At 37.0% G+C, this 288358-nt stretch overlaps 2 protein-coding genes across 2 annotated transcripts; one reads left to right on the top strand and one right to left on the bottom strand.

The window, feature by feature from the left end:
- Window positions 1–91454: 91454 nt before the first annotated feature.
- On the top strand, window positions 91455–280868 carry CR1 (complement C3b/C4b receptor 1 (Knops blood group)). Its single transcript, XM_057528241.1, is given in 55 exon segments — window positions 91455–91584; window positions 97622–97801; window positions 99168–99267; window positions 99695–99780; window positions 100349–100747; window positions 102667–102843; window positions 102926–103028; window positions 103665–103750; window positions 104921–105310; window positions 106713–106901; window positions 106987–107086; window positions 107314–107396; window positions 107918–108325; window positions 108928–109104; window positions 109184–109274; window positions 109570–109646; window positions 110566–110789; window positions 120571–120576; window positions 150193–150367; window positions 150983–151082; window positions 162394–162479; window positions 179992–180390; window positions 182873–183049; window positions 183139–183241; window positions 184481–184566; window positions 186375–186593; window positions 188605–188784; window positions 189376–189475; window positions 192626–192711; window positions 194818–195216; window positions 197699–197875; window positions 197965–198067; window positions 199307–199392; window positions 201201–201419; window positions 203431–203610; window positions 204202–204301; window positions 207452–207537; window positions 209643–210041; window positions 211533–211709; window positions 211793–211895; window positions 213255–213340; window positions 216829–217059; window positions 218823–219002; window positions 219636–219735; window positions 228297–228382; window positions 240257–240655; window positions 242021–242197; window positions 242279–242381; window positions 243565–243650; window positions 245385–245612; window positions 246584–246760; window positions 258169–258354; window positions 260207–260230; window positions 278254–278347; window positions 280806–280868. Coding segments are annotated over 55 exon segments (8844 nt in total). The 5' UTR covers window positions 91455–91526; the 3' UTR covers window positions 280819–280868.
- LOC103013740 (uncharacterized protein C9orf40) lies at window positions 149513–150110 on the bottom strand (the record flags this gene model as incomplete). Its single annotated transcript, XM_007164251.2, is given in 2 exon segments — window positions 149513–149741; window positions 149743–150110. Coding segments are annotated over 2 exon segments (597 nt in total), but the record flags the coding sequence as incomplete, so codon positions are not given.
- Window positions 280869–288358: the final 7490 nt, after the last annotated feature.

Here is a 288358-nt window from a genome sequence, read left to right as displayed (position 1 = left end):
TTTAAGAAAATGGAAATAGGAACATAAATATCAATAATTACCTTAAATGTAAATGGATTAAATGCTCCCACCAAAAGACACAGACTGGCTGAATGGATACAAAAACAAGACCCATATATATGCTGTCTACAAGAGACCCACTTCAGACCTAGAGACACATACAGACTGAAAGTGAGGGGATGGAAAAAGATATTCCATGCAAATGGAAATCAAAAGAAAGCTGGAGTAACAATTCTCATATCAGACAAAATAGACTTTAAAATAAAGACTATTACAAGAGACAAAGAAGGACACTATATAATGATCAAGGGATCGATCCAAGAGGAAGGTATAACAATTGTAAATATTTATGCACCCAACATAGGAGCACCTCAATACATAAGGCAAATACTAATAGCCATAAAAGGAGAAATCGACAGTAACACAATCATAGTAGGGGACTTTAACACCCCACTTTCACCAATGAGCAGATCATCCAAAATGAAAATAAATAAGGAAACACAAGCTTTAAATGATACATTAAACAAGATGGACTTAATTGATATTTATAGGACATTCCACCCAAAAACAACAGAATACACATTTTTCTCAAGTGCTCATGGAACATTCTCCAGGATAGATCATATCTTGGGTCACAAATCAAGCCTTGGTAAATATAAGAAAATTGAAATCGTATCAAGTTTCTTTTCCCACCACAACGCTATGAGACTAGATATCAATTACAGGAAAAGATCTGTAAAAAATACAAACACATGGAGGCTACACAATACACTACTTAATAACGAAGTGATCACTGAAGAAATCAAAGGGGAAATCAAAACAACCTAGAAACAAATGACAATGGAGACACGACGACCCAAAACCTATGGGATGCAGCAAAAGCATTTCTAAGAGGGAAGTTTATAGCAATACAAGCCTACATAAAGAAACAGGAAACATCTCGAATAAACAACCTAACCTTGCCCCTAAAGCAATTAGAGAAAGAAGAGCAAAAAAACCCCAAAGCTAGCAGAAAGAAGGAAATCATAAAGATCAGATCAGAAATAAATGAAAAAGAAATGAAGGAAACAATAGCAAAAATCAATGAAAGTAAAAGCTGGTTCTTCGAGAAGATAAACAAAATTGACAAACCATTAGCCAGACTCATCAAGAGAAAAAGGGAGAAGACTGAAATCAATAGAAGTAGAAATGAAAAAGGAGAAGTAACCACTGACACTGCAGAAATACAAAAGATCATGAGAGATTACTACAAGCAACTCTATGCCAATAAAATGGACAACCTGGAAGAAATGGACAGATTCTTAGAAATGCACAACCTACCCAGACTGAACCAGGAAGAAATAGAAAATATGAACAGACCAATCACAAGCACTGAAATTGAAACTGTGATTAAAAATTTTCCAACAAACAAAAGCCCAGGACCAGATGGCTTCACAGGCGAATTTTATCAAACATTTAGAGAAGAGCTAACACCTATCCTTCTCAAACTCTTCCAAAATATTGCAGAGGGAGGAACACTCCCCAACTCATTCTACGAGGCCACCATCACCCTGATACCAAAACCAGACAAAGATGTCACAAAGAAAGAAAACTACAGGCCAATATCACTGATGAACATAGATGCAAAAATCCTGAACAAAATACTAGCAAACAGAATCCAACAGCACATTAAAAGGATTATACACCATGATCAAGTGGGGTTTATTCCAAGAATGCAAGGATTCTTCAATATACGCAAATCAATCAACGTGATACACCATATTAACAAATTGAAGGAGAAAAACCATATGATCATCTCAATAGATGCAGAGAAAGCTTTCGACAAAATTCAACACCCATTTATAATAAAAGCCCTGCAGAAAGTAGGCATAGAGGGAACTTTCCTCAACATAATAAAGGCCATATATGACAAACCCACAGCCAACATTGTCCTCAATGGTGAAAAACTGAAACCATTTCCACTAAGATCAGGAACAAGACAAGTTTGCCCACTCTCACCACTATTATTCAACATAGTTTTGGAAGTGTTAGCCACAGCAATCAGAGAAGACAAAGAAATAAAAGGAATCCAAATCGGAAAAGAAGAAGTAAAGCTGTCACTGTTTGCAGATGACATGATACTATACATAGAGAAACCTAAAACTGCCACCAGAAAACTACTAGAGCTAATCAATGAATTTGGTAAAGTAGCAGGATACAAAATTAATGCACAGAAATCCCTTGCATTCCTATATATTAATGATGAAATATCTGAAAGTGAAATTAAGAAAACACTCCCGTTTACCATTGCAACAAAAAGAATAAAATATCTAGGAATAAACCTACCTAAGGAGACAAAAGACCTGTATGCAGAAAACTATAGGACACTGATGAAAGAAATTAAAGATGATACAAATAGATGGAGAGATATACCATGTTCTTGGATTGGAAGAATCAACATTGTGAAAATGACTCTACTACCCAAAGCAATCTACAGATTCAATGCAATCCCCATCAAACTACCACAGGCATTTTTCACAGAACTAGAACAAAAAATCTCACAATTTGTATGGAAACACAAAAGACCCCGAATAGCCGAAGCAATCTTGAGAACGAAAAATGGAGCTGGAGGAATCAGGCTCCCTGACTTCAGACTATATTACAAAGCTACAGTAATCAAGACAGTTTGGTACTGGCACAAAAACAAAAACATAGATCAATGGAACAGGATAGAAAGCCCAGAGATAAACCACGCACATATGGTCACCTTATCTTTGATAAAGGAAGCAAGCATATACAGTGGAGAAAAGACAGTCTCTTCAATAAGTGGTGCTGGGAAAATTGGACAGGTACATGTAAAAGTATGAAATTAGAACACTCCCTGACACCATACACAAAAATAAACTCAAAATTGATTAAAGAGCTAAGTGTAAAGCCAGACACTATCAAACTCTTAGAGGAAAACATAGGCAGAACACTGTATGAGATAAATCGCAGCAAGATCCTTTTTGACCCAGCTCCTAGAGAAATGGAAATAAAAACACAAATAAACAAATGGGACCTAATGAAACTTAAAAGCCTTTTGCACAGCAAAGGAAACCATAAACAAGACCAAAAGACAACCCTCAGAATGGGAGAAAATATTTGCAAATGAAGCAACTGACAAAGGATTAATCTCCAAGATTTACAAGCAGCTCATGCAGCTCAATAACAAAAAAACAAACAACCCAATCCAAAAGTGGGCAGAAGACCTAAATAGACATTTCTCCAAAGAAGATATACAGATGGCCAACAGACACATGAAAGAATGCTCAACATCATTAATCATTAGAGAAATGCAAATCAAAACTACAATGAGGTATCATCTCACACCGGTCAGAATGGCCATCATCAAAAAATCTACAAACAATAAATGCTGGAGAGGGTGTGGAGAAAAAGGAACACTCTTGCACTGTTGGTGGGAATGTAATTTGGTACAGCCACTATGGAGAACAGTATGGAGGTTCCTTAAAAAACTAAAAATAGAACTACCATACGACCCAGCAATCCCACTACTGGGCATATACCCTGAGAAAACCATAATTCAAAAAGAGTCATGTACCAAAATGTTCATTGCAGCTCTATTTACAATAGCCAGGACATGGAAGCAACCAAAGTGTCCATCATTGGATGAATGGATAAAGAAGATGTGGCACATATATACAATGGAATATTACTCAGCCATAAAAAGAAATGAAATGGAGGTATTTGTAATGAGGTGGATGGAGTTAGAGTCTGTCATACAGAGTGAAGTAAGTCAGAAAGAGAAAAACAAATACAGTATGCTAACACATATATATGGAATGTAAGGAAAAAAAAAAAAAAGGTCATGAAGAACCTAGTGGCAAGATGGGAATAAAGACACAGACCTACTAGAGAATGGACTTGAGGATATGGGGAGGGGGAGGGGTGAGATGTGACAGGGTGAGAGAGTGTCATGGACATATATACACTACCAAATGTAAAATAGATAGCTAGTGGGAAGCAGCCGCATAGCACAGGGAGATCAGCTCGGTGCTTTGTGACCACCTAGAGGGGTGGGATAGGGAGGGCGGGAGGGAGGGAGATTGAAGAGGGAAGAGATATGGGAACATATGTATATGTATAACTGATTCACTTTGTTTTAAAGCAGTAACTAACACATCATTGTAAAGCAATTATACTTCAATAAAGATGTAAAAAAAAAAAAGAGTCAATGCTTTGATGTCATTTCTCTAATTTCATTTTTTGTTTTCAAATTCACATATCTCATGAGAGGGAAAAAAGGGATATAAGAATTTATTTTTGCAAGTTAACACTCCTTTTAATAAAATATTAATTTCAGTACACAATTTTATTTTAGTTTTTTTAATTTCAATTGTATGCTAGAAATCCTTATTCATAATGGAGGTATGTGTCTCTCTGAGCTCATTATGTGCAAGATGTGCTTTGTTCATTCCTTCATTCAATGAACCTATTGTTGATTAGTTACTATGTAACCAAATACTATGAAGACTAGAAAGAAACAGAGTGGGAGAGAGATAAAACCAGGATGATAGAAGAAAGACTTGAGCTTTTGTATCATAGAATGCAACCAGTAGTTTTAATGGTAGTGCAATTTGTTCATGCTAAACACTTTTATAGCTAAGAATACAATTTTATTTCAATCTCAGAATTAGTTCAGCTGCACGTAAAATAAAACAAAAATAACAATGGCTTAAGTGTGACGGAAATTCATGTATTTCTTAGATAAACTGACTTCCAGCAAACTGACTTCCAGGTTGAACTCAAACCTGGTACCAAAATCATTAGAGACCGCAGTTTTTTTGCCTTGTTTCTCTGTCATTCTCAAACTTAATTTCCACTTATGATCCAAGATGGCTGGTGAAAATCCAAAGATTATGTCTGCATTGCAAAGACAAGAAATTAAGAAAGAACAGAAAAGGTACACACATCTTCCTTTTAAGGTCACATTCTGGAATTAACACATACCAGTTCTCCTTATACGCAATTGACTTCTACTTAGTCACAAGTTTGGTAGATACATTGTCTATTGCAGGTGGCTCTGTACTGATGCAAAAGTAGAGAATTCTACTCAAAAGAAAGAGGAGGTAAATGGTTATCGCATCCGTCCTGTATCCAGTTGTTTTCACGAGTGTTTTGAACTTTAGAATCACGTATTTTCTTGAAAGCTCTATTAGTGCTACGCTATTATTTTACTGTGTTTAGAGTTGCAAAGGGGTAATTTGTTTTGAAATTTGATTATTGGAGGATAACCCAATCAATTTGCCTGGATGTTTATAGTATGTTTTTTTTTACTCAGCAAATTTGAAAATAATGTCACCGTATGTGGTTTATTTTCACTAAGCTTTCCTAAAACACAATGTCCATTACTAATTTTCATAATAAGGAAGTGGAATTAGATATAAAGTTCACAGTGGTGATAAATTTGTTACAGAATGTGGAAGAATAATCTCTGTGCCATGGAGCTCTTTACTGAGTTTGGATGAATATTTCCAAGATCTTTGATTTTCTTCTAATCTTGGCCAGGCAAATCGTCTTCCTTTTCTATACACAGTTCTTCTCCAAAGAGAATAAAATTAGTTGATTCTGTTTACATTCCAAAAATTATACTTAAGTTCAAGATTTGTGAGAACACAAATGTACACCTATGTGACATAGATAAGAGTTTTGTGGATTGCAAAATACTTTAATGATACATTTACAGACATTTTAAAGATTTATACCCATCCATTATATATGGGTATATTTCTACCTTAAATCTGAGTCAAGCTTTATTTTCTCATTTTGAAGGGGGAGTCATCATATACTTGCCATTATGTATGACAATCTGTAGCTATGCTTCATTCTCACCCATCTGATAATACAGAATTTTTAGGGTCTTGTCCTTTTTTTTTCATTGTTTTAATGGGAATTTGGTAGGGGATTGTGAGGCTTCTGAAGTCTTGATACCACTTTACCTGGTGATCAAATAATTTTTTCTCTTTTAAATAAATTTAAATTTTATTAATAAACTTAGCAGTTACATATGGTAGTAAAAAGTAGTGTTTTTTAAATTAATTAATTAATTTTTATTTATTAATTTATTTGGTTGCACCAGATCTTAGTTGCAGCCCACTGGCTCCTTAGTTGCAGCATGTGGGCTCCTTAATTGTGGCAGGCAGGCTCCTTAGTTGTGGCATGTGAACTCTTAGTTGCGGCATGCATGGGATCTAGTTCCCTGACCAGGGATTGAACTCTGGCCTCTTGCATTGGGAGTGCAGAAGTCCCAAAAGTAGTATTAATACTTGAAATTATTTATTCTTTAGGAGATATGCATCACCGACATATGCATTCCTCAGATCCTTGTTATAATGTCACCACTGTGACCCTTTCACTGGCGTCTACTGCTTATACATGAAGAACATAAACCAATCATCAAGGTTTATAACAATTAATAATTTACTAAAGATACATTATCCTCTCCTGTTATCCAAGTGTAAGTTTGTAAAAATGTAATATTTTACCTTGTGTAACACAATTAGAGAAAACTTGATATTTGTCATTAATGAAACTATACAATATATTTTACTTTTTTTTTTTTTTATTTTCCTTGAAGCATATGCCTAGATCTTTTTTTTTTTTCTAGTCCTATACCCATTTTTATTTATTTATTTATTTATTTATTTTTTCCACACACACACACTGTATTTTATTTTTACAAGAGATAGATAGACTGACACCAAGCATTGTACATGGATGACCACAACAAAAGCAACAATGATTGCAATTACCAAACATGAAACACACTTATACTATGTCATAACATTGACATTCAGTCCAGTAATCCTCCACTGTAACAGCTCCTTTACTTTGCAGTGAAAATTGATTTGTATATTCTTTTCCTCTGAGTCCTTGTGGGATTTTTTTTTTTTTAATTCAGACAGAAAGTCACAAAAATTATACTCATCCTCATCAGTTCACTCAGTCCCATGTAATTAATTTCTTTTTTTTCATCTTGATCTTTTGTTAGCACTTTTATGAGTTCATCAGTTTTTCATTAGAGTTCTGAAAATGCTTATTCATTCAGTTCAGCAGTACAGTCAGTTACCAGAAACCTGTACTTGTCAGAGTCTTTTCCATGAATTTCTTGAAGATGAAACTCTTTTATAGGAACATATTTGCAAAATCATCAGAGTACACCCAGAACTGTCTGTAAATGACAAAAGACTTAAAAATGACCATGGTTAAAGATTTGATGAAAGTTCATAATAATGCAGTTGACAAGAAAATTAGTTATTTCTGAGATATACATTTTAAAGTAATAACTAGGATTATTACTTATAACATTATACCAGAACATATAAGATTTTTAGACGTTTCCTGTAATGTCTGAAACATTTATATTAACATATTTCCATACATATTTCCATACAAATACAAATATAAGATTTTTAGAAATTTCATGTAATGTCTGAAACATTTATATTAACATATTTCCATACATATTTCCATACAAATACAAATATAAGATTTTTAGAAATTTCATGTAATGTCTGAAACATTTATATTAACATATTTCCATACATATTTCCATACAAATACAAATATAAGATTTTTAGAAATTTCATGTAATGTCTGAAACATTTATATTAACATATTTCCATACATATTTCCATACAAATACAAATATAAGATTTTTAGAAATTTCATGTACTGTCTGAAACATTTATATTAACATATTTCCATACATATTTCCATACAAATACAAATATAAGATTTTTAGAAATTTCATGTAATGTCTGAAACATTTATATTAACATATTTCCATACAAATAACCCAATGAAAGTTTAGTATTAGTTGTTTTGTTTGTTTTTTTATACTGCAGGTTCTTATTAGGCATCAGTTTTATACACATCAGTGTATACATGTCAATCCCAATCGCCCAATTCAGCACATCACCATCCCCACCTCATCGCAGTTTTCCCCCTTGGTGTCCATATGTCCATTCTCTACATCTGTGTCTCAACTTCTGCCCTGCAAACTGGCTCATCTGTACCATTTTTCTACGTTCCACATACATGCATTAACATACGATATTTGTTTTTCTCTTTCTGACTTACTTCACTCTGTATGACAGTCTCTAGATCCATCCACTTCTCAACAAATGACTCAATTTCGTTCCTTTTTATGGCTGAATAATATTCCATCGTATATATGTACCACAACTTCTTTATCCATTCGTCTGTTGATGGGCATTTAGGTTGCTTCCATGACCTGGCTATTGTAAATAGTGCTGCAATGAACATTCGGGTGCACGTGTCTTTTTGAATTACGGTTTTCTCTGGGTATATGCCCAGTAGTGGGATTGCTGGGTCATATGGTAATTCTATTTTTAGTTTTTTAAGGAACCTCCATATTGTTCTCCATAGTGGCTGTATCAATTTACATTCCCACCAACAGTGCAAGAAGGTTCCCTTTTCTCCACACCCTCTCCAGCATTTGTTGTTTGTAGATTTTCTGATGATGCCCATTCTAACAGGAGTGAGGTGATACCTCATTGTAGTTTTGATTTGCATTTCTCTAATAATTAGTGATGTTGAGCATCTTTTCATGTGCTTCGTGGCCGTCTGTATGTCTTCTTTGGAGAAATGTCTATTTAGGTCTTCTGCCCATTTTTGGATTGGGGTGTTTGTTTCTTTGATATTGAGCTGAATGAGCTGTTTATATATTTTGGAGATTAATCCTTTGTCCGTTGATTCATTTGCAAATATTTTCTCCCATTCTGAGGGTTGTCTTTTCGTCTTGTTTATGGTTTCCTTTGCTGTGCAAAAGCTTTGAAGTTTCATTAGGTCCCACTTGTTTATTTTTGTTTTTATTTCCATTACTCTAGGAGGTGGATCGAAAAAGATCTTGCTGTGATTTATGTCAAAGAGTGTTCTTCCTATGTTTTCCTCTAAGAGTTTTATAGTGTCCAGTCTTATATTTAGGTCTCTAATCCATTTTGAGTTTATTTTTGTGTATGGTGTTAGGGAGTATTCTAATTTCATTCTTTTACATGTGGCTGTCCAGTTTTCCCAGCACCACTTATTGAAGAGACTGTCTTTTCTCCATTGTATATCTTTGCCTCCTTTGTCATAGATTAGTTGACCATAGGTGCGTGGGTTAATCTCTGGGCTTTCTATCTTGTTCCATTGATCTATGTTTCTGTTTTTGTGCCAGTACCATATTGTCTTGATTACTGTAGCTTTGTAGTATAGTCTGAAGTCAGGGAGTCTGATTCCTCCAGCTCCATTTTTTTGCCTCAAGACTGCTTTGGCTATTCGGGGTCTTTTGTGTCTCCATACAAATTTTAAGATGATTTGTTCTAGCTCCGTAAAAAATGCCATTGGTAATTTGATAGGGATTGCATTGAATCTGTAGATTGCTTTGGGTAGTATACTCATTTTCACAATGTTGATTCTTCCAATCCAAGAACATGGTATATCTCTCCATCTGTTGGTATCGTCTTTAATTTCTTTCATCAGTGTCTTATAGTTTTCTGCATACAGGTCTTTTGTCTCACTAGGTAGGTTTATTCCTAGGTATTTTATTCTTTTTGTTGCAATGGTAAATGGGAGTGTTTCCATAATTTCTCTTTCAGATTTTTCATCATTAGTGTAGAGGAATGCAAGAGATTTCTGTGCATTAATTTTGTAACCTGCAACTTTACCATATTCATTAATTAGCTCTAGCAGTTTTCTGGTGGCAGTTTTAGGATTCTCTATGTATAGTATCATGTCATCCGCAAACAGTGACAGTTTTACTTCTTCTTTTCCAATTTGTATTCCTTTTATTTCTTTTTCTTCTCTGATTGCCGTGGCTAGGACTTCCAGAACTATGTTGAATAATAGTGGTGAGAGTGGACATCCTTGTCTCGTTCCTGATCTTAGAGGAAATGCTTTCAGTTTTTCACCATTGAGAATGATGTTTGCTGTGGGTTTGTCATATATGGCCTTTATTATGTTGAGGTAGGTTCCCTCTATGCCCACTTTCTGGAGAGTTTTTATCATAAATGGGTGTTGAATTTTGTCAAAAGCTTTTTCTGCATCTATTGAGATGATCATATGGTTTTTATTCTTCAATTTGTTAATATGGTGTATCACATTGATTGATTTGCGTATATTGAAGAATCCTTGCATCCCTGGGATAAATCCCACTTGATCGTGGTGTATGATCCTTTTAATGTGTTGTTGGATTCTGTTTGCTAGTATTTTGTTGAGGATTTTTGCATCTATATTCATCAGTGATATTGGTCTGTAATTTTCTTTTTTTGTAGTGTCTTTGTCTGGTTTTGGTATCAGGGTGATGGTGGCCTCATAGAATGAGTTTGGGAGAGTTCCTTCCTCTGCAATTTTTTGGAAGAGTTTGAGAAGGATGGGTGTTAGCTCTTCTCTAAATGTTTGATAGAATTCACCTGTGAAGCCATCTGGTCCTGGACTTTTGTTTGTTGGAAGATTTTTAATCACAGTTTCAATTTCATTCCTTGTGATTGGTCTGTTCATATTTTCTGTTTCTTCCTGGTTCAGTCTTGGAAGGTTATACCTTTCTAAGAATTTGTCCATTTCTTCCAGGTCGTCCATTTTATTGGCATAAAGTTGCTTGTAGTAGTCTCTTAGGATGTTTTGTATTTCTGCGGTGTCTGTTGTAACTTCTCCTTTTTCATTTCTGATTTTATTGATTTGAGTCCTCTCCCTCTTTTTCTTGATGAGTCTGGCTAATGGCTTATCAATTTTGTTTATCTTCTCAAAGAACCAACTTTTAGTTTTATTGATCTTTGCTATTGTTTTCTTTGTTTCTATTTCATTTATTTCTGCTCTGATCTTTATGATTTCTTTCCTTCTGCTAACTTTGGGTTTTGTTTGTTCTTCTTTCTCTAGTTTCTTTAGGTGTAAAGTTAGATTGTTTACTTGAGATTTTTCTTGTTTCTTTAGGTAGGCTTGTATAGCTATAAACTTCCCTCTTAGAACCGCTTTTGCTGCATCCCATAGGTTTTGGGTCGTCGTGTTTTCATTCTCATTTGTCTCTAGGTATTTTTTTATTTCCTGTTTGATTTCTTCAGTGATCTCTTGGTTATTTAGTAACGTATTGTTTAGCCTCCATGTGTTTGTCTTTTTTACGTTTTTTTCCCTGTAATTCATTTCTAATCTCATAGCGTTGTGGTCAGAAAAGATGCTTGATATGATTTCAATTTTCTTAAATTTACTGAGGCTTGATTTGTGACCCAAGATGTGATCTATCCTGGAGAATGTTCCGTGTGCACTTGAGAAGAACGTGTAATCTGCCGTTTTTGGATGGAATGTCCTATATATATCAATTAAATCTATCTGGTCTATTGTGTCATTTAAAGCTTCTGTTTCCTTATTTATTTTCATTTTGGATGATCTGTCCATTGGTGTAAGTGAGGTGTTAAAGTCCCCCACTATTATTGTGTTACTGTCGATTTCCTCTTTTATAGCTGTTAGCAGTTGCCTTATGTATTGAGGTGCTCCTATGTTGGGTGCATATATATTTATAATTGTTATATCTTCTTCTTGGATTGATCCCTGGATCATTATGTAGTGTCCTTCCTTGTCTCTTGTAACATTCTTTATTTTAAAGTCTATTTTATCTGATATGAGTATAGCTACTCCAGCTTTCTTTTGATTTCCATTTGCATGGAATATCTTTTTCCATCCCCTCACTTTCAGTCTGTATGTGTCCCTAGGTCTGAAGTGGGTCTCTTGTAGACAGCATATATATGGGTCTTGTTTTTGTATCCATTCAGCCAGTCTATGTCTTTTGGTTGGGGCATTTAATCCATTCACGTTTAAGGTAATTATCGATATGTATGTTCCTATGACCATTTTCTTAATTGTTTTGGGTTTGTTTTTGTAGGTCCTTTTCTTCTCTTGTGTTTCCCACTTAGAGAAGTTCCTTTAGCATTTGTTGTAGAGCTGGTTTGGTGGTGCTGAATTCTCTTAGCTTTTGCTTGTCTGTAAAGCTTTTGATTTCTCCATCAAATCTAAATGAGATCCTTGCTGGGTAGAGTAATCTTGGTTGTAGGTTCTTCCCTTTCATCACTTTAAGTATTTCATGCCACTCCCTTCTGGCTTGCAGAGTTTCTGCTGAGAAATCAGCTGTTAACCTTATGGGGGTTCCCTTGTATGTTATTTGTCGTTTTTCCCTTGCTGCTTTCAATAATTTTTCTTTGTCTTTAATTTTTGCCACTTTGATTACTATGTGTCTCGGCGTGTTTCTCCTTGGGTTTATTCTGTATGGGACTCTCTGCGCTTCCTGGACTTGGGTGGCTATTTCCTTTCCCATGTTAGGGAAGTTTTCGATTATAATCTCTTCAAATATTTTCTCTGGTCCTTTCTCTCTCTCTTCTCCTTCTGGGACCCCTATAATGCGAATGTTGTTGCGTTTAATGTTGTCCCAGAGGTCTCTTAGGCTGTCTTCATTTCTTTTTATTCTTTTTTCTTTAGTCTGTTCCGCAGCAGTGAATTCCACCATTCTGTCTTCCAGGTCACTTATCCGTTCTTCTGCCTCAGTTATTCTGCTATTGATTCCTTCTAGTGTAGTTTTCATTTCAGTTATTGTATTGGTCATCTCTGTTTGTTTGTTCTTTAATTCTTCTAGGTCTTTGTTAATCATTTCTTGCATCTTCTCAATCTTTGCCTCCATTCTTATTCCGAGGTCCTGGATCATCTTCACTATCATTATTCTGAATTCTTTTTCTGGAAGGTTGCCTATCTCCACTTCATTTATTTGTTTTTCTGGGGTTTTTTCTTGTTCCTTCATCTGGTACATAGCCTTCTGCCTTTTCATCTTCTCTGTCTTTCTGTAACTGTGGTTTTTGGTCCACAGGCTGCAGGATTGCAGTTTTTCTTGCTTCTGTTGTCTGCCCTCTGGTGGTTGAGGCTATCTAAGAGGCTTGATGGGAGGCTCTGGTGGTGGGTAGAGCTGACTGTTGCTGTGGCGGTCAGAGCTCAGTAAAACCTTAATCCACTTGACTGTTGATGGGTGGGGCTGGGTTCCCTCCCTGTTGCTGTGGCGATCAGAGCCCAGTAAAACCTTAATCCACTTGACTGTTGATGGGTGGGGCTGGGTTCCCTCCCTGTTGGTTGTTTTGCCTGAGGCAACCCAACACTGGAGCCTACCCGTGCTCTTTGGTGGGGTTAATGGCAGACTCTGGGAGGGCTCACGCCAAGGAGAACTTCCCAGGACCTCTGCTGCCAGTGTCCTTATCCCCACGGTGAAACAGAGCCACCACTCGCCTCTGCAGGAGACCCCCCAACACCAGCAGGTACGTCTGGTTCAGTCTCCCCCAGGGTCACTGCTCCTTCCCCTGGGTCCCGATGCACACATTACTTTGTGTGTGCCCTCCAAGAGTGGGGTCTCTGTTTCCCCCAGTCCTGTCACAGTCCTGCAATCAATTCCCACTAGACTTCAAAGTCTGATTCTCTAGGAATTCCTCCTCCCTTTGCCAGACCCCCAGGTTGGGAAGCCTGAGGTGGGGCTCAGAACCTTCACTCCAGTGGGCGGACTTCTGTGGTATAAGTGTTCGCCAGTCTGTGAGTCACCCACCCAGCAGTTATGGGATTTGATTTTACTCTGATTGCGCCCCTCCTACCGTCTCACTGTGGCTTCTCCTCTGTCCTTGGACGTGGGGTGTCCTCCTTGGTGAAGTCCAGGGTCTTCCTGTCAATGATTGTCCAGCAGCCAGTTGTGATTCTGGTGCTCTCGCAAGAGGGAGTGAGAGCACGTCCTTCTACTCCGCCATCTTGGTTAATCTCCTCATCTACAATATATTTTATATAATTAAATATTTGTGGAAAGAACACTGTCATATAACTGTATGTGATGGACAAAATATCATCCTTGCACAATCACACAATGGCATGATTGCTTTCTTTCTGCTCCAGACTCACCAAAATATAAGCTTTATGGGGGCATTGTACTGTTTTTCATTATATGTCCATTGCATAGATGGAGCCTGACACGTATTATCACTCAACACACATCAGGTTAAAAAATGAACTCTTTGGAAATGCAAATTTGAAATTTTAGGAAAAGATTTCAGTAAAGTATAAATGACTAAAATTGACCCAAGAGGACAGAATGCCTCAAAAATGCCAAAAAATTAATCAGAAACATTGTTAAAGATCTGTAATTTCAAAAGGCACCACTTTCAGGACTGGATCTTTTTTTAAGCGAGTTTTTATAAGATATTCATTCTATTATTCAAAATATTCCAATCATATAAATTTGGAAAGCTTATCATTTCATTTTATAAAGTTAACAAAAGACAACCAACACATCATTAATATTGCATGAAAAAAATCCCTGCAATTGTAATTTTACTTATGAATAAAAATGCAAAACATTATTAAAATAGAGTAAACATTATTAATATAAGTACAAAATGGTATAAATACAGATGAAATTAGCATATTTAATTCTACACTGTATTAAAAGAAAGCTCAATCATGATCAAACATGGATTATTCTGGGGCATCAAGGATGGTTCAATAATATGAAATCTCTCAAAAGAAACCACTGGAAAATCTGGGGATTTGGAGACCTTCACTGGGCTTTCTCCCTCTTCCTTCCCAACTCCAACCTAGTTGCCTCGCCTGAGCCAATGGCTACTGTAAGCTCCAAACAGTTAATTATTTTCTGAACTTGTGATTGCTTGAGGTTTTAGCTAGAGATATATTATAAACCTTTATTCCCTGTCTTGAGCAAGGTATTGAAGAAGATATTTGGTGCCTTGAGACAAAGGAACAAAAGCCATAAAACCCAAGGAAAAATGTGATGTTCAGTGATCTAATGCAGGGGTCCCCAAGCCCTGGGCCCCTGACCATTACCAGTCCACACAGCAGGAGGTGAGCGGCGGATGGGCTAGTGAAGCTTCATCTGTATTTACAACCACTCCCCATCGTTCACATTACTGCCAGAGCTCTGCCTCCTGTCAGCATTATGGTGAGTTGCATAATTATTTCATTATATATTACAGTGTAATAGTAACAGAAATAAAGTGCACAATAAATGTAATGTGCTTAAATCACCCTGAAACCATCCCCCCCCATCTGTGGAAAAATTGTCTTCCATGAAACCAGTCCCTGGTGCCAAAAAAGTTGGGGACCGCTGATCTAATGAACTTCCTTAGGAAGACTGATATTTACTCCATGTGATTTTTCTAGACTCTTTAGATCCCCAAAAGGTCAAGAAGGCACTAAGGAGGTAGGCTGAATCTTCCCTGACTCTCAATAAATATAGACTCTTTTGGAATGTAAGTTTTAAATACTGACTTTGTGAGACTTTAAGGATTGAGGAAATCTGCAAAAGAACAAAGTAACATTATTCCCAAAAGTCTCATCAGCAGAGAAGGACAGAGAATAAAAGAAGGAAGAAGAAAGAAAAAGAAGTGTTCCAGAGATCTCATCTAGTTTATGTAAGAAGAAATTTGGGCTAATGCAGCTGTATGGAGAAAGATACAAATCATATATTTCTGATCTTGAGAGCATCACGTGAACAATGAAAGGGATGAAAACACACAACTAATCTTTGGAAGAACAAGTGAGATGAATTTATACAAAAAAAAAAGAAAGAAAAGAAAAGAAAAAGTTAAAAAAGGAAATAATGAAATAAAATAGGTAACAACAAAAATAAGTTACAGGCATTATATAAAATGTGAATGGACTATCTTATCCTTCCATTAAAGCACAAAGACTGATGGTCTGGGCTAGAAAACAAAACTTGTCTACCAGGGACATGGTTAAATCAGTAAAGAAAGGTGGAATATAAAAAGATGGGCAAATATAAAATATCGATATAATAGGAACATTTTATGAAAAAAACACTCATAAATATGTAGATATCAACTACATAGCAGCTGTCTAAATATATAAACAAAAGTATTAGTAATCACTAAATTTGATAAAATACAATTATAATGAGATTTCAATATACCTCTGCCAGAATCAGATATAATAGACAGAAAGAGACCAAGGGCATAGAAAAAGAACCTTATATCACTCAAAGAGAGAATGTGATGGTTTTCCTTTACTCTAAGACACTTTGATGCTGGTGTTTTCTTGATTTCTTGATCTTAGCAGAATGTGTGAACCGAACGTTTTACACAATTGCATCACCATTGCTATGGGCTGACAGCCATAAGGAGTTGCACCTCAGTTCCAGAGAGGTAAAAATGTGAGAGAAAATATGTTTCAGAATAAAAAAATGTTTTTGTTTTTCATATGTCCATAAAACTTTTGTACATGGACATCATATAGTTGGTCACGAAGTGTGTTAACTTTTTAAAAAGGTTACAATAATAGATATGAAATGATAAGAAGAAAGAAGGTGATCAGCAAAATCTTTACTTGGAAATAAAGAAACACACTCTTAGATCACCCTTATATTAAAGATAAAATTGAAAAATGAACAATTTAAAAAACAGTGAAAAGAAGAACAATTTTCACCAAACCATGTGGAACACAGAGAAAACTGTTTTTGCAGGCCTTCGTTATTAAGAAAAAGGATAGATTAAAGTTAAAGTTGGTGAACGTTTGGTAATGCGGGGAGAGTGGCTCACCTAGAGAGGGCATGGAAGCTCCTTACCCTTTCACCATCCCTTGTCCATGCTTCTCTCCCATCGAGCTGTTCCTGAGTTATATCCTCCTATAATAAACCAGTAATCTACTAAGTAACACTGCTAGAGGTGAAGCAGGATGAAAGTGGAAAGCAAAGTAACAATTACTATATCCCAATACAGGAAACTGTGAAAAAACAAAAAGACTTTAGTAGCCACAATGATCTCCATCATGCTAAAAACTGAGAGAAGAGCATCTCAGGCAGGGGACATAACAAACATTGTGGTAGGCTGTGTGAGACAACAGCCTGCTCCTCCCACCTTATATTTTGACAAATAGCTGGCCTCATTTAAAGATGGACAGGATCTCCCTAGCAGTCCAGTGGTTAAGACTCCATGCTTCCACTGCAGGGGGTGTAGGTTCGATCCCTGGTCAGGGAATTAAGATCCTGCACACCACGTGGCACGGCCGAAACTAGGAAAAAAAAAAAAAAAAGATTAGTAAAGATGGAAAGGAAAAGCAAGCAACCTAAGCCCTCCAACTCCATCAAAGAAAGATCAAGAAAATAGTGGAAAAGTTCAGATAAATATAATTCTTTTGAATCTTAAAGAAATTATAACGTGATCTCTGAAAGAGAGCTCAAAAAAGAGATTTTTAAGCCAAGAGACAACATTTACAGAGAATGATATAAGCAAAATGACAGAGCTTTGGGTAAAAAAGGAGATAAATAGAAATGAAAGCTTCTTTAGTCATAATAAAAAGTGGACTAAACACAATGAAAAATACAGTCATAATTGTAATAGTAGCTAGACTTGAAAAGGCATGTAAAACAACATAAAAAGGTCATAAAAAAAGGTACTGTGATTGAAAAACAGTACGTGAGAGATGATAGACATGAAAGACAAAAAGAGATCTAACATATGCATACTTCTTGTTTCAGAAGAAGAAACAGAACAGGAGTAAACTTTTTCCCAAAGGTTTAACAGGAAAAAAAGAAACCCTAAAATAAAAACTAGTCTGAAAATCAAAAGGGCAAACTGTGGCCCAGGAAGAATATTATAAGCCTAATCAATTCCATGAGACATTCTGGTAAAATGATTTCAAGTTAAGATGAACATTTTAGGCAATTAGGAAGAAAAGCAAATTATGTATAAGGAGGAAAATCAGGCTGCCTTCAAACTTCTTCACAGCTACCCTTTACACCAGAAAAGAGTAGCCTAGAAGTTCTAAGAGAAAAAAGTATTGTTATGGGTTGAAATGTGTTCCCTTATAACTTATATATTGAAGTCCTAAACCCCAGTACCTCTGTGTGACCTTATTTAGAGGTAAGGTCATTACAGTGGAACCTAATCCAGTATGACTGGTGTGCTAAATCAAAATGCAAAGTTTAGACACAGCAACAGGAGAGAAGACACAGGGAGAAGCTGGCCATCTACAAGCCAAGAAGAGAGGCCTGGAACAGATTCTTCCCTCACAGTCCTCAGATAAAATCTATCTTGCCAACATCTTGATCCTGGACTTCTAGGCTCCAGAACTATAAGACAATAAATTTCTGTTGTTTAAGCCTAAATAAATAAACAAACAAACAAACTCAGAATTCCTCTGTAAAAATTAAACAAAGGACAGCAAACTAAACCAGAAGTTAACAGGAGAAGGAATTAATAAAGAAAGTATAACATTTTAGTGAAGATAGATATAAAGCAATATTAAATAAAAACTATGGCCTCAATCTAAGAACAATAGAAAACTTTAAGGTAAAGATTAGAATCCTAAGAGTTACACAATGAATACAGACATTTTTGACAATGGGAAAATTAAAATAGATTTAATGAACAAACTCAATAGAAAAACAATAGGGGATAATTCTTTGTTACATAAATGATGTATAAATGGTTAGTGTCTATAAGCCAGGAAAAGCTTGTAGAAATTGACAAGGAAATGACATGAAACCCAATGGAATGGAAAAGCATACAAATAGGAAATCTTTAGCAAAGCAAATTAAATTGATCAAGAACACATGAAAAGATGCTCAAATTCACTAGTAGTCAAAGTAAAGAAAATTAGAATAACAACACTTCATACCTATGGGATTGGCAAAAATAAGAAGTGACATGATACCTACTTTGGCAAGGGTGTGAGGAATTAGAATAAACACTAGAAATGAAGGCACATTTTAAATTTACAAATTACATGAGAACATACCTAGACAATCCAATTAAACTTTACTAAAGTATATTGGATTAAATAATGGACTTGATATTAGGTAAATATTGACAATAACAAGTTATTAATAGATGTGAAAATGCAAAAATAATGCCACACATAAGAGTGGCAATTATTCTAAAATATCTAAGAATGTGGGTACCCAGAAAGATTCAGGACTATGTGAAGCAACTGTTAACATTTCATTAAAAATTATAAAAAATTGAAAAAATGAAGATAAATCATTCCCTCCACAAAACTATCTAAAAATTAAGAAGTCTTCACAAATTTAAAAGTAAAATAAATGCAATCCCAAATAAATTTTCAATGAAGTTTTTGTTGAACTGGACTGGAAAAGATAATCAAGCTTTGTATGTGTGAAATAAATTATTGTATTATTAATCATCTGAGGAAAATTTATTATTTCAGGAAAAGTATCAAAATCAGCTTTTTAATAATAAGCTTTACCAGGTAAGGTTGTTATTTTTAACTCCAAGAAATTATACTAAATTTTGTTATTTCTCCAAACAAAGTAACTTTTAGAAATGAAGCTAGTAAGTACATTGCTGAGTCTTTACATAAATTGATGTAATTTATGAACTAACATTAATTTTCAATTTACATTGGCATATGACATTGTACCCAGATATTGTAATTGGAGTAATACATTAGAGCTACTTAATTTGTAATATGGTCTAAGATTCACAGGACACAATTTAGAAAGATACTGGTTATGTAAATTATTAATTAGTTTAGTTGAGCACTTATGGTAACATCTACGGAAATTCAGATAGTATTATAGATAACTTATCAAAGATCTATAAGCTTTATTTAATTTAGCCTTTTTTTAATTAAAGAAAAAAGCCTTGGCATATACTAAAATCAGGACCAACTATACAATTTGCAGAGCCCTGGGGAAAATGAAAATTCAGAGCTTCTTGTTCAAAAGTTATTAAGAATTCCAGGATGGTTATAGCAGAGCATTAAACCAAGTGTGAGACCCTTCTGAGTACACTTCCCTGTGCAACGGTATAGGTTGCATGTCAACGAAGCCAGCACTGAGTAAAATGCCATGTTTGCATGATTTTACACTGTGAAGCATCAGAGAGAAGATATGTAGCTTTTTTTTCTTATTCCAAATTCACAAAATAATTTATTTATCGAAGAGTTTACCTTTAGTGTATTAATGAACTTGGATCATAATTCTTGCTTTAAAACACTTATTTCAGAAGTTTTCAAAGCCTTTAAATACATAAATTTAGGTTAAAATTTAACTTCTTTTCTTTTAAAGAAAAAAAGGATATTTTCCCCTTAGACATTTTCATGGTTGAACATTTATTGGCTATTGTATTTTTGATATCTTTATCTTTTTAATATTGTTACTATGTACAGACAATGAAGCCATTAAAACAAAATTAGACTTCCCTTTTCCTTATTCAGATACTTTTTAAAAAATAGAAGTTTTAATTCTAGAAAACAACTTTTTGATTTGCCATTTAGATATTTTATGCATACTCTGGGTATTTTTCTTTTTTCTTGTCAAAGGTGTGTTATCTACCTTTAGCTAGATACCGTTAACTAAAAGGTTTAACACTCAATTGAATAACAACTTTTTTGAATAAATTTGGAAGGTATGATTTCCAAGGAGAAAGCAGCTTCGAGATAAAATTCTCTGATTATTAAATTCATTATCCTATTTCATATATGAAGATTACAGTGACCAGGTGATTGCAGAACCTTGACTATTCCCCAGTATGTGAGTTTTCTTATAGGAACGTAACATAGAAAGACTAAGAAAGTCTTGCCTAATTTCTTTATTTTTTCTTTATTTAAAAAAATTTTTTTATGCAACAGGTTCTTATTAGTCATCCATTTCATACACATCAGTGTATACATGTCAATCCCAATCTCCCAATTCGTCACCCCCCCACCACTGCTTTCTCCCCTTAGTGTCCATACATTTGTTCTCTACGTCTGTGTCTCTATTTCTGCCCTGCAAACTGGCTCACCTGTACCATTTTTCTAGGTTCCACACATATGCGTTAATATACGATATTTGTTTTTCTCTTTCTGACTTACTTCACTCTGTGTGACAGTCTCTAGATTCATCCATGTCTCTACAAATGACCCAATTTCCTTCCTTTTTATGGCTGAGTAATATTCCATTGTATATATGTACCACAACTTCTTTATCCATTCGTCTGTCGATGGGAATTTAGGTTGCTTCCATGACCTGACTATTGTAAATAGCACAGAAATGAACTCTGCGGTGCATGTGTCTTTTTGAATTATGGTTTTCTATGGGTATATGCCTAGTAGTGGGACTGCTGGGTCATATGGTAATTCTATTTTTAGTTTTTTAAGGAACCTCTATACTGTTCTCCATACTGGCTGTATCAACTTACATTCCCACCAACAGTGCAAGAGGGTTCCCTTTTCTCTACACCCTCTCCAGCATTTGTTGTTTGTAGATTTTCTGATGAAGCCCATTCTAACTGGTGTGAGGTGATACCTCATTATAGTTTTGATTTGCACTTCTCTAATAATTAGTGATGTTGAGCAGCTTTTCATTTGCTTCTTGACCATCTGCATGTCCTCTTTGGAGAAATGTCTATTTAGGTCTTCTGCCCATTTTTGGATTGGGTTGTTTGTTTTTATAATACTGAGCTGCATGAGCTGTTTGTATATTTTGGAGATTAATCCTTTGTCCGTTGATTCATTTGCAAACATTTTTCCAATTCTGAGGGTTGTCTTTTCATCTTGTTTGTAGTTTCCTTTGCTTTGCAAAAGCTTTTAAGTTTTAATTGGGTCCCATTTGTTTGTTTTTGTTTTTATTTCCATTACTCTAGGAGGTGGATCACAAAAGATCTTGCTGTGATTTATGTCAAAGAGTGTTCTTCCTATGTTTTCCTCTAAGAGTTTTATAGTGTCTGGTCCCACATTTAGGTCTCTAATCCATTTTGAGTTTATTTTTGTGTATGGTGTTAGGGAGTGTTCTAATTTCATTCTTTTACATGTAGCTGTCCAGTTTTCCCAGCACCACTTATTGAAGAGACTGTCTTTTCTCCATTGTGTATCCTTGCCTCCTTTCTCATAGAGTAGTTGACCATAGGTGCGTGGGCTTATCTCTGGGCTTTCTATCCTGTTGCATTGGTTTATATTTCTGTTTTTGTGCCAGTACCATATTGTCTTGATTACTGTAGCTTTGTAGTATAGTATGAAGTCAGGGAGTCTGATTCCTCCAGCTCCATTTTTTTCCCTCAAGACTGCTTTGGCTATTCGGGGTCTTTTGCGTCTCCATACAAATTTTAAGATTCTTTGCTCTAGTTCTGTAAAAAATGCCATTGGTCATTTGATAGGGATTGCATTGAATCTGTAGACTGCTTTGGGTAGTATAGTCATTTTCACAGTATTGATTCTTCCAATCCAAGAACGTGGAATATCTCTCCATCTGTTGGTATCATCTTTAATTTCTTTCAACCGTGTCTTATAGTTTTCTGCATACAGGTCTTTTGTCTCCCTGGGTAGGTTTATTCCTAGGTATTTTATTCTTTTTGTTGCAATGGTAAATGGGAGTGTTTCCTTAATTTCTCTTTCAGATTTTTCATCATTACTGTATAGGAATGCAAGAGATTTCTGTGCATTAATTTTGTATCCTGCAACTTTACCAAATTCATTGATTAGCTCTAGTAGTTTTCTGGTGGCATCTTTAGGATTCTCTATGTATAGTATTATGTCATCTGCAAACAGTGACAGTTTTACTTCTTCTTTTCCAATTTGTATTCGTTTTATTTCTTTTTCTTCTCTGATTGCCGTGGCTAAGACTTCCAAAACTATGTTGAATACGAGTGGCGAGAGTGGCTATCCTTGTCTTGTTCCTGATCTTAGAGGAAATGCTTTCAGTTTTTCACCATTGAGAATGATGTTTGCTGTGGGTTTGTTTTATATGGCCTTTATTGTGTTGAGGTAGGTTCCTTCTATGCCCACTTTCTGGAGAGTTTTTATCATAAATGGGTGTTGAATTTGGTCAAAAGCTTTTTCTTCATCTATGGAGATGATCATATGGTTTTTCTTCTTCAGTTTGTCAATATGGTGTATCACATTGATTGATTTGTGTATATTGTAGAATCCTTGCATTCCTGTGATAAATCCCACTTGATCATGGTGTATGATCCTTTTAATGTGTTGTTGCATTCTGTTTTCTAGTATATTGTTGAGGATTTTTGCATCTATGTTCATCAGTGATATTGGCCTGTAATTTTCTTTTTTTGTAGTATCTTTGTCTGGTTTTGGTATCAGGGTGATGGTGGCCTCATAGAATGAGTTTGGGAGTTTTCCTTCCTCTGCAATTTTTTGAAAGAGTTTGAGAAGGATGGGTATTAGCTCTTCTCTAAATGTTTGATAGAATTCACCTGTGAAGCCATCTGGTCCTGGACTTTTTGTTTGTTGGAAGATTTTAAATCATAGTTTCAATTTCAGTGCTTGTGATTGGTGTGTTCATATTTTCTATTTCTTCCTGGTTCATTCGTGGAAGGTTATACCTTTCTAAGAATTTGTCCATTTCTTCCAGGTTGTCCATTTTACTGGCATATAGTTGTTTGTAGTAATCTCTTATAATCCTTTGTATTTCTGCAGTGTCAGTTGTGATTTCTCCTTTTTCATTTCTAATTTTATGGATTTGAGTCCTCTCCCTCTTTTTCTTGATGAGTCTGGCTAATGGTTTATCGGTTTTGTTTATCTCCTCAAAGAATCAGCTTTTAGTTTTATTGATCTTTGCTTTTGTTTTCTTTGTTTCTATTTCATTTATTTCTGCTCTGATCTTTATGATTTCTTTCTTTCTGCTAACTTTGGGTTTTGTTTGTTCTTCTTTCTCTATTGCCTTTAGGTGTAAGGTTAGATTGTTTATTTGAGATTTTTCTGGTTTCTTGAGGTAGGCTTGTATAGCTATAAACTTCCCTCTTAGAACTGCTTTTGCTACATCCCATAGGTTTTGGATCATCGTGTTTTCATTGTCATTTGTCTCTAGGTATTTTTTGATTTCTTCAGTGATCTCTTGGTTATTTATTAACGTAGTGTTTAGCCTCCACGTGTTTGTGTTTTTTACCTTTTTCCCCTTGTAATTCATTTCTAATCTCATAGCGTTGTGGTCAGAAAAGATGCTTGATATGATTTCAATTTTCTTAAATTTACTGAGGCTTTATTTGTGACCCAAGATGTGATCTATCCTGGAGAATGTTCTCTGCACACGTGAGAAGAAAGTGCAATCTGTGGTATTTGGAAGGAATGTCCTATAAATATCAATTAAATCTATCTGGTCTGTTGTGTCATTTAAAGCTTGTGTTTCCTTATTAATTTTCTGTTTAGATGATCTGTCCATTGGTGTAAGTGAGGTGTTAAAGTCCCCCACTATTATTGTGTTACTGTTGATTTCCTGTTTTAGAGCTGTTAGCAGTTGCTTTATGTATTGAGGTGTTCCTATGTTGGGTGCATATATATTTATAATTGTTCTATCATCTTCTTGGATTGATCCGTTGATCATTATGTTGTGGCTTTTCTTGTCTATTATAACATTCTTTATTTTAAGTCTACTTTGTCTGATATGACTATTGCTACTCCAGCTTTCTTTTGATTTCCATTTGCATGGAATATCTTTTTCCATCCCCTCACTTTCAGACTGAATGTGTCCCTCAGTCTGAAGTGGGTCTCTTGTAGACAGCATATATATGGGTCTTGTTTTTGTATCCATTCAGCAAGCCTGTGTCTTTTGGTTGGAGCCATTCATGTTTAAGGTAATTATCGATATGTGTGTTCCTATGACCATTTTCTTAATTGTTTTGGGTTTGTTTTTGTAGATCCTTTTCTTTTCTTGTGTTTCCCACTTAGAGAAGTTCCTTTAGCATTTGCTGTAGAGCTGGTTTGGTGGTGCTGAATTCTCTTAGCTTTTGCTTGTCTGTAAAGTTTTTGATTTCTCCATCGAATCTGAATGAGATCATTGCTGGGTAGAGTAATCTTGGTTGTAGTTTCTTCCCTTTCATCACTTTAAGTATATCATGCCACTCCCTTCTGGCTTGTAGAGTTTCTGCTGAGAAATCAGCTGTTAACCTTATGGGAGTTCCTTTGTATGTTATTTGTCGTTTTTCCCTTGCTTCTTTCAAAAATTTTTCTTTGTCTTTAATTTTTGCCAATTTAATTACTATGTGTCTCAGCGTGTTTCTCTTTGGGTTTATACTGTATGGGACTCTCTGCACTTCCTGGACTTGGGTGGCTATTTCCTTTCCCATGTTAGGGAAGTTTTTAACTATAATCTCTTCAAATATTTTCTCGGGTCCTTTCTCTCTCTCTTCTCCTTCTGGGACCCCTATAATGCAAATGTTGTTGCATTTAATGTTGTCCCAGAGGTCTCTTAGGCTGTCTTCATTTCTTTTCATTCTTTTTTCTTTATTCTGTTCCGCAGCTGTGAATTCCACCATTCTGTCTTCCAGGTCACTTATCCATTCTTCTGCCTCAGTTATTCTGCTATTGATTCCTTCTTGTGTTTTTTCATTTCAGTTATTGTGTTGTTCATCTCTGTTTGTTTGTTCTTTAATTCTTCTAGATCTTTGTTAAACATTTCTTGCATCTTCTCGATCTTTGCCTCCATTCTTTTTCTGAGGTCTCGGATCATCTTCACTATCATTATTCTGAATTCTTTTTCTGGAAGGTTGTGTATGTCCACTTCATTTAATTGTTTTTCTGGCATTTTATCTTGTTCCTTCATCTGGTACAGAGCCCTCTGCCTTTTCATCTTGTCTATGTTTCTTTGAATATGGTTTTTGTTCCACAGGCTGCAGGATTGTAGTTCTTCTTGCTGTCTGCCCTCTGGTGGATGAGGCAATCTAAGAGGCTTGTGCAAGTTTCCTGATGGGAGGGACTGGTGGTGGGTAGAGCTGGCTGTTGCTTTGGTGGGCAGAGCTCAGTAAAACTTTAATGCATTTGTCTGCTGATGGGTGTGGTTTGGTTCCCTCCCTGTTTGTTGTTTGGCCTGAGGCGACCCAACACTGGAGCCTACCTGGGGTGTTTGGTGGAGCTAATGGCAGACTCTGGGAGGGCTCATGCCAAGGAGTTCTTCCCAGAACTTCTGCTGCCAGTGTCCTTGTCCTCACGGTGACACACAGCCACCCCACGCCTCTGCAGGAGACCCTCCAATGCTAGCAGGGAGGTCTGGTTCAGTCTCTTATGGGGTCACTGCTCATTCCCCTGGGTCCTGATGAGCACACTATTTTGTGTGTGCCCTCCAGGAGTGGAGTCTCTGTTTCCCTCAGTCCTGTCAAAGTCCTGCAATTGAATCCCTCTAGCCTTCAAAGTCTGATTCTCTAGGAATTCCTCCTCCCGTTGCTGGATCCCTAGATTGGGAAGCCTGATGTGGGGCTCAGAACCTTCACTACAGTGGTATAAGTGTTCTCCAGTTTGTGAGTCACCCACCCAGCAGTTATGGGATTTGATTTTATTGTGATTGCACCCCTCCTACCATCTCATTGTGGCTTCTCTTTTGTCCTTGGATGTGGGGTATCTTTTTTGGTGAGTTCCGGTGTCTTCCTCTCATTGATTGTTCAGCAGTTAGTTGTGATTATGGTGTTCTTGTAAGAGGGAATGAGAGCACGTCCTTCTACTCTGCCATCTTGAACAAATCTCCCTAATTTCTTAATTTCTTATTTTTTTCAAGTTTTTATAGTCATCTTAGTTTATAACTTAGTTTACAGTTATAAATGTTTATGTAATATATATAATAAATATCTATAAAGTTATATGTAACTTAGTTTATAGTTATCTTTAGATAACTACTTAGTGACTTTTAATACCAATTAAAATAGAGATTCTGCTGTTTAAGGGAATATTTTGCCTTTAAATTTCAGAATTATTTAAAACACACATACCAGTCTAGATAAAATGAAATCTTCCAATCAAAACCTGTAAACTGGAATTATTTCATTTCTTGAGAAACACAGACAGCCATAGTGCTTCATCATCAAAGGCAGGAATCTCTTTTTTGGTGTTCTGGGAATCTCCCATTCCTCAGGGTGGATTTGGTTTTGCTGGGAATAAAAGATATACAACTGTTGGAAGGAGTGATGCTTTTTAAGAAAAAGGATACAAAACTGTGAATTCAAATGTAGTTACTACCACCTTGGAAAGGGTCATGCAAGGAAAGACCCCTGAGCATTAGCGTAATTGATGAAAATAGTCCATAAACAATCTATAATAAAAATAGAAAAGAGTTTTATTTGAGCCAAACTGAGGACTATAGCCTGGAAGACAGCCTCTCAGATAACTCTGAGGAACTGCTCCAGAGAAGCATGGTTTTTAGCAGTTTTGTATCTTGTCAGAACAAAGAACATTAAACAAGTCAGGGATACATTCCTTCAAGGTTTCAAAAACAAAAAAAACAGAAACAAAAAAACAGAACAGATCAGTATGTACACACAGCAAGTCAATACGGCCTTGGCACCTGGAAAGGGAGTCTTATCATTGAAGGAGTACTTGCCTTGGCGTCCCAGGAAAAAGGGCATTTAACCTTTAACATGGACATTATTTCTGGTCAATGTGCCCTTTTCCTAATAATTAAAGCAGATTACAATACATGTTTGATAGGCCACAACCTGGCTGTTTTAGTTGGCATACAATTCAAGTTAACTCATGTATAATCCAGAATGTCTTCCCCATACCTCAATATGTGAAAATATCTTTTATCAGCTTCAAGCATAAATCTTCCTCTGGCCACTCCCCATCTCCATTCATGTTGGCTTTCACAAAGGGTAGAGAGGAAATGACCCTTAAACAGTGACTACACTTTTTTTCCACAGAAAAGAAAGAACTGTATATATTCAGAACAAGTTTAGGTAAGCAGATAAAAGGTCATCTTTCTGCTTGCCTGCTTGACACAGGTTCAAGAGTGAAGCACACATTCAGAAGAAAAAATACACACAGCTTTCCTTTTACGCAGCTCCCCTGAGCTTCCACTTCTGCTAACCAGATCTTCACCTGCGTTGCATTCTCACTCTCCAGATGGTGGCAGTTTCTTGTGGTGAGAAACAGCCTCCTACTAAAGATAGGGGTTCACCAGAGCTTCAGCTCTGTACTCCTAGTCTACCTGTAGTGCTAGAAAACTTTGTCTCCTGAAGCTATAGGTCTCACAAAGGAGCAAACTTCTTGCCCTGAAGTAGATAATTCTAACCTAATCAGCTCTCAAACACAGAAATATCTATTCCTAAAAGACAGACATTAAACACTCTTTCTCTTATCCTGATGCTAGCAGATCTCTTTCACTTTGTTGGGGAGAAAGAAAATTTTCTCCATCCTTCTACTTTTTTCTGGCTGGTCTAAGAATTAAATTGACATGAGACAGATTAACAGGAGAAAATCACACAAAAGTTTAGTAGCATATATACCTGGGAGAGACCCAGGAAAACTGAGTAACTCACTAAAATGCCTGACCCTCATCTTAAATACCATCTTCAGCTAAAGGTCAAAGAGGATGTTGGGGTAGGGGTTTGGGGCTTCAAGGGGGGAGTGGGGAGGGAAGGCAATTTAGTGGGGATGGAAAAGCAAATGTTTGCTGGGCCAGGCAAAGATAATGGGACACAGAGAGGAATTTTAACAAACAGACGTTGCTAGGTTCCTCCCTGTCTATCATGCCTAGTACATACCATAGTTATCTATGGTGATAGCTCCCTTCCTGGAACAGGCCCTCTATCTACATTCTTTTAAGCAGTTAAGGGGAAGGTCAAAATTCTTCCTGAGACTTTTGGGCCTCGAAAACAATCAGCCTAGATTAATCCTTATGCCAAAGAGACAATCTGGGGTAGTGAACTTTGCTCCCCTAGGACTTCATTAAGTAAAGCAATAAATTAATTAACAATTACATGCTGAATCCATCTATACTGTGGTTCCCTACAAGTAAAATGGGCAGAAGCTACAAAAATACAATCTCTCAGTGCTTCTGCTTTCCCACAGCATGGTATCCATAGATTTTCTCAGCAGATACCTCATTTAAGGTGGTTCAGAAGAGTTTACAGTGAAAAGGTAGAGGAAGGCAGGTTCTTTTAAAAGCATTCCCACTGGGTTTTGTCCTCTGCTTCAAAATACCAATTGTTATTTTTTAATGGAAACAAGACAAAGACTTTAAAAAATCTGTGTCTGAATAAAGAATCTAAAGCTATAGTCTCCCAGGCCTTCCCTAAGTCACAAAAGCCTGGCTCAAGAGTTAACGATTCAAGGGATGTGAACATGTAGTGACAAAAATAACAGTTGGGCCAGGAGAATTAATGCTAAAACCCCCACCAAATGGATGATGTTAACTACTTGATGACCATGAGCAAGTAGTCCTCAGACCTACTAGAGCCTGAAGATTGATAATGTTAATGCCTGTGACACTATTCTGTCACTTCACCATCAGCCAAACACAGAATTGTGCACAAGCTAATCACACACCCTCTGACTCCCTTCCCTCAGCTTGCCTTTAAAAATGTTTTCTTAAAACCCATCGGGAGTTTGAGGTTTTGAGCTGCCCAGACTCCTTGCCTGGCACTTTGCAATAAATGTTTCACTTCCCTTCACCACAACCTGGTGTCAGTATATTGGCTTTACTTCATACAGGCAAGAGGACACCAAGATTGGTTCTGTAACATAAGGGCTTTCCTATGGTTCCACAAAAAAGAAGTAGAAATGGGATACTTTATAGCAGTGCTACTTATCATCATGCTCTGCTGCCTCTAAAAGTAACTCCCAGTTTCTACCCTCTTTTTTCTCTACAGAAGTTCAAAGTTGTGGCCACTATCAAGATATTAAATTCATTTTAAAAGAGAAAGAAAACAATAATTATTATCTAAATATTGGCATGGGTAGTCAATATTTTATTTGTTCTAGTCCAATAATATCATCTCATAAATTATGACTAAAATAAATTAGCAAAAACTACAATCCACTTAAGTATCTTTTTAGTTGGTAATAGATCTTGGTAATTTAGCATATTTGTGAATTAGGTACCATCTTAAAAATGACGAAGCTTACAGTCTTTTAAATTATCACACACACATATTTTAAACATTTTCCTGACCAACTTTTAAACATGTATGTATCTTCCAACAGAAGTTTTAAAATTATATATTTTTGTCCACTATACCGTCCACTTGTCCCTGGAAAAATAGATACATAGATCTTAAGAAGCAAACAAGATTAGTGCATTCTGTTTAAGAATATATCATGATTATTTCTTTCACCGATAGCTTTCACTTTTCATAATTTTATATATTTCATTGTATATGTGTATTTCTATTGAATTAATCTTTCATTTTAATAACGTATTTTTCTCATAAGGAGAAAGAAATTCTTAACATTGCTTTTATGCATTTAAGCTAAGTCTCATAAGAATTCATTTCAGATGCTTAACTATTCTCATTACAAATTTGTATCAAAGTGAATAGAAAAAGCATGAATGACTTCTGAACTGCTTTCGCACCTCTAGCATTATTATAGCCTGCCCACCAATGTATGACTCTTTGAGGTTTCATTATTTATATATTCCATCACTTTATTTTCTTATTTATTTTTTTAAATGTCTATTTGATGTGTAGAAGTGAATACAAGTTTATTGAGAAATGATTTGAAGAGATTCGCTTGATTTAAATATTGTATTAGATCATTTCAAGATAATTAAATTTGTTGTCTTTTAGTGGCAAATTCAAACATCTGGAAATTTTCTCAAATTTTGGCTAATAAGTTCCAGACATTTTCCCTAGCATTACACTGGTATTATCTGTCCAGATTTTAGTGAATTTTCAAATAGATGTTTCTAATGGAAACCATTTTTATCAAGAAATAAATATAAAATTTTATGTTATGTTAATTCTAATTCTACCAAAATTATTAAATTATAAGGAATTTTACATTTGAAGTAATTAAATAAAATACAAATTATATTTATGTCAAATAAAATTTAGGAATAGACTCGGTTCTACGAGGGATCTTAATATATGATTAAGGTATCATATATTATGGTGTGGAAAATGTGGTTTATTAAATTAATAATGCTGCAACAATGGTCGACTGATCGAAACAATAATGTTGCTTAGTAATTTTTCCTAAGATTTATATTCTCATTTTAGTAGAATATGTGCTGTGATAAGTGTTCCATAAACCTGGGTAGCAATGATAAGATCATATCAATATTTTTTTTGAAACTGTATTAAACTTTTTACCTGAAAATGCTTCAGTATTTTTTCTATTTAATCATAGTGTTAAAGTTATGATGGTTTATTTTAACTTGTTTCATTTATTTTATCCACATACTGAAATAAAGTATTTTTTCAGAAATTTTATTTCAAATATTTTAAGGTAGAATTTATTTAATATGTGTTTTTAATTTTTCTTTTTGATGATCACAACTTTTCTCTGAGCATGAGTTTTAACAGAACATTTTAGTCCCGTTTTGATGAAATATATGAGTATTTCATTTTTAAAGACAAAACTTTTGAGTGACATTTTCTCTCAGTTCTCTTCCTCCAAAGAGCCTTCACACAAGATGCTAGTTTTATTCTGTCTTAATGACTGTCCTGTATTGGTTTTATATAATTTCAGTTTCAGTCTTAATGACTGTCCTGTATTGGTTTTATATAATTTCAAATCCACTTATTTATAACTTAAGTGGAGTTGTTTTAATCCACTTGTTTATGACAAATACAAAAAGAAGTCGTTTTTAGAAGTAAAGTTGTTTTGTTATAAGCATGAGGTCAGGATGTCATCATCCTTTCTGTTGTCGTTGATAAGCACTTGCAGGTCAGATGTTGAGGGGCCCCTCTGGGGGCTTAAGAAGAAAGTGTGGGGAAGCAACTATGACGAGGGTACATTTAGACTGAAGATACAGAGATTTTGTGAGGAGTATCCTAAACTTTGGCTCAGGACAAAGCTACCCTTTGCTGATCTAGCTCTCTGAAGATCTTGAGACATTTGCTTCTGCTGTGACCAGGCTACTTTTGGTGGGCAGTGGTAGTAAACCATGCAACCGTTTCAGGGAGAGAAGGGACATCTGTTCCTGCCCGGCGAGGCACTTAGGCAGTGGCTCAAGCCGTGTGACAGGTCCCAGTGAAAACCCTGGAAGCAGCTTAGGGGGCCTGCCAACACTGGCGCGTCGGTTCCCTAGCAACAGTGCTCTAGCAACAAGGGACTTTTATTTTTGCTCTGGCCGCTGGACGTCGGTTCTCGGTTAGAAACCAAAACTCTCGAACTAAATTTGGACTTTATTCCTCTCATCTCCCCTTGCCTGGAACAATAGTGTGATGAATTTATCATTGGTTTGGAGTATGTTATTTCTTGATTGACTTATTATTGTATGCTGCTGGCTTGTGAAATTCCCGCAGTGAACCTGTGTTAAACTATTGGCAAAAAAACGATCTCAGTCTCTGAGCATAATTTGCCTCTCACCCAAACAAAACAGAGACCTTTTATGATCTGCCTGCCTGCCCCTCTGTTCTACCCACACCTTTCACTTCTCTCTGTCTCTTAATTTATGCTGCATCAAAAGCACACTTTCACATCCCCCACGCACTGTTCCATACAACTTATCATTCTTTGTTATTGTAATTGTATGTCTTGCTTAATTTTATGTCTTATCACTCAACTGTAAACTCCATGATAGCAGGAACCATATTTATACTACTGAGCATTGCATTTCCACCCCTTTCAATGTACTGGTCCATTAAAGGTGCTTAATATATATTTATTTAAGAAAAATAAGCAAATAATGACAAAATGAACATATATATATATATTTGTGATGTGATATTTATCCTGCTTTATTGTTGACTGAAAATGATAGTTTTTTTTTTTTTAAAGGATTTTCTTATTTATTTATTTATTTATTTATTTATTTTTGGCTGTGTTGGGTCTTCGGTTCGTGCGAGGGCTTTCTCCAGTTGCGGCAAGCGGGGGCCACTCTTCATCGCGGTGCGGGGACCGCTCTTCATCGCGGTGCGCGGGCCTTTCTCTATCGCGGCCCCTCCCGTCGCGGGGCACAGGCTCCAGACGCGCAGGCTCAGCAATTGTGGCTCACGGGCCCAGCTGCTCCGTGGCATGTGGGATCTTCCCAGACCAGGGCTCGAACCCGTGTCCCCTGCATTAGCAGGCAGATTCTCAACCACTGCGCCACCAGGGAAGCCCTAGTTTTATGGTTGAAATTATTAGTCTATTTAAATTCTTACAATGGTAAGAATAACTATTTTATAAGCTAGTTTTGTGAGTTATAAACTATTTTATAAGCTAGTTTTGTTAGTTATAAACACTTATAGGTTCTGAATTCTACTGCTGGTTTCCTGATAAATGTTTCTTGCTTTATTTTTAGGGTTATCATGCTTCTTTTACAATTTTTTCCTCAGATTTCCTCTCTTCCTCTGCTAGTATTAAGTGTTAATCTAGAGGGCAGAATCAATCAAACAATTGATGAGGATTCAAATGAAGTGCTCACAGAGCTATTAAAGAAGACATTTTTGTTTCTTCCTAGCTTTTAGAAATATTCTACTTTAGAAGATGAGATAGTTCTCATTAAAAATATCACTGAGATGCACTTTATAAATTACATTTAAAGGAACACAACATAATAAGAATATTCAAAGCCCATTTGAAACATCTGTGGAGGTTTTATCTCAAACTCTCTCTCCTTTTATCACATAGTGGCAAGTAATCCTCCAGCTTTACAGCAGATTTCCTATAGATGTCCTAGTATACCCATTACTTTTATATTTAATAAAAAACCAAATAGAATCAATTGCTAATATTTTCTTTTTACACATAATGCTTGTATATTTACAAAATTATCAGACAGTGGCAAGGGATTCTGTAAGGCAGTGGTCCCCAACTTTTTTGGCACCAGGGACCTGTTTTGTGGAAGACAATTTTTCCACAGACTCGGGGCGGGGGAGGGATATGGTTCAGGCAGTAATGCGAGCAATGGGGAGTGGCGAGTGGCAGATGAAGCTTCACTCACTCGCCCACCGTTCACCTCCTGCTGTGCAGCCCGGTTTCTAAGGTTTCTAACAGGCCGAGGATCGGTAGACGGGTAGAGGTCCATGGCCTGGGAGTTGGGGACCCCTGCTGTAAGGTACTCAGTAATTCCATAAGTTGGCTGTTATGAAACCCACCGCGTCAGAAATACTGATGCCTTGTTATAGATTCAGATAACTTGTATTAGATTTTCCAGTGGTGGTGAGGAACAGAATCTGAATTTGTAAAAGATCACAGGTGACTCTTACACATAGCCAAGGATGAGAACCACTGTTTTAGACATAAGTATTAATATATGTACAGAATGAGTAGCTAGATGTTTAAGTGTCTTCTGTTAAAGTCTGAAATATTCTGGTACATACACCAAGGGTCCATCTACCCCAGTCTCTGGGTACAAGATGCTGAATTATAGTACATTAGTATTTATGAAGTTACTATAATTGAGTTTGAAACCAAATTTATTTAATTTATATTTTTCTAGATTATTTCCCTTATGAGTTTCCTATTTCTCTAGTTTCTGCAGAATTTTTTCTCGCCAAACTTTTGCAATTTTGTTTTTAACTTGGATACTCCTAGCTAAGTGGCATAGAAGAAAATATCATCTTAAGCAAATTCATTCAATAAACCACAATCAAAATTTGAGTAAAATGTCACTTTAATTGAAATAGGCTATTTTCTAAAATCTTACATTTATTAGTTTGCTTAAAATCTTAATGAAATAATAAATAAAAATAGTATTTCAATCATATAGTTTTTAATATTTAAAAACCCAAGAAGAAATTACATCAGAAATTTACATATAACACCAATGCTTTACAATTATTGGGTTTTATTTTTCCTGACTTCTTCTTATAATAAAAGAAGCTTAGTAGGTGATTTTGATTGTTTTAGTTGTGGTTTTTGTTAAGACCCATTTTTGGTAGGTTACAGAAATCAACTCAATGAAACTTAAAAACAATTGAGCTCATGTGTGTGAGGGGATATTGTAAGGGTTAGGGGTCACATGGACCCCATTGACAATCATATAGCTGTCTTCAAACAGTGAGATCTGGTACTGGAAAAGCAGCCAGAGCTCTCTCTCCAACTCTCCTGTGTGCCTGCTTTTTTTTTTTTTTTTTTTTTTTTTTTGTCTTAGCACAGATCCTTCTGCTACTTTGCCCATATATGGCAGGAGACACAACAACCAACAGTTCCCAGGTTTGGCATTTGTTTCAGGAGACACACCCAGACTGAAGGTGGAATCTCTTCGACCCAACCAAATTTTAGGGAACAGATGCAGGCACTGGTCAGTCAAGGGCCAATCAACCCTTAGGTCAGTCTCTTTGGCCAGAGACATGAGGTCGTGATGCAACAATATTTCATCACAACATCCAACCTGGTGACTTTGCGGATCAGCTATGTCAGTTTCCAGGGAAGAGGATTGCTGGGCAGAAGATGTAATAGGTGTCATTTCCAAAGCCAACTTAATGCATGTGGATAAAGGGTATTTTTTTTTTTTTTAAGTTTCAGGTACTATTTCATTATTTAATGCACACATTGATGCTGAATTAACTTTTAGACATAAAACTTTAACCATGTTACATTTACTTTCAGAATATTCAATGATTTGAAGAAGATTTCTCTCCATCTGTTTACTCCTAGATTCTCCACAATTTTTTATTGCCGAATATGCCTACTATGCTATTCTTGGGTAATTTCATATCTCCTAGTGGCAGAAAAAGATGGCAACATTGTTACTACTCCCAGTGCAATGGCTCTTTAGAACCTGTTTATATTGATATAGATCTTCTTATCCCTGCGTTTCCCTAATATCATTTATTCATTGTTAATTATATCATTATTCATTACATTGGTTATCCATTGTACTATCCATGATGTAGACTTAAAACCTAAAAGTTGAGAGTTATGTTTTATTCAGCAGGAATTTTTAAGACTTCAAGCCTGGGAGGCAGTATCTCAAGTAACCCTGAGAGAACTGCTCCGAGGAGGCCAGTGGGGGGAACTAGGTTATATAGTTTTACAACAAAGGGCAGGTAATGAGGAACATCAAAAGATTATTGTAAATTAAAGAAAACCAGATATCCCAAGTTAAGGAATTTAGTGCTTTTCTATGTATGGGAAGATGCAAGAGTCTGGGCTCACCAAAATCATTCCTTTGATATGCACCTCAAATATCTGGGGCCAGTATCCTGTATTTTCACATCCTGAGTTTCCTCAGGGCTCACTGTAGGAAGTGGCTGAAGTCTGATGGCTGCTAGATGGCAGGTATTCTTTCCTTCCTGAGTTTCTGCTCACGTTGGAGGGCTGAAATTGCTGATGACTGTGACATCCTTTATTTACTGATATGGCAGGAAATATTCCATTTCTCAATGAACACTGGCTTTCAATGACTCTCCAAGGTCATCAACCTTATAATATTGGCTTCATTGATGATAACTACAAATGCAAGTGTTATCCAGCCAGGAAAAATGTAAATAATACTTCATTTTCTAGTTGTGCTATATTTAGCATTTGGAATTTATTATATGTCTTAGCCTTGGACTTTTTACGCCATAATCACTGCGTTCTTAGAATGGGATCTTTTTTAATGTGGACTGCATCCCTGCCTTCCATCAGCTGGAGTGGGAGAAGTGAAAAAGCAGCCTATTCCTATAAGAATGCCTATCTCTTCTCCAGAATGGCCTAAGACTGTCCAAGGATAGCACAATATCTCTATATGGGTTGGATGCAAGAGAGAGAATTGAGAAGAAGATCTCATTGGCTTTGTGGAGCAATAATCTAGAAAGTTCTGAGGGAAAGATGGAAGTGGCCACCCCTGAATAATGCCTTACACATGGACCAGTGGAGGAAGTGGGTGACTGTTCTGGATGCCATAAAGGGGGGAACAGAGGATAAAGGACATTGGCTACCACTCTCACCATCCTCAGGTGCCATATTCCAGAGGTTGGAACAAATAGGTGAGAGCTGTCACAGGGTCCCATACACATTCATAAGCCGCAGGGTTGGTGGTGGTTGGTAGCCCAGAACTCTAAACTGGAAATTATAAATAATCTCCAATAGATCTAATACAAAAAATAACACAGGCTCAGCTTCTTTAATGCAGCGTTATTGAAAAAAATAGTTACATAAAAACTATACCAAAAATAATTGGATCTTTACTGATTAAGGAGGAGTTGCAGGATTTAGTATCATCTCAATGGTCATTTCCCTGTGGGAGTGTCAAATTATCACTTGTAAGATGGCTGCTATGGACTGGTTTGTCCTCACCAAATTCCCAACCACAAATGAGATGATATTTACAGATAGGGCCTTTGGGAGGTAATGAGGTTGAGATGAGGTCATGAAGTCAGGGCCCTCATGTGCGATTAGTATCCTTACAATATGAAACCCCAGAGAGCATGAACCTCCCTCTCTCTCTCTCTTTCTGCTTCCCTCACTCCCTCTTTACTGTATGAGGACACAGTGAGAAGGTGGCCATCTACAAGCCAGGAAGAGGGCCCTCACCAAAAACTGACCATGCTGGATGGCACTCTGACTTTGGCTTCTACCTTCTAGAAAGGTAAGAAAATTAATTTCTGTTGTTTAAGCAACTCAGTCTATGGCATTTTGTTATGGCAGCTCAAGCTAATACAACGGCTAAGTATAGTATTTACTGTTTATACTGCATTAGTTTATAGACGACTAGATAAATTCACTTTAAGTATATTTTAAAAGGACATTTTATATATTAATTTTTAAACTGAAAAGTACAGTTGACCCTTAAACAACATGAGTTTGAACTGTGTGGGTCCACTTATGTGTGTGTTTTTTTCACAAAATACATACTATCATGCTACACGATCTCCAGTTGTTTGAATCCTTGGGTGCAGAACCTCAGATCCGGAGGGTTGGCTGTAAAGTTATATCAGGATTTTCAAGTGCGTGGAGGATCCCCAAGTTGTTCAAGGGTCAACTGTATGTTGAGATCCTTAGCAGTGTTACTTTGTGCAAGGTATTTAACCTCTCTGTTCCCTCATCTAGAAATCTTATAGTAGAACCTCACAGGATTTTTATGAGTATTAAATTTGTCAATATTTGTAGACTGCTTAAAATAGTGCCTGGGACATAATAAGCTATAACTATATCAAAATAAATATAATAAAAATAAAGCACATTTCTAAAGTTATTTATATGTATGTTACTTGATTAAATGTTATCTTTTTACTGCAGAAAAGTTTAGGCCTAATGCCTCCAATGTTTTTCTCCTTTGGCCTTTTCATGACTATTAATTACTGGATTGCTGCTAATTAATATGTTGTTTTTCTTTATGTTGTAATTCAGCAATGACACAGAGGCCTTTAACTATAGATTTCCCGGGCTTCCCGGGTGGCGCAGTGGTTGAGAATCTGCCTGCTAATGCGGGGGACACGGGTTCGAGCCCTGGTCCAGGAGGATCCCACAGGCCGCGGAGCGGGTGGGCCCGTGAGCCACAATTACTGAGCCTGCGCGTCTGGAGCCTGTGCGCCACAACAAGAGAGGCCGCGATAGTGAGAGGCCGGTGCACTGCGATGAAGAGTGGCTCCCGCTTGCCACAACTGGAGAAAGCCCTCGCACAGAGGCGAGGACCCAACACAGCCAAAAATAAATAAATAAATAAGTAAATAAAATTAAAAGTCCAATCTGAAATTTCAAAAAAAAAAATAATTTATAACTATAGATTTCCCTCTTCCTCATCTTTCTTAAAGGATAGAAAGCATTTATACTAGGACAGAAAAACATTCTCATTAATAATTTAGGTTTTTCTACACAGCTATGTGTATGTATTTTATTTCTCCTCTCATCAAAGTGTACTATTTCTTTAGCCAGTGATGCTATAACACCATTTAATAAGTCAGTATTTTTACTTGGAAGGCAACATTTTCAAATAGAGAAAATATTTTAAGACTTGCTCGTCTGAGTACTAATTTCTTGATCCTATATAAATAATGGTTGTCTTTGCAAACACAGTGGCTGCAATGCATGTACTTAACATTTTCATCTCTTCTACAGAGGGTTTTGCTGTAGTTTTATTGCTGTAGTTTTAGAGATAGCATGTTTAAAATATTAGGAATGTTATCTTGATTTTTAAATTTTTTTTGAATTTTAGGGACTCCTCCCAGATTTACATATGCATTTAGTCCTCTTTTTTATACTAATACTATGGAAATTCCATCGTATTCAAGAGGCATTATTGCCTTTCTATTAAAGAAATAGGCACATAAGCTGATCTTGATCAACTTTCCCTGGGTCATATTCAGAATACATCAGGGTTATCTTCAATATACTCATTTCACTTCTCAGGAAATATGCAGATCCTGAAACTAATCTGTTTCTAAAAGACTAGAGCCCCTATTTAGAAATCATGCATTTCACTTGGATACCCCATTCCCCACCTTTTAATTCAGGGAAGAAAAAAACATCATCTTCAGTGATAGAATTCCATCAAATGCTTGTGCAAAGTGGAGGTTATGGTTATCCTTTTGCCCAAAGAAAAAAAGGGAAAGAGATAACTAACTCTGAAACTGGGCAAGTAGAGGCTGGCATTGCAGAGGACTGTTCTATCCACAGGTTCCTAATCACTGCTAGGAGTGAGCTTTGGGGAACTAGAACATAACACTTGATATTTATCCACCAGGGGGTGGCAGTGTCCTGCTACTAAGCAAAGTATCTGGGGAGGTCAGAGGTTAGTCTACAGAGCTCCAGAGCTCCACTGCTGTCCACTCACACTGCAAAAACAAAACCTCCGTTCTGGGCCCTCACTTTGCCCAAAGAAACCTGTTGCCTGCCTTTAATCAGACTAGGGTTCAAATCAGGTGAACTATCCCACCAGAAATGCAAAACTTAGGAATTTAATAACCCATCCTCAAGTTCGAAGGCTTGTAGACTTCATCATGTCATTAAAAAAAAAAAAAAAAAAAAACCAATTGGATCCAAACTCAGTAACAAACAGCAACAGGGAGCGATGGAAGCAGACAGCCTTCCCTCTGAGCCCCAGATGGAGGTTGATCTTACCTTTGTCAGCATACACCCCACCTCAGCTTAATCATTCAACCCTCAAACAGTTGGTAATTTAAAAGAGACATAGACTCTTAATTCTCTTCTTGAATAAGGAATTCAACAAAACACTGGATTTTACTTTGTCTTTTGAATAATAGGAATAAACAAAATTTCAAAGCTCTTCCTTAAAAATAAGACTCACGGGCTTCCCTGGTGGCGCAGTGGTTGAGAATCTGCGTGCCAATGCAGGGGACACGGGTTCGAGCCCTGGTCTGGGAAGATCCCACATGCTGTGGAGCAACTAGACCCGTTAGCCACAATTACTGAGCCTGCGCATCTGGAGCCTGTGCTCCGCAACAAGAGAGGCCGCAATAGTGAGAGGCCGCGATGAAGAGTGGCCCCCCACTTGCCGCAACTGGAGAAAGCCCTCGCACAGAAACAAAGACCCAACACAGCCATAAATAAATAAATAAATAAATAAATAAATAAATAAATAAATAAAATTAAAAAAAAAAAAAGGACTCACAAGTACCTATATCTTTGATAAAACAGATACATGAATTTGAATATTATAACCAGGGCTAACATTATTAAAATAACCAATCAGAAGCCCATACTTTCAGGGGATATGTTACAAACCATAGGATGACTTTTATATAATATGGTTCTGAGAGTCTTTGTAGGAGAGCTGATGGGAAATACATTTTAACCAGGTTGGCTTCCAGTTAAGCAGCCAGTCCAGGCTTTCCCCTACTGAAAGTCCCACTCAGAGAAAAAGGCCTTTCACTAAGTTTAGGTAATTTGTGATAGGACAGTATGCCACACTGCTCCCAAGAAAACAGAATTATTTACTGAAGGGGAGAAAAAAAAAAAAAACCCCAATGTAAATCAAGACAAAAGAACTATTCATTGTAGAAAAATTATTGAGACAAAAAGCACTGTGTTGTCTTTAGGTTTTAGGAAAACTAGGAATCATCTAGACTTATAATTTCTGATAAATTTATAATTTATCTTTTTTGATGCCTCAGAAAGAGGAACAAGTGAAATTATTTATCTTCATCATCAGAAGTACAGGAATTATACTGAATTTGAGAGTTATTGTAATTTTCACGTCATTGTTTTATATCTTTATATAATTATTTAAAACAAGATTTTTCAAATTATCATATTGTATAGCTAATGCATATGTTCTTTTCCATATACAGTTATTAGAGGGTGATGTCCTTTTTTCCTTCTTTTGAAGAGGAAAGTGAATTTTGTCAGTTATGATTATGTCTCCATCTAGTGGTGGAAATATATTTCAAGTACTTGGACAATAAGGAAACATCTTATCCTTAGTTCCTATATTTCCACACTGTGAGACATCTGCAGTGCTGAATAAATAAGAATTACTGTGGTTGTTATTGGGTACATATCATTAGGGTCTCCACAATTTCTCTTGCTGTTATAAGGGAGGAAATACTATTTTCTGCTGAGTGGTATCTTTATTTAAATTTTACTTTCTTCCGTTCAAATAGTAGCATCAAGTTTTTGAAATATTCACAAGGTGTTTCCCTAAAATACGTAAAATTCTAATCTAAAAACATATAGTAAAGATGCTGGCACTTCTTATTTATGTGATGAAGTCAGTTAGATATATGGCCATTGTATCAGCTCTGCCTTGTCCTAACCTTTAGAGCTAAGGTTTGTTATTAACACTTTTCTTAAAAATAAAAAGTTCCAGGTATAAAATTTAAATACTTTTGTAATGACTCTCCCTCATTTACCAACTGAATCTTTCTGAGCCTTCATTTCTTTACCCATAACAATGTAAATAAACACTTGACAAACCTACAGTACTTCCTGCATTTACACACATGTTCTCAACCCTTCCTACAACTTTGCCAGGGGGGTAGGAAAGGTGTTTATGACTCTGTCTTATGATGAAGAAAATGTGGTGCAAAGAGGTCTTATAACTTATCCAACCTCAATAAACAGGTAATGGCAGAGATGGAAATTTATGGTAGATTTCCAGATTCAAAATTCAGTACTTTTTACAAGACCTCTCCCCACTTGACAATTATGATTAAGTGAAATAATATTCATACAAATGCTTAAGCCCAATAGGAACATAAGTTATTGTAAAATTACATACTAAAGAGAATGATGAGGTCCCTGAATGTAAGAAGGTTATGGGCAGATAAGATAGAAAAATACTTCATAAAAGTATATATGTCAAGTTGAATTGAACTGACCATTAAAATAAAAAAATCTCCAGAAATTTGAGAAGCTTTTAATACATATAATTTATACAAATATATATTTTTCTACCACCCCACTCTTTTCCTATAACCATCTTCTTAAAATTCTGTTGGGTGGATTACTGGTAGGTTAAGATTTCTGCCATAAATTGGAAGAGTGACTAGGAGAAGATGCTATATAGCTCAGTAGACATTTGTTTATAATAGAAAAAAGAAAGAAAGAAAGAACAAAAGAAAGAACAAAAGAAAGAAAGAAGGAAGAAAGAAGGAAAAGAAAGAAAGAAAGAAAGAAGAGAAGAGAAAAAGAAAAAGAAAAGGAAACAAGCTAAGTGTTGATTGTATATATAAGGCACTGTATGTAAGAAGTGTGCATGTGGGGACTGGAGCCTGGCTGTAGAGAAGAGTAAGGTCAGGTTCTTTCTCTTGAAAAAGTTCTTGTTTCCTTCCTCCTATACTTCCCTTTCACATTTCACTCTATTCCCATCAAGGGAATTGTGACTTATATACAAGTATGTGACAATAGAAATGGAGGAGAGAGATAAAAGCTGAGTCACATCTTTTTCTGTTCCCATCAAGTTTCATGGGAACAACTAGTCTAAACAGCTAGTCTCCAAATTCACTTGGAGGTCCTTGTACTTAGTGGTACCTTAGGAACCTGCTGTATGTGGTTGTAGAAAAGTAGATTCTGAGTACATACTCCACGTAGAAGGGTAACTGAATTGCAGCCTCAATTTCTCTTAACTTCTGCCTCCTGGCCCCCTCCTTCCCACCCCTTGTTCCTTTTAGAGATAATGAGATGCAAAACCCAAAGATCCAATCTCAAGCTCAGTCTTTCTTGTCAGCCATTTCTGAAAACAGAGGGGACTGGAATTACTTGTGGCCCTAATAATCCAACCAGGCATGCTCAAAGCCAATCACAGATTTTTTATTTTAGGACTAAAATTGAGTTTGGAAACCTAGACTTTCCTCCTTCCTATCACAGGTAATAAGTACAGGCTAGCTCACACTTTTTCTGCCCTTGGAAAGGTCCCATTATGTCTGGACAAATGACTTCTCAACCAGAAGTTAATATTATCTTGTCTATCACACATAGGCCAACTCGGAGCATGTTCTCCAGCCCAGAGGAGCTGTTGGTTGTATCTGGAAAAGACATTAACTAGGTGTCAGGAAATCTGGTTCCAGCCCCAGCTGTCCCTGACTTGTGCTCACCTACCTTTCCGGACCTTAATGACTTCTCTTGCAAATTGAATGAGTTAAACTAAAGACTCTCAAAACTTTCTTCTAGCATTAGTAAGCTGATTCTAGTGTTTAATAGAGAGCTGGAAATGAATCCCTGCCTGACATTTGCTTCAAAAGCCCCTGGTACTGGAGTGACTCAATTCTCTTAGCAATCCTTGCAGAGAATCTGCTGTAAAAATAACTGAAGCAAGCTTGGTATGAGTTCTTCCAAAACAGGATCCTTCCTTTCCTTTACGTTTAACATTTATTTGTCAGCAAAGTTAACCTATTTTTTATAAGTTTATAATCTATTATAAACTTCATAAGTTTATAATCTATTTTTATAAGTGCCAAAAGGTTAGACTCAAGTTCAGGGATGTCTTTATCTGACTTTGGAGAATCACTGTCATCATTGCTGCTTTTCCTCTTTCTTAATAAACTCTAAATTAAATTTTAAAATTACATGTAAATCACAGATATTTGATTGCATTTAGCTTTTTTCCAATATCAGCTGAATTTTTTCTTTAAGGGCTCTTCTAGATTCCCTCTCTGAAAGAGGAGTCACCTGTGGAATGAAACATGGCCCTCTGCTCTCAATTTGGCAACAGGCCCATCAAGTCTGTCATGCTTAGTACTGGGGCTGCCTCGCTCCTAAAACCTGCCCTTACTCCTTACTACTTGCCCCTCCAGGGATCCTGGATCCTTCTGGAGAGAGGTTTCCTAAGATCCTGATATAGGAATCAGGCACGCAAATAAATCACCCGCCTGCTGTGCTCCTAAAGTTTCTCAAATTCCTATCATGCCCCCTGCCCCCAATTCTCTCTGTATCCTCTTTAGATAAATTGTCTAAAAAATTATCCAGAGTCCCAAGTTTTCCAAATGATTCATTTTTTGCAGAAAGCAGCAAAAAGTTCCTTCTTCCTTAAGGGAAGTCTGGAGCAACTCAATTGCATTAGTTACCAGCTAAGTGTCTCTAGGGATTTTCTTTAAGCAAAGAGGAATGGGGTACCTCTAACTACTGAAGTCTCCAGCTAGGAGGTCAACTGGAGGCCCTTTCAGTCCTGCACTGCATAAGCCCTCTGGGAGACCCCACCCCTTGTGGAGCTACAGGCAAGTGTGAGACTTCAAAGCTCCTACAGCTCTCGCCTCCTCCTCACAGAAGAGTCCCCTGCCTCCGCATCCCATTCTGCTCTGGCTCCAGATCCTGAGGCTGTCCCTGAGTGGTCCATTGACAGGTTCCCAAGGGTGCCACCACCCACTCCTTCCTGATCCCCCACCCCCATTTGCAAAGTTTTGTTTCTTATGCTGTTTACTAGATGTTTATTTTATCATTCTCTATGTATCTTTGTATATCTGAATTACTTAATGATAACCCAAAAAATTTCAGAGGATTGGATCTATTTTGTCACCTTCTACCTTAGTGAATTGAAACATTGCTTCTATGAGGAGATACTATTTCTTATTGAGCTTTTTCTACTGCTATATTTTCTTACCAGCTTAATAGAGAAAACTTTAAAAATAGCTACTAGTTTAGGGATCATTTATATACTTAACTAATTAACAGGAATCTTGAGTCAAATAAAAACAATAAAATTTCATTTTAAAGAAATTGAACTTAATACATACAAGTTTTTAATAAACTTTTAGAAAGCTCTCTTGTGTTCTTTTCAATAGATACTTATTCCACACTGTATTCGGCGGGTGTTGCATTAGGAGTCTTAGAGTGTACAAATTGAAATAACATGCTCCATGCCATTTAAGTAACTTATAATCAAATAAGGAGATAATAAATTCATGCACTAGCATCTAACATTATTTTTGGAACAAAGCATGGGATAAATATACTTTCATCAAGAGTTAAAAGCTATGATTCTGGAAATTGAGAGGGGGTATGATGCTCTTCTTAATACTCCGCATACATCAAGGTGATATGGTAGATGGGACTGGCTTTTGCAACTTCTCGTCCCATACAAAATAATTAGAAAAACTGGGTACAATAAGTGCAAATTAGCTTTGAAAATACATAGCTGAACTTGGAGTTAAGAACGAGAAATCCCTAGGTAGAAGAAATGAATAGAATATTCAAAATCAATGTAGTGAGCAAGAGCTAAACCCAGTGACCCATAGAGGAGATAGAATGAAGTAAACCCCTATGGGGACCATGTTTTTAACACTTACCAGGATTCTGGACTTGAGCCCAAAATCCCAGACAACATTGGCACCTAGAACTGGGCCCTTTCATACATCTGAGAGCCAGTCTATAAAATGGAAAGTAGAATACCCTGCCCACCAAGTGAGTGAGGCAGCAAAGAAGCAAAAGGGAGGAAAAAAAGAAATAGAAAACCTTCCTCTAAACCTTAGAGTGCTGTATGAATTTGCATTTTCTTGTCTATATGGAAAACCCCAACTGATAAATTCTTATAAACACTGAAACCCATGGGGCCTTGGCAAAGTCAAATATGCTCCTGTCCCACAGGGAAACCACAAAGTAGTACACTGCATTACTGTGGAAACAACTCCCACTGAAGAAGAGTTCCTAGTAAAAATGTATAACTCACTAGAGGAGACAAAGAACTAGGGGTGAGGGTGGTGGGAGGGGGGAGGGAGAGAGGGAAAGCAAGAGAGAGAGAGAGAGAAAGGGAGAGAGAGAGAGCAAGAGAGAGCAATGAACTAGAGAAATCCCATGTATTATCTATCCCAGATAATAGAAAAATGTGAGCATGCCCTAAGCTAAGAATATTTATGATGTTTAATGAGAGGTAAGGAGTAGAAATTGTATTGCAAGAACAAGATATAATGAAGAGGATCAGACATGTTTAAAAAAGAGCAAAACAGAAATTCTAAAAATTAAAAATATAATAATTCGTACTTCCATATCTGGCCAGAGAGAATAACTAGTACCAGACTTACCCTGCTACATAAACAACAAGTAAGTTGAATAAAATATAGAGAACAATTGTTTTTAGACATTAAATTACAGCCTGAGAAAACGGAAACAAATTAGCTGACCCCTACAATTGCTCTGGCTTCTATGTGGTGACATATTTTGGATCACAACAGAGAGAGGGAACGCCCAAGCAGAGCACAGTTAGCTCAGAGAATTTAAGAGAAGAAGTCAGGGTTCAGGGAGGTTGAAGTGACAGGATTTTTCTGAGAAGAGTGAAGAGAGCAACACACAGAAAGAGCTCCATAAATTCCCTAAGCATCACCTTGCATCAGACATTGTAGAAGCAGCAACATAGGACTGTGATCCTTGAGAGAAGGGAAAGAGACAAGGTGAGCTTCCCCACAGGAACAGCTTGCTACCTGGAGATGGTTGCCAGGCTACAGTACTGGGAGCCAGCAGTCTCACTGGTTGACAGGCAGAGACTGGAGTTTGGTGTGGGCAAGGCAGCTAGGATTTGCAGGGTCAAGTATCAGACAGAAAAAGAGCTGCAAAGAAATCTACAGAGGGGCACTCTCAAGTATTTGGCTGAGTGCTAGCTACACATGTATAACAAATTACCTGAGACCAGAGAAACAACACCAGAAAGACAAAGGCAGAACATTCTCGAAGCTCAACAGACTGGGGATAATTTGTGTTCTCACTGGAAAAACCTCAACACATGGGCCATCAGGTAGAAACCTGAAAGTGTATTATTGCCTTACCGTTAAGGCCAAATTAACTTGAGTAAAGACTGTTCTGAATCAAGTTAACAAACTTTAGGAACAGGGAAAAAAAGAAAAACCAAAAAACTAATGTTTCTTCTTAGGATTTTTTTTATTGTGTTAAAATATACATGACACAAAATTTACCATTTTAACCTCATTTAAGTGTACAATTCAGTGGCATTGTACACACACATTCACCATATTGTGTGACTGTTACCAAACTCAGGTTCAGCTGCTTGCCACTCAAAAGCCAATAATCAAGGGGCAAGTGTTGGTAGAAAGGAAAGTTGTTTTATTCAGAAAAGCTGGCAACCTAGGGAGTAGGTGGACTCATGTCCCTAGACCAAAGATTCTGCTCAACCATGACAATTTTTAAAGGGAAGGAGGGGGAAGAATCTCAGTGAATCATCAAGGCAGGCGGTCAAGATCTGCATCATCTTCCATTGTGTACAGGCTGGCTGACTCCTCATGATCTTTCTTCAGATGTCTCATCTGAGTGGTCTGCCTGCAGGATTGCTAAGGTGGCTGCTGGGGGTAGAGAGAACTACTTAATTCTTCATTCCTACTTCTTTTAATCTAGGGAAAAAATCAGCAGGTTAGGAAAAGTATTGTGTGCATTTAGTAGAGCATAAGTCAGGAGTTAGGGTAAATGTTACCTATTGATCTCAGGGTTTTTTTTTAAATGCTTTTAAAATTTTTTTATTGGAGTATAGTTGATTTACAATGTTGTGTTAGTTTCTGCTGTATAGCAAAGTGAATCAGTTATACATATACTTTTTAAAATATTCTTTCCTATATAGGTCATTACAGAGTATTGAGTAGAGTTCCCTGTGCTACACAGTAGGTCTTTATTAGTTATCTGTTTTATATATAGTAGTGTGTATATGTCAATCCCAGTTTTATAATTAAGGTTTAAGGGGAACAGAAATGGAAGATGTCAACATGGGTCTGTAGCATCTCTTTGCTGACAGTTTCAGTTGCCCACTTACATACATGGGCAGAGCAAGCTACAATTATTTTGATGCCCACAAAAATATAGATTATTATGAACAATAAGGTTAATTTCATTCTCTTGAGGTCAGTTCTTGGCATTTTGCTAGCCATAGATGGAGTGGCTTATGTCGTGGTTAGAGTCTGGTCATCATGCAGTTAGCTTTTTTCATCTTATGGTATTTACAGTATCTGTAAAACAACTCAAGAATGTGCAGAGTCTGTGACTCTATTGTCCTAATTATTAACTGCTTGAGCCTGCTGTTTTGTGAGTCTGGGAGGCCTGGGAGACTTCAGCTTTTCTACAAACAAGAGACAGGGGATATAGAGGGATCTTTTTACTTGGGGAAGGAGCTGCACGTTTCTGCTCAGTTCCATAACTATCACCACTATCCATTTTTAGAAAATATTCATCATCCCAAACTGAAACTCTGTACCCATTAAACAATAACTCCCCATTCTCCCTTCCCTCTAGCCCTTGGTAACCTCTATTCTATATTCTGTCTCTATGAAGTTGCCTATTCTAGGTACATCATATAAGTGGAATCATACAGTATTTGTCTTCTCATGTGTAACATTTTCACTTAGCATAATGTCTTCAAGGTTCATCCATTGTGGCATGTTTCGGAATTCCATTCTTTCTTAAGGCTGTATAATACTCTATTGTATGTATACACTGTTTTTTAAAAATATCATTTTCTGTTAACGACCATTTGGATTGTTTCCACATTTTGGCTATGGTGAATAATGCTGCAATAAACATTGGTGTACAAATGTATATTGGAGTTCCTGTTTTCAATTTTTTGGGGGGTGTGTCCCTAGAAGTGGAATTTCTACATCCTATGATAATTCTATGTTTACTTTTTTGAGGAACTGCCAAACTGTTTTCCACAGGGGCTGTACCATTTTTCATCATCAGCAGCAATGCATAAGGGTTCCGTTTTCTTCACATTCTTCTTAAAAACTACTTAAGTCAATTTAATTTTTAAATCTTCCCATCGCAGCTGGTTGAAAATTCCTCTTCATTTCTTCCTGTACCCTCCACACCCACCCCAGGGCTGTATTGAAGTCCAAGGGAGACAGGGTGTAGGGGTTTGGGCCCTTACGTCACTGAAATGTTCTTTGCTGCTGACTGATACCTTCAAGGTTGGCAGCTTTCTGTCACTTCCACCACCTTTACGACATGGGGCATTCTTGGAAGGCAGGGAATCCCAGGGTCTATAAGTTCTTCTCCCTATATATAGCATGCAGACATTTCCCTCTGAGGTCGCACAAGACCCCAGCATTATCAGAAAGCCCATCGTGGTGCCTGGTACTCTGAAATGCACAGATCCTCTCTTTCAATCTCTAGACTTCATTTTGCTCTCTGGGAGCAAGTTTCATCCCCTCCTTTTGTTTCTTCCAAATCCCCAGTTTCTCTTTAAAAATTTGCAAACTTTACACCTTCAAATGAAAGACCGGAAATCCTGCATATAACTTCTGCTTTCCTGCCAACCACATACTTTCCCAGAAGCAAGGAATCCCAGGGTCAGTCCGTTACCTGATCAATTGAATAGGGGAAGGAAATAGGGAGATTTGGGGGATGGGGGCATCATTAATACTTCAAAGTATTATCCAGACAAATAAACATTTAGATTTAAAACAAAAATAAACACTTATACATACTCATGGAGAAAATTTGAGAAATTCAGTAAATAGAAAGAAAAAATACAAATTATTTATAATCATAGCACCTAAAGTTAACATTTTGAAAAATAATCTTCCAATCTTTTCTCTAAACATAGAAATGTGCTTTACAATTTTAAGTTCATACAGTATATATGTTACCTTTCAACATATTAGTCACCGTTTCTTAAATAAATAAATAAAATACGTTAAGCTTCTATTTCACATGATTTCCAGAAATCTAGTGCCCTCTCTACTAGTTCTGAGATTTCTGAATGACAGAGAACCTGCTTCTGGTCATTTATTTTTCACCCACTATTTCTGGTTTTATCTAAACACTATGTGTTGTCCAATATGATAACCACTACCCACATGTGGCTACTTACATTTAAATTAGTTAAATTTAAATAAACTGAAATTTCAGTTCCCCAGTCACACTAGCCACATTGCAAATATTCAATAAGCACATGTGGCTAGTGGCTATTGTATTAACACAGACCTAGAGCATTTCATCACTGCAGAAAGTTTTATCGGACAGCACTGCTCAGGATCAACTAACTCATCTGACTTCTCCCCTGCAACTGCTACCATTTCCTCTCATCACCTAGCTCTCACTCCCACATTCCCCAGAACACCAAAAACACATTGCTGCTGGATGTAAAAAAAAAAAAAAAAAAAAAAAAAAAAGTATATTTATAAAAGTTTAGTAATTTCAGAGGAATACTATTGCAAAAGATAAGAAAATAACTTAAAACCAAATAATGGGTGTCACTGTTGCTCAAGTTCACTAACCTGCAGGCCCAGTGTGTAAATCCAGGCAACTAGTTAACCAACCAACTAGTTAATCAGTTCTGCAACTGATGGGTAAATCATCATGATCTTTTAATCCAAATGTTAACTGGTTTTGAGTATTTATTATTCTCTTCTAATTAAAAACTGTATGTAAATATAAATATATATGATGTAAAGTTAAAAATTAAGATCGGAACTTCCCTGGTGGCGCAGTCGCTAAGAATCCCCCTGCCAATGCAGGGGGCACAGGTTCGAGCCCTGTTCTGGGAAGATCCCACATGCCGCAGAGCAACTAAGCCTGTGCGCCACAACTACTGAGCCTACACTCTAGAGCCCGCTAGCCACAGCTCGCCACAACTACTGAAGCCCGCGTGCCTAGAGCCCGTGCTCCACAACAAGAGAAGCCACCATAATGAGAAGCCCGTGCACCACAACGAAGAGTAGCCCCCACTCCCCACAGCTAGAGAAAGCCCGCGTGCAACAGTGAAGACCCATAGCAGCCAAAAATAAATAAATAAAATAAATAAATTTATTAAAAAAATTAAGATCAAGTATTCTTATGAAATTAGATGTTCATTTTTATTACAAAAGCAACTTTTCCTTAGTCCCTGGCCTGCTGCTATAGTGCTGACCTTGTTTTTCCTTCTCCTCTTTCCTGAGTAAGTGCTCCAACTTTCTTTTAGGCTGCCAATGCACAAATTTAAAACTCCTGTTACATAATATGCTGAACAATTTAGCTCCTGATTTCTAAACCTCTACATATATAGACTGGCCCATGGCCTTCTCTTTCAGACCCAGAGAGTCTCCTTTATCAAAGTTTCCTAAGCAAAAGAGTAGTTTTTCCCTAAGAATTTTGCCATTCTTCTAAAATGCTGAAGCAGCCACTGGGAAATTTGTTTTTATAACTGACAATTTTTCTTTCTGCTTCATGCTGCTTGTTTCACTTCTCAATATTTCATAAGTATTTTCATAATTATTTTGGTAGATGTCTGTAATATTCCTTGGCTATATCCTTTACTTAGCTATCTGTTGTTGGATACTTAGGTATTTTATTGGCTTGTTTTAATCTTATTACACATGCAGAAATTAGTAAATTTTGCACATACTTATAATGATTTCTCTGACCTAGGTTTTTAGAAGGAGAATTATTTGATCCAGAATAATTTAGCAAATATTCACTACCCTCCCACTGTAGATGAGTTTACAGCCCTATGCTCCACACCACCCACCCCACCTCCATTGATGTTGGGTTTGGCCAGGCTACTTGCTTTGGCCAATGAAACTTTAGTACATGTGACACAAGCAGAAACCTTAAATGTGTTTCAGCAGTTGTGCTTGCCCTCTTGCACTTCAATAATCTGCCATGAAAAGAGCACACTCTGTGTAGCAACTGACCTTCAGACTTGGCCCTTGAATCCAGCCCATAGCTTAGCGCCAGCACAGCTGACTCCTTCTAAAGCAGAGCCAGCCGGCTGAGCCCATCCTAGATCAACCAAACTACAGTCTACCTTCAGAAGCATGAGCATGAGAAAAAAATACTGTTTAAAATGGCAATGACTTTTAGGATAGGTAGTTACATATCATTTATTGCAGTGTTAACCAACTAATGTACCTTTCTTATTATGGTTTGCATTCAGTAACAAGGTTTCCAAAATGTTCTAGAGTCAGGAGTTCTAGCTGGAACTTATAGTTCTGATTCTAGAAAACTCAAAGGACAAAACCTTTACCATGACTAAAGAACTTTTTATTATACAACCAAGACCAAAATATAAACTAATCTTACCTAAACGAGACTAACATATTATAACTCAAGACATTAACTTTATAGTTCCAAAATCTTGTGGAATTCAGCTTTTAAACCCCAGGAAAGAGTCACTGTGATGATTTTCAAATGCATATTCTTAAAGGTTTTACCACTGGGGCACAATAGTAACTGTCCACAAGGTAATACCTGGGTAACTTTGCTGCAGGCTCCAGCTGCTCAGCATACACTGACCAAAGCTAAACAACTCCAAGCTTAGGAGATCTATAAACAAACATAACATGTGCCTCTTGCAACTGTGAAGGAAATAAATATATTTCTATTTTTTCATTAGCCCATGGATCTAATTTTAACGGAAATGAAGGAACTCTAAGGACTGTATCGTCCATTGATTGATTCTAAATGCACTGAAGAGCATGAAGGAAGAAAATGATAAGTTAAAGGCTTTACATTCTCAATTCAAGGTTAATATAGGAACATGAAAAATATTTTAAATGCCATGAAAAATGTTATCTTTTATAGCCAAAGAGTCAAAATTTCTGAAAAGCAAACCTACAATCAAATTCTAAGGGTAGCCAAGTTACAGTGTAATAAGAAACATTTATTTTGAAGAAGTTCTAATGAAATTCCCAGAGAAATTATACATGCTGATTCTCATCAAGACCCACCTCTATCAGCTCTCATTTCTTCTAGACCTATAACCATTTCTAAATTCTATGAGTTCTCAGGGCTTGGGTAAATGTGTGACCTGGGAGGAGGTACCATATGCATGGAAAGAATTTCAAGTTTTTTCTAATTTATATTCACAGACACCTGGGAAATATGAATGGGAGTGTGTCCTAACACTGTTGGTTCAGGGTGGAAAAAATATAATGTAATATTTTGCCAGATTTCACATTGATGCACTAACAAGAAATGCTGAATTTGATGTATTCACTTAGGCAACTGGGAGTGGCTCTAACAGTTTGCTCCATTGGTTGACTTAAACCTAGACTCAAAGGTGGCCTATGCTGGATAAAATTGAAATGCCAGAATTTCCTTGGTCTATTGTAGAGGAAGGTGTCTAAACACTAAGGACATTTCTGCTTCCAACAAAGACAGAAGAATAGGAACCGGATTTACCCTTCCATCTCTGACAATCAAAAATGGATAAAATATATAAAATAATAATTTGGAAGACATTGGATATCACAGAACAAAGAACAGTGATCCCTGTGAGGTGGAGCACAATGAACTCCATGAGTTGAGGAGATAATATTGAGTTTCAGGAGACCATGGGACCAAGGATGGTAGAGTTCATAGGACAGAGACAAAGAGGAGAGAAATACACAAAAAGAGAACTCTAGATATCTGTAGAGGGTCACCTTGAGTGTTCAGCTGAGTAACAATCAATATATGCATGTGAGAAAAGTACCTGTCTCCAAGGAAAAATCCACCCCCCAAAATTAGCTGTAACAGGGCCTGCTGTTCACAAAAGGACAGGAACAGTGTCTGTTCTCATAGGCTTGAATTTTGAACCTCAAAATTCATGGGGCATTATGTAAAGTACCAGAGTGCTTTTAGCCCTGAATTGAGCACTGCTCTGGTCCCATCTAAAAAAACCTTAAAAATAAGATGCAAAAGCATCAAATGGTTTTTAAGTAAGTAAATTGCACCCAAGAACAAAGCTCAAGAATATAAAGAAGTACAAAAATATCTGCCACCCAACAAGGTAAAATTCATAATTTCTAGCATCTAATAAAAAATTACCAGCTATGCAAAAAGCAAGAAAAACAGTCCATAACAAAGAAACAAATCAACCAATTGAAACATACACAGAATTGACGCAGATGTTAGAATGAGCAGACAAGGACAGTAAAACAGTTATTATAGCCGTATTTCATATGTACTAAAAGTTAAAGGTATGGAAGGTATTTTTTTTAAAAGACCCAAGCTGAACTGCTGGAGGTGAAAACTATATCTGAAATGAAAAATATAGTGGATAAGATTAACAGTAGATTAAACATTGCAGAAGTGATTAGTAAATATGAAGACAGCAATCACAGCTATCCTAATGAAATACAGAAAAAGGAATAAAAGGGGGACAGAGTATGTTTAAGCTGTGGGGTAACTTCAAGTGACCTAATATACATGTAATTTGAGTCTTCAAAGAGGAGAGGAAAGGAGGACAGAAAAGAAATATTTGAAGAAATAATAGTCAGAAATTTTACTAATTTTATGAAAAACATAATGCATATATCAGATAAGCTCAATGAATCCCAAGCACAAGAAATATGGGGAAGAAAACCACACCAAGGCACATCATAATCAAATTACTCAAAACCAATTATAAAAAGAAAATCTTAAAAGTAATCAGAGACAAACACCTTATGTACAGAGAAATCATGGTAAGGCTGACAGCAGATTTACTGTCAGAGACAATGCAAGCAAGAATATAGCACAGCAATGTCTTTGAAATACTGAAAGAAAAACCATCAATCTAGATTTCTATACCCAGTGAAAATATAGTGAAAAATAAAAGCTTTTTCAGACATACAGAAGCTGCAAAAATTCATCACCAGCAGACTTACACTACAAGAAATATGAAAGGAAATTCTTTAGGCAGAAGGAAAATAGCAAATGGAAATATTGACCTATACAAAGGAATGAAAAGCACCAGAATGGTAATACATTTGTAAATATGTCAGTTTTCTCCTATTATTCAAATACTAAGGGATATTGGAATTCTGAAATGGATTATGTACAAGCTATTCATCTGTCACATATTACATCCCATGGGAGAATCCAGAGGAAAATACTTTCCCAAGAGTTTGAGAAATACATTGGTGAGAGGAATTTCAAGATTCTTTAAGTCCTCTGTACTACATTTTCTTCGACGGCCGGAGATGACAGTAGGAAATTCTGCCATTTTTCAATGGCAGCATCCTGAAGTGTCTCTTTGAATTCAGTGGGGGTAATTGAATCCTGAAGTGGTAAAGACCAAGTGGTATCTCTTATTCAACAGAGACAAGGTGGTTATTATAATTAAAATCAATGTCAAAGCTGTAATAAGAATGGTTGACCCACAGATGTCCTTGGCTTTGGCTAATTGATTAAGGTTGTCCCTTTAACTGATATAGGTGAATGATGAGTGGAGTTTTTGACTCGGGTCTATTTCAAAGGGAGCTCATGTGGTCCCTGGACACATTTCATAGATATTTTCCAATTCTTGAATGCATAGTTGCAATACACATACTCAACAACTGGCAGAATCCAAATATTGTTTCTTTAATTGGCATATTGAGGGTTATTCTGAAAAGAAAACCAGAGAAATGACTAGTGGAAACCCCTAGAACTACTACTATTATCAAAAGAGTAAACCAAAGCAATCTCACTTTCCTTGAAGAAATTGCAGAGATTAATGCAACCATCAGAGAATTGAAAGAACTGGAGATTATGATTTCTTCATCATCATTCAACTCACCTGTTTGGCCTATGCAGAAGAGAAATGGTCATGAAAAGGATATTGGTTTATTATTAACTTAATAAGGTGATGACTCCAGTTGATGGTGCCAGTCAACACAGTCCATCCTATCTGCTATGTAGTTGTTGATCCAGAAAATATTTTTCTTTTTACCTGTTAGTAAAAACCACCAGAAGTAGTTTGCTTTCACCTGGAAATGCCATCGATACACCTTTTCTGTTCTACTTATTATTACATCAATTCTCAATCCTTCTGTCTTAATCTAGTCCGTAGGGATCTTGATCATCTCTCCATTCCAAAGAATATTACAGCCCTGTGGCATAACTTAGGAACAAAGAGAAAGCTAGGAGGATAGTGGTAGAAGGCAAGGCTCGGAAGATTGGCAAGGGCCAGACAATTCAGCTTCTTTTAGAGGATTTCAAGAATGTTAAGGATTTTGGTCTTTAGATTAAACACAATGGGAAGTCTTTAAAGATTTTAAAGCTTGAGGGATTGATAAAAGATGGCAACATTCTTTTAAAATTGTTATTCAATAACAATAAGAAACTTATTCTTGCTGAGAAGAACACGAGAATTGCATTTTGAAGAGACCACTCAGTATCTTGTCAAAAATGGATTAGAATGGTGAAGCACAGGAACTGAGCGGAAATTAATTAAATGACTAGTATGTTAATTCAGGTTAGAGATGGTGGTGGCTTAGAATATGGTGACAGAAGATATGGAAAATGTGAATTGATAGAAAAGAATAAAGAATAGATGAATCTCAAAGAAGGATTAACTTTTGGAGTGTGAAAAGAGTCCAGTATCATGGATGAATCTGAGATTTTTAAGTTATGCATCTGTCTGCATTGTGTAATTATTCAATGACATTAGAAATATTGCAGAGAAAAATAAACTTTGGAAGGAGTTTGGTGTTTGACATACTGAGACTGAAGCATACATATGGAGATGTGAAATAAGATATATAGTAGGCTTATTAGGTTTAGTAGACTCTTAGGCTTAGAGAGAGATGTGAGCTACATTTAGAATTGTTAAAGTTATGTACATATACTTGGTAATAGATGTATTTGCCTGTAGATATGTAATAGAATGTGAAGAGAGACCAGGCTTGAGTCTTGAGAAAGTCCAACATTTAATTAACAAGTAGAGGAGGATGAATCTGCAGAATTTTTTTTTTTTTTAATTATAGAAAGTTAGAATGGCCAGAGAGCTAGGTAGAAAACCAGTAAATAATACTACCCATGGAAACCAGTGGGATTGTTCCAAGAAGAAAAGTGAGGTTAATAATGTCAAAATCTGCCAAGAACTGAAAAGTGTCCATTGGGTTTGGTAGTATGGAGGTGATTGCTAACCTCAGAGGCCAAATTAAAGAAGATTGAACATCAGTCAAAGTGTTGAAAAAAACAGGGAATCTATAACTCTTTTAAGAGGTTAAAACATTTGGCTCTGAAAGTGAGGAGAAAGGTGGAAAGTGAGGTGATAGCCAGAATGGGGTCTGAGTATCGAGGTAAGAAATAGACTTTAAAACATATTTATGCATGTTTAAATGTCATTGGGAATGATCCAATGTTAGGAATCACTTTAACATGCAGAAAAGAGAGAGGAATTATTTGGTTGTGTAATGTTTATGAAAAATCAGGAAAGAGTAGAATCCAAGACTCAGGTGAAAAGATTGACCTTAAATAGGAGTAGAGACAAGAGAGAAGGAAAAGATGAGTGCAGATGGAGGTTCATAGAACTGGTAGCAGGAAATTGGGAAAATGTATTTCTGATGGCTTCCAAGTGAGAAAGCAGGAAAGAGGCAGTATGTTTGGAAGGGTGAGGGGTATAAAGAAGATACAAAGTAATCACTGAGAAAGTGAATTAAGAAGAAAAAAAATAATTGTAAGGTTGCTATGCAAGGTGGAAAACCGATTTGAAATTGGTTACCCTAAATTTATCTGCCATTGCAACCTGCAGTTGAAGGAGAACATTCAGAGAAAGAGGAAAATAGGGCTGATCCAGGTTTGGGGCTTTCTAAACACTTAAAATAAGAAAGCGAAGAGGCAAAGGAGCATTTGTTATTGGCAGGAGTGCTATTGAATTTGAGCTTTGTAATCTCTAGACTGATTAAGGAACTGGAGAAAGAGTGGGCAAGTGGATTAGGAGAATAGGGAAGGGCAACAGAAAGTCCTGATGAGGTCAAACAAAGGTCAAGAGTGAAATAAGTAAGCTGAATATAGAGGAGATTATGGACAGAGAACAGGATGTTCGAATTAGCAATTTTGTGTGCAATATTGAGGTGCAGTATTATGATGTAACAAGGTCTAGTGTATTACCAAGGAAGTAATTTGTTGGGAGAATCTACTTGAAACCACGCTAAATTTTAACCTCACTCTTCAAAGTCAGTATAATGACAATTATCATTTTTAACCCTGACATTTGGGGTTTACATTATAAAAATATAATAAATCCACTAGGGATAGCTCTGCATGGTCAATCTCTGAATCCATTCTCATAGACTTCATTTACATGTCTTCACCTGCTAGCAACTGTAAAATTTTATATTTAGAGGGCATACTTCCTCTCCATGGCATTCAAATTTCTCTTACCCATTTACCAGAGTTTCCTAAGTCTGTGGTTTCACAACCTTGGCTGATCATCAGTATCACCTGTGGAGCTTTTTAAATTCATAAATTCCCAGCCTGCCCAAGGTTAACCAGATTCAGTAGTTCTCAGGTGGGGTGTTGGAATCTGTATATTAAACAAAAGCTACCCAAGTAATTCTGACAATTCGCCGGGGATGGCAACCATTGCCCTGTGGGATGGGGGAAGTATTCTGCCTCTGACTTATCAACTCCTCAATACAAACTTCTGGAGCTAGACATGTCAAGGGAACCAGGTGGAATTCCACAGACTTTAAAATAATGGAGCCAAAATTTACATTTCATGGAGCTAATTTATGTATTTTGAATAATTTAAAATATTAAGACATTCTGTAATTTTGCCTTCTGGTTGTCTTTAAGTAAGGGGAAGGGGATATTTCACAATTTCTCTATTATAAGAGTAATACCCAGATAATAATTTTATTGTAACATTACTGTATAATAACAGTGTGATAGACTTTACTGTAAAATGGTATAATTATTTGTGATATCGATTTCAAAGTTTTCTTTTTTAAAATATTCCCCTCCATATCTGATTTTTGGAGACTGAAAAAGGAGAGAGGACTTGGGAAGCTGTTGTAGAAGACTACATTAGAGATAATGGTGATGGAATCTACAAAAGTAGCAAAATGAATACAAAGAAGACAAAAAGTTGAAAGTGATTTATGAGCTAGTATAGAGACAATTTGGGATTAGGGATAGTTCATTCAGATTTCTACTGGAGTTCTAAAACTAACTTTGTATGAGTTATATCTTTAAGTGCCACAAAGTAGAAAGCGTCTTTATTTTGGTTTAAAGATTGTACCTTTGTCTTATTTCAAATTACACGATTATTCCTAATATTAGCTTATTTTTTTAACCAAAAACAGAGACTTAAAACCAACTTTCAAAGTTGCCACAAACACTCTTAACTCTTCCAACTTAAGAAGGAGCAGAAAAAGAAGAATTGAGAAACAAGTGCAATGTACCTTGGTTCCTATTTCCTATGGGAAGTCTTATGAGAGTTTAAGCTAAAACCCGTGGGGGAAAGGAGGAAGTGAACTTAATTATGCAAGTCAGATCACCAGAGAACAGCTAGAATAAAACAGTAACAAGACTCACCAACTCCAGGTGGAGGAAATTAAACCCTTTTAAAGTCCACATGTAAGGAAATAGAGTTCAACACTACAGGGAAGCATATGCATGATCTATGAGGTTGTGCTTAAGTTAAACTCATTTTATTTTTACCTTAATCCTTACAAAATAATTATTCCTTTCAATTGATAGTTCATTCTAAACAGAAGCATGACTTTGGCTCTCTCGGTGACTTGGAAGAATTACTTATGGCTTGTGTATAAAATGTGTGATTGATATGAAGTAAGAATGAACAGCCAGAGCTAGTTGAAAGGATGAGGATCCAAAATAATATTGACCTAGGAAAAGTTTAGGCCAAATGAAGCATGAAGAATATTGTAAATATAACTATAAATACTGGTACTTAATTTTTAAAGCATCTCCAAATGTTCAAATGTATAAGTTCAGTATGGGAACTAACATGACTTAAGAGCAGCACATATTAACTTCAGGATTGTATCCAACTGCGAGTGAAGACAATGGTACTAGAACTTGAATCCATAATATCATTAATTAAAGAAGCAAAATACTTGCCTTATATAAGAGAAAGACATAGCTGGTGTCAAATATGTGAAGTAGCATTAGATTCATTCTGTGTAGTTCCAAGTGGCAGGACTCAGAAAGGCCAATGGGTGAAAAGAGCAAGTAAGCAAATTTTGTCTGTCTGCCAAAATAAGTAAGAAGAGAATGGCTTAACAAATTTCAATCCAAGAGGGAACTAGTAAAGCTTTTTGGGGATAAATACTAACACAGAAAGTCTTGCATAAGGTATAAGAATAAAATGTTCAGCGGCCTTCAAAAATTGTTCAAATATTGGTGCTAAACTGACTACATGCAAACAATCACCTGGGAGATCATTAAAAACAAAAGTTCTAGACTCTTCACCTGGGGCTTCTAAGTTATTTGGACTTAATTGGATTGTGGCACAGGAATCCGGATCTTTAACATGCTCTTGGGTGATTGTGATGAACAGCCATGTTCGGAAACCACTGAATCATATTTTTTCCAAAAGTCTATTTCAGCTCTTAAATTCTATAATTCCAAATACTTAAAAAAGATCATACTATTGGCCAAATGATCTAATGAGATATTCAGTGAGGTTAAGATTTAATTTATATTTATTAATTTGTCATTGGTTAACATATATGAATGTCCTAAATAAACATGACCTGAAAGAGAATTTGGAAGAATTAAGAAGCAAAACAAACACTAGTTTTTTTTTTGCTATCTAGTCATTCCACTAGATCATTTAAGAACACAGATGTTTGTTAGATGTCATGGAAGACTTGGAGTCAAATATAATACTCCTTTGCAATCCTGCAGAAAGCACCAGTCTTTCTTAGTTTGATGTAGGGGTTTTCCAAAAGGGAGCAAGGGATCTTTTGTCCAAATAGTCAACTGTATTGTCTACTATCGCTGCTCATTTAAAAAACATATTAGAAAGAAAGCTGTTATGATTAAAAGTTTCACAAAGCACAAATGTTCTTTAGTCAGCATGAACATAAGCCAGTAACACTTAGAAATTGTTTCTGCAATATCTGTTTTCTACTCCTGGATTCTTGTCCCACTGTGTGTACTCAAACATGTGGCAACAAGGACCTTGGACAGTAATTTGTTTCCTTAGAACAAGGATACCTGAACTGAAAAGGCTGGGATAAAAGCAGAGTTTTATGGGTGAGGCCGTAGACCTATTTTCAATAGGTGAGTCCTGAAAGTGCTAAGAGACTTAAAAATCATAACACACAAGAGTTGAAACAGCCCTTAAACCGTATAGAGTGCAACCCCCTTTAAAAACAAGAAAACAGATCCAGAGAAGGACTGTGACTTGACCTAATTCTTTCCCTTAGATAGTAATAGAACTGGGACTGGAATCTGAATCTCCAGTCTCAGGCCTGTTGAAAAAGAAAATCCAAGATGCCACTCTGAGGAAAAGGAGCCCCATATAAATGGAGAAGTCGTGATGGGAGATGTAATTAACACTTGATATGCTCTGTGCTGACAACCAGAACTGGATAGTGATTTGCTCTGCATGTAGAAGGCAGGTAAATAGGATGACAATAAGGGGCAATCAATAATTGTGGTAATTTAAAAGCCAGCCAAAGAAAAGAACTGCAGGCTAAATTCAGGTTATTGGGATGAAAATTTAATCTGGGATCTCTGGATTAGCATTTATAAAATGTCATTTATGTCATAAATAGAACATGAGAAAGAGAAAGAGAACCAGAAACTTAAGAGTACAAAGAATACAATCCTGCAAAGAAAGAGAATTAGATGCATACAACACACTGTGGATTCTTTGGGGCTGGAGTGGGAGAGATAACATCTAGAGAGAAAGCATTGGAGTTCCCTGTACCACCACAGTAGTATCACACCATTCACACTAAAATACAGTTCTAGAGCAATTTTAAAATTAAAAATGAGGTAAATGTTAGAAGGATCTTCAAATAAATTAGTGTCTAGGAGGGAATATTAGGAAAGACTATTCTAGAAGGAAGTTAGGATTTTGATTCACCTATCAAATTGGAAAACAATCAGGTATTATAAAATGAGACTTTGTAGAAATGCTACAAACCTAAAACTTAACCAGCTCTCATTCAATCTTTTTGGATAGGAGTATGGAGTCATAGTTAAATTGGATAAATGGTTAAGTAAATTTTGGAATATGTTTGGTGAATATTATGTGACTATTAAAGTGACACATATGAAAATTTTAGAAATAATTCTTTTAAATGTAAGGCCTAGGATAAGTGAAACATATATCACAGGTTTATTGTGAGGATTAAAATAAATAATTGATGATAGTAATTTTAAACAGTAAAATGGCATTAAATATAAAATATCATTATTATGACTACAGGAAAAATATTTTACATTTAGATAAAGATTTTAAAAGACCATAGAATATATATAGCTGTTTTTTTAAGAAGAATGGTCCTAATTTTTCATAAAATTGTTCAAATAACAAGCTTTTGTTTTAAACAGTTAAATTAAATTCTTTACCAAAAGTGAGAACTCACATATAATGTAAACTTCAGGGGCTTCACAGATGGAAATTAATGGATAAAATTTAGTTTTATCAAACCATAAAATCTTTAGGAGGAAACACTCAAAGAAATCATGTACTGCACTTATAATGATCTTATCGAAAGTGAAGGAATTGTAGAATTTTTTAGTGAAACATTTTCACAGTATAGAATTAGAAAGTGGACCAGATAGCTAATGACTGGGACAACAAAGCTGACCCCCAAACTCCAAACTGGTTTGGAAAATCTGCCAAATAAATGACAAGATCCAGAGTTTTGTGTGGGATAAATGGCAACTTCCCAAACAGGTGGTGTCAGAATCACAAGGAAAGAAGTCTGTATGCATTCTTGATTTAGCTAAAAGAAGTCTTCTGTCCTCATCTCACCTGAATCCTACCACAGTTAGCACTCAAACAGAAGTATCTGGATTGTCTTAATTCTACCATAAAAACCCTATGCAGCTTGGAGATGACTAAGGACATTCTCTTTTTAAAAATGCTTCTCTAAGTCACAGACATCTTGATGTTTCAAGTTTTTAAAATTACCTGCTTCTTTCATTAGCCCTCATCTTGATTTGTGTTGCCCCAGAAGCAAATCTGAGTACAAGTAGTCTGAAAGGGAGGCGACTCCAGGAAATACTAATAGGAGTATGAGAAGATGAGACATGGAAGGGAAAGAAACCAAAAGGGAGCATTATCACACTCCAGTCCACTGGGGAACTCCAACAGTGAAGAACCCACCTCAAATTTATCCCAACCGAGGGGCAGAGAAGGTGGGATGCTTCTCCATCAACTCCCAATTTGTCATTAGTTGAGAATTGCTTAGGGGAACATGGCTTTCAAACAGTTCTGACTTGCCCTCTTTGGGCCCAATATTCTTTCATAGTGAGAAAAAAGTCCATAGACAGAGGGTCCCAGTGTTTACAGTAAACAGCCTTAGGTGTGTAGAGGTAAAACAACAAGGGGACTTCTAGCTATAGCATCATCTGCTACAGACCTTTTCATATAGGACAAAAGATATCCCTCAAGAAGAGTCTCTGTGCTTCTGCCCTTCTCTCTATATATGAATTTACTCAGAGACCTAATTGTTACTTATCACTTTACACCTTTTCTATGTTGCAAAATTTTAATCTGTATTTCACATTCTGTCTTTCCCTCAAACCCTGGTTCCACATCCCTGGCTGTTGATAGCATAAATACATTTGGATATCACCATAACAAGTATCCACAAATATTTTCTGAGCCCTAGCTATGGTGCCAGGCATTGCCTAGGTAGTGGGGATATGCCAATAAATAAACTAAATTTGTCTTCGCATATTTTAAAGCCTGAAGATGAAGAGAGGTATATAGTCAAACAAACAGGTGATTTTAGGGTGTGAAAAGCCCTGGGATACGGGACAGTCCAGAGTGCTGTGGGAGATGCTGGAGGGGCATACGCCTGGGTGTGAGGAGTCAGGAATGCTCCTTGGAAGAAGTAAGGCCTGAATTGAGACCAAAGGATGAGTACAAGTTAATGATCCTTGTCAAGGCTGTTTTCCCAAGACTCAGCTCAGGGCCTAGAGCAAATTCCCAAATAATGTTTGCCAAATGTGTGAATAAGGAAAAAACACTTCAGGCAGAGATAAAAATATATAGGGGACTCAGTGTTTTGAGAGGTCACTTTACATTTGGGCAAATGGTAGTAACATTGTATGGATAGAAAAGGGATGAATCTCCATCTGAGATGAATAATACTGATGATAAAAGAAAACTATTCATTCCAATAGATAGAAATGTGATTGCAAACTTTTAAAAGTGCATTTCCTTCCTATGCATTATGCACTTCCTTCTAGCTCCAATAACATTGAGAATAGTTAAGCAGTAAAAGAGAAGGATCCCCAGGGGATGTGAGCTCTAAGTTTGAAACCTGAGAGATGAGTAGTTGTCCAAAAGAGGGAAAGTGGTAATAGTTGTGGAAAAGGAGTTGGAAAAATATCCTAGGCAAGGGAATACCTTGTTCAAGGATGAAAGCTCAGAGATTTGGCAACTTAAGGTGGTAAGGCAAGTGATTCAGTAGTGTGGAAGTGAAGACAAGAGCAAAAAGCCCAAAGGACCCTACTCATAAGTCTTAAAGGTCTTGTTAAAATATTTGGACTTTACTTGAGGAAAATGATGAGTCAAAGATTTTATATGGAGCCATGTGATCAGTTAGAAGGAAAGAGTGAGGTGTTGAGAAAATCTGACTGGATGGCCACCCAGATAAGGTTTCTCATGGTTACTATTTGTATCCCCACATTCCAAGGTCTAATCTTTGACTTCAGAGTTTCAGAAATTGGCTTTCATCAGCATAAGGACAATGGATTGTTCCTTGGTGGATAGTCTCACACTAACAGAACTTCCAAGGAACTTTTTTTATCAATTATATAAATTTTCCAGTGACCGGTATATTCACGTCTCCTACACGGAATATCACCTCCTTTCTCTGTATCTAAGTCTGGACCTCAGAAAGTTACTTCATAATTTAGAATCAGAGAAAAGAGACAAGTCAAATATATTGAAGGATATTTTACCCCAGCCTGCAGCTCTCAACCCTGACTGTACATTAGAATAATTCAGGGAGGTGTTTTTTTAAATTATTGATGTCCCTTTTAGCCCAATTAAATCAGAATCTCCAAGAGTGAGACCCAATTTACTTTTGTAAACCTCTCACATGATTCTAATGCACAGCCATTGACCTAGGCCCTGGTATAACTTGATGAGACAACTCCTCTACTGAGTAGATGTTCACACCCTTCCAAATTCAGTGTTTGCTCACTGGACAAGACAGGATACATATTGACAACTTGTCTCTGACCCCAGGGTTTCTAGCTTCTGTTGCAAACCACCTCTGTTCCATTGACATATACTTTCTTTTTCACTTTAAAATATTTCAAACATAAACTAGAATAGAAAATAGAATAATGAATAACTGTGAATCCAAAACCAAACTTTGTCAAATCTAACTATTTTGTACATTTGCTTCAGATTTTTTGTAAAATTACAGATATGAATTTTAGTCCCCTATACACCCTTGTCCAATCCAATTTTCCTCCTTCTCTGCTTAGAGGTAACCATGATCGTTAAAGTGGTATTCATTATTTCTAAGCATATCCTTTTACCAAAAATGGATGCATTTTTAAACGGATGCAAAAAAACAGAACTGTTTTGTGCACTTGTAATTTTTATATAAATGGCATCATCCTTCACGTAGCCTGCAATTTTCCATCATTGATCAAGAGTGTGTTTTGGAGAATTATTTATTTTAATACATTTAACTTCAATTCAGCCATTTTCACTGATGTATAAACTACATGAATTTATATAAATGTAGCTTCCATGCTAGAGTTTCTCTTGGGTATATATCTAGAAGTGGAATTACTGGGTCAATATATATATATGCATCTTTAACTTTCCTTGATGTAACTAAATTATTCTCCAAAGAAGTTCTAATTTAGTCACCGACCAGCCGGGTATGAAAGTTCCATTTGCATCACAGCCTTATCAATGCTAGATATTGTTGCCAATACCAACTTTAAAATTTTGCCAATCTAATGAGTGTAAAATAATATGGGTTTTAATTTGTAATTCCTTTATTACTAGTGAGATTGATCATCTTTTCATATATATTGGCTATACAGTTTTCCTTTGTTAGGAAACAAGAGTCAAATATTTTTATCCAGCATAGAAAAACTTAATGATATTCTTTAGGAGAAAATATTTCAAAAATATGTTCATCAGTGGAAGTGTAGAATAAAATACCCATTTGGTCATGAATTATTACAAATAACAGAATTATAGGAGAAATATATAAATAGTATATTGTCGTATAAAAGCAGAAAGTGGAACAATATGTAATTAAATGCTTTATGAAAGAAAAGGATAGGTATAATACAATGGAAATTATTTAAAGGAAGAATTCCTCTATCTCATTGGCAAAGAAGATTGACCTTTCATTGGTTTTATGAACCCCACATTTTATCTACCAGAAAATTCAGTCTCATTATGGATCAGGTAAATACAGGGGATGTGCACTATCACTTTCAACAAGATGTAGTGCTTCCTAGAAAGGAGAGGAGGTTTCAGTAATACTGAAATCTTTTGGGAGCTAAAACATGTGTAGGTTCATTTTGTTATTCATAGATATTTAAAGCTATCCTTTGGGATCATTTCTAATAACACAAGAATGAGATTTTTGCCTGTTTTGTCTAGCAATTAGAATAATGCCTGGCCCACACCATTTGTTCAATAAGCATTTGTTGGATGGATGAGTGAAAGAATGACAAAGTAAATGAATAAATTGATGCTAACTTGTAAAGATATCATTGTCCTTGCCTGTGATTTCTTTCCAAAAATAAATTCTATCTCCATGTCAGAACCTACAGGAACATGGCTCTTTAATGGCAGCAGAAGGGAACTGTATGTGATAGTGGGGTTGACCAGTTCTCTTGGAGACTCGACATTTTAAACTCTTAAACCTCTAAGGACTTATAGACCCTTCAACTATCAGAAAAGCAAAGATAAGTACAAGATAAACTGAATTACACTTAACATGAAGATAGCGTTTGTACGTAGATTTTTCACAAAACAGAAGTCTCTTTAGGAAGTCTTACTATAGAGAAGCAATGGCCACTATGTTTTCAAAGAAACTGCAGCCTAGATACTAGCAGCCTTATTCTCCACCACTGTCCACACCCCTGGAAAGGTAAATGCTATGGACACCATTGTTATCCTTTCATTTTATCAATTCTACAGCAAAACATTAAGTTCCTTGATAACTACTCAAACTTCTTCAAGACTTTCCCTTCTGTAATATGTTAATACTGGTAGAAATAGTTCATAAACAGTAAATACAAACAGTAAATACAATAAATACAGACCCAGGAGAAAAGAACTGAAAGCATGTTAGCCATGAGAAAAGATGTTATGGAAGGAAGAAACCATGTGAGGTATTATTACATGTTGAAACTAGGGAACCAACTTCTGACTCAGTGGAAGAAGTGTCTTTATTTTTCCAAACAGACTTCAATGAAGTGGGAGAATCATGACAAAATTTACTCACAATCAAATGAATTTTTAAGAGTTGAAGAAATTAATGTTATAGGTTAAAGGTTAATGTTAAAGGTCCAAGGAGAGAGTGATGCAATGCAGGAGCAATTCTGAATGAATGCAATAGAAGGGAGAGATAAACAAGCAAACAAGCAACCACCACCACAACAAAACCATTTACTGAGGCTTACAACAGTTCCAGCATGTGATTGTGCAGTTTGCTCCACTCAAAGCTAAAGTAGAGGCTGAAGTCTGGTCCAAGCCACGTTCCCCAGCACAGGGCTCTTTTTGCCTAGAGTGGTACAAAATATGTTAACACATTTTCATGACTGCTGTTAAACTTTCAAAATCACCAACCAAAGAAGTAACAAAGGATCCCAAGAGGAAAAACTGCATGTCTAATCACTTTGCACAAGCTCATATTTTATCACTTATTCTACTTCTCAAAGTGTTTTGGAAAGTAAAATTTTAGATGTATGATTTACAGTAGACCAGGGAATTATTATCTATAACTTACGGCGGCTGAAAATATCCAAGATGCTAAAAGATAAATGGTTACTAAGAGGAGGAGGGAATACGCCTAGATGCAGTTTTGTTCATTAATATTTTCATGCAGTATTTAATATTGTTGCATGAACTGTCCTCTAAAACTTCTGAAGGAAGAAAGATTTTAGTTTCTTTTATTTGCTCTATATACAGTGGAACTTGGAATGACTACTAATTACCAGTTAAAATTATAGGTTAACTGGCAAGAATTTATAGACTTTCTGGGAGATTTACAGTTTGGGGAATGACAGATTGTCTAAGTTTCCTATTTGCTGTCACTGCTGATTTTATGGATCTTTGTTCAATAAAAACCAGAATCAAAAGTGAGATTGTATACATTGTGTGCTTTAGTATATTGACTCTATTGTCTTGTGATTACAAGTTGTAGACCCTTTATGAACTTTGACTTTTTCATCTACTTGCTATATGTGCAGGTGTTAGCTATCTATTTCTACCAAATATGTATAAAAATGCCATAATCCCAAATTGTTTTGTATTACCCAATGATCTAAGAAGTTTAAAACGGAATTTTTCATAATCTCTAGGTCCATGCCAATGGCATTATTTCATTCTTTTTTATGGCTAATATTCCATTGATATACGTACCACATCTTCATTATCCATTCCTCTGTTGATGGATACTTATGCTGCTTCCATGTCTTGGTTATTATAAATAGTGCTTCAATGAACATTGGGATGCATGTATCTTTTTGAAATATGTTTTTTTCTGGATATATGCCCAGTAGTGGGATTTCTGGATCATATGGCAGTTCTATTTTTAGTTTTTTAAGGAACCTCCATACTGTTCTCCATAGTGGCTGTATCAAATTACATTCACCAACAGTGCAAGAAGGTTCCCTTTTCTCCACACCCTCTTCAGCATTTATTGTTTGTAGACTTTTTGATGATGACCATTCTGACTGGTGTGTGGTAATACCTCATTGTAGTTTTGATTTGAATTTCTCTAATAATTAACAATGTTGAGCATATTTTCATGTGCTTTTTGGCCATCTGTATGTCTTCCTTGGAAAAATGTCTGTTTAGGTCTTCTGCCAATTTTTTAATTGGGTTGTTTGTTTTTTGATACTGAGCTGTATGAGCTGTTTGTATATTTTGGAGATTAATCTCTTGTCAGTTGCTTCATTTGCAAATATTTTCTCCCATTCTGTGAGTTATCTTTCCATTTTGTTTATGACTTCCTTTTCTATACAAAAGCTTTTAAGTTTAATTTGGTCCCATTTCTTTATTTTTGTTTTTATTTTCATTACTCTAGATAGTGGATCCAAAAAGATATTTCTGCAATTTATGTCAAAGAGTATTCTGCCTATGTTTTCCTCTAAGAGTTTTATAGTATCCGGTCTTACATTTAGGTCTTTAGTCTATTTTGAGTTTATTTTTGTGTGTGGTCTTAGAGGATGTTTTAGTTTCATCCTTTTACATGTAGCTGTCTGCTTTTCCCAGCACCACTTATTGAAGGGACTGTCTTTTCTCCATTGTATATTCTTGCCTCCTTTGTTGTAGATTAATTGACCATAGATGCGTAGGTTTATTTTTGGGCTTTCTATTCTGTTCCATTGATCTATATTTCTGTATTTGTACCAGTACCATACTGTTTTGATTACTGTAGCTTTGCCATTTGCAGCAACATGGGTGGACCTAGAGATTATCATACTAAGTGAAATAAGTCAGACAGAGAAAGACAAATATCACATGATATCACTTATACGTGAAACCTAAAGAAATGATGCAAATGAATTTGTTTACAAAACAGAAACAGACTCACAGACTCCAAAAGCAAACTTATGGTTACCAAAGGGGAAAGGTTGGGGGAGGGATAAATTAGGAGTTTTGGATTAACACATACAGAGTATTACATATAAAATAGATAATCAACAAGAACCTACTGTATAACACAGGGAACTCTACTCAATAATCTGTCATAACCTATATAGTAAATGAATCTGAAAAAGAATGGATATATGTATATGTATAACTGAATCACTTTGCTGTATACCTGAAACTAACACAACATTGTAAACCAAATTTACTCCAATATAAAATTAAATTAAATTAAAAAGGAGATTTTTCAAATTGTTTATAAAATTAAGGTTTTATCATGTTTATTGTTGCTGTTGCTTTTTATTGTTTTTGAGTTTAGAGGCATTGCTTTTATTTTAATTTTCAGATCCTATGAACTCAAGTGAACATACTGATTTAGAGCTTTTACAGAGGTGTTTAAATTGCTGTAATAAGCTTATCAACTTTTTATGTATATCAGTATTCTTGTCATGAACAAATTAAAATTTTCACTGGGTTAGTTATATTATTTGTCATATTAATTACTATTTTTACAGATTATAGATTTTGATGGAAATTCAAAACTACTTCACTTGATTACTCTTTGTCTTATTTCCAAAGTTGAGAATAATTCCTTCTACTTCCTCTTAATACACAAACTGAACTCCAACTTATAAAAATTTGCTTAGAATACCAAATACTCTTGGGCTTATAAAGATGCCTTTTTAAACTCATACTTTGTTCTTTGTTCTTTGTAAGCTTGTATATATATTTCAACTAACTACTAATAAACTGTATAATTTGGCACTGTCTTTCCTCAATCTTCAAATCTTAAGCAAAAAGTTTAAAAAATATACTTGATTGCTGAGTGAATTAGGGAAAGTGATTTTTTGAAAAATAAAATTATGTCTTAAGTGTTTGGAATTTAAATTAGTGTTATCAGTAAATTAGTCTGTTAAAGTTCTTTTTAAAGTGAACTCTCTGCAAGGAACATCAACTGAGGATTTCTTCACATGTCAGGCAGAAATGGGAGACAATGAGCGGTGAGAGTCCTGTGTCTTCTTGAAACCAAAGATCTTTGTTTAAATGAAAATTTGGATAAACCCCAAGTAAGAGAAACAAAGGAACCATTAAGAAGGTTGGAGAAGTCTGGAAGGAGTGTGAAAGGACACCTTCCTGCACTACTTACTGTCCCTTCGCTGCTCTTCTTAATCAGGCCTCCTCAGGAGGCAAGATAGGATGCCAAAAAGGACAGCAGTCAGTCTCCTTTCATAGGGCCTTCATGAGGAACATTCAGGGGTTCTGCACTTCTGAAAACTGTAATTGGTCAAGCCTTTGCTTCAGTAACCTATAAACACAGGATCACAGGATATAAGTTAAATATAGAAAAATATGATATGCAAATTCATGAGTTTTGCAGGTAGGTAGATCCAAATGGTAGCAAAATCTCTTCTGCCTTGACTTTAAAGGAATGAAAACAGAAATGGTGATGAAATGAATGTCTATAAAGAGTTAGGTAGCCTGCAAAGCCCCTGTAAATGTCCCTGTCCCCTAGCCTCCTGACCTCCCCACACCATTATCACCACTAGCACCACCACCTGGCCTCAAGGTTCTGAATTAGAAATTGATGTTTGACCACTTTCGTGGACAGTTCATTCATTGATTAACATTATGTGATAGAAGTATTCTGAAGCAACTTAGTATAGGAGGCGCTTGTTTTAAACTGACCACTCACTGAAATAATCAAGCAGTTTGGGAGGGGGAAGGAATTGTCCTAGCCAGAATCTAGACACTGATTCTACTCAGTCTGAAACTACATTCATTCTGCTTTCCAAAAAGGAAAGAACATTCTTCCTTATGTGACTCCTGAATGAACTTATTTAACTATTGAGGTCCAGCATTCCACACACCCAAGCCAGTGTGGAAACTCCCCAAAGGAGCAGTTCCTCTTCTGCTTTTTAAATGAATTGACCATATCTTTTTTCCCCAAGAAATCCCTAGGGATTCTTTCTTTCTTTCACACATTGCTTTTTGTTGTATTCAAGAGACCACATTCCAAGCAATGTTAATGTTAATTAATTAGATGGTAAAAACATTGCAGTTCTTTTAAAACTCCATATTAATGTCATGTTAGGATTAGTGTCATGATAGATTTTTTTTTAACACTATTTATTTTAAGTTGGGAAAAATTAAATTTCATGGAGAATGATTTTCCTCTCTTGTAGCTATCTGAGTGCTCTCTACCATGCCTATACACCCAGTATACATATGTGTTCTTGGCAATACCCCAGGAGGTTTGCGTCCCAGAACCTGTCACCACTGAACATCACAATATGCAGATGTGGTAGCCCCACTCTTATAATGGCAATTGCTCCATGCTGGAACCAGGTGCCCATCCACAACCTATGGTAACCTAAGCATAAATATAATTTTGTCATAGGAAAGGGGGACTGGAGATTGTTTATGATGACTTGAAATCAATCTCCTTTATAATTCATCAGAAGTTTGAAAGTTCCAAAACTGATCATAGTCATAGATAAATATCTTTGGGTAAATCACAGACTGGGAGGCATTTTGCGAGGGAGTTCTGGGTTGATTCATTCAACAAACTTAGCATGACTTCTTGATCCATCTGCAGTAATGACCCTATAGATTTCTCTATTGTGGATTTTCATATGAATGGATCATATAATGTGTGAAATTTTGTGACTGGTTTCTTTTGCTTAGCATGTTTTCAACGTTCATCCAACTTGTAACATGTATCAGTACTTCATTCTTTTTATGGCAGAATAATATTCCATTGTATGGGTTGCTTATCCATTCATCAGTTGATTGACATTTGGATTATTCCCATCTTTTGGCTATTAAGAACAATGCTACTATAAACATTCGTTTACAAGTTTTATTATGAACACATGTTTTCATTCTCTAGGGTATTTACCAAGGAGTGGAATTGCTGGGCTTAATCATTTGAGAAATTCCCAAACTGTTTTCCAAATAACTGCACAATTTTATATTCCCACCAGTGGTGTAAGAGAGTTCTGATTTCTCCATATTTTTAAAACACTTTTGTTATCTGATTTTGTTATTTTAGTCATCCTTGTGAGCCTTGATTTCTGTTCTCCGTGGCTCAAGAAACTTTCAGAATCAAAGCTCAAATTCTCCAACACCTAACTGGCTTCCCTCTTTCTCTTTTATTTTGCCCTGATAATTTCACTTACATATTGTGATTACATATACTTATATGGTTTTTCTAAATAGATAAATAGATCCATATCCATACATACACACACACACACTCTAGCACTTAGAATTGTTTTCAGTAGAATGATTTGTCTAATTTACCTAGGACATAATATAACTGAAAGTAGAACTTTGTTCTTTTGTCCATTTTTTATTGGGACTTTTTATGATTGATATGTAGGAGTTCTTTACATATTCTGCATAATAATCTTAATTTTAGTTATATGTGTTGTAAATGTCTTATGTAGTTTATCTTAATTTACTCTTAATACTTTTAATGAACAAAACTCTTAACTTTAATACAGTTGAATTCATCAATCTTTTCCTTTAGGGTTTTCATTTGTATGTCTATTATAAGAAATACTTCTTTACCCCAAGGTCATAAAAATACTGCCATATATTTTCTTTTAAATGTTTTAATGTCTTTCACATTTAAGCCTTTATCCATTTGGAATAGATTTAGTCTGTGAGGTTGGGATTCAATTTCATTATTTCATTATGTGTAACTGACTGTCCTAACAGTATTTATTGAACAGTCCCATCTTTCACCAGTGATCTACAGTGCCACCTGTGTCATATAGCTCTCTTCTATATATGACGTCTTTTTCTTTTTTTCTCATTAATTTGTCTGTGTATTTATAAATACCACACTGTCCTAAATATTAAGAATTTATGTCTTGATACCTAATAGAACAAGTTTCACCAAGTGCCACATTAACTGTTTCTGTCATTTTGCTTTTCTTATATATTTTAGAATTACATTACCAAATTTCTTGAAAACTGTTGTTAAATTTTGACTATAATTGCATTTAATCTATAGATCAGTTTGTAGAGAGCTGATACATTTTCTTTATCAAGTTTTCCTACCCATGGATGGGTTTACTTATCCACTTATTTGGGGCATATTCAACTTCTCTGAATAACATTCTATAATTTTCTTCAAAAAGATTCTTCACATATTTTGCTAAACGTAGTAAGCGTCTTGTCTTCTTTGGATTTAAAATGGGATACTTCTAATAGTTCACCATAAAAGATGGTATTAACTGTAGGTTTTTTGCAAATACCTTTATCAGGCTAAGGGAGTTCCTCTCAATTCTGATTTATTTAAGAGGGTTTTAAAATATATATATAACTTAAATTTTATTAAATACTTTGATTGTGAGTTTATATTTGGTTGATCTTAATCTCTGAAAAATCTGATAGCCTCCATCAAGTATGCTTCCTCTGAAGGAATGTGTTTCCTTCAGTCAGAAGCTGGAGGATCACAATAACCCCCTTTTAGGTTACTCAGCTTAATTCAAGAATGTTAGATGAAGCCTTCCCTGGTGGTCCAGTGGTTAAGAATCGGCCTTCCAGTGCAGGGGACATGGGTTAGATCCCTGGTTGGGGAATTAAGATCCCACATACCGCGGGGCAACTAAGCTCGTGTGCTGCAACTACTGAGCCCACGCTCTCTGGAGCCTGTGTGCCACAAGTAGAGAGGAAAGCACGCCACAACAAAAGATCCAGCATGCCACAGTGAAAATCCCGCATTCCGCGACTAAGACCCATTGCAGCCAAATAAATAAATAAATAAATAAACATTTTTTAAAAAAGAATATTAGATCAAATTACCTACCTTGTGCAAATCCCTACACTCAAACCTTAGTCTCTTGATTTCAGTAAAACTTGACATTTGCTCTCAGGGAACCTGCCTTTTGTGAATGCCTATAATTCACTGTTACAGTTTCAGTTCCATTTAGATTTTTTAAATTGGCCCCACAGGCAAAAACATATGTATTCTGGATTTTGTTTATTAATAATAATTAGAAAATCCTCCCAATGCATACCTAGTGTCTTAACTGTAGTACAGGAGGAAAACCCTGTGCAGCATCCTCATTCCTCCATTGGATTCATATATTTTTTAAATTCAACAAATTTCTATTGAGTGTCCACTATGTACCAGACAATATTCTTGGAACTAGGGGGTTTGGTCATGGAAAAACAAAGAGACAAAAGAAATCCTGCCTCCATGGGTCTTACATTATAAACACAGATAAACAAGATCATTGTAAAATATATAAAACATTCAATAGGGTTAAGTACTAAGGAGAAAAAATAAATAAATCAAAGGGAATATGAATGGAAAAGTAGGTTAAAAAGTGAGATAGGCTATCCAGGGAAGACCAGACTGAGAAGGTGTCTTAGAGTAAGACTAGAAAGAAATGAGGCAGCTGGCCATTGGGATATTCAGGAGAAGAGTCTTCTGGGCAGAGAACACAAGACACTCTGTCATCACAGGACCTTAGTTAGAGCATGAAGGGTCTATTCTAGAACAGCAGAAGTCTTTGCGATCAGAGGGGAGAAAGAAAGGGAAGTTAGCAGAAGATGTACTCAAAGAGGTTAAAGGGAACCAGATCATATAGGGCCATATCATTTTTACTTTGAATAAGACAGGAAATTATTGGAAGGTTTGGAGCAGGAAGAAGTAATTTTTTTTCTGCCAAAGGTTTAAATAGAATCACTGCAAAACACTAGACACTCGGCACACTTACCAGCTGAGAACTTGGGTTTTGGTGTTGGTGAGAGGTGTTTATTTGCAAAAGAATATACTTTGGAAATCCAGGAATGAGCACAAGAGTAAACACCAAATTTATCATGGATTTACCTGTAAAATCAAGAAAATGATACAAGTGCAAGATCACATAGATGAATTACTTTATAACCTGGGTGTATTGTACATAAAGCTTTCTCACTATGGCTCATAATCCAGATACAATAAAAGAAAAGATTGATCAACTTGACTACATAAAAGTAAAAGAAAATGTTTACAAGGCAAAACCAACATAAACACACATCACTTGCACACCCCTCAGAAGGACAAAAATTAGGAAGCTGGATAATGTCTAAGACTGGCAGGGATATGGAGGCAGAAGAAGCCTGATTCAGCTGTTGGTAGGACTGCAGACCAATGCAGGGGGGCCAATGGTAGCAGTGTGTATGGTCAAATAATACAGGCACACTGTAACCCAGTAACTCTGCTCCGAGGTAAATTTCCCAATGAAATTCTTTTATAATTCCATATGGTACATATATAAGGATGTTCCTAATGGCATCGTAATAGCAGAGAGTTAAAGGCAGTCTAGGTGCCCAACATCACAGGGAGTAGGTAAGTGAAATGTGGTACATGCAGCAGTCAGAAGTAACAGATTAGATGCACATTTAGCAAAATAGGTGGATATTAAAAACATAGTGTTGATTGAAGAAAATAAATAGAACAAGGCCTATAGGATGATAGCATCTATGTAAATTAAAAGCAGATACCCATAAAACTATATATTTTGCAAGAACATATGCAAATAAAGGGATACACATCAAACACATTAGAATGGTTATTTATGGAGAGGAAGAAGAAGCATGAGAGTGAAGAAGGGAAATAAAAGCAAATGTCACGGAGTCTTCTGAGGCTCACCTATAGGTAATTCTCCTTTCCTCCTAAATGTATGGGAGGATAGCACTTCCCTGCCCCCCTCCACCCTTTACTTGGGCAATGTCATGGGGTTAGTTCTATCTTAAGAATTGTAGGTGGAATTCATGTGTGCCAGTTCTAGACCAGAACATTTAATTTCTGGAGGGAGATCATCAAGTGCTCTAGTCCCCTACTGCAAATAATCATGAAAGCACACATTGAGAAGAAACTTCCATCAGCCTGGATCTCTGAGTGAATACAAGGAGCTGAGCACTCCTCCAGCTCCTAACCCACTAACATGCATTGGACAGGTAGTTTTAGTGAAAGATATACTTTTGCTGTTTTAAAATTCTGGGATTTGGGGGTGTTTGTTACTACAGCATAGTCCTAGCCTATTCTGATTAATACAGGGAACAATCAATTAAATAAAATCAGAGAAGGGTCTTTCAGGGACCAATGATGCTGAAGAGCATATGACTAACTCAAATGTATACACCTGAGCTTTCCCCTACCCCACCCCAAGTGAGATGGAGAAAGAAGACAAGGTAATTGCCTAAGATCACACTGCCTTGAATTAAGGCATGATAAAAACCCTCAAAAGAATGAACAAGAATAAATGCTTCACCAGCCTAGAATTCAATGAAGTTTTCACAGAGTTCCCTGTGCCATTTCCAGAGACAGGATGGAGACTTGTAGGCTGAGGAGTATCGCTACTGGTTTTCTCAAGGATGAAAATCCATCTTATCCTACAAGGGCTGAAGAGTGAATCCAAGTTAGCCTGAAGTTTCACCCCATTCAACCTTAAAAAAATAAATAAACAAAGTCAAAATATTACTGACTAACTGGGAGAAAATATCTGCAAAAACTGATAGAAAAGTGGACGAAATCATGAACAGAGAATTCACAAAAGAACAAAAAATTAAAATTGCTATTAAACCTATCAAGATATGTTCATACTCATAATAAGAGAAATGCAAATTCAGAGTACACTGAGATACAATTTCTCACCTATTAGTTCGGCTAAAATTAAAAACTATGATGACAACATATTTGTTTAATGAGACTGTGGGGAAATAGAGTGCTCTTATGCAACCCAGGTAGAAATGTAAATTGATACAACTCTTATTGAGAGAATTCGGCAATATCTAACAAAACAAAATATTTGTTTACTTTTTAAACCAAGAATCCCACTTCGAGGAATTTGCACTGAAGATGAACTTCCAATAGTAGAAAAATAAATATGTACAAAGTTATTTTTTATAGCATTATACAGAATTGCAAAACATTAAATACAACCTAAATGCCTATATATAGGAAAATGCTTGAATAAACTATGGTTATCTACATGAGGTCCTATAAGCTATGAAAGAATGAGGAATATCTCTGAACTTATGAATTCCAGCATATCTCTTAAGTGGGGGGAAAAGTGCCTAAACTATGCTTTTTTTATGTAATAAAGAGAGATAAGAAGACATACGCGGTCTGCCCATTTGGGCAAAATTTAAAAGATAGATAAGCCAGAAACTACTGAAATTGGGTACCCATAAAAAGTGGGTGGAAAGGAAGAGGACAGAGTAGAAGTGGTGGGCAAAAGGAACATGTCGCTTATCATATCTTTTTATATAGTTCTGACATTTAAAACTATATTAATGTTTACTGATACAAAAAATAAAAAAATAAAAAAGGATGTGGAAAAAAACTAAAATGGAATACAAAGAAAAACAAATACATCTATCTGTATAACATATCCACACTGCAGGGAGGAGGTAATTAATCTACGCAATTTTTGGACAAAGCAATGTTATTTTAATGCTCTCAGGCTAAAGGCAAAACAAAAAAAATTTAAACTATAGGTTTGATTTCCACCATGGTATAGGATTAGCAATTCCAAAACTTCTTTCTGTGTATTCTAAGACTGAATAAATAAGTTAATAGATTGTGGATAATGTGAACTAGGTATCTCACTGTTGGAAAGGGAGTTAGTTACAAATAAGGAAAGAGGGAAGGTTAAAATAACATCCATGGTATTGGCCTTGAGTTTGAAGAACTGATAAGAATTCATGACTTAGACATAAATATGAATAGAAATAGATTTAAATAGGTATAGGGATATATATACAAACATATATTTCCCAGCTCTGCTTTCTGAGAGAGTCTAGAAGCAATGTTACTCCAATGGCAATGAACACACTTAGTATCCAGATCATGGTTTTCAAATACCTTTCTCTACTAAAGGAACCAGAATCTGGTTCCTTTAGAATCTGGAGAAATGGCAAGTTCTAGTGCTGGGTCTGGAAAAACACAAGGTGAGCCTGGGACATCTTGTTTCGCCAGAAAAGAAATGTTCAAAGAATGAGGACAACCAGTCAGAGTGACACAGGAGCTACTTTGAGGGCTCCCACCAGCCATATCAAGGGCAATCAAAATAAATAATGATAGTAATAGATTATGACCCATTAAATAAATGAAGTCTATATTGATATAGATATTGAGTCTGTGTTGATACAAATAAATGGGAGAGAAGGGAAATCTTTTCTTTATAGTACAATGTCAACAATAAATATAGAAGTAATGACTGAATGAGAAAAAAATACAGTTTGGCAACCATCATGGTAATAATCGATTCAGGCAAGAATCATAAAAATACTAAAACTAAAATTAGTGGGTGAAAATTTGATGAAAAATGAGATATCTACATAGTTTTAAAGAATCTCTTCATAAAATGCTTATTCATTACAAAAGGAAAATATTAACTTTACACTAGAACAACTGATCAGACACCACTTTAACTAAGTGATCAAAATTAACACCATCAGTAACAAGACAAATAGATAATATATACCTCCTGATATAATGTACTGAAAAGGACATAATATCCCTTGTGTGATGTTCCTGAAAAAAATGCATAATCAGAATCTAATCTGATGAAGAAACATCAGACAAAACCAAATTGAGGCAAGTGCTCACCAGCCTTCAGGATGGCTCTGAGTGATCCCTGCTTCCTGTTATTCTCATCCATGTATAATGCCTTCTCACACTGAAAAGGGCTGATCTGTGTGTCTGTATTAGTCAAGGTTCTCCACAGAGAAAGAGATATAGAGACAGAGACACAGAGACTCATACACAGAGAGAGAGAGAGAGACAGAGACAGAAAAAGTGACAAAGAAAGAGAGTTATGGAGGCTCATAATCCCCAAGATCTACAAGGTGAGTTGGCAAGCTAGTGACCCACGAGAGCCAACAGTGTAGCTCTAGTCCAAAGGCCAGCAGGCTTGAACCTCTGGAAGAGCTGATTTTCAGTTCGAGTCTGAAGGCAACAAAAAAGCCAATGTCCCAGTCTGAGGGTAGTCACACAGGAGGAATTCTCTCTTGCTCAAGGAATGGTCAGCCTTTTCTTCTATTCAGACCTTTAACTGATTGGATAAGGCACATTAGGCAGGACAATGTGCTTTACTTAGTCTACTGATATTACATGTTAATTTCAAGGATTCCAGTCCAAGATCATGACCTGGGAAGCTCCTGAACTTACCTCCTCCCATGGACATGCCAAAACACTCATCTCCCTGTCTTTCTCTGAAAGAGGCCTATTTCTATATCTTAAAAGATATAGCCTGAAGGTCAAGCTTCTATTTTAACACATATCTCGAGGTAGATTGCAATCCTCTCCAGAGACCGGGGACACTTGCAGGCACTATCTTCATGTTCTCCCCGTGGCCAGCACCAGGTTGCCGGCGTCACCCTGGAAAGAGCTTATGTACACATCTGGCATCCTGGCTTTTGCTACGGCCATCCAGGGGATGTACCCCTTGGATAGCCTGGTTCTGGTGGCCAGAGCTGCTTGAGGTCCAGTTCAACAGGACTGTAATGAACAAAGAAACACTTCTTAATCAGCTATCCCTACCCCAACCCTCCAGGCTTAGTCCACAAGGAGCAGACAGAAATGGCCATCTCCTAGTCTTTCCCTAAAAGAGGTCTATTTGCCTGCTTTAAAAGGTGCTGCCCAAGTGTCAGGCTTCTAATTTAGCAGACATCTATTAGACTGTGATCCTCCCTGGAGACCAGGGACGTTAGCAAGTGTCATCTTCATGTTCTCCCTCTGGCTTGCTCCAGGTCACCAGTGTCTACCTGGAATGAGTTTAAACACATGTCTGTCATCCTGGATTTTGTGGCTGCCACCCAGGGGCCTTTTATCACCTGCTTCTGGTGGAAAGCAGGGCTTGTGTTCATGTAACCACAGACTGTAGCAAACAATGAAACAGTTCTTAACCAGCTATCTCCCCAGGGCTCAGTGCAGGGGGAGCAGACAGAAATGCCCAGCTCCCAGTCTTCCCTTGAAAGAGGTCTACATACACACTTTAACAGCTGATTCCTGAGGTTCCAGCTTCCAATCAACATGCTTCTAGGTGCTGACTGAGATCCTTCTCTTTGGGACACTGACAGATCTTGACACACCCACATCTACTGGGAGCCTCTGAGAACAAAGAGGTGGCTTGGGCAAAAAGTTTGAGAAACAACCAAGAGCTAGGGTTGGAATGAACAATATGATTCATTTTCTACATAAAACCACTCTGTCAAGACTGGAAGAGGTACCTGTTTTCTCTAATGCACAGAAATCAACAGAGAGAATAAAGAAGACGAAGGAACAGGAATATTTTATAAACAAAAGAATAAGATAAAACTCCAGAAACAGACCTTAATGAAAGGGATATAAGTGATTTACCTGGAAAAGAGTTAAAAATAACGATCATAAAGATGCTCGCTGAGATCAGGAGAACAATGCATGAACAAAGTGAGAATCTCAACAAAGAAATAGAAAATATATGAAAGAACAAAACAAAAATCACAGAGTTGAAGAATACAATAACTGATATGAAAAATTCAACAGAGTGGTTCAACATCAGGCTAGATCAAGCAGAAGAAAGGATCAGTAAACTAAAAGCAATTCATGCAATGAGTAAAGAGAAAAAAGAATGGGAAAGAACAAAGAAAAATTAAGGGATCTGTGGAACACCATCAAGTGGATCAATATTCACATTATAGGGGTCCCAGAAAGGAAAAAGTGGGAGAAAGGGACAGAAAGCTTATTCAAAGAAATGATAGCTGAAAACTTCCCTAACCTGGGGAAGAAAACAGACATCCAGATCCAGGGATCCCAGAGAGTTCCAGTTAGATTAATCCAAAGAGACTTATACCAAAATACATCATAACTGAATGGTCAAAAGTTAAAGACAAGGAGAAACACTTAAAAGCAGAAAGAGAAAAGCAATGTATTATGTATAAGGGAACCCTCGTAAGACTAGCAGCAGATTTTTCAGCAGAAACTTTGCAGGCCAGAAAGGAGTGGCATGATATATTCAATGGCTGATCAAGAATATTGTGTCCAACAAAGTTGTCCTTGAGAATTTAAGGAGAAATGAAAAGTTTTCCAGATAAGTAAAAGTGGAAGAGATTCATCACCACAAGAACAGCCTTATAAGAAATGTTAAAGGAACTTTCTCAACCTGAAATAAAAAGGTGCAAATTAGTAACAGAAAAACATATGAAGGTATCAATCTCACTGGAAAAGATAAATATGTAATTAAATTCAGAATACTCTAATGTTGTAATGGTGGTGGATAAATCACTTATAAATCTAGTATGAAGGTTAAAAGATAAAAGTAGTATAAATAACTATAACTACAATAATTTGTTAATGGATATAAAAAAGGTGTGAATTGTGATATCAAAAACAAAACATATGGGTGGGAGAGTGTGAAAATATAGAGCCTTAGTACATGCTCAATCTTAAACTGTTATGAGTTTAAAATAGGCTATTATAAATACAAGATGTTTTATACAAGCCTTGTGGTAACCACAGCACAAATACCTATAACAGATGTACAAAAGGTAAAGAGAAAGAAATCTAAGCATAACACTACAGAAAGCCATCAAATCACAAAGGAAGAGATACAGAGAAGAAAGGCACAAAGGAATTACAAAACAGTCAGAAAATAATTAAAATGACAATAGTAAGTCCATACTTAACAATAATTACTTTAAATGTAAATTGACTAAATTCTTCAATCAAAAGACATAGAGTGTCTGAATGGGGAAAAAAAAAGAGCCAACTCTATGCTGCCTACAAGAGACTCATATCAGCTTTAAGGGCACATACACAGTGAAGGAAATGAATGAAAAAATATATTCCATGCAAATGGAAACTAAAAGAAAGCAGGGGTAGCTATACTTATATTAGACAAAATATATTTTTAGTCAGAGATTGTAAAAAGAGACAGATGGTCAATATATAATGATAAAGAGGTCAATCCAACAAGAGAACATAATATTTGTAAATATTTATGTCCCTAACATAGAAGCACCAGAATATATAAAGCAAAGATTAACAAAGCTGAAGGGAGAAACAAACAATACAGTAATGGTAGGGGATTTCAAAACTGCACTTTCAGCAGTGTATAAATCATCCAGACAGAAAATCAGCAAAGAAACATTATACTTAAACGACGTTAGACCTGATGGACTCAATGGAAATTTATATTACATTCCATGTAACAGCAGCAGAATACACTTTCTTCTCAAGATGGAACATCTCCCAGGATAGATCATATGTAGGCCAAGAACAAGTTAATAAATTTAAGAAGATTGAATTGATATCAAACATCTTTTTTGACCACAAAGACATGAAACCAGAAATCAATTACAAGAAGAAAAACTGAAAATTCCATAGGTATGTGGAAATTAAACATGCTACTAAACAACCAGTGGGTCAAAGAAAAAATCAAAATGGAAATTAAAAATTATCTTGAGGCAAATGAAAATGGAAATAAAAATACCAAAACTTATAGGATGCAGTAAGTGCAGTTCTGAGAGGGAAGTTCATAGTGATAAATGCCTGTATCAAGAAGAAAGATCTCAAATAAACAATCTAACTTACACATCAACGAATTAGAAAAAGAACAAACACAGCTCAAAGTCAGCAGAAGGAAGGCAATAATAAATATCAGAAAGGAAATAAATAAAAGAGAGACAAAACAAAAAACTAGAAAAGATAATTGAAACCAATAACTGTTTTTTGAAAAGATTAAAAAAATTGATAAGCCTTTAGCCAGGCTCATAAAGAAAATAGAGAGGACCCAAATAAATAAAATAAGAAATGAAAGTGGAGAAATAACAACGAATACCACAGAGATACAAATATCATAAGAGAATACTACAAAGAGTTATATGCCAACAAATTGGACAACTTAGAAGTTGACACATTTTTAGAAACATACAACCTTCCAAAATTGAATCAGGAAGAAACAGAAAATCTGAACATGCCAATCACTAGTGGTGAAATTGAATTTGTAATTTAAAATAACTTCCAGCAGACAGCTTCACAGGGGAATGCTACCAAATATATAAATACCTACCCTCCTCAAAATATTCCAAAAAATTGCAGAGGACAGGGCACTCCCAAGTTCATTCTATGAGGTCACCATGACCCTGATACCAAAACCAGACAAAGACACCACAAAAAAGAAAATTACAGGCAATATCTTTGATGAATATAGATGCAAAAATCTCAGCAAAATATTAGCAAACCGAACTCAACAATATATAAAAAGGATCATACACCATTATCAAATGGGATTTATTTCAGGGATGCAAGGATGCTTCAATATTCATAAATCAGTCAATGTGATACACCACATTAACACAAGGAAGAATAATCACATTATCACCACAATAGATGCAGAAAAAGCATCTGACAAAATTCAACTTCCATTCATGACAAAAACTCTCATCAAAGTTGGTATAGAGGTATATATCTCATAGATGTTGGTATATATTTCAACATAATAAAGGTCATTTATGGCAAACCCACAGCTAACTTCATACTCAATTGTGAAATTGAAAGTTTTTCCTCTAAAATCGGGAACAAGACAAGGATGCCCACTCTTGCCACTCCTATTTAAACATATTATTTGTTTAGCAACAGCTACAGCAATCAGACAAGAAAAAGAAATAAAAGGCATCCAAATTGGAAGGGAAAAAGTAAAACTGTCACTATTTGCAGATGACATGATACTTTATATAGAAAACTCTAACATCTCCACCAAAAACTATTAGCGCTAATAAATGAATTTGGTAGAGTGTAAGAATACAAGATTTATATACAGAAATTTTTTGCTTTTCTATATACTAATAATGAACTATCAGAAAAAATAAGGAAACAATCCCATTTACAATTGCAAGAAAAAGAATAAAGTAGCCAGGAATAATCTTAACCAAGGAGGAGGAAGACCCATACTCTAAGAACTATAAAGCATTCATGAAGAAATTTGAAAATGATACAAGGAAATGGAAAGATGTCCCATGTTCTTGGAGTAAAAGAATTAATATTGTTAAAATGTCCATGCTACCCAGAGTAATCTACAGATTGAATGTAATCCCTATCAAAATACCCATGACATTTTTCACAGAACTAGAAAAAAAATCTTAAAAAGAATTATATGCCAAATCTTGAGAAAAAAGAACAAAGCTGGAGGTCTCATGCTCCCTGACTTCAGACTATACTAAAAAGCTACAGTAATCAAAACTGCATGGTACTGGCACTAAAACAGACACATAGGTCAGTGGAACAGAATACAGAGTCCAGAAATAAACCCACACACATATGGTCAATTAATCTACAACAAAGGAAGCAAGAATATACAAAGGGGAAAAGACAGTCTTTTCAATAAGTGTGTTGGGAAAATTGGACAGCTACCTATAAAACAATGAGAATAGAACATTTCCTGACCCCATATACGAAATATACTCAAAGTGGATTAAAGACCTAAATGTAAGACCTAAAACCATAAAACTAGAAGAAAACATAGGCAGAACACTCTTTGACATAAATTGGAGTGATATGCTTTTTGGATCTGTCCCCTAAGACAAAAGAAATAAAAGCAAAAATAAACAAATGAGACCTAATTAAACCTTTTGCACAGCAAAAAAAAAAAAATCGACAAAATGAAAGGACAGCCTACTGAATGGGATAAAATATTTGCAAATAATATGACCAATAAGAAGTTAATATCCAAAATATATAAACAACTTATACAACACGATATTAACAAAAAAAAAACCAATCACAAAATGGGCAGAAGACCTGAATAGACATTTTGCCAAAGAAGATGTGCAGATGGCCAACAGGCACATGATAAGATGATCAACATCACTAATCATCAGAGAAATGCACATCAAAACCACAATGAGAAATCACCTCACACCTGTCAAAAAATCTACAAGTAACAAAGGTTGGCAATTATGTGGAGAAAAGGGAACCCTAGTAAACTGTTGGGATTGTAAATTGGTGCAGCCACTGTGGAAAACAGTATGGAGATTCTTCAAAAAACTAAAAATAGAATTGCCATATGATCTAGCAATTCCACTGTTGGGTATCAATGTGAAGAAAATGAACACACTAATTAAAAAAGATACATGCACCCCAATGTTCATAGCAGCATTATTTACAATAGCCAAGATATGGAAGTGCCTATCAACAGATTAATGGATATCATTTCAAACATTTAATGCCATAAATTTCTCTATACATGCTGCTCTAGTTCCATCCTACAAATTTTTGTATATTATGCTTTTATTACCATTCAGTTTGAAAATTTTAAATTTCTCTTGAGATTTTTTTCTTTGACACATGGGTTATTTATAAGTATTTTTTATAGGTATCTAAACATTTGGAGATTTTCTGGGTATCTAATATTTATTGATTTCCAGTTTAATTTCATTGTGATCAGAGAATATATTTTATAAGGTATCAATTATTTGACTTTTTTGAGGCCTACTTTATGGATCAACATGTGGTTTATCTTGGCAAGTGGTACATGTGTGCTGAAAAAAAAGAATTGATTCATTGCAGTTGGGTTATTTAGCAGTTGTTTGGTGTTGTGTTCTTTGTTTTCACTTTTGTGCTTTTCATTAAATGCATGCACATTTAGAATGTTTGTTTTCCTGATGATTGTTTCTTTTAATATTATGTATTGTCCCTCTTATGCTCTTGTAAAATTCTTTGCCTTGAAATCTACTTTGTCTGATATTAATGTAGACATGCCAGTTTTCTTGTGGTTACTGTTTGCATGTTATAACTTTTCAATTATTTTACCTATCTTTGTCTTTATAATGCATTTCTTGCAGAAAACATATGGATTTGCAATAAACTGATTTTCTGAGAAAAAATAACAGATGAATGGATAAAGAAGCTGAGTAATATGCAATGAAATATTACTCAACCATAAAGAAGAATGAAATTCAGTCATTTGCAGCAATGTGGATGGACCTAGAGGGTATTATGCTTAGTGAAATAAGTCACACAGAGAAAGACAATTACTCATGTTATCACTTATATGTGGAATCTAAAAAATGAAACTAATGTATATAACAAAACAGAAACAGACTCATACATATACAGAACAAACTAGTGGTTACCAGTGGGGAGAGGGTGGGGGGGGAGGGGTGAGATGGGGTATGGGATTAAGAGACACATACTATCACGTACAAAATAAATAACCTACGAGGATACATTGTATAGCACAGGAAAATGTAGCCATTATTTTGTAATAACTTTAAACGGAATATAATCTATAAAAATATTGAATCACTATGCCATATACCTGAAACTAATATAATATTGTAAATCAACTATACTTCAATAAAAATAAAATAGAATAAAGTAAAATGAAAAATAACTATACAAGACACACAAAAATGCAAAGATATTCTGTGCTCATGAATTAGAAGACTTAATATTGCTACAATATCCATACTACCAAAAGTGATCCACACATTCAATGCAATCCTAATTAAAATTCCAATGGTAGTTTCAACATAAATAGCAAAAATAATCCTAAAATTCGTATGAAGCCACAAAATACCCCAATAGCCAAAGCAATCTTGAGAAAGAAAAACAAAGCTGGAGGCATCACACTTCCTAATTTCAAACTATAAAGAGAAAAATTCAGCTTTTTTCTTTCCTGTGTAGGGAAAAACCCAGTTCTTCCCAACTATGTTTTTCTTTCCTGTGTGTCTCCTTTACTTTTAATAGAACACTCCTTCTGACACTTCTGGTGACCAAATGTGTGGAGGATTTTCCTCACATCAAGCAATTCTCTGCAACACCTGCTGAGGTCCTACACTACAATTCTGACACTACCTACACAGAGATTGCATTAGATCTCACAGGTTAGGGGTTCAGTACCACAAAACTGCCCCCTCACCTCAATTCAGATGCCAGTCAGAAGCCCAGTTTATTTCCTGTGGCCGTGACCAACCGACTATAGATTGGAGGTTACAAAGACCCCCTCCTTGAGTTTCATCAATTTGCTAGAGCAGCTCACAAAACTAAGGGAAACACTTCCTTACATTTACCAGTTTATTAAAGGATATAATAGAAGATACAGATAAACAGCCAGATGAAGAGATACATAGGGTAAGGTCTGGGAAGGTCCCAAGTGCAGGAGCTTCTGTCCACATGGAGTTGGAGTGTGTCACCCTCCTGGTGTGGATGTGTTCACCAGCCTGGAAGCTCTCTAAGGCCATGCTATTGGGATTTTATGAAGGCTTCCTCATGTAGCTATGGTTAATTATTAACTCCATGTCCATCCTCTCTGGAGGATGCAAGGGGAGGCAAAACTTCCAAGCTTCTAATCATGGCTTGGTCTTTCTGGTGACCAACCTCAATCCGGAGCCCACCCAGAGTCATCTCAAGGGAACAAAAGATGTTCCTCGTGCTCTTATCATGGGAATTTACTAGGGTTTTATGAGCCCTGTGTCAGGGATGGGGTCAAAGACAAATATCAGAACAAGAGATCTTCCTAGTACTCTTAACAGTTAGACAATTTCAAGGGTTTTAGGAGGTCTGTGCCAGGAACAGGGGGCAGAGACCAACATATATATTTTATAGTGTCTCCTATGAACTATATTACAAAGCTATAAAAATCAAAACAGTACAGTATTTGCATAAAAACAAACACATAGAGTAATGGAATAGAATAGAGCACTCAGAAATATACCCATACATATATGCTTAATTAATTTACAACAAAGGAGCCAAGAATGTACAATGGGGAGAGGACAGTCTCTTCAATAAAGGTTGTTGGTAAAACTGAACAGCCACATGCAAAAGAATGAAACTGAACCCCTATCTTACACCATACACAAAAATCAACTCAAAATGGATTAAAGACGTGAACATAAGACCTGAAACAATTAAATTCCTAGAAGAAAGCATAGGGGCTCAGCTCCTTGACATTGGTCTTGGCAATTTTTTTTTTTTATTTGACACCAAAAGCAAAGGCAACATAAGCAAAAATAAACAACTATGACCACATCAAACTAAAAAGCTTCTGCATAGCAAACATGAAAAAATGCTCAAAAAATGCTCAATATCACTAACTGTCAAAGAAATGCATTAGAAATGCCCCTAACCTGTGAGATCTAATGCAAACCAAAACCAAAATGAGGTATCACCTCACACCTGTTAGAATGGTTATTATCAAAAAAGATAAGGGAAAGCAAATATTGGAGAGGATGTGGATAAAAAGGAACTCATATAAATTATAAACTGGTGCACCTACTATGGAAAAAGAGTAGTTCCTCAAAAAATGAAAAATAGAACTGCTATATAATCCAGCAATTTCACTTCTGGGTATATATCAGAAAGAAAAGAATCACTATCTTGAAGAGATGGATGAATGAGTAAGGAAAATGTGCCATATATATATATACATATATATTCAACCATGAAAAAGAATGAATCTTGCCATTTTTGATACCATGGATGAACTTTGAAGGCATTATACTAAGTGAAACAAATCAAGCAGGGAGAGACAAATACTGTATGATCTCATTTATATGTGGAATCTAAAAAAACTGAACTCATAAAAACAGAACAGACTGGTGGTTGCCAGAGGTGGGGGGTGGGAATCGGAGGAAATGGGTGAAAGTGATTAAAAGGCACTAAGATAACTAAGTTCTGGGTATACAATGTACAGCAGAATGACTATAGTTAACAATACTGTATTGTATATTTGAAAGTTGCTGAGAGAATAGATCTTAAAAGTTATTATAAGAAAAAAATTGTAACTATGTGAGGAGATGGATGTTAACTAAACTTACTGTGCTAGTCATTTGCAATATGTACATATATCAAATCATTATGTTGTATACCTTAAACTAATACAATGTTGTATATCAACTATATCTCAATAAAACTGGAAAGAATTAAAATAAATATATCAGTTACCCAAAAAAATTAATCTCATCCATAAACACCCTTACAGAAACTCTCAGAATAATTTTTGACCATATATCTGGGCACTCATAGCCCAGTCAAGTTGACATAAAATTAACCATCACAGTATCCAACAGGATATTATGGAAGTAATACAGTGTGAGTTCTGAGAATAGGTTTTAAATGACACTGCGGCTTCTGCCTTTCTCTCTTGTTCTACAGGAAGCCAGCTGCCATGTCACAAGACACTCAAATAGTCTTAGGGCAAGGTCCTCCTGGTGAGGATATCCGGCCTCCAGTCCCAGTCAAACTTTCAGATGACTGCAATTCTGGCCAATGTCTGCACTGCAACCTCCTGAAAGATCCCAAGCCAGAACCACCTTGCTTAGCTGCTTTTAAATTCCTGACACCCAGAAACTGTGTGAGATAATACATGTTTATTCTTGCTTTAAATTAATAAGTTTAGAGTAATTTGTTCCTATGTAATAGATAACTGATTTAAAAGTCATTCTACAAAAATAATTGCTGTGTACTCTTCAAAAATGGCAAGGTCAGGAAAACAGAAAAGACTTAGGATCTTTACCAGATTAAATGAGGAAAAGGACAGTCAAGTGCAATGCATGATCCTAGAATGATCCTGGGCCAGACAAAAAAGGGGGGGTGTGTGTTCGTGTGTGTGCACGTGCGGGCACCCGCCCACCCGCACGTGTTTGCTATAATAAGAAATATTAGCTGATTGGAGAAATCTGTACAATCTGTCCCTTATGTAATATGTTAATTTCCTCTTTTTGATCATTGTATTGAAATTGTGTAAGACTATGCTTTTGTTTTTAGGAAATACATACTAAAGTATTTAGAGGGGTATCATGCTTGTAACTCATCTCAAAGAGTTCCAAAGTAAAAACTTATATAATTATACTTATATACACATATAAAGTATATGTGTATATATCTAGATCTCTCTCTATATAGCTATACTATAGCTATTTATCTAGAAATAGAGATGGAGAATGATAAAGAAAATACAGTAAAATGTTAACATTTGGAGAATCTGAGTGATGGGTGTATAGAGATTCTTTGTATTATTTTTGCAACTTTTCTGTAGTAATTACTTCAAAATAAAAAGAAAAGAACAGCAGAGCTGGTTACTGTTCCTAAGTTTCCTTTGTAAATAAACGGTTTTCAAACGGAGGGTTAATAACTTTTGAAATGAATTTAGCGAATCCAAACCAGAATTTTCAAGAGAGAGAGTGGAGGGGAGTGAAGGGGAAGGAAGGGAATGGGAGGAAAGGGGAGGAGAGGAAAGGAGAGGAGATGATAATAGAATAGAACAGAATAGAATAGAACGGGAGCGAGCGTTGTAGATTAGTAAAGGCAGTACTATTTTGTTTCAGTTCTCCTGAGAGACAAAAGTGGATGCACTGGGTGGCGTGGTCAAAAACGTTGGAAAGCCACTGCACTGACGAGTAGAATCTGAGCCAAAGACTGAATCACAGTTCTTCCGCCCACCCGCCCCCGGCCAACCCCTCGCCCCCTTTGCAGCCCTCACCGCGTGGTCCCGCCCCCAGCAGCCAGCAGGTGTGCGCTCAAGCTAGCACGTGGTGCCAGACACTACTTAAGGGCCCACCTTCCCCTGCTTGCAGCTGCCCCCTTCTCCAGCCCTGTCATTCCGGAGCTGCCGGAGGCTCGCGGGTCTCAGACGCATCCAGCCGCTGGGGCTGCAGCCTTGGCATGGGCGCCGCGGGTCCGCTCTGGGTTTTCTTGGCTCTCGCCGTGCCAGGGGTCCTCGGTGAGCTGGGAATGGGAGCACGGAGGTAGGGACGCGTCTGGGGCCGGGACGGCCTCTGTGCCGCGATGCAAAGGAGACAGTCAAAAGTTAGAAGGCGGGGCAGTCTTGCATGCCTCGCTCGCTTTGGGGGACCCCGAGATCTCTTGGTCCTGAATATCCTTGCTCGCTCCTCCTGGGCTGGGACCACCAGAATTGCAGGCTGCATCAGGGACGCACTATGTGATCTGCCCAGTGTGGCTTGTGGCGTGGCGTGCCCGCTCTGTGCTCTCCGGGCTCCCCGCCCCCGGGACTCAGCATGTGCTCAGCGCTCTGGGTCTGGAGGTCTGCGAGCTCTAACGCCCGGACACATATCCGAAACCTACTCGTGCTGAGTACATGCGACTCGGTTGCATGCTCCGCTAGGCGCGGGAGTTTCTGCGCACACTGAACTCCCTCCTGCCTGGTAAAAGCAGCACAGCCTCCTGCTGCCTTCCCAGAATAAGAATAATGTCTGATCCCCAGGCGTGGTTCTAAACGATAAACATCTGGAGTTATTTAGAAAAGTTGATACGTGAATAAAAATTGCAGTTCTTTATGCTATTTACCTTCTGTAATGGCAAGGGCTCCAGAAGGTGTCATTAAACGTTTATTATAATTTTCTTCCTCCAGATTGGCTTAATTCTAAAGAAGAATTGTAATTTTTTTAAGATTGGAGTCTCTAGGTGATAAGATAGGTATAACTTTTTAATAATTTTCAGAGTACATTGGATTCCCAGTTTATTAAGAAGTTTACTGTATACAGATTTCAATACCTGCGTGACTTTTGGCAAGTCATTTCGCTCCCTAGCCTCAGTTTCTTCATCGGTAAAATGAAACTAGAGATAGGCAGCCCTACACTTACTCGGCTGCCCTGAATATCAGATGAAATTAGGCAAATGAAAGTTAGATGTTGGATGTTACTACTAGATGCCAGTAATAAGACGACTGTCTGGACCTGTTTTGATGGAGTCAGCATTTAAGCTTGACCACTCCCAGCTTGTTAAGGGATAGTGCATACGTTTGTTCTATCACAGTTCACTTTGTCTGCTTCCTGACATTCAACTTTATCCTGACCCTTAACTGAACATTTCCCCAAACCATTATCTTCATCTCTCTCTCTCCTACATATTAAATCTTTGAAAAGACGCACTTTCACAGCATTCTCTAACACCTCCCGTGTGTCACAGTTCCTGACCTGACTTCTTGCCAGCATTCCATTCCTTTTTCTAAATTTCAGAGAGGATATTATCAATTGAAAGTCAACTTCTTTTCCAGCCCTGTCAATTCATTGTACCCTACAAGGATGCCAGAGCATCCCCTTCCAGTACCAGAGCAGGACCATCCTTTCGGTCATTTAACTCCAGACGCACGAAAGGCCAGGTCTACCTTTCTGTCGACTGTCACAGCTAACGTGCTTCTGTTGTTTGTCTTATTCTTACACCAATATTTTAATCATATTCATTATGATTACCTTTGTAACAACCTCCTCTCTTCCATTTATTCTGATACTAGTCTTTAACTTTTCCAATGGTGAAAACTAAAATTTAAAAACTTTTTTTTTTTCATTATTCCACTCCCTTGCTCAAAAATCTAAAAGGGCTTCCTACTGCCTGTGGAATTAAAAAAAAATCTGTCTTCAGCCTTTCAAGCCTTTGGTAATTGGATCTCACCTAAGCATGCCCCTCCTGATTCCCCACTGCTTCCTATCACAAATGCACCGCTCATCTTCTTGCCTGACCTACACCCCAAGGTCCTTTGCTCATGCTATACCCACGCCCCCTCCTGACTTTTGCAGGATGGTTTGATTTGCATATATTGTGGAATGATTACCATAGTAAGTTTAGTTAACATCCATCACCTCATATAGATACAATACAAAGAAAAGAAAAATTTTCTCCTTGTGATGAGAACTCTTAGGATCTACTCTATTAACAATTTTCCTACGTATCGTAAAACCATGTTAACTATAGTCATCATGTTGGACATTGCATCACTAGTACTTATTTTTCTTATAACTGGAAGTTTGAATCTTTTGACCACCTTCCTCCAATTCTCTCTCCTCCCACTCCCTGCCTCCAATAACCACAAATCTGATCTCTTTTTTCAGAATTTTGTCTTTTTGTTTTTAGATTCCACATAAAAGTGAGATCATACATTACTTGTATGTCTCTGTGTGACTTATTTCACTTAGTATAATGCCTTCAAGGTCCATCCATGTTGTTGCAAGTGGTAGGATTCCCTTGTTTTTTTTAATGGCTGAATAATATTCCATTGTATATATTCATCCACAACTTCTTTATCCATTCATCTATTGATGGACACCTAGGCTGTTTCCATGAGTTGGCTATGTTTCCATTTGTAAATAATGTCACTATGAACATGGGGGTGTAGTTATCTTTTCAAGTTAGTATTTTCATTTCCTTTGTATATATCCCCAGAAGTGGAATTGCTGGATCATATGGTAGTTCTATTGTTAATTTTTTGAGGAATTGTGGTGCCTTTTTAAAATACAGGTTTCTGGGTTCCATCTCACCTTCCAGAGATTCATATGTTTGCGGGGGGTGGGGGGTGGCCCAGGAAGCTGAGATTTAACAAGCACTCTGGAAAATTCTGAAGCAAGTATCTTAAAGAGCAAATTTCCTTCTCAGAGTGTTTTCATTTTTCTCCTTTTATCTATTTGCATAAACCAATTCAAATTTCCTGTGCTGTTAAATTTCACTCTTGCCTTGACTGACTGCCTCACCTTAATCAACACTAAGAAAATAAAATCATTAAGTAGGAATTCCCTTATTTTCCAATCATCTACCTCCATCTGAGATCAGATTTTTTTCTCTCCTCTGGTTAAAACATGCCAAGGGCTACCCATCACATTAGGACAAAATCCATGCTCCTTAACCTCAACTCCAGGCCTCTGCTTCTCTGAAGTTCTCTGTACTCCTCCCTCACTGACTCTTCTCCAGCCACACTGGCCTTCTTTCTATTCCTTAAACGGAGTCATGTTTGTTTAACTATGCACTAGGTGTTCCTCTCTTAAAATGCTCTTCTATGGGTCATCCCTTACCTGTCTCCTCAACATTCAGGTCTCAGCTCCACTGACACTTTTCTGTGATGCTCTGACTCTTACCTGAAGTAGTCTATACCCCAGGTCACTCTCTATCACATAACCATGTTTTATTTTCCACAGAGCACCTATCATCATATAAAACCTTCTTATTTATTTACTTGTTTGTTCCCTCACTGGTTTACAAGTGCCATGAGATCAAGGCCTTTATCTGTCTTTATTGCCTGATGAATCTCAGTACATGGTATTACCATCAACCAAGAGCTCAAGTCAAAAGCCTAGAAGCCACTACTGAATCCTCCCATTCCCTTAGCCCCACATTTAAGTACAACAGAGTCACCCACTTCTCACTGTCTCCTTGTGCTCAAGCTTCATTTTTTTGGTCTAAGCTACTATAATACCTTCCAGACTACACTCCCTACTTCTGAAAGTAAAAGTCCAGTCCATTTGCCATCCAATTGCTAGACTATTTTTTTAAAAAGTTAAATCAGGCCATGTGACTCTCTTGCTTGAACTCTCCAGTGACTCCTACCCAGAATAACACGGGGACATCCTCCTGTGGACTAAGAAGCCCTGTGTAATCCTTCCTTCTGGGCTTTTTAACTCGATTCCATTTCACTCTGATCACTAAGTTCCAGCCACACTTGCATTTCGTTTATCCCTAAAGCATAGTAAATCCATCCCTGCTGTTAGGCTTCTGCCTAACATGCTTTTACCCAGCACTTTACCTGTCTGGCTGGCACCTTCTTATCCTTCAGTCATAACTCAAATGTCTCCTCTTCATAAGCCTTCTTTAACCATCATAACTGAAGTCATATGCCATCCTGTCCCCTCCTTTTTCCAGTGCATTACATTTTGATACATCACTCTGTTTATTTCCTTTACCTACGATCTATTTATTTATTGGTATTTATTTATGGTCTCTCTCCCTCTATTGGAATATAAATTCCATGAATGTGAGAGCCTTGTGTCTAATGTTCACTGATGCATATTCTGTGCTTAAGACAGTATCTTGGTTGATATGCACACCCATCATTCAAAAATGATCAGATAGCCAGGAAACCCAGAGTTATGTTATGTGATCATAATAATTCTCATTATCAATAATAATTTTTTCTTCTACCTGCTGTCTGACCTAAATTTCAGGGTTATTTTGATCATCTTGTATATTTGTTCTTCATTCATTTCAAATGGATTTCTAAGCCAGTCCAGGTAAATCCCCTTAGACACAGATAAAGAGTTAAATGTATTTCTGTTCTCTAGAAAGGCCTTTGCCTAGTTAGTTTTAATATGGTTCAAGGGATGTGTATGTCAATGTTTTGTCACTATATTCTATTTTATATCCAGTCATGATCTACACTGATGTTTACTCCTGATTTTAAAAAGATGTGAAGAGAAAAAAAAAATGTGAAGAGGGTCCAATGACCCTTAAGAGAATTAATGTTACTTAATGGTTCATAGGCTAACTTTCCCTTTTCTGATATGAAAGAGAACATGATTGCTGGAAATTCTGTCCTGTGACCTGGGATTTTGGCAAAATCATTACTAATAAGAGCTGGCGTCCCCCAAGAGACAGGTGTCCCTAAGTCTCATTGAAGATAAAAATTTCCCATTGTTTCTCATCCAGAAAGTATGATTCTTATCTCCTTTCACCTTCTACTTTTTTTGCTTCAAGATCTTGGTTACTTCTCAGTCCATGTAATCACTAATGATTAAATCTTGTAAACTCAAATTGGTTTTCAGATTGTGGAAAATTATTTAGGATTGCCCTTATTCACATTGGATAATTACAGGTTAAATCATTTGATTAGGGTGAATTGGTACAAATAACGGCAGGGTCGTGAAGTTGGTCTTCATTGAGGTCAAACCCTGACATTCCCTATAGAGTCTTGCTGTTTTGCGAAAGTATGCATTTGGAAACATTTGTAGGTGTTAATGGAGGAAACCAAAGGAGTTGAGGAAAGAAATAGGAGACCTACAGTGGGATCTGGGTCCCAAGAGTAATGGCTATTCTTAGATCCTGTCCATATGACTTCTCCAACAGAAGTGTTGGGCTACAAAAAGGTTGGGTCTGGCCACAACTTTGGGAGTTCTGTGTTTGCCTTTGTGTCAGTTAGTCCATGTTTGTTCTTTGACTTGCACCTGTATCAGTTTTAGATTTGTTTGAAAAAGGAGATTTATAAATTTGATATTCAAATATACCACCATTCTGGAGTTGAAACTTGAACTCTCTTTCATACCTAGAAAAATTATTTTCCAGGTACATCCTCAAGTATCTGGGTGTTACAGTTTCTTACCCATCTCCTAGAATAAGGTTTGTTTCATCTTCATCATCATAATCATCATCATAATTATTTTAAGTCACAGAGAAGTGTCTTGAAAAAACTGGCTCCTTTTATGTGGTACCCATCAGGAAGTATTTACTAAACTCTTTTGGGGGTATATTACTCTACTAAGTTAATGGAATAAAATAATGAAGAATAAAAACAACCCTATTTTCTTCTTGCTAGGACCTAAGGGTTTAATGACTAAGATAGTAATGTTAATTCATTAAAGTAATTTTAGAGGATCATACATGTGATGAGCTTTCAAGGTCTGATATACTTGATATACTTGTTTCCTGTGCTATCCCAGAAAAGTTTTTACTTATAAGGTTTTAGTTTTTATTTATGAGGTTGTAAGAAGATAGAACAACTCCAGGGTCTTTATGGAATTTTATTAAAAAATGATTTTCTCCAGCTCTTCTTCTGAAGTCTATCCTAAAAAGCCTTTGAACTCCCGAGCTTATTTCTCTGTATATGCATTCATACTGCAAGATATATCTTCTTTGACCCAGGAAATATTGACATCTTGGGTTTACTGTCTAAAGATCAAAGTTATTGTAACTGGTGACAAAACAAGCTGAATAGAGATTTTAGCCTCTCTTAGTTTTGATATTCCTGTGGTCTTTGTCTTTAGGTCAGTGTAAGTTCCTGCCAAGGTATCCTTTTGCTAAGCCTAAAATTCAGAGTGATCAGTCTGAGTTTGCTGTTGGGACAACTTGGGAATATGAATGCCTTCCTGGGTATGTCAAGAGGTCATTCTTTATCACCTGCCTAGAGACCTCCAAGTGGTCAGATGCTCAGCCAATCTGTAAACGTGAGTAATCAGTAATAGAAGAATCTTTGGGTCTATAGCATGTCTCTATGCGCTAACCTATTATTTTCAAGATAAAAGATGAGAAAGTAAGTAATCTCAAATGAAGGGGGCTGCTAGGTTCTCCATGTTTTCTTTTACTCCTAAGGGTATTAAGTATCATGTATTGGGGTTAAGTCATACAGCTGGCCAGCCCTGTTTATCCTATAATCTTCATGACCTTGTTCTATGGTCTCTGTACTGTGTTACAGTGATCTTAGAAGTTAGTATACAAGGAATATTAGTTTCACCTCATATTAGTTTTCACCCAACTCAATTTAAGAAATATTTTTGAGTAACCACTGGGTATGAAGCATTAGGCTAGATGGTGGGGCTTGGAAGAGACATAAAAATTAACCTGCTAGTCTCTGTCATTGAGGAAGTCCTATAGTATTTGTAAAGACTGGTTTTTGAACAAATACTGTACTATGGTGTAATTGCTTTTATTTATAGAGATAAAATTTTATGATATCATAGAGAAGTAAATAATAAGTGTTATCTAGGAGAATAGAGAAATCTAGGCACTACAGACAGAGGAAACAGCATATGCCAACACATAAAGGTATGGAAGAACATGACGTCTCTGGAAAATAGGAAAATTCAGAGTGGTTAGAATATAAGGTGCATGGTGAGGAATAGTAGTTGATTAAGTGGATTGGAGTTTAAGTGTGGTAGGCCATGCATTCTTTTCCAATAAACAATGGTAAGTCAGTGTAAGTTTTTGAATGTGGGGAGTGGCATGACCACCTTTATACTTCTGAAAGATAATGTGTGCAGCAGCATAGAAGATGTGCTGGACCAATGGCGACCAGTATTATAAAGGTAAATTTTATTACTCGATGATCCAATGAGAGATTATAGTGGTGGCAAAATAGTTGGTTTGGAGAGAGATTTCTGGAATCCAGTCATGAAAACTTGGTGATCTATTGAATTAAGGGCAGGGGGTAGAGAAAATGAGTTACAGATAGGAAATGATGACTGTGAGGTTTTGTTTGTTCGTTTGTTTGTTTGTTTTAAGCCATAGGACTTGGTAGATGTTGCCATCAACTGACAGAGTATAAAAAGGGGAAATAGAGATTATAAATTATGGTTGACTACAAATAATGTTTGCATCCATGCTCAGAAATATAGACTACATGCATTAAACAAATAGTGTTATGGAATTGACTGATCCTTTGGAAGATAGAAGTTCTGTAAATGCCCCAAATTTCTTTGAATAAACATAAGTAAACTACTCAGCAAGTCCAGTCAGGTTGGAATTTAATGTAAAACACAAAACATCCCCCAAATCCCAGTCCCAAATCCTGTTTTGTCTTGTTTTCCCTTATAGGTAAATCATGTGTAAGTCCTAGAGAACTCCTCCATGGCTTTGTCCTTGCACCCAGGGGTATCGTGTTTGGGTCAACAATTACATAGTCTTGTGATAAAGGGTGAGTCACCAGGAGACATCTACAGAGTACATGGATATTAGAACACTAGTTTCAACCAGAAATCACCCATCTTCCAAAAGAGAGCTGAGTAATTGCCACCCACCCTTAACCATAGATAAGTAAAAAGAGAATCAGTTCTCTGATCTGCTCCAGAGGCAACTCTTCAGGATTACCCACTAGAGAGGATCCCTAGAAGAGAAAAAAGTTTGGGCTATTCTTCTTCCAATTTTAAATCTTCAGTGTTACTGACCAGGAGGTCAAATTTCATTTGTCTTTAGATTGTTGAATCTTTTGTATGAGTCCTTAATCTGTCACCATTATTTGTCATATATGATATTCTATTCTTTGCCATTCTTTCAGTGGAAAAAGAACTAAGCTTTCCTAAAATGTCCAGCTGGGAGATGATCACTCATCTCTTTGTCTTTAGATATCGACTCATTGGTGACTCCTCTGCCACATGTATTATCTCAGACAATATTGTAACCTGGGATAAGGACATGCCTTTTTGTGAATGTGAGTAGAATTTTCCCTTTATTGCACCTAGGTAATTCCTCTTGTCACCCTCCAAAGGGAAAGTGGGCATCTACACATCAAAATAAGTACCCAGGTGGGTTACACTTGGCTTGAGTAGTTCTGGACACAGATCTGTGGTTTATCTTCTTCTATGCCCCCAATCCCATTACACTTTCCTTTGCTTACTGTCCTTTGATGGTACATTATCTCATAGTGAATAAGTGCTCAAATCTAAAATATGCCACAAGATTACACACTGCCAACTTTAGTCCATGCAAAATGTACACCACCCTAGGTGCCTTTTGTAACAGTTTATCTGTACTCTGGGGGTCAGGACTCGTGACCAGATCATATTTTTGTGGGTTTTTATCAGGCCAGTTCCATGTATCTTCCTACCTTGCTACTTCCCATTTAGAACCATCTTTGAGATGAGGATACAGAATTTCAATAATAGGGGTTAATTGTAGGCTAAGTGGAAGTTTGGTTTTCAAGAGTTAAGACAAAATTCCCAGAAGGTATAACATTTAAATGCCTTCTCTCTTTTCCTATCTACCCCATCCTCCCCAAGCTATTCCTTGTGAGTCACCCCCCGCCATCTCCAATGGAGACTTTTACAGCAGCAGTAGCGAGGACTTTTACTATGGAATGGTGGTTACTTATAAGTGCCATGTTGGACCGAATGGGAAAAAGCTGTTTGACCTCGTGGGTGAGAAGTCAATATATTGCACCAGCAAAGACAATCGAGTTGGCATCTGGAGCAGCCCTCCCCCTCGGTGTATTCATGTAGTCAAATGCCCAATTCCAGAAGTTGAAAATGGAATTATGGAATCTGGATTTAGACGCTCATTTTCCTTAAATGATTCTGTGATGTTTAAGTGTAAGCCTGGCTTTACCATGAAAGGCAGCAACACAGTATGGTGCCAACCAAACAGCAAATGGAACCCTCCACTGCCAAGGTGCTTCAAGGGTGAGTTGGGCTGAAACTTTGGGGATCTAGAAATAAATTGAGACTTTGGGAGGAATAGATATATGGTACCTATGAGAAGAGGAAGATAAAGACAGTGAGTGTATGTAGTTGGGTATTCTGGTTAAAGAATTTAAAAGTAAACTTTGAAAGTAGTATCTAAATGTAGAAGAGTTGGGAAATTTACTATATTCTGGGACAGTGCTAGATATGCATTAATGTAGGGGAAATTAGAAGACACTTAAAAAAAAAAAAAAGCAGGTAGTACCAGAGCTAATGATCAGAGATTTTTATATGATTAAAATCATATGTGATTGCCAACAAACACATGAGATTGCCAACAAACACATGAAAGAATGCTCAATATCATTAATCTTTAGAGAAATGCAAATCAAAACTACAATGAGATATCATCTCACACCAGTCAGAATGGTCATCATCAAAAAATCTACAAACAATAAATGCTGGAGAGGGTGTGGAGAGAAGGGAACCCTCTTGCACTGTTGGTGGGAATGTAAATTGATACAGCCACTATGGAGAACAGTATGGAGGTTCCTTAAAAAACTAAAAATATAACTACCATGCAACCCAGCAATCCCACTACTGGGCATACACCCTGAGAAAACCATAATTCAAAAAGAGTCATGTACCAAAATGTTCATTGCAGCTCTATTTACAATAGCCAGGACATGGAAGCAACCTAAGTGTCCATCAACAGATGAATGGATAAAGAAGATGTGACACATATATACAATGGAATATTACTCAGCCATAAAAAGAAATGAAATTGAGTTATTTGTAGTGAGGTGGATGGACCTAGAGTCTATCATAGAGAGTGAAGTAGGTCAGAAAGAGAAAAACAAATACCGTATGCTAACACATATATATGGAATCTAAAAAAAAAATGGTCATGAAGAACCTAGAGGCAAGACGGGAATAAAGACACAGACCTACCAGAGAATGGACTTGAGGATACAGGGAGGGGGAAGGGTAAGTTGGGACAAAGTGAGAGAGTGGCATGGACATATATACACTACCAAAAGTAAAATAGATAGCTAGTGGGAGGCAGATGCATAGCACAGGGAGATCAGCTCAGTGCTTTGTGACCACCTAGAGGGGTGGGATAGGGAGGGTGGGAGGGAGGGAGATGCAAGAGGGAAGAGATATGGGGACATATGTATATGTATAACTGATTCACTTTGTTATAAAGCAGAAACTAACACACCATTGAAAAGCAATTATACTCCAATAAAGATGTTAAAAAAATCATATGTGATTAGATTTTATTTAAATGAGGATGAAATAAACTCTCAATCCTATTGGCCAGGCCAATGGGGGAAATGGGCTGATCAGAATTTGATTCAAATTACTATAGGTGTTATACATTCTCCTATTGAAAAATGTAGGCTTTATGGAATAAGGCTAGAGTTAAGATCAAGTCACTTCCTGCATTCCCCCTTTTTCCCCTACTCTTATTGAGAAGTGCCTGACTTGTTAAAAACCTGGCAACATTGGGAGCCCCCCCAACAAGGCTCAGAAACTTCATCAGTGGTTTGGGAAGCAGGAAGAAAGAGGAGATTTTTGGTGGTAAAAATGCATTATAATAGTTTGATTCCTTTGGCTACAACATTAGTGAGAGAGTATATCCATTTAAATGAAATGGGAAAATGATGAATGGGAATAATGTTTCTTGGCATAGATCAAGGTACAGAAGGAAGATAGATGAAAGGTTGATCGTGTCTAAAATATGAAACACATGTTAGCCCCACTGCAGCTCACCCAAAAGAGTGTCTGCCTTATACTTTGGAGAATTGACATGACCACCTTCATCCGACTCCTGCCAACCTCAAGTTGGCTTAGGTTGTAGAGAAGAAAGTTCTTATTTCAGAAATAAAAGGACTCTGGTCCTGTTCTTTTCTCAGGGTGTCTACCACCTCCACATATCTACCATGGTAATTATAACAAATTGGATGAGGAATTCTTTGCAGTTGGACAGGAAGTGTCCTACAGCTGTGAGCCTGGCTATATTCTCATTGGAACTAACCCTATGCAGTGTACATCCTTGGGAACCTGGAGCCATCCAGCCCCCAAATGTGAAGGTGCCTAAAGGTCTATTCCATCTCAAGGAAACTTAGCTGTTTCCTGACTCTTCATGTGCCAGCCTTGTCTCCTTTTTCCTAGCAAAGTCATGTGATGCCATTCCAAACCAACTTCTCAACGGTCGTGTGGTAGCTCCTCCTAATCTCCAGCTTGGGGCAGAGGTTGCATTTGTTTGTGATAAGGGGTGAGTGCAAGGTGATGGGGCCTGACTTGGGGCCTATGATCCATAGCTAAGCATTGCAAAGTGTGATCTTTAAAGGTAGTTAAAATTTTTTTCTCTCCTTTTCTTTACCCTTTATGAATAAGAATTCTGTTATTAAGCAAATTCCACTGATTTTCCCCAAATGTGTAAATTGTGCATGGCCAGCCAAAGCTGAGAATTATCCTTTCATCATTTGCAAAAGCAAAGTTTGGGCTCTGAAGTTAAGGCTTCTATTATGGAGTCTGAATAGGTGTTGGGGGTTCAGTAAGAGGGACTCTTTAAAGTGAGCTTAGGGAACAAAGTCTCTGATGTTTTCTTTACTAGGAACTTAGGTTATTTCCTTCTAATTGTCAAGAAAATCTTGACATTTGGTTGCCAAAGAGGAAAGAGAGAATTCAAGAAAAGAACAGATCATTAGGACTGTTTTCTCTGTGTTTTCAGCTGGTCTGAAGGCCTCACATAGCTTAGCTGATTCACAATCTTAGACATTTTCCTTAAGCCAGAAATGCTTACAAAAATAGAGGCTATTAATACCATATACTTGAGAGAAGTGATGAATTCCATGTAACCGAGAATTAGTTTGTTCTGGTGATGATTTGCTACCCCTTATTGTTTAAGGTACCGGTTAAATGGCCAATCTTCTAGTCAGTGTGTCTCAGAAGGAATGAGAGTACTCTGGAATAATAAGTTTCCTGTCTGTGAACGTGAGTAGAAAGCAAAAATAATCAAGTATGGATCGTGCCTCTTGATTTTTGGTGTATTCTCATGCATTTATCAATTATAAAATCTTATCAATATGAACATATATATGCCACTCTTCTATATGTTCTAGAATGCAGACAAAAACTAAATTTATTCAGTTGACTACATATGGTATTGAGTATTCTATGTGTATAAGGATAAAGGCTCTCAAAAATTACCCCTACTGAAAATGAATAGCACTGATGTGCTGAAATGGTTTGGCTGTGTCTTCTTATGCCATTTCCTCATCTGATGAGCAATTCTTAGAGCTAAATGGAAATCAACCAGAAGTTTTGGAGGTTGGCAATTTTTCCTTTATTCTAAGACTCACTCAGGAAAAGTGTGCATATACCAACGCAGCTATAAACAATTAATATTCTTCATGTCTATTAGGACAAATAAATAAAAGATATGAGGTCACTATTCCAAACTTCTGATCACTTCCTGTGGGTCTTTCAAATGGGACCAGCATCAAAGGATGACAAATGACTTGCAGTGAGGCTGCAGTATCTTTTGTAACGGGACAGAATGTGGTCTCACTACCTATTGCCCCAGCTGTGTTTTTGAAACAGGCACTGCATAATTAGTATGTTCCAGGTATTGTACTTGCCCCTTTCAGGTACTTTTATGTCACTGGATTCTCATTACAACCTTGAATTATACTAGACTAGGAAACCGAGGCTTAAAGAGGGTGAGACTTGCCTAAGGTCACACAGCTATTGAATGACTGTGGGGATTTGAAACCAGGTCTAATGAGCCCAGATTTCATTAGTCCATGGTGCCTCTCCACGCGTGATTAGTATGTCATTAATATATTATTTTCATGTACTGATTGCCTTTTGTTTCATTATTAAAGTTGATTAGACACAGAACTATTCAATAAATTCTGTTTCATTGTTATTGTTTGGTCAAGATGGCTTATAGTCCTATATTGCTTTGTTTGCTGAGGATCAAGAGAAAGGTAAGAATTTAGGAACTTGGGGACAGGCAGGGACTATGAGTAAGAAATAAATTATACAAATTTCTAAGTCTATTTCTGAAAAAGTGACATGACCTATATTTGGACTTTTATCTAAATTTGAATCTTATTGTCATGATCAGTATGACCACATATTTTCTTTTCTACTTTGCAGGGATTTTTTGTGACCCTCCTCCTCCTATCAAAAATGGGCGGAATAGTTATCATTCTGGTTCCATAGCTGTTAACGCTGTGGTGAGGTACAGCTGTTTGGGTGCCTTCCGCCTCATTGGAGAAAGTATTCTTTTTTGTATAACTAAAGACAAAGTGAATGGAATCTGGGATAAAGCTGCTCCTATATGTGAATATTACAATAAAAATTCTATTTGCTCTGAGCCCATAGTACCAGGTGGATACAGAAATAAAATGTCTAGACCACCATACAGACATGGTGATTCTGTGACATTTACCTGTAATACCAACTTCACCATGAAAGGAAACAAAACTGTTTGGTGCCAAGCAAATAAAACATGGGGGCCAACACCACTACCAACCTGTGAAAGTGGTGAGTAGAATGAAAATAAAACTGATTCAGGAGCTTGGAGCCTCGCATTTCTGTGCAGATTAAGTTTGGTATCATTCTGAAGGAAGAACAGTGTGGATGTGTGAGTGGTAAGGGTGGAGGGAGGAAGCAACGGAAAGGGTGAAAATTATGGTTTCCTGGCTTTTTCTTGGTTGTAGAGGGATATAAATATTCATTCAACAAACATCAGTAGAGCAAAGAATTTTAAAGTATAATGGGAAAATCTAACTAAACACACCTAATAATTGAATGGAATAAGTCCCACAAGGATGGGGGCCAGAATTTGTTTGGACTGCGGGAATTGGGTTTTACAGTTTTCAACTGCATATCTGGGTTATTGTTAAAATGAGAAGAAATGTGGGCTCTAATAGCAAAAACACAATGAGTGGATTTAAAATTGATCTACAAAAGCTGTTAGTATAGTCTGGCAGAAATGATGTGCTGCTCTCTTTGGCCTCTATAAATACTTTCTGAGTGATCCACTATTTTTCAAACTCATGTCCTAAGCCATAACATTTCAAATCAAGTAACTTTGAAAATAAGAAGTACTGTAAGCTCTTCCTTTCCTTATTATTTGGTATAGTTTATGTTGCTGCTGAACTCTAAATCTGAATTTCAGTGATGTAATTATGGGAACTGGCAATACTTGACAAAAATTATACCATCAAAATAAGGTATTTATTTTCTTAATAAAGGACAATATTGATAAATTCTAAATTGATTAAAGAGTTGAAAAAATTACTATTAGAAAAATATGATTCTATCTATCTGTAAACAGATATATAATCTTGGAGGAAGGGAAGATCTGAAGATAGTCTCAAATGGGGTGACCATGAAAAACAATTAAAGATTATAGATAGGATTAAAGATTATAAAGATTTAGATAGGCCTATATGTATTGACATGGAAAGATATAGATTATTAAGCAAATAAAGCAGGGTCTAGAATAATATGTATTGAGTATACATACACACCCAAAATATGTGTATAGATATATCACGTATAGGATCCAAAAACACTATATTACTAGTATCTGGCAGGATAACCCCATAAATAACAACATGCTACTTTTGGAGCAGAAAATAGGCTTAAGGGTAGAATGAGAGTATGAGTGAAAATGGACTTTTTTTTGGTAATTGAAGTTTTTCACACTGCAAATGTGATTCATAAAGTGTAACTAAAAATAAAAAATAATGTACTATTTGCGGTATAAAATGGATATAATTAAACCATACCTGTTTGATCTTTAAAAGACTGAGTCGAAAATTAATGACGACTGCTTAGCATAGACCATGTATCATTTATTCGGATGTATGTACTAAGTCAAAATACAGACTGTCAAGGAGCTATCTGATTACCTTTTTCCTAATGTGTGTGTGTAAAGATATCCCCCTGGAGTGTCCATCACTTCCCACAATCGCCAATGGGCATCACACAGGGGAGAGTGTTGATTCCTTTGCCCCAGGATTGTCTGTGACCTACAGCTGTGAACCTGGTTACTTGCTTCTTGGAGAAAAGACCATTCGCTGTTTGTCTTCGGGAGACTGGAGTGCTGTCACTCCCACATGTAAAGGTACCCTAAATTTACAATCAATGTTAAGAATTTGGGCTATTATGTTACTTGCCACACTTTGCTTATCTTTGGCTTGTTTTCTTAGAGGCACAGTGTGAACCTCCAGGACCATTTCTCAATGGGCAGTTAAAGAGGCCCACAAGTCTTCGGGTTGGTGCAACTGTGAACTTTTCCTGTAGTGAAGGGTGAGTGTCTAGAGGGCCTATGAGATTTAATTCATTTGACTTATGTGTGCATGGTGTGAACTGTGAAACCTGCAGAAGGCTTCTCTGTGACGGTCGATGGACAGCTTAAGGTTGTGAGAGATAATGCCAATAAAAGGAGCTGGTGCCCACAAATTAAGTGAATTTGGATTTTAAATAGAGGGTTTTGTTCTGCCTAATAGTTCTGAATGACCTCCCTTTGTCTCCAGGTATCGATTACAAGGCCAACCTTCTAGCCAGTGTGTAATTGTTGGACAGCGTACTTTTTGGACCAAGATGCCAGTATGTGAAGGTATGTTAAGTGACTGTGGTTTGCAACTAGTTCCTTGGCCAGAGGTTCAACAGGACACCCCATTCTCAGCTTAACTGAAAGCATTTCCTCCAGTTGTTACTATACAGGATCTTATAGAACAAGGATCTCCCCCAGAGATCTTTAGATCTTTAAGGGATATGTTCTTCACTGAAACATCCTTGAATTACTTCTTTGTCCTTTGCTTACTCAAGTAAAACAGGGTTTCTAAGCTTTTCTTTCTCTGAAAGCTATGTACATTTGCCAGCCAGGCCATGCACATAAAGGAGATTATATACTTGGTAAAAGAAATCAAAGGATCAGTAAAGTAGATATATTAAGGAATAAAGCTTTAAATCATACTTTCTGAATTATATTGCTATAGCCGCTTTGACAGATTCATTACAGATTCCAATATTACTGTCCCTGAACCCAGGATGTGAGAGTGGCATGTAGCAACACCCGAGACATTCTTTGTTTGTAGTACAGTTGGAATCTTGTCATCTCTCTCTGTAATTTCCTAGAAATTTTTTGCCCACCACCTCCTTCTATTTTCAATGGAAGACATACGGGCAGCTCTTCAGTGAATGTTCGGTATGGAAGCACAGTCACTTATACCTGTGACCGGGGCCCAGAGCAAGGAGTGAACTTCATCCTCACTGGGGAGAGAACTATCCATTGTACCACTGATAGTCAGAAGACTGGGACCTGGAGCGGCCCTGCCCCACGCTGTGAACTTTCTGTTTCTGAGGTTCGGTGCCCACCTCCCCAGATCCTAAGAGGCCAAATATCATCCGGGCAGAAAGATCAATATTCCTATAATGACACTGTGGTATTTGCTTGCGTATTTGGCTTCACCATGAAGGGCAGCAAGGGAATCCGATGCAATGCCCAAGGCACATGGGAACCATCGGTACCAGTCTGTGAAAAGGGTGGGTATTCCAATGCTTGGAACAGGTGACACTGATTCATCCTTCTGAAGCATTAGAGAAGGGGTTATGGAGTTTAGCAGGGCCTTGTCCAACTTCCAGTCCCCTCAATTTTACAAAATATAGTGAAGATAAATTATATAGAAGGCTTTTTAAACACTGTCTCCCATTCATTTTGTAGGATTATCCTTGGGGGGGAAAATCATTAGGGACCACTAAGTTGCCTATTTCTTTAAAGGGAAAACAACTGGGAAAAAATGTTTGTCTTAACAGTGATTTCTTAAAAGAAAAGTGATTTTGACTTCAACAAAATAACCCTACAGATAGGTCAGAATCTCCCATTTGAAATGTACAAGATGATTCCTTGTACAACAGAGGAATTGGAGCACCCAGTGGGAATGGAAAAAAAAAAAATCTGCAGCTGCCTAAATGCAGAAAAAAAATTGACAACCACTGGTCTAAAATTACCCAAAATTGGGCTGCAAGATTACTTCTGTACTGTACAACTGCCACCAGAGTGGAATTGTAGCATAAATGTCACTTTCTTTGGCTCAGTTTCTTTCTATCATTGTTTACATAAGAAAAATTCTGTGTCTTTCCTTTAGATTGTCAAGCTCCTCCTAAAATCCTCCATGGGCAAAAGGAAGATAGACACATGATTCGCTTTGACCCTGGAACATCCATAAAATATAGCTGCGACCCTGGCTATGTGCTGGTGGGAGAAGAATCCATACATTGTACCTCTGAGGGAGTGTGGATACCCACTGCCCCCACATGCAAAGGTTCCAGGCTTTGAATGTCGATGTTTTTTGGTTTTGAGATTGCCTTGAGTTGACTTCTCATCCTCCTCTCTTTTTTTAGTGGCAGAATGTGAACCTATAGGAAAGCAAGTCTTTAAAAAACCCAAGAACCAACTTATCAGACCAGATGTCAACTCTTCTTGTGATGAAGGGTGAGTGAGGACTGTCTCAGTCTGAACTAGGTCTGGCTTATCAGTTACATTGCAAGCTCTGTGTAGGAGTTAATCTCAAAGACCCCCCCTTGTCACGTGTTCATGGAAGTGTGATCACTCTATTTTTCCATTAATGGAAACTATGCTGTGCAATGGGTGGGTTGTGCTGATGCTGGCTATGTTTTTGTTCCTATTGATTCCTGTACTGAAAGTAATGTGTCTGCTATTGAGTCAATAGCTCTTGCTTAGGTTAGTGGTCACCAGATGGCAAAATGTCATGACTCTTTGTCCCTAGGTACCGGCTAGGCGAGAGTGTTTATCAGCAGTGTCAAGGCACAATTCCTTGGTTTATGGAGATTCGTCTGTGTAAAGGTGAGTAGAAAAATAACAAAGGATCTTGAATAATGTGAGATCTATAAATATGAATAACAGAGGGTCTAGAATCCTGTGAGATTTCTGTTTTAGGCATGTTATGGGAATAAAAATATTAGATTCTGTTCTATTCACTTTGTCAACAGTTATAGTTGCACAGTTTTGCTTTCTTTTACTTCAAAGCCTAGCAATCACTTAATTTAAATGCATTTAGTTACTGATTCTCTTTTGTGATATGGGAGAATAAGAGTAATGAGGTCAGTGAGTATATGAGCCACCATCCTTAATTTTGGGTACACTGTAGTTTAGTGGAGAGAAAGGGAACTGGTGTGGGATCTGAACTCGGATTCTATTTCTACTGCTTATTGACCGGGGGCAATTTATGTAACTTCTCTGAACTCTAGCCTCTTATCTGTAACATTAGCATCAGACTGCAGACCTCAAAGTTATTATAATTAAATGGTACTATCCCATCCCTCCTTTGCAGATGAGACAATTGCCTGTCAAAAAGTAGATGTTCAATCAACAATAAATATTCTTGGCTAGCCTATCATATCACCACAGCAAAACGATGTACCATCTCAAAAAAGTTTAATTCTATTCCCCTGTGCCTTTTATTGACCTATTGGTTATTAAAAAAAGAATTCTTCTCTTAATTAATAATTTGCTATCAGACTTTACTGCCTCACAATATGATATTGATCTACATCTTCACTTTTAACACATTACAAAAATCTTTCCTATGAAATCTTTTAAACTGAATTTTGTGTAATAATGAGCTTTGATAGAATGCATATCATCACATCTCACCCATATGCTTCAAGAAACCTGATAACAAAAGATTCATAACCAGCCTCATTTCTCTTCTTTGGTGTTTAATACTGGAACAGAATTGTACAGTAACTTTTCATCTCTCCAGATATCACCTGCCCACCACCCCCTGTTATCTACAATGGAGTACACACAGGGAGTTCCTCAGATGTCCTATATGGTACCACAGTCACTTACACATGTAACCCCGGGCCAGAGAGAGGAGTGAAGTTCAACCTCATTGGGAAGAGCACCATCCGTTGTACAAGCAACGATCAAGAGATGGGCATCTGGAGTGGACCCGCTCCTCTCTGTAAACTTTCCCTCCCTGCTGTTCAGTGCTCACATGTCCACGTTGCAAATGGATACAAGATATCTAGCAAGGAAGCCCCATATTTCTACAATGACAGTGTGATATTCAAGTGTAATAATGGATTTACTTTGAAGGGCAGCAGTCAGGTTCGTTGCAAAGCCAATAACACCTGGGATCCTGAAATACCAGTTTGTGAAAAAGGTAAAAACTCAGTGGAGAGAAAAATGAGGTATTTACTTGTTTATTCTTGTTTGTTATCTCCCACCCAAAGCTAGAGTTATGGAAAAAAGCAAGGGGGCATAGATTACTGTCCCATTTCTTCCATTCTGTAACAAAACAGTCTATGTGTGTTGTTGTATATATTCTTTCTGCAAATGCTCCCTTGGATCTGGGATACAGTCAGGGTAAATAATTGAGAGGATCTTTTTTAAGGTTTCAGGTTCCTTCAAAAGAGCAGAAAGCACTCAGTAATGAACAAGAGCTTGATGATCTTTGGCTTAAAAGTTTCAGACTGTCTATTGTCAAATGTTGTATACTTAGTGTTCTTGAGTTTTTGTTGGTATTTATGTGGGAAGTTTTTTCTTTAGGCTGTCAGCCACCTTCTGGGCTCCACCATGGTCGGCATACAGGTGGAAATAGGGTCCTCTTTGTCTCTGGGATGACTGTAGACTACACCTGTGATCCTGGCTACTTGCTTGTGGGAAACAGATCCATTCACTGTATGCCTTCAGGAAATTGGAGTCCTTCTGCCCCTCGGTGTGAAGGTACTTTCAGTTCCTGAGTTGTCTTTCTCTTTTATATCAGGCATGTATAAGTAATTCCAACTTTGCTCCTCTAGAAGCACCATGCCAACCTTTGAAGGAAGGTCTTCAAGAGCTTCCACTTGGTTCACCTGTGGTACCAGTTAATATGTCCTGCCAAGATGGGTAAGTATGATTCATTCTCAGAAAGGGTCTCCACCTTGCTTTGTGCATTAATTCTAGCCTCAATTTGTCTTGGTGACTCCCTCTAGAGGTTCCTCATTGTCACACTAACAGAGATTGTGAGGTTCCAAAGGTCTAAGTAGCATCTCTAACTTTTCAGTCCTTTCTTGACATGGAAATGGCTTTGTTGGGAGTAACTCTAAGTCTAAAGTAGTTTGCTTACTTGAAGGGCCAGGAGTTTTGACTCCTTTCTGCCAAATTTCTTATTTAGAAGTGCCTCTGTATTAGTGGTTTGAGGAGGCTAGGTTTCAGAGACGTGATTTTTAGGAAGAGAAAACGTATTATAATCTCTCTCTAGGTACCAGTTGACTGGACATGCTTATCGGAAATGTCAAGGTGATAAGAATAGGGTTTGGTTCCAAAAGATTCCACTTTGTAAAGGTAAGTTAAAAAAAAAAAGTTGTCAGTGGGTTGTAGGGGATTAAAGAGAACAGGTCACTACAGAACTAATCTATACCTTAACAGTCGATGTGTTCTAGCTCAGTGTACATAAGAAACATGTTTTAGTGCTTGGATGGTACTAGCATTGGGAAACAAAATTGTCAAGTAGGAAATGAATACAGTTGGCCCTCTGTATCTGAAGGTTTCAAATCCATGGAGTCAATCGACTGCAGATCAAAAATATTTTTTTAAAAATCCTGAAAGCTTCCAAAAGCTAAACTTGAATTTGCTATGTGCTGGCTACTATTTACCTAGCATTTACATTTTACTTACAACTATTTACACAGCGTTTACATTGTATTAGGTATTATAAGTCATCTAGAGATGATTTAAAGTATATAGGAGGTTGGGTGTAGGTTATATGCAAACACTATGCTATTTTATATAAGGGGCTTGAGCATCCTCAGAATTTGGTATTGATGGGGGATTCTGGAACCAATCCCCTGTGGATACTGAGGAATGACTGTATTTGCCATATACCTGCTAATTGCTCAAAATTTAAAAAATAACAAAAAGAGACTATTTCTCTATTTCATGAGAACATAGCTGTATTTATTCCTTTCTTAATACTTTACTGTATTTTCTGAATCTTTTTTGGAATGAGTGTGTATTATTCATGTAGTCAAAAATTTAATAAAGCTTTTTAAAAGAAAGCATAATCCAGCATCTAAAATTTAAATAACTTAATAGCTATGTGCACTACATGCAGTTGCATAGTTTTATTATTTAGTTTTATAGTATCTGATTGAAAACTGTCCACCATGGTGTACTAGCTGAAGTAGACTTTCCTAATCTCTTCTGCAGTTATCCACTGTCAACCTCCACCAGTGATTAACAATGGGAGGCACAGGGGTGTGATGGCAGAACACTTTCTGTATGGAAATGAAATCTCTTATGAATGTGACCAAGGATTCTATCTTCTGGGAAAGAAAAGTATACGGTGCATAAGTGATTCTAAAGGACGTGGATCTTGGAGTGGACCTCCCCCACAGTGCATAAAATCTCCTCCTGTGACTCACTGCCCTAATCCAGAGGTCACACATGGATACAAGCTAAATAAAACTCGTTCTTCATATTCCCACAATGACATAGTACATGTTGTCTGTGATCCCGGCTTCATCATGAATGGGAGTCACTTGATTAGGTGTCATACTGACAACAAATGGGTGCCAGCTGTACCAACTTGTATCAAAAAGGGTAAGATATTTTCAGCACTAATATATGAGATGTTGCACAGAATAAAGAAAAAGGGTTTTGAATCTGCACTTGCCATTCCGCCTAAAGAAAAACAAGTAAAAGCTAAGGCAGTCATATTATTTTACAAAATACCTGCCTTGCCTTATCTTCTCAGCTCATTCTTTTTTTCCCTTTTCTTTCTAAGCTTGTTGAAAAAAGGTACATGAAAGGATAATGGTTAACTTCGAAACTGATGGAGTCTCCCAAGTTTATTATTTTTATTACTTTAGAATGGGGAAAATGCACATACCATTTTGGGCAAATGTTTGGCAGTAATATTGCTTAATAATTTGATATGTAAGGCTGTGATACAAGCCAGAAAGGGATCTTTGAGTATTCTGGAGAGTGGAGCTGGCCTTAAAACACACTGAATTGTCTTGTAATTTTAGTTATCATTGGTAGTTTTATCCCTATCAGTGGCTATCTACAACAGAGGCTGCCAACTGGTGACCAAGAACTGATTTCAAAACTGTTTTCTTTGGCTAGCACAGTAGTCTTATTTTAAGTGAAACCCATCTCCACCACCCAAGGCAAACAGTGAACCTGTGATACAGTGAGGGCCCCCTCTGCTTTCCTGCAAGGTACTAGTATCTTGAATTGGACAGTGGCTGCCATTTTTAGAAGGACAGGTGCTCTGTGACTTACCATATCTGGTGGCTTCACTTCCTGGCTCCTGTAGATATTTGAGGGTGTGACCCTTGACTACAGCCTTTTTACCATTTAAAGAGAAAAGAAAAGATTACTATTCTCTGATAGATTACAATTGTGGGCTGTAACCACTGATGTTTCATTGTCTTCCATTTGACATTTGTCTTCAGATCATATATGATATAGGTAGGAAATGCAAATCTCTGTTCTGTACTGTTTGGTTTGGGCTAAATGAATATTTTTGGATACTGACTAGTTGGCTTGTTGCCTGCCTTCTTTCTGTATTGCTATCACCCATTTGCTGGCTATGTGTTCCTCTGTACTAAATTAAAGATCTTTTTAAATTGGTGTCTAAGCTTTCTTAGGATGTCAACATCCATTTAAGATCTCCCACGGAAATCATACTGGTGGAGACATAGCTCGATTTTCTCCCGGAATGTCAATCCTGTATAGCTGCAACCAAGGCTACCTGCTTGTAGGAGAGGCACTCCTTCTTTGCACACATGAGGGAACATGGAACGGACCTGTCCCTTATTGCAAAGGTGTGTTGTTTATTTGTTTTCTTATTTTTTAAGTAAAATTTGTCCGAAATAGATATATTCAGTTAGGTACTTTCAACTTAAAATAGCCAAATAAATGCATTAATTGGATCATTTAATTAAATGCATTTAATTGGATTAATAGATGAAGTCATCTAAATACTGCAAAATAAGAAAAGTGGCTGAGGCTCTATCTGAGCTATCACTTATGTAGTCATTTAAATATGGAAAGTTGAAGTCTTTATGTAAATCAAGCAACTAAAGTACAGATTGAATTTACACTGTGGTTACAGTTATGATAAGTGTGCATTTGACAAAATACTCATAAAAAGTAAAGTTATCTTTTGAGTATGTTTCCTCTAAGTGGTGGTAGGATTATAGGTATATTTTTATAAAAGTTTCAGAATGTCATTTTCATTATCATAAGCAGTGCATATGAAATATGAGTAATGAATTAATACTGAATATTAGTTAAGCACTTCTTACCATATGCCAGATACTGTGCACAGCACTTTGCATGCATTATCTCATTTAATCCTCGTGAGAACCATATCAGTGATTGGTGCCATTATCCCTGTATTATAGATGAGGTCCCAGTAGAATGGAGAGATTTGTAACTTACACAAAGTCCCACAGCTAGAAAATCCTAGAGTCAGGTTCAAATCCAAAATCTCACACTATTGGCCCCTACACTGAAAAGATGAAAGAAGAAATGAGGAAGCATTTACATGTAAGAAGAATTGGAGAATAAGAGTCAAAGTTGATGAAACAAAAATTCAGAAGTCTTAATGTTACTCATTCAGCCCTCATCATTTCTCTAAGAAGCCACAAAAATTATTCAATATTATTGGTTTAGAAACTAAAGCACAAAAAAGGAAAGTAATCTGGTATGATTACCTGGACGTTCCTGAGGTAGATGGCTGACACTAAAAGGCTATGCCTAGGACATCATTTTGTGTTATTTCAGTGAAGTTTTACTAACTGAGAATAAACTAAATTGGTTTCATAAACCTTTCCATTAAGGGCAGTATCTACGTTCTTGGTAAAATGTCAAAATATGACTCAGCTTCAATTAGATTCCTTTAATTTCAGAGGTGAACTGTAGCTTCCCAGAGCATATAAATGGAATCCAGAGTGGGCTGGAGCCTGGAAAAATGTATCAGTATGGAGCTGTCATCACTTTAGAATGTGAAGATGGGTATACCCTAGAAGGCAGTCCCCAGAGCCAGTGTCAGGAAGATCACGGATGGAACCCTCCCCTGGCTGTTTGCAAATCCCCAAGTAAGTACAAAGGGCTTCACTGCAGCTCCTACTTGTTTCGCTGGAAAGAAGAGAGTGAGTGGTATCCCTCAATGTTAGGGACTCCTGGGTTTTAAACTGACATAGGTCTGTGACCAGTAGTATAGTAACAGATGAATTTGAAGTTGGTGGTCTACTGTAGTAAAAGTGAGACTTTCAGAGAATGGGGAAAGTAAAGAAAGGAAATAAAGAGAGGAGAGCACTAATTTAAAAGTTGCAAAACTAACAACCTTATAGAGTTGTCCTTTGGTATCCTCAGGGGGATTGGTTCCAGGACCCCCTTGAATACCAAAATCTGCAGATACTCAAGTCCCTTATAAAAAATGACATAGTACTTGCATATAACCTGTGCATATCCTCCTGTATACTTTAAATCATTTCTAGATTACTTATAATACCTAATATAATGTAAATGTTATGTAAATGGTTGCTGGGCTCGCAGTGTGAGTTTTGCTTTTTGGAACTTTCTGAATTTTTTTGCTTTTTCGAATATTTTTGATCTGTGGTTGGTTGAATCCACAGATACAGAGGACAGACTGTATTTTGAAAGGACTTGCTGCTGAGACTTCTGTTATTGCTGAATCTTGATTTGTAAGTGCTTAGCAATATGACAGGGGCCTCCAAAAATATGTTAACCAACCTGTTGTAACAGTTAATGTTTGCATTCTGACCTGAGAAATCCCTGATTATAAAGTTGAGTTTATTGTTTTTTTTCATGAATGAACTACCCCAACTTAATTAACGTGGAAAAAAAATTTAAAGACCAATGAAGTTGTTACATAAGAAATGAAGAAAGAGTGGGTAGGGACTTCCCTGGTGGTGCAGTGGTTAAGAATCCACCTGCCAATGCAGGGGACACAGGTTCAAGTCCTCGTCTGGGAAGATCCCACACACCACGGAGCAACTAAGCCCGTGCTCCACAACTACTGAGCCTGTGTTATGGAGCCCGCGAGCCACAACTACTGAAGCCCGTGCGCCTAGAGTCCATGCTCTGCAACAAGAGAAGCCACTGCAATGAGAAGCCTGTGCACCACCACGAAGAGTAGCCCCCGCTCGCCTCAACTAGAGAAAACCTGCATGCAGCAACGAAAACCCAATGCAGCCATAAATAAATAAATAAATACATATATTTATTTTAAAAAAAAAAGAGAAAGAAAGAGTGGGTATAATTCAGGGTTCCAATACCTCTTTTTAAGTAGACTTAGAGAGGAGGGAGCTGAGATTAATTTCTGGGACATTACCATGGGACTTAGAACTATGTGGAACCATGCAACTAGACTAATATTTTCATGATTTTGTATTCTCCTTAGGCTCACTTGTTCCTCTTATTTGCGGTAAGTTTTCTTAAATACTCGAAGAAAACTTCTAATGGTGATTTATAAAAATGTATGTAACATTTGAGGCCCTATATCCTGACTGTTAATTTTTTTTTCACTTTAACTCATAAGAAGTTATCTTCTTTTTAGTGTTTTAAGGATCTTTTAATGTGTACTTCACATCACAAACTGTCACTTTTGGATAGAATGGAATAAATGACTTGAACAGCTATTCCCAGTTTTTAAATTGAAAGTTAAGTTTACCAAAAATTTAGTTTAACTCTTGGTCTTTTGCATGATTTGGTTACTATCAAAATAGACTGGCTTATTCTGCAGTAACAAAATATATTTCACAACTGAGAGTTAAATGTTGCTATGCAAAGTCATGGGATCCTGGTGTCCTGAGCTCCTAATTTCACCCCAGTGACAAGAATATTACTGATAAAACTGAAAAGAACAGAAAAGCTCAACAGAAACTTGACTGGAACCCTGTGGTCAAATGCTTGGTCCTTTAGATTAAATATGGACTGGATTGAATCCAAAACGTTAGGCCCACATATGATGATTTAGGAATTCAGTATTTATATGATTGAAGAAGAACAAGTAGAAAAGTCACATAACATTTTCCCCACCACTAGGAATAGGCCCCACAGTCACTTCAAATCAAGGTAGGTCACGTTTTTCTAGCATTTGATACTCTGTTTTGTTTTCTAGGTTTTTCTGCAGGGGTAGTAGCTCTTTTCTGCTTGGTTGCTATCACCTTACGCATGATATTAAAACACAGAGAATGGTAAGTTCAACGCATGCTTGACCAAAACGCACAAAAGGTTTTGACTTCTTGCCTGAAACTAAACACAGAAGGACAAGTTAAATGAAATAAATACTGCAATGGGATAACTGGAATAAGGTATCTTGTGTTAAATAGAAGGCCCTTTCTGTAAGAACTTAAAAGATAACAAACTAATTTTATTTAAATGGTGTTTATTCAGATCAGATTATGTTTATTTATATGTAATAAAAAATCTAGAAAATAGGAAAAAATCCCAGTCATAACAACTGCAGATGTTTGGTACGTTCCTATACAGGTATGATCATTTTCCTTATATTATTTCTCTTTTTCCTTTTAAAACTGAAATTTTGGCCTTATAGTCTCCTGCCTTATTTTTTTTTTTTCATTTAGCCTCAGGTACAGATTTTTTTTTTATTAAATCATGTTTTCTTTTTACCTACTTAATTGCATATTTTTCTATTATATGTATCTATATTGTTGAAATTTTAGGTTGCTTCCACATTTATTTTGATAATAAATAAAGATATGAGAAACACCTTTAAAGAAACTTTTTCCACATCTCCTTATTTCCTTAGCCTAGATTCCTAGAGTTGCTAGGGATAAGTGTATGAACATTTAGATGCTTAGTAAATATAGCCAAATGACTTTCTAGAAGGTTAGTTCTAACTTGATCATATGTCAAATAATTAATCTATCTGGATGTATTGTGTTTCTGGATTCTTTTGTTGTTGTTGTTGTATTGATCTGTCTATTCTATCACAAACCACTTTGTGTTTAAATAGTATAGCTTTCTACTATTATAATATCTGATAAAGCAAGAATCCCCTCACTATAATTTTTTAAGCTTTTCCTCTCTCTTCTGTTTGTTCTTACAGGAGTTTTAGATGATTTGTCATTTTCTAAAAACAGTTATGTTGTGATTGCATTTAAGTTTATAGATTAACCGTTGAGAACTGGCACATTTTCTGTAATGCTTTCCCATTCAGAAATTTACTAGGCCTTTCTATTTGTTCAAGTAATGTTTTCTCTTGCTTGGTTGTTTTCATGACTCCTTAAATATACGACTAGGTTTCTATATTTTGTTATGTTTTATTATCCAGAAATTAGACATACTTTTACATTTTATTTTTAATTTATTCTTTTTAAAAAACATTTGTATCCATAAAGTAATGTTGCCATAGTGGGTCATGTGATATTTGGTGAGGACACAATCAAATGAGCAGTGCTTGGGAATTTTGATTAGAAAAGTTTCCATAGTGGAGAAGATATTTCAGGTGCATCTCAAGAGAGTGTAAACAAGGGGAGAAAGGTATTCCAGGTAGAAGGAGCAGTTTGAGCAAAGACCCAGAGGCTTGTCATTCCATCATATATTATGAGAACTACATAAGCAGTTGACATGACTGGGAAAATAGTATGTGTGATGGTGATTGAAGGTGAAGGTGGCATAGGTTTATGTGGAGGAGTGACATAAAAGACCCCTCTGACCACATACATCTTGTGGAAATTACAGAATATTCTGATAGGTGCAAAGGATACATTTTTAGCAAATGATATCATCAGGTATCAGCCTGGAAATGTTCCGTGTGCTCAGGTTCTTAAGTCTCCATACATGCTAGTGTTAGGGAGGATAATCATGTGAAGTCTTACCAAATCTCAGGTAACTTCCAGTGGGGGATGATCAAGTCATGTCACCTTAAACATGTCACCCACAAACTCCAGCAAAATTACTTTAACATGCCAAGTCACTTGGATTTATCTAAATGATCTGATTACACTGTTCACAGTTCTATAATGCCTAGTGCAGGCATCAGACATGAAGGGGTTACATTGAAACTATGTAATAGTGGCATCTTTGAACCTGAATAGTTTGCTCTAAGCCTGGGAGGGCCTGAGCACAGTTGGTCTTGCAAGGGTTTACATTTGAGATGTACTTTAGGCAGTAGTGTTTATCAGAGCATGTATCACATAACCATGGTTTTGTGAATGATTTCAGGAGAAACAGTGTTCTCTGACCAAAAAAGATTGGGAAATACTTCATACTACATTTTTCTCATGGAGATTCACAATGACCATGAGAATAGTTAAAGTTCTACAATAAAGATGCCTGTTTAATTTTTAAAAAACTAATCTCTCAAACTAGTTGGACTGCAGAACTTTTTTTTTTTTTTCTCATATAAGGCTTTTAACATCCCATTGAACTAATGTTTAATTTAACAGTCTTGGGGAAATCTGGAAAGATGGTCAAGAGCTAGATCATCAAAAGCCTTGCATGTGATGACAAGGAATTGGTGTTTATCCTGTAGAATCTTAAGCGAAGAAGCAATATGTTCAGATTTGCATTTTCAAAAGAAGGGGCGGTACTGGGCTGTCAACAAAAGCAGCAGTGGTGGGGCTCAAGAGGATGGAATAGATGTAAGAAATGCCTTCACTATGAAGAAGATAGGCTTTCTAGGATTTAGTGAATTGATGAATGTGGGGAGAAGGGGACACAAAGAATGAGTCAAGCAGATGTCACTGGGTGGGCCCAACGGTTCATCAAAAGAAGAGAGGGACATGTTTGTGGGGAAAGATGATGAGTTCAGTTCTGACCTGCTACTTCCAGGCACCCATGACGTAGGACTCAAGAGAGAGGACTGGACTCAGGTAGATGACATTTAAATCACAATTGAAGCCTTGGTACTAAACAGAACATAGAAGATTAAAATAGGGATGAGAACAGATCTCAAAAGGACAGTAATGCTTAAGAGGCAGGAGGGGAAGGAACAGTCAGAAGTAAGATGAAAGGGGAAAATAGTTTCACAGAATTCAAGACAGAAAAAGTTCTCAAGAAAACAAAACTAGGGATGTCATTTGCATGGCTTTCCTCACAGGAAGTTAGAAGATAATTTTAGCCAAGTGTAATTTAAATAGAAGTTTAAGTAAAATAGAAATGTGGTCTCTATCTCCTTCCTTCCTGCTACTAAGTTTGCTATCAGAGCATTACATGTGTAGGAGAATTTGCAAACTTTGGGAATGCTTACAAGCTCAAATAATTCATAATGTTCCAGTCTGATTATTAAGGTTATTAACATGTTTTTATCAAATACTATATGTAAGTGCCTCAGTTGATATGAACCAAACGTATATGTTAAACTAAATTCTTAAGCATCACTCACTTGTTTTATTTCCATTTTCTAACTGACTTCAATTTAGTTTTTGATACTTGATGTAGACATTTGAGTTGCCTTGAATACTTTTTGTAAGTAAGATGAGTAATGAATCATTCGAAAATTGATGTCTAGTAACAAAATTAAGTATTTTTAAAAGTCATCCAAACATGTGAAGAAGAGAGTATGTTATTTTTTTTTCTTGTCTTCTAAGATATTTTAATAAAACCTAAATCTCACATTAACCTAAAAGTTACCATTTTATAATAATTTTAATGTATCTTCCCCTTAAATATGTAAGTTGACCTCTTAAATGTGATAGTGAGTGACAGGCTGTAAGTACTCTCAACAGTAATCTTTTTTCCCCAATAATTTTGTATTACTTTATCTCAGAGTTCTACATGATAGTACAATCACATTTTATTTTCTTTTGCTAATTTTGGCAAAGAGTTTTAGAAGCACAGCAAAGTACATGTATTTTCAGAGAATAAAAGTAAAAATGTCTTCAAAATCATTTAAAGCTTTTAGCGCTGCATGACTATGTAAGGATTTTGAATTAAACATCAAATCTAAAAAATTTCTTTTTAAGTTAGATTGGAAGATTGGTTCTCCAAAGGTAAATTTATGATCATATTATAAAATGAAAGCTTATGACTTTTTTTCAATCTGGGAGTCATAGTTATTAGTCATTAAGAGTCCTGCCTAATATCAACTTCTGCCTTGGATACTTAGCAGCTTAGCAAGTTATTTTTATGGGTCTTTCCAAAAAATGGGGGTTACTTCATAGGATATTTAAGACAATAAAATGAAATCATCCATGAAAAATGCTTATTTGGTGTTGGGAATTATGGAAAGGAAACAACTTTTACACCTTTATAATAATCATGGCCAATGAGTAAAGAATTTCTTTTTTCTTTTTTCTTCCATTTAGCAATTACTATACAAATACAAGCCGTAAAGAAGACATTCATTTAGAAACACTGGAAGTATATTCTGTTGATCCATACAACCTAGCAAACTAATCAGAAGAAAAACTGGTATCTAATGAAATTTTAAATATTCTTATTAATTTATATGTCAAAATTTCCTTCAATTTAAATTTATCAATAAGCATAGTACTAAATATATATGGTTCTGTTGCACATCTTTACTAATCATGCACAGAAATTGTTAGCTTATCTATTTCACATTGCCAACTATTTCCCTGTTTTTGTTAAAATTTATTCATCTATTCAACAAATATTTAAATAAATAGCAAAATAATTAAGAATAAGATAAATAAGAACATGATTAAGTATTGTGGAGAAAAAGAAAGCAGGAAAGGGGATAGATAGGCCAGGGTAGTTGGAAGAGAAGTCCTCACTAAGAAAATGACATTTGAGCAAAGACTAATGTGAAGTAAGGAGCTAGCCTTGTAAAGGAAAGAGCGTTCCAGGAAGAAAGAACAGTAAGTGCAAAGATCATAATAAGGTGGAGTGTTCCTGCTGCAGTGTGGCCTTGCATGGACTGACCAAGGGAGAGAGCAGCAGAGACAAAACCAGAGAGGTACAGGAGGAGGGTGAGGATGGTCGACCCTACAGAGTATGCTAGGTCATCGTAAGGAGCTTAGTGTTTATTCTGAGATGGGAACAACTGGAGGGTTTTAAGCAGAGAAGCAAATGATCACTTTAACTGCTGTGTTAAGAAGAGAGTGTATGTAGCCACGGGTGGAAGATGGGGAATCCCTGTGGACCCTATCACAGAACTCCAATAAATTGTGAGGGGCCACCAACAAGCTGGTGAGAAGAATTCAGATTCTGCATGCATTTTTGAGATAGCGACAGTAGAGTTTGCTGACAGTTTGTATCAGGATATGAGAGAAAGGGAGGAGTCGATGATGATGCCGGTGTTTTTTGGCCTGAGTAACTGGAAGGACAGAATTGCCATTAATTAAGACAACTGAGAATGGAAAGCAAGACTGGGAAGAAAAATGAGTTCCACCTTGGAGATGTTAAGTGTTAGATATCTAATAGATATCCACGTACAAGTGCCGAAGAGGTAGCTGGATGTACAGGTCAGCGCTTCGGGAATAGGACCAGGCTTGGCATACAAATTTGGGCCTTGTCAGTGTATGGATGTACAGAATAATGAAACCGAGTAAGATCAGCAAGGGGGTGAAAGAGTCTAGTGAAGAGGAAAGGTCCAAGTGCTGAGCCCTGGATCCTCCAACATTAGGAGTCATGGAGTGGGGAGGAGCCAACACAGGGGTGAAGAAGCAGCTCTGATTCAGGAGAGAACCCCAGAGTGTGGTGTTCTAGAGTCATGCAAAGAGAGAACTTTAATGAGGATGGAGTGACAGACCCTGTCAAATGCTGCTGAGAGATCGAGAAAGATTAGTCGTGAAAACTGACCATTGTATTTAGCAGCACAAGATTTGCTGGTGAACTTGACAAGTGCAGTTTTGGTGTAGAGGAAAGAGGCAAATTAGAGCTGATTGAAGTGGCCTTGAGAGAGAATGAAAGGAGAGAAATTGGAGATATTAACTCTTTCAAGGAGTTTTTCTATAAAGAGGAGCAGATAAGTAGAGTAATGGCAAGAATAAGAAGTAAAGGGAAGTATTTTTAAGAGTGGAGGAATAAAAAAAAAAAAAAAAAAGAGTGGAGGAATAGCTGTTATTCCTGTAAGCTGAAGAGAATATTTAGTAGGAAGGGGGAAAATGATGGCAGGAAAGAAAAGGAAGAATTACTGGAGCAACATCTGTGTAAGCTAGAAGGAGTGGGATCCAGGACTTAAGCAGAGGAGTAGACCTTAGATAGGAGCATGGCCTTAATAACAGGAGGGAAGGTAGAATATATGGGTGCAGATGAAGGTGGGTGGGGAGATGTGATGGTGAAAACACATGTGGAAGTTCTCTTCTGATGCTTTTGTTTTCTCAGTGAATAAAAAGAAAAATGATCAGCTGAGAGGGAGATTAGGAAAGGAGATGTTAGAGATTTAAGGAGAAATGAGAAGGTATTAAATAGTCACCATGAGAGTTGAAACCTGAATGATAGGGAGTATAGAAAGGTTGACAGGCAACATGAAGAGTCCCCCTGAGGTTCCCAGGAGAAAAAGGGGGTGAACATTTGACAGTTTGCTAAGCCCAGGCTGTACGCTGAGGCTCTTTCATGCCTTATCTCATTTAGCCCTCACTATAACTTTAAAAGGTGTGTATTATTCCAAGATAATACCTAGGTGAGCATATAATATCCCAGCTGAGAAAACCAAGGCGAAAAGGCTCTCTTGGCCAAAGACTTGGGGGTCAGTATTTAGCAAAGGTAGAATTCAAGCTCCAATCTGACTTCAAGCTGCTTTCTCCTACATAATCTATAAGATATAAAATAAAGATACCACCTCTGCCCTCTTGGAACTTATTTTAGTAACAAAAATAAGACATATACATATCATAGTGTAAGATTAAGTGCTATAAACAAGATACAGAAAAACTGCTCTGGCAGTTGAGGAAGAAAAGCTTCCTTGTTGCTAGTGAGTCATAGCCAAAGGGAAGAAGAGAACAGGAGAGACTACCAGAGTGATATCTAAATCCAAAGCCATGGGGGCCCAAAGTAAAGTTATTACCTAAATGTTTGTTGAATGAATATTTGAATGAGTGAGAATGAAACCATTGCTTCAATTTCTCCCTCATTTATTTTTATTCATATTTATCAGTATAAAATTTAATTATTATTTGCTTTACTTCATGTTATATGAAGAAGGACCACCTAATTGAATGATACCTTCTCATAGGCTTGATGCTCCATTATTTATAGCATTTGTAATTGGTATATATAGAGAGAATGTTAACGCTCATATTTAAACTTTGAGTTATACCACTGCCTTTCATGCTGTCTCCTAAATAGAAATTCATCTATTTCAGTATGCCTTGCTGCTTGGAACCCAACTGAACATCGGTTGGAGAGAAACCTAATATCAGCAAGTCTATTGGTATGGTCTCAACATCAGTGAGATTATTTCATAAGTTTTAACTCCTACATGCACTTAGCCTCAAGCAAAACAAAGAAAGTTTGCTTGATGATAAAGATGGGAGCCCAGTTTTACTGCTACGTGCTCTTCAAGGACTTTTTGAAGCCTCACCTGTGACATACTTGGAGCCAGGCTATGGATATAAACAGTTACATAGCTCTGAAAATTGTCACATTTTTTAGGAAGGCACTAAAAAGAGCTGTCCTCATGTCTAGACTCTTCTTTTTATAATCAGCGTACTTACTGTTACCATATACTTTTGGTTATAGTGTGGTTTTAATTATTTAAGCAAAGTATGAAGCATATCCTGTGGTTATGATGGGCATACATTTTTTGGGAAGTCTGATTTTATTTTAATAGGAGTATCTTTCTCTGATATAGTTAAACGTTTCACTTTTATTTCTGCTTGGTTTAAGTTTTTCTCATCGTATATACTTTACCTTTGCATAATCACTCAGTAATTCCAATTTGCACAATTTTTTTAAATCATGGGAGTCAAGTTTTAATTCTGAAGTTTAATTCTGAAGTAACTGTAGTTGCCTGTAAAATGTCATTTGATAATGTGTACATTCATCATTCAAATAAATGTTGTCTTTAAAGAAAAACACTTGCCTTATGTGATTTTTTTTTTTTTTTCTGGAGTCAATGAACTCTTGAATAACAGACATAGTCTTAGGGTTTTTAGAGTTCCTGATTTAACGTTTATGCATTCTGGATCCCACCACTTCATCATGTTAGCCAAACTCTCAACCCCCAAACTCAGTTCCCTCATCCTCAAGACTTATCCAGCCAATACTTTCCCCCAGGGCACTCATTCTCTCCTTCCACACTCTAAATCCAGCTGTCAGTTTTCTCTGTTCCAGCATTTCAATTATTGAGAAAATAAAATCTTGCTCATTGGCTACCACAGACTTACTCTCCCCATTTTCTCTTAGACTGTGTATGCTGTTTGACATCTTTTTTTTAAATTGTGGTTTAAAAAAACATGTAACATAAAATTTACAATCTTAACCATTTTTAGTGTACAGTTCAGAAGTATAGAAGTAAGTATATTCACATTGCTATGCAACAGATCTCCAGAACTCTTTCATCTTACAAAACTGAAGCTCTTTATCCATTAAACAGTAACTCCACATTCCCTTCATCCTTCAGCCCCTGCCAACCACCATTCTACTTTCCATTTCTATGAATTTGACTACTTTAGATAACTCATATAAGTGGAACCATACAGTATTTGTCTTTTTGTGACAGGTTTATTTCACTTAGTATAGTGTCTTCAAGGTTCATCTATGTTGTAGCATGTGTCAGAATTTTTCTTCAGACTGAAAAATATTTCACTGTATGTATATACAATATTTTTTTATCCATTCATCCATCAGTGGATATTTAGGTTGTAATGCTGCTATGAACATGGGTGTGTGGATATCTCTTCAAGACATTGCTTTCAGTCTTTTGGATATGTACCCAGAAGTAGTATGCTGTTTGGTATCTTATTCATTCACAGTCAGTACCGTTTTCATTTCTACAACTCATCTGTTCATGCACCTCAAGCCATCTGCTCTATTATACCTTCATCTCTACTCTATTCTCCTTCCTTATCATAGCAGAGGACGAAAACATCACAGGATAACTCTATTTCCTCTCCCTTCACCTCCAAGCTTATCTATACCCACTCATCCTTATTCTCATTTCCACCTACCACTTTTTTTTTTTTAATTTATTTTATTTATGGCTGTGTTGGGTCTTCGTTTCTGTGCGAGGGCTTTCTCCAGTTGTGGCAAGCAGGGGCCACTCTTCATTGCGGTGCGCGGGCCTCTCGCTATCGCGGCCTCTCTTGTTGCGGAGCACAGGCTCCAGACGCGCAGGCTCAGCAATTGTGGCTCACGGGCCCAGCCGCTCCGCGGCATGTGGGATCTTCCCAGACCAGGGCTCGAACCCGTGTCCCCTGCATTGGCAGGCGGATTCTCAACCACTGCGCCACCAGGGAAGCCCCACCTACCACTTTTTACAGACTATACAGTTCTCTTCTCATCCCTTTCTGTTTCTTCCAGGATATTGCTCCCTCAGTAATACCATCTCTCATCACTGGCTTCTTCTTTCCACCTAAAAATATGTTCAAGCCAGTACCCATTCAGCTGTAAGTGACAGAAATCCATCTCACACTGGCTTAAACCAAAAAGGAATTTTATTATGTCACATGAGAGAAAAGGTCAAGCGTGCAGCTGGCTTCAGTCAAAATGGGAATTAACTATTCAAATCATATCCTCAGGACTCTGTTCTATTCCCTGGTTCTGTTTTTTCTTGCTGGACTCATTCTCTGATAGACACTCCCTAAAAACTGGCAAAATGTTTGTTGACGATGCCAAGCGCACATCTCGTCAGCTTAGCATTCCAGCACAGCGAACTTCTCTTGTCCAATAGCTCCTGCAAAAGTGCATTAATTACCTCTGATTTGTCCAACTAGGGTCGCATGTCCCCATTTCAACCACTTACTAGGATGAGAGCAGTGAAATAAGCACATGACAAGGCCTAGGCTGCTTGTCCAGGCTTAGAGCTACAGATAGGATTGATCTACCTCAGTTGTTCTCAAGTGGGGCACTCACACCTCTTCCCCACAGAGGACATTTGGCAATGTCTATAGACATTTGTGATTGTTACAGCTGGAGGAGGGGAGTGCTACTGGCATCTAGTGGGTAGAAGTCAGAGATGCTGCTAAACATCTTACAGTGCACAGGACAGCCCCCAAAACAAAGAATTGTCTGTTCAACGTGTCAATAGTGTTGTATATGAGAAACCGTGGTCCACCTGAACCACATGGAACTGTGGAAAAGAGGAAAAATCAGGGCCCCAATTCCAGAAGAAGGGGCCCAGTTAAAGCAACAAATATCCACCGCCAAACCTGAAAACAAATCCTCCCCAAACCATCCATGCTTTCTCTCTTAAACTATCTCCCTTCTCTTTACCACTAAATTTTCTGAAAAAGGGGCTGACCTTAGCTGATTTACTCATTTCATTTATTCACTTAACAAACAATTGTAGAAATCATTCTTGTGTGCTAAGCAATGTTTTAGGTTGTGGGATATAGCAGTGATAAATGGACATGTTCTCTCATGTAGCTTTTATTCTAGTGAAGAAAGGCAGACAACAAGCAGATTGTCAGATGGAAATAAAATGAAAAAATAAGTAAAATTTTAAAAATTATATGAAGCAGAGAAAGAGGAAAGGAAGTTCTGAATGGACATGCAATTGTAAATAGTGGTCAGAGAAGGCTTCACTGAGAAGATCACATTTAAGCAAAAAAACTCAAGGAGATGACGGAGGTAGCCATGCAGATAGACATCTGGTCAGAAAGTGTTCCAAGCAAAAGAAACATTAGGTGAAAACAAAAAAACAGCAGAACAAACAAAAACAAAAAACAAACAAACCAACCAAAAAAAATCAAAGAGGGACTATGTCTGCTGCATTTGGAGAAATTTGTTTGCATGCTTATGGTAAAATCCAGTAGAAAGGGGGGAAATAATGATTCTGGAGAAAGAGGGGAATTCCTGGAGTGATGTCTTTGAGCAAGTAAGAACAAATTGAATCTAGTGCACTAGTGGAGAAGTTAGCCTTTGATAAGGGTGTGAACAATATAACCATACTAAGAGGAGATAAGGAAACTATATAAACCAGATAGAGGTATTGGGATTAAGTAATGAGAGAAGTTTGTGGAAGTTTTCTTTGATTTTTTTCTATTTTTTCTGGAAAAAAAAAAGAAGTGAAGCTATAAACAGAGACTAAGAATGATGGAGGAGAAGTCAGAGTTCAATGTCAAAATAAAAAATTTGAAATAGTCACTTGGAAGAATGAGAGAGTAAATGGACTAGGTAACTATAGTAAGAACACCAGGCAGCATTACAAAGGTCCATTTGAAATGAGTTGTCATTAAACAGACTAGTTCTCATGGATATGTGTTTTTCTCCAACCACGTTCAGTTTCATGGGTACAGGGGCAAAATTATGGAGAAATGAATCTAACCAAGACTGTTCATTTAATAAATATGATAAAGTGGGAGAAGGGTAAGGAAGCCAAGGTTGTATGCAAGATAGTGATTATAATGATCGACCATGGAATTTAACCTGGTAAGGATGAAAGTGAGGACACTAAGGGGGTTTGAGATTGAAAGATGGTGGTAAGATCAGTGGACTGTAGGTACTGAGAGATACAAAGATTGTTGGGATCAGGGTACTAGAGGTGAAATAGAAGGATAGGATTGGTGGTTAGACAGTGGGATGGCCAAAATTATGGAGGGATTATAGTAATTGATGGTGACAGGGTCTAAGGTATGGCCATGGGCATAAGTGGCAGAGTAGAAGGAAGAACAAGATCGTTGGCAGAGAAGAGGTCAAGGTGCCGAAAGGCCAGGTATTTGGAAAATACCATCACTGTAAATATCAAATCACTGAGGACTATGACAGGAGTAACAGTAGAGGAGTTTGCTATGAGCTAGGAGCTAAAACCTTCAAGATATGAGGGAAAAAAGCAGATGTTAGGAGATTAGTGTAAAAAGAAGTGGTAATGAGTGGCATATTCTGATAGCATGTGAGGTAAGCCTGGGGAATTGAATCTTCTATTCCCTTTTCCATGGCCTACCATGATCTGGCTTCTTTTTCCATTGCTCTGTTGAGAATATCTTGAAAGGATAATACCAAATCCTTGATAGAGTGGTATTAAAGTATTAAAAAGGAGGTGTGGTAAGTGATGTGATCAAAGTAGATGTTTCTTGCAGTAGAGTCTTGGGAGAGAGTCTAATGGAAACGAATGGAAAATTAAGAACATATCTGGCCTTTGGGACACTGCCCTTTCTCAACTAGTGAGGGTAGGAAGTGAGACTTGAATAAAAGGGACAAATGAAGTAAGACAGTATTCTGGATTGTTTGTGTGAGCTAAGGCTGTACATGTTGAGTGATATAGGTTTGCTGGACTGTGTGTACATGGGTTTCCAACAGTGAAAGTACACTGAGTAGAGACAGTTTTCAACCTTGAGTGTCTTTACTCCACCATGAATCATATCTATGCATGGAGGAGAAAAGAGCTAGCATATTTACTGAAATATCTGCTACAATATCTTTTCAACCCTCATCCACCTCTCCTCTCTACAGCATTTGATATTTGGAATTACTCCACTCTCCATACGACTTGTTCTGACTCTTGCTTTAGAAATGAGTGGCTCTTGTTTCTACTAATTTTTAAATCTGGAGTTCTTGTCTTAGGAACCACAGACCTCCAAAAATTCGTGGCTAGAACTGTATTTCAGTATAACCAGTTTTCTTTGTAATCCTATGTACTTTATTTTTTACATCTAAAAAATAATTCTGAGAAGAACAAAAACGTTAAAAACCTCTGGTTGATAAGTCAGACAGAAAAAGACAAATGCTGTATGTTATCATTTGTATGTGGAATCTAAAAAATAAAACAAAAGAATTAATATAGGGCTTCCCTGGTGGTGCAGTGGTTAAGAACCCGCCTGCCAATGCAGGGGACACGTGTTGCGCCCTGGTCCCAGAAGATCCCACATGTCGCAGAGCAACTAAGCCCATGCACCACAATTACTGAGCCTGCGCTCTAGAGCCCTCGAGCCACAACTACTGAGCCCACATGCCACAACTACTGAAGCCTGCATGCCTAGAGCCCATGCTCTGCAACAAGAGAAACCACGGCAGTGAGAAGCCCACGTACCGCAACGGAGAGTAGCCCCCACTTACTGCAACTAGAGAAAGCCCGTGTGCAGCAATGAAGACCCAACACAGCCAAAAATAAAAACAAATAAATTAATTAATTTTTAAAAAATGAATGAATATAACAGAACAGAAACAGACTCACAGATATAAGGAACAAACTAGTGGTTACCAGTAGGGAGAGGGCGGGGGTGAGGGACAAGATAGGGGTAGGGGACTAAGAGGTACAAACTACTATGTATTAATAAATAAGGTACAAGGGTATATCATACAGCACAGGGAATATAGCCAATATTTTATAATAACTTTAAATGGAATATAATCAATAAAAATTTTGAATCACTATGTTGTACAACTGAAACTAATATTGTACATCAACTATACAACAAAAAATCTTTAAAACCTCTAGATGAATCCTTATCTTTCTATTGTTTATTGTACATGTTCTCCCTTAGCAGACCCAACAATTCCTGAGATTTTTAACCCTCTTCCATCCATTTCCTTTTCAGAAGTCCTCTTTATGGGCCTTACTAGAAGTCGAGCTTCATAATCAACAAACTACCTATATTCCCAAACTTTTCCTAGAACATTCCCACACCTCCTGGCTGTCACGAAACTCCATTTGTCCCATGACCATAACTTTCTCAGTTAAAAATCCAAATAGCCTTTGACATTCTCCCTTGATCAGGCTACCCTCCCTCCTCCATATTAATTTCCTGTTACTGCTATAACAAATTACCTTGAATCTTAAAACAACACAGATTTTTGTTTTAACAATTCTGGAGGTCAGAAGTCTAAAATGAGTATTACAGGGCAGGACCAAGGTGTTGGTGGGACTGACTCCTTCTGAAAGCTCCAGAAAAGAATCTGTTCCTTTCCTCTTCCAGCTTCTAGAGGTAGCTGGCATTCCTTGGCTTATGGCAGCATCACTCCAATCTCTGCTTCAGACATTGCCTTTTCCCACTTGTTCTGTTGCCTTCCTCTTATAAGAACCCCTCTGATTATGTTGCCCACCCAGATAATACAGGATAATCTCCCCACCTCAAACTCCTTAATTTAATCACACCTGCAAAATCCCTCTTGCCACATAAGGTGACATATCACACGTCATGGGGAATAGGATGGGGACATCTTGGGGGCCATTATTCTGCCTACCACACACCCCCATTTCTCTCATCTTTGAATTCTTACCTTTCCCTCCCCCATACTTCTTATTTCAATAAATAGCACTACCATTCATTTTGAATCCTCGGGCTAACTATTGATTCCCTTCTTTTTCTCACCACTAACTTTAAGAAAGAAATTAACCAAAATCCAATGCTTGAGCAAATTTTGTTCATCTCCAATATCTTTCTTAATTGTCTACTTTATCCCTAGTCACAGTCGCCACCAAATCCCATCCAGATGATGGCAAAAGCCTCCTTGCTGGTCTCCGCTATTGCCTTATTCCTATCCAGTCTCTATACTATAGACAGAATCATACTTTTTAAAATGCAAATTTGATTTAGTCACTCTCTTTTAAAAAATCTTTCAGTGGCTTAGTGTTTCTCAATTCAACATAAAGAAATTGGTTCTTCATATTCCCTGTACACTGTGCATGCTGCCTGCAACTGTTGCTTCAACAGAAAGAGCAGGCATTTCTTTAGGTGACCTACCCACGTGGATTCTTGAGAAGGGGAAAAGTCGTGCAGGGGTGTATAAAAGCGAACTTGTGAGAATCCACCGCCTTTGTCTGGAACTGCCCATCCTCCCACGCGGAATACATCAAGGAGCTGAAAGCGCTGCCAGATTTTCCTCCTGTATCTGGATCTCTAAGCTGGTCTTTGGGAGTGATACTTGTTAGAAGCAATGCAAACTGGGAGTAAACAAGACCTTGCTCACCAAGGGGAAGTTGTGGTCAAAAGGTTTTTGTCCCGGAACCTCCGCCACGCTTCCCAGACCCTGGGAGCGGAACCGGGTGTGTGGTACTTCTCTCGGCTGCACTTCCCCCTGACTTCGATTTTCTCCGAGATCGCATCTGGTTACTAGAGGCCCTTGGGGAGGATGCGAGCCACTTCTCCGAGGAGCCAGGAGCCTCTCCTGCCGCCAGCGCTGCCTACCTCCTGTCCCGGAGGAGCCCTCCTGGCGGTTCTGGCGCTGCTCGCGCTGCCGGCGGCCTGGGGTGAGATGCGGGCGGGCGTGGGAGCGGGCGCGGCGGGCACTACCTTGTTGGCCCTCGCGTCCGAAGTGTCTCTTAACATGCGTTAAGCGCGCGAGAAGGCAAGTCGGCTCCGGGATTCCCTCTGTGTCCCGGGACCCTGGTGGCACTGGTCGAATTCCTCTCTTCGGGGGGCTTATGTTGTGCTCAGCGCAGACGATGAACAGGTGCTGCACGGAATTGCTTGCCTTTGTGTTAATACAGAGACTGGCTTATAGCAGTGTGGCGCTGATCACAGGGAAAGAAAGGGGGGTTGGAAATTCGACAAACTTGGGTTCTAATCCTAGAAACATATTAATTGTGAGGAAAGTTACTACACGTGTTTCGTCGTCTGTCAATGCGAATACTGATCTCTGTACCTCATGGGGTTGGTACCTAAATGGCATAAAGCGTGTCAAAGGTCTAACACAGGGCCTGCCACTTGATTTCTATCGTCATTACTTCAGCTCTTTGTTCACGAGTGTGTTTGGACAAGCAGTCCAGGGGTTGCAGTTATCACCTGAAAAGTGCCCTGCATCTGGCTATATTCACCCCACCCACACCCCAAACAACCACTGCCATCATTACAGATCCCAGGTGCTTGGGGTTAGAAGAGCTAGCTAAGCCGCAGAACCCTCAGTGTAACGGTTACCAGTAGAAGGAAAGTGTAGAGATGTTTACATATTGTCCCATTTTAGTCAATTGTTTAGAGCAAAACTATCATGAAAATTTTGACGTGGCATCCTCCCTTCCTTCCGTTAGCTTCAAACAGGTAAACAGAGATTAGAGCCCTTCTCTTAATATTTTTTACTTTCCTAGAAGTCTTCTTAGTTGCTTAGACTTGTGTCAACATCTTGGTTGAAGTGACAGTCTTTTTTTGTCCAGCCTCTTGAAAACGCAGTTTGTTCTTCGCTGTCACTAGATGTTTTGCATTCATTATTTGATTGTGCCTTCTCTTCTAAGAGGAAAAGGGAAATCAAGTTTCCAAAGAAATTGTTATTAATATCTTATCTCCTTAGATGTCATAAAAGAACCTGTTCGGTGAAGAAATGGGATAAAACCTAAAGCTTTATTTTCAGAGGCGAAGCATGCCAAGTAAATTAAGCAATCTGTGCTTATAATTTTTGTGGACTTTGTGGGTATCTGGCCCCCTTCTTTCTGGAATGTTGTTGTAACCTGTCCGTGTTTATTAAATTACTATTATAGTACAATCCCAGACACTATTTTTTTTTCAAGGTCAATTTATCTCTTTATTTTTAATGTAACATTTGTTCAATTTATGGAACTAATTTTTTTAACATCTTTATTAGAGTATAATTGCTTTACAATGTTGTGTTAGTTTCTGCTGCATAACAAAGTGAATCAGCTATATGTATACATATACCCTCATATCCCCTTCCTCTTGCGTCTCCCTCCCACCCTCCCTATCTCATCCCTCTAGGTGGTCACAAAGCTCCGAGCTGATCTCCCTGTGCGAGGCAGCTTCTTCCCACTAGCTATCTATTTTACATTTGGTAGTGTATATATGTCAGTGCTACTCTCTCACTTCGTCCCAGCTTACCCTTCCCCCTCCCCGTCAGACACTATTAATTACAAAAAAAAATTTCCTAAGGTCATCATAATAACTTCAAAATGTGAAACAGCCTAAACTAAACTATCTAGTAATTTACTTGCCAAAGTAATTTAGCTAAAGAAAATGCTGATGGAATGCTGACAGTGTGCACAGCACTTTGGACTTTGAAAGAAATGTAAGAGAGAGCTATGCCTCCAAGGTGTATGCATACAGGGTGGTATGGTGGTGGGTTTTTATGAAATCTCCTTAATTAGGAGGCCAGGGTTCTGGTTTGTCCAGCCTCTGCTACTTACTAGCTGGGAGCCTTGAACCCAGCAAGTCAATTAACATTCCTGATCTTGAGGGTCCACACATATAAAATAAACATAATTGACATTCTGCTATCTGAGAGGGTTATTGTAAAAATCAGATGAGGTAGTGTACGTGACAGGGTTTTATAACCTGAAAATCCCCATGGGGATCTACAAAACCATGACTAGGAAGTCACACAAGAACCTGAAGGCCATGGGGTGATTGAAAAGGGAGACAGCTCCAGTGATCTTCACCTGAGTGGAAGCAGCATGGCTTTAACAGCACTAGAGGAGTGAATCCCCCCAAAAAAAAGATTGTAAAGCATGTTTCACAGGTATATTTATTTTACATAAAAATTAGCACACTAGTTAAGCATTACTAGGACCACTTTGAACATAGAGCAGACTCTGGCACCCTCACTGGGTCCTCGGGTCAGATCTCACTGTTACCCTGGTGTGGAAAGATGCAAGGTAGAAAGGAGGGGCATTCCAGTTGGATTTCTGTAATTTGTGACCTATTTCAGTTTACATATGCTCAGATGAGTAGATTTATGTTACCTAGCTTTATCTAATATAACCTTCACAATGGGACAAGTAACTTCAAAATTTTCCTGCATAGAAACAATAATTCTAATAGGGCCAACTCAAGCAAACAATTGAACGGCATAGCTGACAATCTCCTCCACACACACAGCCATTAAGAGGAAGAAACCCTGTCGGTTTAATCATAACTGACCAAAAGTTGACAAAAACAAAAAAATATCTAGAAAGTATCAAGAAGACAAGTTGAAATGTAGCTTTATATTCACTACTGTTAACAGAGAAACTTACTGTGATTCCATTTGTTCCAATATGATCATATTAAGTCATCATGATTAACAAAGCATTTAAAATGTTTTTCATCTGTTTCATATTCTTTAAAGTTCAATTTATATATAATATATATTGGTATATACCTAAAATTATTAAATATACATGTTTAAATATATTTAACATTTAAATATACATAATAAAACATGTTACATAAAAATTAACAATATAATTATGTTATATTCTGTAATATAACATACTGTTTTATATACATAAATTGTTATATTTATATTATAAAACATATGCTATATTTATGCTCTTATATAATATAGCATGTATGATTACACTGTATATTGCAAACATATAATTATATATAATAGCTTTATTAAGTTATGTAATATATATTATAATGTAATATCTAATATTAACTTCTTATAGTTTGTATAGATTATATATAATATATATTAACCTATATAATACATAATGTGCATATTAAATATTATATATTATTTAATACCAAACTATACCAAAGTATATATTATATTATGCCATATAGAAAATCTAATGTATATTATACATTATAACAAAGTATGTAGTACATAATATTATATAATATATAATACACCAAATATATATCATTTAATATATATCACAAAATATATAAATATATTTAATATTTAATATATTTAAATATTTAAATATAAAATAAAATATATAAAATATTTAAATATAAAAATATATAAAAAATTTTTCTTTTTTTCTTTAACTTACAGAGTCACTTAAGCAAAACATTCTCAGGTCCCTTCAATAAAGAGCAGAATATGCAGTATGGGGAGCAGAGCATACTCCAGGTTGTCAGCTCATGTTTGAACAGACATGGAAGAAATAATGGATAGTTTGTACTTATAGTATAGAATAAATCAACCTGCCTTGAGTAGAATTTTTAAGTCAGGTGTATTTCAAAGTGGACTGTGTCATCCAAGACAAAAATCACAATGAGATGACACTATACATCCACCAGAATGGCTAAAATTTTAAAAACTGACCATGCCAACTATTGGTTATAAGGCGAAGTAACTAGAATTATCATGCATTGCTCATTGGTAAAATGATACAACCACTTTGGAAACAGAGTTTTGGCAGTTTCTTAAAAGGTTAAACACACATGTATCTAAGCATTTCACTCCTAGGTATTTACTCAAGAGAAATGAAAGCATATGTCCTCATAAAGACTTGTTCATGAATTTTTATAGCAGCTTTATTTGTAACAGCCAACAACTGGAAGCAATTCAAAAGTCCTTCAACAGCTGAAAGGGTAAACTAAATTAAGGTGTATTTTTGTAACTGAATGTTATTCAGCAAACAAAACAAAACAAAACCATGCAAATTTTTATATGCAACACCTGGATTATTCTCAAAATAATTATGCTATGTGAAAGCTAGACAAAAATAAAAAGTACAAACTGAGTGATTCAGTTTATATGAAATTCTAGAAGTCAGATCAATCTGTGTAAGAGGAAGCAGGTTGGAGGTTAACTAGAGAAGGAGATAGAGAGATGGATGGATTACAAAGAAACATTAGGAAACTGTAGGGAGTGTGATGGAAATGTTTGTTGTCTTGTTTATGGTGATCATTTCATGGTGCATACATATGTCAAGAGTCATCAAATTGTACACTTACTGTATTTAATATATCTTAATAAAGCTATACAAAAAGTTTTTTTGTAAACTCTTGTAGATCTTGAGTTTACAGAGTTCATATTAATATAGTTATCATAGGAACCAGCCATAATTTGAGGGATTGGCAATGAAGGAGGAAAAAGAGACTAGATCAAGCTTTCTCAGGTGAAGTTTCATATATTCCTTTTTATTTGGGATATTATCCAAATTTGAATTTTTAATTATTCTATATACTATACCCAGAACTCAGGTAAGAATTTTAGGTACTTAAAGGAAAGTAATGCCATTCTAAGAACTATCCATTCCATTTGCTTTTTTGTTTTAGATCTCTGTCTTCTCCTTGTGAGCTTTGCTGTTACATTCAGCCTCTCCTAGTAAAACTTTTGGCACCAGAAGGTCCATTTGGAATCTCTTCCCTTGTCCAGCATCAATGGATGAGACGAATATCAAAATTACACTCATCCCACATATCAACTAAAGAAAAGGTGAAGGCGTAACATTTGATATCACAGGAGTTGTTTTTTTACTTTGTAGCTTTTTCCTGTTTGTCACGGTGGTTCTCAAAGTGCTGTTGTCTATCAAAATCACCTGTGAAGCTTTTTAAAAAGATAGTTTTGCGGGCTGTAACCCACAACCACTAAATTAGAGCTTTTAGGGATATAGCCCAGACTCTTGATTTTTTAAAGTTTTGTAGGTAATTCATCATTCATCTATTCATTGCAACAAATATGCACAGACTACTTATAATTGAGTGCTAGGCACCTGGACTAGGTATTAGTTTAGAGGAGCAAAAATCATGGGGTTTCTTTGCCTTCATATTATGCATGTCTAATATGCATGTCTAATACCTATTGAGAGAAATAGATATTTTTAAAAGCACATAAATATAAAAAGCACAACTTATAGTAAGTGATATAAAAGGAAAAGTAAAGGGTCCAATTAGAAATTATTATGGGGGTGGGCAGAGGGAAGTAGTCCAGATTCAAAATCCCTGGGAGGGTCAGGGAAGGCTTCAAAAAGGAAGCAGCATTTTAGCAGAGACCTGGAAGAAGAGTGAAAGTCAGAATGAAGATAAAAGTAATGAAAATTAATGGTATAGGAAATTAAGTGGCAGTTTACAATCTGATTCCAAGGTTTGAGAAGCTGAGCAGTGTCTAACATTCTATTATTAAGAATTATGGTGGGCACAAGACTTATTAAGCTGTTTGGGTCCAGTTATTTAATAAATAAAACTGTTAAGTATTTCTTTTTTGGCTAGGAATGACGTGAAAAAATTACTAAGACCTCAAGAGCACTGTGAACTTAGTTTGGGAACCTCTATCATAATTAATTAAAAATAAAAACTACAGGGAATTCCCTGGTTGCCAAGTGGTTAGCACTCCATGCTTTCACTGCCAGGGCCCAGGTTCAATCCCTGGTCAGGGAACTAAGATCCTGCAAGCTGTGTTGTGCAGCCTAAATAAATAAATATATAAATAAAAGAATAAATAAAAGTAAAAATAAAAACTATGTGTTCCATACAAAACAAATAATATACATGTTCAGAGACAGAATGAATGAATATAAAAAGATGGAAAACACATTATGCAAAAATGAACCAAAAGAAAGCTGATTTGACAAATGTGACATTATGACAATCTTTGTCTTTAAATTATCATTGTGTGTTTATATTTAAAATAGTTATAGATATATTGAGGACTAAATCTACAAACTTGTTATTTGTTTCTTAATTGCCTTATAAATAAAGCAGACAAAATAGAATTTGAGGCAAGATTCATTACTAGAGATAAAGAGAGATATGTTCTAATTATAAAAGAGTCTATCTACTAGAAAATATAATTTTAAAATATATAAAGGTACATTACTGTACCTAAATAAAAATGTTAAAAATATGTATATATTAATATATAAAAGTAAAAAAATGGACAGAGTTAGAAAAAGAAATAAGACAAATATACAATAGATGGAACATTATCTGGTAGAATAAGCAGACTCCCAACAAATCAGTAAGTGTGTAGAAGATTTAAACAAATATTAACAGATTGTGCCTCACTGATATACCCAGGGCACTGCACCCTCTATGACAGACACATATTTTTTACAAATACATACACATACAGTTATCTCAGTTGATCATACGCTGAGCCATAAAACAAACTCAATCAATCTCAAAACTTGATAATAAATATACAGCTAGAAACATTGCTCAAATGGTTGTAAATTCTGAAAAACATTTCTAAGTAAACCATGGGTCATTGAAGAAACTACAATGGTCATTATCAAATATTTTAAACTGAAAAAAAAGAAAATATGACACATTAAAACTTGTGGAATACAGCTAAATCTATGCTTAGAATAAAAATAATAGTCTGAAGCTTTTTTTAGACTATGATAAGCTGAAAATAAAAAAATTCTAAGTAATTATCTCAAGAAAAACATTTTTTAAAAAAGAACACCAAATAAACTCAAGAAACTTTTAGTAAAAATAAAATGAAGATAAACATAAATCAACAAAGCCAAAAGCTGGTTCTTTGAAGACTAAAAAAATTGACCAGTTAATTGATTGGTTTCAATCTATCCTCCATTATTTGAATTAATTAGTAGGGAGTGTGGGGAGGAACAACAGATTTAAAAAAAAAAACAGAAAAAAGAGATTTTTAAAACTAAAGTAAAATGGTATATTTCCAGCAGATATTTCTTCTTGATTACATATTGATTGACTCTAAATGGTATTTTTATTACTTTAACTTAAACCTATGAGGTCTTCAGGGGTAGTAGCTGAGTCTAATATTTAAAATATGCATTTAAAAATATGCCTTCATAGTTGTTGAGCTTTGTCTACAAATCATGTGCTGAAATTTCTTTTTGCTGACTTGGCAACAGACTTCCAACAGTGGTTACTGCTACAATTATGAAACATATTGGAGGAAAAAAGAGAAAGTAACATAGAAATTTCTCCACTAGCTTTTTTTTTAAACTCAAACACAAATTGTTTACTTTATTTCTTTAACAATAAAACAGTAATAATGACACAATAATTTAGTTGTAACAAAGCCCTCAACAGAGCAAAATAAAAACAAAGGTAGGGCTTCCCTGGTGGCGCAGTGGTTGAGAGTCTGCCTGCCGGTGCAGGGGACACGGGTTCGAGCCCTGGTCTGGGAGGGTCCCATATGCCGCGGAGCAGCTAGGCCCGTGCGCCACAATTACTGAGCCTGCGCGTCTGGGGCCTCTGCTCTGCAACGGGAGAGGCCGCGATGGTGAGGGGCCCGCGCACCGCGATGAAGGGTGGCCCCCGCTTGCCGCAACTGGAGAAAGCCCTCGCACAGAAACAAAGACCCAACACAGTCAAGAATAAATAAATAAATAAATAAAATTTAAAAAAAACAAAAAACAAAAAAAAACAAAGGTAATTAAGGAGGCAGAGCTTCAGCTCAAGTTACTTGTCTCCTTTAAACAGGAAAAACTATCATTAGTCTAGTGGTTCTCGAACAGGTCTGCTCATTTGAGGAACGGGAGGAAGAAGAACTGGTGCTTAAAAGAAATAGCTACACCCAAAGCCCACCTCAGAACAATTACATGAGAATCTCTCAGGAGTGGAGCCCATTCAAAACTTTTTGAAGTGTTGTCAGCGTTTACAACTACAAGTCTAAAGTAATAAGCATTAAACACCATACCCTCAAAACAATCCAAAACCAAGGAATTGAAAGAAAAAAAAAAAAAAGAAAAAGAAATATGATAAATTTCTTTCCTCTTATCCTGGGAAAAGGGGGAAGGAAGCACCTACTCATTTCTCTTTCTTTTTTTTTTTTTTTTTTTTCCACACACACACACTGTATTTTATTTTTACAAGAGATAGATAGACTGACACCAAGCATTGTACATGGATGACCACAACAAAAGCAACAATGATTGCAATTACCAAACATGAAACACACTTATACTATGTCATAATATTGACATTCAGTCCAGTAATCCTCCACTGTAACAGCTCCTTTACTTTGCAGTGAAAATTTTTTTTTTCCACACACACACACTGTATTTTATTTTTACAAGAGATAAATAGACTGACACCAAGCATTGTACATGGATGACCACAACAAAAGCAACAATGATTGCAATTACCAAACATGAAACACACTTATACTATGTCATAATATTGACATTCAGTCCAGTAATCCTCCACTGTAACAGCTCCTTTACTTTGCAGTGAAAATTGATTTGTATATTCTTTTCCTCTGAGTCCTTGTGGGATTTTTTTTTTTTAATTCAGTCAGAAAGTCACAAAAATTATACTCATCCTCATCAGTTCACTCAGTCCCATGTAATTAATTTCTTTTTTTTTTCATCTTGATCTTTTGTTAGCACTTTTATGAGTTCATCAGTTTTTCATTAGAGTTCTGAAAATGCTTATTCATTCAGTTCAGCAGTACAGTCAGTTACCAGAAACCTGTACTTGTCAGAGTCTTTTCCATGAATTTCTTGAAGATGAAACTCTTTTATAGGAACATATTTGCAAAATCATCAGAGTACACCCAGAACTGTCTGTAAATGACGAAAGACTTAAAAATGACCATGGTTAAAGATTTGATGAAAGTTCATAATAATGCAGTTGACAAGAAAATTAGTTATTTCTGAGATATACATTTTAAAGTAATAACTAGGATTATTACTTATAACATTATACCAGAACATATAAGATTTTTAGACGTTTCCTGTAATGTCTGAAACATTTATATTAACATATTTCCATACATATCTCTTTCTTTTTTATCCAATTTTGATTGCCCAAAGTCAAGTTTAACAAATGTTAAATATTGGAACTTATGCAAATATCCTACCCAATTAAAATTTTCACGACTTTACATCTAGAAAGCTCTTTTAAAACAATACAAGGGGGAAGGAGCTTCAAGATGGCAGAAGAGTAAGACGTGGAGAGACCTTCCTCCCCACAAATACATCAGAAATACATCTACATGTGGAACAACTCCTACAGAACACCTACTGAACGCTGGCAGAAGACCTCAGACCTCCCAAAAAGGGTCTCTGTGCTCCAAATGAGTGTCAGGGCTGTGCCTCTGAACTGGGAGAGTCAAGTTCAGGACATTGGTCCACCAGAGACCTCCCAGATCCACGTAATATCAAACGGTGAAAAACGCCCAGAGATCTCCATCTCAACACCAAGACGCAACTCCACTAAACGACCAGCAAGCTAAAGTGCTGGACACCCTATGCCAAACAACTAGCAAGACAGGAATACAACCCCACCCATTAGCAGAGAGGCTGCCTAAATTCATACTAAGTTCACAGACACCCCAAAACGCACACCAGATGTGGACCTGCCCACCAGAAAGACAAGATCCAGACTCATCCACCAGAACACAGGCACTAGTCCCCTCCACCAGGAAGCCTACACAAGCCACTGAACCAAAATTAGCCACTGGGGACAGACACCAAAAACAACGAGAACTATGAACCTGCAGCCTGCAAAAAGGAGACCCCAAACACAGTAAGTTATGCAAAATAAGAAGACAGAGAAACAAACAGCAGATGAAGGAGCAAGGTAAAAACCCACCAGACCTAACAAATGAAGAGGAAATAGGCAGTCTACCTGAAAAAGAATTCAGAATAATGATAGTAAAGATGATCCAAAATCTTGGAAATAGAATGGAGAAAATACAAGAAACGTTTAACAAGGACCTAGAAGAACTAAGGAGCAAACAAACAATAATGAACAACACAATAAATGAAATTTAAAATTCTCTAGAAAGAATCAGTAGCAGAATAACTGAGGCAGAAGAATGGATAAGTGACCTGGAAGATAAAATAGTGAAAATAACTACCACAGAGCAGTCTCAGAGACCTCTGGGACAACATTAAACACACCAACATTCGAATTAGGGGTCCCAGAAGAAGAAGAGAAAAAGAAACGGACGGAGAATATATTTGAAGATATTATAGTTGAAAACTTCCCTAACATGTGAAAGGAAATAGTCAATCAAGTCTAGGAAGCACAGAAAGCCCCAAACAGGATAAATCCAAGGTGAAACACGCCAACACACATATTAATCAAACTATCAAAAATTAAATACAAAGAAAAAATATTAAAAACAGCAAAGGAAAAGCAACAAATAACATAGAAGGGAACCCCCATAAGGTAAACAGCTGATCTTTCAGCAGAAACTCTGCAAGCCAGAAGGGAGTGGCAGGACATATTTAAAGTGATGAAAGGGAAAAACCTACAACCAAGATTACTCTACCTAGCAAGGATCTCATTCAAATTAAATGAGAAGAGAAATTAAAATATTTACAGACAAGCAAAAGCTAACAGAATTCAGCACCACCAAACCAGCTTTACAACAAATGCTAAAAGAACTTCTCTAGGCAGGAAACACAAGAGAAGGAAAAGACCTACAACAACAAACCCAAAACAATTAAGAAAATGGTAATAGGAACATACATATCAATAATTACCTTAAATGTAAATGGATTAAAGGTTCCAACCAAAAGACATAGACTGGCTGAATGGATACAAAAACAAGACCCGTATATATGCTGTCTACAAGAGACCCACTTCACACCTAGGGACACATACAGACTGAAAGTGAGGGGATGGAAAAAGATATTCCATGCAAACGGAAATCAAAAGAAAGCTGGAGTAGCAATTCTCATATCAGACAAAATAGACTTTAAAACAAAGACTATTACAAGAGGCAAAGAAGGACACTATATAATGATCAAGGGATCGATCCAAGAGGAAGATATAACAATTGTAAATATTTAGGCACCCAACATAGGAGCACCTCAATACATAAGGCAAATACTAACAGCCATAAAAGGGGAAATCGACAGTAACACAATCATAGTAGGGGACTTTAACACCTCACTTTCACCAATGGACAGATCATCCAAAATGAAAATAAATAAGGAAACACAAGCTTTAAATGATACATTAAACAAGATGGACTTAATTGATATTTATAGGACATTCCATTCAAAAACAACACCATCGCCTGACCCTAAACATGGTCCTAAAGTAAATCGCTTGAGGAAATTGGATCCCAAAGATTACAGGTGGGGAATTTTGAAGTGTGTCCATATTTCATTGGAGATCAAAGAAGCCTAACTAAAAGAATTGTGGGCTGACTCACACGATAACTTCTTTTTGAAAGGGCTACTTTATCTTGAAGATTATGAGTTTGGAGGAACTAAGGTGATTGGCAGTGGAAAGAATCAGAACATGTGAAATTCCTTAAAAATTTATTGACTTAAATAACTTTGTGTTACACATAATTAAAAAAAACCCTTTACACTTTGTGCAGAAAAAAAAAAAAAAAACAACAGAATACACTTTCTTCTCGAGTGCTCATGGAACATTCTCCAGGATAGATCAAATCATGGGTCGCAAATCAAACCTTGGTAAATTTAAGAAAATTGAAATCGTATCAAGTATATTTCCCGACAACAACGCTATGAGACTAGATATCAATTACAGGAAAATACTTGTAAAAAACACTGACACATGGAGGCTAAACAATGCACTACTTAATAACCAAGAGATCACTGAAGAAATCAAAGAAGAAATAAAAAAATACCTAGAAACAAATGAAAATGAAAACACGACGAGTCAAAACCTATGGGATTCAGCAAAAGCAGTTCTAAGAGGGAAGTTTATAGCAATACAATCCTACCTTAAGAAACAAGAAACTTCTCAAATAAACAACCTAACCTTACACCTAAAGCAATTAGAGAAAGAAGAACAAGAAAACCCCAAAGTTAGCAGAAGGAAAGAAATCATAAAGATCAGATCAGAAATAATGAAAAAGAAATGAAGGAAACAATAGCAAAGATCAATAAAACTAAAAGCTGGTTCTTTGAGAAGATAAACAAAATTGATAAACCATTAGCCAGACTCATCAAGGAAAAAAGGGAGAAGACTCAAATCAATAGAATTAGAAATGAAAAAGGAGAAGTAACAACTGACACTGCAGAAATACAAAGGATCATGAGAGATTAATACAAACAACTCTATGCCAATAAAATGGACAACCTGGAAGAAATGGACAAATTCTTAGAAAAGCACAACCTTCCGAGACTGAACCAGGAAGAAATAGAAAATACAAACAGACCAATCACGAGCAGTGCAATTGAAACTGTGATTAAAAATCTCCCAACAAACAAAAGCCCAGGACCAGATGGATTCACAGGCAAATTCTATCAAACACTTAGAGAAGAGCTAACACCTATCCTTCTCAAACTCTTCCAAAATATAGCAGAGGGAGGATCAATCCCAAACTCATTCTATGAAGCCACCATCACCCTGATACCAAAACCAGACAAAGATGTCACAAAGAAAGAAAACTACAGGCCAATATCACTGATGAACATAGATGCAAAAATCCTGAACAAAATACTAGCAAACAGAATCCAACAGCACATTAAAAGGATCATACACCATGATCAACTCGGGATTATCCCAGGAATGCAAGTATATTTCAATATACGCAATCAATCAATGTGATACACCATATTAACAAAATGAAAAATATAAGCCATACGGTCATCTCAATAGATGCAGAAAAAGCTTTCAACAAAATTCAACACCCACTGATGATAAAAACCCTCCAGAAAGTAGGCACAGAGGGAACTTACCTCAACATAATGAAGGCCATATTGGAAAAACCCACAGCCAACATTATTCTCAATGGTGAAAAACTGTAACCATTTCTACTAAGATCAGGAATAAGACAAGGTTGTCCACTCTCACCACTATTATTCAACATAGTTTTGGAAGTTTTAGCCACAGCAATCAGAGAAGAAAAAGAAATAAAATAATCCAAATTGGAAAAGAAGTAAAGCTGTCACTGTTTGCAGATGACATGATACTATACATAGAGAATCCTAAAGATGCTACCAGAAAACTACTAGAGCTAATCAATGAATTTGGTAAAGTAGCAGGATACAAAATTAATGCACAGAAATCTCTTGCATTCCTATACACTAATGATGAAAAATCTGAAAGTGAAATTAAGAAAACACTTCCATTTACCATTTCAACAAAAAGAATAAAATACCTCGGAATAAACTTACCTAAGGAGACAAAAGACCTGCAGAAAACTATAAGACACTGATGAAAGAAATTAAAGATGATAGAAATAGATGAAGAGATATACCATGTTCTTGGACTGGAAGAATCAACATTGTGAAAATGACTATATTGCTCAAAGCAATCTACAGATTCAATGCAATCCCTATCAAACTACTACAGGCATTTTTCACAGAACTAGAACAAGAAATTTCACAATTTGTATGGAAACACAAAAGACCCCGAATAGCCAAAGCAATCTTGAGAAAGAAAAGCAGAGCTGGAGGAATCAGGCTCCCTGTCTTCAGACTATACTACAAAGCTACAGTAATCAAGACAGTATGGTACTGGCACAAAAACAGAAATATAGATCAATGGAACAGGATAGAAAGCCCAGAGATAAGGCCACGCACATATGGTCACCTTATCTTTGATAAAGGAGGCAAGAATATTCAATGGAGAAAAGGCAGCCTCTTCAATATGTGGTGCTGGGAAAACTGGACAGCTATATGTAAAAGAAAGAAAATAGAACACTCCCTAACACCATACACAAAAATAAACTAAAAATAGATTAAAGACCTAAATGTAAGGCCAGACACTATAAAACTCTTAGAGGAAAACCTAGGCAGAGCACTCAATGACATAAATCACAGCAAGATCCTTTTTGATCCACCTCCTAGAGAAATGGAAAGAAAAAGAAAAATAAACAAATGGGACCTAATGAAACTTAAAAGCTTTTGCACAGCAAAGGAAACCTTAAACAAGACGAAAAGACAATCCTCAGAATGGGAGAAAATATTTGCAAATGAAGCAACTGACAAAGGATTAATCTCCAAAATTTACAAGCAGCTCATGCAACTCAATATCAAAAAAACAAACAACCCAATCCAAAAATGGGCAGAAGACTTAATAGACATTTTTCCAAAGAAGATATACAGATTGCCAGCAAAAACATGAAAGAATGCTCAACGTCATTAATCATTAGAGAAATGCAAATCAAAACTACAATGAGATATCATCTCACACCAGTCAGAATTGCCATCATCAAAAACTCTACAAACCATAAATGCTGGAGAGGGTGTGGAGAAAAGGGAACCCTCTTGCACTGTTGGTGGGAATGTAAATTGATACAGCCACTATGGAGAACAGTATGGAGGTTCCTGAAAAAACTAAAAACAGAACTACCTTACCACCCAGCAATCCCACTGCTGGGCATATACCCTGAGAACACCATAATTCAAAAAGAGTCATGTACCACAATGCTCATTGCAGCTCTATTTACAATAGCCAGAACATGGAAGCAACCAAAGTGTCCATCATCGGATGAATGGATAAAGAAGATGTGGCACATATATACAATGGAATATTACTCAGCCATAAAAAGAAACGAAATGGAGTTATTTGTGGTGAAGTGGATGGAGCTAGAGTCTGTCATACAGAGTGAAGTAAGTCAGAAAGAGAAAAACATATACTGTATGCTAACACATATATATGGAATCAAAAAAAAATGGTCATGAAGAACCTAGGGGCAAGACGGGAGTAAAGATGCAGACCTACTAGAGAATGGACTTGAGGACACGGGGAAGGGGGAAGGCTAAGCTGGGACAAAGTGAGAGAGTGGCATAGATATATATACCCTACCAAATGTAAAATAGATAGCTAGTAGGAAGCAGCCGCATAGCACAGGGAGATTAGCTCGGTGCTTTGTGACCACCTAGAGGGGTGGGATAGGGAGGGTGGGAGTCAGGCAGACATAAGAGGGAAGAGATACTGGGATATATGTATATGTATAGCTGATTTACTTTCTTATAAAGCAGAAACTAACACACCATTGTAAAGCAATTATACTCCAATAAAGATGTTAAAAAATTTAAAAAATTAAAAAATTAAAAAATTAAATTAAATTAAATTTAAAAAAATAAAATAAAATAGATCATGGATAAGGACCTACTGTATAGCACAGGGAGCTCTACTTAATACTCTGTAATGACCTATATGGGCAAAGAATCTAGAAAAGAGTGGATATATGTATATGTATAACTGTTTCACTTTGCTGTACAGCAGAAACTAAAACAACACTGTAAATCAACTATACCAATAACAATTTAAAAAATAAAATAAATAAAAAATAAAGTAAGGGAAGGAAGAAAAAAAAAAAACAATACCAGGGGGAATTCCCTGATGCTGCAGTGGTTAAGAATCCCCCTGCCAATGCAGGGGACACGGGTTCGAGCCGTGGTCTGGGAAGATCCCACATGCCGCAGAGCAACTGAGCCCATGCACCACAACTACTGAGCTTGTGCTCTAGAGCCTGTGAGCCACAACTACTGAGCCGCGTGTCACAACTACTGAAGCCCTTGCGCCTGGAGCCCGTGCTCTGCAACAAGAGGAGCCACCACAATGAGAAGCCGTGTACCGCAAAGAAGAGTAGCCACCGCTCATCGCAAGTAGAGAAAACCTGCGTGCAGCCAAAATAAATAAACAAAACAAAACAAAACAAAAACAATATCAGGTTTCAGAAAGAACCCCCCACATTTTAAGTTTGCATAGATGTTTAAGTCAGCTATTTGTTCAACGAAGAAGAGTCAATAAAATGTATTAGAAAGCATTTTATTAATAAGTTATTATACAACAATATTCATTTCATGTAGCACAAATTAACTTTTTGGTGCAACAAGAGGAATATCTGAATGTATCCCATCTATTTCTAAAACTGTCAGAATTCCTTTGTATAAGATTGATATCTTCAAATTTAGAACCTAAACATAAATTTTTCTTAAGAATGCATACATAAAATACTTCTCCTGTAACTGCACTATATCCTTGACAAATCCCTATTGGGAGGTACAGTAGTGGCTGCAGGCATTTATCTTTAAAACAATTTTTCCTCATTTTTCAGGTTTGGGAATGATATCACATCAAGTATGGAAAATAACTTTTTTCTTTAAGAAGACATAAATTCACTTAGAGATGTTTCCTCAAATTCAGAAAAACCCATTTCTTCAGCTCCTTCTGTCAGGACTCCATATTAATCTCAACCACTGCATTCTTGCCCGGAAGTGTTGTTTTTGTCGGGTTGTCTTCACTTACATCTTCAATGTCTGCCAGATCAATAGGTGGTAAAGGATTCCTCCAGCACTGGAAGCTGTTTTACTGCCAAAATTCTTCATTGAGCTGGCGCAGCGCGGCCCCCCAGTCTCCCCGCAGGGACTCTGCGCGACCCGACCCGTCGTCGCCACCGCCCCTCCCCTGGTCCGCGGGGCCGCACGGGCGGCTGCGGCAGCGGCGGATCGCCACTCTCCAGGCCGCGACCCTCAAGCTCCGCGCCGTCCGGGGCGACAGTGTCCCCGCTGTCGCAGCTCTTGCTGGGCGAAACCGAAGCCTCAGTCATCCCCCCCGCGTCGATTTTACACTGTCGGGGCAGCTCCGGGATGCTGAGGGGCTGCCCGGAATGCGAGACCCCTGGCGGCGGGATCCAAAGCCGTGGCCGCGCCGGCTCCTCAGGAAAGTCGCGGAGCAGGAGCCGCTTCCAGGGCACGTGGAACGTCAGGGGCTCGGCAGCACGCTGCTTGCCCGTGGGTCCCGAAGGCTCGGGTGGAGCCCGCCCGGCGCGGGTGGCCGAGCTCCCGTAGCTGTGGGAGCGGAGAGCCTCTCCACTAACTTTGACGTCCCTGTGGTCTTGCTCTCCAGGTCAGTGCCAATCCCCGGTGCGCCTTACATTCGCCATGCCTACAGAACCGATTGACAAAGATGAGTTTCCTGTTGGGACATCTGTGAAGTATAAATGCCGCCTTGGTTACTACGGAAGAGTGTTCTCTATCACCTGCCTGCAAAACTCTGTCTGGTCAAGCCCTGAAAACAACTGTAGGCGTAAGTAACTCTAGCCTGAGGACTCCTCTGTGTCAATAATCCTTAAGATCTGATCAGTCGTTCAAATTTTGAAACCAAGACACGTGTCTTGGTAACTTTGCCTAAGGTATAAAAAGATGTGAGAGTTCTTCTTGTAGGTCATATCTTCCTACTGCTTTGAGTTCCTAGCACCTTCATTACAAGTTCATTTCATGAGAAATGACCATCACAAGGCATGATTGAGGGAAAATCTCCATTCACTAGGGGTGTCCCATTTTTACAACTGAAACTAAGTAATGAATGACACAGGAAAGGAAAGAAAAGTGTAGGTGGGGAGAGAATCCCAAACTTCAAGACTTTTGATGTACACTGGTTGAATTACAGAGTAAGCATTTTAGTAATAAAGCAAAGTTTACATCTTTCTAAGAGGCAAAAAATATGGGGATGAGATCTGGAAGGGAGGTCTTTTTGAAAGTGGTGCTTAGTAGGTGGCTGATCCTGAGGCAGTCTTGTGAGTTTCCTCAAGGTGGCAAATCTATGGAACTACAAGAGCTATGGCCAGTTTGGGACCTTATGTATTAACAGACGTTCAGAGTATTCTACACCCAGTCCCCACATTCTGCTTCTTTCCCATAGGTAAATCATGTGGATCTCTTCCAGAGCTCATAAATGGCAAAATGGACATCAACAAAGACACCCAGTTTGGATCAACTGTTAATTATTTTTGTAATGAAGGGTGAGTTGGCAGTAGCTTTGTTTGGGATGACAGTTCTAGAATTGTAACACTAGTCTCTAAACAGTAGTCTCAGAAAGGAAAGTCAAACTACCTGTCCATTTAAAACATAGCAATAAGATTTCTAAGTAGAAGTTGTGCCTTGAATCCAGGCATTTAACTACCCTTGCAATGACTAAACAAATATTTGAAAAAATAGGAAAAAACCTGTATCCATGCTAGAAATTGGAGGGGTGAGGGTAGTGTTTTCACACCAAATTAATGCACCTAAAGCCAAGTGAAGCATTTACTAGATGAGAAGGACCAGCATTCTAAAGAAGTAAGTGGAACAAACACACATATATTCTTAACTCAAAGCAATAAGAGCTAGAAATGTTGGACTCAGGAAAAAGTAGGAAAGAGTTGTTTATTTGGGATGATGGAGTAGATGTGGTGGATGGGCAAATCTTAATTGTTATAGCACCTCTCCAGAAGTGTACACAATACAGGAATCTTGCTGTGGGCATACTCTTGGCTTATCCTTAGGGGAGACAGCCAATTTAAGAAAGAAATAGGTACACCTTATATCTTAACTTTTGTTCTGTTTTTATTACTTATTATTACTTACAATACATGCAAAATAACATAAGTGAAACGTAAAAATAGTAATAACAATAAAATTAATTTCAGTGCATATGCCACCCACCTTAAAAACCATCACTAGTACCTTTGATGCTGACTATGTGCTTTTCCCAATTTCCATTCCTTCACCTCCAAAACTTCTCCAGAAGTAACCACCATCCTGAATTTTGTTGATTCCTTGCATTTCTTTTCCATTTTCTCCCATACATAGTCCTAATCATTATATTTTTAGTTATACATATTTTGAACTTTATATAAATGACATGATTTTATATGAACATCTTTGCAAATTGCTTTTGATTTAATAGTTTGTTTCTGACAGTCATTCATGTTGTTGTTGTTAATTCATTTTCATTTAGGATAGTGCTCTCTTGTCTGGATACAGAAGAATGTATTTCTTATTTTTGTTGTCGTTAGATATTTGGATTATTTCTAGTTTGTTTTGCTTTGTTTTGTTTTCGCTATTATAAGCATCCCTGATATAAAGATACTCATACATGTCTCCTAGTACACATGGGCAAAAGTTTCTCTAGGACAATGGTTTTCAAACTTATTTTACCATGATCAACAACTAAGAAATATATTTCTACAGCACATACACACACACATAAACAGACACACATGTATACCACATCACATACACATTTATATAAATTAAAATTGTCACACAAATATTTACCATTATACTGGAAATTCTAGCCAGGAAATTAGTCAAGAAAAAGAAATAAAAGGCATCCAGATTGGAAAGGAGAATTAAAACAGTCTCTGTTTGGAGGCCAGATCAAGAGGGTGGAGTAGAAAAATCCTAGCCTTCTCCCACAGACATACGAAAACTACAGCTACATATAGAATAACTATCTCTGAAAGTGACCTGAAGACTAGAAGAACAGATTTTCTACAACTAAGGATATAAAGAAAAGGCCACATTGAGATGAAGAAGAGGGGAAGAGATGTGGTCTAGTCAGAACACCTCCCCCCGCAATGCAGTGACCCACAAGCCAGAAGAAAATCACAACCATGGGGGTCCCCCCTGAGGAGTGAGGGGTCCAAGACCCACACTGGGCTCCCCAGCCTGGGGCACCTGCCCTGGGAAGACAAACCACCATAGTGTCTGGCTTTGAAAACCAGCAGGCTTATCTTTCAGGGGAGCCAGAGGGCAGTGGGAGACTGATCTTGAAGGGCTCACTTGCTCTGAATCCCAGCACAGACAGAGCAGCAAGTTAAAAAATGCCTTGGCTTTATGAGGAGGAGATTTATTGATTAATTCTGGGGCAGGTACCAGGGGATGGAAGTGCTGGTAGGTGCCATTTTTTTTCTCTCCTTACACCTAGCTGGCCTAGTGCTGGTAGGTGCCTTTCTGTCACTCTTCATCAACATAGGTAACACTGTGTGCCCCACCCCAATGTTCCCCTAAGTACCTGCCCAACCCAACCCACCTGCCTCAACCAGTCCCTCTAAAGAAGTTCCCACCCCATCCTACCTGGTACATGGTTCTGCCCAGGACCAGTGATCCTCCAAAGTGGCTCACATTCTGGGGGACCTAGCCCTTCCCACCAGCAAGCCCACAGAAGTTGCAACCAGGCCTCACAGACAGCTGGGCTGGGGATCATCCCTGCCTACCAGAGTGTCTTGTAAAAGTCATGGCCTAAACACAACAGGAGGATGCAGGCAGCCCATGCAGGGGATAGCCTTGAGCACCTGGCTTGGGTGACCAGGGGGGATTATGCCACTGGGCTCTACATAAAACTATCTACATAAGGCCACTCTTTTAAAGTTGGGAGATGTAGCTGATGTACCTAATGTATAAAAACAAACACCGAGAGTTAGGCAAAATAGGAGACAAAGGAATACCTTCCCAGTGAAAGAACAAGATAAAACCCCAGAAAAAGAAATATACAAGATGGAGATAAGCAATTTATAAGATAAAACGTTCAAGGTAATAGTCATAAAGATGCTCATCAAACTCAGGAGAAGAATGGATGAACACAGTAAGAACGTCAACAAAGAGACAGAGAATACAAAGAAGAACCAATCAGAACTGAAGAATACAATAACTGAAATGAAAAATACATTAGAGGGAATCAATTACAGAATAGAGGATGCAGAAGAACAGATCAGTGATCTGGAAGACAGAGTAGTGGAAATCACCCAATTGGAACAGCAAAAAGAAAAAAAAAGGAATTAAAAAATGAAGATAGCCTTAGGAACCTCTGAGACTACATCAAGCATACTAACATTTTCATTAGAGGGGGCCCAGAAGGGGAAAAGAGAAAGAAAGGGACAGAAAGCCTATTTGAAAAGATAATGGCTGGAAACTTCCCTAACCTGGCAAAGGAAACAGACATTAAAATCCAGGAAGCACAGAGAGTCCCAAACAAGATGAAGCCAAAGAGACCCACACGAAGACACATTACAATTAAAATGTCAAAAGTTAAAGATAAAGAGACAATCTTAAAAGGAACAAGAAAGAAAAAAGTTATGTACAAGGAAACCTCCATAAGACTATCAACTGATTTTTAGGCAGAAACTTTACAGGTCAGAAGGGACTGGCACAATATTTTCAAAGTGCTGAAAGGAAAAAACGTATAAGAATACCCAGCAAAGTTATCGTTCAGAGTTGAAAGAGAGCTGGAGCCTCCCAGACAAGCAAAAGCTAAAAGTTCATCACCACTAAACCAGCTTTACAGGAAATGTTAAAGGAACTTCTTCGAATGGAAAAGAAAAGACCATAACTAGAAACAAAAAAAAACTATGAAAGGAAAAATATCTCACTAGTAAAGGCAAACACAGAGTTAACGTAGTGGATCTACCACTTATAAAGCTAGTATGAAGTTTAAAAGACAAAGGTAGTAAAATCCATCTAAATCTAAAATAATTAGTTAAGCAATACACAGAATGAAAGGATGTAAAATATGATGTCAAAAACATAAAATGGGGGAAGGAGTAAAAATGCAATGCTTTTAGTGCTTTTAGAATGTGTTCCAACTTAAGCAACCATCAAATTAAAATAGGCTGCTATATACATAGGCTGCTATATGTAAATCTCATGGTAACTACAAACCAAAAACCTATAGCACAAAATATAAAGAGAAAAGAATACAGACATAAAGCTAGAGAGAGTCATCCAATCACACAGGAAGAGAACAAGAGAAGAAGAAAGGAACAGAGCAGAACTACAAAAACAACCATAAAACAATTAACAATATGGCAAAAAGTACTTACCTATCAGTAATTACTTTAAATGTAAATGAACGAAATACTCTAATCAAAAGATACAATGTTCTTGGATTGGAAGAATCAATATTGTGAAAATGACTATAATACCCAAAGCAATCTACAGATTCAATGCAATCCCTATCAAATTACAAATGGCATTTTTCACAGAACTAGAACAAAAAATTTAACAATTTGTATGGAAACACAAAAGACCCCAAATAGCCAAAGCAATCTTGAGAAAGAAAAACAGAGCTGGAGGAATCAGGCTTCCTGATTTCAGACTATAATACAAAGCTATAGTAATCAACACAATATGGTACTGGCACAAAAACAGAAATATAGATCAATGGTACAGGATAGAAAGCCCAGAGATAAAGCCATACAGCTATGTTCACCTAATCTATGACAAAGGAGGCAAGAATATACAATGGAGAAAAGACTGTCTCTTCATTAAGTGGTGCTGGGAAAAGAATGAAATTAGAACACTCCCTAACACCATATGCAAAAATAAACTCAAAATGGGTTAAAGACCTAAATGTAAGGCCAGAAACTATAAAACTCTTAAAGGAAAACAGGCAGAACACTCTTTGACATAAATCACAGCAAGATCTTTTTTGACCCACATCCTAGAGAAAGGAAAATAAAAACAAAAATAAACAAATGGGACCTAATGAAACTTAAAAGCTTTTGCACAGCAAAGTAAACCATAAACAAGATGAAAAGACAACCCTCAGAATAGGAGAAAATATTTTCAAGCGAAGCAACTGACAAAGGATTAATCTCCAAAATATACAAGCAGCTGATGCAGCTCAATACCAAAAAAAACAAACAACCCAATCCAAAAATAGGCAGAAGACCTAAACAGACATTTCTCCAAAGAAGACACACAGATGGCCAAGACGCACATGAAAAGCTGCTCAACATCACTAATTATTAGAGAAATGCAAATCAAAACTACAATGAGGTATCACCTCACACCAGTCAGAATGGTCATCATCAAAAAATCTATAAACAATAAATGCTGGAGAGGGTGTGGAGAAAAGGGAACCCTTTTGCACTGTTGGTGGGAATGTAAATTGATACAGCCACTATGGAGAACAGTATGGAGGTTCCTTAAAAAAACTAAAAATAGAACTACCATATGATCCAGCAATCGCACTAAGGGGCATATACCCTGAGAAAACCATAATTCAAAAAGACACATGCACCCCAATATTCATTGCAACACTATCTACAATACCAGGACATGGAAACACCGTAAATGTCCATCGACAGATGAATGGATAAAGAAGATGTGGTACATATATACAATTGAATATTACTCAGCCATAAAAAGGAATGAAATTGGGTCATTTATAGAGATATGCATAGACCTAGAGTCTCTCATACAAAGTGAAGTAAGTCAGAAAGAGAAAAACAAATATTGTATATTAACACATATATGTGGACTCTAGAAAAATGGTACAGGTACATATTTGCAGAGCAGGAATAGAGACATAGACATAGAGAACAGACATGTTGACATGGGGGGAAGGGGAGGTGGGATGAATTGGGAGATTGGGACTGACATATATACACTACCATGTGTAAAATAGATAGCTAGTTGGAAACTGCGGTATGGCACAGGGAGCTCAGCTCGGTGCTCTGTGGTGACCTAGATGGGTGGGATGGAGGGCGGTGGGAGGGAGGTCTGAGAGGGAGGGGATATGTGTATACATATAGCTGATTCACTTTGTTGTACAGCAGAAACCAATGCAACATTGTAAAGCAACTATACCCCAATTAAAATAAAAGATACAGGATGGCTGAATGGATTAAGAAAACAAGACCCATATATATGCTGTCTACAAAGAGACTCACTTCAAATCTAAAGACACACACAGACTGAAAGTGAAAGCATAGAAAAAGATATTCCACACAAATGTAAACAAAAAGAAAGCTGGAACAGCAAGACTTATATTAGACAAAATACACTTTAAAACAAAGACTGTAACAAAAGACAAAGAAGGACATAACATAATGATAAAGGGATAAATCCAAGAAGAGGACATAACATAAATATATCTATGTACAATAGTCAAGATATGGAAGCAACCTAAGTGTCATTGATAGGTAAATGGATAAAGAAGATGGAGTATATATACAAAACAATATCACTCAGCCATAAAAAAGAATGAAATCTTGTCATTTGTGACAACATGAATGGACCTAGAGGGCATTATGTTAAGTGAAATAAGTTAGACAAAGAAAGACAAATATGATTTCACTTATATGTGGAATCTAAAAACAAAACAAATGAACAAACAAAACAAAGCAAAGCAGAAATGGACTCACAGATACAGAAAACAAACTGGTGGTCATCAAAGGGAAGGGGAATAGGGGGTTGGGTGAAACAGGTGAAGGAGATCAAGAGGTATAAACTTCCAGTTATAAAGTAAATAAATCACAGGATGTAATGTACAGCATAGAGAATATAGTCAGTAATATTGTAATAACTTTGCATTATGACAGATGGTTACTAGGCTTATTGTGGTGATCAATTCAACATATACATATATATACATATATATGTATATATATAATATGTCAAATCACCATATTGTACATCTGAAATTAATACAATATTGTATGCCAACTATAGTTCAATCAAAGAAAGAAAAAGAAAACAACCTCTCTGTTTGCAAATTACATATCTGGTATAGAAAATACTAAGGAATGTACACACAGACACACACACACACACACACACACACACACACAACATATTATAGCTAATAAATAGTTCATCAAGATTTCAGGATACAAGTTATCAGATGATTTATTTTTAACATGGGTGTTTCATTGATGTAAAGGAAGATTATTTTTAGAGAAGGATTTAAGAACATAATTATATCTAAAATCACAGAGTATAAAAAGAAATCTTGAAATTAAGAAAATTTTAAAGTGCTAGACTTATAGTCAGTGTCTCATTCTTGACCTCAAAAAATGGAGAAAACAAATTCATATGTATTTTTAATGGATGTTACCCTGGTCGGGTAAAAAATAATTTCCAACTGAACAAAAGTAGACAAATTAATCCATGTAGCAAAATAGAGGGAAGAAAATGTTACACTTTCTTCATATAAGTTGGGGTCACAATTGGGGTATTTTTGTTTTTTCCTTTTAGAAATTTATTTTATAAAAATGAGATCATGTTCATTGTAATCAGGATGTAAAAGAAATTTATTGATTTTCTACATGAAGATTTTCTACCTAGTGTATCTATTACTTTGCTTGAATAACCTATAGAATTTAAAAGTACATTCTCTCACCGTAGAGAACAAAGTTGAAAACCAATCTATTAAAAGGGCTTCGGTTTATATTATTCAAATCTTCAACATCTTTACTTCAAAGCATATTATTAAGTTAAAGTAATTTTAAGTATATTATAATGGTATATTATAAAATACAGAGCTCAAAAGAGTAGGATAGGAAGTCCAGAAATAGACCCAAATTTGTAAAAGAGGGTATTATATGAAGGTATCACGCAGCATGTCAAAGCAGTAAGCAAACTAGTATTTTTTATTTATGTTAAATAATTAGCACATTTTATGCACCACAATAAATTTCATATTGATCAAAGAATTACATGTTATATGTGACACCTAAATAAAATGAAATAAAAAATAATAAATATGTATCAGATTTAGGAACATTCCAAGTCAATGGGTTCATTTCAAGCAAAGGCAGAATCCACAGAGAGGTTAATAGAATTGACACATATACAAATACTAAAAACAAATAAAGTACAAATGAAAAACCACAAAAATATATAAATAGCCCTTACAAACAAAATATGAACACCTAAATAGAGAAATGATCAAAAGATACAAAGTGGCAATTAACAAAAGAAAAAGGTACAAATTGTAAATACATGTGGAAGAGTCTGGCCTTGCTATTAATAAAATTAATACAAATGAAAATAACAATAATATGCTACTTTGACCACTTATTCAATCCAAAAGTATTTATTCAGAGCCTACAAATACTAAGAATAGGTACTATTCTGGAAGCTGGAGATATAGCAAGAAACAAAACACACAAAAATCCCTCTGTATAGCTGATAGTTTTGAAGTTCAGGGTAATGGGCATTGACATAATCTCCTAGTAGCAGTATAAATTGATACAAATTTATACCATTTAACACAATTTAGGCAATGCACTTTTGCCAAGAAGTCAAACTTAACAGTCTTCCTTTTTGAAGTCTTTTAGACTCTAAAGGCTTGGAAAGGTTGGAATGGAAAACATCTTAATGTTCAACAACAGGGGATTATTTGAGTAAATTATGGTCCATTCATGTGATGGAATATTATTCTGCCAATAAAAATATTGGGGATTGATTATAATATATTTGCTGGGGTTTGAGGGATTCCAATAAACAATACATGTATCTTCACCACCAAATTTCTGGACCAGCTGAGGAATCAGACAGATGAAGGTCAAATTATATCTTTATTGCTGAAAGAGATTAGTAGAGAATATAACTTTAGGTCAGGGCTAAATGACCTAATTTTTAAAATCCCATTATTAAATGTAATTACCTGTTCTCAGACACAGCTGGACAACTGTAAGCTTCCTGCATCCATCCCATCCCCACGCCCACTCACCACAGGGGTAGGAGAGGCCCCTTAGCACATAGCAGAGAATAAACTAGAATACATCCTCTCTGCAGGCATGAACAGTGGGAATGCAGAAGTTTGAGATGAATTGCCCTATTCCTTCTCCCAAACTCACCAGTCTGAGAACTCATGATGGGTAGGTAGGGGTAAACAGAGAACCCAGGACTGTCGATCTCAATAAGCCCCCAAAAGGAAATCTGAAAAGCAAATGTAGGTGTCCTACCCAACAATATTGTATATAATGAAAACAGTTTTAGGATAGATGTTATATTTAAAGAAGGTGAGACCCCAAAGGGCCTGTTCTGTGCAAGGCAAGGAGAGGAAGTTGCTTGTTTTTTCCAGAGAAGGAGAAAGACAAGTGAGGGATGGAATAAAATGCCTAATGGCATTCACTTCCCAGTGTAACACTCCCTAAAACTTCCCCCAAATGCAACAACAAATGCTTTGAGCAAGTGGATTTGGGGGAGAAACCCACAAAAATCCTGGGCATTGCTGCTAGATAAAATGTAGTGCAGAACCCAAAGCCAGCAGGGAGGGACACAGGAAAGTGAAAGCAGAGAGAAGTATGGGGAAATTAGTCCTAAGACACACAGTAATCATGTGTGTGGAAGAGGACTCTCACACAGCTGTGAAATATAGGTCCTGGCCCAGTTTAACCACACCTACTTGACAGCTGACATCCATGTTACATGTATATCTCTTCATGTAAGAAACTGAAAGAATTTTCTGTAAGTTCTTGACCCAGAGTATGGTGCACAGACCAGCAAGGTCAGCATCTCCTGGGAGCTTGTTAGAAATGCAGAATTTTCATACCCACTGAATCAGAATCATATTTTCACAAGATGCCCTGGTGATTTCTATGCAAATAAAACTTTGGAGAAGCACTTCTCTAAACCATTAACTATGTTGTAAGGTACTGTTTAGGTAATTTTTTTCCATTACTGGAATTTTCTGTATCTTTCACTTTTTTTCTACAATGACTGAGTATTAACTTTTATAATCGGCTTTTAAAGAGCTGTTACTGAACTTCCAGTTCCAGATTCACTTTTCCCTGCTTCTCTCTCTACATATAACTAAATACCCTAGAAATTGTTCAACATACAACCATAAAAGGACCACAAAAGGTAGAAAGAAAGTGGACTGGCTAGGGACCCCAGAACTTAAAGAATGACCCTGCAGTGAGTTCCCTGGGTTTTCTTTTTATCTCTCAGGATGGGTGCTATAGAAGACTGTAAGCCAGAACAGTCAACAAGCAGAGAGAGAGAGAGAAGCCTACTCTCCTGTTAAAGGACTGGGGAAGGGAAAGCTCAGCAAGGATGTAGTAGGGAGACCCACACTTAGTGATAGTGGTGGCCCAATCTGCCTAAATTAGCAGCATAGGGAGAAATTGGGGATGAGGGAAGTCTATCCTTCCCATGTCACACACCCATGGGAAGCAGCAGGTCCCAGTCCACCAGCAGCTGTATCAATAGCGGAACCTGGGTGCGCTGACATATCTCATGCCCCAGCATGTGAGCCTTATTCTGCCTGCAATGGCAGCATCAGCAGAGCCTGGTTGGTGAGACCTAGACTTCAAGATAGCAGCAGGAGGGCTCCTCCACTCACACCAGACATGGGCTTGGTAACTTGTTTGTCTGGCTTCTTGGAGGCACCTCTGTGCATTTGTCCTCAAGTGGTCTTATGGATGTCTTTCAGAAAATGGTTATTTTATATGATTTGTCATGGAATTTGTTCTAATAAATCATTCTTCTATCATGTGGCAACATGCAAAAAAATAAAACAAAACAAAACGTTTCAGAAGAATTGACGACTCAAGTTAGAACTTGCTTCACCATTTTTATCCCAATCCTCATGATTAAAACATCAAAAAGAGCACTTTAAGAAATAATCTTTATGAAGTCAAAAACCAGAGGAGTCTCCATGATTCTCCACTCCTATGGCAAACAGGAAGGAAGAGGTGCACACATAGTGGAAAGACTGCAGCTTTCCTTTACTCCATTTGTTTTCTATTTGTGTGTATGTGTGTTTGCAGTGCAATTTAGAATATTTTCATTTTTGATAGTGTACTGGAAGGCATTAAAAACCTGAAAACAATACTGAAGGCATTAATAAATACAACATAACCACTGCTTCAATGTAACAGTGCTTCAGGTTTCTTCAAGAACATCCACAGCTCTTTTCATTTGATCTCCATTTGACCCATTTTGATGTTTGAATAAAGTTTGTGCTGCCATAGTTTCTTATATATTCATAAGGCAGTGTTCTCAGCTATACCAAATAACACTTGACAGTTATTTGACACTATTCGTCTTAACCTGTAGTAGTATCAAGTTCGGCCTTACTCTCCACCAATTTTCATGAATGGTTCAGCCCAACATTCCATGACTATAGAAAATTTCAGCTGAAGTAAAAATAAATGTCATCAGTTTTTCCAAATTGTATAGCAAACTTTGAACAGCTTGTGGCGTACTAATTGAGAATTTCTGCCTTTAACATTTATAATATGAAATAAGTGTTCAACTGTGTTTGTCTTGCTTGGATTTCCTTTGGTTATAGTTTGATGAATCTTATTTATCTTAGATGTATATAAAAAATGTGCCTTAACCTAATAAAGGAGAGAGATCTCATCTAATTTAGAAGGCATGAAGAAGATAATTTTAAAGTCCAAATAAAGACACAAAAGTTGGGAAAGCAATAGTACTTTGACAAATGGAAATTGTCCTTCTGAATTCTCCCAGATTGTAATCTCTTGTAAGCAGCAATTTAAGCAGGATTAAGTGTTTATTTAGAATATAACATTCATTATTCTTTGCCTCTAGATACCGACTCATCGGTCAATCCTCTGCTGCATGCATCATCTCTGGCAACTCTGTCATCTGGGATAATGACCCACCTATTTGTGAGAGTGAGTTGGAATATTCTTTTCTATCACCTTTACCAATAAGTTCTCACTTTCCCCCTGGAGTTATAAAAATCTTGATTGATTTTTTTCATTCTGTCATTCAGATGGCTGAAGACAGCTATAATGGTCTCAAAAATACATGTGGGGTCCTGGCAACTGTTTTCTTAAGTTCTTCTTTATCCTGGGTTGTGCCTTTTCTGAACCTGGGGACTTAAATGCATAAAAGTCTTCAAACTTTATTTTTACCTCAGTTAATTTGGAATTATGTTGGTTCTGCCATCCCCAGTATAATAACCATCCTGCTTAGAAAATTAGTAAAGATTTTTAAAGTGATACTCTTTGAGGTTTGATGAAGCTGTGGAGGAATTCACACTTTCATGTGCCAATGGTTCAACACACTCTCTTGAAAGTCATTATGTAATATAAGCCTCAAAATTGGGCTTATATTTTGACCCGCTTCTTAGAATTTATACTTAGGAAGTAACAGATTGTAAACTTTTTATTGAAGCACACTTTATAATGGCAAACATGTTAAACTAACCTAAATGCACTGCATGGTTCCCAATATGGTTTGCAAATAACCTATTGGAAGCAAAAAGACATGTTAAAAGTGACTACTGAGAATTCCCTAAGAAGCATAAAATAGCCATGCAGAATTAGAAGAAATACATCCATACATTGGAAATTTATTCAGCCATAAAAAGATATTATGGAAAAACACTTAATATTTATAAAGATGATTATTATATATATTTCTGTGAAGAAAATCAGATGACAAAATAGTATGTTTTATACACAATTTATACAAGACTATACAAGATCTCATTATATTAAAAATAATACACCTTGACATATTTCCATATTTTTGTCTCTATCTATAATTCTGTAACCTTTTCTATATCCAACCCTGGCAAATGGCTTTAAGCCTCCTTGGTAAAGGGTAGGGAGGAAACTTACAGTATACATTTTGGCTGTGCAGCAGTTGCTTCCTCTTCCTCAAGAAGAGCCAGTCTCCCGTTTTATTGAAGCTGCTCTGGGTCTCTAAACTGGTTCTCAAGTCTTAGAATTGGTTGATAAATAACCACAACTCTCTTCTGTAGTGATTCAAGTCAGACCTGTTCACTAGACCTAGATCTTCTCTACTAATACAAATCAACTAAAACTTTAGACCACTATCCATCTGCTTCAGTTTTAGTGATTCCATGATCAATGAGCCAATGACAAAGATCTTTGCAGGAAAATCATTCTGATTTCTGCTTCAGTTGTCTCTGACAGTTAAGTGCTACCACTTGGCCTCTGTGACCCTGAGGTCCTTTCATCCCCATTGGATTCAGGTAACCCCATTTAATAGCTACCATTCCCACTGTCATTCCTGGCCTATGGAGAATAACCATCACAGAGTTCTTCAAGGATGCTGAAACTTCTGCATAAATGTATTTCTCAAAGCCTTGGGTAAAAGGTCTCACTTTCAACCTATGTGCACCATGGAGATAATTAGGGAGTAGATGAACAGGTCTTACATAATAAATCCACTCTAGCATTCCTAAGTCCCTAGGCCACAGGATGTTTTCTTCTGCAGTACACTAATAATGTTCTGCTTTTGAACTTCATTCTGTTAGGCCACACTCAAACTAACACATTGAATTCAGAATCTCAATTCTTTTGCTGTATTTTATACTTTCTCACAGGTCATAAATTTTATTTCCCCAGATCTCCCTGGTCCTGTCAGGGCTTGAATCTGGTTAGAGGACTAGAAACAAAGCAAGGTGGTAGGGATAGGTCCTGAGGAAAATCAGCAGTCCCTGCAATTTGGGTTGCCAGACTTAGTAAATAAAAATGCAAGATGCCCAATTAAATTTGAATTCAGAGAAGCAACAAATATTTCTGTAGAATAAATGTGTGCCATGCAATATTTGGGATATACTTAGAAATTTTCTTTTTTTTCTGAAATTCAAATTTAACTGAGCATTCTGTATTTTCCACAGCAGTCCTATCAGGACAGCTACCTCACGAGAGTCTGTTAGTTTCTTCAGGCAAGAGGATGCTTTTCTCCTCAGACCAGGGAGGAAGGCTCTCCATCTGGCAAAGTAGGCTTGGCAGAATTTCTTTTTTTCTTCTTTGCCATCTGTGTATCTTCTTCTTCTTCTTTTTTTTTTTTTTTGTATTTAGAATTATTTACTTTTCTTTGTGGTTACAATTTTTTTTAACATCTTTATTGGAGTATAATTGCTTTATAATGTTGTGTCAGTTTCTGCTGTATAAAAAAGCAAATCAACTGTCTGCATACATATATCCCCATATCCCCTCCCTCTTGCATCTCAAGCCCACCCTCCCTATGCCACCCCTCTAGGTGGTCACAAAGCACTGAGCTGATCTCCCTGTGCTGTGCATCTGTTTCCCACTAGCTATCTATTTTATATTTGGTAGTGTATATATGTCAATGCTACTCTCTCACTTCATCCCAGCTTACCCTTCCCACTTACCGTGTACTCAAGTGCATTCTCTACGTCTCTGTCTTTATTCCTGTCCTGCCCCTAGGTTCTTCAGAACTTTTTTTTTTTTTTTAGATTCCATATATATGTGTTAGCATACAATATTTGTTTTTCTCTTTCTCACTTACACCACTCTGTATGACAGACTCTAGGTCCATCCACCTCACTACAAATAACTCAATTTCATTTCTTTTCATGGCTGAGTAATATTCCACTGTATATATGTGCCACATCTTCTTTATTCATTCATCTGTTGGTGGACACTTAGGTTGTTTCCATGTCCCAGCTATTGTAAATAGAACTGCAGTGAACATTGTGGTAAATGACTCTTTTTGAATGATGGTGTTCTCAGGGTATATGCCAAGCAGTGGGATTGCTGGGTGGTAAGGTAGTTCTGTTTTTAGTTTTTTAAGGAATCTCCATACTGTTCTCCAGAGTGGCTGTATCAATTTACATCCCACCAACAGTGCAAGAGGGTTCCCTTTTCTCCACACCCTCTCCAGCATTTATTGTTTGTAGATTTCTTGATGATGGCCATTCTGACCGGTGTGAGGTGATACCTCATTGTAGTTTTGATTTGCATTTCTCTAATGATTAGTGATGCTGAGCATCCTTTCATGTGTTTGTTGGCAATCTGTATATCTTCTTTGGAAAAATGTCTATTTAGGTCTTCTGCCCATTTTTGGATTGGGTTGTTTGTTTTTCTGATATTGACCTGCATGAGCTGTTTATATATTTTGGAGATTAATCCTTTGTCAGTTGCTTCATTTGCAAATATTTTCTCCCATTCTGAGGGTTGTCTTTTCATCTTGTTTAAGGTTTCTTTTGCTGTGCAAAAGCTTTTAAGTTTCATTAGGTCCCATTTGTTTATTTTTCTTTTTATTTCCATTTCTCTAGCAGGTGGGTCAAAAAGGATATTGCTGTGATTTATGTCATAGAGTGTTCTCCCTATGTTTTCAGTTAGGAGTTTTATAGTGTCTGGCCTTACATTTAGGTCTTTAATCCATTTTGAGTTTACTTTTATGTATGGTGTTAGGGACTGTTCTAATTTCATTCTTTTACATGTAGCTGTCCAGTTTTCCCAGCACCATTTATTGAAGAGGCTGTCTTTTCCCCATTGTATATTCTTGCCTCCTTTATCAAAAATGAGGTGACCATATGTGTGTGGGTTTATGTCTGGGCTTTCCGTCCTGTTCCATTGATCTATATTTCTGTTTTTGTGCCGGTACCATACTATCTTGATTACTGGAGCTTTGTAGAATAGTCTGAAATCAGGGAGCCTGATTCCTCCACCTCCGTTTTTTTTTGTTTTTTTTTGTTTTTTTTTCTCAAGATTGCTTTGGCTATTTGGAGTCCTTTGTGTTTCCATACAAATTGTGTAATTTTTTGTTCTACTTCTGTGAAAAATGCCATTGGTAGTTTGATAGGGATTGCATTGAATCTGTAGATTGCTTTGGGTAGTAGAGTCATTTTCACAATGTTGATTCTTCCAGTCCAAGAACATGGTATATCTCTCCATCTGTTTGTATCATCTTTAATTTCTTTCATCAGTGTCTTATAGTTTTCTGCATACAGGTCTTTTGTTTCCTTAGGTAGGTTTATTCCTAGGTATGTTATTCTTTTTGTTGCAGAAGTTTGAGATGAATTGCCCTATTGCCCTAAAATGGGAGTGTTTCCTTAATTTCTCTTTCAGATTTTTCATCATTAGTGTATAGGAATGCCAGAGATTTCTGTGCATTAATTTTGTACCCTGCTACTTTACCAAATTCATTGATTAGCTCTAGTAGTTTTCTGGTAGCATCTTTAGGATTCTCTATGTATAGTATCATGTCATCTGCAAACAGTGACCATTTTACTTCTTCTTTTCCGATTTGGATTCCTTTTGTTTCTTTTTCTTCTCTGATTGCTGTGGCTAAAACTTCCAAAACTATGTTGAATAATAGTGGTGAGAGTGGGCAACATTGTCTTGTTCCTGATCTTAGAGGAAATGGTTTCAGTTTTTCACCATTGAGAACGATGCTGGCTGTTGGTTTGTCATATATGGCCTTTATTATGTTGAGGTAAGTTCCCTGTATGCCTACTTTCTGGAGGGTTTTTATCATAAATGGGTGTTGAATTTTGTTGAAAGCTTTTTCTGCATCTATTGAGATGATCATATGGTTTTTATCCTTAAGTTTGTTAATATGGTGTGTCACGTTGATTGATTTGCGTATGTTGAAGAATCCTTGCATTCCTGGGATAAACCCCACTTGATCATGGTGTATGATCCTTTTAATGTGCTGTTGGATTCTGTTTGCTGGTATGTTGTTGAGGATTTTTGCATCTATGTTCATCAGTGATATTGGCCTGTAGATTTCTTTCTTTGTGACATCTTTGTCTGGTTTTGTATCAGGGTGATGGTGGCCTCGTACAATGAGTTTGGGATTGTTCCTCCCTCTGCTATATTTTGGAAGAGTTTGAGAAGGATAGGTGTTAGCTCTTCTCTAAATGTTTGATGAATTCGCGTGTGAAGCCATCTGGTCCTGGGCTTTTGTTTGTTGGAAGATTTTTAATCACGTCTCAATTTCAGTACTTGTCTGCTTATATCTTCTCTTTCTTCCTGGTTTAGTCTCAGAAGGTTGTGCTTTTCTAAGAATTTGTCCATTTCTTCCAGGTTTTCCATTTTATTGGCATAGAGTTACTTGAAGTAATCTCTAATGATCCTTTGTATTTCTGCAGTGTCAGTTTTTACTTTTCCTTTTTCATTTCTAATTCTATTGATTTGAGTCTTCTCCCTTTTGTTTTTGATGAGTCTGGCTAATGGTTTATTTTGTGTATCTTCTCAAAGAACCAGCTTTTAGTTTAATTGACCTTTGCTATTGTTTCCTTCATTTCTTTTTCATTTATTTCTGACCTGATCTTTATGATTTCTTTCCTTCTGCTAACTGTGGGTTTTTTTTGTTTTTCTTTCTCTAATTGCTTTAGGTGTAAGGTTAGGTTGTTTATTTAAGACGTTTCTTGTTTCTTGAGGTAGGATTGTGTTGCTATAAACTTCCCTCTTAGAACTGCTTTTGCTGTATCACATAGGTTTTGGGTCGTTGTGTTTTCATTGTCATTTGTTTCTAGATATTTTGATTTCCTCTTTGATTTCTTCAGTGATCTCTTGGTTATTTAGTAGTGTATTGTTTAACCTCCATGTGTTTGCATTTTTTACAGATATTTTTCCTGTAATTGATATCTAGTCTCATAGCATTGTGCTTGGAAAAGATACTTGATGTGATTTCAATATTCTTAAATTTACCAAGGCTTGATTTTTGCCCCAAGATATGATCTATCCTGGAGAATGATCCATGAGCACTCGAGAAGAAAGTGTATTCTGTTGTTTTTGAATGGAATGTCCTATAAATATCAATTAAGTCCATCTTGTTTAATGTATCATTTAAAGCTTGTGTTTCCTTATTTATTTTCATTTTGGATGATCTGTCCATTGGTGAAAGTGAGGTGTTAAAGTCCCCTACTATGACTGTGTTACTGTCGATTTCCCCTTTTATGGCTGTTAGTATTTGCCTTATGTATTGAGGTGCTCCTATGTTGGGTGCCTAAATATTTACAATTGTTATATCTTCCTCTTGGATCGATCCCTTGATCATTATACAGTGTCCTTCTTTGCCTCTTGTAATAGTCTTTGTTTTAAAGTCTATTTTGTCTGATATGAGAATTGCTAATCCAGCTTTCTTTTGATTTCCGTTTGCATGGAATATCGTTTTCCATCCCCTCACTTTCAGTCTGTATGTGTTCCTAGGTCTGAAGTGGGTCTCTTGTAGACAGCATATATACGGGTCTTGTTTTTGTATCCATTCAGCCAGTCTATGTCTTTTGGTTGGAGCATTTAATCCATTTACATTTAAGGTAATTATTGATATGTATGTTCCTATTACCATTTTCTTAATTGTTTTGGGTTTGTTGTTGTAGGTCTTTTCCTTCTCTTGTGTTTCTTGCCTAGAGAAGTTCTTTTAGCATTTGTTGTAAAGCTGGTTTGGTGGTGCTGAATTCTGTTAGCTTTTGCTTGTCTGTAAATATTTTAATTTCTCTTCTCATTTAATTTGAATGAGATCCTTGCTAGGTAGAGTAATCTTGGTTGTAGGTTTTTCCCTTTCATCACTTTAAATATGTCCTGCCACTCCCTTCTGGCTTGCAGAGTTTCTGCTGAAAGATCAGCTGTTTACCTTATGGGGGTTCCCTTCTATGTTATTTGTTGCTTTTCCTTTGCTGCTTTTAATATTTTTTCTTTGTATTTAATTTTTGATAGTTTGATTAATATGTGTGTTGGCGTGTTTCACCTTGGATTTATCCTGTATGGGGCTTTCTGTGCTTCCTAGACTTGATTGACTATTTCCTTTCACATGTTAGGGAAGTTTTCAACTATAATATCTTCAAATATATTCTCCGTCCGTTTCTTTTTCTCTTCTTCTTCTGGGACCCCTAATTCGAATGTTGGTGTGTTTAATGTTGTCCCAGAGGTCTCTGAGACTGTCCTCAATTCTTTTCATTTTTTTTTCTTTATTCTGCTCTGTGGTAGTTATTTTCACTATTTTATCTTCCAGGTCACTTATCCATTTTTCTGCCTCAGTTATTCTGCTACTGATTCCTTCTTGAGAATTTTTAATTTCATTTATTGTGTTGTTCATCATTGTTTGTTTGCTCTTTAGTTCTTCTAGGTCCTTGTTAGATGTTTCTTGTATTTTCTCCATTCTATTTCCAAGGTTTTGGATCATCTTTACTATTGTTACTCTGAATTATTTTTCAGGTAGACTGCCTATTTCCTCTTCATTTGTTTAGTCTGGTGAGTTTTTACCTTGCACCTTCATCTGCTGCATATTTCTCTGTCTTCTCATTTTGTTTAAGTTACTGTGTTTGGGGTCTCCTTTTTGTAGACTTCAGGTTCGTAGTTCCCATTGCTTTCGGTGTCTGGCCCCAGGGGGTGAGGTTGGTTCAGTGCCTTGTGTAGGCTTTTTGGTGGAGGGGACTGGTGCCTGTGTTCTGGTGGGGAGGCTGGATCTTGCCTTTCTCGTGGGCAGGGCCACGTCCTGTGGTGCATTTTGGGGTGTCTGTGAACTTAATATGAATTTAGGCAGCCTCTCTGCTAATGGGTGGGGTTGTATTCCTGTCTTGCTAGTTGATTGGCATGGGGCATCTAGCACTGGAGCTTGCTGGCCGTTCGGTGGTGTTGCGTCTTAGTGTTGAGATGGAGATCTGTGTTAGAGCTCTCGCCAATTGATATTATGTGGGGTGGGAGGTCTCTGGTTGCCCAATATCCTGAACTTGGCTCTTCAACCTCAGAGGCTCAGGCCTGATGCCAGGCCGGAGCACCAAGGCCCTGTCAGCCACACGGCTCAGAAGAAAAGGGAGAAAAAAAGAAAGAAAAAACAATTTAAGAAAAAAAAAATTATTAAAATTTTAAAAATAATAATAATAATTAAAAAAAGAAGAGAGCAACGAAACCAATAAACAAATCCACCAATGATAACAAGTGCTAAAAACCATACTAAGATAAACATAAAAATCAGAAACAAATCAGTCAAAGACAGCAAACCCCAAGTCTACTGTTGCTCCCGAAGTCCACCACCTCAATTTTGGGATGATTCATTGTCCATTCAGGTATTCCACAGATGCAGGGTACCTCAAGTTGATTGTGGGGATTTAATCCGCTGCTGCTGAGGCTGCACAGAGCAATTTCCCTTTCTCTTCTTTGTTCACACAGCTCCTGGAGTTCAGCTTTGGTTTTGCCCCTACCTCTACGTGTAGGTTGCCCTCAGGCATCTGTTCCTGCCCAGACAGGACAGGGTTTAAGCAGAAGCCAATTAGGGGGCACTGGCTCACTGAGGCTGGAGGGGGGAAGGAGGGGTACGGTAGTTATAATTGGAATGCTTGGCAAGCCTGTGGCGGCAGAGGCCAGCGTGGTGTTGCAACAACCTGAGGCGCACTGTGTGTTCTCCTGGGGAAGTTGTCTCTCGATCACAGGACCCTGGCAGTGGCGTGTTGCACAGGCTCCCAGTGGGGTGTGGATAGTGACCTGTGCTTGCATACAGGATTCTTGGTGATTGCAGCAGCAGTGTTAGCATTTCATGCCCGTCTCTGGGGTCTGAGCTGATAGCCCTGGCTCATGCCTGTCTCTGGAGCTCATTTAGGTGGTGCTCTGCCTTCTGTGGGCAGAGAGGGAAGGAATCCCCTCTCCTTGTGTACCCTGAAACAATGGTGTCTTGCCCCTTAGGCAGGTCTAGACTTTTTCCCACACTCCCTCCTGGCTAGCTGTGGCACACTGGCCCACATCAGGCTGTGTTCACGCAGCCATCCCCAGTCCTCTCCCTGGAATCTGACCTCCAAAGCTTGAGCCTCAGCTCCCAGCCCCAACCCACCCTGGCGGGTGAGCAGACAAGCCTCTCAGGCTGGTGAGTGCTGGTCAGCACTGATCCTCTGTGTGGGAATCTCTCCACTTTGCCCTCTACACCCCTGTTGCTGCACCCTCTTCCGTGGCACTGAAGCTTCCCCCATGCCCCACTCCCATCTCCACCAGTGAAGGGGCTTTCTAGTGTGTGGAAACTTTTCCTTCTTCACAGCTCCCTCCCAGAAGTACAGGTCCCATCCCTATTGTTTTGTCTCTGTTTTTTCTTTTTTCTTTTGCCCAACCCAGGTGCATGGGGGTTTTCTTGCCTTTTGGGAAGTCTGAGGTCTTCTGCCAGATCTTCAGTAGGTGTTCTGTAGGAGTGATTCCACATGTAGATGTATTTTTGATGTATTTGTACGGAGGAAGGTGTTTTCCACGTCTTACTTCTCTGCCATCTTGAAGATCCTCTCTCGGAAGAATTTCCTGGTTCAAGATATTCTGTTTCATTAGAAATTTTTCCATATATCTCCATCTCAATTTTCAGAGTCTTTCTTTTTCTAATCAATGCCCAAACTTTAGCATAAGAGACTCTGAAATTGTGAATTCAATTTGCGTTGTAGTTCAGCCACAGGATTAGGTGGTGTGTTTGTTTTTCAGGAATCTTGGCCCTGTGGCCACAGGATACAAGTGTTTCTTTTAGGACAGATGTAGAAGCTTCCAGATCCAGACCTTGAGCAGGAATTTAAAGCTTTGTACTCACAATTTTCTTTCTCCTAAGTTCTCTGGTGCACTTAGAAGTATGCAACCAACTCCATTATTTGCCTTCCTTAAAATGTTCTAGGACAGCAACCACCTGGTCACCCAAAACCTTGCTTCTATTGATTGTAGATGTCTATGGGTGTTAACTGAGGTTATCTTCTTTCCCTACACGCCATAAACTACTTGTGTGCCCTTTTTCATGGGCAACGTTAATTCCTTTAAATCCAATCGTATCAAAGAACCAATCCCAGACTCTTCTGTTACTCTGGGATAAATTTTGGTCCAAATATGGAAGCAGAACTACTATTGGTATTATGAAATAAGAGATTTATTATGCAATTAAACTTTATCCAATTGCATGTGGAGCTGCTCTAAAAAGATCAGAAAAATCACTAACTAGCTGTCTTGGAGTTGGGGCTTTCAGGAAGCTAAGCACATCTGACTGCTGGGGTAGAACTGGGAAGAGGGCTGGTGTTAGAAATCTATAAAAGTGTTTTGCTCTTCATGACTACTGCTTCTGTAAGCTCACAGTGAAGCATCTGAGAGTGGGTTGGAATCACTGTAGGTAAGCAGGACCAGCAGTTAAGGACAGCTGGATGCAGAAATAAGGAGAGCAGGAACAAATGGGAACCTGTCCGTTTGTTTAGTGCATTTGTCCCCTTGCCACCTCTAACCAGGGATGACCTTCAGAGTGGAACGGCTGTTGCTTCATTTCTACCTTGCATTTCATGTCAATTTCTCAAACTCTAACCCCAACCTAGAACCATACAGGCAAAGTAAGTCTGGGAAAACTAGTTCCAATTTAGCCTGGATGACATTGTACAAAAACAGTAGATAACTACAAACTTTCTGTCTCCCTCCCTCTTCCTCCTCTTACTCCTGCTTCTTTCTTTTCTTTCTCTATCCCTTCCTTCCTCCTTCTATCTTTCTTTCTGGGTTTTTTTGTTTTTTTGTTTTTTGTTTTTTCCACGCCACATGATTTCCAGGATCTTAGTTCCCCAACCAGGGATTGAACCTGGGCCCATGGCAGTGAAAGCACTGAGTCCTAACCACTGGACCACCAGGGAACTCTCTCTTCATTCCTTCCTCCCTCCTTCCCTCCCTCCCTCCCTCCCTTCCTTTCTTCCTTCCTTCCTTCCTTCCTTCCTTCCTTCCTTCCTTCCTTCCTTCCTCTCTTTCTTTCTTCCTTTCTTTCTTTCACTAGGTAGACCACCAGTGTAACATTTCACCTTGGGGGCTAGAAGGCATCCTTGTTTTGTTCCCCATCTCAAAGGGAAAGATTCAATCAAATATTTCACTATTAATCTGGTATTTGTTGTAGGTATTTTTGTAGATACCCATTTTTAGATTAAGGAAGTTCCCTTTTGCTCTTCATTGCTAAGAAATTTTGAAAGACAAACTGATTCAAATTCCAATTTTACATTCTTGAAATAAATCAGCTTGGTCATAATATTTTATAATTTTTATTTGTTGTTTAATATGCTTTTGTTTGAGATATAATTCACATACCATAAAATTACCCTTTTAAAGTATACAGTTCAATGATTTTTGGTATATTCATACTTGTGTAACCAGCACCACTAATTTTAGAACACTTTTATTACTCCATTCTTAATACTTTTTAGAGAGATTAGACTGTAATTTTCTTTCTTGTAATGTTTTTATCAGATTTTAGTATCAAATTTATGATAGTCTCATAAAGCCAGCTGGTAGTGTTCCATATATCTGTTTCCCTGTAAGGGTTTAGGTGAGATTGGCATTAATTCTTTTATAGATATTTGAAAGAATTCATCAATAAAGCCTTGTGGCCTGGAATTTACTTTGTTAGATGGTCTTTTTTTCCCAACAATTTATTCACACTGTGCAGACTTTTTATTGAAGTTTAACATATATAGTAAAGTGCACAATCTTAATCATTCAGTTCATGGAATTTTTACAAAGTGAACGCACCCATGTAAATAGCACTCAGATAAGGTATAGAACATTATCACCACCTCAGACTCCCCATCTTGCCCTTTCTCAGTTTTTATCTTCCCAAAGTAACTATTATTCTGTCTTCTATCACCAAAGATTAACTCTGCCTCTTCCTAAATTTTATATTAAAGGAACAAAAAAATGTGTATTCCTGTGTCCAGCTTCTGCTCAGTGTTATACTTAGGAGACTCATCCATGTTGTTGTGTGTAGGATTAATTGGACCTTTTCTATTGCTATACTGTATTTAATTAATTTGTAAATTCAGCTGTTTAAATATCAGCAGTATTTCTTACAGGTACATATGCAAATCTATAGAAATTTGGGAATCTTTATACATATGCAAATCTATACATATTTATGTACATGCAAATCTATATAAATTGTTTATATTTCTATAAGTGGAATTGCTGGCTATAAATGTATTCAGTTTTAATAGATACTGCCAAAAGATTTTATAAAATGGTTGTACAAATTTACACTTCCACCAGAAGCATATGAAAGGTCCAGCTGCTCCACATCCTTGGAAACTTGTTATTTATCAATTGTTTAAATATTAGCTATTCTGGTGGCTCACTGTGGTTTTTAATTTGCATTTTCCTAATGACTGATGCTGAGCACCTTTTCATACGCTTATGAATGCCTGTTTAAAACTTTTCCCCAATGTTTACCTGTTTGTGTGTCTCTTTATTGTTCTGTAGAAGTTCTTTACATATTCTCAGATTTTCCAATAAATGTAACACAAAAATTTTCTTCCAGGCTAAAACTTGTCTTTTTGCTTTCTTAATAATGTCCTTGGTAATAGAAATACATTTTAATAATGTCTAATTCATGAGTCTTTTCCTTTCTAGTTACTGCTTTCTCTGTTCTACTTAAAAAAAATCTTTGCCTATCATTTTATTTTTCATGTTTAAGTCTGTGATTCATCTCAAATTTATTTTTTGTATGGTGTGGAGTATGGTCAAAGTATTCTATTTTGGGGTTTTTTTCCCTGTTGGATAGATAATTAATCTAATAACATTTATTTAAAAAGACCATTCCTTGTATACCACAATGCCCATAAGTCAGGTGATGTGATATGTGAATCTCATTCCAGAGAGGTTCTGTTCCTTTGGTTTATTTACTACACTGTTTTCATTTCATTTCATAGCATTATATTAAGACTGATATCTGGTGGCTCGTATCCTCTAACCATTTACTTTCAAATTTACATGGTAACTCTTGGCCCGTTGCATTTCCATATAAAATTTAGAATCAGCTTGTCAGTTTACACACACACACAAAAAGAAATCCTGCTTGAATTTGTATTGAGCTTCTATTGACTCAGTAGATCAATTTGTGGACCATTAACATATTTACATTTTTGAGTTTTAAATTCATGAACATCACCCCATTTTTGAAGTCTTCTTTAATTTCTCTTAATATTTTCCAGTTTACATTATAGAAGTCTCAAATATCATTTATTAGATTTATCCCTAGATATCTTTTTCAAAATTTTATTTTCCAATTGTTTATTTCTTAGACATACAATCATTTGACCTTGAATCCAGCAATTTTGCTAAATTTTCTTTTAAATTCAATAGTTTATCTGCCTATTCTTTTTGATATGCTGCATAAACAATCATGTTATTTGTGAATAATTATCATATTTTAAAATCTTTCCTTTCCTGTATCTTTTATTTATTTATTTTATTTTATTGCATTGGCTAGAAACTCCAGTACAATGTCAAATGGAAGAGATAATATTGGTTTTACATAGTCATTATAAAGCATGATATTTCCTGTAAATTTTTGGCAGATATCCTTATCAGATTAAGGAAATTCCTTTTGCTATCTAATTTGCTGAAAGACTCATCATGAATATGTGTTCTAATTTATCACTCTGCATCTATTGAGATAATCATATCTGTTTCTCCTTTACTTTGTTGATGTTTTGTATTACATTGATTGATCTTTGGAAAGCTAACCAGCTTTGAATTACTAGAATAAATCCATCTTGGTCATGATGTGTTATATATGATTATCTTGTGTGTGGTGTATGTGTTTGTGTGTGTGTGATTGCTAATACATTTTATTCAAGTATTGTAAGATTGGTTTAATATTTAAAAATTAGTCAAAGTCATATTTTGACCATTATACCATCCTCTGTAAGTAATGCTCTGTTCAGTTTCTTAATAGAAACTGAAAATTTGCATTTATGTTCTCAAGAGATGAAAATTTGCATTTTCATCTCTTGATGAAAATTTGCATTTATGTTCTCAAGAGATGTTGAACTCTTATTTTTTTCTTTTAATGCCTTTGTCAGGTTTGGGCATCAAGATTATGCTAGTCTTATAAAATGTTTTGGAAAGTATTCATTCTTTTCTATTCTCTGGAATTATTTATGTAACATTAATATTATTTTTCTTTATATCTTTGCAATAATTCAGCAGTAAAGCAATCTGGATGTGAGTTTTTGTTGTTAGGTTTTTAATTACTGATTTAATTTCTTCAATAGCTATAAATTTTTTTAAGATTTTTTAATATCTTATTTAATAAGTTTTAGTATGTTGTGCTTTTTAAGGAATGTATTTCATTTACATTTGCTAAGTTATTGGTATAATGTTGTTCATTATATCCTCTTATTATATTTTAACGTGTATGGGGTATGTAGTGATATCTCTATTTTAATTCTTGATAATGGTAACATTTTAAAATTTCTTCCTCTTGATTACTTTTACTAGGCGTTTATAAATTTTACTAAGATTTTTTGAAAAACAACTTTTAACTTAATTTTCTGTAGTGTATAACTAGTTTCTATTTTATTGATTTCTGATTTATTATTTCCTTTCTGATACTTTCTTTGAGCTTAATTTGGTGTTCTCTGTTCATTAATTCTTAATATGGAAGCTTAGATAATTTTGTTTCAGCTTTTATTTTTTCTAACAGATATATTTAAACCTGTAAATTTTTCTCCAAAAGTGCTGTATTTGCTTCCCACAATCTTTATATTTTCATTATCACTATACAGAAAATTTGTCTAATTTTCCTTTTGATATCTTCTTCTAGCCATAGTTTATTTTAAAGTGTGTTACTTAATTTTCAAACACTTGGAGATTTTTTAGTTATCATTCTTTTGTTTTAATCCTTTGAAACTTATTGAAACATGTTTTATAGCCCAGAATATGGGGTTTTGGTAAAATGTTACATATGCCCTTGAAAAGAAGGTGTAGTTGTTTTATGTCATTTTCTACAAATGTCTCTTAGGAAAATATGATTTACTGTGTTTTTTTTCCTCCACTTGTTCCCTCAGTTATTGATGGGAATGTGTAAAATACCTGTGTTACTTTCCTAGGGCTGCCATAACAAATTACCACAAATGTAGTAGCTTTAAACAATAGAAATTTATTCTCTCATAGTTCAGAGGCCAGCAGTCCAAAATTAAGGTGTCAGCAAGGCTGGTTCCTTTTCCTGGGAGAAAGAATCTGTCCTATGCCTCTCTCCTACCCCTGGTGGCTGCTGCAATCCTTGGCATTCCTTGGCTTATAGATGCATCACTCCAATATCTGCCTCCATTGCACATTGCCTTCTCCTCTGTGTGTGTCCCCTTCCCTTCTGTCTCTTACAAACACTCTGGTCTTTAGATTGAAGATCTACTCTGTTAATCCAAGATGATCTCATCTCAGGATCCTTAACTTAATTATATCTTCAAAGACTCTTTTCCAAATAAGTTCACATTCACAGGTACCATGCGTTAGGACATGGAATACCTTTTTAGGGAATCACCATTTAAACCACTACAATCACCAAATACGACTGGATTTGTCTGTCTCTCCTATCAGCTCTAGCGATTTTTCTTTATGTAATTTAAAAGCTATGTTATTACATGCATGAAATTTTTGAGTTATTATATTTTCCTGCTTAATTGACTCTTTTATCATAATGAAATGTCCCTCTTTACCTTTCATAATATTTCTTGCCTTAAAATCTATTTTGTATGATATCAATATAGATACACCAGCCTTCTTTTTTTGTTTTCTGTTTTTGTATTACATATGTTTCAAATCTTTTACTTTCATCCATTCTTTGTCCTATATTTAAGATTTACCTGGAAATTCCCTGGCAGTCCAGTGGTTAAGACTCTGTGCTTTCACTGCCGAGAGACTGGGTTCAATCCCTGGTCAGGGAACTAAAATTCCACAAGCCACCCAGCACATCCAAAAAATAAATATAAATAAAATAAAATAAAATAAAATTTATCTCTTGTAAACATCATATACTCAGATTTTGTTGTTTCATTCAGTGTGAAAATCTTTGCTTTTAATTAGAATGTTTAGGACATTTCAGATTAATATAGTTACTGATATAGTTAGGTTTAAACTAACTATAGTTATAGGTTAGTTAGTTATAGGTTTCTCACATTTTAAAATTAATCAAGTATTTTTATTATTCTATTTTTTTCTCCTCAAGAACATTTTAGTTGTACTTTATTTTCTTATTAATGCTATCCTAGAGACTCCAATATAGATACTTGATTTATTATAATCTAATTTATTATAATTATAACCTATTATAATTGTATAATCTAATTTATTATAAATAATGCTTTTTACCACTTCCCAAACAATGCAAGAACCATAGCAGTTTAACTCCATTTATGCTCTCCTGCCATTTTCTACTGTTTTTTTTAACATATATTATATATCTCACAAGACAGTATAGTTGCTGCTTTTATAAAAATGGTATTTATTTATATTTATCTACACATTAACTCTTTCTGTTACACTTCCTCCATATTGCAGTTCTATCAGTTCTATGTGACAGTATTTTCCTTCAGCCTAAACAATTCTTTCTAAGCATTTTTGTACTGTAGGTCTTCTGGCAATAAATGCTTTAAACAGTTTTCTAAGTATGGTTCCTCTGTTACTCTTTTGTCTATTTATGATCCTTTTGTCTCTCTGTGTTCTGTCCTGGATATTTTTTTCTGTCCTAGTTTCCAATTCATTGATTTTTCTTCAACTGTGTCTAAACTGCAACTAATCTTACCCAAATTCTTAATTTCAGTATCAAATGCCCCCTCCTGGTTCAACTAACCTTCCTAGGGGGGAAAGTAGCCCAAATGCTTGGCTCTCACCTGGATTTTAACCTTCTATGAAACCAGTTTGTTAGCACCCTGATGCATTCTGATATGTTTTATATTTTACCCAGCATTTCTAGTTTTTCTCTGGGGGTGAGATGGGTGGAGTGATGTTTGATTTGAATTATTGAGATTACCATTACCAGAAGCAGAAGCTTCCTAAAGAATTTTCATTTTTAATTTTAAGTCTTTTGGAATTTTGGTTGATGTTATTTAGTTCCAGTTATATAGTGTTAGAACAATACAGTTTTTTCTAACTATGTCCTACTATGTACTATTCTTACTTCTACATTTTAAAATGTATTTTGCTTTTTTTTTGGTGGAGTACTATATGATCACTTTTACATGGGTATAATATTATGATATCAAACTTAGGCTTGATAAAATGGGTTGCTAAGTTCTCTCCTTTACCTCTTGTGAAACACCTGAAATTACGGTTAGAAGTATATATTACTTGAAACTGTGATAGAACTTATAGGTGAAATTTTTTCTTCTATTTTTACAAGTTTCTTGGTCTATTCTAGCTTTCTATATCTACTTTAATGAATATTAGTAATTTATATTTCCATTTATATCGTTTAGATTTTCAAAATGTTTAACATCCGGTAGTCTACAGTTTCATAAATATTCTCATGTTTGCCCAGATATACTCAAATTCTACTTAGGTATGCCCACCTAAATTACAACTTCATAAAAACTTACACATTAGCAAAGATTAAAAGCAAATAATGAAGGTAAAAATAGTTATAGTTTAGTGACTCATTTGATTTCTCTCACTAGTTATTTTAATTCACTGCTTTCCCTTTTCCCAGGCATTCCTTGTGGGCCACCCCCAGCCATCGCCAATGGAGATTTCATTAGCACCAACAGAGAATACTTTCAATACGGAACAGTGGTGACTTATCGCTGCAATCTTGGAGAGAGAAGAAAGAAGCTGTTTGACCTCGTGGGTGAGCCGTCAATATATTGCACCAGTGAAGACAATCAAGTTGGCATCTGGAGTGGCCCTCCCCCTCAGTGCATTACACCTAATAAATGCACACCTCCAGTCATTGAAAATGGAATAAGGATGTCTGAGAACAAAAGCTTATTTTCTTTACGTGAAAGCGTGAGGTTTAGGTGTCAGCCCGGCTTTGTCATGAAAGGACCCTCCACTGTTGAATGCCAGGCCCAAAACAAGTGGGGGCCGGAGTTGCCCAGCTGCTCTAGGGGTGAGTCTGACTGAGGCTTTGAAGGGGCCTACAAATGATGTGAGTTGTAGGAGGATCAGGAGTTTAGTGTCGGTTCTGGGGGGAGGATGTGTGGTGAGCAATGTGGATGGGTAAGTTTTCTTGGGAGGAAGCATTAAATAAAGCAGGTGTGTGTATATGTGTGTGTGCATGTGTATGTGTTCAAACTCAGAAGCAAAGATAAATCTGGGCAAAGAATGTAAAATTTCCTTGGGATGTCACTACTGACATCATCATCTTTCAGTTCTTTCTTTTTTTCAGTTAAAATAATCTTTTTTAAAAAAAATTTATTAGTTACTCTTGAGTATTGTAACTGCTAATACATAATGACTGATTCTTCTTGTTAAGCACCGCTATATAGTCTATGGATTCACTTAATTTTTTTTTTTTATTAAATTTATTTATTTATTTTTTGGCTGCATTGGGTCTTCGTTGCTGCACGCAGGCTTTCTCTAGTTGCGGTGAGAAGAGGCTACTCTTCGTTGTGGTGCACGGGCTTCTCATTGCGGTGGCTTCTCTTGTTGTGGTGCGCAGGCTTCTCATTGCGGTGGCTTCTCTTGTTGTGGAGCATGGGCTCTAGGCACGCGGGCTTCACTAGTTGTGGTGCGCAGGTTCAGTAGTAGTGGCTCACGGGCTGTAGATTGCAGGCTCCGTAGTTGTGGTGCATGGGCTTACTTGCTCCGCGGCATGTGGGATCTTCCTGGACCAGGGCTCGAACCTGTGTCCCCTGCATTGGCAGGCGGATTCTTAACCGCTGTGTCACCAGGGAAGCCCCACTTAATTCTTAAAACCAAGACATGAGGTAGTTACTATTCTTTCCGTGTTTTACAGAGAAAATGAGTCTTAGGTTAGATAACTGTCCAAGATTAAATAGATACTAACTCTGTGAAGACAAGAACCCAAGCCTACCTGACTCCAGAGCCAGGGAAATAAAAAGCTACTCTAGATATTTCAAGGAGTGAGGGATTTAGTGCAGGTAAGAGAATATAAAGATGTTAAAAGGGCAGGAAGAGCAAAAGGAGGAAGGCAGTGTTACCAGAGCTCAGGGGGCTGCCATTCCTCCTGGGCTAGAGCACAGGGACCTGCACTCACTGAGCAGGTATTTCCTCCAGTTGCTCATGCTGCAGAAGCTTCTGCTGCTGCCAGAACGTAGCTGAGGTTGCTGGAGCCTGCAGTCATTGACATTGATAGAGTTAATGTTGCTGCTGCTAAGGAAGAGCCATCAATTGCCACTTCCTGAGCCTCCTTTACAAGAAGAATGACTTCTATCATCTTCCTACCTTTTAATTTAGTATATATGCCTCCAATTGTCAGAGCTTAACCAGGACCCAGCTGGCAAGGAAGATAAGCAGTTGTACTTTCAGGCTTCTAGCCCCAGCAGTCAAAGGAGAATGCAGAAGTGTAAGGCTGGGAGTCAACAGAGATTTAACCAGCACAGCACTTAAATTATCACATCACAGTGCACTTATTAATCAAGGAAAACAGGGGGGTGATGAGCCCTGAAATTGGGTGTTACAGCATCAGAGTATTTACAAAATCCTTAAGGGGGTCATTTATTCTAGTCCAATGCCCCATTTTATACTTGAGAAAGCTAAAGTCCAGAGAGAGAGAAACTGACCTGATCTAAGCCAAAATGAAATGATTTTTCATGTTACTATAGTTTTATATAATTTAGGAGATTCAAGTGCATTCTGATTCTGAGTTCAAACCAACTGTATAAAGAGACAGAGGCTCAGTCACAACATATGGTATGGAATATGCACTCTCATTGTGAGGGCTGTAGGTTTCTTAGAAGATTTCATTCAATGGTTTCCCATCTTCTCATTGGAATGAAGTGAATGGTTAAGCAGGACCTGGCCCTGGAGAGTGCAGAAAGGAGACTTATCTTCCCCACCAACCCATGTCAGGTGACGTGACCACTGGAGAGAAGCTGGAAAGAGATGAGAAGAGATATATGAATCTTGTGTGTCACAGCAGAGTGTGATAGGTGATTGGGAAATCTGTTGGATGAGATTTGGGCTCAAGCATTCCTTATTGCCAAAAAGGTGGATATAAACTGGTGATGTCAATAAAAATAAAAATATAAAAATAAAAATCCATCAATCTAACAACTGCATACTAAGTGAACAGTAACAGGAAGAATTGTGGAGGGGAACTGTTTGTTGTGTCATCTTGGGTGTGTACTTTAGATGGAAAACCATGAACTGAAGATGTCTCAGTTCTAGTCACTGTCCTGCAGTGTATCAGTTCTATGACTTTTCGCAAGACTCTCTCTCTCTCTCTCGGTCTCTGTCTTTGTTTCTCTCTCTCTCTGTTCAATTTTGCCATCAATAAAACGAGAGGGTGTTAGTCTACCAGATTTTTAAAAACAAATAGATTTATGATTATGATTCTCTTAGCCAGTTTACCACTGAGGAAAAGTTATTTTCACACAGTTAACAGCACTTTGGTTCTCTTTCCCTAGTATGTCAGCCACCTCCAAAAGTCCTGCATGGTAAACACACCCCAAGCCACAAGAACAACTTTTCTCCTGGGCAGGAAGTGTTCTACAGCTGTGAGCCCGGCTATGATCTCAGAGGGGCTGCTTCTCTGCATTGTATGCCCCAGGGAGACTGGAGCCCGTCAGCCCCCAAATGTGCAGGTGCCTATACTGTCATCTGGTTTGTGGATCAGTCTCTTTGTCCCTCACAGGAACATCTCACTCCTGTGTGTGTGTTTTTTTTTTCCTAGTGAAATCATGTGCTGACTTCCTGGACCAGTTACCTAATGGACATATACTCTTTCCACTTAATTTTCAGCTTGGAGCAAAAGTATCCTTCACTTGTGATGAAGGGTGAGTGTGAGTTTGCCTGGCCTGCTGAACACTGAAATTGAGATTAATTCAAAAAGGGAAGGTTTAGTGTGATTTTTAAAATAGGAAATACTCAGGGATGTTAAATTTGGGGAGTGTATTTGGGAAGTTAAGAGTAAGGAACAGGTGGAACTAATAACAAGATATGAAGGAAAAACTGAAACGTATATTAAATGGCATGCTTAAACACAAATACAACTAATGTTTAAGAGTATACATAGGTGACACATTAAGTGAAAAAATCATATTTTCCAAGCATAAAAGAAAACGAGTAATTTGGAGAGTTCCAGAAAAAGTTTGATATGTGACAAAAATCTTATTAAAAATAAGATCATTTAGGAATTATTTCAGAAAATTTTTTAACCATCAAAAGTGAATTTTGTAATAAGAGAGAAAGTATAAGAATAAGCATTTTTAATCCAATCATATATCACCTGGTTGATAACAGGCCAAGGGCTCTGAAATGGTATTATGGTGGCTGATATTAAAGTTTTAAGTAAGGTCATTCACTTGACCTTACACAGCATGCACATCTCTACATGGGAAGTTTCAAGCATGGGCAACAAAGTACCTGATCTCGAAATGTTCCAAAGAATCCTTGACAGGCACCAAATAAAATTTAGGAACCATCAGGGTCCAACATACATTGAGAAATTTGGAGCATTTTGTACAAGAGTCATTTCCAATCTCCTTTCGTTTCCCCCCCCCCCCCAGAATATTCACGCTTACTCTTCCATAGCCCAGCGTGCTGTTGTGAGCCTTCTGCATAACCATCACAAATATAGAGACAAAAGAACAATCTTTGTTCTCTTTCCAGTTATTCTCTGCTTGTCCAACCCAAACTGGGAGCTGTTTTACTAGCTGTTCCAGTGTCATCACTTGGAGGATGTTTTATTCCAATAATGACTATGAGTAGATTTATCAGCTTTACCATGGGATGCTCAGTGAGAGACTGATTTCTCTGAGCCTAGGCCCAGGATCATGGAGATGGCAGCTATGCTACAACTGCCTTCTTCAACTTAGGCTGGGACTATATTATGTGACCAAGTGACTGTGCTTTGCCATTCTCCCTCACTGGAAGCTGTGACTTTTCCAGATTGATGTGGCCTCTGAACCTCTGCCACCTGCTGGTTTCAGATCCTCAAAATGCTGAGATTTTTGCAAATGGAATGGCATTTTGGCTGAAGCAGCTCACATATTCACTACCATTTTCTTCCTTAGATTCCAATTAAAAGGCAGTTCTGCTAGTTACTGTGTCTTGGTTGGAATGGAAAGCCTTTGGAACAGCAGCGTTCCTGTGTGTGAACGTGAGTAGAAGGGATAACACTTCAGACCAATCTCTCCCTTTAATCTGTTTGGTAATTTGACCCATGGCCTCCCCAGCCATGGTTCTTCTATTTTCTAATCTGAATTATTGATAAATAGTTGCTTATTTTAATAATATTTTATTGTGGATCAATTTGTTGTGATGCACTTTCTTGTGATCAGAACCATCTGATCAGTCTCTTTGTTTTACATGATAAATCCTGCTGTAGTTTGCCTCTGAATCAGGAGAGATTAGCTAATGTGAAGCTTTGACAAATTTCTTTCTTTCTTTCTTTTTTCCTTCCTTCCTTCTTTCTTTTTCTTTTTTATGCCGTCAAGGTGCAGTCACTCTACAATATTCCTATTTGCTAATATACAAATATGAAACATTCATTCATTCATTCATCCAATTATTTATTGAGCACATACTATGTGCTTGATGTTCTTCCAGGCACTGGTGTTATAGCAGTGAACAAGATGAACAAATTCCCTGTCCCATGTTATTTATACTCAAGTGGGGAGATGTACAAGAAAGAAAATAAACAAATTAAATCTTATGGAGATGATAGGTCAGAGCAATGCAGAAATGAGGGGAAAGTGGGGAACAGCATTACACAGGGTGAGCAGTTTTAAGACTCCTTAAACTCTCAAAACTTGTATCTAAATAAATTATGCTGAAAGATTCAGAAATAATAAGCTGATTAAAAAATGAGTCTCCTATATGCAATGCCACCACTGATTTCTCCTAGTCTACCCATTTGTATTTTCCCCAATAGAAGATAGGACTTTGCCTCATCACTTGATCCTAAAGATTGGAAAATATATAAATTTTAAAATAATCCAAATTTTACTAAAATGTTTATGTTGCAAGAAATCTGCTTAGTTATCCTATGATGCATTTTATAGTAAAGCTTTATAAAAAAAAACATAACTTCTGTATGGATCCTGTCATCCAAGAAACCCAACTTTCATTGAAGTAACATGACAAATGGCTGTCCACTGGCATGGGTTAGAGCTCAGTTATTGATTGTACTATTTCTCTTATTTTTCACGACTCTTTCTAATTTAGGCAGCTTCTTCCAAATCCCAAGCCTAATAAGAAACACTAAATAGAAGTAAGGAAAGGACTGTTTAAACAGACAAACAGATACCAGAAAGAAGTAACAATTTGAAGCCTGACGGAAAGTAAAGAAATAAAAATAATAATAAGCAATCCCATGCATCAAAAACAACAACAACAACAAAACAGTCTGGATCATTTAGAGTTTTTACAATGAACCATATATGTTTCAATTCATTGTGACAGCACTACTGTCATAATTGATTGATGGTCACTATGGGTAAGTTATTAAGGAAAGGTTTCATATGATTAGGTGATTAGTACATATGGAATACATTGTAGAAATATTTCCTGAAAATGTAAGTTCCCTGGAGGACAGAGACTTTATCTGTGTTCTTCACCATTTTATCCAGCCAGCCCTGACAAGTGGCTGACACAGAATAAGTGCCCAATTAATATGTGTTGATTAAATGAATGAGTTACTCTCCAATAGATTCTTTTTCTTCTTTAAAAGTTTTGGTGCGTAATTTAAGGTGTAAAGTTTCTATCATCCAGAAAACTTAAAAGTCTGGAAGATTCAGGATAGGCAAATTCTTTTGTACTTTTTCAATTTAAAAAATGGGATTGAAATCTCACTTCATTTAGTCCATTTGCTGTTTTTAGGTAGTACCAACCATAACACCCAATGACTATAGATTACCGCTGGTGAAAACTCATCAGTGAAACTTAGAGCTTTTGCCTTCTTTCCAGAAATCTTGTGTCCAGATCCCCCTGATATCCTTAATGGGAGACACACAGGAAAACCTCTGGAAGTCTTTCCTTTTGGAAAAGAAGTAACTTACACGTGTGACCCGCACCCAGAGAGAGGGATGATCTTCAGCCTCACCGGGGAGAGCACCATCCGCTGTACCAGTGACAGTCAAGGGAACGGAATTTGGAGCAGTCTCGCCCCTCGCTGTGGACTTCTGGGTTAGTGTGTGCTACCCCACATTCCAAATGGATTCAGAATATCTAAACCAGACTCTCCAAATTCCGTAATTACAATGTGGTGTTTATTTGTGCACTCGATACAATTAAATGCCAAATCAATAATAAATGGTTTTAAGATACATCAACATGTAAGATTCTGATGATCTTTGCTTCTAGAGGGCTGGTGAAAAGAGATGGAGGAAGTGGGTGGCGGTTCTAGTTCTAATTAGAATTAGAAGGAAAATGTTTTCAAAGCATAGGAATTGAAAGCAAATGCCTATGAACCTTAACTAGCATAAGTTGTACCATCTTCACAGGTTTTGGAGAGAAGCACAGATCAGCAGAGAACAAAGCCTGGCAAAATCGCTTTTAATTACCTATTTGGCCAGAGACCACTGTGTGTTCTCTCTGAAAACTGGGCTGCATTGTAGACAAAACACAAAGATTCTTTTAGCCAGTATGGGCTGAGTTCTAAGTTAAGGCTTACTTGCTCCTTAGCCCTGCACTAATTTCAGCTGTTGAAGTTTTCCCTCTTTGGTGGAAAGAAAAAGCAAAGCAATGTGAACTCAAGGGAAAAATGCAAAATAGAGTGTGTATTTCTAAGGTCTGGAGAAGGTATCCTAAGGTAACCAATACCACTATGACACCCACACTCAGGAAGTGAAGACGGAAGGGGAAAGTAAATTGTCGAAGTGACCCTAGTCCCAGCATAACATACTGACTGCTGAGGAACTCGGAAATAAAAAGAGCAGTTCTAAAAGGAAAGGGACCAAGAACGGACATTCAGAAGTCATTTTTGCCCTCACTCTCCTTCTGTAACACCATGGCTTCAGCTTGGGGTGTCCCTATGAGCCTGTTTACAAATACAGAGACCTAGTTCAGATTCACTGAATCGGCAGTGAAAGGCAACCTTCCCCTAAGTTCTATGACTTTTTTCACCAGTAACTTATCCTGAGATGGCAGTCCTAGTTTTATCAGCTAGATTTTTTAGACTGGAGACCTGCCAGACTATCTTCATGTGTGATTTGGCCTTAGGTAGTAGATTTTAGTCATAAGGGGGACTCCTTGAACAAGAAGCTAGTATAGCTAATATTCAAGCTATAAAATAAATAAAGAAACAGGCAATATAGATGGATGTATTTCCTGTGAAGCCTGAAAATAAGCCAAATTTTCATATTGAGAAAAATCATTTAATTATATGTTAAAGAAATGAGAAATTGGTTTGCAAGTCTTCATACAGAGAATTATCTGGGTGCAGAATTGGCTCTAGCATAGCTTTTACTATTTGAAAAAATAATTGAAAGGGAGGTGGAGGACAACTGGAATTGAAACTAAAAGAGAAGTTATTGTCAAAACCAAGTGGAAACGATTTCTATTTTTCCAAACATATACACTTTTTTGATTTCATACTACTTGAATCCAAAGTGAGTTTTTACTTCTCAAACCTAGAGCTTTAGGTGTAGGGGCTTAGAGCTAAAGCTAGAATTTGATTCAACATACACTTCAAACAATGTTTCTGTTTTTGTTTTGTTGTTGTTTTTATTTTGAGGAGATGCTGTTTATTTCCTTGTTGTGTTGAAATGGCCAGCTTAGGAATCAGACCTAGAAAGTTGGTGGCTGCTTCCTAGTTTCAAGAAACATCTTGAGTTCTCCATTCTTGCTTGTAAGCATGGGTTTTGATGCACTGAAGTATAAAGAAACCAGACCAGGTGTAACCTAGGCAGAAACACTCCTCTGTCTCCCTAAAAATGTGAAAAATTGAATTGGAACTGTCTTTTACAGTAAATGATATGAGTAAAATGCCCAGATAGCAAAATAGCCTTCTGGATAGTATATTTTCTAATGGGCACATGCTAATGGAACTTTCCCCTCAAAGATTACAAGGAAATTATCTTTCCACAACTAAAAGTTTCTTTTGTTCTGATATTAAATCTAACAAGAAAGAGAAAAGGAAGGATGGCATTGGGTATCTTTTTGTTAACTCTGATGTTCTTGATTTTTTGGTCTCTAGGTCACTGTAACACTCCAGATCATTTTCAATTTGCCAAGTTGAAAATCCAGACCAATGAATCTGAGTTTCCCATTGGGACATCTTTAAAGTATGAATGCCGCCCTGAGTACCACAGGAAGTCATTCTCTATCACGTGTCTACAAAACCTCACGTGGTCAAGTGCCAAAGATGTCTGCAAACGTGAGTAAGCCCTGCATTGGAGCGTTCCTATGTTTGTCAAAGTATCTATAGGATCTTATTTAATTTCTCCAAATTTTAGAGATAAGAAAACTTTGGGAAACATGTCCACATAGGTGGAGGTAAGAGTTGGTCTTGTAGGTCATCCCTAATTATTGGTTGAAATGCTTATCTCCTGAGAATGTTTCAAGGAATATTTGCAGGAGAACTCCATTTTTTTATGGGGAAGTGAATAATGAATTACTCCAGATCAGGAAAAACTTTTGTAAGGAGACATAAACTGTTTGAATAACCAGGTAATAAAAAATTTTATACTGGTGGGATATAAGGCCACAAATTACCTTTATATTTTGATAAGAGATTTGAGACAAAGATAGGAGAGATTTAGAGGGGAGGTCTCTTTGAAAGTGGTGCTTAGTGGGTGGGTGATCCTGAGGCAGTCTGGTGAGGTTCCTCAAGGTGGCAAACTCTGTAGAACCATCAGAATTGCATATGCTCTTCAGAAAGCTACAGTCAGGTGGGGACTAACTTGTTATACACTAACAAAAGTTCAAATTACTCTTCCTGGCTCCAAAATTCTCTTTCTTTCCCAAGGTAAATCATGTAAAACTCCTCCAGATCCTGTGAATGGTGTGGTGCACATAGATACAGACACCCAGTTCGGATCCAGAATCAATTTTTCTTGTAATAGAGGGTGAGTAGGCAGGAACATCTCTTGGTTCAAGAGTTCCAGGACAGCGATACTACCTTCTGGTCATATCTTGGAAAAGAGGACTAGGCTATTACCATCTGTTCTCAAGAAGCTTGAACATAGGTGTTTAACTCTTAATTGAAATGGACAAAGGTATGATAAGATTTGAGGGGAAATCTGTCTCCTTGCTGGAAACCAGGGCAGTACATACAAGAAAAGTGAGGTATTCACCGGGTAGAAAGGAAGAAGATTGGGGGAGGGCATAGTCAAACCATACAAACAGCCCTTGCCCAGAGCAGACATTGCTGAGAGAAAGGGAAGGCCGCGGAACCACTGTGTAGAAAGCAGATCTTATAAGGTAACTGCACTATTCGTTTGCTAGGGCTGCCATAACAAAGTAGGACAAACTGAGTATCTCAGAACAGCAACAAAAATTTATTCTCTCAAGGTTCTGGAGGTTAGAGGTCCAAAATCAAGGTGTCAGCAGGACATGTTCCCTCCAAAGCCTCTGAGGGAGGAGCCCTCCTTGCCTCTTCCAGATTATGGTAACCTCAGGGCCTCCTTGGCATGTGGCGCATCACTCCCATTTTTGCCTCTGTCTTCCCATAGCCATCGTCACTCTGTGTCTGTGTCTTCACATGGCACTCTCCTCTCTGTGTGGGTCTATGTCCAAAGTTCTCTCTTTTTATAAGGACTCCAGTCATATTGGATTAGGGCCCACCCTAATGACCTCATCTTAACATGATTATATCTGCAAAGGCCCTATTTCCAAATAAGGTCACATTCATGGGGATTGGGGGCTAGGGCTTTGACATACTTTTTGGGGAACCCTGTTCAACCCATAACAGAGTCCCCTGTGAAAATGTCAGATATAAAGTGTTTACTGGGCAGCAGTCACACTTTTGGTGCTTAACCTTGCTCAGTCTCAACCTCACTCCCAGTGGGAGCAGCTGAACCAGTTAGAGAATATGGGCTAAATTTGCACTGCCATGATAAACACTGAAAAGGAACTTGTGGCCTTCAGCATATTTGCTAACCAAGGCCTTACAGATCATAGTACCTACAATCTGACAAAGTGAAATTAGAGTAAATCTAAACACTTCTGTCTTTCTCCGAGCATTTTTAAGTACAATCTATAAATTCTCTGTCTGTACCCTCTTTATATTGTATTATGGAATAAGAGTGAACCTCTCAATGGCATAAAGTAGAAAACCATTGAGCTTATGATATGTTACAGGAAATTTATGTAAAAAGAGCAATCTGAAAAATCAGAAGACATGTCCTCTTACAAAATAGAGTTACTTCCAAGCAATAAGAGAAACTTTTAGAAAAATCTCCTGTTTACGTTTTTAACAAGATTCAGTTGCACGCTGTTTCTGTGAAACTAGTTAGGAAATAGAGAATGTTTGCGCATGAATGAAAAGCACAATTGTCAAACTAAAGAAAAATTCTGTGATAAACACACTGAATATTGTAGAAAATTAAAGCAGAGGGTAAGAAGACAAATTAATCAAATTCTCCCAGAATTAAGTGGAAAAGGATGAAGAAGAAGAGAAAAGAGAAGATATGTATAAAAGAGTACTGGGATTCAAATTACATGTAACAAAAATTCCAGAAGGGAAAACAATAAGCCCATATTTAGCCATCACTAGGGAATCATCTGTATTTCAGGGATTATGAAAAAAACCTCAAGAATGCAGAAAGGAAATTAATAAACTATAATAGCTGTGAAAGAAATTAATTTGTATTGATATCACATTGATCCTTCACATCACTAAACTGCAGAAGATGGAGTTTCTAATGAGCTAAGCTAGTATTCACATCTAGAGGTTACAGATGTACAGTAAAGGATAAGCAAGGACCTAAAAATCACACCTGTGTACTTTGCAGGAAGCATAATTCCTGGGAGAAGGAAAAAGATAAACTCAGGCAATCCATAAGTATTTTCTTAAAGGATAATGATAAATTCTGGTGAGGTAGAAAATTGCCAAAAATCAAACAAAAGAAAAACAAATTTTAAAAAAAGTTCAAATATTTTCAACAAAGTTATAAAACTTAATACAATGACAGAACTAATTGTTAAAAAGTGAAACTTGACAATGTAATCATACTCTAATAACAATTTCAGAAGTCATAAAATATATCCATAAAACTAGAAAATGGAAGAAAGCAAAAAAAAACCCATAATCTAGACTTTTATTACATAGGAGATGGGTAGACTGTATATATTTTGACACCAAAATTGAGAAAATAGGTTTGAATACCTGTGTTGTGTATGTATTGGGTTGGCCAAAAAGTTCGCTTAGGTTTTTCCATAGGATGTAGCGGAAAACCCCGAACGAACTTTTTGGCCAACCCAATATATAACACATGAAATGAAATTTCGAAGGAACAAAAATCAGTTATTTAGCTTCCAAATTATTAGAGCAACTAAAAGAGGTTCACCTATCTGGTTCATGTAACAAATGAGAGGGAAGAAAAAGGAATAGCATGGACTGTATCCATCTCATTCACCAGAAATAAGCCCCCTGATATTTGGGGCAGATCTGTTGTATTCACTGCTATGTGCTTACCATTGAACATTATGAAGGAACATTATGAAGTGATGACAAAAGCAAGATCAACCATACCATTTAGTTCAGTAAATTTGAATGGTTTAATATCCCTGTTGAAAAAGAGAAGTTTCCAAATAGGATGAAAAGCATCACAAATCTTGTCGTATTTACAGGAAACATGCCTAAACTAAAATGACATAGCAGTGTTAATATACAATATGTATATTTATGTATATCAGGAAAATGCAAAAAGAAAATTAAGTAACAATAATAATATAAGAAAAAACAGATTTTAAGAAGAAAATTTTCAGGCAGGTCTACAAAAGTATTGTTTTATTTAGGTACTGGGTACAATCCAAAATGAAACCAAGAAATTAAGAAGCAGAGTGAGCCATGAGGAATTAGAGAGGAAATATTCCTTTCAACAGTGAGAGGATAGAAAAAGAGAAATAAGAAAAGCCAGATAAAATAGGTGGAGTTTAGGCTAGTCCTTGAACTTCTTTCAGATTGTAGCCTTTCAGATTTGCCATGCATGTATGCATGCTGAGGAAGTTGATGGGATGTGTACAGCATGCTTATTTTTCATTTTTGGTTTCAGGTATCAACTCATTGGTCACTCAGCTGCTGAATGTATTATCTCAGGCAATACTGTCTTTTGGGATTCAGAGCCACCAATTTGTGAACGTGAGTTGAAATCTCTAGCCCCATTTATTCCATGCTCAATCCTAGAGTTGGCCCCTAGAATTACAAAGAATAAATTTCATCTCTTTTGGCAATAGTATCCTTCTGATATTTGAAGAAAACACTCCTACCCTTAAAGGTGCTCACAATGTTCCAAGCTTCTAGTTCCTCCTGATTTTTCCTTATCCTAGGGTATAATTTATTTTAAACAATAGTTTTGAACTCATTTAGAAGAGCACCCGAATTCTTCTTTTGTTGGTTGAACACCTTCCAGTTTGAAGACTGTTCTCTTTAGTGAAGTAAATGAATACAAGGTTAGTGAAAGTGCCTTCCTTCCTCTCTGTCAACTCTTAATACCAGGTCATCTGTTCAAGCCTTGGGCCCTCCCTGCTCTCTTATTCTTTGTCTGAACAGTGACATGCCATCTTTCCCATGAGTTGTTTGGAATATGAATGTTCTACACTTCAGGGCACAGAGAAAGGAGCAGTTGCAAATTAACAAAGAACATAAAGATATAACCCTGGGTTTGGTGATAATGTAAAAAAATCAGCTCGGTACTTTGTGACCACCTAGAGGGGTGGGATAGGGAGGGTTGGAGGGAGATGCAAGAGGGAGGGGATATGGGGATATATGTATACGTATAGCTGATTCACTTTGTTATACAGCAGCAACTAACACAACAATGTAAAGCAATTATACTCCAATAAAGATTAAAAAAAAAAAAAAAAGAACAAAACACTCTCTAACTCAACTGGTAGTAGGATAAGTGGTAACGAATTTTCTAACAGGCCAGTACACAGTATGTATCAAAAACCTTAACTGTACGCAAGCCTTTAATCCAGAAATTCTACAGTTCATGACTTTGAAAAGTCACCATGGGTTTTTGCGAGGATTGGTGTACAGATGTTACCTATATTATTATTTTATGATAGTGAAAAAGTCAAAAGAATCTAAATATTGTGCATACTTCCAAACAGTGTTCTGGAAATAATCTACTAAATAATCTAATAAATAATAATCTAATAAAGGTACACGGAATGTGTTCTAAAAAAAAAGTTTAAAATATGCCAGAATACATTAGACAAGAGAGGGAACACTTTCAAATGTAATCAGTTAGTACGTTTGTACTCTGAAATATTACTTAGGCAACAAAGATATTTTAGAAAAAAAATGTGTGTGTGTGTGTGTGTGTGTGTGTGTGTGTGTATTAAAGATTGCACATTAAATAGTTAATAGTGATTCCTTCTAGATAATGGGCTTAAAGGTGATTTTTATTTATAGTTTATATATTTTCTACAATAAATAGGCATCTTTTAAATATTTTCTTAAGCAAAAATAAATAAATAAAGTGTCTACTTTGATATTCATGCCAAAAATGATATAAATATTTTATATGCTCAGGAATGATTTAAACTGCCTAGGAATTATCTGTTACTTGAATATTAGATTAAATTTGTCGATAAAATTATCTGTGCTTCATACCTTTTTAGCAGTATTGTTTTTGATATATTTTTTTCCACTTCTTCTATATGCTACCTTTTCTTGAGTCAGTATTGCAAAGTATATTTTTATTTCGAACATCCTCATTTTCAAGATTATTAGCATAGAGTAGACACATATTCAGCTATTTTTATTACTTCTGAATCTGCGATTGTTATGTTTGTTGTGTGTAATATTGTGTATTTGTGTTTATCTTTTATTAGTTGTACCAGAGCTTTTGGTTTTTATTTATTTGATAGACTATATTGTATGCTATACCATATTAATAACCAATAGAATAAATCCAAATGCCCTCTACAGAGAAAGAATTGAATTAAAAATAGTTAAATAACATATAAATTCTCACTTAAAATGAGAAGTATGTGGACTATAATAATATATGGATACATTTACTGAAATAGCATTAATTGAGAAGAGCAGAGGTCATAATATTGTGGCTATCTAATCTGCGGTCATGTAAAAACATGTCTGTACATTAGCAAACATTAGACAAGAACAGAAGTGTTCTGAATAGTGACATTTTGATAATTTTCTAAACTTGTTACCAAAATTCATAATTGAATATAACTTTAAGAAACTGAGGTTTTAACTTGCTGTCCCTTTTCCCAGGCATTCGTTGTGGGCCACCCCCAGCCATCACCAACGGAGATTTCATTAGCACCAACAGAGAATACTTTCAATACGGAACAGTGGTGACCTATCGCTGCAATCTTAGAGAGAGAAGAAAGAAGCTGTTTGACCTCGTGGGTGAGCCGTCAATATATTGCACCAGTGAAGACAATCAAGTTGGCATCTGGAGTGGCCCTCCCCCTCAGTGCATTACACCTAATAAATGCACACCTCCAGTCATTGAAAATGGAATAAGGATGTCTGAGAACAAAAGCTTATTTTCTTTACGTGAAAGCGTGAGGTTTAGGTGTCAGCCCGGCTTTGTCATGAAAGGACCCTCCACTGTTGAATGCCAGGCCCAAAACAAGTGGGGGCCGGAGTTGCCCAGCTGCTCTAGGGGTGAGTCTGACTGAGGCTTTGAAGGGGCCTACAAATGATGTGAGTTGTAGGAGGATCAGGAGTTTAGTGTCGGTTCTGGGGGGAGGATGTGTGGTGAGCAATGTGGATGGGTAAGTTTTCTTGGGAGGAAGCATTAAATAAAGCAGGTGTGTGTATATGTGTGTGTGCATGTGTATGTGTTCAAACTCAGAAGCAAAGATAAATCTGGGCAAAGAATGTAAAATTTCCTTGGGATGTCACTACTGACATCATCATCTTTCAGTTCTTTCTTTTTTTCAGTTAAAATAATCTTTTTTAAAAAAAATTTATTAGTTACTCTTGAGTATTGTAACTGCTAATACATAATGACTGATTCTTCTTGTTAAGCACCGCTATATAGTCTATGGATTCACTTAATTTTTTTTTTTTATTAAATTTATTTATTTATTTTTTGGCTGCATTGGGTCTTCGTTGCTGCACGCAGGCTTTCTCTAGTTGCGGTGAGAAGAGGCTACTCTTCGTTGTGGTGCACGGGCTTCTCATTGCGGTGGCTTCTCTTGTTGTGGTGCGCAGGCTTCTCATTGCGGTGGCTTCTCTTGTTGTGGAGCATGGGCTCTAGGCACGCGGGCTTCACTAGTTGTGGTGCGCAGGTTCAGTAGTAGTGGCTCACGGGCTGTAGATTGCAGGCTCCGTAGTTGTGGTGCATGGGCTTACTTGCTCCGCGGCATGTGGGATCTTCCTGGACCAGGGCTCGAACCTGTGTCCCCTGCATTGGCAGGCGGATTCTTAACCGCTGTGTCACCAGGGAAGCCCCACTTAATTCTTAAAACCAAGACATGAGGTAGTTACTATTCTTTCCGTGTTTTACAGAGAAAATGAGTCTTAGGTTAGATAACTGTCCAAGATTAAATAGATACTAACTCTGTGAAGACAAGAACCCAAGCCTACCTGACTCCAGAGCCAGGGAAATAAAAAGCTACTCTAGATATTTCAAGGAGTGAGGGATTTAGTGCAGGTAAGAGAATATAAAGATGTTAAAAGGGCAGGAAGAGCAAAAGGAGGAAGGCAGTGTTACCAGAGCTCAGGGGGCTGCCATTCCTCCTGGGCTAGAGCACAGGGACCTGCACTCACTGAGCAGGTATTTCCTCCAGTTGCTCATGCTGCAGAAGCTTCTGCTGCTGCCAGAACGTAGCTGAGGTTGCTGGAGCCTGCAGTCATTGACATTGATAGAGTTAATGTTGCTGCTGCTAAGGAAGAGCCATCAATTGCCACTTCCTGAGCCTCCTTTACAAGAAGAATGACTTCTATCATCTTCCTACCTTTTAATTTAGTATATATGCCTCCAATTGTCAGAGCTTAACCAGGACCCAGCTGGCAAGGAAGATAAGCAGTTGTACTTTCAGGCTTCTAGCCCCAGCAGTCAAAGGAGAATGCAGAAGTGTAAGGCTGGGAGTCAACAGAGATTTAACCAGCACAGCACTTAAATTATCACATCACAGTGCACTTATTAATCAAGGAAAACAGGGGGGTGATGAGCCCTGAAATTGGGTGTTACAGCATCAGAGTATTTACAAAATCCTTAAGGGGGTCATTTATTCTAGTCCAATGCCCCATTTTATACTTGAGAAAGCTAAAGTCCAGAGAGAGAGAAACTGACCTGATCTAAGCCAAAATGAAATGATTTTTCATGTTACTATAGTTTTATATAATTTAGGAGATTCAAGTGCATTCTGATTCTGAGTTCAAACCAACTGTATAAAGAGACAGAGGCTCAGTCACAACATATGGTATGGAATATGCACTCTCATTGTGAGGGCTGTAGGTTTCTTAGAAGATTTCATTCAATGGTTTCCCATCTTCTCATTGGAATGAAGTGAATGGTTAAGCAGGACCTGGCCCTGGAGAGTGCAGAAAGGAGACTTATCTTCCCCACCAACCCATGTCAGGTGACGTGACCACTGGAGAGAAGCTGGAAAGAGATGAGAAGAGATATATGAATCTTGTGTGTCACAGCAGAGTGTGATAGGTGATTGGGAAATCTGTTGGATGAGATTTGGGCTCAAGCATTCCTTATTGCCAAAAAGGTGGATATAAACTGGTGATGTCAATAAAAATAAAAATATAAAAATAAAAATCCATCAATCTAACAACTGCATACTAAGTGAACAGTAACAGGAAGAATTGTGGAGGGGAACTGTTTGTTGTGTCATCTTGGGTGTGTACTTTAGATGGAAAACCATGAACTGAAGATGTCTCAGTTCTAGTCACTGTCCTGCAGTGTATCAGTTCTATGACTTTTCGCAAGACTCTCTCTCTCTCTCTCGGTCTCTGTCTTTGTTTCTCTCTCTCTCTGTTCAATTTTGCCATCAATAAAACGAGAGGGTGTTAGTCTACCAGATTTTTAAAAACAAATAGATTTATGATTATGATTCTCTTAGCCAGTTTACCACTGAGGAAAAGTTATTTTCACACAGTTAACAGCACTTTGGTTCTCTTTCCCTAGTATGTCAGCCACCTCCAAAAGTCCTGCATGGTAAACACACCCCAAGCCACAAGAACAACTTTTCTCCTGGGCAGGAAGTGTTCTACAGCTGTGAGCCCGGCTATGATCTCAGAGGGGCTGCTTCTCTGCATTGTATGCCCCAGGGAGACTGGAGCCCGTCAGCCCCCAAATGTGCAGGTGCCTATACTGTCATCTGGTTTGTGGATCAGTCTCTTTGTCCCTCACAGGAACATCTCACTCCTGTGTGTGTGTTTTTTTTTTCCTAGTGAAATCATGTGCTGACTTCCTGGACCAGTTACCTAATGGACATATACTCTTTCCACTTAATTTTCAGCTTGGAGCAAAAGTATCCTTCACTTGTGATGAAGGGTGAGTGTGAGTTTGCCTGGCCTGCTGAACACTGAAATTGAGATTAATTCAAAAAGGGAAGGTTTAGTGTGATTTTTAAAATAGGAAATACTCAGGGATGTTAAATTTGGGGAGTGTATTTGGGAAGTTAAGAGTAAGGAACAGGTGGAACTAATAACAAGATATGAAGGAAAAACTGAAACGTATATTAAATGGCATGCTTAAACACAAATACAACTAATGTTTAAGAGTATACATAGGTGACACATTAAGTGAAAAAATCATATTTTCCAAGCATAAAAGAAAACGAGTAATTTGGAGAGTTCCAGAAAAAGTTTGATATGTGACAAAAATCTTATTAAAAATAAGATCATTTAGGAATTATTTCAGAAAATTTTTTAACCATCAAAAGTGAATTTTGTAATAAGAGAGAAAGTATAAGAATAAGCATTTTTAATCCAATCATATATCACCTGGTTGATAACAGGCCAAGGGCTCTGAAATGGTATTATGGTGGCTGATATTAAAGTTTTAAGTAAGGTCATTCACTTGACCTTACACAGCATGCACATCTCTACATGGGAAGTTTCAAGCATGGGCAACAAAGTACCTGATCTCGAAATGTTCCAAAGAATCCTTGACAGGCACCAAATAAAATTTAGGAACCATCAGGGTCCAACATACATTGAGAAATTTGGAGCATTTTGTACAAGAGTCATTTCCAATCTCCTTTCGTTTTCCCCCCCCCCCCAGAATATTCACGCTTACTCTTCCATAGCCCAGCGTGCTGTTGTGAGCCTTCTGCATAACCATCACAAATATAGAGACAAAAGAACAATCTTTGTTCTCTTTCCAGTTATTCTCTGCTTGTCCAACCCAAACTGGGAGCTGTTTTACTAGCTGTTCCAGTGTCATCACTTGGAGGATGTTTTATTCCAATAATGACTATGAGTAGATTTATCAGCTTTACCATGGGATGCTCAGTGAGAGACTGATTTCTCTGAGCCTAGGCCCAGGATCATGGAGATGGCAGCTATGCTACAACTGCCTTCTTCAACTTAGGCTGGGACTATATTATGTGACCAAGTGACTGTGCTTTGCCATTCTCCCTCACTGGAAGCTGTGACTTTTCCAGATTGATGTGGCCTCTGAACCTCTGCCACCTGCTGGTTTCAGATCCTCAAAATGCTGAGATTTTTGCAAATGGAATGGCATTTTGGCTGAAGCAGCTCACATATTCACTACCATTTTCTTCCTTAGATTCCAATTAAAAGGCAGTTCTGCTAGTTACTGTGTCTTGGTTGGAATGGAAAGCCTTTGGAACAGCAGCGTTCCTGTGTGTGAACGTGAGTAGAAGGGATAACACTTCAGACCAATCTCTCCCTTTAATCTGTTTGGTAATTTGACCCATGGCCTCCCCAGCCATGGTTCTTCTATTTTCTAATCTGAATTATTGATAAATAGTTGCTTATTTTAATAATATTTTATTGTGGATCAATTTGTTGTGATGCACTTTCTTGTGATCAGAACCATCTGATCAGTCTCTTTGTTTTACATGATAAATCCTGCTGTAGTTTGCCTCTGAATCAGGAGAGATTAGCTAATGTGAAGCTTTGACAAATTTCTTTCTTTCTTTCTTTTTTCCTTCCTTCCTTCTTTCTTTTTCTTTTTTATGCCGTCAAGGTGCAGTCACTCTACAATATTCCTATTTGCTAATATACAAATATGAAACATTCATTCATTCATTCATCCAATTATTTATTGAGCACATACTATGTGCTTGATGTTCTTCCAGGCACTGGTGTTATAGCAGTGAACAAGATGAACAAATTCCCTGTCCCATGTTATTTATACTCAAGTGGGGAGATGTACAAGAAAGAAAATAAACAAATTAAATCTTATGGAGATGATAGGTCAGAGCAATGCAGAAATGAGGGGAAAGTGGGGAACAGCATTACACAGGGTGAGCAGTTTTAAGACTCCTTAAACTCTCAAAACTTGTATCTAAATAAATTATGCTGAAAGATTCAGAAATAATAAGCTGATTAAAAAATGAGTCTCCTATATGCAATGCCACCACTGATTTCTCCTAGTCTACCCATTTGTATTTTCCCCAATAGAAGATAGGACTTTGCCTCATCACTTGATCCTAAAGATTGGAAAATATATAAATTTTAAAATAATCCAAATTTTACTAAAATGTTTATGTTGCAAGAAATCTGCTTAGTTATCCTATGATGCATTTTATAGTAAAGCTTTATAAAAAAAAACATAACTTCTGTATGGATCCTGTCATCCAAGAAACCCAACTTTCATTGAAGTAACATGACAAATGGCTGTCCACTGGCATGGGTTAGAGCTCAGTTATTGATTGTACTATTTCTCTTATTTTTCACGACTCTTTCTAATTTAGGCAGCTTCTTCCAAATCCCAAGCCTAATAAGAAACACTAAATAGAAGTAAGGAAAGGACTGTTTAAACAGACAAACAGATACCAGAAAGAAGTAACAATTTGAAGCCTGACGGAAAGTAAAGAAATAAAAATAATAATAAGCAATCCCATGCATCAAAAACAACAACAACAACAAAACAGTCTGGATCATTTAGAGTTTTTACAATGAACCATATATGTTTCAATTCATTGTGACAGCACTACTGTCATAATTGATTGATGGTCACTATGGGTAAGTTATTAAGGAAAGGTTTCATATGATTAGGTGATTAGTACATATGGAATACATTGTAGAAATATTTCCTGAAAATGTAAGTTCCCTGGAGGACAGAGACTTTATCTGTGTTCTTCACCATTTTATCCAGCCAGCCCTGACAAGTGGCTGACACAGAATAAGTGCCCAATTAATATGTGTTGATTAAATGAATGAGTTACTCTCCAATAGATTCTTTTTCTTCTTTAAAAGTTTTGGTGCGTAATTTAAGGTGTAAAGTTTCTATCATCCAGAAAACTTAAAAGTCTGGAAGATTCAGGATAGGCAAATTCTTTTGTACTTTTTCAATTTAAAAAATGGGATTGAAATCTCACTTCATTTAGTCCATTTGCTGTTTTTAGGTAGTACCAACCATAACACCCAATGACTATAGATTACCGCTGGTGAAAACTCATCAGTGAAACTTAGAGCTTTTGCCTTCTTTCCAGAAATCTTGTGTCCAGATCCCCCTGATATCCTTAATGGGAGACACACAGGAAAACCTCTGGAAGTCTTTCCTTTTGGAAAAGAAGTAACTTACACGTGTGACCCGCACCCAGAGAGAGGGATGATCTTCAGCCTCACCGGGGAGAGCACCATCCGCTGTACCAGTGACAGTCAAGGGAACGGAATTTGGAGCAGCCTCGCCCCTCGCTGTGGACTTCTGGGTTAGTGTGTGCTACCCCACATTCCAAATGGATTCAGAATATCTAAACCAGACTCTCCAAATTCCGTAATTACAATGTGGTGTTTATTTGTGCACTCGATACAATTAAATGCCAAATCAATAATAAATGGTTTTAAGATACATCAACATGTAAGATTCTGATGATCTTTGCTTCTAGAGGGCTGGTGAAAAGAGATGGAGGAAGTGGGTGGCGGTTCTAGTTCTAATTAGAATTAGAAGGAAAATGTTTTCAAAGCATAGGAATTGAAAGCAAATGCCTATGAACCTTAACTAGCATAAGTTGTACCATCTTCACAGGTTTTGGAGAGAAGCACAGATCAGCAGAGAACAAAGCCTGGCAAAATCGCTTTTAATTACCTATTTGGCCAGAGACCACTGTGTGTTCTCTCTGAAAACTGGGCTGCATTGTAGACAAAACACAAAGATTCTTTTAGCCAGTATGGGCTGAGTTCTAAGTTAAGGCTTACTTGCTCCTTAGCCCTGCACTAATTTCAGCTGTTGAAGTTTTCCCTCTTTGGTGGAAAGAAAAAGCAAAGCAATGTGAACTCAAGGGAAAAATGCAAAATAGAGTGTGTATTTCTAAGGTCTGGAGAAGGTATCCTAAGGTAACCAATACCACTATGACACCCACACTCAGGAAGTGAAGACGGAAGGGGAAAGTAAATTGTCGAAGTGACCCTAGTCCCAGCATAACATACTGACTGCTGAGGAACTCGGAAATAAAAAGAGCAGTTCTAAAAGGAAAGGGACCAAGAACGGACATTCAGAAGTCATTTTTGCCCTCACTCTCCTTCTGTAACACCATGGCTTCAGCTTGGGGTGTCCCTATGAGCCTGTTTACAAATACAGAGACCTAGTTCAGATTCACTGAATCGGCAGTGAAAGGCAACCTTCCCCTAAGTTCTATGACTTTTTTCACCAGTAACTTATCCTGAGATGGCAGTCCTAGTTTTATCAGCTAGATTTTTTAGACTGGAGACCTGCCAGACTATCTTCATGTGTGATTTGGCCTTAGGTAGTAGATTTTAGTCATAAGGGGGACTCCTTGAACAAGAAGCTAGTATAGCTAATATTCAAGCTATAAAATAAATAAAGAAACAGGCAATATAGATGGATGTATTTCCTGTGAAGCCTGAAAATAAGCCAAATTTTCATATTGAGAAAAATCATTTAATTATATGTTAAAGAAATGAGAAATTGGTTTGCAAGTCTTCATACAGAGAATTATCTGGGTGCAGAATTGGCTCTAGCATAGCTTTTACTATTTGAAAAAATAATTGAAAGGGAGGTGGAGGACAACTGGAATTGAAACTAAAAGAGAAGTTATTGTCAAAACCAAGTGGAAACGATTTCTATTTTTCCAAACATATACACTTTTTTGATTTCATACTACTTGAATCCAAAGTGAGTTTTTACTTCTCAAACCTAGAGCTTTAGGTGTAGGGGCTTAGAGCTAAAGCTAGAATTTGATTCAACATACACTTCAAACAATGTTTCTGTTTTTGTTTTGTTGTTGTTTTTATTTTGAGGAGATGCTGTTTATTTCCTTGTTGTGTTGAAATGGCCAGCTTAGGAATCAGACCTAGAAAGTTGGTGGCTGCTTCCTAGTTTCAAGAAACATCTTGAGTTCTCCATTCTTGCTTGTAAGCATGGGTTTTGATGCACTGAAGTATAAAGAAACCAGACCAGGTGTAACCTAGGCAGAAACACTCCTCTGTCTCCCTAAAAATGTGAAAAATTGAATTGGAACTGTCTTTTACAGTAAATGATATGAGTAAAATGCCCAGATAGCAAAATAGCCTTCTGGATAGTATATTTTCTAATGGGCACATGCTAATGGAACTTTCCCCTCAAAGATTACAAGGAAATTATCTTTCCACAACTAAAAGTTTCTTTTGTTCTGATATTAAATCTAACAAGAAAGAGAAAAGGAAGGATGGCATTGGGTATCTTTTTGTTAACTCTGATGTTCTTGATTTTTTGGTCTCTAGGTCACTGTAACACTCCAGATCATTTTCAATTTGCCAAGTTGAAAATCCAGACCAATGAATCTGAGTTTCCCATTGGGACATCTTTAAAGTATGAATGCCGCCCTGAGTACCACAGGAAGTCATTCTCTATCACGTGTCTACAAAACCTCACGTGGTCAAGTGCCAAAGATGTCTGCAAACGTGAGTAAGCCCTGCATTGGAGCGTTCCTATGTTTGTCAAAGTATCTATAGGATCTTATTTAATTTCTCCAAATTTTAGAGATAAGAAAACTTTGGGAAACATGTCCACATAGGTGGAGGTAAGAGTTGGTCTTGTAGGTCATCCCTAATTATTGGTTGAAATGCTTATCTCCTGAGAATGTTTCAAGGAATATTTGCAGGAGAACTCCATTTTTTTATGGGGAAGTGAATAATGAATTACTCCAGATCAGGAAAAACTTTTGTAAGGAGACATAAACTGTTTGAATAACCAGGTAATAAAAAATTTTATACTGGTGGGATATAAGGCCACAAATTACCTTTATATTTTGATAAGAGATTTGAGACAAAGATAGGAGAGATTTAGAGGGGAGGTCTCTTTGAAAGTGGTGCTTAGTGGGTGGGTGATCCTGAGGCAGTCTGGTGAGGTTCCTCAAGGTGGCAAACTCTGTAGAACCATCAGAATTGCATATGCTCTTCAGAAAGCTACAGTCAGGTGGGGACTAACTTGTTATACACTAACAAAAGTTCAAATTACTCTTCCTGGCTCCAAAATTCTCTTTCTTTCCCAAGGTAAATCATGTAAAACTCCTCCAGATCCTGTGAATGGTGTGGTGCACATAGATACAGACACCCAGTTCGGATCCAGAATCAATTTTTCTTGTAATAGAGGGTGAGTAGGCAGGAACATCTCTTGGTTCAAGAGTTCCAGGACAGCGATACTACCTTCTGGTCATATCTTGGAAAAGAGGACTAGGCTATTACCATCTGTTCTCAAGAAGCTTGAACATAGGTGTTTAACTCTTAATTGAAATGGACAAAGGTATGATAAGATTTGAGGGGAAATCTGTCTCCTTGCTGGAAACCAGGGCAGTACATACAAGAAAAGTGAGGTATTCACCGGGTAGAAAGGAAGAAGATTGGGGGAGGGCATAGTCAAACCATACAAACAGCCCTTGCCCAGAGCAGACATTGCTGAGAGAAAGGGAAGGCCGCGGAACCACTGTGTAGAAAGCAGATCTTATAAGGTAACTGCACTATTCGTTTGCTAGGGCTGCCATAACAAAGTAGGACAAACTGAGTATCTCAGAACAGCAACAAAAATTTATTCTCTCAAGGTTCTGGAGGTTAGAGGTCCAAAATCAAGGTGTCAGCAGGACATGTTCCCTCCAAAGCCTCTGAGGGAGGAGCCCTCCTTGCCTCTTCCAGATTATGGTAACCTCAGGGCCTCCTTGGCATGTGGCGCATCACTCCCATTTTTGCCTCTGTCTTCCCATAGCCATCGTCACTCTGTGTCTGTGTCTTCACATGGCACTCTCCTCTCTGTGTGGGTCTATGTCCAAAGTTCTCTCTTTTTATAAGGACTCCAGTCATATTGGATTAGGGCCCACCCTAATGACCTCATCTTAACATGATTATATCTGCAAAGGCCCTATTTCCAAATAAGGTCACATTCATGGGGATTGGGGGCTAGGGCTTTGACATACTTTTTGGGGAACCCTGTTCAACCCATAACAGAGTCCCCTGTGAAAATGTCAGATATAAAGTGTTTACTGGGCAGCAGTCACACTTTTGGTGCTTAACCTTGCTCAGTCTCAACCTCACTCCCAGTGGGAGCAGCTGAACCAGTTAGAGAATATGGGCTAAATTTGCACTGCCATGATAAACACTGAAAAGGAACTTGTGGCCTTCAGCATATTTGCTAACCAAGGCCTTACAGATCATAGTACCTACAATCTGACAAAGTGAAATTAGAGTAAATCTAAACACTTCTGTCTTTCTCCGAGCATTTTTAAGTACAATCTATAAATTCTCTGTCTGTACCCTCTTTATATTGTATTATGGAATAAGAGTGAACCTCTCAATGGCATAAAGTAGAAAACCATTGAGCTTATGATATGTTACAGGAAATTTATGTAAAAAGAGCAATCTGAAAAATCAGAAGACATGTCCTCTTACAAAATAGAGTTACTTCCAAGCAATAAGAGAAACTTTTAGAAAAATCTCCTGTTTACGTTTTTAACAAGATTCAGTTGCACGCTGTTTCTGTGAAACTAGTTAGGAAATAGAGAATGTTTGCGCATGAATGAAAAGCACAATTGTCAAACTAAAGAAAAATTCTGTGATAAACACACTGAATATTGTAGAAAATTAAAGCAGAGGGTAAGAAGACAAATTAATCAAATTCTCCCAGAATTAAGTGGAAAAGGATGAAGAAGAAGAGAAAAGAGAAGATATGTATAAAAGAGTACTGGGATTCAAATTACATGTAACAAAAATTCCAGAAGGGAAAACAATAAGCCCATATTTAGCCATCACTAGGGAATCATCTGTATTTCAGGGATTATGAAAAAAACCTCAAGAATGCAGAAAGGAAATTAATAAACTATAATAGCTGTGAAAGAAATTAATTTGTATTGATATCACATTGATCCTTCACATCACTAAACTGCAGAAGATGGAGTTTCTAATGAGCTAAGCTAGTATTCACATCTAGAGGTTACAGATGTACAGTAAAGGATAAGCAAGGACCTAAAAATCACACCTGTGTACTTTGCAGGAAGCATAATTCCTGGGAGAAGGAAAAAGATAAACTCAGGCAATCCATAAGTATTTTCTTAAAGGATAATGATAAATTCTGGTGAGGTAGAAAATTGCCAAAAATCAAACAAAAGAAAAACAAATTTTAAAAAAAGTTCAAATATTTTCAACAAAGTTATAAAACTTAATACAATGACAGAACTAATTGTTAAAAAGTGAAACTTGACAATGTAATCATACTCTAATAACAATTTCAGAAGTCATAAAATATATCCATAAAACTAGAAAATGGAAGAAAGCAAAAAAAAACCCATAATCTAGACTTTTATTACATAGGAGATGGGTAGACTGTATATATTTTGACACCAAAATTGAGAAAATAGGTTTGAATACCTGTGTTGTGTATGTATTGGGTTGGCCAAAAAGTTCGCTTAGGTTTTTCCATAGGATGTAGCGGAAAACCCCGAACGAACTTTTTGGCCAACCCAATATATAACACATGAAATGAAATTTCGAAGGAACAAAAATCAGTTATTTAGCTTCCAAATTATTAGAGCAACTAAAAGAGGTTCACCTATCTGGTTCATGTAACAAATGAGAGGGAAGAAAAAGGAATAGCATGGACTGTATCCATCTCATTCACCAGAAATAAGCCCCCTGATATTTGGGGCAGATCTGTTGTATTCACTGCTATGTGCTTACCATTGAACATTATGAAGGAACATTATGAAGTGATGACAAAAGCAAGATCAACCATACCATTTAGTTCAGTAAATTTGAATGGTTTAATATCCCTGTTGAAAAAGAGAAGTTTCCAAATAGGATGAAAAGCATCACAAATCTTGTCGTATTTACAGGAAACATGCCTAAACTAAAATGACATAGCAGTGTTAATATACAATATGTATATTTATGTATATCAGGAAAATGCAAAAAGAAAATTAAGTAACAATAATAATATAAGAAAAAACAGATTTTAAGAAGAAAATTTTCAGGCAGGTCTACAAAAGTATTGTTTTATTTAGGTACTGGGTACAATCCAAAATGAAACCAAGAAATTAAGAAGCAGAGTGAGCCATGAGGAATTAGAGAGGAAATATTCCTTTCAACAGTGAGAGGATAGAAAAAGAGAAATAAGAAAAGCCAGATAAAATAGGTGGAGTTTAGGCTAGTCCTTGAACTTCTTTCAGATTGTAGCCTTTCAGATTTGCCATGCATGTATGCATGCTGAGGAAGTTGATGGGATGTGTACAGCATGCTTATTTTTCATTTTTGGTTTCAGGTATCAACTCATTGGTCACTCAGCTGCTGAATGTATTATCTCAGGCAATACTGTCTTTTGGGATTCAGAGCCACCAATTTGTGAACGTGAGTTGAAATCTCTAGCCCCATTTATTCCATGCTCAATCCTAGAGTTGGCCCCTAGAATTACAAAGAATAAATTTCATCTCTTTTGGCAATAGTATCCTTCTGATATTTGAAGAAAACACTCCTACCCTTAAAGGTGCTCACAATGTTCCAAGCTTCTAGTTCCTCCTGATTTTTCCTTATCCTAGGGTATAATTTATTTTAAACAATAGTTTTGAACTCATTTAGAAGAGCACCCGAATTCTTCTTTTGTTGGTTGAACACCTTCCAGTTTGAAGACTGTTCTCTTTAGTGAAGTAAATGAATACAAGGTTAGTGAAAGTGCCTTCCTTCCTCTCTGTCAACTCTTAATACCAGGTCATCTGTTCAAGCCTTGGGCCCTCCCTGCTCTCTTATTCTTTGTCTGAACAGTGACATGCCATCTTTCCCATGAGTTGTTTGGAATATGAATGTTCTACACTTCAGGGCACAGAGAAAGGAGCAGTTGCAAATTAACAAAGAACATAAAGATATAACCCTGGGTTTGGTGATAATGTAAAAAAATCAGCTCGGTACTTTGTGACCACCTAGAGGGGTGGGATAGGGAGGGTTGGAGGGAGATGCAAGAGGGAGGGGATATGGGGATATATGTATACGTATAGCTGATTCACTTTGTTATACAGCAGCAACTAACACAACAATGTAAAGCAATTATACTCCAATAAAGATTAAAAAAAAAAAAAAAGAACAAAACACTCTCTAACTCAACTGGTAGTAGGATAAGTGGTAACGAATTTTCTAACAGGCCAGTACACAGTATGTATCAAAAACCTTAACTGTACGCAAGCCTTTAATCCAGAAATTCTACAGTTCATGACTTTGAAAAGTCACCATGGGTTTTTGCGAGGATTGGTGTACAGATGTTACCTATATTATTATTTTATGATAGTGAAAAAGTCAAAAGAATCTAAATATTGTGCATACTTCCAAACAGTGTTCTGGAAATAATCTACTAAATAATCTAATAAATAATAATCTAATAAAGGTACACGGAATGTGTTCTAAAAAAAAAGTTTAAAATATGCCAGAATACATTAGACAAGAGAGGGAACACTTTCAAATGTAATCAGTTAGTACGTTTGTACTCTGAAATATTACTTAGGCAACAAAGATATTTTAGAAAAAAAATGTGTGTGTGTGTGTGTGTGTGTGTGTGTGTGTGTATTAAAGATTGCACATTAAATAGTTAATAGTGATTCCTTCTAGATAATGGGCTTAAAGGTGATTTTTATTTATAGTTTATATATTTTCTACAATAAATAGGCATCTTTTAAATATTTTCTTAAGCAAAAATAAATAAATAAAGTGTCTACTTTGATATTCATGCCAAAAATGATATAAATATTTTATATGCTCAGGAATGATTTAAACTGCCTAGGAATTATCTGTTACTTGAATATTAGATTAAATTTGTCGATAAAATTATCTGTGCTTCATACCTTTTTAGCAGTATTGTTTTTGATATATTTTTTTCCACTTCTTCTATATGCTACCTTTTCTTGAGTCAGTATTGCAAAGTATATTTTTATTTCGAACATCCTCATTTTCAAGATTATTAGCATAGAGTAGACACATATTCAGCTATTTTTATTACTTCTGAATCTGCGATTGTTATGTTTGTTGTGTGTAATATTGTGTATTTGTGTTTATCTTTTATTAGTTGTACCAGAGCTTTTGGTTTTTATTTATTTGATAGACTATATTGTATGCTATACCATATTAATAACCAATAGAATAAATCCAAATGCCCTCTACAGAGAAAGAATTGAATTAAAAATAGTTAAATAACATATAAATTCTCACTTAAAATGAGAAGTATGTGGACTATAATAATATATGGATACATTTACTGAAATAGCATTAATTGAGAAGAGCAGAGGTCATAATATTGTGGCTATCTAATCTGCGGTCATGTAAAAACATGTCTGTACATTAGCAAACATTAGACAAGAACAGAAGTGTTCTGAATAGTGACATTTTGATAATTTTCTAAACTTGTTACCAAAATTCATAATTGAATATAACTTTAAGAAACTGAGGTTTTAACTTGCTGTCCCTTTTCCCAGGCATTCGTTGTGGGCCACCCCCAGCCATCACCAACGGAGATTTCATTAGCACCAACAGAGAATACTTTCAATACGGAACAGTGGTGACCTATCGCTGCAATCTTAGAGAGAGAAGAAAGAAGCTGTTTGATCTCGTGGGTGAGCCGTCAATATATTGCACCAGTGGAGACAATCAAGTTGGCATCTGGAGTGGCCCTCCCCCTCAGTGCATTACACCTAATAAATGCACACCTCCAGTCATTGAAAACGGAATAAGGATGTCTGAGAACAAAAGCTTATTTTCTTTACGTGAAAGCGTGAGGTTTAGGTGTCAGCCCGGCTTTGTCATGAAAGGACCCTCCACTGTTGAATGCCAGGCCCAAAACAAGTGGGGGCCGGAGTTGCCCAGCTGCTCTAGGGGTGAGTCTGACTGAGGCTTTGAAGGGGCCTACAAATGATGTGAGTTGTAGGAGGATCAGGAGTTTAGTGTCGGTTCTGGGGGGAGGATGTGTGGTGAGCAGTGTGAGTAAATTTGGGGTGAGGAAGCACAAAATTAAGAAAATGTGTCTTTGCACTTGTGTGTAAGTGCCTTCATTTTGAGAAGCAAGAGTTTAATTATTCAAGGAAAGAGACATTTGGGACTCTCATATTGAGGAATTCTCAAGGCAAACTACCAGCTCCAATATCTCTCAGTTGTATTCAAGAATGATGTGGACTTTCTGGTCAGCTGTATAATAATCTTGTCTACTCTTTACAACACTCCTTTGAAATAGTGCTATCCTTATATCCATATGACAGTGAAGTTAGCTTGGTCTTTCAGAGGTTAAATAAGTTGTCTAAATTATGTGCTACTAAGTGGCATACCCAGGAATAGAATGCAGTGTGTCAGCCCCTAAAGCTGAATGCTCTGGTTCTTGACATACTTTTATCAGCATCTATCACAGAAAGAAACTGGCTTATGAAGAAAGATATCATAACCTCAGAATAGTGACAAAGACTTTAGAGTTTGTTTTGGTCCACCTCCTACATTTTATCATTAGAAATCTGAAATTGAAAGTGCGAGTAACTTTCTCAAAGCCAAACAGATTTTTCGTTCATCTTTAGTTAGATACAGGTTAAGTTGAAGTTCAAATGAGTTCTGATGCCCCTAGCACACACCAAAAGGACTGTGAATGGAGGCAGCCACACCTTGAGTTGAATATTCTCTAAGAAATATGTCCTCTCATTACAAGGACTGGCTTATTTAGGGGATTTTGTTCTTAATGGCTGGTCTTGTCTTCTTATGCCACAATAGCTGGCATAAGAAGGACTGTAGAAGTGGATTGGTAAATATTGTGGTTGATACTAGGGACAGAGAGGGAGCTTACAGTTTTTCCACCAACCCATATCAGCCTTGTACAACCAATGAGAGGGCAGCTGGGAGGACAAACAGATACAGTATGGATTATTACTACACTTTGATCATAGAAGTGTGAAAAAAACAGATAAGGGGAAACCTCTTACAGGTTTAGGCTCAGGTAACCTTCTCATTACCTGAAAGATGAGGCTGTAAATTTTATTGCCTTTCTAGCAAATATGTGAGCGGGGTAGCCCACCAGTACTAGTGACTAGAGAGCCAGCAGTGGAAGAAGAGACACCGTGCCTGGTGGACTAATGAATGTATTTTAGAACTTGTGCTGGGAAGGACTGGGTTCTAATTCTCTACCTCTTACTAGCTGTGAGGTTTTTGGCTACATGTCTTCCCTATCCTTAACTTCCACATTAGTAAAACAAGGGGATTGGAGTATCATTTGACTTCCTTTGTTATACCTGTACCCCCTTAATTATGATTCTCTAACTCCTTGGAAGGGTTAGAATTTAGCAAAAGGTATTTCCCTATAACTGACAGGTACTTTACTGTTCTTTACCCAGTATGTCAGCCACCTCCAGAAGTCCTACATGGTAAACACACTCCAAGCCACAAGAACAACTTTTCCTCTGGGCAGGAAGTGTTCTACAGCTGTGAGCCCGGCTATGATCTCAGAGGGGCTGCTTCTCTGCACTGTACGCCCCAGGGAGACTGGAGCCCGGAAGCTCCCAGATGTGCAGGTGCCTATACTCTCTTCTGGTTTGCAGATCAATCTCTTTATCCCTTACATGGCAGTCTTACTCTTGGGTTTTTTTTTTCCTAGTGAAATCATGTGCTGACTTCCTGGACCAACTTCCTAATGGACATGTGCTCTTTCCACTTAATTTCCACCTTGGGGCAAAAGTGTCCTTCATTTGTGATGAGGGGTGAGTGTGAACTGCAAAAGAGACCAGGGCCATATTGCCGGATGCTGATATGCTGATGCCCTGGGTTTTATCCAAAAAGGGGGCTGACTAATGGAGAAAAAGTACTAAAAGAGACTAATATCTCAAACAGTGATTGGGAAGTATGGTAAGAACCAGATGGACCATGAACAGATGCTTAAAAAGGAAAAGTGGTAAATATACTGAACAGCAGAAACATAACAACAGAACATGAATATTTAGGTGGAACATTAAGTGTTTGGATAAAATGGATAAATAGTAATTTGTAGGCATGAAGAGATAAATATTCCAGAGGTTAAGAAGTTCGATATATATATATATATGTACATATATATGAAAGAAAGTTATTTATAAGACAGATAACATGCAAGGATTGTGTCAGGAAATTTTTAAACCAATCATTAGTGGCATTTGGAACAGGAATGAAAGAGTAAGCAGAAGTATTTTTAATCTATAATAATTACATATCATCTAATTAGTATTAGGCTGTGTTGAAAGAGCATGAAGACTGCTGTTCATATTCCAAGTAACATCATTAACTCTTTGTGTGAATCTAAATGATCTTGATATTATGTTCCAACACCATTGGCAGGTAAAAAGCATGGACAATAGAGCAGCTGTTCTCAGTATATTCCAAGGACTCTTGACAAGCATCAATTACCAGTCACCCAATAAAGACCCAGAGGCAATTCAGGAGCCACTGGTCTGACAATAAACCAGATGTTTTAGGATGATTGTTCTCCAAGGAATCCTCTCTCCTCACCATTTCTTCTTTTTCCTAGATAATTTGGCTTTACCCTTCAGTAATCCAGATATGTCAGAAGTCTCATTCAGGAACATTCCAAATGTATTGGCAAAAGGAACAGTCTCTGATATCTTTCCTCATGTTCTCTGATTTGCTTAAATCGGGAGTTGTTTTCCTCCTGGTCTACTAAAAGAGGAAAATGCCACGCTTTGCATTAGAGGGCAAAGTTTCTCCTAATGACAAAAGGGGGCTTGTCAGAGAGCAGTCAGGGTAAGATGGTCTCCTGAAGGTCCAGGACCAGACTAAGGAAATGCCTGTCTATGTTTTTTGTACATTCTTTAGTTCAGGCAAGTCTGATTACTGAGCTTTGACAGGTGTTATTGCTTTGTCCTCACTGGAAGCAACAATCTTTTTAAATGTTTTGGTTTCTGAGCCTCTATCAGCTGAGAAACAAAATGGGCTGAGCTTTTTCTTTCACCTGGGATTTAACTTAGGGATTAAATTGTGTTTTAGCAGAAGGGAAGTAGCTGAGATCTGTCAGTGGATGGAAGAGAGAAATGGTGTGCTCATCCAGTCACTACTGCTTTGTTCCTTAGGTTCCAGTTAAAGGGAAGTTCAGCCAGTTACTGTATCTTGGTTGGAACGAAAAGCCTTTGGAATAACAGCGTTCCTGTGTGTGAACGTAAGTAGAAAGAATATCATCTGTTCAGGTCTGCATCTTTCTCCTTGTTTTTTTCATTTTCTTATTGCATTTTACCACATGAAATTATCTAATGTCTTCCCCTCTGTTTATTTTGTTTTTGATAGAAATATTTATTGTTGAAATAGTTACAAAGAATGTTTTTTAAGGAAATAAACCTGAACATCATGGGCTTTGGGTGTCATTCTATAAATATTTATAAACATACTATGTGCTATAAATGGGAAGAAATGCTTCACAGATGGGGAGAAATTTATGGCCTGAAGCTTTGTCAAATTTTCCCTTTTTCCTTCTTAAAAATGATCGTCACACTTCAGCATTTTTTATCCTTTCTTCAATCATCCATCCATCATATACACATTCTTTCAATAGATTTTTTTTTGAGTAACTACTATGTGCCAACCAGTCTTCTAGATACTAGGAATATGCCTGTAAACAAGACAGACTAGGTCCCTGCTCCAATGTTGTTTATATTCTTGTGCAGGGAGAAAGGCAAAAAAATAAATATATAACAAGTAAACAAGCAAACACATAAATAGACAATTTCAAATAATACTAAGTGTTATTAAGAAAAAATCAGGGTAATGCATAAAATAGTTGTGTAAAGGGGAAAAAGGAATTCCAGAAAAAAATTGTTTCCATTTAAAATAAATTGATTAAGGAAGAAAAAGAGAAAATAACATTTGAGCATTGATGGAAATTAATTGATTGCCAATGTGCAAAGATAGAGGAAGAACTTTCCATGCAGATGGAGCAGAAACTACAAAGGTCCAAGGCAGAAGTGTTCCTGGCATTTTCTTTGAAAAGCCTGCTCCTGACATTTCTCAGAAGCCAATATGGCTGATGTTCAGTGAGCAAATACAGAAGTATACAGAAACAATAAAAGAGAGTAACTCTATACTCTGTAAGAATTTAGGTTTTCACTCTAAGCAAGATGAAAAGCCATTGGAGTATTATGAGTAGAAAAGTAACATGATCTAACTTATTTTTAATGATTTCACTCTGGCTACTCTAGAGAGAGCTGAGTTGAAAGGGTGTCTCTTAGATTGAGATTCCCCAAAAAACAGTGCCAGAGACAAAGCTTGAGTTATAATGCTCTACTGGAGGGTATAGTCCCAGGGCAGCAAGAGTGAAGGAAAACAAAAAGGGAGGTGGAGAGGAAAGAAAAGCAGATAAATAAAAGAGACTGTGTTATTGAAGTGGCCATAAGCTTCACAAGAAAGACGGCTGGTTGTTTGGCCGTATAGGACATCTCCAGAGAGATTCTGTGGAACCAGAACTGACCATTAGAAGAGAAAGAACAAACAACTTATCTGCTCGGTCTTTCCTGTCTCTCATCTTCTGTGTATTCCAAGGCTATTAAGTCCTTGGATTTCATGTTGTATTATTTCTCTCCCTGATCAGACTCTGGGGACACTAGAGCCCATGACCTGTTGCCTGGTACTCCACCTAAGCCAGGAAGTGATAGAAAGAGCCAGAGTGGACATGGATCCAGTCACGTTGGCTTCGATTTAGAACTACTGTGACCTCCACTGCAGTGGTACAGCAGAGGCTGTGCAGAAGCCCATCTCACCCTTGGGGGAGCTGAGACAGCCAATGTTGTCAGGAAATGAGGTAGCAGTGGTATCAGCACTCTCAATTGAGAAAGCAACTGAAGGCCCAAAAGATACCTGTAGCCAAGAAAAACTGAGGGTAGAGCTGAGGATACAAGCTGGGAGGCTATTGCAAAAATCTAACCAGAGATGTTGGCCCAGGTTAACACTGAGAGAGGTGATAAACAGTATTCAAATTCTGGATATATTCTGAAGGTAGAAATGACAGGATTTGCTGATGGTTTAGATATAGAGTTTAAAATAGAGATTAAATGAGATCACCCAGAGAGTGAATGGGACCAGAGAATAGATGCGTGGTCTGAGCCTTGTAAATTAAACATTAAGATGTTGGAAAGATTAGAAGGAATCAGAAAAGGAGATTAAGAAGAAGCAGCCAGTGCGTTGAGAGAAAAATCAGGAGGATGAGGTATCTTGGAAGACAAGTGGAGAACTTTGTTTAAGGAGATGAGACTCAGAAACTGCATTATATTCTTCAGAGAGGTCAAATAAGATGAGGACAGAAAATTATCATTGGGTTTAGCGACTTGGAGGTAATGAATGACCTCGATAAAAGCAGTTCAGTAGAGTTGTGGGGGCAAATGCCCGATTGGAATGAGTTCAAGGGAGAATGAAGGGGAGGAAGGGCAGACCATAGACAACATCTTAGAGGACTTCTAATGTAAAGGGGGTAGAGAAAAGGGACTACAGCTGCAAAGGGAAGTGGGATTAGGGAGCTTTTTCTTTTTTAATGACAGAAATGTAACCTGTTAAATAGAGAAACACTACTAATATATCCAATCTGTACATTTATTTCTTCACTAAATCACCAGGATGTTGCTTCATCTTCTGATTGTAATGACTGAAAGATATATATTTATTTTTTCAAATGAATACTTTGCTTTAATGTTATTTGAACATATTGTACTGATTTATATAATGAAACCATAGTTACATCTTTCATGTTTGAAAGTTGGCTATTTGAAAATCTTAATGTAATTAAGAAACATGAAAGAAAGAAAGAAAATTACTCCCATGAACTCAAGGATATACCTAAAATCACTTAATAGAGTGTAAACATTCGTTAAGCTATTCCACCCTTTGAATAGTTAGTTTATCCATACTTCTTTCAAGCTGCAGTATCCTCTCCCTAAATACAGATCAAATCAGAAGGGGAAAGGAGCATCTCTCAAAAGATATGCTCAAAAGAAGAAATGTGTGTCTCTTCAATGAGAAAAACAAACTGTAAAACCTATAAGTATCTCAAAAGTCAAAACATTTCTGAGCCTTTGGAGCATGCACTGGAGTATGGAGAATGTTTCATTTCACTGTGGCAGCATTTCTGTAACCATTCATTTTGCTTTTGAGAATAACAGCCTCAGGGTATCAAGAAAAGATTAAATCATGGATAGACAAATAGTAAATGTATATATTTGGAATATATTTGGAAAAAATTCTCTAGGATAAAGATCCTTGATGTTAAAAGATCTCATCTATTTTGTGCTTAAAATAGTACTTTCTGTATAGTAGGTGCTCAAAAAAAAAAAAACCTTCTTGGTGAATTAATGGATGATTTCCTTGTTAAATGGATGTGGTTAAGAAGATTTTTGTTTATTTAAGCCTCAATTATCCAGAAGGCTTAACTTACTGAAGAGTTCAGGATGCTTAAGTTCCTTTCAGACTTTTATAATAAAAATTGATTTTGATGTAACTTCATTTAGCTGCATCTCGGCAGTGTCCTAATATATTTATTTTGTAGTTTGTACTCTCCCTAAGAGTTTAATTGTTGTTGAACTGGCAACACAGTCACAGAATCCCACAATTGTGGAATTGACCCAGATTAAAATTTAAGCATTTTAATGTAATTTTTAGCTCTTTTAGAAATCTTTTGTCCAAATCCGCTGGCTCTCCTTAATGGGAACCACACAGGAACTTCTCTGGGAGGCATTTCCTGTGGAAAAGAAATATCTTGCACATGTGACCCCCACCCAGACAGAGGGATGACTTTCAATCTCTTTAGGGAGAGCACCATCCACTGCACAAGTGACAGTCAAGGGAATGAGGTTTGGAGCACCCCTGACCCTCACTGTGAACTTTCTGGTTCTGTTGGTCAGTGCCCACTCCTATATACCCTAAATGGGTTCAGAACACCTGGACCACATCCTTTATATTTCTATAATGAGATGTGGTGTTTTCTTGTGAGTTTAACTTTGTCATAAGTGGAAGTGTCGAAATTACATGCCATAGCTAAAACAGATATTTCCAGCAGTGCCAAGATGTTTGACTAGGTAAGATGCTAATCATTCTACTTGCTGGTGGAGTGGTGAGGAGAGTGGGGCAAGAGAAGAATGGAAGCTGGGATAGAGTGAGGGTGTGGCACCAACCTTGGAATACCGCATCATTGGCAGGGAAGCCCTGAGATAGAAGAGCAATCCAGTGAGAAAAGGCTACACATGATGAGAGGCATTTAACCTTTCCTTGATCTTCCTCACCCTCCAACTGGGTGGTATATATCAGAATCCAGTGAGATTTCTTTAAATGCAGATGCCTAGGTCCCCAGCCAGGCTTATTGAATGGGCAAATAGAAGCAGTCTCCACCAAAGAGGAGATAGTTGAGTTCAGACTCTATTTCAAATTATGCAGCACACAGTATACCCTCTCATAAAGAAGACCTAGCTTCTTAGAGGAAGCTACTGAATGGCTTAGTCTGTTTTGTCCTTGTCCTTGAATGTCTGCATCAGAATGAGAAGAGTGGTCTATTAGTATCCTAGGGCTGCCATAAACCATGAACTAGGTAGCTTAAAACAACAGAAATTAGTTCTCTCACAGGTCTAGGGGCTGGAAGTCTGAAATCAAGGTGTTGGCAGGGCTGCACTCTCTCCTATGGCTCTAAAAGGAGGGTCCTTCTTGCAGCTTCTGGTGGCTCCTAGCATTACTTGGCTTGTGGACACATCACTTAAATCCCTGCCTCTGTCTTCACATGGCCTTATCCCCAATATCTCTGTGTCTCAAATCTCCACTTCCTCTCTCTTAAAAGCACAGGGAGCTCAGCTTGGTGCTCTGTGATGAGGTGGAATGAGGTGCTCTGTGATGCTCTAGATGGGTGTGATGGGGGGGTGGGAGGGAGGTGCAAGAGGAAGGGGATATATGTATACATATAGCTGATTCATTTTGTTGTACATCAGAAACTAACACAACATTGTAAAGCAATTATCCTTCAATAAAAAAATAAAAGCAAAAAAAAAAAAAAGGACATCAGCAGTCACTGGAGTTAGGGTTCACTCTGGTAATCCAGGATAATTCATCTCAAGATCATTACCTTAATTGTATCTGAAATGACCCTTATTCCAAATGAGTTCCCATTCTAATGTTTTAGATGGTTGTATCTTTTGGGGGACATCATTCACCCCACTACAAGTGGTGACTGCTATTTAGTACCAGAGAGGCAGCTTATGGTAGGCATCCTGAGACTGAGGTAGGGAGGAATAAGTGAAAAGAGACAGTAAATATGTCTTAATATGCATGAGTATGTTAACACCAGTAAATGAGGATGTAATGGTTAACTTAACTCTAGATAAAGGCACCCTGATAGGAGGCCTGGCACGTGAAACTATTGGCTAAAACTCTTGCTTTGAACAGAAAGGCCAAAAAGGTGAATAGTCTTCCAAACAGTAAAAATTTCCTGATGGGTAGATGCTATTGTAGAGCACCATCCTAAGGTAACTTCAGGGGTTACCTTAGGGGAAGAAACTCTTTTGCCATTATTATGTCTCTGTTTCTGTGATCCCATCTATCAGCTCAGTTGGAGAGAAAGAGGAGATAGGGTGGAAGTCTCTCTGCTCACTTTGATATTTCTGTGGTTTTGGTCTTCAAGTATTGTAAAGCCCCTAAACAGTTTCCATTTACAAAGCCTACAACCCTGACTGATGAGTATGAGTTTCCAGTTGGGACATCTTTGAATTATGAATGCTTCCTTGGGTATTTTGAAAATATGTTCTCTATCACCTGCTTAAAAAACTTGGTCTTGTCAAGTGCCAAGATATTTAGAGATATGAGTAACCCCTTCCTGGGAGCCAATTCATGTATATCAAAGAATCTGTGAGATCTGATTTAATTTGTTCAAATTTTGAAGGTGAGACATCTAAGTTTGCCCAAGGTATTTAAATGGAGGGTGGACTTGTAAGTCATCCCTTCTTATTGCCTTGCATTTCTACACCTTGACTAGATATTCATTTCATAGGAATGGCTCTCACAAGAGGAATTGGAGGAAAATTTTCCATTCACTGGGGGTACCCTTTGTGGCTAAAACCATGAAATGAGTAAAACAGGGGCACAAGAAAATTATGTGGGTCACAGTGAATTGCGCTTGGCTAACTAAGATAGGAGGAAAATCCCAAATTTAAGGCCTTTAATTTAGGCTGATGGGATGGTAAACCACAAATGACCTTTATTGGGTGATTTGATGGGATTATTTAACCACAAATGACCTTTATTGGGTGATGCTCATTGGTCTTTTTAAAAGCAGGTGCCCTATAGCTACTTGTATGGTGAGTTTTCTCAAAGTGGTCAATTCTGTAGAACAATCAGAAGTATACAGGCTGTTCAGTATGCTACACTCCAGTCTGAATTTAAAAACAAATGTAAATTGAACTGTACACCTCATCCCGAATTCTGCTCCTTTTCTGTAGGAAAATCATGTGGAAAACCTCCAGAACCCTTCAATGGTATGGTGCATATAAACACAGATAGCCGGTTTGGATCAACAGTTAATTATTCATGTAATAAAGGGTGAGTTGGGAGCACTATCTTTGGAATGTGAGTTGCAGAACAGCAATGCCAACCTTCCACGCAGTCAAAAATATGCAAACCAGACTACTGACGTACGTACTTCAAAAAGTAAGCAATAGAACTTCTGGGTAGAGATGGTAGCTTGAACAACATAGGCATGTGACCAAGGAATCTAAAAAAAGAAGGTGCAATGTGTACCAGTATTAAAACTAGGAGAGGGCACCATGCTTCTGCTGAAGGTAGTATATGAAAAAGATATTCACTGGATAAAAAGGACCAGCTTGTCAAATAAATAAAAGGAAAAATGCTGGTTGAACCATGCAAACATCCTTAACAGGTTAGTGGGTGCATAGCTGATTAGAGGACCCTGGGGCAGGGTTTGGTAGGATAAATATTAAAGGTAACAGCAGCTCTGGGAAATGTAAGTGTTAAAGTGCACACAGAGTGGGGACCTTAAGGGAGTTCTTGCGCTTGACTTTTCCCTGGAATGGGGAAACATCCTAGAAGCCATTGCCTCAACTTAGAGGGAGCAATTAAAGAATGTTTACTAATTTTCATTTGGCACAATGAGGGAAAAAAGATATCTATATTAAATCTTCCTGCAAAAACTGTCCCTAGTCATCAGCCCCATGCTATTCTGCCCAGACTATTATACCTATGATCCAGCAAGTTTAAACTAGGGTAAATCAATATTCACCCCTTCTCACTTTGTCTGAGCTTGGGAGACTTAAAAACTTCCATACAATCTCATCACCAGTCCCTTCTCAACTCCCCTCAGGAATAAGCCTAAAGCTCTCTCTGTAGTGATCAAGCCAAAACATCATTAAATATAAGGTAAGATACAGCAATTGAAAATAAAAAGACCAATTTGAGAAATCAGAGAAAATATTCCTCTCTAAATCAGAGTATTCCAATAAACATGGGAATAAGCTACAAAATAGGATATTAGAAATCTCTCATGTGTGTTTATAACATAGAATCTATGAAAGGCATTTATAAGATTTAATGATCTGATATTAGGAAAATTTACCTATGGATAAAACACACAGGAATCTAAAAAGCAACAATAATCAGGAGATTGAATCCAGGAAAAAAACAAAGAGATCATTAGAAAATAAGATTAAATTCTCCACAATTAATCCAGGACAAAACTGAAAATTATACACATATTCACTCACACACAATCTAGATATGAAAAAAACAAAAGAAAGCAGAAAAAAGTGAAGCATTAATTAGCACATGATGGAAGATAGTTTCTCAGACCAGAATAAAAAAGACTAGATTGTTTGAATCTTTAAGGCTTACTAAACAAATGCAAGGTTAATGGTAAGAGGCACTGGCCCTACATGAAGGAAATTTATGAAATTCAGATACTGAATAAAAATACTGCAACTATCGAGAGATAAAATAAACAGAAAAAGAAGAACTTCATATTGGCATCAAAAGTCTCTTCCACACACTAAATTGCAGAAATTAGTGTTTGAGAGAAAATATTATGCCATAAAATATCTGTGCTCAGCCAAGCTATCATTTATCTCCAAGGCACAGATATATAGTCTTACATGAGTAAGAACCCAAAACATATGCCAATTAGATATGCTTCCTGAAAAAAGAATAATTCTCACAAAAATATGAGTAAATTTTTAAAAGAAGAAATCAAAGAAATAGTAGTGAGTCACAAAACTATTTAAACAGAGTTAAAATTGTTATTTTTAATATGGTTGTGAAACTAAATATAATGGCAGAACTAATTCTTAAAAGAGAACTCATGTATGAAAGGAAGTATAGTAAACTTGATATAAAATAATAGATTTTTATCACAACAACTAGGAAGTTGGTGATGCAGTAAAATAAATATATATATATGCTTAACTTATAATACATACGGATAAGTACATATTCTTGACATGATAAATAAAGAAGATATTATTCCATACTAGTATAAAATCAAAATATATAAATTCAAAATCGCAATGGCAATCAAAAAAGCACAACCACTTGGTCCATATGACAAAAGAGGGGTAAGAAAAGGAAGAACTAGAAAGCTTTCTCTCTCTCTTGCTGGAAACAGCATCAGCAGAGCAAGAATGGAGCTGGTTTTATACAGTACTGAGTTCCAACCCTGGGAATTGTTAAATAAATAAAAGGAAAGAACACTATAAGCAAGATAAAATGTGTAAGTTATTACAGTACCTGTGAATGGCTTAAATTCCCCTTTTGAAGAACAATGCCTTCTAAATATAGTCAATAAAAACTTCAAACTACATGATAATTAAAAGACATTTCTAAAATAAAATAATAGAAAAATTCCATTTATAATTGTATCAAACAATAAAATCCTTAGACATAAATTTAACCAAGGAGACATAAGACTTATACACTGAATACTATAAAACATTGCTGAAAGAAATTAAAGAAGACTTAATAAATGGAAATACATTCATATTCTTGGATTGGAAGACTTAGTATTGGTAAGATGAAAATACTGCCCAAAGTGATATACAGATTCAATGCAATACCTACAAAAATTCCAACAGTATTTTTTGCAGAAATGGAAAACCATCCTAAATTTTGTATGGAATTTCAAGGGACCCAGAAAACCCAAACAGTCTTGAAAAGAACAAAGTTGGTTGACTCACACTTTTTATTTCAACACTTACTACAAAGCTATAGTCATTAAAATAGTATGTTACTGACATAAAGTTAGACACACAGACCAATGGAGTAAGTGATAGCCCAGAAATAAAGCTGCATATTTATGGTCAATTGATTTTCAGCAAGAGTGCAAGGACCACTCACTGCAGAAAGAACTCTCTCTTCAACAATGGTCCTGGGAAAATTGGATATTCACATGCAAAACAATGAAGCCACCTTACACCATATACAAAACTAAATCAAAATGGATCAAAGACTTGAAGTTAAAAGTTAAAATTATAAAATTCTTAGAGGAAAATATAGGGACAAATCTTCATGACCGTGAATTTGGCAATAGTTTCTTAAATATGACACCAAAAGTACAGGCAACAAAAGCAGACATAGACAAATTGGGTTTCATTAAAATTAAGAACATTTTTGCATCAAGACACTATCAAGTTCATTCAGTTTACTATAACAAAATATCACAGGCTAGGTAGTTTATAAACAACAGAACTTTATTTCTCACCATTCCAGGAACTGGAAGTCTGAGGTCAGGGTGTTGGCAGGGTCAACAAAGGTCCTCTTCTAGGTGTATGCTTCTCGTGTGTCCTCACATGGTGGAGGGGTTAGGAAGCTCTGTGGGGTCTCTTTTATAAGAGCATTACTCCCACCCATGAGGACTTCACCTTTATGACATACCTCCTAAAGGCCCTACTTATTAATGCCATCACTTTTGGAGGTTAGGATTTCAACATATGAATTTTGGGGAGACATAAACATTCAGACCATAGCATACACTATCAAGAGAGTGAAAAGACAACTCATAGAATGAGAAAAAATATTTGCAAATCATATATCTGACAAAATTAAATATACAGAATATATAAAGAACGCTACAACTCCACAAGAAAAAGACTGCCTAATTTAAAATGGGCCAAGGACTTGAGTAAGACATTTCTCCAAAGGAGGTATACAAATGGCCAATAAACACATAAAAAATGCTAAACATTATTAATCATTATATAAATGCAAATTAAACCCATTCATACCTCTTAATATGACTTTAATAGTAATTATTAATAAACAGAAAATAAAAAGTGTTGGTGAGAATGTGTAGAAATTGGAATCCTTGTACATTGCTGGTGAGAATGTAAAATGATGCAGCCACTATAGAAATTGTTAGGTATCTACACATGAACTATTTTGCAGCAATCAAAAAGACTTAATTAGATCCTATATTCAGTGATCTGGATGGATGATCATGATGTGATATGGACTGAGAAAACAATTTGTAAAGTTTGTTTTCAACTTGGAAAAATAATGACAAATTTTGAAGAGATACTCTATATGCATATATATGTTTGAATGTGCTTGGAGAAAGTAGGGTTATCTGAAATACATGGTATTCTAAGCAAAATCATATGTTGTAATTTTCTGTTGTTAAGTTACTGAAAAGAAATAAATTAAACTTAAATAAACAAATAGCCAAGGAGCAGATGTTAACCTGGATGAATAAAATGTAGATTGCTTTGACAAAGGGATGGCAAACTTTTTCTGTCAAGACCCAGATAGTAAATACTTTCAGCTTTGTGGGCCATATAATCTCTGTTATAACTACTCACCTCTGCAGTTGCAGTAGGATAGTAGCCCTAGACAGTGAATGAATGAATGTGTGATACAGCATACATGGGGCCTGCAGAACTCAGTTTGCCAACCTATGGTTAGATGAAAGAGCATTATTTTTCCTCAGTTTCTTTTATTATTCCAAGCCAAGGAGGTTCTAAAAAGAAGTAAAAAGATAAATTGATAAAATAATAATAATAGTTGAAAACATCAGATTGGGTAAGCAAAGGTACAAAAAATAAGACATTGATGGATGAGGCTGCTTTGGTACATGTGTGTTGAATTTTGTACCTTACAGAGAATGTAAGCTCTTTCTAGGAACCATTTATAAGAGTTGATAGCATATCACTCCACAGGGTGTACCTCAATAGATTTGAACATAGGAGAAACTAAAACAGCTACATACTCTTATTATAATAAAAATAACACTAGGAATTAATGACAAAAGAATAAATAAAAGTTCAAGTTTTGGATCCTAGTCAAAGAGAAAATTAAAACAGACATTACAGATTACATATCAAATAACAATAAGGAATGATTATTGAGTGCATGAGCCCTGAGAACTCTTCTAGTGCTTTACATGAATTAACTTAATCTTGAAAATGACTCTGAAATGAATATTACACATAGCCCCATTTTACAGAAGAGAGAAACTAAGACAGAAGGATGAACCAATTTACCAAAACTCACAGGACAGAAGTTGAGGTTAGAATTTGAATATTGCCAGTCTGCCTCAACAGCCCGTATTGGTAAACCTTACATTATTCAGCCTGTTCATTATGAATGCTGCTGCAAATATTACTCATGAAAATTTCTGGGATGCTGATGCCAAAACTGTCCTTAGAGAAATAGTCAATACTTTTGTTATCTGACAAAAAGTTTTCAAATAAATGAACAAAACATTTTACCTAAGAATTTTTAAATGACTAGAACATGAACATATAAAAGAAGCTGGACTAAGAAATTAATAAAGAAAGGAAATTTAAAAAAAGGAAAAAAGGGAACGATAAGTAAAAAATCTCAGAGTAGTTTCTTAAAGTGGCCAATTAAACAAACGGAATTTGGCCAATTGTAATTTCACAAAATAACAAATCTGCAAATACACGTGAATGAGAAAGGAGATATCGTAGATATTGAAGGGATTCAATCAATACTAAATAAAAATAGTATATCCTCTCTATCCTAATGAAATTGAAAACATCCATGAAATGTGCCATTTTGTAGGAAAAATACAATTTCCAGGATGTACTTAAAAATACATAAATCAGCTGATAAACCTGTATCTACTTGAGTCTCTGTTGTCAGTCTTTTTGGATATATAGCTAGGATTGGAATTGCTAGACCATATGTTAATTATATATTAACTTTTTGAGGAATAGCCAAACTGTTTTCTACAGTGGCTGCACCATTTTACATTCCCACCAACAATTACAAGCATTCCATTTTATCCACATCTTCACCAATGCTTTCATTTTCCATTTTTAAAAAGTTATTATTAAAAAAAGCTCAAAAAAGTTATTATTATAGCCATCCTGGAAGGTCTGAAGTGGGTTTGACTTGGATTTCCCTAATGACTAATAATGGTTAGTATCTTTTCATGTGTATATCTTTTGTACATTTGTATATCTTCTTTAGAAAAATGTCCATTCAAGTTCTTTGCCCATTTTTCAATTGGGTTGTTTGTCTTTTTGTTGTTGTGTTACAGGAGTTCTTTATATATTCTGTATATTAAACACTTCTCAGATAAATGATTTCCAAATATTTTCTTTTATCCTGTGGATTATCTTTTCACTCTCTTGATAGTGTCTTTGATGTTGACTGGGGCTGCAGTCATCTGAAGGACTGATGGGGCTGAGAAATCTGAGACTGTTTGGAGGGGTTTGGAGGGGTTTGGAGGGCAGATGGGAATCTGTACTTAACAAATGTAAAATTGGTGCTTGTGTCCAATTTAACCAGCTCTTCCTTCTAAAGGTAGCTAAGTCCAGTTGACATCTGGGTTACACATATATTTTTAGATAAAAAGGCTAGAAGGATTCATAGCAAAATATTAGCTACTATGAGTGGTGCTATCTTGGATGGTGATATTTTTGATCTTTGGGTTATTCACAACTTCCAAATATGTCTACAATGAATGTATGTTAACTTTTATAAGCCAAAAAAATTCAATTTTAAATTCTTTTTTTAAAAAAAAAAAAAAGAGGACTGCTGAAAATCATATCTGTGAGCTACTTTTAGTAATTTGCAGCCTACTGAATGTCTCCATAGATTCCCTCCACAGCTAAATAGTTCAAAGTACATGAACAAATAGGAAAAGATAAAGATGACATCATCCTAGCCCTTGATTCTCCCATCCCTGACCTTACTTAATGGGCTCTCCAATGCCTCAGCATGCTTCTCCACAGTATGTATGATGCTTATAGGGAAAGGACTCTCATGGCTCTTGAACAACAATTTAGAGTTGTTCTATACAGAAAACTATACAGATTTCTAATGCTCAGGGGAACTGAGTGGGCTCCAGTAAAAGAAATTCACAGAGATGGGAAATCCATCCAGGAAAAAAATTACAACATAATCACTACTGCAGCATACTAGTGTCTTACAATATGTTCAAAAATATTCACTGCTTTTTACAGTCATACAGAGGCTGGAACCTGCTTCACATTTTTACTCCAAACCTCTAGTTTAGTCATAGTGAGTACATTAAGAGCAGCCTTTATAAGGTCAAAAGTCAGAGGATACCCGTGACCCTCTGCTCCTAAGGCAACATTTAAATGTATGATAGGAGACAGGCGGAAGGAAACACACACGTAGTACAGGGATGATTATCCTCTTTCCTTACTAAAGTGGTTCTCAAAATGTTTGTTTGCAGACATTTTGAAGATTAAATATTTGTTGGCACACTTAAAAGATTTTAGAACACAGCTCATAAAAAACAAGGTAACAATAAGTAAAATTTAATCACTACCTAAATATAAAAGTGACTTACTGTGTCTACCAAAATATTCACTGTCATTGCTCTACCAACGTGGTTCCCACCATCTTTTTGTTACTGTTTTGGGAAGAGCTGGTATACCAGTTAAGATTAGATTAAGTTATAAAAGACAGAAAAAACACAAAATAACAGGAGCTTGAACAAGATAGCAGTTTACTTATCTCTCATGTTAAGAACGATGGCGGCCCAGGGCTCATACAGTGGCTCCAAGATCCACAGAAACCTGGGATCCTTCCATTAGAGAGTCCATCTCAACTCATGGTCCAAACTTCATTTAGCAAAGAGCAAGAATGGAGGAAGGGAACACTTATCCCTGTGAAGACACTTTCCAGACACTCCATTTACATCCCTCTAGCCAGAACATAGTCACACGGCTGTAAGGGAAGCTGAGAAATGAAGCCGTTATTGAAAGTGGCCAATGGTCCAGTTAAAAATACAGGGTCATGTTACTAATGAAGAAAAGAAAAGTGGATACTGGAGATTCCAGTAGTCTCTGCTACAAATGGGTACTGCCCTGATCACATGTCCTAGGTAATCAAAAGACAGATTTCTTAACTGTTGCAGTAACTACCTCACTGTTATGTGACTTTGCATTACACCCATCACCTTTTACTTTATTAAGTTTAGCCCTGCTGTACATTGGAACATATGAATAGCTTGGCTGAGTATCTTTTGTGACATTTCTCACAGTAACAACATAGAGATGTAATAAATAAAAAATAAATGATGAAGTTTCAAATTTTGTGACCTACTTTGAATGATTTTATGACACAGTGGGTGAGTACCCCTGCTTTCTACATTTCAAAGGTAAAATGGTTAGCTGTTTCCTCTGACTCTCATTTACTAAGTCTTCAGGGTAAAGCCTTCATTCTTTCCTTCACTCAATAGATATTTTTGAGCACCACATGCTTGAAAGTCTCTAGGCTAGGTGCTGAAGAGTGTATATATTTCAGTAAGACATCTTCCCTCCTAATCAAGCACTTATAATTTCTTATCTGAAAGTACAAATGGATAAAATAATTCTGAGGTACCTTTAAGCCAAGTACAGAAGTATCCCATGAATAATAACGGGAATATTGCAATGAGTTGTGAGGGGACTAGGAATGGAGATGGATTAAAAAGGTAAGAATTTTAGCTTGCCCTGAAGAATAAAGACTAATTTGTAGGTGGAGATGCAGTTTCTTTCTTGACGTCTCTCATGTTTTAATCTGTCCTGTAATTTGTAACATCCTCCTGCTATTGTTTTCTCATGGTGATTTAAGTGGGAAATCTGTGTAGAGTCTAATCATTTTTCATTCTTTGCTTCTAGGTATCGACTCATTGGTTCCCCTTCTGCTACTTGTCTCCTCTCAGGCACTAATGTCACTTGGGATAAGAAGGCACCTATTTGTGAGAGTGAGTTGAATTATTTTTTCCCATAATTCCCTCCATTTTATCCTTATTTATCCCTGGAATTATGAAGAAGGAATTGAATCCTTCTTGCACAGAGTTGTCTCTCAGTTGTGTGAAACTTGGAGTCATGTGCTGCATGGTCCTCCTGGTTTTTCTTTATTTTAGGAGGTAATTTATCTGAAACTGTGGACTTAAACTCAGGTAAAATTGCCCCACTTTCCTACTTTGATAATAAACTCTCAGTATAATGATCATTCTCCTTAGTGACTAAACTTAAAAGATGCTAAAGAAAATTAATTTTGTCTCTACAACCTCTTAATATCACATTATAAGCCCAGGAAGTAGATTACTCCCTTCCTTATCATTCTTACTCTGAAGCATAAAAGATCTTACAATCCTTAGCAATTTTCCCAAGCCTCGGGTTATTCTGCTCTTTATTCTTCCCTCAAATTCTTCCAAGCTCATGCCCTAGTTGTATTTGTTCTTGATTAGTTGGCCATTCATCTTTTCAATGGAATATTGTAAAGTGAATCTCCAAAATGTTGAGGAAGATAGAAGAATGATTACAAATTGGTAAAGTATTAAGGCTGTGAAGAAATCAGTATCACATGCAGAATTGATGGCAGTAAAAGTGGGCACAAACTTCTGGAAGGCTAATGAACAATATATACTAAAGCCTTAAATGCAAATACCCTTTGACCTAGCGATTCCATTTCCCAGAATTTATCCCAAGATAATAATCATCATGGACTTTTCCCGTGATTTTCATCCAAAGACACGCAATGCAACAATATTTATGGTAGTGGAAAATGTTAGAAATCATGGTTTGTAAATAGCTGATGGAAGACATAAGGCCTATTAAAAATGGTTATGATAAGTTTTTAAGAAAGGTAAAAATTATACCATGAAGAATTAGAGATTGAGATGCCACATCCAAGTGACAATAGATAGTATATTTATATATCTACATCCTAGAATATTATTCAGCCACCAAATATACCATAGAAAATATAACCATAGACACACATGCACGTGACACACATATCTGAAACAATATACATTAAATTATTAAGAATATTTATTTTTGGACCTTATCATTTTTTGTTTGTCCACATTTTATAAATTTCCTACAATGAATATGTTCAATATATTCACAGGTATTCCTCCAAAAAATACTGTCCTTTTCCCATTGGGTTATTTTCCCTCCGGAAAATAACATTGGCTTTTAGATATCCAAAGACATAAATGAGAAACTATAAAAGGTACCTTCTTTACTTGCCAAAAAATATTAAATTCTCTGAAAAAAATTCAAATTAGCAAGGTATTATCATTTACTATATACAATCTTCAAGGTCTGGCACCTTTTGTAGGAGGTTATCTTTAATGAAAAATGTTTCCACTTCTACTATATTTATAGGTCAATAAACATTTAACTGAGTCAATATTGGTCATGTGTGTACATGTGAACGTATGAATAGTCAATTATACCAGTATGTTTTAAATTACTATGTTGTGATAGAACATAGTAGTCATTTAGCATTTTATTACCCCAAATCTGTGATTATTTCCTCATGTCTTATCTTTTATATTTTCTTTTCAACCTTTTTTTTGAAATATATTAGACATATAGCTTTATGTAAATTTAAGATGTACATTCATATATTGTAATATGATTGTCATCATAGGAATAATTATCACCTCCATCACATTACATAATTATTCTTTATTTTTAGTAGTTGGAATAATTAGTTTCTAGTCTCTCAGCAAGTTTTATGATTATAGTATAATGTCGTTGTGTATATTCATTGATCTGTGCATCTCTAGGGCATACTTTCTACTTGTTGTAAGTTTATACTCTTAGACAGCATCCATCCTGTCCTCCTATCCCCTGGTAATCACCATTTTATTCTGTTTTTAAAACTTGGCTTTTTTACATTCCACATATAAGTGGTATCATACAGTTCTTGTCTTCCTCTGTCTGACTTATCTCATTTAGCATAACGTGCTAAAATTCCATCCATGTTGTCACAAATCTCACTTAGCATAATGTGCTAAAAGTCCATCCATGTTGTCACAAATGGTAGGATGTCCATCTTTCAATATTTCATTGTATATGTACCACATTTTCTTTATCCATTCATCTATTGATGGACACTTAGGTTGTTTCCATATCTTTGCTATTGTAACTAATGCCATCATGAACATGGGAGTGCATACACCTTCTTGAGTTAGTGTTTTTATTTTCTTTGGATAAATACTCAGAGGTGGAATTCCTGGATCTATTTTAAGATTTTTTAGGAACCTCCATATGTTTTCCATAGTGGCCACACCAATTTACATTCCTACCACATTTGCGCAAGTGTTCCCTTTTCTCCACATCCTCATCACCACTAGTCATCTCTTGTCTTCTTGATGACAGCCATTCTAACAGATGTGAGGTGATACCCCATTGTGGTTTTAATCTGCATTTCCCTGATGATTAGTGATGTTGACCATCTTTTTATGTACCTGTTGACCATTTGTATGTTTTCTTTTGAAAATTGTTTAGTTGTGCCCATTTTTCAATCAGATTTTTTGTTTTTTGTTATTAAGTTGTATGAGTTCTTTATATATTAAACCCCTTATCCAATACATGGTTTGCAAAAATTTCCCCCCATTCTGTAGGTTTCCTTTTAATTTTGCTAATTGTTTCTTTTGCTGCACAAAAGCTTTTAAGTTTTAAGTTTGATGATTTTTCCTTTTGTTGTTTGTGCTTTTATTGGTGTCGTATTGAAAAGGTCATCGCCATGACTAATGTTAAGAGCCTCTTCCCTACACTTTCTTCTAAGAGTCTTATAATATCAGGTCTTATATTTAAATCTTTGATCCACTTCAAGATACTTTTTGTGAGTGATATAATATAGGGATCCAATTTCATTGCTCTGCATGTGTTCATCCAGTTTTCCCAGCACCAATTGTTGAAGAGACTATCCTTTTCCCATTGGGTGCTCTTGCCTCCCTTATCAAATATTCATTGACTGTATAAGCAGGGGATTAATTCCGGGCTCTCTATTCTGTTCCATTGATCTATGTGTTTATTTTTGTACTAGTACTGTACTGTTTTTTATTATTGTAGTTTTGTAGTGTAGTTTGAAATCAGGAATTGTAATACCTCCAGTTTTGTTCTTTTTCATCAGTACTGCTTTGGCTCTTCAAAGTCTTCTGTGGTTCCATATACACTTTAAGATTTTTTTTCTATTTCTGTGAAGAGTGCCATTGGTATTTTGATGTGGATTGCATTAAATCTATATATGGGTTTGAATAATATAGACATTTTAACAATATTAATTCTTTTGACCCATGAACATGGGGTATCTTTCCATTAGTTTGCATCTTGTTCTATTTGTTTCAGCAAAGTCTTGTGAGTTTTGTTGTGCAGATCTTTCAGTTCCTTGGTTAAATTTGTTCCTAAGTATTTTATTCTTTTTCATGCTATTGTGAATGGAAAAGTTTTCTTTATTCTTATTCAAATGTTTCATCCTTTGTGTATAAAAATGCAACTGATTTATCTATATTGATTTTGTATCTTGCAACTTTACTGAAATAATTGATTAGTTCCAACAGTGTTTGGGTTGAGCATTTCAGATTTTCTATATACAGAATCATATCATCTGAAAGTAACAACAGTTTTACTTCTTCCTTCTTGATTTGGATGCCTTTTATTTCCCTATCTTGCATATTCACTCTAGCTAGGACTTCCAGTATTATACTGAATAAGAGTTTTAAGAGTGGGCATCCTTGTATTGTTCCTGATCTTAGAGGAAAAGCTTCCAAGTTTTTCTCCATTTTGTATAATGTTAGCTGTGGATTTGTTATGGCTGGCCTTTCTTATATTAAGATATATTCCTCTATACCCAATCTGCCAAGACTTTTTATCATGGAAGAATGTCATTTTGTCAAATGCTTTTTCTGCATGTATTGACATGATCATATGAGTTTTTATCTTTAATTTTATTAATGTGATGTATTACATTTATTGATTTGGGTATGTTGAACCATCCTTGCATCTCCCAGGGGTAAATCCCGCTTGGTTGTGGTGTATAATCCTTTTTATGTGTTCTTGAATTTGTTTTGCTAATTTTTTGTTGAGAATTTTTGGACTTATATTTATCAGAGATATTGGTCTATAGTTTTCTTTTCTTGTGTTGTCCCTGTCTGGCTTTGTTACCAAAGTAATCTAATGCTGGTCTCATAGAATGAATTTGGAAGTATTCCCACCTCTGTAATTTTTTGGAAGAATTTGAGGAAAATTGGTATTAATTATTCTTTAAATTTTGGTAGAATTCACCAGTGAATCCATCTGGCCCTACAGTTTTCTATGTTGGGAGGTTTTCGATTACTGATCCAAACTTTGCTCATTATTGGTCTGTGCAGATTTTCTGTTTCTTCCTGATTCAGTCTTGGTAGGCTTTGTGTTTCTAGAAATTTATCAATTTTTTCTAGGTTATCTAATTTTTTGGCATATAATTTTTCATAAAAGTCTCTTATAGTCCTATGTATTTCTGTAGTATCAGTTGTAATATCTTCTTTTTAATTTTTAATTTTATCTATTTGAGTTTTCTTTTTTCATACTTAGCCTGGCTAAAGGTTTGCCAATTTTGTTTATCTTTTTGTAGAGCCAGGCTTTAGTTTCATTGATCCTTTCTATTGTTTATCTGGTGTCTATTTCATTTACTTCTTCAGAGATCTTTATTATGTCCTTCTTTCTGCTAACTCTGGGCTTAATTTGTTCTTCTTTTTTTTAATTCTTCAAGGTGTAAAGTTAAGTTGACTGTTTGAGATCTTTCTAATTTCTTAGGATATGCGTTTATCACTATAAATGTTCCTCTCAGAATTGCTTTGCTGCATTCCATAAATTTTGATTTGTCTTATTTCCATTTTCATTTGTTTTGAGATAATTTTCTAATTCCCTTTTGATTTCTTCTTTAACCCATTGGTTGTTCAGAAGTGTATTTTTTAGTTTCCAATTATTTGTAGATTTTCCAGCTTTCCTCTTGTTGTTGATTTCTAGTTTTATACAATTGTGGTCAGAAAAGATAATTGGTGTCATTTCAATCTCCTTAAATTTGCTAAGATTTGTTTTGTGCTTTCTCATATGATCTATCCTGGAAAATGTCCCATGTGCACTCGAGAACAATGTTTATTCTGCTGCTGTTGGATGGAATGTTTTATAAATGTATGTTAAGTCCATTTGTTCTAGAGTATGGTTCAATTCCAATGTTTCCTTGTTGATTTTCTGGATGATCTATCCATTGCTGAGAGTAGGTATTGAAGTCTCATACTATGATTGTATTGTTGTCTATTTCTCCCTTTAGATCTCTTAGCATTTGCCTAATATATTTCAGTGCTCTGATGTTGGGTACATATGTATTCATGATTGTTATATATTCTTGATGTTCTGACATTTTTATCATTATATAATAACCTTCTTTGTCTCTTGTTTTTCTCTTTCTGACTTACTTCACTCTGTATGACAGACTATAGGTCCATCCACCTCACTACAAATAACTCAATTTTATTTCTTTTTATGACTGAGTAATACTCCATTGTATATGTGTGCCACATCATCTTTATCCATTCATCTGTCGATGGACACTTAGGTTGCTTCCATGTCCTGGCTATTGTAAATAGTGCTGCAGTGAACATTGTGGTACATGATTCTTTTTGAATTATGGTTTTCTCAGGGTGTATGCACATTAGTGGGATTGCTGGGTCATATGGTAGTTCTTTTTTTAGTTTTTTAAGGAACCTCCATACTGTTCTCCATATTGGCTGTATCAATTTACATTCCCACCAATAATGCAAGAGGGTTCCCTTTTCTCCATACCTTCTCCAGCATTTATTGTTTGCAGATTTTTTGATGATGGCCATTATGATTGGTGTGAGGTGATACCTCATTGTACTTTTTTTTTCTTTTTCTTTGTGTTATTTATTTAAAATTAAAATGAGGTTTTAGGTCTCAGCTTTCTGAAATCAACAGACTGTGTTGATTTACTAAAGATATCTCTTCAAAAAGCATTCTTTCTTCCAATTTTCCCTCCCCCCCTTACTCCCTGGTAACTATAAGTTTATTTTCTACACCTATAACTCTATTTCTGTTTTTGTAGATAAGTTTGTTTGTACACTTTTTTTTTTTACATTCCATGTATAAGCAATATCATGTGATATTTGCCTTTTTCTGTCTGACTTACTTCACTCAGTATGACAATCTCTAAGTCCATCCATGTTGCTGCAAATGGCATTATTTTGTTCTTTTTTATGGCTGAGTAATATTCCATTTTATATACGTACCACATCTTCTTTATCCAATCCTCTGTTGATGGACATTTAGGTTGCTTCCATGTGGAGTGCACGTATCTTTTTGAATTATGGTTTTCTCCAAATATATGCCAGGAGTGGGATTGCAGGATCATATGGTAGCTCTATTTTTGGTTTTTTAAGGAACCTCCATACTGTTCTCCACAGTGGCTGCACTAATTTACATTCCCACCAGCTGTGTAGAAGGGTTCCCTTTTCTCTACATCCTCTCCAGCATTTATTGTTTGTAGATTTTTTGATAGTGGCCTTTCTGCCCAGTGTGAGGAGATAACTAATAAGGATCTACTGTTAAAATAGAATTATCATATGACCCAGCAATCCCACTACTGGGCATATACCCTGAGAAAACCATAATTCAAAAAGAGTCATGTACCAAAATGTTCATTGCAGCTCTACTTACAATAGCCAGGATATGGAAGCAACCTAAGTGTCCATCAACAGATGAATGGATAAAGAAGGTGTGGCACATATATACAATGGAATATTACTCAGCCATAAAAAGAAACGAAATTGAGTTATTTGTAGTGAGGTGGATGGACCTATAGTCTGTCATACAGAGTGAAGTAAGTCAGAAAGAGAAAAACAAATATCATATGCTAACACATATATATGGAATCTAAAAAAAAAAAAAAAAAGGTCATGGAGAACCTAGGGGCAAGACGGGAATAAAGACACAGACCTACCAGAGAATGGACCTCATTGTAATTTTGATTTGCATTTCTCTAATGATTAGTGATGTTGAGTATCCTTTCATGTGTTTGTTGGCAATCTGTATAACTTCTTTGGAGAAATGTCTGTTTAGGTTTTCTGCCCATTTTTGGATTCGGTTTTTTGTTTTTTTGATATTGAGCTGCATAAGCTGCTTCTATATTTTGGAGATTAATCCTTTGTCAGTTGTTTCATTTGCAAATACTTTCTCCCATTCTGAGGGTTGTCTTTTCATCTTATTTATGGTTTCCTGTGCTGTGCAAAAGCTTTTAAGTTTCATTAGGTCCCATTTGTTTATTTTTCTTTTTATTTCCATTTCTCTAGGAGGTGGGTCAAAAAGGATCTTGCTGTGATTTATGTCATAGAGTGTTCTGCCTATCTTTTCCTCTAAGAGTTTTATAGTGTCTGGCCTTACATTTAGGTCTTTAATCCATTTTGAGTTTATTTTCGTGTATGGTGTTAGGGAGTGTTCTAATTTCATTCTTTTACATGTAGCTGTCCAGTTTTCCCAGCATCATTTATTGAAGAGGCCGTCTTTTCTCCATTGCATATTCGTGCCTCCTTTATCAAAGATAAGGTGACCATATGTGCGTGGGTTTATCTCTGGGCTTCCTATCCTGATCCATTGATCTATATTTCTGTTTTTGTGCCAGTACCATACTGTCTTGATTATTGTAGCTTTGCAGTATAGTCTGAAGTCAGGGAGCCTGATTCCTCCAGCTCTGTTTTTCTTTCTCAAGATTGCTTTGGCTATTCAGGGTCGTTTGTATTTCCATACAAATTGTGAAATTTTTTGTTCTAGTTCTGTGAAAAATGCCAGTGGTAGTTTGATAGAGATTGCATTGAATCTGTAGATGGCTTTCGGTAGTATAGTCATTTTCACAATATTGATTCTTCCAATCCAAGAACATGGTATATCTCTCCGTCTGTTTGTGTCATCTTTCATTTCTTTCATCAGTGTCTTATAGTTTTCTGCATACAGGTCTTTTGTCTCCTTAGGTAGGTTTATTCCTAGGTATTTTATTCTTTTTGTTGCAGTGGTAAATGGGAGTGTTTCCTTAATTTCTCTTTCAGATTTTTCAACATTAATGTATAGGAATGCAAGAGATTTTTGTGCATTAATTTTGTATCCTGCTACTTTGCTAAGTTCACTGATTAGCTCTAATAGTTTTCTGGCATCCTAAAGTAGCATCTTTAGGATTCTCAGGTCATCTGCAGATCATGTCATTGCAGATCATGTCATCTGCAAACAGTGACAGTTTTACTTCTTTTCCAATTTGGATTCCTCTTATTTCTTTTTCTTCTCTAATTGCTGTGGCTAAAACTTCCAAAACCATGTTGAATAATAGTGGTGAGAGTGGGCAAGCTTGTCTTATTCCTGATCTTAGTGGAAATGGCTTCAGTTTTTCACCATTGAGAACAATGTTGGCTGTGGGTTTGTCATATCTGGCCTTCATTATGTTGAGATAAGTTCCCTCTGTGCCTACTTTCTGGAGGGTTTTTATCATAAATCAGTGTTGAATTTTGTTGAAAGCTTTTTCTGCATCTATTGAGATGATCATATGGTTTTTATTCTTCAATTTGTTAATATGGTGTATCACATTGATTGATTTGTGTATATTGAAGAATCCTTGCATTCCTGGGATAAACCCCAATTGATCATGGTGTATGATCCTTTTAATGTGCTGTTGGATTCTGTTTGCTAGTATTTTGTTGAGGATTTTTGCATCTATGTTCATCAGTGATATTGGCCTGTAGTTTTCTTTCTTTGTGACATTGAGTGGTTTTGGTATCAGGGTGCTGGTGACCTCATAGAATGATTTTGGGACTGTTCCTCCCTCACTATATTTTGGAAGGGTTTGAGAAAGATAGGTGTTAGCTCTTCTCTAAATGTTTGATAGAATTTACCTGTGAAGGCGTCTGGTACTGGGCTTTTGTTTGTTGGAAGATTTTTAATCACAGTTTCAATTTCAGTGCTTGTGATTGGCCTGTTTATATTTTCTGTTTATTCCTGCTTCCATCTCGGAGGTTTCTGCTTTTCTAAGAATTTGTTCATTTCTTCCAGGTTGTCCATTTTATTGGCATATAGTTGCTTGTAGTAATCTCTCATGATCCTTTGCATTTCTGCAGTGTCAGTGGGTACTTCTCCTTTTTCATTTCTAATTCTGTTGATTTGAGTCTTCTCCCTTTTTTTCTTGATGAATCTGGCTAATGGTTTATCAATTTTGTTTATCTTCTCAAAGAACCACCTTTTAGTTTTATTGATTTTTGCTATCATTTCCTTCATTTCTTTTTCATGTATTTCTGATCTGATCTTTATGATTTCTTTCCTTCTGCTAACTTTGGGGGGTTTTTGTTCTTTCTCTAATTGCTTTAGGTGTAAGTTAGGTTGTTTATTTGAGTTGTTTCTTGTTTCTTGAGGTAGGATTGTATTGCTATAAACTTCCCTCTTAGAACTGCTTTTGCTGCATCCCATAGGTTTTGGTTCAGCGTGTTTTCACTGTCATTTGTTTCTAGGTATTTTTTGATTCCCTCTTCGATTTCTTCAGTGATCTCTTGGTTATTTAGTAGTTTATTGTTTAGCCTCCATGTGTTTATATTTTTTACAGTTTTTTTCCTGTAATTGATTCATAGGTCTTCTTTACCTGTGTATGTATTATTTACAGTTTTTTTTCCTGTAATTGATTCATAGGTCTTCTTTACCTTTTACAAATCTTAGTTCTCTCCCCTCTTTGAGTCATTTCTAAATTCCTATCCTCCAGGCTGCTAATTCTTTCTTTTACCTAATTTGCCCTATTTCCTAAGCTCACTAATGCATTCTTCATCTGATTCGTTAAATTATTCATCTCCAGAATTTGTCTGGTTCTTTTTAAAAATTTCAGTCTCTTTGGTAAATAACTTCTTCTTGTTTATTAATTTTATTCCTGAGTTCACTGAATTGCCTTTCTGAGTCTTCTTGTAGCTCATTGAATCTCTTTATAACAGCTATTTTGAATTCTTTTTTAGTCAGATTGCAATATTCTGTGCCTTTGGATTTGGTTGCTAGAGAATTATTGGGGTTTTTGTGGTACCATATTACTGTGACTTTTCATAATGTTTGATAAAATGTGCATTTGAAGTACAGCATACTTTTCTTAGTTGTTTACTTTGATTATTGCAATTCAACAGGTGGCACTATAGCTCAAGCTTTGGTTTCTTTTTACCTGAGTTGGCTCTGGGGCTGCACTTCGGAGGAAGGGTACAACAAACAAACAAACAAACAAACAAAAAACATGACATAGGAAAATCTGGTGGCAGAGTGAGGAGAGGTGTGGGCTTAGCAACTGTGGCTTATGTAAGCACCACTGAGCAGTAAGAGGATCCTCCAGTAGAGCTAAAATCTCAAAGCAGACAGCAGGCAAAGAATTCCTTCAATGCTCTTTGTTATTCATGTCCACCTCTTTCCCTTTCCTCTCCCTCCCCCAAGTGAAGGAAGTCCCTTCTCAGAAATTCATGCTTCTGGAGAGCAATGGCTCCCTCCAGTTGCAACTAGGTAGCCAGGCAGTAAATCATTCAACACTTTTGCTTTTCACCTCCTCTGTGAGGGAGCTTGCTATTGTCACTAGAGGGGAAAGCCCAGCCCCTGCCAGGGTCACCTGGGGCAGGGGAACTCAATCCCTTTCCTCTGCCTCCAAACTCATCTCTATCCTCCTCTTACACTGTGCCTGATTCTCCCATCAGGCTGGTTAGACTTCCACAAATTCTCTGTCTCCTTGTATGTCCACCCTGTTTTGTACTCTTCGGTTTTGCTTCTTCTCCAATTACAGCAAGTGAGAGTGGATCTGTCCCCCCCCCCCCCGATCCAAGGTCCTACCAACCCACTTCCTGAAGCATGCATGGATAAAAATTTCCTGGGTGTTGTGGTGTAATGTGCAGAGGCACTTTTGTTCAGATATGAATGACCAATTCATTGTTAATAAAAGGGGAGAGAAAAAAGCATCAATACATACTGACATGACTCTTTTCTTTTTGGTCTTTACTTGATGAGTAGTGGCAGAGGTAATATATTTAACCTGCAAAGATGTTATTAAATAAACAATAGAAAAAAAGCCCAGCAGTAAGTAAATAACTTAAGAATCTATGATAAAATCACATAGATTATCCATTTAAAATCATAAGTATGTAAACCTTAATAATACATGGATATTTTACATGAAATTATTATGGACAGAACCCAATCATACACAACTAAATTTCAACTATGTAAATAACATGATATTAGCAAATATTAGAACAAAAGAACAGTACTATAATTACTTACAGTTTAGGAAGTGACTTGATTCTTTGTATTTGTTATTTAAATTCATAGTAAAATAATTCATAGTAAAAAAAATAATTCTGGAAAAGGCAAAATAACAGAGACAGGAATAGCATCAGTGGTTGCCAGGGGATGGGTTGGGGGTGGGATTAATGGGCAGAGCACTGAGGAATTTTAGGGAAATGAAAATACTTTGCATGATACCATAATGATAGAAACATGTCATTACATATTTGTTAAAACCCATAAATTTTACAAACCAAGAGTGAACCCTCATGTAAACTGTAACGTTGAGTGATTATTATGTGTCAATGTATGTTCATCAATTGTAACAAACGTACCACTCTGCTGGGGGATGTTGATAATGGGGGAGACTATGCATTTGTAGGGGCAGAAGTTGTTTGAGAAATCTCTGTACTTTCCTTTCAATTTTGTTCTGCAACTAAAACTTCTCTTTAAAAGTTGTATTAAAAAATAAAAAGTTAAGCTGTTTACCACACTCTCCCTTATCCCAGGTATACATTGTGAACCACCCCCAGCCATATCCAATGGAGACTTCTACAGCAGCAATAGAAACGTTTATCAATATGCAACAGTGGTAACTTATCAGTGTCACACTGGGCCAGATGGAGAAAAGCTGTTTGACCTCGTGGGAGAACAGTCAATATACTGTACCAGCAAAGACAATCAACTTGGTGTTTGGAGCAGCCTTCCTCCTCAGTGTATTTCTGCTAATAAATGCACAACTCCAGAAGTTGAAAATGGAATTAGAGTGTCGGGAAATAAGAGTTCACTTTCCTTAAATGAGATTGTGAGATTTAGCTGTCAGCCTGGCTTTGTCATGAGAGGGTCCAACACTGTGCAATGCCGGGCCAACAACACATGGGTACCTGAGCTGCCAAGCTGCTCCAGGGGTGAGTTTCATCCACTGAGACTCTGCTGGGGGTGTAGGGAGTATAAATTGTAGGAGTTGTTGAAACTAAGGAAAGGGTATGCATGTGGGTGTATAGGCATGCAAGCCTATGAAATTGGGATAAACCCTCTAAACATAATACTAGCTGTACTATCTGTTACCTCTGATAATAATAATTGTCAAGTAATGCTTACTGTGTCCCATCTGTAATGCACCCATTTTATATACATTGTTTAATTTAATACTTAAGCAAGCATATAAGGTAGGAACTATACTTATTCCTATTTGCATTGAGAAAACTGAGTCTTAGGGATGTTAGGGAACTATACCCAGGTCACAGAACTAGTAAATAACAGAGTAAGGCCTAGAATTCAAGAGCCTTTCTGATTGCAGAGCTCAATGATAATGTGTAGTGAAGTGTACTATGAACAATAATGTATGATAACAATGACATTGATCTATCATTGGAGAAGGTCAGAAAGCAAATGAGCCATGGGTTCCGAAATGATACCATCAGATTAAAAAGCCTTAGACATCAGTCATTCTGTTCCAACTCCCCGATGTTATTACTGAAAACCTTGAGGCTCAGGAAGTGGAAACGACTTGCTCAAATCCAAGCAAATGTTTTCATTTTTATTCCACTGTATACAGTTCAGATTGAGGCTCAAGTGTGTTCTGATTCCCTGAGAACACACCAATTGGTCTGTGGATGGAGGCAGCCAAACTTTTGAGTCAAAATATGCTCTAAACAATATGTTCTCTCTTTTAAAAGTCTATAGCTTTTTTCTTTTAAGGGAATTTTGTTCTTGGTGACTTCTCTTGTCTTTTTATGCTGAAATGCCTGGCTTAGCAGTGGAATGGGAAGATTCCAGACTGGCACATAGGGACCAAGCAGAAGCTTACAGTTCTCAAGGAGGATCTGGGAAAAAAGATGAAGGGGGATGGGTGACTAACTGTACAGTAAGCTAGATGTGGGGTCTGTTGGATCACACTTGGGCAAAGGTATTCCTCGTTGAAGCCAGAAAGGATAGCTTTCTAGGAAGTGTAAGAGTGGAACAGTCCACCAGCTCTCACAGCTCTGTACTGGATGGACAATCCTAGAAAGCAAAAGGAACATTCTGCTTGTAGTCTTAGGAATGTTTTAGTAGAAAAAACAGAGAAGGTGCTGGAGAAAGATTCATTCTACTCATAGCTCTGCCCTGTGGCCTTAGTTTGCTCATCAGTAAACTGTGGGTACTGAATTAGCAAATCTTTTATTTTAAAATCCACACTGTATAAATAAGATTTTTAAACTCCCTGGTAGGCACAGGATATAGTAAAAGATATTTCTCCATAATTGACATGTATCTTGCTGTTCTTTCCTCAGTATGTCAACCACCTCCAGAAATCCTGCATGGTAAGCACATCCCAAGCCACAAGGATAACTTTTCCTCTGACCAGGAAGTGTTCTACAGCTGTGAGCCTGGCTATGATCTCAAAGGGGCTGCTTCTCTGCACTGTACATCCCAGGGAGACTGGAGCCCAGAAACTCCCAGATGTGCAGGTGCCTAAACTTTCATCTGGTTTGCGGATCAGTCTCTTTGTCCCTCACATGGACATCTCACTCCTGTGTTTTCATTCCTAGTGAAATCATGTGCTGACTTCCTGGACCAACTTCCTAATGGACGTGTGCTCTTTCCACTTAATTTCCAGCTTGGAGCAAAAGTATCCTTCATCTGTAATGAGGGGTAAGTGTGACCTGGAATAGAGAACAGGAACACAGTGCTGGGTAGTGACTCTCTTGGGTTCAGGAGTTAATCCAAAAAGTAAGGCTGACCTGTGGAATAGAAGTACCTGGGGAGACTGACTTCTGAGCAGTTTTGAAATGTGTCAGGACCCAGGGGCACCACTATCAGGAGATAAAGAAATTGGCACATGCAATTCAATGTTGAATACAAACATAAATATAGACACTAATCTTGAATTCATGGTTGGAGCTTCAAGTAAATGGGGAAATAGTTGTTTGGAGGCAGAAAATTATAGTTCTGTGGGAAATTTACTAACAAAAAGTTTAATGTATGAGACAAGAATTGTTTGCAATGTGATAATCAGGCAAAGGTTGTTTTAGGAAACTAAAAACTAACCAACAGTGGACTTTGTAATAGTATATGGGCAAGTATTTTTAATCCAATCACATCTGTTTGCATCAGTAAAGTCTTTGACATTGGAATCATAATGGCCAATGTTATTGTTTCAGGTAATATTATTAGTTATTCATGTGGATCTAGGACTCTCAGTAGAATGCACTGTCTGTGGGAGGTAACAAGACAGGGCAATATAGTAGTTATTTTTAGTAATTTCCAGGAATCTTTGACTTTTACAAAGTCTGCCACCCAATAATGATGAGCAGATTTCATAAGGACCCTAGGATCTAATAATAATCTGGGCATTTCAGTGGCAGAGACCTCTGTTAGCCTCCTTCTGGCCATTACAGCTGTAGTGGCAAGAAGAAGTGTCGGTTCTCTTTTCAGATGTTCCCTGCTTTGCTTCCCCAGATCAGCAGCTGTTCTTTCTCATGACCCCCTAATGAGGATAAGAGGAATGTCAGAGGACTGTCAGTGAGAGATGGGTGTGGGTCTAGGGCACAGGGGAGAGTCCACCTCTTTGTTCAGGGACTTTTGAGGTGACACTGGGCTATGTTGTTTGTTTGACTATTAAGTGTACAAGTTCTGCTTGCTTTGTCTGTCACAGGACCCCGTAATACTTTACAATACTTTGGCTTCTGAATTTCTGGCAACTACTGAATTCAGGTTCCTAAAGGACTGAGACTTAATGGTATTTAGGCTGAAGTGAGAAAGCTGACCATCTATCAATGAAGAGATGGAGAAATGGGAATTTCTCCCCTACTTGCTACCTTTTTTTTTTCCTTAGGTTCCGATTAAAAGGCAGCTCTGCTTCTCATTGTGTCTTGGTTGGAATGAAGAGCCTTTGGAACAGCAGTATTCCTGTGTGTGAACGTGAGTAGAAAGAATAACTCTGCAGTCTGGATATCTCCTCTTATGTTTTTCTAGTATGTTTCACCTCATGGAATCACCTGTTGTCTGGATCTTTATTTAACAAATTACTGGTAAAATACTTCTTTGTTGGAAGAATTTCAAAAAAGGTCTGGCAGGTATTATACATCATGTGTTCATATTACTAATCTGTAAGTCACTAGTTTAATGTCAGTGTTGAATTTTGTGGGGAATATGTGGGGAGAAAGTAGATGACATAACAGTACACCAAAATTTCTTTATTCATTTACTTTTTCAGTTTTATCACCAAGGAGTAATTTCTCTTAAATTTTTATGTCCTTTTATCTTCTCACATATCTGAACTATTTATTCAGCCTCTCATTTTGTTCATGGTATTTATTGAGGAAGGCTTCCCATGTGCCAGGACTTTGAATCTAGAGAGAGTGCTGAATAGTGTTATCCCTGCTCTCACGAGGTTCATTTTCTGTTCAAGGAGGCAGACAATGAAAATAAACCAGTAAACAAATTTAAAAATAGAATATGTAAAATAGTATGTCAAAAAGTGGTAAGTGTTACAGAGAAAAGAAAACATTTTTAGGATAAATTAGTGTGGTGCAGGAAGGTGAGTCAATATTTGAAATGATTAGGTGAGGTGCCCTAAATTTCAATAAAACTCAAATAAAGATTCAGAAATTGATAAATATATAAAAGTGTTCTATGTACAAAAACAATACTGATTTGTCCTACTCTGTTTACTAAGACTTTTAAAAATGCCTTTTCCTGATGATTAGATTGTTCATTTTATTTTGGATTTTGTTAAAACGCTTTGCTAGAAGTCTGTTTGAACATCTTATGGGATTATGGTGGAGCTTTACAAGAACGTTCAATATGTATTAAACGCAGATATCAAGCAAGCTCAACCTTCCTGTGACACATAAAGCTGAAAATAAATATAAAAGTAAACTGGAAAAACAAGCACCTAGTTAAAATCCAGATATGAGAAGTCAATCTTTAGTGTACCCTCACTTTATACACGTTTCTGACAAGATCTGATATCTCTTCCTAAATTGGTACCAGATTAAGAGCATCAAATTAGTTTCAGGGCGGGAACTGCTAGAAACAGGAACACTGTTTGACAGAAAGAAATGTCAGCTGATAGCTTCAAAGAAAGAAAAAACAAAAAAGGAAGAGGAAAAACAGGCTCCTTGAGGCCCTTTAATCTGGCTATAAAGAGCCCTATGGGAATCAATGTATTCTGATGACACTATTGTATATTTGGTATTGGTACTGATGATAATTGTCTTGAGTCATCAAGAAAAATTTTCATCTGCTGAAAATGATAGTCCATGTTTAATAAACTTAACCCAGATTTCCCTAGAATTTCAAATCTTTGAGGGAAAAATCTTGTCTGTGCTGTACCCCATTGTCAACCCAGGATTCTTATGATGCCTGACATAAATTAGTCAATAAAATGGTTGCTGGAAAAAAAAATTAATTAGCTCCAAATGGATTAAATATTTAGCTACCTGAAGAGCATTTTGTACTTTCATAACAAACTGTAATTTGTCTCACCTGAGTTAGATCCTTCTCAGAGGAAGCCTTACATATTTCAGTTCCATCCAATTTAAGTACGTTGTCATAGAAAAAATGTATTAATACAACAATCACAGGGCATAATTATTTTATAATCCTTTTGATTGAAACTAATGGAACCTAAAACTTTTGTGTTCTTTCTAGAAATCTTTTGTCCAAATCCTCCAGCTATCCTTAATGGGAAACACACAGGAACTTCTCTGGGAGACATTCCTTATGGAGAAGAAATTGGTTACACATGTGACTCCCACCCAGACAGAAGGATGACCTTCAGCCTCACTGGGGAGACCACCATCCGCTGCACCAGTGACAGTCAGGGAAATGGGGTTTGGAGTGGCCCTGCCCCTCGCTGTGAACTTTCTGTTCCTAATGGTCAGTGCCCATGCCCTAGAAGGATCAGTATGTCTAATGTGTCTAATATGTCCATATTTCTGTAGTGACAGTCCTTTTTGCTTGTGAATATAGCTTTGTTATAAATATGGGACAGAATTACCTGCCAGGTGAATAACAGATGGCTTTAGATGTGCCACACTCTGTCCCAGTTGGGGGTGTTCTGATGACCCTTCCCTCTGGAGTGATGATTGTGGGATGGTGAAGAGAGGAGAGAGTGGAGAGAATCAGTGAAGCCTAGATTTTATAGGGAATATTTTCAAAGCACTGAAAACAAATGCCAAAGAAAGCATTGTTATGCCATCTCTACTGAGTTGTCTTTATACTAGATGGATGGGTGTGCAGAGCAAAAATCACATGTTGATGTTAGTAATATATTTCAGAATTGATGATGTTGTAGAAACAATTAAGGAAACTCTGATATAGGAATTTATCCTACTTTTGTTATTTCTGAGTTCTGCTCCAGCATGTGACTGTATTTTGTTGACCCTTCATCTCATCTTTAGCCAAGGGAACTCAGGATGCCCTGGAGAAGTGGAATGTAAGGTTGTGCTCTTGACCTCTGTAGCTCATTCCTTTTACATATTAGTCTGGCTTTAAACGACAGTACCAGACAGTCAGGTGCACTTGTGGCTGTGATTATCCACACGAGCTCCGTCCTCCAGTGAGGACAGAATGCACTGAATTGGTAGTTTGTGGATCCCAGTGGTATTCCCAACTGATGCAGTTTACAGGTAGAGATTACAGATGGTCCTGTTTAAAGGCTGAGAAGTCTGGCTTTAGAGACTTGGTTTTCCCACTGATCAGCAAACATTTAGTGCGTTGGGACCTGCCTGCCTTGGGTTTTCTTGTGATTCTAATAGACAGAGATATTATTAGTTGTGTTGGAGTGTTCATACTTCTAAGTTTAACTGAATGTCTTTTCTTGTGTTTTGGAGGGAATTTGTTCTTAGCTTGTCCACATCCACCCAAGATCAACAATGGCCACCACATTGCAGGACATGCCTCTCCATATCTTCCTGGGATGACAGTCAACTACACCTGTGACCCAGGCTACAAGTTGGTGGGAAAGGCCTTCATTTTCTGTACACACCAGGGAACCTGGAGCCTGTTTGATCTTTATTGCAAAGGTATTTGGTATTCTTGCCTGATTTTTATGAAATACTGATGCATGAGGTTAATAAGGCTGAGAGATCACTTCTGAGGGGATCATAAAACGAGTATCAATAGAGTTGGAGAAAAGCAGAAGAAAAGGTAGGAAGCAAGGCTGTCCAAGCACCCTCAACTCTCCCAAATAAGTAGGAAGAACTTTTGGAATTTCCAGTAGTACAATAGACATCAAACACCAATTTTAAATGCTTTATGGGCTCTAACTAATAAAATATTTCAGCTCTAAAGGACCTGAGAGAATCACAGGTGGTCCTCACAAAAACCCTTAGGAGATTAATAGGAGACTTAGAAGCACACTTTGTTGTGCGGAATATTGAACCTGAAGCATGGTTAAAAGCAATTAATTCCTAGAATTACTGGGTACAAAGCCTCATTACAATCTCCAGGGCTAAAGGTGAGGTGTTTATTTCCTCTCTTCCCTGGAGCAAGTCTGTTTATAAAAATGACATCTGACTTTAAAATCTTTGTTGGCAATATTCTAAAAAGCTACAAAGTGTGGAAATAAAAATAATATTCTGTGACTAGGCATGATGCTGAGGTCTTTACGAAAGTTTTTGGTGTTAGTCTCCAAAACAATCTGATGAGGTGGGATTATTATTTCTGTGATCTTACAGAGGAGGAAATTGAGGTTAAGAGAGAACCAGTAACTAGTCCGTGATCCGCAGCTCAGCAGTGGTGGTGCTAGGATTGGAGCCCTGCTCAGCCCCTGCATTTAAACACTGCACTGAACACTGTCTCCTTTTTTTAATGGATTCACACTTTACTATATCTCAAAAAGAACCTTAAACACGCATTTTTAAGTTTTAAATTCAAGCATTTACAATACGCAAAATTAACACCAATTAGGATTTGAGGCAAGTTACCACAGGAAACATACAGCAGAGATTGTTTGCACCACTTACTAATTCATCTTCAAACTTAAATAAATAAAACCTGAGATTTGCCAGGACCTATCCAAATCTGTAACAGAAAGATGCAAATTACAAAGTACAGCTTGGTTAGACAAGCCATAACAACTCTAGCTATAAAATGTATTCTCTCAATGTGTTTCATAATGCATTACAGTGGTGAATTTTTAATTAGTTAAAAACTTTTTTCAAATGATGACTTTCTAAAACACTTTGGGTAATAAAATTATATAGTTTTCAGCAATAAAGATTGTGGTAAATTACAGACACTGAAGAAAGTTGTAAGGCAAGAATCGAAATTCTGGTGTACGTTCTGCTTTCAGAACACTGTCTCCTTTCAAATGTAGTTCTTTTGATTTTGCAAAACTATAAGTTAAGTGATTTTGCTTTGTTTGTTTCTTTTCTATTCTTGCTTTTTAGAAATACTAGACTAAGGTCAGGGATGAGGCAAGAGAGATTTCAGACATGCATGTGTTTCTAATGTTGAGGAGCAGTTAGTCCTATGGCTGCTGTGGTTATAGGATCTTAGGGCTCTCCCCAACCTAAATCCTTCTTGTCCTCCTAGCCCTCTGATTTAAGAGACAGAGAAAATTAGGCCCGCCACAGAGACGCTCCTGTGTTTATTTGCAAGAGTGGACTGCACAAAATCAGAGTCCCCATGGCTCTGCAGAAACTGGAAAGCTCGTCCCTCCTTGCTTTAGTTACATAAAGAAATATGAAGATTCCGGGAATAGTTCAAAGATGAATTATAAAAATTAAGACTCTGTGATAGTTCTTCTCCTGAAAATAAGAGGGTAATATTCCATTCTCTTGACAACTGCTTTCTTCTCATGTAAATAAAATTCATTTTGTCTTAATAACTGTCCTCTTTAAACATGCTTTTTAGCAGTCATTCTCTGTCTTTATCATTAGCAAAATCAGCCAGGGAACTTTCTAAAAATATGGAGTATTTTTTTGAAAATTGAAATATAACTGATGTGCCATATTATGTTACTTTCACATGTACTACATTGACATTTGCATACTTTATTCAATGACCATCAAAATAAATCTAGTAATCATCTGTCCCCATACAAATTTATTACAATATTATTGACCATATTCCTTATGCTGTGTATTATATCCCTGTGGCTTATTTATTTCATAACTGGAAATTTGTATCTCTTAATTCCCTTTACCTTTCCCACCCACCCCTCTAGAAACCATCCATTTGTTCTCTGTATCTATGAGTCTGTTATTTTGTTTTGTTTGTTTGTTCTATTTTTTTAGATACCCCATATAAGTGATATCATATGATATTTGTCTTTCTCTGTATGGCTTATTTCACTTACCATAATACCCTCTAGATCCATCTGTGTTGTCACAAATGGCAAGATTTCTTTTTTTTATGGCTGAGGAATATTCCATTGTGTGTGTGTGTGTATATATATGTATACCTCATCTTCTTTGGATGAAGAATTCATACATTGATGGACACTCAGGTTGCTTCCATATCTCGGCTATCGTAAATAATGCTGCAATGAACATGGATATGCATATATCTTTTCAATTAGTGTTTTTGGTTTCTTAGGGTAAATACCCAGAAATAAAATTTCTAGATCACATGACAGTTCTATTTTTAATTTTTTGAGGAACCTCCATACTGTTTTCCATAGTGATTTCACCAACTTACATTCCCACCAATTGTGTAAAAGTTCCCTTTTCCCCACATCCTCGCCAACACTTCTTACTTGTTGTCTTTTTGACGATGGCCATTCTGACAAGTATGCATTGGTATCTCAATATGGTTTTGATTTACAGCTCCCTGATGATTAGTGATGTTGAGCATCTTTTCATCTGTCTTTTGGCCATCTGTATGTCAGGTCCTCAGACCATTTTTTAATTGGGTTATTTGGGGATTTTTATGTTGATTTGTGTGAGTTCTTTGTATATTTTAGATATTGACCCCCTTATCAGATATATCATTTGCAAATATCTTCTCCAATTCAGTAGGCTGCCTTTTCATTTTGTTGATAGTTTCCTTTGCTGTGCAAAAGCTTTTCAGTTTGTTGTAGTCCCATTTGTTTATTTTTGCTTTTGTTTCCCTTGCCTGAGAAGACATATCCAAAAAAATGTTGCTAAGACTGATGTCAAGAAGTGTACTGCCTATATATTCTTATAGGAGATTTATGGTTTAAGGCCTTACACTTAATTCTTTAATCCATTTTGAGTCTATTTTGTATATGGTAAGAAAGTAGTCCAGTTTGATTTTTTTATATGCTGCTGTCCACTTTTTCCAACACCATTTACTGAAAAGACTGACTTTTCCCAGTTGTACATTATTGCCTACTTTGTCATAAATGAATTGGTTATATAAGTGTGGGTTATTTCTTGGCTTTATATTATGTTCCATTGATATATATGTCTGCTTTTTGTGCCAGTACCATACTGTTTTTATTACTGTAGCTTTTTAGTATTTTTTGAAATCAGGGCGCATGATACCTCCAGCTTTGTCTTCTTTCTCAAAATTGCTTGGCTCTTCAAGGTCTTTTGTGTTTCCATATAAATTTTAGAATTATTTGTTCTAGTTCTGTGGAGAATGCCATTGATATTTTGATAGGGATTGCATTGAATCTGTAGATTGCCTTGTGTAATATGGTCATTTGAACAATATTAATTCTTCCAATCCATGAGAATGGTATATCTTTCCATTTGTTTTGTCTTCAGTTTCTTTGATCAATGTCTTATAGTTTTCAGAGTACAAGTTTTTAACTCTTTGGTTAGATTTATTCCTTTTTATTTTATTCTTTTTGACACAATTGAAAATGGGATTGCTTTTGCAATTTCTCCTTCTGATAGTTCATATTAGTGTATAAAATTGCAAGAGATTTCTGTGTATTAATTTTGTATCCTGCAACTTTACTGAATTCTTTCATTAGTCCTAATAGTTTTCTGGTGGCATCTTTAAATTTTTCTACATATAGCATCATGTCATGTGCAAACAGTGACAGTTTTACTACTTCCTTTCTGATTTGGATTCCTTTTATTTATTTTTCTTGTCTGATTATTGAGGCTAGGACTTTCAAACCTATGTTGAATAAAAGTGATGAGAGTGAGCACCCTTGTCTTCTTCCTGATCTTGGAGGAAATGCTTTCAACTTTTCACCATTGAGTATGATGTGAGCTGTGAGCTTGTCATATATGGTCTTTGTTATGTTGCAGTATATTCGCTCTATACCCACTTCGTTCAGCATTTTTTTCATAAATGGATGTCAGATATTGTCAAAAGCCTCTTCTTCATCTATTGGATGATCATATGATATTTACTCTTTAATTTGTTAACATGGTGTGCCACTTTGATTGATTTTCAGATTGAACCATCCTTGCATCCCTGAGATAAATCCCATTTGATAATGGTAAATTATCCTTTTATTGCATTGTTGAATGCAGTCTGCTAATATTTTGTTGTGGATTTTTGCATCCATGTGTGTTGGGCATATTGTCTTTTAATTTCCTTGTGGTATCTTTGCGTGGCTTTGGTATCAGGGTGATGCTGACCTTGTAAAATGAATTTAAAAGTATTCCTTCCTCTTCTATTTTTTGGAATAGTTTGAGAAGGATAGGTGTTAAGTCTTTAAATGTTTTGTAGCACTCTCCTGTGAAGCAGTCTGATCCTGGACTTTTGTTTGTTGGGAATATTTTGACTACTGATTCAATTTCATCACTAGTAATCATTCTGTGCCTAGTTTCTATTTCTTCCTGATTCAATCTTGGGAGATTGTACATTTCTAGAACTTTATTTCTTCTAGGTTGTCCGTTTTATTGGTGTCTATTTGTTGCTGTGATCGCTTATGATTCTTTGTATTTCTATGTTGTTGGTTTTAACTACTCCTCTTTCATTTCTGATTATAGTTATTTAGGCCCTTTTTTTTCTGGATTGGTCTAGAAAAAGGCTTATCAACTTTGTCTATCTTTTCAAAGAACCAACTCTTAGTTTCACTAATCCTTTATATATTTTTAAATGTCTATTTCATCTGTTTCTGCTTTGACCTTTATTATGTCTTTTTTTCTACTGACTTCGGGTTTTGTTTCTTTTTTCTTTTTCTAGTTCCTTTAGGTATAAGGTTAGCTTGTTTATTGGAGATTTTTCTGGTTTCCTGAGGTAGGCATGTATTGCTTTAAATTTCCATCTTAGAACTGCTTCTGCAGTTCTTTAGATAGTTCTAGATATATATCATAGATTTTGGATCATTGTGTTTCCATTTTCATTTGTCTCCAGGTATTTTTTGATTTCCTCAGTGACCCATTCATTGTTTGGTAGCATATTGTTTAGCTTCCACGTGTCTGTGGTTTTAGCAGTTTTTTTTCATATGGTTGATATCTCATCTCATAGTGTTGTGGTCTGAAAACATGCTTGATATGACTTCAGTCTTCTTAAATTTATTGAGACTTTTTTGTGACCTACAATGTGTGATGTATCCTGGAGAATGTTCCACGTGTACCTGAAAAGAATGTGTATTCTGCCACTTTTGGATTAAATGCTCTGTATATATCTATTAATTACATCTGACCTAATGTGTAATTTAAGGCCAGTGTTTCATTATTGATTTTTTGTCTGAATAATCTGTCCATTGATATAAGTAGGATGCTAAAGTCCCCCCCATTATTGTATTATTGTCAGTTTCTCTTTTTATATTTGTTAATATTTGCTTTATATATTTAGGTGCTCCTCTTTGTGGTGTGTGTGTATATATATATACACAGTTGTTATATCTTCTTGTTGGATTGATGCCTTTACCATTGTGTAATGTCCTTATTTGTCTCTAGTTACAGTCTTTGTTTTAAAGTCTATATTTTCTGATATAAGTATTGCCACCCAGCTTTCTTTTCATTTCCATAAGCATGGAGTATCTTTTTCCATCCCCTCGCTTTTGGTCTGTGTGTGTCCTTACATCTGAAGTTAGTCTCCTATAGGCAGCATCTATCTATATATCTATATCTATCTACCTATCTATCTATCATCTATCTATCTATCTATCTAATCTATCTATCTACAGCCACTCTGTGTCTTTTTTTTTTCCATGTATTTTGCAACTGGAAGTTTGTACCTCTTAATCTCCCTCACCTATTTCTTTCCTCACCCCATTTCCCTCCCCTCTGGCAACCACCTGTTTATCCTTGGTATCTATAACTCTGTTTCTGTTTTCTTATGTTTGTTCATTTGTTTTTTTTTTTTAGATTCCACAATAAGTGAAATCATGTAGTACTTGCCTTTCTCTGTCTGACATGTCATTTAGCATAGTACCTCGAGGTCCATCCATGTTGTTGTAAATGGTAAGATATCATTCGTTTTATGCCTCAGTAATATTCCATTGTGTATGTATACCACATCTTCTTTTTCCATTCATTTATTGATGGGTATTTAGGTTGCTTCCATATCTTGGCTTTTGTGAATAATGTTGCAATGAACATAGGAGTGCATATATCTTTTCTAATTAGTGTTTTCATTTTCTTCAGATGAATGCACAGGAGTGGAATTGCTGTCATGCAGTAGTTCTAGTTTTAATTTTTTTTAATTAATTAATTTATTTATTTTTGGTTTCATTGGGTCTTCATTGCTGCGTGCAGGCTTTCTCTAGTTGTAGAGACCACGGGCTACTCTTTGTTGTGGTGCGCGTGCTTCTCATTGCAGTGGCTTCTCTTGCTGTGGACCACGGGCTCTAGGCATGCGGGCTTCAGCAATTGTGGCACGCAGGCTCAGTAGTTGTGACTCGTGGGCTCTAGAGTGCAGGCTCAGTTGTTGTGGCACACGGGCTTAGTTGCTCTGCAGCATGTGGGATCTTCCCACACCAGGGCTCAAACCCACGTACCCTGCATTGGCAAACAGATTCTTAATCACTGCACGACCAGGGGAGTCCCTAGTTTTTAGTTTTTTGAGAAATCTTCATACTGTTTTCCACAGTGGGTACAATTTACATTCCCAACAACAGTGCATGAGAGTTCCCTTTTCTCCACATCCTTGCTAACACTTGTTATTTGTTTCTTTTGCTATTAGCCATGCTGACAGGTGCTAGGAGATATCTCACTGTGGCTTTGATTTGCATTTCTCTGATGATTAATGATGCTGAGCATCTTCTCACATGCCTGCTGGCCATCTGTATGTATTCTTTGGAAAAATGTCTATTCAGATCCTCTGCCCATTTTTTAATCTGATTGTTTTTTTGATGTTGAGTTGTATGAGTTCTTTGTATTTTTCACCCTTTCTTTGTCTTTTGATTGGAGCATTTAGTCCATTTGCATTTAAAGTAATTATTCATAGATATGGACTTATTGCCATTTTGTTAATTTTGGGGGATTGTTTTGTTGTGTAGTTCTTCTTTCTTCTTTTCCTCTCCTCTTTTGTAATTTGATGACTTTCTTTAGCATTATGTTTGGATTCCTTTCTCTCTTTTTTTGTTTGTATCTATTATAGGTTTCAGTTTGTGGCCACCATGAGGTTCATCTATAATAGCTATCTATCTATCTATCTATCTATCTATCTATCTATGTATCTATCTATGTATCTATCTATCATCTATCTGTCTATCATCTATGATTACATATAGATGTATATATGATTAATTGATGATCTCTTAAGTTCGAATGTATTCTAACAACCCTGCATTTTTACTCCCCCCCCCAACAATGTTGAATATTTTTGGTGTCATATTTTACATCTTTTTGTTTTGTGTGTCCCTTAGCTACTTATTTTGTATATAGATGATTTCCCTACTTTTGTCTTTTAACCTTCCTGCTAGCTTTATAAATAGTTGATCTACTATTTTGCCTTTACCAGTGAGATATTTTCTTTCATAATTTTCACATTTCTAATTGTGGCCTTTTCTTTTCCACTTAAAGAAGTTCCTTTAACGTTTCTTGTAAAACCAGTTTAGTGGTGCTGACTCTTTCAGTTTTTATTTGTCTGTAAAACTCTCCTTCAAATATGAGTGATAACTTTGCCAGGTAGAGTATTCTTGTTTGTAGATTTTCCCCTTTTATCATTTGATTATATTGTGCCATTCCCTTCTGGCCTGCAAAGTTTCTGTTAAAGAGTCAGCTGATATTCTTATGGAGGTTCCCTTGTACATAACCAGTTGCTTTTCTCTTGCTGTTTTTAATATTCCCTCTTAATCTTTCACTTTTTGCCATTTTAATAGTATGTGTGTTGGTGCAAATCTCTTTGGGTTCATCTTGTTTGTGATTCTCTGTACTTCCTTACTTGGGTGTCTGTTTCCTTCCCCAGGTTAAGGAAGTGTTCCACTATTATTTCTTCAAATAAGTTCTCTGCCCCTTGGTCTCTGTCTTCTCCTTCTGGGACCCCCATCATGTGAATGTTAGTATGCTTGATATTGTTCCAGAGGTTTCTTAAACTATCCCCATTTAAAAAAACTTTTTTTCTCTTTTCTGTTCAGCTTAAGAGATTTCCATAACTTTTTCTTTCAGATCACTGATCTATTCCTCTGCATCATCTAATCTACTGTTGATTCCTTCTAGTGTATTTTTAATTTCAGTTATTGTATTCTTCAGCTTTGTTTGGTTCTTCTTTATATTTTCTATTCCTTTGTTAAACTTCTCACTGTGCTCATCCATTCTTCCCCTGAGTTCAGTGAGTATCTTTATGACCATTACCTTGAACTCTTTATCATGTAGATTTCTTATCTCCAATTCAGTTATTTCTTTTTCGGAAATTTTGTCTTGTTCAATAATTTGGAACATACACCTCTGTTTCTTCATTTTGCCCAATATTCAGTGTTTATATCTGTGTGTTAAGTTGGTCCATTTTGTTTCCTGATCTTGAAGAAGCGCCCATGGTAGGAAACATCCTGTGGTTCCATCAGCATGCTCCCCTCTGGTCATGAAAGCTATATGTTCTATGGGTGCCCCCTATGTGCGATGCTTGTGCCCTTCTTTTGTGGTGGTACCAACTACTGTGGGCATACTGGTATGTGAGGCTGACAGCTAGCCAAGTTGGCTGCTAGGCCATGCTTTGTACAGTAGCTGTGGGCCCACTGGAGGGCTGGGTAAGCTTCCTTCCTGGTTGGCTGCACACCCAGGGGGATGTGGGGCTGATGCTGGCCCACTGAAGGGTAGGACTGTGTCCCTGTGTGGCTGTCTGCATTGTCTGGTGGTGGTGGTGGGCTCAGCATTGGTGCTGGCCCACTGGTATGAGTGGCTGGGTCCCCATGGGGCTGTCTACATGACCCTGGGGGCTCAGGGCTCATGCAAGCCCACCGGAGGTCAGGACCAGGTCCCTATGTGGCTGTCTGCATGGCCCAGAGGGACTCAGGGCAGGTGCTGACCTGCTGGTGGGTGGGGCCAGGTCCCCACATGGCTGTGTACATGTCTGGATTGGGTTGGGCTGGTACAGGCCCACTGGTGGTGGTAAGCCTCCGGCACTAATAGGCTAGAGGGAGGATTTCCAAATGGCATTTGCTAGCACTGGTGTTATCTCGGTAGAATGAGCTCCCCAGAATGGCTGCTAACAGTGTCTAAGGGGAATCCCAGTTGCCTGCTGCCTCTCTGGGAGGCTCTTCAAGATCAGCAAGTAGGTCGGACTGAAGCTCTTTTCAAACCACTGCCTCTGTGCTGGGACTCGGAGCATATGAGACTTTGCATGTGCCCTATAAGAGTGACATTTTTGTTTCCTATAACCCTCTGGCACTCTCGAATATAAGCCCCACTGGGTTTCAAAGCTAGGTGTTGTGGGGGCTCATCTCCCTGGAGCAGGAACCCTGGCTGGGGAGTCCAGTGAAGGGCTCAGACTCCTCACTCCTCGGGGAGGACCTTTATGATTGTGATATTCTTCCCATTTGTGGGTCACCAACTGAGGCTGTGGGTCTTCACTATACCATATCTCTGCCTCTCCTACTCATCTCATTATGGTTCCTTCTTTATCTCTTTAGTTATGGAAATTTGTTTTTCTGCTAGTATTCAGGTCATTTTCATAGTTAGTTGCTCTGTAAGTAGTTGTAATTTTGGTGTGTCCATAGGAGAAGGTGAGTTCAGGGTCTTCCTATGCTACCATCTTGGACACCTTTCCCTAAAAAGACAGATTCTTAAATTCCATTCCCAAGGGCTTCCCTGGTGGCACAGTGGTTGAGAATCTGCCTGCCAATGCAGGGGACACGGGTTCGAGCCCTGGTCTGGGAAGATCCCACATGCTGCGGAGCAACTAAGCCCGTGAGCCACAACTACTGATCCTGCGCGTCTGGAGCCCGTGCCCCACAACAAGAGAGGCCGCTATAGTGAAAGGCCCGTGCACCACGATGAAGAGTGGCCCCTGCTTGCCGCAACTAGAGAAAGCCCTCGCACAGAAACGAAGACCCAACACAGCCAAAAATTAAAAAAAAAAAAAAAATTCCATTCCCAAGAACTCTCTTTCTGACATGTTGAGGCAGAGTCCAGAGGTTTATTTTTAACAAACCCATCAGAATATTTTGATGTAGCAGGACCACAGACCATATTTTGAGAAATGCCACTTTACCCTGTTGGTTCTTATTTTAAAAAGAGAACTTAGGCTAATTTTGAGACCATTACAACTGAAAAGCAGGCTTTGCTTGGAAGGTATCAGTGGCAAGGCAGAGAAGGAAAGCAAAACAAAGGATGGGCTTGTTGGCCTAAAACAAATAGACTGCCAGTTATTTCTCCAGCAGAAATGGTCTTGCTTGGGATCAGCAGAGAATTGCGGTTTGAGGTCTGCAGCCATGGTGAGCCACATGCAAGTCCCAGCATAGCAAAGGAAGGAGAACTCTTTTAACAGAAGGGAAAAGGAAGTTGTAAGGGCTCTAGCAAACAAAGAGTCCATGACTTTTCCTTGCTGATTTGCTGCCAGGAAAGAAGAGGAGTCTTTCTTCTTGCTGTTGAGCTCTGCTGTCATCACAGGGTGTGAAAGCTCCCCCTTCTGGTCTCCAGACTCTATTTAATTATTTAATTTAAGGTTTCTATTTATTAATTTTTACAAGGTAAATGAGATAAAATTAAGTAGAAAATTAATACCTTAAATTCAGAATCATAATTTATTAATTGCTTTGTTCTATGTATAGAAATGAGCCAGAAATATGCATTTATTCAAGAGACAAAATACCCGTATTAGTTGTATACCTAAAGAGAGTTAAAATGATATTCCTGTTTTCTTATGGTGTGGCCCAAGTGGTTCCAAGGCTGGAACATGGTTATCCTAATTCCTAACCTTTCCACAACTTTCCTGTTGAAGAGTTAACAATAATTTAAAGTATGATAATTTAAAATAATTATAAGCAATACATTTATATTCCCTTGCTTTACATAAAAAGGGAAGTCAGAGAATTTTAAATAATAAGATGTTGTAGGAGAGGTATCAATAATTTTTGATGGAAGACATGACTCATCTTTGCTAAAAGCAAAGTTTCAACTAACAATTAACAATAAAGTATCAATTTCTTTTTTTATTTTTCTAATTTCAGAAGTAAATTGTAGCCTCCCACAGATTATGAATGGAATCCAGAAGGAACTGAAAATGAGAAAAGTATATCACTCTGGAGATAATGTAACTTTGGAGTGTGAAGATGGGTATACTCTGGAAGGCAGTCCCTGGAGTCAGTGCCAGGAAGATGACCTGTGGGACCCTCCTCTGGCCATATGTACCTCTCGTAAGTGCAAGTGCAAGGAATGTAGGTCCTTCCCAGCCATGGTTACTGTTCATTCATTCATCTATACTGACACTGAATGTGGTGGTGTGCCATATGGTGTGCATTAGCTAAGAGCTAAGGAGTGCAGTAAGAGTCCCTAATTCTTCCACCAAAGCCCTTAGCAATGAGAATAAGGCAAGCCTTGCTCCTCACACTTCTTAACCCATCCATCTCGCCTCAGGCCCCCCTCTGAACCTTTTTGCCCATTATCACTCTATTGCTGCATACATTGCACAGTAATAATTTGAGTACATCCTATGGGTCTTAAAATTCAGTAGCAGATTAGTGGTAGAGCAGGCCTTCAAGAATGTTTTCAGCATGAGTCGAGGATCACCTTCCAACTTGCAGAGACTAGCTGGTCTGTCTCCCGCACTGGTGTAGACTACAGGATTTTAACCTGGTACATTGGATACAGTGATTTAGGAATCATGTGTCATTGAGATCTGTAGAAGGGTAGCCTTCTGCTGGCAACTAGAGGGTGATGTAAAATAGAAAATCCTAAACCTTAAACTTGTACACATCAAGTAACAGATGGGCAAAATGAATAATGAATAACCTTCCTTAATCTAAATTAGTCTTAGCCTTCTCTTCTCCCCCATTCTTATCACTCTTACTTAAAATATGTGGTTGAATACCAAAATTGTTCAAGATACAATTTTTCTACAGTTAATGCCTTAAATGCAATAACAAAGCTCACTCACAAATAATATTTCTGAATTATAAACTTGACACTCCCTTAATATCAAATTATATTCATTTCTTTGGCAAAAAGATCACTGCCTATCTGAATGCCTTTTGAGTATTCTAACCATGTGGCTGTGAGAGACAGAAAATTCACATAATTTGGGGCTACTGACCTGCCAGATATTAAAATAGAAAGTCACAATACATAAATCATTTTATATCACCGAAAATAGACTTATCTTTATTAAAAATGGAATAAAGTAGATATTAATAAAATACAGCTCACTATAAATAGAAATTAAAGTATCTTACAGAAAACAATCTAATAACGGAGACATCATCAATCCAAGGGGAAGAAAAAGATGATCAAATAGTATATGTAACACTGAAAAAATTTGGAACCTTTCTTTTTAATCTTACAATAAATACCAGATGTAATAAATAGTTAAAAGTTTTAAAAGTCAACATAGGAAAGCTAAAGTAGAAAAGGAAAAAAAAGAAGATAAAACAGCTAGAAAAAGAAAAACAACTTTTGGAACTTTTTGATATGATAGAGAAAATTATAAAAGGGCAACAAATTTGACTTAGAACTTATGAACTTTGAAAAGTAAATAAGAAAGCAGTAGACAGATGAGAAATATGTTAAAAATATAATGAAGGGTTAATAGTGTTATACACGTAGCAGTAGTGGTGGTTGTGGTAATAATAAAGGTTGTAAAAGTTAACATATGTTGAGCACTTAATTCAACTGTTCAAAGATTAAATAGATATTCTATAACTATGTAAAAACTTATATGCATGAGAAAATGTACTAGAAGCGAATGTACTAAACTATTTCAGGATAGTAGGATTATGGATGATATTTTTCTTTTGTTCTGTTTTATAAACTTTCTGCTCTAATTATACTACTTTTATGACAAAACAGTAATTTTTAAAGAAAAAAACAGACTTTGCTGAGTACACAAAATAATATGAGATTGTGTGAGTAAAATCAATGGCTTTTTATATTAGAAAAAAATTAAGAATCTGTACAGAAAAAAATCAGGATGAATTATAACTGGCTGAGAGCTCCTGTTTGATCATGTTGTGTGCCAGACTGATGTTTTTTGTGGCTTTTGCTTCCTTTTAGGCACGAGTGATGATCTCATAGTTGGTAAGTTTTATGAAGGGTTTGCTGAGGAAACATCCTTAACAGTAGGTATCCACTGATAATAAATGAAATGTAAAAAGAGAGATCAAAATATCCTAGACTGCAATTTTAATTAGAAAGAAAAGAATAATGAATTCAGGCCATGGTGTAGCAAAACTGGTATCCTTATATGCATATAGAGTGAGTGTCCTTTATCAAAGTTTCTATGCTATATTTGAACCATTATAAAAAAGGAACCATTCTTCCTATTTTAATGTGTCTGGAGAAGGCAACTTGCTCTTTAGTTTATAACCTGGGAATAGTCTTCAGGATGGTAGTCGTGCCCATTTGCATAAATTGAAAGCCACAAAGACCAATTTTCTAAGCCCATTTCTGTGACCTGCCTATGTGAGAGGAATAGTTTTGTGGTAGAATTTCTAAGAGATTCAGTAGAGTCTGCTGCATAGAGTAACTCGCGCCTTGTGCCTCACACAAGAGATGTGTGCAGGGTCATGGCAAGCTGAGCAGAGGTGCTCCAGTGCTTGTTCTCACCCACTTGTTGAAATGCTGCTGTTGGACAAAGGTCACAAACTGCTTTCTCACTGATCATTTATAACCCTGTGGTAATAAGACTAATATGCTGGATTAAACCAGGAACAGAGGGGAAATCTTAAAGATAAGCCTGTGGGGAGTGTTTTTTAAAAACAGAATTTATACTTACTTTTTAAAAACTCATTAAGACACAGTTTGAAACCTACAGGTTATATTTTCCATGCATTTAATTACCATGTTTTACTGCCTAGGCATGTTCCTTGGTATGATCCTCTTGATTTTACCCATCATTGCTTCCTGTTTGATAATTCTAAAGTGCAAAAAAGGGTAAGTACAGCCATATTCTCCTAGAATATGATTATAACTCTATTTGCTGCTTCTTGGAAGCCAAAGAGATGTAAAAGATGTTGACCTAAAACAAATAGACTGCCAGTTATTTCTCCAGCAAAAATGCGTTTATTTGGGATCAGCAGAGAATAGCAATTTGAAGTCTGCAACAACGGAGAGTCATATGCAAGTCCCTGCATGGCAAGGGAAGGAGAGTGCTTTTCTTGGGAGGAAAAGGAAGTTGGGAGGGATGTAGTAAACAAAGAGTCCATGGCTTTTCATTGGCTGAGCCCATGCCAGGAAAGAAGAGGAGTCTTTCTTTTTCCTGCTGGTCTCTGTTGTCTTCCCAGTGCAGGAGAACTCCCCCTTCTGGTCCCCCAACTCTATTTATTTGAGGTTTTGGGGGATTAATCTTTTACAAAGGAAACTTCAAAAAAGAAGTACTACATAAACAGAGGTGATAATTCTTATAAAGAAGGCTGATGACACATATTAGGCATAAAGAAGTATTAACACTATTAAAAACAACAAAATTCAGCTGGGTAAATGTGAAGATCTAATTGGCTTTATTAAAAGATTCATGGATTGGGCAGCATCCCATTTAGTAACTAGAAGGATGCACAGAGGAGTTGTACAAATGGAAGGTTTTCATAGGAAGAAGGGTGGGGCAAAGGAGCTATTAGGGGAAAAAAGGATTATTTTAAAATCAGGACATCTTCCTTGGGGGCAGGGCAGAGGTGTTAGACAGCAAGGATTTATGAAATTGATTGCCTCTTCTTCCTCTGGGAAGTGGAGAGGACCTACATAAGAGATTACCTCACTGATGTTGAACAGAAAATTTCAGACTGGTTGATTAAGATTAATTTCTGCAGAAGGTCAAAACTGCAATTAAGTCTTGGGATCAAATGATTCCATTTTGGGTCTGTTACTTTCTTTAAAGAAATATATATGATTCTAAGAACACTTTCTTTAAAAGCTTAGAATTTATGAAGGACTCAAATTTTGCAAAAGAGAAAATAGAAGGAATTTTTTAAGTGTGTTGATGAGAATGTTGGTATCCTTGTTTTGCTAAAACATTTCAGACTCCGACCTCTATACACTGACCCTATCAGGGCACTAGAAGTTAGAAAGTGTGTCCCACTGGCACACATACCCAGGCTGCCAGTGTGGAAGAATTAAGGTTTTGCATGGGTATTTTTAAAAAATAATAATCTTGGAGATTGGTTCAAGATGGCGGAGTAGAACGACATGCTCTCACTCCCTCTTGCAAGAACACCAGAATCACAACTAACTGCTGAACAATCATCAACAGGAGAACACTGGAACTCACCAAAAAAGATACCCCACATGCAAAGACAAAGGAGAAGCCACAAAGAGATGGTAGAACGGGCGCAATCACAATAAAATCAAATCCCATAACCGCTGGGTGGGTGACTCACAAACTGGGGAACACTTATACCACAGAAGTCCACCCACTGGAGTGAAGGTTCTGAGCCCCACGTCAGGCTTCCAAACCTGGGGGTCCAGCAACGGTAGGAGGAATTCCTAGAGAATCAGACTTTGAAGGCTAGCAGGATTTGATTGCAGGATTTTGACAGGACTGGGGGAAACAGAGACTCCACTCTTGGACGGCAACACAAAGTAGTGTGTGCATTGGGACCCAAGGGAAGGAGCAGTGGCGCCATAGGAAACTGAACCAGACCTACCTGATAGTGTTGGAGGGTCTCCTGCAGAGGCGGGGGGTGGCTGTGCCTCACCATGAGGACAAGGACACTGGCAGCAGAAGTTCTGGGAAGTACTCCTTGGCGTGAGCCCTCCCAGAGTCCACCATTAGCTCCACCAAAGAGCCCAGCTAGGCTCCAGTGTTGGGTCGCCTCAGGACAAAAAACCAACAGGGAAGGAACCAGCCTCATGCATCAACAGGCAAGAAGATTAAAATTTTACTGAGCTCTGCCTGCCAGAGCAATAGCCAGCTCTACCCCCCACCAGTCCCTCCCATCAGGAAACTTCCACAAGCCTCTTAGATATCCTCATCCACCAGCGAGCAGACAGCAGAAGCAAGAAGAACTACAATCCTGCAGCCTGTGGACCCAAAACCACATTCACAGAAAGATAGACAAGATGAAAAGGCAGAGGGCTGTGTACCGGATGAAGGAACAAGATAAAACCCCAGAAAAACAACTAAATGAAATGGAGATAGGCAATCTTCCAGAAAGAGAATTCAGAATAATGATAGTGAAGATGATCCAGGACCTCGGAAAAAGAATGGAGGCAAATATCAAGAAGACGCAAGAAATGTTTAATAAAGATCTAGAAGAATTAAAGAACAAGCAAACAGAGATGAACAATACAATCACTGAAATGAAAACTACACTAGAAGGAATCAATAGCAGAATAACTGAGGCAGAAGAATGGATAAGTGAGATGGAAGACAGAAGGATGGAATTCACTGCTGCAGAGGAGAATAAAGAAAAAAGAATGAAAAGAAATGAAGACAGCTGAAGAGACCTCTGGGACAACATTAAACGCAAGAACATTCGCGTTATAGGGGTCTCAGAAGAAGAAGAGAGAGAGAAAGGACCAGAGAAAATATTTGAAGAGATTAGAGTGGAAAATTTCCCTAACATGGGAAGGGAAATAGTCACCCAAGTCCAGGAAGTGCAGACAGTCCCATACAGGATAAAACCAAGGAGAAACACACTGAGACATATAGTAATCAAATTGGTAAGAATTAAACACAAAGAAAAATTATTGAAAGCAGCAAGGGAAAAATGACAAATTACATACAAGGGAACTCCCATAAGGTTAACAGCTGATTTCTCAGCAGACACTCTACAAGCCAGAAGGGAGTGGCATGATATACTTAAAGTGATGAAAGGGAAGAAACTACAACCAAGATACTCTACCCAGCAAGGATCTCATTTGGATTCGATGGTGAAATCAAAAGCTTTACAGACAAGCAAAAGCTAAGAGAATTCAGCACCACCAAACCAGCTCTACAACAAATGCTAAAGGAAATTCTCTAAGTGGGAAACACAAGAGAAGAAAAGGACCTACAAAAACAAACCGAACACAATAAAGAAAATGGAAATAGGAACATACATATCAATAATTACCTTAAACGTGAATGGATTAAATGCTCCAACCAAAAGACACAGGCTTGCTAAATGGATTCAAAAACAAGACCCATATATATGCTGTCTACAAGAGACCCACTTCAGACGTAGGGACACATACAAACTGAAAGTGAGGGGATAGAAAAAGATATTCCATGCAAATGGGAATCAAAAGAAAGCTGGAGTAGCAATACTCATATCAGATAAAATCGACTTTAAAATAAAGAATATTACAAGAAACAAGGAAGGACACTACATAATGATCAAGGGATCAATCCAAGAAGAAGATATAACAATTATAAATATATATGCACCCAACATAGGAGCACCTCAATACATAAGGCAACTGCTAACAGCTCTAAAAGAGGAAATCGACAGTAATACAATAATAGTGGGGGACTTTAACACGTCACTTACACCAATGGACATATCATCCAAACAGAAAATTAATAAGGAAACACAAGCTTTAAATGACACAATAGACCAGATAGATTTAATTGATATTTATAGGACATTCTATCCCAAAACAGCAGATTACACTTTCTTCTCAAGTGCACACGGAACATTCTCCAAGAAAGATCATATCTTGGGTCACAAATCAAGCCTCAGTAAATTTAAGAAAATTGAAATCATATCAAGCATCTTTTCTGACCACAACGCTATGAGATTAGAAATCAATTACAGGGAAAAACCGTAAAAACACAAACACATGGAGGCTAAACAATATGTTACTAAATAACCAAGAGATCACTGAAGAAATCAAAGAGGAAATCAAAAAATACCTACAGACAAATGACAATGAAAACACGACAATCCAAAACCTATGGGATGCAGCAAAAGAAGTTCTAAGAGGGAAGTTTATAGCTTTACAAGTCTACCTCAAGAAACAAGAAAAATCTCAAATAAACAATCTAACCTTACACCTAAAGGAACTAGAGAAAGAAGAACAAACAGAACACAAAGTTCGCAGAAGGGCAGAAATCATCAAGATCAAAGCAGAAATAAATGAAATAGAAACAAAGAAAACAATAGCAAAGATCAATAACACTAAAAGCTGGTTCTTTGAGAAGATAAACAAAATTGATAAACCATTTGCCAGATTCATCAAGAAAAAGAAGGATAGGACTCAAATCAATAAAATTAGAAATGAAAAAGGAGAAGTTACAACAGACACTGCAGAAATACAGAGCATCCTAAGAGACTACTACAAGCAACTCTATGCCAATAAAATGGACAACCTGGAAGAAATGGACAATTTCTCAGAAAGGTATAACCTTCCAAGACTGAACCAGGAAGAAACAGAAAATATGAACAGACCAATCACAGTAATGAAATTGAAACTGTGATTTAAAATCTTTCAACAAACAAAAGTCCAGGACCAGATGGCTTCAAAGGTGAATTCTATCAAACATTTAGAGAAGAGCTAACACCTATCCTTCTCAAACTGTTCCAAAAAATTGCAGAGGAAGGAACACTCCCAAACTCATTCTATGAGGCCACCATCACCCTGATACCAAAACCAGACAAAGATACTACAAAAAAAGAAAATTACAGACCAATATGACTGATGAATATAGATGCAAAAATCCTCAACAAAATACTAGTAAACAGAATCCAACAACACATTAAAATGATCATACACCATGATCAACTGGGAGTTATCCCAGGGATGCAAGGATTCTTCAACACACGAAAATCAATCAATGTGATACACCATATTAACAAATTGAAGAATAAAAACCATATGATCATCTCAATAGATGCAGGGAAAGGTTTTGACAAAATTCAACACCCATTTATGATAAAAACTCTCTGGAAAGTGGGCATAGAAGGAACCTACCTCAACATAATAAAGGCCGTATATGACAAACCCACAGCAAACATCATTCTCAATGGTGAAAAACTGAAAGCATTTCCTCTAAGATCTGAACAAGACAAGGATGTCCACTCTCACCACTATTATTCAACATAGTTTTGGAAGTCCTAGCCATGGTAATCAGAGAAGAAAAAGAAATAAAAGGAATACAAATTGGAAAAGAAGAAGTAAAACTGTCACAGTTTGCAGATGACATGATACTATACGTACAGAATCCTAAAGATGCCACCAGAAAACTACTAGAGCTAATCAATGAATTTGGTAAAGTTGCAGGATACAAAATTAATGCACAGAAATCTCTTGCATTCCTATACACTAATGATGAAAAATCTGAAACAGAAATTAAGGAAACACTCTCATTTACCATTGCAACAAAAAGAATAAAATACCTAGGAATAAACCTACCTAAGGAGACAAAAGACCTGTATGCAGAAAACTATAAGACACTGACGAAATAAGTTAAAAATGATACCAACAGATGGAGAGATATACCATGTTCTTGGATTGGAAGAATCAATATTGTGAAAATGACTATACTACCCAAAGCAATCTACAGATTCAATGCAATCCCTATCAAATTACCAATGCCATTTTTTACAGAACTAGAACGAAAAATCTTAAAATTTGTATGGAGACACAAAGACCCCAAATAGCCAAAGCAGTCTTGAGTGTAAAAACGGAGCTGGAGGAATCAGACTCCTTGACTTCAGACTATACTTCAAAGCTACAGTAATCAAGACAATATGGTACTGGCACGAAAACAGAAATATAGATCAATGGAACAGGATAGAAAGCCCAGAGATAAACCCACGCACCTATGGTCAACTAATCTATGACAAAGGAGGCAAGGATATACAAAGGAGAAAAGACAGCCTCTTTAATAAGTGGTGCTGGGAAAACTGGACAGCTACATGTAAAAGAATGAAATTAGAACACTCCTTAACACCATACACAAAAATAAACTCAAAATGGATTAGAGACCTAAATGTAAGACCAGGCACTATAAAACTCTTAGAGGAAATCATAGGCTGAACACTCTTTGACATAAATCACAGCAAGATATTTTTTGATCCATCTCCTAGAGTAATGGAAATAAAAACAAAAATAAACAAATGGGACCTAATGAAACTTAAAAGCTTTTACACAGCAAAGGAAACCATAAACAAGACGAAAAGAGAACCCTCAGAATGGGAGAAAATATTTGCAAACGAATCAACAGATAAAGGATTAATCTCCAAATTATATAAACAGTTCATGCAGGTCAATATTAAAAAAACAAAGAACCCAATCCAAAAATGGGCAGAAGACCTAAGTAGACATTTCTCCAAAGAAGACATGCAGGTGGCCAAGAGGCACATGAAAAGCTGCTCAACATCACTAATTGTTAGAGAAATGCAAATCAAAAGTACAATGAGTTATCACCTCACACCAGTTAGAATGGGTATCATCAGAAAATCTACAAACAACACATGCTGGAGAGGGTGTGGAGAAAAGGGAATCCTCTTGCACAGTTGGTGGGAATGTAAATTGGTACAGCCACTATGGAGAACAGTATGGAGGTTCCTTAAAAAACTAAAAATTGAATTACCATATGATCCATCATTCCCACTACTGGGCATATACCCAGACAAAACCATAATTCAAAAAGACACATGCACCCCAATGTTCATTGCAGCACTATTTACAATAGCCAGGTCATGGAAGCAACCTAAATGCCCATTGACAGACGAGTGGATAAAGAAGATGTGGTATATATATACAATGGAATATTACTCAGCCATAAAAAGGAACGAAATTGCAACATTTGTAGAGACATGGATGCATCTAGAGACTGTCATACAGAGTGAAGTAAGTCAGAAAGAGAAAAACAAATAACATATATTAACGCATATATGTGGAACCTAGAAAATGGTACAGATGAACCGGTTTGCAGAGCAGAAATTGAGACTCAGAAGTAGAGAAAAAACGTATGGACATGAAGGGGGAAAAGCGGCGGGGGTGGTCAGCGGGGTGGTGTGCTGAATTGGGCGATTGGGATTGACATGTATACACTGATGTGTATAAAATTGATGACTAATAAGAACCTGTTGTATAAATAAATAAACAAAATAAAATAAAACTAATAATAATCTTTTATAAACACCATTTATTTTTTAAACTTGCCAAAACCTTGCAAGGATTCAGATCTAAATAAAGAAATGTTTTTGACTGGGAAGAGAACATACACAGCTTGTGTACTAGTTGATTTAATTATAACAAAATCAGTGAGGTCAAAGTCAATGAGATATGAGCAAACTATATCCACGAGAAACAGTTTGAACTTTAAATGAAGAGATTTCTATAGCAAACGTTCTCAGCAAATACGGTGTCCTAAAGAAGCTTTACAGAAATTGAAGTTTTGATATGCACAGAGGATGCCAATATAAACTTTAAAAACAACAAAGTATCACAGCAGAACTTGTTGCAAACAATCTAGCCATTTCCTGCCTCTCCCTGCATTGTCCTTTCTCACACTTTAAATTCTCTCTTGTCTTCTTGGTCTTCACTACACTCCTCACTATGCCCTTCCCCAGACGATGAGCTACTTGTGAACAGGGACCACCTACAAGGGACTCAAAATAATTTTATTTAATGACTTTTGATCTCCACTTTTACAGTAGTCAAGACTAGTAGTAAGAATAGCAATAGCTAACACGTTGTTTACAACATGCTTTACCATTTGTGGTCTTCTTTGGCCCTCAAAGCAACTCTGTGAAGTAGGTAGACCCTATAATATTATTAACCCAAAGCAGAGAAGCCTCTGAGATGCAGAGAAATTCAGTGACTTGCTTAAAATCATATCAGTGGGAAGTTGTTAAGAGTTAAGGCTCTAGTCCGAGTTATCTGAAGCAAAATCATGAACACTTTCCCACATTCTGTTGATAATTTTCTTTGCCCATTTCTGAATCTGCTTTTGTATCACTGAATTTCAGTATCTAGAACTGTGTATAGTACAGGGTTGAAATATTTCCTCTTTCTTTCTTTCTTTTTTTTTTTTAAACATCTTTATTGAAGTATAATTGCTTCACAATGGTGTGTTAGTTTCTGCTTTATAACAAAGTGAATCAGCTACACATATACACACGTTCCCATATCTCCTCCCTCCTGCATCTCCCTCCCTCCCACCCTCCCCATCCCACCACCCCAGGCAGTCACAAAGCGCTGAGCTGATCTCCCTGTGCTATGCGGCTGCTTCCCACTAGCTATCTATTTTACATTTGGTAGTGTATATATGTCCATGACACTCTCTCACCCTGTCACATCTCACCCCTCCCCCTCCCCATATCCTCAAGTCCATTCTTTAGTAGGTCTGTGTCTTTATTCCCATCTTGCCACTAGGTTCTTCATGACCGTTTTTTCCCTTAGATTCCATATATATGTGTTAGCATACTGTATTTGTTTTTCTCTTTCTGACTTACTTCACTCTGTATGACAGACTCTAACTCCATCCACCTCATTACAAATACCTCCATTTCATTTCTTTTTATGGCTGAGTAATATTCCATTGTATATATGTGCCACATCTTCTTTATCCATTCATCCGATGATGGACACTTAGGTTGCTTCCATGTCCTGGCTATTGTAAATAGAGCTGCAATGAACATTTTGGTACATGACTCTTTATGAATTATGGTTTTCTCAGGGTATATGCCCAGTAGTGGGATTGCTGGGTCATATGGTAGTTCTATTTTTAGTTTTTTAAGGAACCTCCATACTGTTCTCCATAGTGGCTGTATCAATTTACATTCCCACCAACAGTGCAAGAGTGTTCCCTTTTCTCCACACCCTCTCCAACATTTATTGTTTGTAGATTTTTTGATGATGGCCATTCTGACCGGTGTGAGATGATACCTCATTGTAGTTTTGATTTGCATTTCTCTAATGATTAAGGATGTTGAGCATTCTTTCATGTGTCTGTTGGCAATCTGTATATCTTCTTTGGAGAAATGTCTATTTAGGTCTTCTGCCCATTTTTGGATTGGGTTGTTTGTTTTTTTTGTTATTGAGCTGCATGAGCTGCTTGTAAATCTTGGAGATTAATCCTTTGTCAGTTGCTTCATTTGCAAATATTTTCTCCCATTCTGAGGGTTGTCTTTTGGTCTTGTTTATGGTTTCCTTTGCTCTGCAAAAGCTTTTAAGTTTCATTAGGTCCCATTTGTTTATTTGTGTTTTTATTTCCATTTCTCTAGGAGCTGGGTCAAAAAGGATCTTGCTGCGATTTATGTCATACAGTGTTCTGCCTATGTTTTCCTCTAAGAGTTTGATAGTGTCTGGCTTTACACTTAGGTCTTTAATCCATTTTGAGTTTATCTTTGTGTATGGTGTCAGGGAGTGTTCTAATTTCATACTTTTACATGTACCTGTCCAATTTTCCCAGCACCACATATTGAAGAGGCTGTCTTTTCTCCACTGTATATGCTTGCCTCCTTTATCTAAGATAAGGTGACCATATGTGCGTGGGTTTATCTCTGGGCTTTCTATCCTGTTCCATTGATCTATATTTCTGTCAGTACCAAACTGTCTTGATTACTGTAGCTTTGTAATATAGTCTGAAGTCAGGGATCCTGATTCCTCCAGCTCCATTTTTCATTCTCAAGATTGCTTTGGCTATTCGGGGTCTTTTGTGTCTCCATACAAATTATGAAATTTTTTGTTCTAGTTCTGCGAAAAATGCCAGTGGTAGTTTGATAGGGATTGCATTAAATCTGTAGATTGCTTTCTGTAGTAGAGTCATTTTCACATTGTTGATTCTTCCAATCCAAGAACATGGTATATCTCTTCATCTATTTGTATCATCTTTAATTTCTTTCATCAGTGTCCTATAATTTTCTGCATACAGGTCTTTTGTCTCCTTAGGTAGGTTTATTCCTAGATATTTTATTCTTTTTGTTGCAATGGTAAACGGGAGTGTTTTCTTAATTTCACTTTCAGATTTTTCATCATTAATATATAGGAATGCTAGACATTTCTGTGCATTAATTTTGTATCCTGTTACTTTACCAAATTCATTGATTAGCTCTAGTAGTTTTCTGGTGGCAGTAATAGGGTTCTCTATGTATAGTACCATGTCGTCTGCAAAGAGTGACAGCTTTACTTCTTCTTTTCCAATTTGGATTCCTTTTATTTCTTTTTCTTCTCTGATTGCTGTGGCTAACACTTCCAAAACTATGTTGAATAATAGTGGTGAGAGTGGGCAACCTTGTCTTGTTCCTGATCTTAGTGGAAATGGTTTCAGTTTTTCACCATTGAGGACAATGTTGGCTGTGGGTTTGTCATATATGGCCTTTATTATGTTAAGGAAAGTTCCCTCTATGCCTACTTTCTGGAGGGTTTTGATCATAAATGGGTGTTGAATTTTGTCGAAAGCTTTCTCTGCATCTATTGAGATGATCATATGGTTTTTCTCCTTCAATTTGTTAATATGATGTATCACGTTGATTGATTTGCATATATTGAAGAATCCTTGCATTCCTGGAATAAACCCCACTTGATCATGGTGTATGATCCTTTTAATGTGCTGTTGGATTCTGTTTGCTAGTATTTTGTTGAGGATTTTTGCATCTATGTTCATCAGTGATATTGGCCTGTAGTTTTCTTTCTTTGTGACATCTTTGTCTGGTTTTGGTATCAGGGTGATGGTGGCCTCGTACAATGAGTTTGGGAGTGTTCCTCCCTCTGCTATATTTTGGAAGAGTTTGAGAAGGATAGGTGTTAGCTCTTCTCTAAATGTTTGATAGAATTCGCCTGTTAAGCCATCTGGTCCTGGGCTTTTGTTTGTTGGAAGATTTTTAATCACAGTTTCAATTTCAGCGCTTGTGATTGGTCTGTTCATATTTTCTATTTCTTCCTGGTTCAGTCTCGGCAGGTTGTGCATTTCTAAAAATCTGTCCATTTCTTCCAGGTTGTCCATTTTATTGGCATAGAGTTGCTTGTGGTAATCTCTCATAATCGTTTGTATTTCTGCAGTGTCAGTGGTTACTTCTCCTTTTTCATTTCTAATTCTATTGATTTGAGTCTTCTCCCTTTTTCTCTTGATGAGTCTGGCTAATGGTTTATCAATTTTGTTTATCTTCTCGAAGAACCAGCTTTTACTTTCATTTATTTTTGCTATTGTTTCTTTCATTTCTTTTTCATTTATTTCTGACCTGATCTTTATGATTTCTTTCCTTCTGCTAGCTTTGGGGTTTTTTTGTTCTTCTTTCTCTAATTGCTTTAGGGGCAAGGTTAGGTTGTTTATTCGAGATGTTTCCTGTTTCTTGAGGTAGGCTTGTATTGCTATAAACTTCCCTCTTAGCACTGCTTTTGCTGCATCCCATAGGTTTTGGGTCGTCGTGTCTCCATTGTCATTTGTTTCTAGGTATTTTTTGATTTCCTCTTTGATTTCTTCAGTGATCACTTCGTTATTAAGTAGTGTATTGTGTAGCCTCCATGTGTTTGTATTTTTTACAGATCTTTCCTGTAATTGATATCTAGTCTCATAGCGTTGTGGTCGGAAAAGATACTTGATACGATTTCAATTTTCTTAAATTTACCAAGGCTTGATTTGTGACCCAAGATATGATCTATCCTGGAGAATATTCCATGAGCACTTGAGAAAAATGTGTATTCTGTTGTTTTTGGGTGGAATGTCCTATAAATATCAATTAAGTCCATCTTGTTTAATGTATCCTTTAAAGCTTGTGTTTCCTTATTTATTTTCATTTTGGATGATCTGTCCATTGGTGAAAGTGGGGTGTTAAAGTCCCCTACTATGATTGTGTTACTGTCTATTTCCCCTTTTATGGCTGTTAGTATTTGCCTTATGTATTGAGGTTCTCCTATGTTGGGTGCATAAATATTTACAATTGTTATACTTTCCTCTTGGATCGATCCCTTGATCATTATATAGTGTCCTTCTTTGTCTCTTGTAATAGTCTTTATTTTAAAGTCTATTTTGTCTGATATGAGAATTGCTACTCCAGCTTTCTTTTGATTTCCATTTGCATGGAATATCTTTTTCCAACCCCTCACTTTCAGTCTGTATGTGTCTCTAGGTCTGAAGTGGGTCTCTTGTAGACAGCATATATATGGATCTTGCTTTTGTATCCATTCAGCCAGTCTGTGTCTTTTGGTGGGAGCATTTAATCCATTTACATTCAAGGTAATTTTCGATATGTATGTTCTTATTCCCATTTTCTTAGATATTTTGTGTTTGTTATTGTAGGTGTTTTCCTTCTCTTGTGTTTCTTGCCTAGAGAAGTTCCTTTAGCATTTGTTGTAAAGCTGGTTTGGTGGTGCTGAACTCTCTCAGCTTTTGCTTGTCTGTAAAGGTTTTAATTTCTCCATCACATCTGAATGAGATCCTTGCTGGGTAGAGTAACCTTGGTTGTAGGTTTTTCTCCTTCATGACTTTAAGTATATCCTGCCACTCCCTTCTGGCTTGCAGAGTTTCTGCTGAGAGATCAGCTGTTAACCTTATGGGGATTCCCTTGTGTGTTATTTGTTGTTTTTCCCTTGCTGCTTTTAATATGTTTTCTTTATATTTAATTTTTGATAGTTTAATTAATATGTGTCTTGGCGTGTTTCTCCTTGGATTTATCCTGTATGGGACTCTCTGTGCTTCCAGGACTTGATTAACTATTTCCTTTCCCATATTAGGGAAGTTTTCAACTATAATCTCTTCAAATATTTTCTCAGTCCCTTTCTTTTTCTCTTCTCCTTCTGGGACCCCTATAATTCGAATGTTGGTGCGTTTAATGTTGTCCCAGAGGTCTCTGAGACTGTCCTCAGTTCTTTTCATTCTTTTTTCTTTATTCTGGTCTGCAGTAGTTATTTTCACTATTTTATCTTCCAGGTCACTTATCCATTCTTCTGCCTCCGTTATTCTGCTGTTGATCCCATCTAGAGTATTTTTAATTTCATTTATTGTGTTTTTCATTGTTGCTTGGTTCCTCTTTAGTTCTTCTACATCCTTGTTAAATGTTTCTTGCATTTTATCTATTCTATTTCCAAGATTTTGGATCATCCTCAGTATCATTTTTCTGAATTCTTTTTCAGGTAGACTACCTATTTCCTCTTCATTTGTTAGGTCTGGTGTGTTTTGACCCTGCTCCTTCACCTGCTGTGTGTTTTTTTGTCTTCTCATTTTACTTTTCTTACTGTGTTTGGGGTCTCCTTTTCACAGGCTGCAGGTTCGTAGTTCCCGTTGTTTTTGGTATCTGTCCCCAGTGGCTAAGGTTGGTTCAGTGGCTTGTGTAGGCTTCCTGGTGGAGGGGACTAGTGCCTGTGTTCTGGTGGATGAAGTTGGATCTTGTCTTTCTGTTGGGCACGTCCACGTCTGGTGGTGTGTTTTGGGGTATCTGTGGCCTTATTATGATTTTAGGCAGCCTGTCTGCTAATGGATGGGGCTGTGTTCCTGTCTTGCTAGTTGTTTGGCATAGGGTGTCCAGCACTGTAGCTTGCTGGTCGTTGAGTGAAGCTGGGTCTTGATGTTGAGATGGAGATCTCTGAGAGATTTTTGCTGTTTGCTATTACGTGGATCTGGGAGGTCTCATGGACCAGTGTCCTGAAGTTGGCTCTTCCACCTCAGAGGCACAGCCCTGATGCCTGGCTGGAGCACCAAGAGCCTTTCATCCACATGGCTCAGAATAAAAGGGAGAAAAAAATAGAAAGAAAGAGGATAAAATAAAATAAAATAAAGCTATTATAATAAAAAATAAGGAAAAAAATATTAAGAATAAATGTATTCAGAAAAAAAATTTTTTTTTAATTTTTAAAAATAGATTTATTAATTTTTATAGTAAAAATAAGAAAAAAATATTAAGAAAAAAATTTATTAAGAAAAAAAATTTTAATTTTTTAAAATAAAAAATTTGAAAAATCTTATTAAAAATTTTTTTTTTAATTTCTAAAAATAGAAAATAAGGAAAAAATTATCAAGAAAACATTGATTAGGAAAAAAAAATTTTAAGTTAAAAAAAACCCCAAAAAACACGGACGGACCTAACCGTAGGACTAATGATGAAAGCAAAGCTATACAGACAAAATCTCACCCAGAAGCATACACCTATACACTCACAATAAAAGGAAAAGGGGAAAAATTAATATATCCTGCTCCCAAAGTCCACCTATTGAATTTGGGATAATTCGTTGTCTATTCAGGTATTCAACAGATGCAGGCACATCAAGTTGTTTGTGGAGCTTTAATCCGCTGCTTCTGAGGCTGCTGGGAGAGATTTCCCTGTCTCTTCTTTGTTCGTACAGCTCCCGGGGTTCAGCTTTGGATTTGGACCTGCCTCTGCATATAGGTCGCCTGAGGGCGTCTGTTCCCCACCCAGACAGAACGGGGTTAAAGGAGCAGCTGCTTTGGGGGCTCTGGCTCACTCAGGCCAGGGGGAGGGAGCGGTAAGGAGGAGGCAGGGCGAGCCTGCTGCGGCAGAGGCCGGCGTGACCTTGCAGCAGCCTGAGGCGCGCCGTGCGTTCTCCCGGGGAAGTTGTCCCAGGATCACGGGACCCTGGCAGTGGCGGGCTGCACAGGCTCCCGGGAGGGGTGGTGTGGAGAGTGACCTGTGCTCACACACAGGCTTCTTGGTGGCGGCAGCAGCAGCGTTAGCATCTCCTGCCCGTCTCTGGGGTCCGCGCTGATAACCCCGGCTCGCGCCTGTCTCTGGGGTCCGCGCTGTTAGCCGTGGCTCGCGCCCACCTCTGGGGTCTGCGCTGATAGCTGCGGCTCGCGCCTGTTTCTGGAGTTCGTTTAGGCGGCACTCTGAATCCCCTCTCCTTGCGCGCTGCGAAACAAAGCGGCAAGAAAAAGTCTCTTGCCTCTTCAGCAGCTGCAGACTTTTTCCCGGGCTCCCTCCCAGCTAACACCGAAGCCGGAGCCTCAGCTCCCAGCCCCCGCCCGCCCCGGCGGGGGAGCAGACAAGCCTCTCGGGCTGCTGAGTGCTGCTCGGCGCCGAGCCTCCATGCGGGAATCTCTCCTCTTTGCCCTCCGCACCCCTGTGGCTGCGCTCTCCGTGGCTCTGAAGCTTCCCCCCTCTGCCAGCTGCAGTCTCCGCCCACGAACGGGCTTCCTAGTGTGTGGAAACCTTTCCTGCTTCACAGCTCACTCCCACTGGTGCAGGTCCTGTCCCTATTCTTTTGTCTCTGTTATTTCTTTTTTCTTTTGCCCTACCCAAGTACGTGGGGATTTTCTTGCCTTTTGGGAGGTCTGACGTCTTCTGCCAGCGTTCAGTGGGTGTTCTGTAGGAGCAGTTCCACGTGTAGATGTATTTCTACTGTATCTGTGGGAAGGAAGGTTATCTCCGCGTCTTACTCTTCCGCCATCTTGCCCCTCCCCTCCTCTTTCTTTCAATAATCCTTTTTTTCTCCCTCTATTTTATTGGATTTGTCTTAGCTACTCTGGTATAATGAGTCAGTATCTTTCTAGAGAATGGTAGGCAAACTCTCATTTTTCACTCTATTTTGAGTTATTAGCTTACAAGAGAATTATAATATTTCTGTAAGGGCCTCTGTCTTATTAAGGTTTAGTGACAATTTTCCTATTTGTTCATGCAAAGTTTTTTTCTGTGATATAACCTCACTGGCTTGACATTTCACTAGTTTTTTTTTTTTAAAAAAGGTCTTATCTGCACACTTAGTATTTTACAATGTATTTACTACCTCAATAATTTGTGACAAATGTTAAACAAGATAAGTCATGCACTGATCACTGAGAAATAATAGATTCCTCCATTCAGAGCCCAATAATCTTTACCTGTTGTTTTTGCCTCTAATTCGCTCCAATTTCTATACAAAACAGCCCCTTGTCCACATTCAGATAAAGCCTTAAGTCTTCATTAGTATTATGCATAGAGTTCAAAATTATTAAGGCCGCTCTCTGGAAAGGCTCGCTGCATTACCCTATATTCACATTAGCCACCATCAACCACTTGCACAGCCATTCTTTGAACACATACTCACTAAGGTTGTATCCTATTGTACCCCATGTACCACTCAGCATCCAAGACCACTTTCAGGCCATTACTCACCTAACCACCTAGTCACTGCTCCTTGGACGCCCATCCAGCGTGGCTGTCCAGCCCTCTACGCTTCCTCATGCATGAATCTCAAGTTGCCCTTCCTCATCCTGTGGACACTTTGCTCCTGACTCACAGTCTCCTCTTTGTCTCAAGTGGTGCCACCATCTAACCTCCATGAGAGGGTAAAGAGGAATAATGAGGAAGTACTGGGAAGTGGTGGGGTGACTGAACTCTTTGTGCTTCCATTCTTAAATCCCTAATACCAACCTAGACTTGAAATCTAAAGGTAATGGTATCGTATGATTCATCATTTCATTTATGTAAAGTGAAGTGCTTATTAAATGACCCACAAAGAGGCAAAGGAGCATACCCGGTAAGACCCTGGGCTTTGCAATGGGTAAGACCTGTGTTCTCACTCACTTACTACTATGAGATCCTCAACAAGATAATACATATCCTGTCTAAACTCTACTTTCCTTCCCTACAAAATAGGGAAAATAATAGATTCTACCTCATTTAACACAGGGCCTCACATATGGTGAATGTCAGAAAAGTTAACTATTTTTATTTACACATGATTGTTATTATTGACATTTAAAAGTAATTAAGTACTTCTGCATACTGTCAGTTCTCATATAAACTCATGAAAACTATTGCTGCTCTCCTAACTGTGGGTATTAACAGTACAGAAAACAAAATTTACATCTTCACTACACGGAAAGAAAGAAGCCTTGTGTAAAATTGCAGTGCAAAGCCATTCACATTGTGAAGCCTAAATGTCACAGTATTGTGGTGAACAATATTTACTAATCAAAATTACGTTGGAAATAGTGAAATGTGTTATTTTAAGTATGGACACTTGTCTATAAGCAACTTAGAATCTTCTGACACAATTTAGAATCTTCTGACACAATGTATAGGATGGTTTTATTATTATTTCCTAATGCAAGTTTTTACTTAGACTTGAAATGTGGGATTTGGTTTTTCTTTTTAGATATCTTCAAAGATTTGAGAAACTTGAAGCAAAGTATGGCCTAAATTTCAAAATGAAAGCTACTAATTTCTTTCAACACTGAAAGTTATATATTTAAAATATTTTTTCCTATTTTTCTCCATTGTAAATTAGCAACAATACAGATGAAAAATTGAAAGAAGCAGTTATCCATTTGCATCCCAAAGAAGGCAGTGGTGTCCATCCTCATACTCTGCAAACAAATCAGGAAAATATCAGGTACCTAATACATAAACTGAATTCAAAGCATTTTCAACAACTCAAATGTTGAAAATGAAAGTAGGATTTGAATATGCTATGGCACTAGTTGGATCACTGATACCAAAGGAGATGGAATGGACTTCAGGAGCTGGAAACGCCTTTGTGGTTTTCTTCTTGGATTGTTGTTTCCAGTGTTTTTGGGGTGAGGACTGTCAGTGCTCTGCACAGGCAGTTTCTTTTCAAAGCTTTCCTACACTTTTGTGCATTTATGCTATGAACCTTTGAGAATAGTAAGCTTTTCTGTTTCTTTTGGAACCCAAGCATTTGCTCAAGGTGCATCTCAATCTGTGCACATTGACCGCTGACCGCCTTTTTAAAAACAGGTAGGAATTCCTTAATGAAATTGTCTCAAATTTCCCTTTTAAAATTGGAATTTTGGCCATAGTATTTCACAGGAGTAAGGTTAATCATTTGTGGCAACACATGGTTGACAAGGAGTGAGTTAGAGTCTGTATAAAGCTTAAGACCTGTGCACCCAGGCCAGGTGCAGGGGCAGAGAGGGCAATATAGCCATCTCCAGTGTCACAGCCCCATGTTAAAGGACATGAGAATATTCAATGATGCAGGTAACACATGATGTTGGGAAGTCTTGTGAGGTGGAAGGAGAACAATGATGAGGGATCCAGAGGCAGTAAAAACTGTGAGTGACAGGTGAGCTGATGAGCCTCATCAGGGGTGTCCATCAGTACAAGAACAGTGTTCCTGGCCTTGAGAAACAGGAGAGGCTTCAGCATGGCCAAGGGAGCATTTGGATACCTTGAACTCTACAGTAACTTCTTTCAATCTTACTGCGAGTAGGGGAGGAGGACATGCTATCTGAAGCTGACCCTCCTCCAAACCTCAAGCTCCTGTTTATTTCCTCTAACAAAACCATCAATCAGAAAAGAGACTCAAGGAATCATTTTTTGTGTTATGAGGGACCTGTGTGTGTTCCAAAATGAGGATCTTTTTATTTAGTTGCTCAATTCTTTTTTAAAATTTTTTTTTAGTTTTGGCTGCATTGGGTCTTCGTTGCTGCACGTGGGCTTTCTCTAGTTGCAGTGAGCAGGGCCTACTCTTCGCTGCAGTGCACAGGCTTCTCATTGCGGTGGCTTCTCTTGTTGCAGAGCACGGGCTCTAGGCACATGGGTTTCAGTAGTTGTGGCACATGGGCTCAGTAGTTGTGGCTCGCGGGCTCTAGAGTGCAGGCTCAGTAGTTGTGGCACAAGGCCTAGTTGCTCCACAGCATGTGGGATCTTCCCAGACCAGGGCTCGAACTCGTGTCCCCTGCATTGGAAGGCGGATTCTTAACCACTGCACCACCAGGGAAGCCCAGTTGCTTAATTCTGAGAACTCTTCCTTTGACAAAAGAAGCAATGAGGAAAGGTCAAGTTATTGTTAATCTCTTATCGATTTATGCTGTCGACTGAAAAAAAACGCACAACGTGAGAGTTGTGAGTTAAGTTTTATTTGGGGCAAAATGAGGACTATAACCCGGGAGACAGCATTCAGATATCTCTGAGAAATCGCTACGAAGAGCAGGGGGGAAGGTCAGTATATATGTGATTTTGGTGGTGGGGGTGTATATGCAGTCAAGCCCACATTTTTGCAGAAGGTTGATGCTAGTCTTGTGAAGGTTGCTGCTAGTTACAAGGAGCAGACATCACCATGAAAACTTTTAGTACTTACCTAGATAGGAGGAGATGCAAGAATAAAAATAAAATCTCATATAATCTTCTCCTGAAAATATCTAACTATCTGAAGGCCCGTTCTGCAAGCTTTTTCCAAAGCACAGTGCCTCATTCCCGATCTCCAACCTGAACTCCTTTCAGGGGATGTTGAAAGTCAGCAGCTGCAGCGGCTCATGATTTAATCCTTCTAGAGGTAGATGGCAAGTGCCAATTGGTAGTTGGCAATACTATACTTTTTTGTGCCCAACATAGCAGCCACAACAGAGGACGGTAAACACTTCTTTTATTTATTTATTTATTTTTGTTATGGCTGTGTTGTGTCTTCATTGCTGCATGTGGGCTTTTCTCTAGTTTTGGTGAGTGGGGGCTACTCTTTGTTGTGGTGCACAGGCTTCTCATTGCGGTAGCTTCTCGTGTTGTGGAGCATGAGCTCTAGGTGTGTAGGCTCAGTAGTTGTGGTTCACGGGCTCTAGAGCACAGGCTCAGTAGTTGTGGTGTGTGGGTTTAGTTGCTCCACGGCATGTGGGATCTTCCCAGACCAGGGCTCGAACCTGTGTCCCTTGCATTGGCAGGTGGATTCTTAACCACTGTGCCACCAGGGAAGTCCAAGTAAACACTTCTTTTAAAACTTGTAATTTATGCGCAATGCATAATGCACAATGCATCATGATTATCAGCATATAAATTCTGGGTAGTTCAGTTGTCGACCACGTTGTCATCTAAATAAAAATATCTTGTTATTTCAGTGTCCTTCCTTGACAAAGTACTATAAAGCTGGAGAACACCTCCAATTAAAATGTTGATTGGGAAGGAGCCAATTCATTTCAACAGAATAAAATCTGAGACTCATAAAATCTTTGAAGTGACTTCACAGAGATGCAAACATGTGCACTTGAAGATGCTGAAGCTCTACCAGTACCTAGTGAAGCTCCCTCTTCTTAGCTTGGATTACAGTCACCCCTTCACCCTCTTCTCTTCTGCGGAAAGCACACATTATCTAGTCAGGGGAAAGCTACACTTAGGATTTTATAAATAGTCCCAACTATTTAAAGGAAAAAAAGTGTTGCCTAGGATTTCTGTTTATAAGTTGGTCAGTTTTTTTTTTTTTTCAAATGTTTATAATAAGAATGGGCTCATTAGGGCAAATATGGAAAATGCAGGGAGAAGATATGAAAAAAAGTCACATTAATTATACTACCCAGTGGTAACCATTGTTAATATTTTAATTCATGTTCTGCTAATCTTTATATATGTTTCTTTATACACACATATGTTTTTCTTTCTTAAATACTTTTTTATTGAATAGAATCCACTCATTTTAGACAGTTTGGAGAAAAATATATGGTATATCAGTTTTCACTTTCTCAAAGAAAAATAAATTAATTTCTGTTTATTAAAAAGGCATTGGGACTTCCCTGGTGGTCCAGCGGTTAAGACTCCATGCTCCCAATGCAGGGGGCCCAGGCTGGATCCCTGGTCAGGGAACTAGATCCCGCATGCCACAACAAAGAGACTGCATGCCACAACCAAAGATCCTGCATGCCGCAACGAAGAGGCAATGAAGATCCTGCATGCTGCAACTAAAGACCCAGCACAGACAAATAAATAAATAAATTTTTAAAGAAAGGTATTAAATGATTATAGGGGAGATGGGTCAATACTATTCAAGAGAAATAGCTGGGAAAAAAATTAAGCTTTGGATATTTCCTAAGCTCTATTTCAAAAGCGCTTTGACCTATGTTATTAATTTTAAAATACTAAAATTTAAATAAAAATAATTTTTATCATAAAAGTAACTAGCTTACTTTTGTATTAATTCAGAGTACACTAAATTAACTAAGAAAGCATGACTTTTAACAATTTATCAAGCTAATAATGTCAGGGAGGAAAAATTTCCCTCTGGAAATTCTTATAGCTGGTCTAAGAATTAAATTGACATCAGACAGATTAACAGGAGAAAACCAAACCAATTTTAATAACATGTTTATGTGGGAGAAACCCAGGAAAACTGAATAACTCCCAAAATGGTCAGAGCACTCCCCTTAAATACCATTTTCAGCTAAAGACGAAGGAGGATGTTGGGGGTAGTGGTTTGGAACTTTAAAGGGGAGGAAGGTAATTTACATGGAGGTGGAAAAACAAATGTTTGAAAAATGCTTGCTGAGCCAGGCAGAGACAATGAGACTCAGAGTAGACTCTGATCTCTAGGCCCTGCCAAGTTCCCCCCCCACACACCACTCCCACCACTTTAGCCCATATTCTTTGCACATATCTCTGGTTATAGTCCTATTCCAGGAACAATCACTTTATCTAATTTTTTTAAGCAGCTAAGAGGGTGGTAACAAAAAAAAACTTCCTGAGCTTTCTGTTTCTTAAAAATAATCAGCCTAGGGCTTCCCTGGTGGTGCAGTGGTTAAGAATCCGCCTGCCAATGCAGGGGACACGGATTCGAGCCCTGGTCCGGGAAGATCCCACATGCTGTGGAGCAACTAAGCCTGTGCACCACAACTTTTGAGCCTGTGCTCTAGAGCCTGCGAGCCACAGCTACTGAGCCTGCAAGCCACAGCTACTGAAGCCGATGCACCTAGAGCCCGTGCTCTGCAAGAAGAGAAGCCACCGCAATGAGAAGCCCGCGCACCGCAACGAAGAGTAGCCCCCACTCGCCGTAACTAGAGGAAGCCCACGCGCAGCAACGAAGATCCAATGCAGCCAAAAATAAATAGATAACTCTATTTAAAAAATAATAATAATCAGCCTAATAATCCTCATGCCAATGAGACACATTTCCAGGTGGCACATTTTATTCCCCTACAATAAACATGTACTGACACCTTCTAAATAAGTAGCCCTGGAATCTTTAATGCATCCACATCCTTATAGATCAAAACTTTATTTGGTATAATATTATTGGCCACTCTAATGATCTCTAAAAAATATCAAATCTTTCTGGATATTTAACAATAGATTTGTATAAGACTACTGCTAATTCCTGTGTAATTCTGGGTTTTAAAGTATATTCTTCCACATTTACCTTGATAAATATAAAGAGTGAACTGGACATCAACTTGACTTTCAATTTAAAATCATACAAGATAGAAAAATAAAACAGTATAAGCAAAGAAAAATGAAAGAAAAAATTGCAACTTATATCACAGGCAAAGGGTAAATGGCTTGAGACTTAAAAATTCAAAGACAATTGCTGCTCACCTCATAAAATACAGGCAAAGGACATACACCTATGTCAACAAAACAAAAAAGAAAGACAAGTAGCCCCTGAAAATATGAAAAGTTGCTCAATGTTTTGCTTAGCTAAAATTTTAGCAATCTCTATTATCTCTTGGGTTTCTGAGGAAGTAAATTTTAAAGGAGAACAGAAATCAATTGCTTGGGAATCAACCATTCTTAGAATCAAAATTTCCCATCACAAGAAAAAAATTCTCATCTCTTTCCCCCCCCCCCCAGAATGGAGTATGTCAGTGAACAACGTGATTAAAAAATATTTGATGTGTGTGACTTTCTAACTGCAAGAAATCTGTGCGTTTCTCTAAACATCAGTTATCTATGGGAAATATATGTTTAAATTATGTATATATTAACTATATATATACTATGTAATAATGTATATACTGTCCACTGAAAGAAAAACTCACAAGGTAAAAAAGTTGTGAGTTAAGTTTTATTCTGGGACCTTTCTGAGGACTACAGCCCAGGAAACAGTCTCTCAGCTCTGAGGAATGGCTCTGAGGAGGTAAGGCAGCAGTCAGGATATACATGAATTTTTTGCTGGAAAAAAAAAGCAGACATGTAGTTGAACATCAAAAGATTACTGCTAATCCCAAAGAACAGACATCTCAAGTTAATGATTTTATTGCTTTTCTAAGTATGAAAGATATTTTTCCTTAGATATGCATCTTAACTATCTAGGGACCTATATATCCAAAGCACAGCATACTTCCTGTTTTTCTCCATCTTGAATTCCCCTCGGGGTGCACTGTCCATGAGCAACTGCAGTAGCTAATGGCTTAATCCTTGCAGAACTGGAATAGCAGGCAACATTTTTTTCCTTCACATTACTAATTATGGGTAAAATACTATATTGCCTAACTTGTATTACTGAGCACTTCTGTTCACTTCGGACCTTATATATTTCATCTGAAAAGCAGGGGCTGGACCAATTGATCTCCAAAGCTATTCCTAGTGCTAAAATTCTAATATTGTTTTGTTTCACTTGCCTTTTTGTACAGTTAAATGTGAGATGTAAAAGTACATGATGTTTAAATGTAATTTGTCTCAGCATTATAATAAGAAAGGAATAAGAGATTTTATCTTCGCAAATCAACTTGTAGAATATGGTTTGTAATATATTTACTGTGTAAAGATTTCAAAAGCCAAGAGGCAACAAAATGAATATGTGATCCTTATGAGAAATGCCTTCCTTTCTGTACTTGACTGGGTTCAGAATCCCTGTGTTGGAAGTGGCACCACAGTAATGCTCTTGAGGTAACAGCCAAGTAAGGTCAATTTGCTGGCAGGTGCCTACCAGGTGCAAGTAGAGGTGGCAGAGCTCCCAGGACCAGCCTCAAAAAGGTGGCTTAACTATCCTCTGTTTAGCCATTCTCTTTCAGGTTTTCACAAACACCTAACCTGTAAAGCACCATGACAGGTGAAAGCCTCTTCTGAGAGCATTCACAGGCCCCTTCATGCTGCTACCCCCACCTCTGAAAAGCAAAATGTAAATATACCAATTTAGGAGTCAAAGGATCTTCTAACATTGTTTTATTTAGTGAAGTCCCCCTAGGTTTAATGACATCCACAGACATCTCTGTCCACCTTACCGCCATTCCTAAAGCTTACAGGAGAGCTACTACATAGCTCAAAACCTGGTCTACAAACAATCATATTCTCCATTCTCTCCTCATTTTATTGCTGGCAGCTTGACAAAATATTTAGGGAGAGTTGGAGGAACCACTAGTGTTTAAGCCCCTACTTCACTCAGCCTCGACTCTTGAGTTCTATTCCTCTCAGCACCTTAGGAAGTTCACAGTCAATACTCTCCCTTTGAACTCAGTCACTAAAATTATCTCAAGGTTAAGGGTTAGACAGTAGATCCACTTCATAGGTCAGCTTGCCATGTCTGATTTAGGAAAGTTTTCTCTGCAGACAGTTGTAGATAAATCCTTTCGGAGACATTCCTTTCAGAGACAAATCCTGCTTTGTTCCTAGTGGCTAAAATTACTAAAATCAAAATCTCTCAGGACCTTCCCAGCATTTGGTAAATCTGCACTGGGGGAGGATTGGCAGAAACATGTTAAATGCACTTGACAGCAACGCCCATTTATTTCATTCAGTATTTAATGCGTATTTATTATGCACCTAGTGTAGGTCTAGAACTGTCTCAGCACTGGAGATACAGCAAGAAAACTATCCCTGCCTCATGGAACTTGTCCAGAAAAATAGAGAACAAGACTTAGAACCTTTCAAATGGAGCCTCAGTTGGGTCAAATCAAAATAAGTTAAAGAAATCTATGTGAAACTCTTCAATTATATTTGGGATGATTTGATGAGCCCCAGGTACAGAAATTTCACTGAAACAAAGTTCCAGTAGAACCCCAATCCTTGAATCTAATCTAGCAAAAACTAGCCTACTTCTTTCCCTACCTTTTAAATTTTCTCATGAGAAAAAAAAAAGAAAAAAGAAAAACCTTACTTTCAAGCCCAAAAATAAATGGGAAAGTTTTTTTTCAGCTTATTATGTTATAGTTGACATACAATATTATGTACAGATAGTTGCAGAAGAAATAAATTCTGTTTTCATAAGTAAACGCCAACAGTGAGCCACAGAATATTTCTGTTATATCAGTCCTTCATAACTGAAAGAATTAAAAGAAATGATAATTCCCCCTCATTGCATTTCCTTTCACTGTCCCCTTAATTATAAAATTATGGATTTTATAACCCCCAGTACTAAGGTGTGTATTTTATACATCACATCCACACTTTGTGTTTTATATGCTCTGCCAAGAATTCAAAAAATTGTATTGGTCTGGGAGGAAGAGGAAATTCCATGGTTTGTTCATCCCAGAATAGCTTTAGTACGTCTCACATATAAAATTGTTTAAAAATATATAAAGTTTTGTTGGAAGCAGCCTAAATGTCCATTGACAGAGGAACGGATAAAGAAGATGTGGTACAATGGAATATTACTCAGCCATAAAAAAGAATGAAATAATGCCATTTGCAGCAACATGGATGAACCTAGAGATTGTCATACTGAGTGAAGTAAGTCAGACAGAGAAAGACAAATATCATATGATATCGCTTATATCTGGAATCTAAAAAAATGGTACAAATGAACTTATTTACAAAACAGAAATAGAGTCACAGATGTAAGAAACAAACATGGTTACCGGGGGGAAAGGGGGAAAGGGATAAATTGGCAGGTTGGGATTGACATATACATACTACTATACATAAAATAGTTAACTAATAAGGACCTACTGTATAGTACAGGGAACTCTACCCAATACCCTGTAATGACCTATATGGGAAAAGAATCTAAAAAAGAGTGGATATATGTATATGTATAACTGATTCACTTTGCTGTACAGCAGAAACTAACACAAAATTATAAATCAACTATAGTCCAATAAAAATTTTAAAAATTTAAAAATATATATATATAAAGTTTTGTAATTCCAGATGATGCATTTGAAGTTTATACGGAGAATTTCCATTTCCTCACCATCCTCTCATATCTTAACTCTGTGTGATACAGGTTCTATCCCCACCATTCTATGAATGAAATAGCAATTGAAATATAGGTTGGATGTAAATAAATTTTTTTCTTTACCTGATTCCAAAGGTAACATAGTGTCAGTATAGAAAGCTGAAAAGCACAAAGAAAATTAAATATGCATAATCCTATCAACTATTGGTTAATTTTGGTATATTTCCAACTAATCTCTTTTTTGTATCAATATACTACTTTTGTTTTAATAAAAGGAATGAAAAAAAGTACACACTGATTTGGAGTCTGCTTTTTCCACTCAGGAATTTATCATAGTTTCTCACACTGATTTTTTTTTAAACAATAAACTACCTACCATAAAATCCTTAATATTTTTTCTAGACACATGGATTTAAATTTTTTTTTGCAAAACTATACAGCTTTGCTCACAGCTCTGATGATTTCTTTGGGATAAACTCTAAATGGAACTGGTGGTTTAAAAGTCATGTCCATTTTAAAACTTTTGACATACAGAAAAGTTATGTTAAATACTAAAATTTGAGGGTACTGGTTCCCCAAATATGTTTACTTACATTGGTTGACCTTCTTATTCTTTGCCAACTAATAAGAAGAAAATGTCAACTTCCTTTGTTTGCTCTTTAATACCAGTCAGGTTACTTTTATATTTCTTTTACTAGTCATACAGGTTTACTTACAATTCTACAAATAAAGCTTGCTCATTGTTAATTTTCCAGCATTGTTTGCAAGATCGTTTCAACAGAAAAGCTCTCCCCCTTATCCACTTCAGCTGACCAATTCCTACCCCTCCCAACTCTGACATTTACTGCTTCCAAGAAATTTGGCACTTAATGCACCCCCGTCCTTGCCTTTTTCATGCATGTATATTTCATCTTCAATAAAACATTTAGTGGCTCAAGGACAAAGGCCCTGTAGCGTTGGAACCCATTATGCTAATGGCCCGGTGTTAACAATTTACCTTCCCAGGGGTCCTTTCCTGGGAACACAGAGAAGGCTAATTGACTTTAGCAGTTGGGAGAGCAATGACCAAACCTTTCGTGATTTTGAAATCAGGCCATGAGAGGCTTCAGAAGCAGAGGCTCAACCACGGAAACCTCAACTATTGTCCCGAATTATGCCTGACTAATGCTAAAGATTGAGCAAGGGTCCAGGTGTCGGACCATCTGGAGTGCCCCAGGTCCAAAGTGGAGTCCTGAGGGGTGTCTGCCCCACAGTGACCCACTGGCTGGTCTCTAGGTTTCTATTTTCGGGTCGATGCGCTTGATTCTTTTATTTTTATTTTTTTTTTAAGTTATACAACTTATTTATTTATCTATCCATTTATTTATGGCTGCGCTGGGTCTTCGCCTCTGTGCGAGGGCCCTCTCCAGCCGCGGCAAGCGGGGGCCACTCCTCATCGCGGTGCGCGGGCCTCTCACCACCGCGGCCTCTCCTGCCGCGGAGCACAGGCTCCAGACGCGCAGGCTCAGCAGCCGCGGCCCACGGGCCCAGCCGCTTAGCGGCATGTGGGATCCTCCCAGACCAGGGCTCGAA

This window comes from Balaenoptera acutorostrata, chromosome 1, assembly GCF_949987535.1.
Source record: "Balaenoptera acutorostrata chromosome 1, mBalAcu1.1, whole genome shotgun sequence".
Classification (NCBI taxonomy): Eukaryota; Metazoa; Chordata; class Mammalia; order Artiodactyla; family Balaenopteridae; genus Balaenoptera; species Balaenoptera acutorostrata.
This window is presented reverse-complemented; position numbering and strand designations above follow the sequence as displayed.